Consider the following 243,793-nt stretch of genomic DNA (forward strand, 5'->3'; position numbering starts at 1 on the left):
AAAGGAAGGGGATGATTTTGGAATATAGGCATCAAAATATTATTTTATTTTATTTTACTTATTATTTTTTTTATTTACCTTGGAGACAGAGAGAGAGTGTGAGTGGGGGAGGGGCAAAGAGAGAGGGAGACCCAGAATCCAAAGCAGCCTCAGGCTCCGAGCTGTCAGCACAGAGCCCGACGCGGGGCTTGAACTCATGGGCCGTGAGATCATGACCTGAGCTGAAGTCGGTCGCTCAACCGACTGAGCCACTCAGGTGCCCCTTTATTTTTTTAATGTTTATTTTAGACAGAGAAAGGGAGAGAGAGAGAGAGAGAGAGAGCAAGCGCGTGAGCGGGGGGAGGGGCAGAGAGAGAGGGAGACAGAGAGGATCCAAAGCGCGCTCTGCATTGTCAACACAGACCCCCGTGTGGGTCTCAGACTCACAGATCTCCGAGACCGTGACCTGAGCTGAGTTCAGATGCTCAACTGACAGCCGCCCAGGCGCCCCTCTGGGAGTCGTTTAAATGCCCTTCCGAGAGTGACTCCAGAGAAATGCATTCGGCTCTCAGCCCTTTGGAATTAACTGCCATTTATGGGATTTAATGGCCGTGATAGCAGGTGTGGAGTTAGGGGCGCTCGCAGGCTGCTGAGCACTTTGCACATCTTAGGCTCCCAGAGCCGTCACCCCGGTGCCCTGAGGAAGCCATGTAGTTATCTCTCGTGCCCGGGTGAGGAAACCGGGGCCCGGGGAGGTGGGACACGTGCCCAAGGTCACCCTGCCGGCAAGCGCCCAGGTCTGTCTGATGCCCGAGCCCTCGTACCTGGTGAGCGACAGACACCGCCTCCCTCCTGACCTGACTTTGTTTCGAAGCTGTCTCTCGGCCAGTCCCGGGCCGGGCTTGGGGAGGGGATGTTCGGGGTCCGGCCCAGAGGCCCCTCTCCTAAGAGGCTGGTCGTCCCTCCACCTTTAGCTGTCTGTCTTTCTCTCTCTGCTTGCAGAACGCCGACGGGAAGCTGACCCTACAGGAGTTCCAAGAGGGATCCAAGGCAGACCCCTCCATTGTGCAGGCGCTGTCCCTCTATGACGGGCTGGTATAGTCCACGGCCCAGAGCCGGGGTGAGTGGAGGGGCACCTGGGGCCTGGGGTGGGGGGTGGGGCAGGACACCTCCGTTCTGGAAGAGAACTGTCTCCCTTTTTCTTCCTCATTCTCTCCTTCCTCTTCTCTCTGCCTCTCCTCTGTTATGCGTCGTAGAGAGAATCCCAGGCAGGCTCCATGCTGAGTGCAGAGCCCGACGCGGGGCTCGATCCCATGACCTGAGCCAAAATCAAGAGTCAAACGCTCAACCGACTGAGCCACCCAGGCGCCCTGAAATTCACAGGGGTTTTGTAGATTAACCATATATCTATGATCCTGCTAACGTCATTTATCAAATCTAAGAGTCTGCCTTTGATTCTTTGGGATTTTTCTATGCTTTCTTTCTTTCCCTGCTTTCTTTCCGTCATCTGTTTCTTTGCCCTGCTTCCTTGCACTGGCTGGGCCTGCAGCACAGTGCCCCCTAGGAGTAGACAAGATGAGCATTCCTGTCTCACTCTTGGTCTTGGGGGAAAAGTTTCAAGAATTGACTATTAGATTAGTTGATTTAGAATTAATCCGGTAATTATTATTAGGATGTCTGGTATAGGTCTTCTGCTGGAAGTTTTTATCAGATTTAGAAAGTTTCCCTTTCTAGGGGCGCCTGGGTGGCGCAGTCGGTTAAGCGTCCGACTTCAGCCAGGTCGCGATCTCGCGGTCCGTGAGTTCGAGCCCCGCGTCGGGCTCTGGGCTGATGGCTCAGAGCCTGGAGCCTGCTTCTGATTCTGTGTCTCCCTCTCTCTCTGACCCTCCCCCGTTCATGCTCTGTCTCTCTCTGTCCCAAAAATAAATAAAAAACGTTGAAAAAAAAAAAAAAATTTAAAAAAAAAAAAAAAAAAGAAAGTTTCCCTTTCTAGCTCGCCAGGAGTTATTTTTTATTTTATTTTATTATTTTTTACTTTTTTTTTAAACGTTTATTCATTTCTAAGAGACAGAGAGAACAGAGCGTGAGCAGGGGAGGGGTCCATGAGACAGAATCCAAAGCAGGCTCCGGGCTCTGTCTGAGCGGTCAGCACAGAGCCCGACGCGGGGCTCGAACTCACGGACCTCGAGACCATGACCTGAGCCGAAGTCGGCCGCTCAACCGACTGAGCCACCCAGGCGCCCCGTGGTTTTTGAATGCTAGGTCACCCTTGCATTCTCAGAATAAAACTCCACTTCCGGAGGTGTGCTAATCCTTTTGATGTATCGTCAGATTTGGTTTGCTGATACTTTCTTCCGGAGGCTTGTGCCGTTCCGAAGCTTTTCTGATGATGAGGGTGGTGACCGTTTTACACAAGAAATCCTTTTCCACTGAAGAGACGTCACAGAACAGGTTGAGGGGCTCCTGGCTGGCTCAGTCCGGTGGAACACGTGACTCTTGATCTCAGGGTCGTGAGTCTGAGCCTCGCGCTGGGTATACCTAAAAATAAGATCTTAAAAAAAAAAAAAAAAAATGTTGAAGAAGAACGCCTGCCTACAAAAAGTTTATTTTTACAAGCCTTCATGTATTCCCCAGATAGAACCGCTGGGCGCGTTTTTGTGTCCGGGGCGATTCAAAAAGAATTGAACGCTCACAAAAACTGAATCCTCGGTAACTGGGTCAGCATGGGGATAGGTAATCAAACCGGTTTCGAAAGGGATCATCACAGTCCCTTCTCTAATCTCAGAAGAGCCCAGTGTGTGTCTCTGGATCCCACGGTGCGTATGATCCTCTGTCACATCTCCCAGAGGCTCCTTTTTTTTTCTTTTTTAAATTTTTTTTAACGTTTATTTATTTTTGAGACAGGGAGAGACAACGTGAACGGGGGAGGGTCAGAGAGAGAGGGAGACACAGAATTCAAAGCAGGCTCCGGGCTCTGAGCCATCAGCACAGAGCCCGACGCGGGGCTCGAACTCACGGACCGCGAGATCGTGACCTGAGCCGAAGTCGGCCGCTTAACCGACTGAGCCACCCAGGTGCCCCTCCCAGAGGCTCCTTTTGTGTGGTATCTGTCACCAGTGGCCTCCGTGGCAGCTGTCACGTGACAGTGTTGCTTGGTCTCCTGCAGGCCGTGGAAGAAGCAGTATGCACAGAGGTTCTTGATGTTTCTGTCCCCCAGAAAAAGTCACATGGCGTCATTAGTCTCTTTACAGCAGGTGATTATTTTGGAATCACCCTAATTGTTTCCGTCTCACGGTTTTCTGTGAACACATATGGGTCTGTATTTCCCCAGCAGCAATGAGCTCGTAACCATATGTTGGCGGTTGGTTTTTTTGTTTTTTGTTTTTAATGAACAACTTATAGGGAATGTTTTTGTTTTCTTTTGGCAACTTAACAGTAGGAAAAGAGATTTTCTTAATAGTTTTTTTTTATGTTTATTTTTGAGAGAGAGAGAGAGAGAGAGCGAGAGAGCAAGGGAGGGGCAGAGAGACAGGGAGAGGGGACCTGAAGTGGGTTCTGTGCTAACAGCAGAGAGCCCGACACGGGATGCGAACTCATGAGATCACGACCTGAGCCTGAAGTCAGACGCTTAACCGACTGAGCCACCCAGGTGCCCCAAGAAAAGAAATTAAAAAAAGAATTTTTTTTAATGTTTATTTATTCTTGAGAGTCGGAGAGAGAGAGAGAGAGAAACAGAGCATGACTAGGGGAGGGGCAGAGAGAGAGGGAGAGAGGGAGACCCAGAATATGAAGCAGGCTCCAGGCTCTGAGCGGTCAGCACAGAGCCCGACGCGAGGCTTGAAGTCATGAACCGTAAGATCATGACCTGAGCCAAAGTCAGACGCTCAGCCGACTGAGCCACCCAGGCGCCCCCAAAGAAAAGAGATTTTTAACATATTTTACCCAACTTGGCACAAAGTCCACTTCGTGCTGTGTCTACACTGGCTTTCCTTCACACCATTTATGGAGACACCCATCTTACCCTCACCGGCAACATGGCGGCCGAAAACATGCTCCTTTATTTTCATGACAGACTTTTCACACAACCTTCCTATAAGCTCGCCCTGAAAATTGCCTTCCTCCTTTTCTTAGGCTTGTCCCCAAACCTACTGGATGGTAATTATATCCAACTTGTGTTCCATCATTTCATATTTATTCACAGATTCCTGATGTATCATAATTGTTAGATAAGCTCCTGTTATATAATTCACTGAACCACTGAGGAACTGAGATCCTGTATATTTCCTGCATCGGTAAAAATGTTCGAGGCCATCATTTCTAATAGCTGCGTAGTATTCTGTTGTGTGGCTGGGCCATACTTGACCTAGGCCTGTGCTTGGGACACGTAGGTTGTTGGAAATCTCAAGGTGGATTTTGTTGTTGTTGTTGTTTATTTATTTATTTTGAGAGAGAGAGAGCGTGCGCGCTTGTGAGCAGGGGAGGGGCGGAGAGAGAGAATCCCAAGCAGGCTCCACGTTGTCAGCACAGATCCCAATGCGGGACTCGAACCCGTGAATCTATGAGATCATGAGTAGAGCTGAAATCAAGAGTCAGACACTTAACTGACTGAGCCACCCAGGTGCCCCATGAGGTGGATTTTTTAAAAACTTCTGTTGTTGTTTTTTTTTATTTATGAGAGTGAGAGAGACAGAGTGCAAGCAGGGAAGGGACAGAGAGAGAGGGAGACACAGAATCCAAAGCAGGCTCCAGGCTCCGAGACATCAGCACAGAGCCCGACGCGGGGCTCGAACCCACGAACCGCGAGATCATGACCTGAGCCGAAGCCGGATGCTCAACCGACTGAGCCCCCCAGGCGCCCCAAGATAACATTTCTTTATAGAGAGTCCATAATAGCGAAAAAAAAAACCCAGTACTAATTCCCTGATACCCCCCAGTCTGCAGCTAAGCTAGTCTTCCCATTTCCTGTGGCCTCGCAATGTTTTGTTTCTTGGAAACAGAATCAGAATGAATTCCACCTATTGTAATTGGCTGATAGGTCTCTCACGTTCATTTTAATGTCTCCCCCTCCCCTTTCTTTTGCTTTGCTATTTGTCGAGAAATATGAGAAATACGTTCCGTGGAGTCTCCTACCTCGCGGTTTGCTGATTGTGCCCCCGGGGGTGGTTTTAACACGTTCTTCAGTTGCCTGTTCTTCCTGGAAATGGGCACTTAGATGGGCAGGCTTGCCCGGCACTCACTTTGACCCACTTTTGACGAGAGCACCTCCCGAGGGGGGCTTTGTGTGTCCGCCAGGCATCACGTGAGGTCTGGTGACGTCAGCAGCCACTGGTGACGAGCCCTTCATTCGTTCGTTCATTCACGCATGCATGCATTCATTCATTCATTCAGTAGGTGGTGTCCCAGAGCTGTCCGTCCTTCTTTGTGGTTAGTTCGGTTGTTTACTCTACTGGGAAACTTCCCCCTCATCGACCGTGTGGTTACTGCAGCCTCATTTCTAAAGGAAAGGCCGGATAGAGACTCGATTCTTCCTGGCTTCCAGCTTTTCAAAAAGAGGTGGGTTTCCAACATTGTTCAGAGGGGACCAATCACGGATTTACGGATTTAAACGCATTTGATGGGTTCCATCGTGTTTGCGGTTTGAAGCAGCAGGTCCAGTGCTGGGGATCACAGGGGGTCACAGATTTGCCACAGAAGGCAGGGCACGGGATTGGAAACTCAGCCAAGCGCCCCGGGGTCGGCACAGGGAGGACCCTTCCCTTCACCTGCACCCCGGCGGCCACCCCAACTCTGCTCCCGTGGGGCCTGCCTGCTCCTTCGGGTCACCACCGCGTAGCTGACTAGCCCAGCCCAGCCGATGCTTTCTGGTCATGTCACACAGATCTGGGAAATGACCCCTTTTGGATCAGACGCCTACCCCATGCGTTCGGGGCAGCAGGGACTTGGGATTTAAGTGGAGCAGGGTTATGGGAAGGATCTGTGGATCGTGCAGACGGTAGCAGACAGCCCGGTCCTCCGTGCTGCTTTTTTCAAAAACATACTGAGGCGCACGTCGCATGACATAAGATTAACCATTGCATTAAAAAAATGTTTTTTAAGATTTTTTTTTTTTTTTTTTTAAGTAACCTGGGGCTTGAACTTACAACCCTGAGATCAGGAGTCACACGTTCTACTGACTGAGCCAGCCAGGCACCCCCAAATTAACCATTTGATTTTATTTATTTAAAGGAGGCTCCATACCCTCGCGGGGCTTCAGACTTGACCCTGAGATCAAGACCTGAGCTGAGATCGAGAGTCAGACGCTGGGCGCGCCTGGGCGGCTCAGTCAGTTAAGGCATCTGACTTCGGCTTGGGTCGTGATCTCACAGTCCGCGAGTTCGAGCCCCGCGTCGGGCTCTGTGCTGACAGTGTGGAGCCTGCTTGGGATCCTCTTTTTCTCCCTCTCTCTGTTCCATCCCCGCTTGTGTGCTCTCTCTCTCTCTCTTTCTCAAAAGAAAGAAAGGAAGCAAAAACCCACCTTCATATCCATTAAGCACTTTCGCCCCATCCCGCCTCCAACCCAGCCCCCGGCAGGCAGCCTCAGCCTGCCTTCTGTCTCTATGGATTTGCCTACTTGGGACGTGTCATCGGAACGCAGTCTGTCACATAAAAGCAATACGCGGCTTTTGGCGTGCGGTACCCTTCACTTAGCGTAACGTCTTCGAGGCTCCTTGTCGGAGCGGGTATTAGGACCTCGTTCCTTTTTTACCTGGGAGTGAAATTGCTGGGTCCCACGGTAACTGTGTGGAGCCTTTTGGGTGACATCTTTTGCACTGCCACCAGCAAGGGTGAGGGTCCTAACTTCTCCACGCCCTGGCCAACACTTGGGACTTCCCCGCGTGTTGAGGATAGCCATCCCGGCGGGTGTGGGGTGGTGTCTCACCGTGGGGTGTATTTGTGTGTCCCCGGTGACGAAGCCTGTTGGACATCTTCTGTGCCTGTCGGCCACGCCGCGCCTCGGCCTTCGTGGCTGCAAATTATCTGATCCTAGGGCTGCGCCCTCATTTATCCGACCGGCTCCCTAGCTCGCTCCCTCCCTTTGTATGTCGCTGTCGTAGATGATACTGTGGGAAACGCCTCCTTTGCCTCTTAAGGAGACATACGAAGCGCCAAACAGGTGGATCCGAGGGTGCGCACGCTGAATTTTAGGACTTCTGACGGAATGCCCCCCGGCCCTCCAGTTGCTTCCCCTGCCGGCTCCGTGGGCGTGGGTCCCTGGCAGCCAGCCAGCTCCGCACCTGTCTCACCTCCTTGTGTCTTCCAGATGCCTGGGAACCACTCACCTCCTCCCGTGCCATGAGGCCACCTCCGCCCCCGACGCCACCCTCCTGTGTTCCCCCAGCCTCTCTCCGCATCTACACCCAGCCGGGCGGCCCCGGAGCCGCGGGGCCCGGTCTCCTCCCCCCTGCCCTGCACCCACCGCCGCCTGAAGCCACTGGCTCCAATCGCCAACAACCTCTGCTTGTCCAGAAACCGACACGAAACGGAAAAGGCTACAGCCCCCTGCAAAACCAAGGCCTCGGCTGCTTCGCGGGCAGCCTCTGGATCCTTCCTGCTCTCCTGTGCGTGTGCTTTTTTTTTTTTTTTTTTTTTAATTTCAAACAGACATTGACAAAGGGGAAAAAAAAAAGAAAAAAACAACCACCTTCTGTCCTAGAAGATACAGACTGACAGATGGGGAGAAGGCTGCCGTGGACCTCAGAGAAGACTGCCTCCCACCTCGGCTGTCCTTCGGCAGCCGGAGAGGCCACGGGGAGTCACGGCCTCGGCCACGGTGTGCTCGGGGGCATTGGGGGAGGCCTGCCCGATTCGTGTTATTTGTCGTCCCATCCTCGAGCAGCCAGACCACCTGCGTGGCAAGGATGATGAATTATGATGATGATGATTTTTTTTTTTTTTTTGTGATAACAGTATTGTGCTTTTTGTGGGGAAAGTGAGGTTTTTTTTTTTTTATACATATATAATTGATACCTTTTATTTATTGGTTGTTAACTGTTGCTGCTGCCTCGTGTGTCCAAAGTTCCCAGGGATGCGGGGCCTACCGTTTATATGCGCACGCCCCCGCCCACCTGCGCTGGAGAGAATGGTGGCCTGAAGCGGCCAAGAAGCCAAAAACCTTTTTTTTCTTTTTCTCTTCTTCTTCTTCTTTTTTTTTTTTTTCAGATACTGTGCTTGATGTTTGGAGAGGGGAAGGGTGGGTTTCTTAAATGGCTAACGCACTGTTCCCCCAGCCCGAATGCCTCCTTCTTGAACCCCTTTTCTCCGCTTCCTGCCCATACTCCCCCTTCTGTTCCTCTTCTGGGTCCAGAGCATCTTTTCTGAGGACAAACAGGGGACGTCTTTTGGCTTCTCCACTCTTGCTTGGCGCTTGCAGCAGCCTGGGGACTGGGGGAGCCCGGAAGGTGGGATGGGGTGCGTAAGGAAAGGCGGCGGGGGAGGACGCTCTTGGCAAGCCGGTGAGCAGAGGAAAGTTTCCTTCTCCCTCCTTGGTGGGTTTTGAAGAGAGTCCTTCGGTTCTCTCCCACTTGGCTTTTCTGCCTGCCCGCCTGCCTTGTCCCATAGATCACGTGGCCTCCCCCTTCCCTTTCCTCTCTCAGCTTAAACGCTGGGAGGGAGGGGAGGAGGGAAGGGCCGCAGACGGTCCAGTCCGATAGTGGCTGTCCCTTGGGGCTGCAGCCCATATGTGCTCATGGGAAGCTTGGAACGCTGCCTGCCACTGAGCCCGGGTGGCCCCGGAACCGCCACCAGGGAAGTCAGAGGCCAGGGAGCCTCTCCGGGAACCTGCGGCTGGCCCTTGCTCTGCGATCGCAGGCAGCCCCCTGCCCTCCCTGGGCCCCAGCTACCCCAGCGGCAGAACCAGGAGGCTTGGGCTGGTCGATCTGGAAGTTTCCTGTACCCACACCGACGCCGTGTCATTGTGAGCCTGGGTTTCTTGCATTTATGATTCTGCGGTCTTCGGCTGTTTGCCACGCCCCAGCAGGCACGGGCACGGTGTGCGGCCCTCTCCTGTCTCTTGGCACAAGTCTTCAGGGACATGGAAGCCACTGGTGGTTGTGTTCCGGGATCAGATGACCTACCTTGTTCTCTCTTCAGCTCTTCCTGGTCCCTCCTGGACTCTCGGGCTGTCTTTTTTTTTTTTGGCCCAGAACTAGTCCTCTTCCAGGGAAGGCTCCCGGACTGAGAAGCAGCCTCCCAGACTATTTAGGGCCAGGCCTGAGTCTCGAATTCCTGCTTCTTGGCGAACTCAGCAGCCTGTCCTCTTCCTTGCTTGCCCCTTACCCGGGAGAGAAAAAGCTGGCCCTCGGTTCTCACTTTGAATTGTCCTTGGTTCTCACTTTGCACTTTCCCGGGAGGCCAGAGCGTCTGCCAATTAACCCTCAGCCGACAGACCGTCCGCCAGAGAGCGGCGCTGCTGGGGCGGGCCTTGCGTGTCCCTTCCCGCTGGCCGGACCGCTCAGCTCGTCCCAGACTCCTTTCTTGCTCAGCAGGGCCTCGGGCTGTGCTCTGCATCCACTGTAAGCCCCCAGATCACGCAGGCACGGGGAGCGCTTCTCACAGGCGACTTTGCAGGTTGGGATGAACTTGGTGGCTTGGGGTTGCGTGGGGGGGTGGTTCCCCGCGTGGCATTCCTCCCCTGCCTTCTGCCTGAGCCTCGATGTGCATCTCTGGCCCAGTGGGAAGGAGCAGTCGCACAGCCCAGTGCTAGAGGCACCATCTCGGTGAGGGACTCGTAGCCCAGGACCACCCAGGGTCAGGAGTGACGGATCCCGCCAGCTCCGGCATGGGCATCGATTCCCGGGTGTCTGTGGAGCAGGTGTCTGCGAGGCCTTCCTTCTCCCTTCTTGCCCTTCGGCCGTTTAGTTTGGAGCCACAGGTGGGGCTTTTGGCCTTAGCAGGCGGGACCGTGGACCTGTGGCTCAGGCGCACCTCGGGTCCGTGTCCCGGGGACGGCCCAGAGCTGCAGGGAAGGGCCGCCCTTCTTGTCGGGCAAGGCGCTGGATACTGGCCATTTGTGCCCGAGGTGGCCGGGCAGGGACAGTTGTGTCCCCTCCTCTCACCAGGCCTCCAGATATGGAACCTGAGCAGCTGTGGGCCTCTGTCCCCGGCACCGATTCACCCCTCTCCCCCCCGCAGGCCCAGGTGGGTCACATGCTGCTCTCTGGGGATTCCAGACCCACCGAAGGCCAGGCTCTCAGTCCCTCCGCCGGCCCTCGCTCCTCGCTCCTCGCTCCCTGGCCCAGGAGCAGCGGCCCTGGCCTCTCCCCCACAGTGTCCGCTCCCCACTCTGTTGATGGCATTGACCGGAAGGACAGACTTCCTGATATTTAACCAGGCAACGTTCAATGTCAAGGCAAACGCGTGTGTCCTCCTTTCCCCGAGATGCTTTTCACTTTGACAGCCAACTTCCCAGACGACACCTGGGCTTTCGGGAAAGCGTCTCTTCTCTGAGGGGAGGAAAGTGGGGGGGGGGGGGGGTGTGCCCTAGATCTCCCCCGGGAGAGACACCCTCTCCCTGGAGAGAGGCCCTCTGCGGACCCAGCGAAAAGCCACCCGGTTCCCCGCGGCGCCTCCGGGGTCCGAGGGAACGCGGGCGCGCCCCCTGGTGGCCGGGAGCTGCAAAGGCATGTGGGGACCCCGTTAGGCCCAACCGGAGCTTGGAGGGGGGACAGCGGGAGGTGCCCTGGGCCCCAGCCTCCCGTGGCTGGCAGTGTGTGTCCGAGGTGCCCCTCTTCTAGGTCTCCCCCAGGGCTAGCAAGTTAATGAGCATAAGGGCGCCGTGATGGGAAGCCTTGCCCTCCCCCCTTTTTTTAATATCTGCGGAATAAACCCAATGGTTGATTTTTGAATGAATAAAAGGCTTTTGTTGAATAAACAGCTGGTCCCATCTTCTGTCTTGGCCTCTAGGCTCAGGCTCCTGTCTACTGCCCAGGCCTGGGACAAACGCAGCATCCGCCTCGCCTCGCCCCACAGCCTGTGCCGTTCTGTTTTTCCGCATCTTGACGGTGGCCCCGGCCCATGGCTCCGGGGACAGCCACCTGCTCCCAATTGGACTCAGTGACCAGCTTTCTCTGAGGCTCGGGGCAAGTGGCTCCCGCTCAGTTCCTCTGTCCCTCAGATGGAAGCAAGTGTCTGTCCCTCACAGGGCGAAGGGGGAAGTGGGGAGTGGGCGTGGGCGTCACGGTCGCCTTGCAGAGGTCGAAGGCCAGTGGGGCAGGGCAGTCTGAGTGGTCACGTTCCCCGGCCCCCCCCACCCCCCCCCCCCCGACCCCCGACCCGGAGCCTGCAACTTTGTAAAGGAATTTGGACAACTCTTACCAAAAAACAAAACAAAACAAAAGCAACGTTTCCTGGCTATGGTTGTGTTCTTTCTGTTTGCCTCTTTGCCTTTCCAACCCCCTCGGGGCCTCTCTTGGGGGCCGCTGTCCTGTCTGAATCCGCTGGTGTCTGTCTCTGGGGACGAAGCAGGCCCTTGTCCTGGAGGTGCCGGTGGGGGCGGGGCGAGGCCCCCCGGGCGGACAGGGGCCCCGCAGTGTGCCCAGGCCTCCTCTCGTGCTCCTGATGTATGTCTTCTGTGCCATGCCAATTAAACACGCTTCCTGACTTGTCCTTGCCGCCCTTGTGTGGACCTGTTGCTTTGTCTGTTTCTGTTCTTTTTTTTTTCGTTTCGTCGCAGGCTTCTTCCTCCCCCCCACCCCGTGACCCCCTTTCTCTCGCTTCGGGGGTTGTCTGCCCAGGTTCCCCAAGACAAAGACTGTGCCAAGTGAGAGGCGTGGGCGTAACGGTTAAACCAGCGCATCGCAAGGAGTGTCGTGGGAAGCCCAGGCGTCCCCAGGGCGGGCCCCGACCCCACGTCTCACCCCCCCCCCCCCCCGCCAGCCATTCCTGCCTGTGTCCTCTCCTGGGGGTCCCTAAAGCGTTTCTCTAAAGATTGTTAAAGGTTTGAAAACAAAGGCTAGGGCCTTCGCTAGGCCCTCCTGCGACCTGGGATCTTGGAGGGGCCCCCTCTTGCCCTCAGGCGAGGAACCAGCCCTTTCTCAATACAAGGGGGGGGGGGCCTTCCCACATGCTGGGTGATTGGGGGAGAGGAGGAATTAGAGGAAGCGATGGCCCCTTCCAGAACTTGCCGCGAAAGCATTAGTTTGCAGAACAATAGAAGGTGATGTCCCTACAGGGATGTCCCTGTTGGTTGAAAATCCATTATTGCTCTGGGCCAAAGGCTCTTGGGAAAAACGCGTACATTGATGAGATCCAACGGCCAACATGAGAACGAGCCCCCTCCCCCGCCGCCCTGCGGAAACGGGTTATGTTTCAGAGTTGGTTTTGTGAAAGGAATCATCCCACCGTCGCCACCGCCAGACGCAGCCCGAGAGCCCCACGTCGTTTCCGCTTGGGGGCTACAGCGGCCACTGAGAGGGGGCACCCAAAGATGGCACCCTTTGTGGCCACTTTGGGCACCCAGCATAGTGCCTCAGCCTGGCAGGGTCTAGAGTAAAGGCTAGAACTCTAGACACGTGGGAGCGAGTCGAAGGCAATGTGGGAGGGCAGTGTGGGTTGGTGGTTAGGGGCGCCGGTGCCAGGATCAGACCTAGATCCCAGCCAGCCTCCACCACTTGCCATTGGGCATGTATTCTAACTGGCCGGGTTTTCTGGTACAAATGTGGACCCCTAGTTAGAGGCACGTGATGGCTTCCTAGACCCGCCACCCCAACAGCCTTGCCACCAGATGGAATGCTATAACAAAAGCAGGTCTTAACTCCGCCAAATGTCCCAATATTTACTAGCAAACAAATACAAGGGAAGCCAGACCCCCGTGCCTGGCTGTCCAAGGAGCGAGGGGACCAAGATCCCAGGGTCTTGCCCCAGAGCACCCCCGGGGAGGTGCCAGGCTGCCGAGCTCACTGCCGGGAACCTTTTAGACAGTCCGCTTCTCTGACCACCTCACGCTTCTCCTAAGAATAAAGTCATTTCTAACAGTTCTTTGCTAAGGAATAAACTGTGGTATCGATTTTTTTTAACTTTATTCATTTATTTTGAAGGAGAGAGAGAGAGAGAGAGAGCAGAAGAGGGGCAGAGAGAGAGAATCCCCAGCAGGCTCCACACCGTCCGCACAGAGCCCGGCGTGGGGCTCGAACCCACGAACTGTGAGATCACGACCCAAGCGTTGGTCGGATGCGTAGCCGACTGAGCCACCCAGCAGCAAAGGCTGCTTCAGATCCTCTGTCCACCCCCCTCTCTGCCCCTCCCCTGCTCGCATTCTCGTTCTCTCTCCCCACCCCCCTCCCTCTCTCTCTCAAAAATAAATAAACATTTTTTTAAACGCCTATGTGATACCTTCTGGAGAGCAGATTCCTAACTAGGGTATTTCAGATGCTAAGGGACTGTCTGTGAGGCGGAAACTGGAGGTAATCACGCACACCCTTCAGTTCCACCTAAGCGTTCAAAGTAAGTGAGTGCATGGGGGCACCTCTCTCTGGAAAGACCAGGATCTGTCGAGGGGCTGGAGTGAGGGTAGCCGGGGCCCAGCCGTGTCTCCAGCAGGCGGTGAACTACAAGTAGGTCACCGGAGTCGACTCCCGTGTTTTCCAGGCAGCCTGGGGAGGCATCTGCGGGGACAAGGTTCAGAGTTCCTGCTGCACGGGCTGTGGGCAAGTCATGGGTCAGAGTCCCTCGCTCGGGATCAAGCTGAGGTCTGCACTGACCTGCCCCTGTGGGTTGAGGCTCCATGGAGGCAGACGCCTGGCCTCTTCTTCCCCGTCTGGGCCACCTGCTTTTCCAGGATGTCTCTAACTGGCTGCCATCTGGGTGTGACAGCATGGATGAACCCCCCGCCCCCCACCCCAGGATGGCCCCACTTCTCCCCACCCTATCCCTTTAGCCTGCCAACCCCCAAACTCACGTCTGCATGTTAGAAAGTATCTCCCTGACTCTTTTTCCCCAGAGCCCAATTCAGAGCATCACCGGGCATAGAGAGGAGAAGGAAAAGAGGAGGGTGGGCAGCGGGGACAGGGGGGTGGGGAATGAGATGTGCGGACGCCTTCTCTGCTCTGGCCGACCTCCTTCCCGCCATCTTTTGGGGGCGGGCCCAGACCAGGTTCCATTGGATCACATTTGGGGACAGAAACTTTATACCCTCCAGGTTCCCTGGTCTGGAGGAGCTGGGCAGGGCGGTGGGCGTGGAGAGGGGCTTTAAGGCCACCTGAGTGCAGGAAAAGTGAGCTCACATAGTTATGGTGGAGGCTTCTATGCTCATATCTCTTGACCCCTCTTAGCTGCACTTAGGGCTGCATGCAATAAAGGACTACATTTCCCAGCCTCCCTTGTCACTGAATATGGCCACATGACTCAGTTTTGACCAATGGGAGGAGAAGGATGCTCACAAATCGTCTTCCAGGGTCCCTTTCCCTCTGGCTGGACTGAGGACTCGGAAACAAGCCTTCCTAGAACCTGGGTCCCTGACCCCACGGAGTCAACGTGGGGCTTGAACTCACAACCCTGAGATCTAGGGTCGCATGCTCTACCGACAGAACCAGCCCCTGGGTCGTTTTATTTTTATTTATTAAAAAAATTTTTTTTTAAATGTTTACTTATTTTTGAAGGAGAGAGAGACAGAGCGTGAGCAGGGGAGGGGCGGAGAGAGAGGGAGATACTGAATTGGAAGCAGGCTCCAGGCTCCGAGCTGTCAGCACAGAGCCCGACGCGGGACTCGAACTCACAAGCCGTGAGACCATGACCTGAGCTGAAGTCGGGCACTTAACCGACGGAGCCACCCAGGCGCCCCGCTCCTGGGTCATTTCAAACGATCAGATGCCACCGACAAATGTCTGCATCTAAACTCTCAACTTACGCTAAAGTGATTTAACAAAACCGCACAGGGCAGTGTGTCCCCCACATCGTCTCTCCTTGCCTGTAGCTTCCTTTTTCCTCTTCCTGTCTCACTGTGCCCTCCTCCACAGGCTTAGGGACCGAGGGTGCCACTGGGGAGGGCTCCGGGGCGGAGGGCTTTCACTGAAGGACTAGGGATGGGAGACAGAGGCCGGGGTGGGGGTGGCCCTGGGAGGTCCCGCACGACTAGTCTCGTTGGGTCTTTGCTGGGAAACCACAGTGAGGGCACTGGGCGGGCTGGCCTCGTGTTAGGGGGCCCGGGGAGGCGAGGCTGGCAGGCCCAGAGCTCCTCGCAATCTCTTCCGACTCCCATCTCAGAGCCTGTGCCCGTTCCCCAGAGACCCGAAATAAAGGCATTGCATAAGCAGATCTTAGAATTAACAAATGTGATGAAACATAAACCAGCGTTGTTCAGAGACGGGGAGGAATCATCATCCGGCTGAGGGTGGGTTCTATTTTAGTCACGGGTCTGCTGGTGTGTTCTCTGTATTTAAGAGTCTCTTATGTCGTATCCCCTTCCCTGGTTTTTTTGTTTTGTTTTGTTTTGTTTTTGCTTCCCGAAGGATCTATTTGTATAAGGTCAGAGGCCAGAACTGGGACCTTGGGGTGAAGGTGCCACGGGCCAGCCTGGGAGGAGAGGGAAGGGAAGATCCCCGTCACTGGAAGGGAATCATCATCATCATCAGGGAAAGTCTCCAGCCCCCTCTGAAGTTCAGAGTCATGCATCAAATCAACTAGCCCAATGCTGGGTTTTCTAGGCAGTTTCGAGGCGACAGCTTAAAACGAGCTGGAGTCCTTAACTAGCTTCTGCAGGGACGAACGGGTCTGGTACGTGAACTGTTGGGGAGGAAAAAATTCCCCTCCTACTCGTCCAGGTTCTGTGGCTGGTCCAAGAATTCAATTGCCATAAGACAGACCAACAGGAAAAAGCAGATGTAGTCGTATACGTACACATGAGAGTCACGAAAAGCTATCACTCCAAAAGTGGCCAGATGATTTACTCATGTGCCATCCTGAGCTCGGGAAAGGGATAGGGGTTTGGGGCTTCTAGGTGGGGAGGAAGCAGTTCACGGGAAGATGAGAGGAAGAAATGCATACGACAAATGTTACCTTGCTTTGCGGGGAAGTCTCTCGGACGAAAATAAAGTTATCTCTGGTAGCAGCTCCCTTCCAGGGACTGGTACCTTTTCTAATGGAAATTTCCTTTAGAAATACAGATTTCCCTTCTACTCTGTTTCTAGAGCGTCTCCTGCTGCTTCTCAGAAATAATCAGCTCAAAATAATCCTTAGGCCAAAGGGGCAGATGGGGTGGCATACTCTGCTCCCCTTTAGCGTGCTGGGTGGTCACAATGTTGGGCTTTGGCCACAGCCTTTGATAAACGTGCTGGTTAGTTCAAGAAGGAGGGCACGCCCATAGACGGTCAGGAACACCAGCCATGAATGGGCAAGGCCGACCAAGTGACTCAATGGGGGCCCACCTGCAGTCACCAGGCGTCCTCCCGAATGAAGAGGGGCTTGGGGTGGCCTTGAAGAATGGCAAGATCCAAATGAATGAGGAGGAGGAAAGGGCATCCCAGGCAGGGAACAGCAGGTGCAAAGGTGCAGAGAGAGGATTATAGGACATAGACAAACCAGGGGAGAGGGGAAGGCAGACGGAGCCAACGGCAGCTGCCTATATGCCAGTGAAACATCAGATTTTTCTAGGATATGATCCACACAGAAGGACAAGATACAGGTCACCTTCAGGGAGTTGGCACCCACACAAGCCGGGGGTGTCTGAGCTTATCACCCCGTGGCCCTCTTTCTGTGCTTTTGGGAACCCAGGTGGAAAGCCCCTTCTCTGTAACCCACCCATTTTAACTGTTAGCAAAGTGATCATGACAATATTGAGCTTGAGCAAAATAGTTGTGTGCTAGGTTCGCATGCATTAGCTCATTGACGCTTTCTGGCAGCGCCCCCTTGAGGCCAGTCTCAGTATTACCACCCCACATTTCACAGACAAGGGTGCCGAGGCCCAGAGGGGAGGTACTTGTCCAAGTCTCACAGTCTGTAAGGGACTTACCGGCTCCTATCAAACTGCGTTCGGTCGGAGGAAGGGGGCTGGGGGGAGGTAGCTTCTGTTCAGTCCAGATCTGGGCAGTGGCTGTTCACCACTGTTCTTGCCAGGTGCTTAGTGTTGAGGGAGGTAAGGTCGACGGGGCCTGCCCAACTGGGTCCATCAGTGGGAGAAGCAGCTCCGAGCAGGGTGGGGGAGGCAAGGGGACAGGGGTAGGGGCAGAGGCAGGGCCCATCGAAGAGGGCCCTGCTCACAACCTACTTGGAGCTGGGGGCCCCGGGACCCTGAGGGTACCCAAGCCCTAGAGCCCCATCCACACCTCGGTAGCCAATGAAGTGTGGGAGGTGGGGGTGGGGGTGGGGGTTCTCCAGGGCATAGGCATGAAGCCGAAAGTCTAGAAAGGGTCCCAGGGCCCCTCCTGGGCAGGATTGGAGCTGTAAAATGGGGTTGATCATGGGATTCACCTTGCAGAGCGTTGTCATAAACATCACCTGGCTGGGAACAGAGCGTGCTGATTGGTGCTGGGCTCTCCACGAACGCCCACGTACAGTTGTCGCGGTTGCAACGATGGCTTTGCTCGTGCTGGCTCCCAGCCCCTCCTCGCCCCTGTCTCTGCCAACCACCGCACCTGTGCGCTGTCCCCTCCCATCCAGTGAGGTAGCTGCTGTCCTTAGCTCCCTTTTCAGATGATGAAATCTAGTCTCAGAGCCACTAGATGGGAGAAGAGGGATTTGAGGCCAGAAATACTGGACCCAAAGCCGTAACTACCACTATGACCCATCACCTTTGGCCTCGTGTTCACTCTCTCTCTCTCTGACTCCACCTAGAGACAAGGTGGCACTTCCCAGGGTCTGGAATTTTCCACCAGGGCCACAGGGCTAAATCCTCATGTGAGGCAATGTCGTTTTCTTGATGCGAAGACGAGTCAGACCCTCGGCTCCCTTAAAGGGCTGACCCTAGTTGGGTGTCCTTGGCTGGCTTCTGGCCTCTGTCTGCCCTGGACGCTCCGGGAAGCCAAGGAGACAAGGAGCCGGCCACTCCCCTGACCCACCCACCCTTACCCTCCTGACCACTCTGTGGACAAGGCAGGACAAGAGGGTTTCTTTCACAAAAAGGGATCTGATTGACCTCCCGGTGGCCTGGGGAGGCCTGGGATTCCCGGGGCGGGGTGGGGCCTGGGGAAAGACAGCTCTCATTGGCCTTGTGGGCTGGGGTCAAAACATCTCCAAGCCACCCCACTTGCTGCATCATCTGGCTGTAAATTAAATGCTGCGGGGGTTAGGAAGAGGGCCCCCCTCTTCCCCCAAAGTTTCTTGCCTCACCAACACAACATAATTATGTCCTTTCCCTGGGTTCCCATCGTGGCACCTCTGCCCGCTGAGGGATCTGGGGTAATACTGAATATGAACCCCTCTTTTTAAAAAAATTTTTTCTGGGGCGCCTGGGTGGCTTGGTCGGTTAAGCGTCCGACTTCGGCTCAGGTCATGATCTCACGGTCCGTGAGTTCGAGCCCCGCGTCGGGCTCTGTGCTGACGGCTCAGAGCCTGGAGCCTGTTTCAGATTCTGTGTCTCCCTCTCTCTCTGCTCCTCACCTGTTCATGCTCTGTCTCTCTCTGTCTCAAAAATAAATAAACGTTAAAAAAAAATTAAAAAAAATTTTTTTCTTTTTAACATTTATTTCTTATTGAGAGACAGAGCATGAGCAGGGGAGGGGCCGAGAGATGGGGAGGCACGGAATCCGAAGCAGCCTCCGGGCTCCGAGCTGCCAGCACAGAGCCCGACGCGGGGCTCGAACTCACGAACCTGAGCCGAAGTCGGACGCTCAACCGACTGAGCCTCCCAGGCGCCCCTGCATATGAACCCTTCTTAGCCTCAGTTTCCTCATACGTAAAGTGGGGACGGTAGAAGCACGTTTTTTTTTCCATTGAGAATCAATGAATGCGACACGTCTGAAGGCCTTTCGCAAAGGGAAGGCGGTATGACTATTGCTAACATCCACTGGCCCCCATCCCAACGTTGCTGCCCCTTTCATTTGGTCCAATTCTGGCCCAGCAGCATGGCCCCCAGCTTCTGTCTGTCACCATTTCTGCCACTGGTTAGACCGCACTCAATATCCCAATCTGAGTCCCAGATCCTAGAGGGAAAGACCCAAGTCAGGAGCCCAGGCAAAACCATTCAGTGGCCCAGGGAGGCTCCCTCCCTGCTCACAGATCTTCTGCCCTCCCTGCGCCTGCCCCCGTTGCTGTCTCTGGAGCACCCCAAGCCCCTAAAACCCTCCAAGTGCATGAAGGATGCTGTGCCAAGAGCAGGGAGAAAGCCCCTGCCTTTTGCTCATCCGGGGAGGGGTTTAGACTTAACCGTGACCTTGCTGCCGCCTTTCCCGTGCCCTCCTTTTCTGGAGCCGTGAGGTCTGAAAGAATCAGGGAAGTCGGCAGCAAAGGCAGCTCTTTGTCGGCAGTCTCCGCGACTAGCATCGGTAACTCGGAAATTCCCCAGATCGATACCCAGCGTAAAACGGGCTGAGCTCTGCTCCGGGCCACAAGAAAACGGGAGAGCTTACAAAGACACAGGGGACGGAGAGGGACGCGATGTGGTTTTTCCCATAAAGTGAAATGAAATGATTTGTAATGCGTCCCTAGCTCCTCACGAGCAGAAGCAGCTTGCCCAGGGAGGGGACACGCAGCCACTTCCGGAGTCCCCGTCCCTGCCGGCCATCGCGGGGAGCGCTTCACCGTCACCTCGGGTCAACCAGACCGTGTTCAGATCCACCGGAAGTAGCCGCTGAACACCCTGAGCGGCTACTGTCCCCCAACGTGTGTGTGTGTGTGTGTGTGTGTGTGTGTGTGTGCGTTTGCAATCGAAAAGAGTAATGTATTTAACGCTTTCGTGCCATAAGCGTTCCACAAAAATGAAAGGCGAAGTTGAATTATATCAACGGAACGGACTTCAAATATGTCACCGATCAGGCCGAGAACACAGAAGAGAAGGATCATTTTATTCCCACAGGTTGAAGGTTACTTTCTGGGACTACATGTTACCGCTGCGATCCAGCCAGCAGTCACAAGCGGAGAGGGCAAACGCTGATGAATTAGGCCTTAGTCAACACGATTGTGCCTCTCAGGATTCATGTTTCTTTTAATGCTTATTGTTTATTTATTTATTTTTGAGAGAGAGAGAGAGACAGAGAGACAGAGCACGAGCAGGGAAGGAGCAGAGAGAGAGAGGGAGACCCAGAATCCGAAGCGGGCTCCAGGCTCCGAGCTGTCAGCACAGAGCCCGACGCGGGGCTCGAACCCAGGAACCGCGAGATCGTGACCCGAGCCGAAGTCCGACGCTCGGCGACTGTACCACCCAGGCGCCCGGAGATTCATTTTTTTTTTTTGTTCATTGACCTAAAATTCCTGTAACACAAAGTTGGCCATCAGCCGTTTCGATGTGTTCAATTCAGGGGCATTTAGCACATCCACAGTGCTGTGCAACCAGCCCCTCTGTCTAGTTCCAAGACATCTCCATCGCCCTAGAAAGAAGCCCTGTTCCCAACGAAGCAGCCACTCCATTTCTCCCCCTGTCCTCGGCCCCGGGGAACCCCTCGTCGGCTTTCTGTCTCCGCGGATTTGCCTGTTCTGGATATTTCCTAAAAATGGAGTCATGCAACGTTTGTCCCTTCGTGTCTGGCTTCTTCCACGTAGCGTGATGGTTTCGAGGCTCGTCCCTGTTGCAGCATGTGTCACACGTCAGGACTTCTTTCCTTCTGTGTGCTCTCTAGTCTTTAAGTTGGGGTGACCGAGCCCATGTGGATCTGCGGAAGGGAAGGGAGTCCCTGCCCGCCCCCCAGACTCTCCAGGTGGCTCCAGGAGGGTGTAGGTGACATCGCGCCACTGTCACACGCACAATCCTCGCATCAGCGGGGACAGTACACTCTCTCTCTCCTCTTCTGCCAAGTGGGGATCCCAGGAGGGTCCGCCTCCCAGCCCAGTGTGAGACTCACACTATACGTAGAAAACACTCGACAGGGGGGCGCCTGGGGGGCTCAGTCGGTGAAGCGTCAGACTTCGGCTCAGGTCGTGATCTCCGCGGTTCGTGAGTTCGAGCCCCGCGTCGAGCTCTGTGCTGCCAGCTCGGAGCCCGGAGCCCGTTTCGGATTCTGTGTCTCCCTCTCTCTCTCTGCCCCCCCCCCACTCGTGCTCTGTCTCTCTTTGTCTCTTTTTCGCTCAAAAATAAATGCACATGAAAAAAAATTAAAAAAGGAAACACTCAACAAACGATCCTGTGATCCTCCTGGGCTCCTCCCCCAGGCAGGCCTCGGCAGGAAGCCCCCTGTTCTTCGAAGGGCCCTTGATGTGATGAGCTCTAAGGGCGGAGGCCCGAGCCCCATCCTACCAATGGAGTTGTCTGCTGGCCTGGGGGCTCTCCAGATCTCAAGGCTGAAGTATTCTCTCTCTGGACTCTGCTGGGTGCTCACTGCTCACGCGTGCTTCGGTTCCCGTCGTACTTCCAGGCTCCCCAGAAAAGGTCCTGCACGAAGGCTTCAAGGACCAGGATTTATTTAAGCGGTGATCCCAGGGAACCATTGCAACAATCCAGGAGGTGGGTACCGTTCCCCCCATTTTACAGATGAGAAAACGGAGGCTCAGAGAAGGTGAACACATGGATATTAACATTACGCTTGGACTCCTGTTAGATTTTGCAAAAGATGTTATTTTTAAGCAATCTCTATACCGTGGGGCTTGAGCTCACAACCCCAAGGTTAAGAGTTGCACGCTCCACCAAGCCAGCCAGGCGCCCCTCCTGATAGATGTTTAAATCGTATTTTCTTGAAAATCCTCCTTTTGTAGACAGGTATCATATGATTTCACTCATATGTGGAATTTGAGAGACTTCACGATGAACCCATAGGTGAAGGGAAGGAAAAATAAGCTAAAAACAGAGAGGGAGGCAAGACTCTTAAATACAGAGAATAAATTGAGGGTGGATGGGGGCTGGGAGGTGGGGGAGTGGGTTAAATGGGTGATGGGCATTGAGGAGGGCACTTGTTGGGGTGAGCGCTGGGTGTTGTATGTGAGTGATGAACCATGGGAATCTACCCCCAAAACCAAGAGCACACTTTACACACTGTATGTTAGCCACTGTGACAATTTGACAAAAAATTCTATTTAAAAACAATAAATTATATTTATTGACAATAAATGATATTTATTGACAATATCATATTTGACAATAAATTATATTTATTGACAATATTATATTTGACAATAAACTATATTTAAAAAAAGGGGGGGGCACGTGGGTGGCTCAGTCCGCTGAGCGTCCGACTTGGGCTCAGGTCGCGATCTCACGGCTCGTGAGTTCGAGCCCCGCGTCGGGCTCTGTGCGGACAGCTCGGAGCCTGGAGCCTGTTTCGGATTCTGTGACTCCCTCTCTCTCTCTCTCTCTCCGCCTCTCCCCCCCTCTCAAAAATCAATACAAACATTAAAGAAAATTTCTTTAAAAAAAAAACCCTCACACCCCTCGGAATGTCTACCGTCAAACAAAACAAAACACCCAGAAAATAACAAGTGTTGACACACGTATGGAGCGATTGGAAGTCGTGTGCACCGTCGTGAGTGTAAAATGGTGTAGCCATCGTGGAAGGAACTCCTATCGCAGCCCCTCAAAAACTTAGACTTACCATGAGATCCAGCAACCCCATTTCTAGATACACACGCGCGAGAATTGAAAGCCTGGCCTCGAAGACCCGTTACGCGTTCACGTTGAAGCCGCGTTACTCGCGGTGGCCAGAAGTGCAGCCCGGGTGTCCCGTGACGGATGAATGATGGGCAAAATGTGGCAGGTCCGTGCCACAAACACACTACTGAGGCATAAAAGGAAGGAAATGATACAAAGCCGAGTGCCTGGAACCAGCACGCCATGGATGAACCTCGAGGACATTCTGTGAAGTGAAATGACACAGAAGGACACGGAAGGACAGGTACCGTGGAATCCCACTTAGATGAGGTGCCTAGAGGAGTCGAATGCGGAGACCAAGTCAACAGCGGTTGCCAAGCGCTCGAGAGAGAGAAGAATGGGGAGTTGGCGTTGAAGGGGGACGGAGTGTCCGTTCTGCGAGATGAAGTGTTTTATGGATAGGTGGTGTGACGGTCGCCCGACAGTGTGAATGTACCTGATGCCCCTGGTCTGTACACTTAAAAATGGCTCAGATGGTTTATTTAAACAAAACAAAACAACTGTTTGCAGAAGAACACAAATAAGAGAAAGGAGGGCACTTTTCCGGAGAAGCACTGGGTATCGCGTAAGAGGTGAATCGCTGGGTTCTACGCCTGAAGCCAAAATTACGCTGTATGTTGGCCAACTTGAGAATGCTACTAATAATAATCAAATCCTACTTTCGTGACTTCCGAGGGTGTTTAACACGTTCAACTTCATTAGTAAACCAAGAAATACATGTAAAAACAAGTATAACGTATTTCCATCTACCGTATTGATACAGACTTTTTTTTCCTTTATTTTTCAAACATTTTAAGTCATCTATACACTTGACATGGGGCTCGAACTCAAGACCCCGAGATCAAGAGTCCCGTGCTCCACCGACCGAGCCAGCCAGGTGCCCTTAAAACAACTTTCCACATCGGAAAGGGTGTGGGAGAATGAAGAACATCACTTACTGCAAACGGAAGGATATATTGGTACAGATTTTTTGAGGGCAATCTACAATTTCTATCACAAATATGTATTTGGGGGGCACCTGGGTGGCTCAATCAGCGAAGCGCCTGACTCTTGGGTTGGGCTTGGGTCATAATCTCACGGTTTGTGGGTTCGAGCGCCGCGTCAGGCTCTGTGCTGGCGGTGAGGAGCCTGCTTGGGATTTCTTTCTCTCTCTCTCTCTCTCTCTCTCTCTCTCTGCCCCTCCCATGTCTCTCTTTCTCTCTCTCTCTCAAAATAAATAATAAACTAAAAAAAAATCATTTAAAAATATTTTTTCAATTCTTCAATTCCGAATTCTGCTTCCAGAAAACGTTCCATCCCAAATAAGTATGAATAGGGACACCCGGGTGGCTCAGTCAGTTGCGAGTCCGACTTTGGCTCGGGTCACGATCTCGCGGTTCATGGGTTCAAGCCCCGCGTCGGGCTCTGTGCTGACAGCTTAGCGCCTGGAGCCTGCTTCAGATTCTGTGTCTCCCTGTCTCTCTCTGCTCTTTCCTTGCTTGCTCTTTGAGGCTAATTTGTAGGCAATTTGTAAAGTGCAAAGACCCCCTCTTTCTGTCCCTTCCCCACTCGCACTCTGTCACCCTCTCTCTCAAAAACAAACATTAAAAAAAGGGTTGTTTTTTTTTTTAATTAAAAAAGCCGGGTTGCAGAAGACTCTTTAATGGCATATTGTAAGTAACACAGCAGATTCCAAAGTATAGGCACAGGATGATGTCATTCTTGCCGAAAACAAAGTCAGATGGACCGAATGTTTGTGTCTCCCGCCCCGCCCCCACTGCAAATTCACGTCTTGAAATCCTAACCTCCAAGGTGCTGGTGTTGGAGGGGATTGGGGAGGTGATTAGGCTATGAGGGTGGAGACTTGTCAATGGGTTTGTGTGTAGAGATGACTTAAATAAAAAAAAAAACTCTTTAATTAATTAATTAATTTATTTATTAATGTTTATTTTTGAGAGAGACAGAGTATGAGTGGGGCAGGGGCAGAGAGAAAGGGAGACACAGAATGGGAAGCAGGCTCCAGGCTCCGAGCTGTCAACACAGAGCCCGACGCAGGGCTCGAACCCACACACTGTGAGATCATCACCTGAGCTGAAGTCAGACGCTCAACCAACGGGGCCACCCAGACCCTCCCCCCCCCCAAAAAAAAACTTTTTAAAAAAGTCTCAGGTATATTAGTTTCAAAACTATAGATTGATAGCTCTTTCTATTCTAATCTTTTTGGGCTTCTCTATTTTTTAAGGTTTTGAATTAAAATCCAGTACAACTTACTTACTTTTCTTTTTTCTTTTTATGCTTATTTATTTATTTTGAGAGAGAGAGGACCCCCAAGCAGGGATCTTATGAACCAGGAAGCAAATCTTTTCCAGACACTGAACCTGTGGGCGGCATGACCTCGGACTTCCAAGCCCCATTGCGGGGCTCGATCCCCCAAACCCTGAGATCGTGACCTGAGCCGGAATCAAGAGTTGGACGCGTCACCGACTGAGCCACCCAGGCGCCCCTGGTATAAAGTTCTGTGAGTGTTAGCACATGTTTAAATCTGGGTCAACGCCACCCCCTTCAGCATCCAGAACACTTCTGTTGAGAACACTCAAAAAAAATGCCTTTAGGCTGTCTCTTGCAGTCACGGGCCCCCCTCACTCCTAACCTACAGCAACCACTGACTGGGTCTTGTCTAGACCACTAGAGTTTTTGTCTTCTTGAGGACGTCCTGTAAATGAACACATGCACTGTTGGGGTTGGTCATCGAGAGGACAAGACTGCCTGCTGACCCTCGAGCCGAAGCAGAACAATGGGAGGCTCCTCACCCTCTCCCCTGTCCCCGGAATGTACGTCCCGCCCCCTGTCCCCACAGAGGGAGCCGCTCTTCAGGGACACCGCTTTGAGAGAGTGAGGGGTCTTGGAGGTGTCTGGACGGTGTATGCGATGGGCCCCAGAAAACCTCTTTAGAAACTTTTAGCATTCTGCTGGCGGCTGGGGAGATCTACTGGTCTTGCTGTCCCTAAGACAAACCTCCTAAGTTCCCTTGCTTCGTAAGCCTGCCAGATGCCCATCAGGAGCGCCCTGACTCCGTCTTTGGCCTCTCCCTGCCTTCTGAGTACAGGGGGCCGGTTTCAGATTTCACCCCAAACTCCCAAGGGCGAACTAACCTGCAGCCTATAACCTTTTTAGGCTGGCTTCTTCCTCTCTGCCTATGCGGGTCGTTGCCTGCCTCAGTAATCATTCCCGAGTTGCAGGGTTACAGGGAGGGATCCACTCACCTGCCGAGGGACATCGGAGTCATCTCTACACCCGACGTGGGGCTCGAACTCACAACCCCGAGATCAAGAGTTCCGTGCTCCATGGACTGAGACAGCCAGGCGCCCCTACCCGTTGGTTTTGTATAAACCAGGTCAGGGTTCTTTTTTTTTTTTTTTCTTTTTCTTTTTTTTATCATTGTTAGTGTTGGCATATGGATGTCTAGTTGCCCCCCAAGACCACCCTTTGAAGAGTTTATCCTTTCTCCGTGAAATCGCTTTCACACCTTTGTCAGAATCAACTGGCCGTGATTATGAGCGTCTGTTTCTGGACTGTCTCCTCTGTTCCATTGATCTCTGTCGCTCCTCCCTCACCGAGTCCTGCCCTGGCTTGATTAATAACCGTCGCTGTAGAGTAAGGCTGAACACCGAGGCGTGTGATTCCTCCCAATTTCTTCTTTTTTTCAAAATTGTCTTGCGTGTTCTAGGCTCTTTGCCTTTCAGTAGAAGTTTTAGAACCGGTTTGTTTAGATCTCGAAGGCTGCTGAGATCTGTATTGAAACTGCATTAACTCTACAGACCAATTTGGGGAGAACTGACATCTCTCCTATGTTGAGTCTTCAAGTCCGTAAACACAATATGTTCTTCCATTTCTTCAGATTTTCTTTCCTTCCACTCATTAGCACCTTGTCATTTTGGGCACATGGGTCCCGTAGAGGTTTTGTTAGATTTATAGCTACGTGTCTCGTTTGGGGGACCTGATGTGAGATGGTGTCTTTAAAATTTTAATTTCCAATTGTTCATTCGTAGTTTATAGAAATACGATGGGTTTTTGTGTGTTGACCTTGATTCTGCTTCTATGGTAAACTTACAAACTAGTTTGTGAGCTTTTTGGAAGTAAATTTATTGGACTTTTCTATTCTGACAATCATGTCATGTGAAAAAAGAGAGTTTTACTCCTTTTCTTTTAATGTTTCTTTATTTTTGAGAGAGAGCATGAGCAGGGAAGGGGCAGAGAGAGAGAGGGAGACACAGAATCGGAAGCAGGCTCCAGGCTCCGAGCTGTCAGCACAGAGCCCGACGCGGGGCTTGAACTCACGAACTGTGAGATCATGACCTGAGCCGAAGTCGGACACTCAACCGACTGAGCCACCCAGGCGCGGCTTGGTGTGTTTCTTAAAATATGAATTTCTGAATTTGGTGCTAATATTTTGTTGCATATTTTTGCATCTTTGTTCTGAGAAATGTTTGTCTGTAGTTTTCTTTCTTTGCATATCTTTATCTGGTTTTGGGCTCAGGGTAATCCTGGTCTCATAAATTGAGTGACAAAGTGTTCCCTTCTCTTTCATCGGGAAGAATTCCCACCCCCCCCCCCCCTTAAATATTTGGTACAATTATCCACTAATTATCTGGACAAGGAGTCTTCCTTTCTGGATGGTTCTCAAGCTACAAATTTCGTTTTCTTTATCCGTTATGGGATGAATCGGATTATCTGTTTCACCTTGGTCGAGTTTTGATACTTTGCAGTTTTTGAGGGATTTGTTCATGTCAATATAATTATTGGGATTATGTGTACAGAGTTTTTTGTTTTTTTTTTTTTTAATTTTTTTTTCAACATTTATTTATTTTTGGGACAGAGAGAGACAGAGCATGAACGGGGAAGGGGCAGAGAGAGAGGGAGACACAGAATCGGAAGCAGGCTCCAGGCTCTGAGCCATCAGCCCAGAGCCTGACGCGGGGCTCGAACTCACGGACTGCGAGATCGTGACCTGGCTGAAGTCGGACGCCCAACCGACTGCGCCACCCAGGCGCCCCTACAGAGTTGTTTTGACTATTTCCTTATTATCCCTTTAATGTCTGTGATGGTGATATCTCTCCTTTCGTTCCTGATATTGGTAATTTTTTTTTCCCTCTTTTGCCTTTGTCAGTTGGCTGGAAGTTTATTAACCGTATTGATCTTTTCAGAGAACCAGCTTGTGGTTTCGCTGATTCTTTTTCTCCCCCTAATTTTTCTGATAGCAGAGTCATTGATTTCCGCTGTAATCTCCATTTCCTTCCTTATGCTTTGGATTTATGTTGAATTTCTTCTAGTGTCTCAAAGTGGAAACCCGGATTATTGATTTGAGACCCTGCTTCTCTTCTAACATGAGCCTTTAATGCTATACACGTTCCCCTGCTTTACCTGCATCCTGAGTATTTTGATACGTTGTAATTTCATTTTCCTTCTTGATTTCTACTTTAGTGCCATGACGATCGGAGGACATACTTTGCGTACTTAAATTCTTTGAAACTTGTTAAGGTTTGTTATGATCCAGAATACGGCACATCTTGGCCATTGTCCCTGCTGCTATCGAAAAGAACGTATATTCTGATACTGTTGGGTGGAATGTTCTATACACGTTCGATACAGGGGGTTGACGGTGGTGTCCAGTTGGATATCCTTGCGGATTTTCTATTTACTAGCTCAATCAGTTGAGAGAAGCTGTCCTCGCCTGTAGGGGTTTGTCACAGAGGGGACAAAATGCCATTTGTGAAGAACAAGATAGCTCGGTCTCCAACAGGCTGAGTCCTCACGGGGGCACGGGCGTCATTCAGTGCATCATCCTGGGAGGCAGACACGCCATGAGTGTGACCCTCGTCAGTCCCCCTCGCCCCTAACGGGGAGTTCATGGTTCGTGGTTGAGTTTCAGACATGACCTATGTACATCCAAACGCGTGTATGCCTAGAACCCACTTGTCCTCATGTTCTCGTTAGGACATTTTTGAGGAGGGAAGGTTGACGGAGTCTGGGCGTTCACTGCCTTTCCCCATCCTTGACTTCCTAATGAACATTTTGGTGTTTTCTGTGGGCTCGTTGAGGGGTAATGGGTGAAGGTGGGACAAGTCTAAAGGGGGCTTGGTTGGTTAAGTGTCTGACTTCTGCTCAGGTCATGATCTCGCGGTTCGTGAGTTCGAGCCCCACATTGGGCTCCCTGCTGACAGTGGAGAGCCTGCTTGGGATTCTCTCTCTCCCTCTCTCTGCCCCTCCCCCCCTCAAAAAATACATAAATAAACTTTAAAAAAAAAAAGGGCTCCTCTTGGGATCTCTGGGTGGCTTTGTCGGTTAAGCATCTGACTTCGGCTTGGTCCTGATCCTGTGGTTTATGAGTTCGAGCCCCGCATCGGGCTCTGTGCTGACAGCTCAGAGCCTGGAGCCTGCTTCAGATTCTGTGTCTCTCTCTCTCTCTGCCCCCACCCCGCTTGTACTCTGTCTCTCTCTCTCTCAAAAATAAATAAACATTAAAAAAGGGGGGGCTCCTTTCTTGATCTTGGGGTCATGAGTTCGAGTCCCACTTGGGGCGTAGAGATTACTTTGCATAAATTACTTTAAAAAATAATAAATAACAAATAAATACATAATAAAACGCTTTCATTGCTATCGGAAGGAGGAAATAATCGGAAGGGAGAGGGGAGCTGGAGTGAGGGAAAGGAGGAGAAACATTTGGGGGTGCAGCTATGGGAAGGGGACATCTTTGGGGAGACATGGGGAGAGGGGAGAGCCGGTATCGTGAAGCATGATGGCCCCTTTGCCAACACCTAAAAGTCTTCCGTAAAGATCGACCTGACTGATGTCGCACTTGTGTTTCTTCCGGCTGTGACGTCTTGCCGAGCGGGTCGTGAAGGCCAGACAGCGGCCAAGCTGTCCCGTTCGATGCACTCACATGGGAGGCAACGTACAGGAGCTGGTGGCAGTGGGTTTTCCCTCGTGGCACTCCCAGAAGGCACAGACCTGTGCGCCCTGTGCCCACAGGGGAGACTTGGCAACAGCGTGTTGCAAGCTGGGAGTTCAGGAAGTCCTTAATCGTGGAAGTGCTGTGTTCCAAGCGGAGGGCTTCCTCCAAGGGCAGCTCATCGACTCCCTTAGTGAACACCGTTTCCTGGTCACATCAAAAAAAAAAAATGTTGATTTTTCCCTTTCTCAAGCTCGCAGAGTTGTGGGAGGACCCACTCGGGGCGGGGTCGTAACTGGAGAGGTTTGGAGGAAAAGGGGAAGCAACCCACGCCAGACCCAATCCCCTTAGCAGCCTGCGAGTGGCACCACCCCAGATACAAGAGTCCTCCCTGGGAGAAACATCTCAGGGAAGGATGCTGATTGGCTGTGCTGGGGTCACATGTCCATCTCTAGACCAATCACTGGAGCTGGAGGGCTGGGACCAGACGATTAGTTCAGCCTGGGTCGTGTGATCATCTTGTGGTTGGGGGGAGTCTGGGGGCGCGGTTATCGGAAGGAACGGATCAGTGTTCTTTATTATTTATTTATTTTTTGTAAGAAGACCTCACACCCAGCGGGGAGCCCCCTGCAGCGCTTGAACTCACGACCCTGAGAGCAAGACCTGAGCTGAGATCGAGAGGCGGGCACTCAACCGACTGAGCCTCCCAAGTGCCCCTAGATCAGTGTTCTTCACTGAAGACAGCAAGAGCTAACTTTTGCTCATTTAAGCAGTGCTTTTGGGTGCTCACAACGAGCTAGAGAGCCACACTTGGCGTTAACGAGGCGCGAACAAGCCTGATGATGAGGGGCTGGAGCTCACACCCTGCCCCGCCAGCCCTTTTTCCGGCCATGTGGTCCTGTTTCTACTAAATGTCACATGGGAAGTATCACACCTCCTTTTGCAAGGAGTCCACCCCATAAATCTTGCCACTTGGCAAGCCGCCCCTCTCCAGGCTGAGAAGGTCGCAGCTTGATGTCTGGGCTGGCGAGCATCATTTCTCTCCTTCAGATTTCCCAGTTGGGGCTTCGGGGGAAGCAGCTCCAGGCACCATTAGTTTAAACACCTTTCATCTGATTCTTTTTGCGGTTCTCTGCTTTCATCAAAGGTCAGCTGTCAAGGCTCAGTTGTCCTAATTGATCTGTTTCTTTGATTGCCACCATCTCCATGACACTATGGATCCTTCAGTGCAGACTTCCCGAGGGGAAATTGAATGGGCAAGAAGTTAAAGGAAGCTGGGGGGCGGGGCCCCAGGGTGGTGGGAGAATCCATCGTCCGCCCCCGCCCCCCCCATAGGGGCTGGGCTCAGCCTTCCCAGAGCTACCCTCCCCAGATCCCCGGGGGCCTTCCAGAAGCCTTACTTTGGTTTTCCACCCATCTTCCCCAGGCATCCATGCCTTGCCTGTGTGTGTGTGTGTGTGTGTGTGTGTGTGTGTGTGTGTGGTGAAATACACATATCATAAAATTCAGCATGTCAATCATTTTATTTTTTTAAGTTTATTTATATATTTTAGAGAGAGGGAATGAGAGAGAGAGAGAGAGAGAGCAAGTGGGGAAGGGGCAGAGAGAGAGGGGGAGACACAGAATCCGAAGCAGGCTCCAGGCTCCGAGCTGTCAGCACAGAGCCCGATGCGGGGCTTGAACCCACGAACCGTGAGATCACGACCTGAGCCGAAATCGGATGCTCAACCGACGGAGCCACCCAGGCGCCCCCATTTCGATGATTTTCAAGTGTACAATTCAGTGACATTTAGGACACTCACAATGTTATGTATGCAATCATCAATTCCATTTAGTTCCAGGATATTTTCATCACCCCGAAGGAAACCCCATACCTGTGGGACACTCGCTCCTCACCCACTCCTACCCCCAGCCCCCACTCATCTGCTTTATGTCTCTAAAGATTTGCCTATTTCATATTGTGGGTATTTCCAGATTCTACTTAGGTGATTCCATATGAATGGAAACATACAACCCGTGGCCTTTCGTGTCCAACTTCTTTTACTTAGCATAATGTTTTTACGGTTCATCCGTGCTCTGGCAAACATGGGTAATTTCTTCTTATTGCTGGATAACATTCTGTTGTTTGGCTAGCCCAAACTCTGTGGATCTGTTCATCTCTGATGGACGTTTGGATTGTGTCCACCTGTCGGCTGTTGTGAGTAATGCTGTTATGAACATGGGTGGACAACCTCGTGTTTGTGCACCTGTTTTCAATTCTTTGGGGTCTCTGCCTAGGAGTGGAATTTCTGGACCACAGTGCAATTCCATGTTTAATCTTTTGAGGAAATGCCAAGCTTCCACAGCGGCTGCCCCACCTTACACCCTTACGCCCTGCTTTTCCTGACCCGGCGTCTTTAAATGTTTTGCCGTGATTTTTCGTGGCTGTCATGCTTCCCTTCCATTACCTGGGGGGCAGGCTCTCAGAATCTCCTGGTCGACAAGAGCCGGTCTGCTGAACAATCCAAGCTAATAAACCGACGAGAAAGGGCGAGGGTCATCTTATCTGAGCCAAGCGCTGTATCTCAGGGGCCTTCTGGAGCAAATTCCTTCACCTTTGCCACATAACACGGAAGTGGTGCTAATGGTGAGCCCTTCGATGACAGGAGGAGAGCCACAGCTGTGGCAGGAAGGGTCCTGATTTGGGGGCATCGCTCTTTAATGACCCTGTCCCCACCAGAAGCCTGTCCAATTCTGATCACATTCTTCAAACATCTGGGGGGAATTGTTCCAGTAATGGGAGAGTGTAAATTAGGGAGAATTGGTTAAGGAACAAGGATACGGTTTATGGAATTTAATTGTCCCGATAAAGCTTGTGGGTTTATAACACAGCATGGGAAAGGGCTTGGACTTTTGTCGTTCATCCGTCCATCCATCCGCACAACATTTATTGAGCTCCGCTAGGTGCTGTATAGGGCTTGGGGCTCTGAATGAAACAGAGTCGCATGTGGTCTCTGTGCTTTGGGGACATGTTCTTGTGGGTCGCTTTTCTGCAGCTCTTTCCTCAGGGTAAGTTAGCACCTGCCCCAAGGGTTGGAGGCCAAAGGCAATGCATGAGAAGAAACGTAGATATAGAAAAATTGTTTGTTATTCCCTTAAACTAGTCATGACGATCAGTGTTCTTAGTTTGTTTGCCGCCTGAGTAGAAACAGTTGTATCAAGTTGTATACCATATGAAGGAAAATCAAGAGGACGGGCATGTCTCCGTGAGGATGCTTTTGGCTACAAGTAACAGAGAATGCAAGGCAAGTGCCTTAACCAAGAAGGCAGTGCATTATCGCGCATGATGATAAAGCCACACACGGGCAGCTCCCAAGCTCTCTTCTCGTCAGGCTGGCTTCCTCGTGGTGTCAGGCTGCAAAGTTCCAGGAGTCCTAGACAGACACGATATCAAGTGGAAGAAGAAGGGCTCTTTCTTCCTTGTGGTTCTTTTTCCAGGAGACTTATAGTTTAGCTTTTACACTTCGGCCTAGGAATCATTTCAAATTAGCTTTTGCGTATGGTGTGAGGTAGGGATCCAGGTTCATTGTAATTCCAGGCAGCTATCCAGTTGTCGTCCTAAGACCATTAGCTGAAAAAGACTTTCCTGTCTCCGAGGGCACCTCTGTCAAACATCAATTGCCCATATATGTGTGGATCTATTTCTAGGCTCTCTTTTTCCATCCTCTTGGCCTTGTCCCCTTTCTTTTTGCCTCTATTACAGCGTTTTCATCACTGTTGTTTTAGAATAAGACTGCAAGTCAGGTGTGTAAGTCCTCTGACTCTGGGGAGACCCCAGCACATGTTCCTTTAAGTCTCATTGGCCAGAACTGCATCAAATATCCCTCCCCAGAGTGAGACCGCAGGAGTGACCTATCCCATCAGGTTTCCCCTGGAGGGAGGAAAGGGTCACTTTTCCACAAGTCACATGGAGGAAGGGTAGAAACGTGAATCAGAAAGCTGATGGGCTCTGTGTGTGTGTGTGTGTGTGTGTGTGTGTGTGTGTGTGTGTGTGTAAAGCCAGGCTTTCCAGGAAGAAGGAGGGAAAGACTTTAGGGTAAGAAGTCAACAGTGTGTGTCACAATGTATGAAACAGTTCAATGGAATTTTAAATTATGAGGTAGATAGATAGATAGACGATAGATAGGGATGGAGAGAGGGGACACAAAAATAAAAGGGATGGACAAGAAACCTCAACTCATTCTGGACATTCTTGCCAGCCACTGATGACAATGACAAAGGTGACAACATGGCCTTAAATGACAACACAGCTTAGCGTCCAGCACAGTGAGCTGCCAATGAGGCAGGCTCTTTCTGCCCTGATGACAGCATCTGGGGCTCGGTGGCACATGAGCTCCGTCCAGGGGTCTGGGTGGCTGGGAGCAAGTCTTAGAGCTCTTGGCTCTGGTTTAGCTCATCTAATTATTTGTTCTTGAAAACATGGGGATGGGCAAGGGTTCCTGTGTCTCTTGAGCTGCTCAAGTATTTCTTGGGACAGTCTCAAACCATTCTTTACGGTACATGTGACTTGGAGGCCGGTTCCCTAGAAGGACCGGATTCGGCAGTAAATCACTCAAGTGATTGGAGCCCTTGGCAGTCATGCAGATTCTAACTTCCTGCCTCCTCCTTCTCTTCAGTAGCTCGGACTCCCTGCTAGCCTTGTCCTCCAGGGCCCTCCCTTCATTCTTTAATTCCTCCCCAGAAGAGAGAAAACAAGGCTTTGAGACTGTTTCCACTTCTCAGGCCCTGGGCGTGTGTCCACAGAGCGATGGCCAACCGCACCTGTTTACCTACATGGTGGTTTTCTCTCGAATCTCATTTTGCCCAGGCAGTTTGGCTAATTATGGATGGGTAGGCTAGTATTCTTCAGCATTACACAGGCGCTAAGTGTCTGAAACCTGAGGCCAAGTCCAGCCCGAGGAACCGTGCTCCAGACTCCACGTTAGTTCTAGAAGTTTTGCTTGCTGGGAGCCCTGTACGAGGCACCCCCACGTTTCAGAGGCAGCGTGCAGGGGTGGGGCGGATCACAGGCTCTGGAGGAAGGCAGCTGTGATGCAAAATCCAGCCCGGATGCAGGACTTCACCTCTCCGAGCCTCAGTTACCTCATCGGTCACGGGAAGAGTAAATATTGACCTTAGCCGTTGTTAGAGGGGATCTAATGAGGAGGTGATCTCCGCAGAGTGCCTGGCACTCAGTAAGGGTTGGCCAAATGCCCTCCACCCGAGGGACGGGGCAGAGTCCCTCAGGAAGAGGGCTGGGTGGGACGAGGCGAGAGGTGCTTGTGAAAATCAGAGAATCTAATGGGGTCATACTACGGTACATTTAGGGCATGGGACATAAGGAAGGCCCACTGGTAGGGAGGGGCCGCTTTTCTTTGGCCAAGTGTCCAGAGCCCTGGGTTCTGATCCAGCCACCCATCTGGTCTTGGTTCCCCAGTGTAGACACAGTGGACGGGACTGGATTTCCAAGCCAAGGCTGAGGGCGGTGGGGTGAACAATAACAGTGCATGTTTCCTGGATGGGCCAGGCCCACGGTGTTCTCCACAGCAAACATGTGGTATGTTAGGAAACAAAGAACTCCTCCGGGACCGCTCCTTCTGGAAATAGGGGAAAAATGCGGATTATCGCCAGTTCAAAAATGTGGGCTCCCAGGTGGCCTGGAAGGTCGGGATGGAAATTGATTGATAAGGCTGGGTTGTTTTCTCTGGGCCTTCTGCTCTCTTGCTCGGTCCTGGGGCCTTGCCCCCTTGGGGGACCACAGTTACAATCTTGGTCAGCACTGAGCATCTGGAGAGGCCCATGCTTGGGGCAGCATACCTGGACGGAGCGACGGGCACCTGCCCAAGGCTCTCTTCCGTGGCAAGTGGGGAGACTTTGTCTCCAGGAGCGGAGACGGTCTTTCGAACGTCTTTCGAATCCTTCCTGTGCCTCCTAGGGGCTCCTGGAGGCGGTTCTAGAATGAATGGAGAGGATGCAAGAAACAGAGGGGGTCCTCCCGTTAGCCCCCCTCTCCCTCAACTAATTCTACAGATGGGGAAACCAAGGGCCAGAGAGGGGGAGGGCCGTGGTCAAGTTCACAAAGCCATTTCAGGACTCAAATCCATGATCCCACAAGCCTTTGGGATCCGCCCAAGGCGACGCATCTTGTTTTCTCTGGGGTCAGCTCTGCTCTTACGTCCTTGGGGAGTAGGTTTATGGCTTCTTGGTGCCTGCAAGTTCGACCCTCTGAACTTCTGCCCGCTGTGACCTTTCTGAAATGCAAATTGGATTCGGTTGCTTCCCTCCCTGACACTCTTCAGTGGCTCCCCTGTGTGCCTTCGGAGGAATCCCACACTCTTCACAAACCGATTAAGGTCCTTCAGGATCTGGCCTTCGCCCGCTCCTCTGCCGTCACCTTTCGGTCACACTGGGCTAGCCGTGGGTGACTCGCGACTCCCTGTCTTTGCACATGCTGTTCCTTCTCCTCCAATGCCCTTCCCCTCTTGTTCTGAAAGGCTTCTCAGGCTCACTCTGCGGCCTCCTGTGACCCCTTAGGCTCAGCCACTCCTTCCTCTGAGCTCCCAGAGCTCTTGGTAATTCCTTTATTAGCACTTATGTCATTGACTTAGAATTATTTGTTTACTTGTCTCTTCTCCCCAGGGTAGGAAGCGTGTCTTCTGCATCTGTGTGCCCCCCCCTCCCCCACCAGTGCCTAGCAGAGTGCCTGACGCCCGGCTCAGGCTCAGCCAATGTCTATGGAGTCAATGACTCGAGGAGCTGTTTGTCCCCAAACGTTCCCTGCACTGTGCCTGAGATGTCACCGTCCGTGAGCCCTGCCTGATCCTGGCTCCTGTTTGCCTTTGGGGCCTCTCTTCTCTCTCCAACAGCTGGGGCCTCTCTTCTCTCTCCAACAGCTGGCCCAGCCCTGCCCAGGCTCTGGGGCCAATCACGGAGATTTAAAGAGCCCGCGTTCGGAAGTGCAGGTGACACAACCTTCCGTGAGAGCAGCAGGGAGTTACTCTCACGGGGCACTTGGCTCCCACCAAGGCCCTGGTCTAGAAGTGAGTCCCCGAGGACACCCAGGGACGCCTCCCCTCTGCTGCCCACCGTTACCAATGCCCAGCTACCAGGCCTCTCTGATCCCCACTGACCCATTCATGGGGCAGACCTTCCTTGGGCACCTGTCGCGTGCCAGGCACTGGATCTCTGCTGCCACAGAGCTCACAGCCAGTGGGGGGGAAGGGACAGATCTACGGACATGGCCCTGGTGATAGTGTGGGCTGTGCTAGGACGAGGGGGGCAGACTGTGGGGTCACAGAGCAAGGGCACTGAGGCAGCCTCAGAGGTGGGCTATGAGCTGAGATTGAAGGGGACTTTCTCCTGGTTGAGGCTCTGAAGGGGCAGGGGCTGGAGAATGCCCCCCTCCCCCCATCCCAACAACCAATCACAGACCCAGAGCCCTTAGCTCTGTCTAGGTGGCTGCCTGTCCCTGCAAGTTCTCTCGGAGGAGGGACCGGGTGGGGACGAGCTGCTCTCTCTCACATGGCTCTCAAAACCAGGCAGAGGCTCACTGTCTCTCCCTTATCTATTCGGGCAGCATGTGGTGAGTCCCACCCTGTGCCAGAGACTGGGCTGGGAACTGGGGGCTCACTGGGGGAACCAGACACAACCCTGCTCTCAAGGTGCTCAGAGCCAGTGGGGAGAGAGGTGTAGAAACAGGCCAGGAGATCACAGAGGGGCGACCCTCTTCCTCTGGAGGAAGTCTTACAACACTTAGGGGAGGCAGCAGAGCCCAGGGGCTCTGGAATCTTTCCAGATACGGCTTCTATCCCTGTCTTCGGTATCTGAGAGCTGACTGACTTCGGCAGATCTGACTTCGCCTGTTTGCAGCGGACCGCGAACCTCAGTTTGCTCATCTGTAAAATGGGGTTGTGTTCGTGGTTTCCCTCCAGGGTTGTAGCGAGCGCTGGAGGGAGTAATAACTATGTAAAAACGCTTAGCACACAGTAGGGGCTCAACTCAGGGGGCTTGACGGTAACGGTAATAATTGCAACAGTTGGGAAGCGAGGACCTCTGCGGAAAGAAAAGGCCTTGCAGTGTCGGCGTGTGTTGGGGAAGGGGGGGTGGTTTAGGGGGATGGGTGGGGACAGCAACAAAGCCAAGGCCCCCTGTGGCCAAGCCTCTGGGCCGGCGGTCGCGTCGCCCCTCCCTCTTCCACCCCCACAGCGGGGCGCGCCTTCGGCGGGAAGCGCAGGTGTCCGCGGCTTCCCCGCGCGTCCCCATCCCTCGTCGCCTTGGCGGCGGCCCCAGCTCCCTTCTGCCGTCCGCCCCGCGTCCTCCGCTAACCTCGGGTCTGGACTGGTGAACGGCGGGGCCGGGAAAATTTGAGTCACGGTGAGGGGGGGGGGGGGGAGCGGAGGAGGCGGGCCGTGACCCTGAACGGGGTGGGCTCTAGGACCCGCCTCGGGCTCCCAGCAGGGGGACCCGGCGTGAGCCCGCGTGCCGCACGCACCGGCCCCGACGGAGGGAGACGCCGCGCCGCAGCCTCAGCCGCGCGCCGCGGCCGCTGGGTGCCCCCGGGACGGTCGCGCTCGCCCAGCGACACTCGCGCCTCCACCGCCGCGGCCGCCGGCCGCCCCGGCCCCGCACGCGATGCCCCGGGCGCCGCTCCTGCGGCGGCTGCTGCTGCTGCTGCTGGCGGTCTCCGCGGTGGCGGCGGTGGCCGGCGAGCCCGGGCCGGCGCTGCCCCTCCCCACGGGGGACGCCACCCTGGCCGTCGTCTTCGATGTCACCGGCTCCATGTGGGACGACCTGATGCAGGTGCTCGACGGCGCCTCACGCATCCTGGAGAGCAGCCTGAGCCACCGCAGCCAGGCCATCGCCAACTACGCGCTGGTGCCCTTCCACGACCCAGGTAGCGCCCCCGCGGACCCCCTTCGCGCCGCGGGCGCCCGGTCGTGGGCGCTCACCCATCCCCCGCCCCCCGCCGGCCTTCGCGCCCCGGGCGCACCCGGAGGGCCGTACGCTGCTCCGCGACCGGGCGGGGGCGCCCTCTCCGCACATGCGCGCTGGCGGACCCCCGCACCTGGGGCGGCCTCCCCTTGCCTGCCCCGGGGAACCTGCTGGCTCCCTGCCCCGAGCCTCCCGGGTTGCGGGGTTGCGGACCCAGGCCTAGTGACCGAGAGCCAGCCTCTTGGCTGTGGGTCTGAAGCAGGTGACCTCACCTTCCTGAGCCTCGCTTGCCTTAGCAGCGAAACGGGGTGGGAACTGTCCCCAACCCTTGCTGAGCCGTGGATCACGACGCAATCGTGCCCGGGGCCCGGCACGCGACGAGCCTTTGCGCGGTTTGCGTTTTGACTTCCTTGTTCCTTTCTTAGACTTTGCTCCCAGCAAGGGCTTCGGAGGCCAAAAGAGCCCCCAGAGGCAGGCAAACACACCCACCCCTGCCTCGGTTTGGCCCTCGGTTTTCCCTAGGAAAACGGCGGCTCCTCCGGGTGGCCTCCACCTGCCCGATTCTCACGCCCCCCCCCCCCCCCCCCCTGCGCGCCGCACCTTGTCCCCTGCAGCCACCTAACTTTCAGCTCAGCGTGAGGGGCACGGCCTTGAAAAGGGTCCCTGGGAGACCCCACGGTGGGGAGGTCGGGGAAACCGCTGCGGTGTCTGTGCAGAGCTCTAACTTTCTGAGCAGCGGGACCGCTTTTTCGCCAACATTTTTTTGATGAGAAATTTCAGATTTACATCAGAATGGGGAGGGGGGAGGGCGGAGGGCATCGAACACCTATCTGCACCCCCCCCCCATGATCCTATGATTATTGTTTTATAGTTTATCAGGTCTCTCCATCGAGCCACCTTTCCATCCAGAACGATAGCTTTATAAAGCCAAAAAACAATAAAAATGGCAGATTCCTTGCAAAATTGGACTGCAAAGTGCCTTGGGCTGAGAAAATACGCAATGACCCATGGCTATATGAGATAGGAAGCCTTTTGTTGTTGTTGTTGAAGGATTTGCTTTTATTAATTACCACAGCGTCACAGATTTGCAAAATGGGCAACAGTGGGTGTGATATAATCCCCACGCAGCCCCCCAGGCTCTGCTTCCATGAGTTCTGGGTTCTGCGGAGCTCTGCTGCTCAAAACCCAGAGGCCAGGGGGTCTAGAAAAATATTTCTGGGAGCATTACAAGGATAGCTCCCACCTCCGGGTGGCGGGCAGTTGTGAAGCCATGGGGTATGGGGTGTCCTGGGGTTTCAGCTCAGACCCAAGTCACCCTCTATCCAACCCCCCCCCCTTTCTGGGTCATTCTCGGGCTTCCAGAAGCCATCGCCTGGAAAGAGCTGAGAGATCATCCAATCTACCCCTTTTTCTTAAAAGTGAGAATCTGAGTCTCAGGACACGGATGGGGCTTCCCCAAAACCACCTGCTAGGATGATGTAATTTCGGATTCATGACCCACATTTGTCTCTAAAATGCTTGGTCACATCGCAGGGCAGGATAGGAGCCTGCTGGAGCCAGACATAGCGTCCCGGGGTCCAGGCTGGGGCTCCTGAGGGCTGTTCTCCCTGCCCCGCCCCTGTAGCTGCAGGCTTCTGGAAGCTGCCAAGTGATTACCACCCCCCAGCCTTTCCTCCCTTCCCTGGAAGCTGAGCAGTTGTGCGTGCGACTCTCTGACCTTCACTGAGTCCTCTATGAAACAAAAGCCCCAATACCCCGCCCCGTTCCCCCAAACCACCCTCCCTACAGACACCCCCAGGTCTGGGCACCCCAGCGTTTACTGAGCCCCTTCTGTGTGCACAGCCTTTGTGAGGCCCCCAGCGTGAAGGGGGCAGGCATCCTGCTGGGGACAGGCCAGGTGGAGAGTGGAAAGTATCACCTGGCTCCCGTACCAGCTCCCGACGATGGGTCGGTCAGCAAGGAAGGGCCCCGACCAAAGGCTCTCTGCGGAAGCAGCGTTGGAGCAGGGCTTGGACACGCATGAGCGTTTATCTGCTTTTGACCACGTGCCTGGCCCTTGCTGGGTGCTGGCCATGCAGCGGGGGTGGCGGTCTCCCTGAGTACGTGGAGGGGGGCTGCGTGGTGGCTGACATGTCCGGGCAGGTGTGTGTGGCAGCTGGGAGCGTAGGAGTGAAATGGGAAGGTGGGAAAGGCAAGACTGGTCCCGGCTCTGACTTGAGCACTGGGGGGTTTGGAGCACTTAGATTTCCTTGTATGGGCTGCGAGTGGCCACCGAGGGTTTCTGAGCAGGGATTAGATGGTGGTTTACGTTCAGCTGTCTTTTGAATCGGCCAGTGGAATTCTCTCTGGTGGAAGAGAAGCTTCAGAAGCAGGGCTTTTAGCTGACTGTTCGGGCCCCCAAGGCCCCCATACATAGAGGGTCTTCTTAAAGGAGACCCCCCCCCCCATCCTAAACCCAGAGGGCCAGTCTTTGTAGGGTGAATATCAGTGGTTCTGGACTACAAGTGTTTGGAGAGAAACCAGGACCTGTGCTTTGGAAATATTCTTAAAGTTTTTTCTTTTTTTAAGTTTATTTATTTATTTTGAGAGAGTGGGGGGAGGAGCAGAGAGAGAGAGAGAGAGAGAGAGAGAGAGAATCCCAAGCAGGCTCCACACCACCAGCGCTGAGCCCGAATCAGGGCTCGAACCCACGAACCACAAGATCAGGACCTGAGCAGAAGTCAGACGCTTAACCGACAGAGCCACCCAGGCGCCCCCTTCTTAAAAAGTTTTTAAATGAAAGAAAGTGCTGTGTTCCCATCCTAGAAACTTAGCGTTTTGGTAACGGTTTCATCTTGGCTGAAAATTCAGCTCGTTTTCAGGTTTTCGTTATGAACGTGTTGCCAAAAACACCCCCGTGTGCAAATAAGTCTGTCTGTCTCTGATCGGCTTTTTTTTTGCAGGATTCGGTTTCTGGAAGCGGAATTCCTAGGCCGTTTTTAACACACCGAATGGGTGGGCAGCTCTTCAGATTGTTTTCCAAAATGTGTCAGGAGTTGAAACTTGCACCAGGAGGCTTTGAGGGGCCAGTTTCAGAGCAACTACCCCCCAACGCTGGGAATTCAGATTAAACCGTTTTTTTTTTCCTAATTCAAAAGATGGAAAATATCTCCTTATTTTAATTTCTAGTGAACTTCACTACATTTTCAAGGGCTCACGAGATTTTGGTTTCCTTATCAGTCACTGTGAGGACTTTATATTGATAATATTAACTGTTTTTTTGTTAAGCGGTTAGTATATTTCCTGATTGTTTGCCTTTTAATATTTGTGATTCCTGGTGTTCTGAGTTTTAAACACGTATGTCGCAAAATCGATTGACTTTTGCTCTTTGTAGTTTCTTTACCTACGTGCTTAGAAAAAAATTTTCTTTTCTGTCACAAAGTCAGTTAGGGACATGTTCTTTTTTTTTTAAATTTTTTTTTTTTTAAGTTTATTTATTTTTGAGACAGAGAGAGACAGAGCATGAACGGGGGAGGGGCAGAGAGAGAGGGAGACACAGAATCAGAAGCAGGCTCCAGGCTCTGAGCCATCAGCCCAGAGCCCGACGCGGGGCTGGAACTCACAGACCGCGAGATCGTGACCTGAGCCGAAGTCGGACGCTTAACCGACTGAGCCACCCAGGCGCCCCTCTACTCTCTGTTGCGGAGTTTGGCTTTTTCAGATCCCACATGTCAGGGAGATCATACAGCATTTATCTTTCCTGGTCTGACTTAGTTCAGTTAGCATAATGCCCTCAAGGCCCATCCGTGCAATGGCAAATGGCAGAATTTCCTTTCTCATGGCCGGATAATATTCCATGATGTATAATCGTCTTTATCCATTCATCCGTTGATGGTTAAAAGAAATTTCAGGGGCACCTGGCTGGGCTCAGTCCATGGAGCATGTGATTCTTGATCTTGGGGTTGAGAGTTTGAGCCCTACGGTGGGTGTAGAGATAATTTAAAAAAGTAAAAAAAAAATCTTAATTTTTTAAATTAAACTTAATTTTAATATAGTTTTGTTTTATTTTATTATTTTTAGCACAGTTTTATTTCAGATTTACAGAATTCTTACGAAGATAGTACAGAAGTTCCCGTATGCCCAACTCCTTGTTCCTCCTATTATAATATCTTACGTTACTGCGGTACATTTATCACAATCGACCAACCAAGATTGATGTATTATTATTTTAATTTTTTAAAAAATATTTATTTTTGAGAGAGAGAGAGAGACAGAGCATGATTGGGGGAGGGGCAGAGAGAGAGGGGGAGACACAGAATCCGAAACAGGCTCCAGGCTCTGAGCTGTCAGCACAGAGCCCGACACGGGGCTCGAACTCACGAACTGAGCCACCCAGGCGCCCCGACTGATGTGTTGTTATTAACCAAAGTGCATTCTTTATTCACATTTCCTCAGTTTTCCCTTCATGTCCTTTTTCTGAATCCCATCCAGGATCCCACGTTATATATTCAGTTGCCATGTCCCCTTAGGCTCCTTTGGCTGTGAGAGTCTCCCAGGCTTTGTTTTTGATGACCTTGACGGTTTTGATGAGGATCACTCGGACGTTTTGTCCCTCAGTCACGATTTGTTTGGTGTTTTTCTCCGGTTAGAGCGGGTGGTGGGAGGGAGAGCACACGTGCAATGCCATTCTGGTCGCGTCCGGCCACGGGTGCACGCTGTCGATACGACGTATCACTGTCGATGTTGACCTCGGTCACACGGCTGAGGCGTCCGTTGTCTCTGCTGCGAAGTGACTCTTTTCTTTCTCCCTTTCCGTACCGTCCTCTTTGGAAGACAAGTCCCTAGGTGCGACCCCCACTGAAGAAATGGGACGTTGTGCGCCACCTTATTAGGGCTGGAGAAGCTGCATAAATTATTTGGAATTCTTCTGGATCAGAACCTTGTCCCTTCTTCCCCATTTATTCACTCATCCAGTCCTTTACATAGCTCACATGTATCATGTAGTTATTTCGGACACCGGGTTCTAATCCAGTGCTGCTTTATTTTTGTAGCTCTGTTTTTCCAGCTTTGGTCATTGGAAGCTCTTCTGTTGGCTCTTGGGTGTGTGTGCAAGTGTGTGTGTGTGTGTGTGTGTGTGTGTGTGTATAAGCACTATTCTTACTTTCTGGCACTACAGACGTTCAAGACCCGTCTTCTGTATTTCCTGCCCCCATCCTGGATGTAACAATGCATCCAAGAGTCCCTGGCTCCTTTTATTGAAAAATGGTGTCAGAAAATAGGATCTGGGTGCTAGGGGTGCTGGGGTGTCACTGTTTCTAGATCATTAGCTGACAGAGCAAAGAAATAGGCGCTGTATAGTAACCTGCGTGTATACCTATAGCTGTGAGTGTTTACCTGTGTCTACACAGAGCCGTGCGTGACTTCATACCGATGCCTCCAACTCTGATTTTGTTACCACGTGGATCATTCCAGCCTTCTCCCCTTGCTGATCTATGAGCCCTGACCCCCACAGGGACAAACCTGGCCCCCCCCCCCCCTGCAGCCACCTTGCGTTTATTTAACTGTTGTGGAACTAGTTATGGAACTGTTCAGTTCCACTGTACGTAGAAGTGGTGGGAGCGTTGTTACTTTGCACCCCATGGGAGACAACCCTGTTAACCAGAGGACAGTTCTTTGGCCTTTGGTCTTACAGACTTATTTCCAGAGCGACTTAGGTCAGTCCCTGATCTGTAATCTTTTTATTCATCTGCTTCCTTTTCCTTGAACATTTATTCCGTTACATTTTTTTTTTAGTGTTGATTTATTTTTGAGAGAGAGAGAGAGAGAGAGAGAGAGAGACAGAGCATGAACAGGGGAGGGGCCGAGAGACAGGGAGACACAGAATCCGAAGCAGGCTCCAGGCTCCGAGCTGTCAGCACAGAGCCTGACGTGCGGCTCGAACTCAGGAACCGTGAGATCATGATCTAGGCTGAAGTCGGTCGCGTAACCAACTGAGCCACCCGGGTGCCCCGAACATTTATTCTTTCAGATGGCAAAACAGAAGAACTGAGTCCACTTCCAAAAAAAAAAAAAAATTCCTGTTGTGATTTTCTTTGGAATTGTGTGAAATCTTGATTTGGGGAAAATTGTCATTAAATTAAAATCGTCATTAAAAAGTTCGGTTGTTTCCATCTAGGATGCGTGCCTCTTTGTTCACATATTTATTTCCTTTCGTAAGGAGTTATAGTTTTTTTTTCTCCCTTATACGTTCCACCCATTTCTTTTAAAGATCATTTCTAAGTATTTTGTTTTTTGTTACTATTTTGACTAGGAATTTTTTTTCCATTACATTTTTTGCAAATGAGTATTGCTGGTATGTTGGAAAGCAATTCATTTTCATATATTTATTCTGTTTCCAACGTTCTTGCTGAAGTTGTTCTATTATTTTTTTTAACTAGTTCTAACTTTTTGGGTAATGGCTCAAGTTTCAATTGCCTATCGAAATTATAATATTGTCTTGCTTTTCCAATCAAGTATTTCACTGATTTGAAATGCCTTTTGTTCTTTCTCAGCCAGAACTTTCAAAAAAATTTTTATGTTTATTTTTGAGAGAGAGAGAGAGAGAGAGAGAGAGAAACAGAGTACGAGCAGGGGAGGGGCAAAGAGAGGGGCAGAGAGAGGGGAAGACACAGAATCTGAAGCAGGCTCCAGGCTCGGAGCTGTCAGCACAGAGCCTGATACAGGGCTCGAACCCACGAACCGTGAGATCATGACCTGGGCCGAAGTCGGACGCTTAACGAACTGAGCCACCCAGGCGCCCCCAGAACTTTCAGAACAATGCTAAATACACAAACAACGGCCGTGATCATTCTCGCCTTGCCTCTGATTGTGCACTGCTATGTGACGTTGGCTCTCGGTTTGAGGTTTTCCTCATCAGGTGAACGAAGACGATGCTTTCATTCCTAATTTACTAACGGTAAAAAACAAAACAAAAAAACCCACCCCAAAACACAAAACCCCGAACAGGGATGGGCGCTGAATTTTAGCCAGTGACTTTCTGGCTGTTTGAGGTATTCGTAAGCTCTTTTTCCTGTTGACCTATTGATATGATTCCTTCGTCTCTAACTACTTCCACGTTCCTTCCAGAAGCCCTGCTCAGTTGTGGGTTATTCTTTCGTATACAGCTGGATTCCATTTGCCAGTGTCTCATTGGGGAGTTTTGCATTCTGTTTCAGCTCAGATCAGTAAGTGACATTCTTTCTTTGTGCCCTCTGTCAAGTGTTGGCATTAGGGCTTAGCTCTTTTGTTTATTTAAAAGCAACTTTAATGTTTATTTTTGAGAGAGAGAGACAGAGACAGAGCGTGAGCAGGGGAGGGGCAGAGAGAGAGGGAGACACAGACTCCGAAGCAGGCTCCAGGCTCCGAGCTGTCCGCACAGAGCCCGAGGCGGGGCTCGAACTCATGAACCGCGAGATCACGACCCGAGCTGAAGTCGAACTCTTAACCGAGTGAGCCACCTGGGTGCCCCTTGTCTTTTTTTTTTTTTTAAAGTAAGCTCTACACATGGCCCAGGGCTCAAACTCACAACCCCAAGTTCAAGAGTTGCATACCCCATGGACTGAACCACCCAGGTGCCTCTATTTATTTATTTATTTATTTATTTATTTATTTATTGTAAAAATTTTTTAAAAATGTTTTTATTTATTTTTGAGACAGAGAGAGAGCATGAGCAGGGGAGGGGGCAGAGTGAGAGGGAGACACAGAATCTGAAGCAGGCTCCAGGCTCCGAGCCGTCAGCACAGAGCCCGATGCGGGGCTCGAACTCATGGACTGTGAGATCATGACCTGAGCTGATTAACCGATTAACGGACTGAGCCACCCAGGCGCCCCAGGGCTTAGCTCTTTTAGTTAATAACTATAATTATTAAGTTTTCTCCCCAAATTGCAAATTAAAAACAAAATCATTCATTTATTTTTTGTGGCCACCTCTACATCCAACGGGGGACTTGAACTTAACAACCCCGAGATCCAGAGTCACATGCTCTGCTAACTGAGCCCGACAGGCCCCAAATTGTAAAATTAATACACGCTTGTGAAATATTCTAATAATACTGCTCTCAGGGGATACAAATACTTTGAATAATTTTGCATCCCTCCAGACCACGTGTGCGTGTAATTCACTCCTACACATAGATGCACTTGATTTTTTTATGACACGAAAAATGGGATCATACGATGCATAGTGTTCTGCACGTTGCTTTTCTCCCCCGTGCAACACCCCAGCGATCTCTTTCCACGTCAGGAAATATAAATCCACCTCACTGTTTTTAACGACTCCAGAAGATGCGACAGAAGGGATCTTCGTTTATCTGGGTCCTATCTTGATTTATCCAGCCGCGCCCATATTGTGGGAAATAGATGGCTTTCAGCTCCTTTCCCGCAAACACTCACGCGTTTGCAAACATATCCGAATGATAGATCCCAGGCACGCCGTTGCTCTGTGAAGGCACGTGAGCGTTTTCAGTTTTGGTAACGAGATTGTCCTCCAGAAATGCTGTACTGCCCCGCCCTCCTGGCACAGTATGAGACTGGGTTTTTCCCACACACCTTGCCGGCATCGGGGGACATCATTCTTCCCTGGTTTGCTAATTTGCCGGGTGCGAAATGGTGTCCTGTCTTAACTTGCATATGTTGGATCGTTGGTGGGTTCCAGCATCTTCTCTGGGTCACCAGGCGCACCGTCAGCTTTCCTCAGGGAGGAGGGGTGTCAGCCTCCTGTCACAGTGACAGGAGTGACATTGCTGTTAACCAGCCTCTCATGAAATAGATCTGATTGGTTCTAGCTCTGAGGGGACGGTCCACCACCCCTGGCCGCCCTCCCCCCGCCCCTCCGTGCGTGCTTCTCACCTTGGAGGCTGGGGGCTCTGAGCTGCCTGCGAGCCGTGAGCTGGGTTAGGCACGTCCCCGAGGAGAAGTGGCAAGATAAGGACGAGGTGGGTCTGAGGGCAGGAGGCTGCCTGAAGGGGCTGGGCTGATGCGTTAGGCTGGTCCCCAGGGATCCCTGACAGACCCACCTTTCACTCGCTCAATAGGCAATTCTCGAAGGATGACCACGGGCCAGGCGGGGCTCCAGCTTGCCGTGGCACCTTTAGTCCAGCCGGGCCCACAGCAAAGGGCCAAGTTCGTTAACCACAGTGTGGTCCCTGATACAGAGAGGCCTTAGCTGCTCTGAGAGGTGGGGATACAGGGATGATGTTTGAGCCGAGATAGAGAGGTGCTGGGTGGGTCGGGCAGAGCCCGTCCGGGCGGGGGAGGAGCACTGCAGGCTGAGGGGACAGCGGATATGATGGCTCTGAGGCTGCCAGGAATGTGGATGTGAACGTCTCCTTAAAGACGGCAGGGATTGGCTGATGCGGACAGTCGGGGCAGAGCCCGACTCCATTGGGTGTTGGGGGCGAGGGCCCCTCCGTGCGGATCTGGACTCCTGGACACCAAGGAGGAGGTGGAGGAAGGTTCTGGGGCCATATTGGCTCTTTGGACAGCGTCACTTGTCCAGCTGTTTCCTGCCCCCACCATGTCTGTCCTTTGCGGGCGTTTTCAAGGGAGTCACGTTCACCCAGCCCTGGGCTCAGGGATGGTGGGGAGCCTAGCAGGCTAGACTTCACTTTCCCCAGCCCCTGCCTGGTAGAAATGGGAAGACGGTGTCCCCGAGAGGGGATGAAATTGTGCCCGCGATGGTGGCAGACTGTGGGACCCTACCCCGGGGTCACTGCAGCTGGAGGAGGGGGTGGGCGTGAATCCAGACTTGGCCCCAGGACTCCCGCCCTGCTTTTAAGGGGGAGGGGGGAGGGGCAGGCCCCAGGAAGAGTCCTTGACATGAGGTCGTTCGGAGGCCGGACCGGCAGTGCCTGGCTGGAGCCCTGACCGACGTCACTGGGGCACAGGATTCTGGGTAACGGGCTGGAGCATCACCTGGGTGTGATCCTCCCGTGTCCCAGGGCCTCCACACCCTCCCCTGGTCAGGGTGGAAAAAAATCCGCCTGAGGAGAGATGGTTCCAGGCCAGGCTTCTGGGGCTCAGATGCTCAAGGGCGGCACGAGAGGAGCCAAGGTCACGGGTTTAATGATTTTTGCAGCCGGGCGGTCGTTGAGACCTTGAATGTGGGGCTGGATGGACCCACTTTGAATCCCACCTCTACTGCTTGGGTGGTGGGGGGGGTCACCTCACCTCCCCGGGCCCCAAATTCTCATCTGTGAAATGGGGATAATAAACAGTTGACTTCTCAGGGCAGAGAACGGCACCTGGTGCTTCGTACATACTAAAAGGGTGGTAACTGTCCCCATCATCATGGTCACCCTTGTTTTCGGAGGCAGCCCAGCTGGTGGCAGAGGGGGCGTTGGGGGCGAACAGGTGGGTCTGGACGTTGTGCCCTCCCCCAAATTCATGTCCTTCCTAGAACCTCAGGATGCGACCTTATTTGGACAGAGGATCATTGCAGGTGCGATGAGTCAGGATGGGGTCATACTGAGGTAGAGTGGGCCCTTATCCAACACGATCGATGCCCTCATAAGAAGGAGAGACGCAGGGACAGCACAGGGAGAAAGCCCTGTGACAACGGGGGGAAGGCCCGAGCGCTTTACCAGCCAAGGAACGCCGAGGGTTGCTGGTGTTGCCTTCAGAGAGAGCACGGCCCTGCCGACACCCGGATTGTGGACCGCTGGCCTCAAGAATTGCAAGAAGGGAAATAGTTCTGTTGTTAAAAGCTACTGAGTCTGTGGTGTTCTCTTACGGTGGCCCCAGGACACTAGCACAGACGTTAACTATCGCTTACCAGCTGTTTGACCTTCACTGAGGGCGTTGTCTCCTCTCTAAGTCTTGGTATCCTCCGTGGTTACAGGGAGATATTTATTACGAGAACTGAGCTCAAATTATCAATATCATGCTAGCCAGGCCGGCATGCTAAGAGGTGGGGTGATGAGAGCTTTTTGTCCAGAGCCAGCCCTGCCTGGACAGGGTGAAGGAAGGAGATGGGGAGGCTCGCGAGACCCCTTTCAGTGGGTAAACTCATATGGGGACGTGTCAGGTGGCTTGCCCTCTCCTGCCCTGTCCTGGCACCTCAGTCTGTCCCACTGGAAGATGGGTCTTGAAATGGTCATCCTGCTGAGAGCACCCGGTCCTGGTGGGGTTTCAGGATGGATGAGGTGCAGCCGGGCCCAGGAATGACAGATGAAAGCTAGAGGCCAGCGTGAATTAACGACAAGAAGGCCTCTCTCTTTCTGCCTGCCGCTGCGGAAGGGAGGGTGGCGGGGAGACCAGGTGGCAAGGAGACCTCCAGCCCCCCAGCCCCTTCTTGGCATCTGGGAAGCCAGCGCTGCCGTAGGTGTTGGGACCTTCAGTGGCACCCTGTGCCCGGAGCCGGTTTGGAGATTATCTCTTCAGTAAAAGGAAGAAATCCCAGATTTTGCGTGCGTGTGTGTGTGTGTGTGTGTGTGTGTGTGCTCTCCTGAGAGCGTTCTTGATTCAGATGTTGAGACAGGCATTTAAAAAACTCTTGCCTTCTGGGGCGCCTGGGTGGCTCCCTTGGTTAAGCGTCCGACTTCGGCTCAGGTCATGATCTCACAGTCTGTGGGTTCGAGCCCCGCATGGGGCTCTGTGCTGACAGCTCAGAGCCTGGAGCCTGCTTTGGATTCTGTGTCTCCCTCTCTCTCTGCTCCTCCCCTGCTCATACTCTGTCTCTCTTTCTCTCAAAAACACATATGGAAAATAAAACAAAACCTTTTGCCTTCCATCTCAGCCAGGGTCGTGCCCTCTGTCTTGAGAGCAATCACGGACACTTTTGTCCGTCTGGCCAACCCTGTCTCAGTATGGCCAACTCCTCTGCGTGCCCCAAATAACCACATTCGTTCCCTGCTTCATTTTGTATTTGTTTCCCTGGGAGACGGGCAGCCAGCGTGTTGTAGGGGGAGGGTCTGGGATTCAGCACATGTTGGCTGTGTGTTGATCGTATGCCTGGCCTTGTTCTGGGACACGGGTTACAAAGGTGAGTGAAACTTTGTTCCGACCTGGGGCTGCTCAAGCAATTTGGAATTCACTGATGTGTTTATTCGGTTACTTATTTGAACCGGGTTTGTTGAGCGCTTACCGCGGGCCAGGCACTGAGCTCGGCTCGAGGCCTGCAGTGGAGAACGGAAGAAGGGGTCACCGTCTGTGGGGAATATCCCATCATTCTTGCACCAGATCTTCCCAGCTGACCTTGAAGGACTCCCGTCTCCTCTCTGGACTTCAGTTTCTCCGTCTTTAAGAAGATGGGAGTTTTGGATCTCTTTATCTTCAACCTTGTTAGGTTTGGCACATAGGTTTGTGGTCAAATTGGTTTTATTTATTTTTTTTATTAAAAATTTTTAAAATGTTTATTTATTTTTGAGAGAGAGAGAGGGTCAGAGCGTGAGTGGGGGAAGGACAGAGAGAGAGGGAGACCCGGAATCGGAAGCGGGCTCCAGGCTCTGAGCCGTCAGCCCAGAGCCCGACGCGGGGCTCGAACTCACGGGCCGCGAGATCGTGACCTGAGCTGAAGTCAGACGCTTAACCGACCGAGCCACCCAGGCACCCCCGGTCAAATTGTTTGTTCCCAAGTCTGTTCTTGCTGGAGACGGGATGATGGAGGCTGTGGGAGGCAGGATAGATGGTTATTTCTGTAACCCACAGAACCTGTACATCAATTATTTGACACAAGCAAAGGGGCCTCGCACATGTAGTTAAGGTAGGAATCTTGACATGGAGAGATTATTCCAGATTATCTAGGTGGCCTCATTGTAGTCACAAGCCTCCTTGTAAGAGGGAGGCAGGAGATCAGGGTCACAGAAGGAGATGCCGCAGAGAAGCAGACGGGAGAGAGAGGGGCTTTGAAGATGTAGGAGGGGCCGCAGTCCCGGGAACGCAGGCGGCCTCTAAACGCTGGAAAAATCAAGGAAGCAAATTTTCCTTTAGAGCCTCCAGAAGGGACGCGGCCCTGCTGATACCTTAACTTTAGCACTTCTGACCTCCAGAAATGATGTGTGTTGTTTTAAGACACTAAGTTTGTAGTGATTTATTAAAGCAGTAGTAGGAAACTGACACAGAGGCCAACCTGAAAATCCTTTCCAGGGCTTTCCAGTGAACTCAGAGAAGCCTCCCTGGCTCCTGAAATTTTCCAAGTCTGTGTTAGCCACACGGTCCCTGGCACTCCTCATGTGCTGGCCCAGTGCTTGGGATGTAAGGAGAGGATGTCACTGAGCATTGCTGAGGGGTGTGGGGGAATCAGGACGAATCTTCCAGAAGAATCTTCCTCTCTCCCAGAGCGCAGACTCTCCTAGAACAGCCTTGGTCGTGGAAGGCTAGACCTTAGATGGTAGGTCTGGCGTCCTCCCCCCCTCCACCGTAGGGTCCCCCCGACTTTGGGTTTCTCAATCCGGTAAAATTGTAAAAAAAAAAAACAAAAAAAAACACAAAATAAAATAAAATAAAAATAAAACTAAACTAAAATAAAATAAAAATAAAATAAAATAAAATAATAAAATAAAATAAAATAAAATAAAAATAAAATAAAAAAATAAAATAAAATAAAAAAATAAAATAAAATAAAATAAAGTAAAATAAAATAAAAATAAAATAAAATAAAATAAAATAAAATAAAATTAAATTAAATTAAAAAAATAAAATAAAATAAATAAAATAAAATAAAATAAAATAATAAAATAAAATGAAATAAAATAAAAAAATAAAATAAAATAAAAATAAAATAAAAATAAAATAAAAAATAAAATAAAGTAAAATAAAATAAAAATTAAATTAAATTAAATTAAATTAAAAAAATAAAATAAAATAAAATAAATAAAATAAAATAAAAAAATAAAATGAAATAAAATAAATAAAATAAAATAAAATAAAATAAAATAAAGTAAAATAAAATAAAAATAAAATAAAATATAAAAATATAAAAATAAAAAAGCTAAAAGGAAAGAAAAGCCGAAGGAGTCGACATGGGTGACCAACTTTTGATCTTGCCAAGTAGAACCGTGAACAGAATCAACTCCCTGAACAATCATTGTCCCTCGATGAGAGAGGGTGATCCTCAACCCCCCTCCCACCCCCCAGGGAGGAGGTGCATAGACGTTACAATAACGGGGAAGCCCTCCCAACTGCTGTTTCATTTACGATAACTCACGTTGCCAACTTGATTCTTATGTTGCCGCAAATGGAAGAGAAGGTGGTCAGCCTAGCGCGGGCCCAACGCTGGGGCTGTCGGGGCAGCTGCCGTCCCTAGACCACCGTGGGGGTGGGCGGGGCCAGCCAGAGTCAGCCCTGGGCTCCCAGGGGCAGTGAGCCATCAGTGTGGATTCTTGAGCAGGGGCGGTGTGAGCCAAACTGGGCGCAGGCCGGCCTCTCTGGCGTTGGCAGGTGGACGGATGAGCGGCTGGCACGTCTGGAGCTGGGGAGGACGGTTACGAGCTTCCTGAATTTGCTTCCAAAGTCTTTACAAACGGCCTTGCCTTTGACCCAGCAATTCCGCTTAGGGGAGTGAATGCCACGGGGACGGCCGAGCTGGTGCTTAAATGCCACGGATCCGGAGGTGTTCCTGGTCGCGCTACTCTTTTTAAACGTCGGAAACAAAGCCATGTGAGATTGGGCAAGTCCGCTCACGGTCATTTATGCAAAGGCAATACCTCAGAGTCATTCAAAAATGATTCTGGACTGAGCATTTGGCCTTCTGGAAGGTTGCTCAAAATACGTTGTTCAGTGAAAAGAATCAGGTTAAAAATAGTATGTTATTTATACTTTAGTAGAAATTCTGCCTGAAAGAGTAGGCATGCATTGTGAGATGTATATTTACAGATCTGCATGGAAGTTTTGAAGGTTATGTATGAAAATCAAAATGACTGTCTCTGGTTGGTAGAATTCCTTTCTCTTTCTTTCTGTTTTTAAGTTTATTTATTTACTTAGAGAGAGAGAGAGCACGCCCATAAGTGGAGGAGGGGCAGAGAGAGAGCGAGAGAGAGAGAGAGAGAGAGAAGATCCCAAGGAGGCTCCGGGCACTCAGCACAGAGCCCGATGTGGAGCTTGAACTCATGAACCATGAAATCGCGACCTGAGCCGAAATCAAGAATCGGACGCTTGACCTGCTGAGCCACCCAGGCACCCCAGAATTCCCTTCTCTTTCCATGCATCAGGACAGTTCACAGGGAGCAGTGCTCAACAGCTCAGTGTCTGGAGTTGTACAGACCTAGGCTCATCCGTGCCACTTACTGGCTGTGTGTCTTTGGGCAAATTACTTAACCTCTCTGGGCTTCCATTTTCTCCTCTATAAAATGTGGGTAAGACTGAGACCTACCAGGTGCCAGGGAGGACTCAGTGAGCTAACGCTCTGGAAACATCTCGGCACGTGGACTGGTCCTTAGTCAGTGCTTAGTAAATTAGTGTCATTTTTTTAAACATCGAACGTGTATTATTATGTAATAAAGAAATAACCAACATTGAGTCAAATCAATTTTTTCCGTCAGACTAGAGTTTGAGGCCCTCGTGTTGGAGCAAGACTGTCTTGCCCTGTGCCTTTTGTGAGACCTCACGCTGGAGCATAGGCAGTCGTGTGGCCGTGGGGGCTGGGCTGGCTCCCGTTCGCCAAGCCTTTGCTGGGTACCAGAATCCATGGCAGGGAGGGGAGGGGGTGTCCCTCCCTGGCCCCACCAGTTCTTACAATCATGGCTCTCAGCTAGGATAGATGGTGTTGTTATATGCCTCATTTTACAGATGGGGAAACTGAGGCTGGACACAGTGAGGTCAGGTCTGGGGGACCCCACGGCTGAAGGATGGAGCCAGCATCGCAGCCAGCTCTGTCTGGGGGCAAAGCCTGAGGGTTTGGTCGAATGAGTTACCGCAGAGTTCAGAAAGCAGGGGTGCGGAGGGGGGAGGCTTGGTAAAGGCTGGAACAGCTGAGGGAGGGGTGCTGGACATGACGAATACATTCAGAACACAGAGGCAGGGGCCCTCAGGGGACGAGGGGTTCTTAAAGTGCCCGGCAGAAGGGCTGCTGTCCGCACTCTCCCTTGAGAATTGTGGATGAATGCCGGATGATTCCACAGGCTTCCTTCCCTAAGAAGGACCAAGGTCTGCTGACTGGTTGATGAGTGTGGGAATTTTTGGGGGGTGCCTAGAATTTAGAATTCTTCAACTAAAAACGGTCCATTATTAGAGTTCACCGAGGACTCAGAGGAAATACTTCCCTAAGAAACTTGACATCCACGAACCTTGTAAAAACCCCCATTGTGCATACGTCCATAGGGTGAGTCGGAATTCCGGGTCTACGTGGCGAGTTGGAATTCTAGCCCCGTTTTCAGTGCACTGGTAGCCTTGTCTTAGGTTAGCTGTGACTTTCAAGTATGGCTGTTAAACCTTTTTATTGGGGGAACATTCCGAATATACACAAAGGAAGCAGAGCAGAGTAATGAATCGGCATATACCCACCACCAAGTATCCAAACCGCTCTCATTCATCTATACCTCTTCCCACCCTCCACCCCAACTCAGTGATGATTGCTGTCTTTAGCTCTGGTTTTAGGAGGTAAAATTTACCTACGCTGAAATGCACAAATCTTTGCTTTGCACTTTGGAGAGACCATATACCCACGGAGCCCCCATTCCTGCTACCATATAGAACATTTCTGCCGTCCCAGACAGTCCTTTTGCCTCTCCCCAGTCCCCAGACAACCCCCGTTCTGATTTTTTTCCACCTTGGAATAATTCTGCCTGTTCTAGAACTTCTATAAATGGAACCATCAAACACGCACTCTTTTGTGTCTGGCTTCTTTCGTGCGGTGTTACGTCTGTGAGATTCATCACGCGGTTGCTTGTATTGGTAGCTTGTTCTGTTTTCTTGCTGAGCAGTATTTGATTATACGAAGAGACCACAGTTTGTTTACTGTTTCTTTGGTTGATGGACGTTGGACTGGTTTCCAGTTCTGGGCTATGATGAGTACAACCGCGCTGAACGTTTGAGTACAAGTCTTGGTGTAGACATATGTTTTCATTTCTCGGGAGCGAAATGGCTGGATCGAATGGTGTGTGCATGCTTGATGTTTTTAGAAAGTTCTCTTGGCCTTCCAAAGTGGTTGGACCCTTTTGCATTCGCACCGGCGGTGGACGGAACTTTCAGTTGCCCTGTGTCCTCGCCTACATTTGGTGCAGTCAGCCTTTGTAATTGAATTCTGTTCTTTTTAAATGAGCTACCAGGGGCGCCTGGGTGGCTCAGTCGGCCAAGCATCCGACTTCGGCTCAGGTCACCATCTGGCGGTCCGTGGGTTCGAGCCCCACGTCGGGCTCCGTGCTGACAGCTCCGAGCGTGGAGCCTGCTTTCGATTCTGTGTCTCCCTCTCTCTCTGTTCCTCCCCTGCTCGTTCTCTGTCTCTGTTTCTCAAAAATAAATAAACGTTAAAAAAAAATTTAAATGAGCTAATAAATGGATGGAGTTTCTGGAAGATTTCATTCTTGTTCATCAGCCTGGCGTTGGACAGCTCTCTGTTCCTTCGTCTTTCCAGAATTCCTTTCCCACTGATGGTGAATAGAGACGGCCGTGTTCAGAAAAGATTAGGGACCGTGGTTTTGAGGTTGAGCAGGGCGGGGGTTGCCCTCCGTCTCGCCTCTGTGCTCCCCTGGAGTTCTGGTCTGGTTTGGAGCAGGGCAGGGGGCTGAGTAGCCTGACCTCCCTTCCAGGTCAGATCCTGGCAGGCCTGGAAGCCTCTCTCCCTTTGGTGGGGGGGGGGGGTGTCTCTGGGGCCCAGGCTTCACCCCCTTTCCCCCTGGTGACACGTCTTGTAACTGCTGCCCCACCCCACGGAGGCGCTGCGTCTGGGAATCCAAGCCCACCTGGGCCTCTCTCTCTTTTCCCTGCAGATATTGGCCCGGTGACCCTCACAGCAGACCCGGCGGTGTTTCAGAGAGAGCTGAGAGAACTCTATGTGCAGGTGGGCCGCCCTGCCCCTGGCTGCCGCCCATCCCCCGCCTCCTGCCGTCCTTCCCAGTCCATGCAGAGGCCAAGGTCTTTACCCTACCCGGTGGCCAAGATGGCGGCTCCCTGAACCGCCATCACCTGCCTCCCAACACTGCCGGGGGCCTGCACCCCAGCTGGGGGGTCCCGGAGAATCTGTACTTCTCGGGGTTCCTTCCTTTATTCGGTGAACCAAGTACCGACAGGAGTCCCTGTGCCTGGCACGTAGTAGGTGCTTATTATTCAGTGAACGGACGAAGCGGTAGCTGAAGGAGGATGCGAGGGGTCTCCTCACATCCTCTGAGCACCTTGGTAAAGCATCTGTCCTTCCCCGCTTCCTGCCGCTGAGGACGGCAGCTTCCTGAAGGCAGGGCCCCCACATATCTGGCTCACCGCCGGGTCCCCCAGGACTCAGAACGGGGCCCAGCGCCTGGAGGGGACAGGAAGCGCTTGTGGGCCGGACGAACGGGCCCGGGAGAGATGCGTTACTGAAAAGCGACCCCGTTGCTGTGTGTGCAAAGCTGTCGAGGCAGGACATGCTCCCTTCTCGCGGAGCTCCCGTCCGTGGGCCGGGAGGGCGGGAGCGGGTGTTGGTTGGTTTGGGACTGATTCCGGGGCAGAGGGGATTCGGGGGGAGGGCTGGCTGAGAATGGCGTCCTCTGCCCAACGCCCACCTCTCTCTCTCCCGGCCGCCCCCTGTACCCTCCGTCGTCCAAGCCTTGGCCAACACGTGGCTTCTTTGGGGCATCTGTTAGACGTCCCGGGGCTCCCCTCCCTCCTCTCCATCCTGCATCACTCACCGCAGTGGTAATTAAAGAATCATGTCGTGCTTGTTAGCGCTTAGAGCAGGCCCCCACGGGAGGGACCCCACTCTTGCGTGGGTGAGCGAGCGAGCAGATGGCGCCACTCGTCTAAAGCAGGTTGGATGTGACCTTGTCTCAGGGAAGGCGTGCCGTGGCCCGGCCTCACCCATAGCTGGGCGGGGACAGAGGCCGGACAGAGGGGATTGGCCCCTTCCGGCCCCCCCCCCCCCCCCCCCCCCCCCCGTCGGTGTCAGAGGTCTACCTGGGTGGGCCCCACCTGGAGGAGGTGGGCGGCGGCCCCTGACACACCCCTGCCCCGCAGGGAGGCGGTGACTGCCCAGAGATGAGCGTGGGAGCCATCAAGGCTGCCGTGGAGGTGGCCAACCCCGGCTCCTTTATCTACGTCTTCACGGACGCCCGCGCCAAGGACTACCACAAGAAGGAGGATGCCCTGCGGCTTCTGCAGCTGAAACAGTCACAGGTGAGTGGACCGGCCCGGGGAGCTCGAGCGTGGGGGCCCCAGGGGGGTCCTGAGGAAGCTGGGGTCCCCAGCGCAGGCAGCCCGGGCCCCCACCTGCCGAGCGGAGGGCGGGAGCTTCTCTTCCAGGGTCTCCGCCAGCCCTGGAGGCCGAGCCGGTCTGGTGAAGTCCAAGTGTGTTCTCATGCTCTGGGGCCCCCCCGCCCGCCGGGGCTCCCGCCGCCTGGCGAGGCTCATTCTTGATAAAGACCACGCCACCCCCGGCTCCCCTCGCGCCCTGTCAGAGTCTGTGCGATCCGTCTTCCTCCTGGCGTCGCCTCTGCTCCCGTCTCCGCAGAGCGAGGCGCCCTCTTCCCAGTGCCTCAAGGTCTGGACTCTCTGCTGGGGTTTTTGCTTCTTGTGTTCGCAGCCAGGGCTGGGGGAGGGTGTGCACGGGACGGGAGAAGGGCCGTCTGACTGTGTGACCTCCTCGGGTGAAGCTCTCGAGAGCTGGGACAGCTTCTCTGGTCTCCCGTCTAGAACAAACGCCATTCTCCAAGGTTCTTCTTCTTCTTTTTTTTTTCTTTAAAATTTTTTTAATGTTTATGTATTTTTGAGAGAGAGAGAGAGAGAGAGAGAGAGAGAGAGAGCGCGTAAGCAGGGGAGGGGCAGAGAGAGAGGGAGACACAGAATCCGAAGCAGGCTCCGGGCTCTGAGCTGTCAGCACAGAGCCCGACGCGGGGCTCGAACCCACGAACCGTGAGATCGTGACCTGAGCCGAAGTCAAACACTCAACCTTAGAACACACGGTTTTTCTAAGTGTGTGGCCTCCAGGGGCTACTGCTCGGGGCCAGCCGATTTCCATCCCCTTCCTCGTTGTAGAGTTAATAATGGCTCCCAGTGGCTCAGTCGGGTAAGCATCTGACTTCGGCTCAGGTCACGATCTCACGGTTCGTGGGTTCGAGCCCCGCGTCGGGCTCTGTGCTGACAGCTCGGAGCCCGGAGCCTGCGTCGGATTCTGTGTCTCCCTCTCCCTCTTGCTCACACACTCCCTCTCTCTCTTTCTCTCTCTCAAAAAATAAACATTAAAAAAATAATGGCTCCCATGTATTGAGGCACCTAGTATGCCTGGCCCTGTACCACACCCTTGACCTGTGTCGGTCCCGATCCCCTGGGGCGGGCGCTCTCATCATTCCCATTCTACAGTCGCATCCGCTGAGCCCGGAGGGGAAGGGGCTTGGCCCAGGTCCCTCCTCCCTGGTTCTGGCCCTGCCACTCCAGTCACACCTGAAGAAGGTGGCCAGGGAAGCCACCTGTGTGTCCCTCTTCCAGGTGGTCTTTGTGCTGACGGGGGACTGTGGTGACCGCACTCACCCCGGCTACCTGGCTTACGAGGACATTGCCGCCACCAGCTCCGGGCAGGTGTTCCACCTGGACAAGCAGCAGGTGACCGAGGTGAGCCTTCCCTGACCGTCCTCGCCCCTGGGCGGCTGGGCTTAGTGGTCAGGTAGCTGTGCCACCCGTGAGCAGTGCTCCCCCTGTGGCCAGCACAGTGAGTGCTGTGCTCCGGGCTGTATGAGGTCCTCTCGCCAGCCCCCCACCCTCTACCCGCCGCCCCACCCCCGCCCCCACCCCAAAGGCAGGTGCCGCAGACTTCCCGATTTCGCAGGTAAAGAGGCTGGAGCTCGAAGAAGCACCCTGGGTCCCACAGGTGGTCCGGGCTGGCAAGATGGACCTAGCAAAATTTGCCAACAGTTGGGGGGCGGGGGTACGGGGTGAGCTTCTCCGCAGAGTCGGGGAACCCAGGGGCGGATAGAGGAGTGGGTGGGGGGCAGGGGGCGTCCGATTCAGGCTGTGTTGCTGGGGCAGAGAGTCCTGCCGGGGAACGAGCAGGCAGGCGCTTGCTTGGTCCTGTGTCCTGAGATGCAGGGTTGTCAGTGACCTGGCATCTGTACCCTCGCCGTGTTCTTGAACTGGGTGCCTGCCCTTCCTCTCCTCCAGGCCCCATTGGCCGCTCAGAACATGCCCTTCTTTCCCTCCCCCTGCGCATCTGCCTGCTCCCTTTCAGGAGCCAGAGGGATCCTTCCAGTGACATGCTCATAAATGTTCACAACTGCGTCCCTGGAAAGAATAAGAATGTCCGTTTCCATCTCCCTCATCTGACCAATGAGCCTCTCCTGTTTGCCCCCTGGAGAAGGTCGGGGCCCTTATCCAACCCCGTGGCCCGTGTTCTCCCCTTTTGCTCACTGCTGCCACCCCACTGGCCTCTGCTGTTTCTTCAGTGCCCCGCGTCTTTCTACCCCAGGGCCTTTGCTCATGCGGCTCGTTTTTCCCACGTCTCCTCCCCTGGCTCCTCATTTTCCCGGTCTTAGCTGACATGCTGTCCCCTTGGGAGACCTCCCTTGATTTCCCTTCTTGTTACTTAATGAACACCACTAGGCTGTGAGCTCCCTGACAGCCCGGCCCTTACGGGTCCTGTATCCTGGGTCCCGTCTGCTGCCGTATCCCCAGCACCTTATGCAGCCCCCAGCGTGGAGCAGGTGCTCAGTAAATAGCCGGTGGGTGGACACATGCGGGGTCCCTTGCGCCCGAGGCCCTGGGAGGAGGAAGGCAAGAGAGATTGTGTGTGTGAGGCAGGCCCTGGCCCCAGCCAGCCCTGCTGTAGCCTCCAGGAGAGGGTTTTTTTTTTGTGTTCTGTATTTATGCTCTCCGGGGCCGTGTTTAGATTAGCGTGCCTTAACTCCCTGTTGACAGATGGCGTTTATGGCTCTCCGCGACACATTGGACTTTATTCCTTGGCATGTGCACCTCCTCTGGCGCTGAGCCGCCCAAGTGAGGGTTGGGAGGCATTGAAGAGTGGAGGGATGGCTGGGTCCTTGTCTGGGGGGAGACCTATTTGGGCGGGAGCTGGGTGCTTGTCAGCGGCTAATCAGGCAGTGCGGTGCCGGGCAGGGTGGCGGAGGACGGCCCTGCCCGGGTGTGTGGGGCCGGGCTCTCCTGTGCTCTCTCTCGAGGCGGGGAAGTTGGGGCGACTCCGCTGGCTCCTGGCCATAGTACCCCACCTTCTGTTGTGGGAGCCTGACTCGGCGGTAGGTGTCTCACTTGGTGGGACCTCCGGTGGCCCAGCATTGGCTGCCTCTGGGTAGCGGCCTGGAAAGCGGCCGGGGCACCCGGGAGAGGGAACGGTGTCTTTGCCCAAGCCAGCGGGGAGCTCCAGCTGAGAGAATGACTCCTCAGAAGTTGCGGGAGTCCCTAAATTATTGCCTGTGTCGTTAGCCCCTTCACCTTCCCAAGGTACGTCCCATGTGGCAGGAGCGACACGTTCTGTAATCTCTCTTCCCTTCGCTGACCGTGCACCTGCTACGCGCACCGCGCACAGCTTCAGGTGCCGGGCGCAGAGACAGAATCCGTCCAGGTCCGGTCTCGGTGCTTCTGAGCCTTTACTTTCTTCCGGTTGTGGGGTTGGCCCTATGGGATTCCAGGGTAGTTAAAGCAAGGGGAGGATCCTCTCCCCCTGGCGGGGTCAGTTCGGAGCTTTTGCCAGCCTTCAGTGGACGGGGGAGGCGGGCATCATGGCCCCTTGGGGGTGTGCATTTCTGGTCTCGGCCGGGCTAGGTCCAAGGCCCCCCTCGCCCTGGCACAGAGCCCCCCACCCCCGCCCAGTTCGGTGTACGGTCACCAGCCCTGGCAGAGTGGGCCGGAATTGCTGGGCAAAGCCCCTCATTCTGAAGCTTTCTCTGGTCCTGGGAAGTCCATTCTGGGGGCCCAGACCCTGCCCCTGTTAGCACCGGCCCAGCCCGCACAAACGTGACAGATCGCCCAGATTCTGCACATTTCTCAGCTAGGAGAAAGGCGAGCCACCTTCTAAGGCAGTAAGTGTGGGGTGCAGGGGAGAAGGGGAGCTCTGACCAGGTGGTTCCAGTTAACAGATCAGGAGGCACCGGCCCCAGAGATGACTTCATCCCGGACTCTTCCCAGAGAGGGCAGCCCGGTGGAGGTTTAGGGCCGCGTGCCGGCTTCGGACCCCAGCCCTGCCACCTGCCTGCCGTGTGACCCGAACTCAGTCCTTAACCTCTCTGGGCCTCCGTTTCCCCCTGTGCACGGCTGGGTTTTTGAGAGCCCCTGCCCGGTGAGACGGGGGCGCTGTCCCGACAGGCACCCAGAAGCCCTTGGTGAGAGTTCGTGACGGCTGAGGCTCCAGCCCCCTGCTTTGGGGTGGAGCCCAGAACCCATGCCAGGCTCCGGCATACCCCCCTGGAGAGTAAGGGCTCTCTCGGAAAAGGTTCTCAGGACCCGAGCGCCCAGCGGTGGCGCCCAGCTGGCAGGGGCTGGTGCCCTCTCTCCATCACTGCCTGGCGGGCTTCCTGACCCAGGCTCCACGGTCCGGTCCCAGCTCTCTGCTCTGCGGCTCTCGGGCCCTGTAGGCCCCCTGGCCTCCCCGCTCGGCCTCCTTGGCCGGCCTGGCTGTCAGGCGTCTGGGGGAGGGACCCCAGGGGATGATTTATCTGCCGTGAAAGGCCCAGCGGCAGCCATCTGGCCAGGGTAGCAGCTCCAGATTCTTTCCTTCCTTCCCCATCGGTGACAGAGAGATGAGCCCCATTGCAGCACAGGCTCGCGGGCCCCCGGTCCCGCTAACATCTGGAAGCCATTGTCTTCGCCAGATAAACATTGAGCTGGCTTGATGAAGGCACTCTGCTCCGAGGGCTCCCCAGATTCCTCTTGGAGCCCTGGGGGGATTGTAGGGTCCAGGAAGCCTGTCCACAGGCCTGGACGCACAGGGGATCCGGGCTGGCTGAGGGCAGCGCCCTGGTGGTGACGGGCTTAGGGCAGACCCTGTGGGCACGCCGCCGCCTGGTGGGGTCCCTGGCACTGAGCTCAGTCTGAGCCTTCTCTGCCGGTCGGTAGCCTGAACTCCTGGGCACCGTCCCTCCGTCATCCTAGAACAAGCTCGTAGTGACAGTTGCAACGCAACAGTGCGTGTGATTTCTCTGGGTCATTGTCAGCTGGTGCAGCCACCGCCTCCAGGCAGCTTTGCTCGGTTGTGATTTCCTCCCGACCCCTGACAAGGCCCGGGCCCGGGGGAAGACGACAGTGGTCCCGGAGCTGTGGCAGCAGCTGCCTCACCTCGCTGGCTTCTGTCCGCCTCTCCAGATGGGAGCCTCGACTGCCGCTTCCTCCCGCCAGCCCCTGTGTGCGCGCAGAACCTTTTCAAGGGAAACATTACTTAGAAAGCTAGACGAGCGGGGGCCTGAGTGGCTCAGTCGGTTAAGCATCCGCATTTCGGCTCAGGTCGTGATCTCACGTTTTCGTGGGTTCAACCCCTGCCTCAGGCTCTGAGCACTGACTGTGTGGAGCCTGCTTGGGATTCTCTCTCTCTCTCTCTCTCTCTCTCTCTCTCTCTCTCTTTCTCTCTCTGCCCCTCCCCTGCTCAAGCTCTCTCTGTCTCTCTCAAAATAAATCAAATTGAAGAAAAAAAGAAAGAAAGCTGGGCGAAACAGAAGAAAGAGGGACCTCCAAGTATACAGAGAAGTGAGTTTTCGGGACCTGGGATTCGTATCCTGTAGTAACTGAAATCCAGCTGCAACGTGTAGATGTCCCAGCTCAGTCTGGACAAAATGTATTCACTTTTTGAATCTCGGGCACTTTCTTCCAATTCCCTTCTTTCCCTTTTCTCTCTCGCCGGCGATCGCACAGTAGGACTCTGATGCGGAGCAACGTTGGCCAACATGTAGCACACGAGACCCGCTTTCGGACCCCGTATCCCAGCAGACATGACTCATCAATCACAGAACATCTTCTCACTGAAGCCGAATGCGGTTTCGACTTTTGTCGCACAGTATCCCAGGAAGCTACTTCCAGATTAGATTTGATTGGCGATTGATCAGGTTTGATTAGATTGATCGGAATTGGCGAGCGCCAGGGTACCCCTGTGGTTGCCTAGGGGTATAGATTCAAGTCATGGCGTACTTGTTCTTTTTCAAGGACTTTTTCTTAAAAAAAAATATCATGAAAGATGTTAAAGATAAAGAAAAGTCAGAAGACGATAGAAGGAAGAAAAAGAGGGAGGGAGGCAAACCAGAAGACAGACTCTTAACTGCGGAGAACAAACTGAGGGTTGGTGGAGGGAGGCGGGTGGGGGTGGGGGAGGGGCTAAATGGGGGATGGGGACTGGGGAGGACACTTGTGGCGAGGAGCACTGGGTGTTGTACGTGAGTGATGAATCACTAAATTCTGTTCCTGAAACCAGTGTTGCACGATGTGTTAACGAACCAGAATTTATTTTATTTATTAATTTTTTAATTTTTTTTTTTTAATGTTTATTTATTTTTGAGACAGAGAGAGACAGAGCATGAACGGGGGAGGGTCAGAGAGAGAGGGAGACACAGAATCTGAAACAGGCTCCAGGCTCTGAGCCGTCAGCACAGAGCCCGACGCGGGGCTCGAACTCAACGGACCGTGAGATCATGACCTGAGCCGAATTCGGACGCTTAACCGACTGAGCCACCCAGGCGCCCCACGAACCAGAATTTAAACCAAAACTTGAAACAAACAAAAAAGAACCTATGTCCCAACTAGATTCAGCACCTAACATGTTTGCCCCGCCTGCTCTATCTGTCTCTTTCTATGCCTTTTGTTGAACCGTGACACCTTATCCGCAAATAGTCATGGGTGGGTTTTTAAAAAATATATATATATATGACCTTGGACACAGCCCACGATACCCTCTAATAAAATGAATAGTATTCTGCTGGTATCGTCCGATGCCAAGTTCATATTCAGTTTCCCTAATTGTCCTCAAAATGTCTTCGGTAACACGTTTTGTCAAATCAGGATTTAATCAGGGGCTGTGCATTTCATTCACTTGTTGTGTTTGTTACGTCCGCTTCCATCTGGAACAGTCTACCCTTTTTTAATGCCACTAACTTGCTGGAGAGGCATCGGCTGTACAGTATCCCGTGTTACGGATTCATCTGATTGTTTCCTTATGGTGTCATTAATTTGTTCCCTCACCCCCCCGTATTTCCCCTAACCTGCCAGTTAGCTCTCAGTGGCTGATTAATGGAAGCCAGCATTTCTGGCAGGAATATTTCATGGTTGGTGCTGTGTGTATTTTCTGTTGCATTGCCCCGGGAGGTAAATAACGTCTGATTGTCCCGCTCTTCCTGATGATAGTTTGATTCCTGGTGAAGGTGGTGACAGCCAGCTCTCGGTGCATCGTAGGGCCGCATTTTTCCCCTTATGACTCAAGTGGTCTGTGGGGTAAATGCTGGGGCTCCACATGGACGTCCCGTTCCCCACCCGCCTTCCGTCTGATGGTTGTGGCGTCCGTGGAGGATGCTTGCCTGAAACAATGATTTCATTAGGGGTTGCAAAATGATGATTTCCTCATTGCATCATCTCGTTCACATTTATTAGTGGGCGTTCTTCCCTGAAAAAAGAGCTTTGGCTTCTCCAAAGGGATGGCTTGGTTTTTTGAGGCACAGTGCCTATGGAAAAGGCAGGGATCGCACTTAGTTCTTCGTCTTTAATTAGCAGGTTGCTTTCATTGGTGGCAAATGAGGTTTTATTGTTTTGAATTTCGCTTTTCTTTGGGTATTATGGGCACACAGATTCTTTAAAATTTATTTATTTATTTTGAGAGAGAGAGAGAGAGCGCGAGCGAGCGTGCACAAGTTGGGGAGAGGCGGAGAGAGAGGAAGAGAGAGCGAATCCCAAGCCGACTCCACGATGTCCGTGCAGAGCCCAACGCAGGGCTCGATCTCATGAACTGTGAGATCATGAACTGAGCCGAAAATCAAGAGGCAGACGCTGAACCGAATGAGCCACCCGGGCGCCCCGGGGCACACAGATTCTATAGTTCAGTGTGTTTCACTTGATTAAAGTCATTATTCTTTTAGGGGTTCAGGTTGCCCCAGATTTAGCCAATGGGAGCTCTTTTCTCTCTGCGCCTATGGTGCTAATTTGTTGGACAGTGAGGTTCCTGTTTCATTTTGTTTAGTTCAAGAAGCATCCCGTGAAAACCTTAAAGTCACTTGGCCCGGGGCCGGCGGGGGGACGGGGGAGGCCCCCTCCGAGTCCTCTTGCCTGGTTTTCTTACTGGAAACTGTGGGATGTGGCTGCTACAAAGGCAGGGACCGGGATAGAGCTGAGTCAGGTGACTGCCAGGTGAATCTGGTGGCCCTGGTCGGGAGGTGCGTGCCCCGTCGGACCACACACAGTGAGCACATGCTTCCTGAGTACCCTGTCTGTGCCAGACGTTGAGCTCGGGGCGCGGCGGAGGGTCTCTGCCCTCCTGGGGCTCCCAGGCCAAGAGGGGAGACGGGCATGAATGTAGCCAGGAGTGGGTTGATAAAGAAGGGGCAGGTCATCTCTGTCAGAGAACAGCGTGTGTGGGGGGAGCTGCCTAGGGAGGCCCGGGGGTTCAACCCTATAAGCGTGGGGAGAGTCAGGGGCACGCTGACCTTGAGTCGGGTTGGACAGCTGCCTAAATCCTAGGACAGGACGCGGGGTCTCGAAGATCGTGGTCAGGATTTGGAGAAACTCAACAATTTTGTGCTCTGTGAGATAACTTAGACTGGATCCGGGGTTGCTGACATGGGGTCTGTGCATGCATGGGGGGGGGGGGGTCTTTGAGAACCCCCCCGCCCACCAAAATCATACTTTAAATGTGTACCTGGGTGAGGGAGTCCTCGCCTGTTGCCTGCTTTTCAATGGGACCTGTCCAAAAACACTTAAGATTTTAGAATGAATAAGCACTTCTAGAAACCAGGGACTTAGGATTTCTCAACATTGTGAAATGAATCAGGAGGAGACTCCAACTTTGCAGCAGACCCTCTCTGTCCTGCTTAGAGAGTGTGCTACCCTGGCAGGAATGTGGCCTGAGGCCCTTTGGGGGGGTGACAGTGAATTACATTGCTCTGCGGGAGAGTCCGGATCTCCAGCATTCATCTGTGGGTAGGAGGCATCAGGAAGGCTTCCTGGAGGAAGTGGTGGGTGCCATAGAAATTGGCCATTCCCTCTGAGCTGCCTCGGTTCAGGCGTTACATCTCCCAGCCGACGGGCCAGGAGGGTAATGATGTGTGAACTGGCCCTCTTGTAGAGCGGTGGGAGTGTGGGGGGACTGGGTGACCTGGAAAGCCCATACGCTGCCTGAAACCCAGGGTGGGGGACTGGATTCTGCTGGCGACCTGTTAGAGACCTGCCTCCAGTGGGTCAGACACAGGCGGGACCACAGGCACCTCTGCTGGCATCAGCTTCTCATAACCTGCCTCCCAGGTGCTGAAGTGGGTAGAGTCAGCGATCCAGGCCTCCAAGGTGCACCTGCTGTCCACGGACCACAAGGAGGAGGGCGAGCACACGTGGAGGATTCCCTTTGACCCCAGCCTGAAGGAGGTCACCATCTCCCTGAGCGGTCCGGGTCCCAAGATCGAAGTCCGCGACCCGCTGGGTATGCGCACCCTAGGACTGGCCGGCCTCTGCTTTGGCCCCAGGACTGAGCTGGGAGTCCGGGGGGGGGGGACAAAGAGAGAGACCCGGGGTGGCAATGGGTTTGGACACAAGGCTCTGGGAATAAGGAGGGTGGGGGGGTGCCAAGTGGAGGGCAGAGGGGGTGCCCATGGTGAGCGAGGAAGCAGGGAGGCTGTTAGCAGCCAAGGGAGGGGAATTAAAACAACGACAGTCCTGGGGGCGCCTGGGTGGCTCAGTCCCTTAAGCATCTGACTCTGGATTTCACTCAGGTCACCATCTCACGGCTGTGAGATCGAGCCCCACGTGGGGCTCCGCATTCAGCTTCACATTCTCTCTGTCTCTCCATCTGCCCCTCTCCTGAGTGCGCCCTCTCTCACGTGCTTGGGCTCTCTTTCTCTCAGTCTCTCTCTCTCTCCAAGAGTAATGACGGTCCCTGGGATGCAAGGTTCACGCGGAGTCTTACCCGTATTCTCTCAGTGGGTCCCTACGGTGGGCTAGCAGACCAGTCGGGGCAAGAATTGGTGGCATGTCACCGAGATGGGAAGCTGGGGCTCTGGGAGGTGGAGTGATTTGTCCAGGTCACCCAGGGTCGGTGTGATTTGGACCCAGCCACCTGGCCTCATGGAGCTCCGAGGATGTCCTGGGTCCCCAGGTCTGGAGGCGAGGTGTATGGCCCACACCCGGGGGTGGATGAGGCTGGAGTGTAGAATGAGGCAAAGGCCCGAGCACCGCCTAAGGCCTTTGTCACTTTCTCTGGGAAGGCTGAGGCTGGTGGTTGGAAAGACCATGGGTTCCTGGCAGAACGGGGCCTCTGTCACAGTCAGGAAAGATGTGGGGACAGAAACCCTTGGGCGTTCCACAGGGAGGATCCTGCAGAAGGACGAGGGCCTCAACGTGCTCCTCAGCATCCCTGACTCTGCCAAGGTCGTGGCGTTTAAGCCTGAGCATCCTGGGCTGTGGTCCATCAAGGTACGGGGCCCTGGTGCCCAGGGAGGGGACCAGTTTCACCGAGCGGAGACACTGTCTCCCTCCTGCCTGTCCCGAGAGCCTTGGGGCCCTGGGAGGCTGAGGGCTGGAACATGGGTGGCGAGGTGGGCGTATCAGTAGAAGCAAAGGGTCCAGAACAGAGGAGGAGTATTCTGCTTTGCACCAGTGAGAGGAAGTAGAGCGGTTTGGGGTTAGTTAGGGAACTTTTAAGAAAGTTGGAGAAGTGATTTGAGGGTCCAGAGGTGGGTGACTGAGCCGGCTTGAGGTTCAGAAACCTATCCTGTGAAGAATGAACGAAAGAAGCAAGGGTGACCTTGGGGGGAAGGATGGCTCAGAGGGACAAGGGCTGGCAGGGGGAGCAGGGCCCACTCTAATCCGCAAGGTGCTGGAGGCCAGGGACTTGGGGTAGGCTGGGCCCCCGGCAGAGTGTCCTGGGATGGGGGAGGCTGCTGCCTTGGAGGGATGTGAGCTCCTGCTGATTGGACAAACGTTTGTGAAGCACCTGCTAGGCTCCAGGCCCTGGGCTGGGCGTGGGTGCTGCAGGGGAGGGGGCAGCATTGACTCCTGCCCTTCAAACTCTGAGTGGCTTTGAGCCAAGAGCTCTAATGCCAGTGTGGAAGGCAAGGCAGGGCTTAGACCTGTAGGGGGACAGACGGAGCTGCAGATGTTGGGTGGGGGGGAGGCCAGAAGGGCAGAACAGCCTCAGGGGTCCCACTCAGGACACTACCGTAGCTGAGGCTTCTTCTGTTTCATTTGGGGAGCGTCGTGCTGGGCCCCCAGGGAGTAGGTAAGTTGCCCACGTGTCTGTCCCGGTGCTGGGGCACCGGAGGCGGATGCCCTGGTGACGTGGGCCGGGGCCTGTGCTAGGTCTATAGCAGCGGTCGCCATTCGGTGAGGATCACAGGCGTCAGCAACATCGACTTCCGAGCCGGCTTCTCCACCCAGCCCTCTCTGGACCTCAACCACACCATTGAGTGGCCCCTACAAGGTATGGTGCTCCGGACCCTGGGGACGATGCAGATCTGCCTTCTGAAGAGGCGGGGCTTGCCTTGGGGCATCGGGAAGCCTTGGGGGGCAGGCTATGAGTGTGTGACTGCAGTGTACCCGGAAGAGGCTGGCTTGAGCCATTCTCTCAGACCACAGTGAACCGAGCCCAGGGCCAGCACCCTCTCCACTGGTCCCCGCCCAGGTGACGCCATGACCATTTACCTTTAGGACGCACTCCCTGCCCCCAAAGGCCCCCAGGACCTTTGGCTGTCCCCCTTACTAGTCAGTCCACACTTTCTCCTTTTTCTTTGTCCAGACTTGTCCGTCTAGAGCTTCTTCGGTTTTCCACGGAACAGCAGGCTAGTCCAAGAAACTAACCGGTGCTAGTCAGTTGTTAGCTTACTTGAAAAGGAGAACAGTATCTTACTCCAGAGGAATGAATGTCCTGGTGGACGTTCCGATGTTCCGGAGGCTGATGGAGGTTGAGAGCCCAGGGGGATGTTGGAGTTGGAGGCACAGGGTCGGTTTTCTGATGGGAAGCCACCCCCTGGGATCTGGGGTTGCCTGTGTGTCCCATCGTGGTTCCATCTGGAGGAGGAGGGCTCCAGAGCAGGCAGGGGCTCTTGGCTCGGGTTGTCAGAGCTCCATGCCAGAAAGTACCATCTGGTGGCCAGATCAGGGGTCCCAGTGTATAGTTTGGGAAGTATGGTCCCTCACCGTGGGGCCATCAGAGGACTTTGCTGGGACCAGCTCAGAAGAGAGAAGGGGAGGGATCTAGACCAGGTCTGGTCAACTCGGACCACTGACTAATGACCAACACGGTGCATACAAGATCCTTAGAGCTTTTGAGCGTGTGTTTGCTCTAACTTCTGTCATCGTTGTCAGCCCTTATTGGTTCTGTGCGAGGACCATCTCCAAAGCGAAAGGGGGCTGCTTGCTCATTTCACATTTGTTTTTCCCAGCATCAGGAAGGGGGGAGGCAGGGAAGCTTGGTTCCCGTTCTAGAGCCAGGAGAGAAAAGAACTCCTAAATGCAGCGTGCGAGTGGGCATTGAAAACTGAAGGGTCGCCAGGACCAGTCCCCAGTGGAAGAGAGTGAAGGGGACCTTCTTGGGACCTTTTTGGGACCTTCTTGGGTTTCTGCTTTTGATAAAGATGTGGTTTCCAAGAAAGTTTAAAACAAAAAGGGAGAGAGAAACAGCAGGGCAATTGCAAATGAGAAGTGATTGGCACTTGGCTTCAGTGCTGGGGCATCCGGGAGTCTGGAGGCCATGGCTATAGATGCACAGCAACTGCCCAAATACAGAGGACAGCAGCTACCTGCCGTTGGCTGATTGTTGCCACATGTGAATGGAGCCCAGTGCCGACACACGTTATTTTTCCAAGGAATCCGGACTTCCAGATTTTGATGTGCCCTTTCCAGATTGTTCTCCACGCTTCTTCAAAAGTGTTAAGGCGTTCAGATTTTTATCCAACCACACCCTCTGTTCCCTGGTTTGTGACCTCTGAGAAAAAACACAGTAATCGCTGCCTGAAAAGGGAAAGACCCGAGCGAAGTTCCCAAATCAACTAAGGGAATTCAGAAACCCAGCTCCAGCTCTGTGTTTTCTGGAACAGGGTGAAAAGCCCGTGGCTAATAAGACAGAAAAGAAAATCAAAGGAAAGTGGACCGCGGGGAGACAGAGGATAGGCAGGAGTCAGCGTTCCCAAACTAGCGCGTGTCTCACCTCGGCTGGTCCCAGAGCCTGCCCGATGACAGCCCACGCCAGAGTTAACGGGGGGAGGGTGGTGGTGGAGAGAAACGCCCCCTCCCAGTTCTACTCCATGGGAGCCCGAGTCTGCAGAGTGGAAGGTGATGCAGCCGTGGGAAGCTGTGGTGTGGGTGGACAGTGGCGTTTCAGGACCACGGACAGTAGCAGGCCCCCTCTGCTTATCCACCCCCCAGCATTAGTTGGCACAGCAAAGAGGTGAGGGGGCCGCGAGGAGGGCCAAGCAAGCTGGGTCCCTGACTGTGGTCTGAGGGCCCCTGCTTGGGGAGGATCATGGAGCCGGCGTCTTCTTCCTCACCCTTCCCTCTGCAGGGGTGCCCATCTCCCTGGTCATCAACTCCACGGGCCTGCAGGCACCTGGCCACCTGGACTCCGTGGAGCTCTCACGCAGCTCGGGGCAGCCCCTCCTGACTTTGCCCATGCAGCCCCTCTCCAATGGCTCCGCCCATCAGCTCTGGGGCGGACCGCCCTTCCACGCCCCCCAGGAGCGCTTCTACCTCAAGGTGAAGGGCAAAGACCACGAGGGGAATCCCCTTCTCCGTGTCTCTGGAGTTTCCTACAGTGGGGTGGTCCCAGGTGAGTGAGTAGCGCTCGTCACCCCCAGCGCCCCGGCTCACTTGGAGACTCACTTCTTCCTGGAAGCCTTCCCTGATTGCGTGATATTAGAAAATTAAACTTCTACGAGCAGGAAACTCTGCAATGCGTTATGCTAAATACTGGGATGGTTCAGATGTAGCAATCGGTTGGGGATTTGGTACAAAGCCATCCGTCTGCCCATCTACCCATGCATCCACTCACGCATTCGTCTCTCCACCCACCCTTCATTGACCCAAACATCCATCCATTCCTCTGCCTATCCATCCATCCACCCACTCATCCATGCATCCATCCATCCAAATATCCATCCACCCATCCACTCATGCATGCGTGCCTCCATCCAAATGTCCATCCAACATGCATTCTGTGTCAGTCGTGGTGCTAGGCGTTGTAGACACAGCAGCGGGCAGGGCAGCGAGTATGGGTCTGCTCTTCCATAATCCTAATCATGGGAATACTAAGCTAGTCACCATTTTGAGCACTTCTCATGAGATAATCCTGAACCAAGCACCTGCCATACATTAGCTCATTGAGTGCTTCTGAGATGTGTCCCCATCTTATAGATGGAGAAGCTGAGGCTACCCATCTCACAGGGTTGCCCTGAGGGTTCCATAAGCTAATACACATCACGAGACAGCTCTTGGGTGCTCTGAGGCTGTGCCCACGATGTGGGCATTGTGGACTTGGGCCCTCCAGAGTGGCAGCTGCTGTTAGTGTTATGTCTTTGTAGGCACGGGTCATTTTGTGGTCCTATCTTTGGTCGTGTTGTGTTGGTTCCTACATGTATGTCTTTTTGCTTGTTTCCTTGTGTCCCTGAGGTCTCACATGCGGCTCAGAAGCTCCCAGAGGGCAGGGCTGAGTCTTTGGCTTTCTAGCTCTGCCTCTGGTCCTAGCATGGGGTATCTGAGTTCACTGGTCATCAGCTTCCTTCCTGGGCTTTGTTCCCTCCTCCTGCCCACTCCCCCCTTTCCCGTGGCCGTGGCCTGGGCGGGGAGCTCACAGAGGTGGATGCCACTGATATCCAACATCTTCTTTGCTGGGGATCTCTTAACAAGGGACAGACTCCTCTGTCTACTCCAAATAGGGATGCAGAGAGGGCACTAGGGTGAGGTGGGGGACTTTGAGGGCAGGGTAGGGAGGTTGGGGACCCCGTCTCTCAGCCTCCTGACCTCCACTCCCCTGCTGTGGTCCCTGGGCCCCTCCTCCCTTGGCTTCTATAACTCCAAGGAGGAATTTTCAGGAGGGAGTTTCAGCAGGGGCAATAATAGCCTGTTTCTCTCTGTCCTGTTCTTGCAGATGAGTCGAAGAGTTTGGATTTCTCTCTGGATTTTGGTCTTCATCTCAGGACTAGATTAGAGAGAGAGAGAGAGAGAGAGAGAGAGAGTATGTGTGTGTTGGCAGGGCAGGGAGAAGGGAGGTGGTTTGGTGTTTTGCTTCCTTCCCCACTTGATGGGTCGGGAGGCTGGGAGTTGGGATTAGAGCAGGAGGCTCTGGGTTTGGAGCAGGTAGTGAGGACTGGGCCATGGTCCCTGGGCCCATTCAGCTCATGGAAGACAGAGCCTGGGCTGGCCTTGCCGAGGATTCCAGTGTGTGTGGGTGAGCGGTGGCTGCTTTGCACACAGCTGAGGACGTGGCTAGATGGTCTGACATCCCTCTCCCCTGGGATGTGGCAGGGAGCCTGTAGCATGATGTCACCTGCTGCCCTCCCACCCCCAGCTCTGGGCTCGGAGGACGTCTGGTGCATTGTCTCACCCAAGGAGCATCTCTGGTGGGGATGCGGGGGAGGGCAGGACAAGAGTTGAGCACACGCCCGCGATCACCCAGTGAGGCACTGACAGCTGTGACTGACCCCGCGGGGGGGCGTTCTCAGACTTTCCCACTGGAGTGATTCTAATGGCCAAGGAAAGAGAATGTGTCATCCCAGGACCAGGGTCAGGCGGTGGGGGCGGTGAGGGGGGGGGGAGTGTCTCTCAGGGGCCCCACGGGGCTCATCACAAACTGTGGGATTTCATTGAAGTCTCTTATCTCAAAAATGCGTGTGAACTTTGCATTCACAGCCATGCTTCAGCTTCACTTATTTTTAAATAAAAAAGGCTTTCTTCCAACATTCTCGGGTAAAACCGACCCTCCAGGCGGATGAGAGGTTTGGAAGCTTGGAGAGCCCGGTCCGGGGAGCATTTTATCAGGTTTCTCAGGGCTGGTGCAACATCTACGTCCAGGACAGTGGAGGAGGTGGTTGCACAGACCCATCTGTCTTGGCTGGTCTTCTTAGAAACCGTAGAAACAATGCCGGCTCGTCCTGAGGGGGCCTGCCGTGCCTTGTGGACATGCCAAGTGCTTTCCATGCACCGCCTCTCACCAGCTCCCCAGAGAGCGTGGTGACATCGGTGTCAAGATTAAGCCCATTTTACAGAGGTGGGAACTGAGCTTACGGGGGGTAAGGTGACCCCGCTCTTGGTGACCCCCAAATGGTGGGGCTGTGGGTTGAATCCTGGCCTCCTGGCTCATCCCTGTGGTCTCTGCGTTGGCAGGCTGTGGCGGGGCGGGTGGGGAGGAATCCTGAGTGCCGGACCTTGCCTGCAGGTGCCCCCCTGGTCAGCATGCCCCCTAGGATCCATGGTTACCTGGACCAGCCCCTGCTGGTCTCCTGCTCTGTACACAGCACCCTCCCCTTCAGACTACAGCTGCGGCGGAACGGAGCCAGGCTGGGCGAGGAGAGGCACTTTCAGTGAGTGGGTGCTGTCTGCTCTGTGTCCCCAGCCCCAGGGGTCCGAGGGATGTGGGTGGCAGGAGAAGGACCTTGATCTCGGTCATAGTGTCCTGGGCATCTCCCAGCACAGCCAGGGATGGGGGGGAGGGTGGTCCCCAGATCTCCCACCACCGCTGGATCGTCACCCTGCGGAGGAGCTGTGGGCTTGCTGAGCTTCCGGAACATTCCCGTGCAGGGCCCGGGCCCGTGGGGTCAGGGTGGGAAGGACCCTCCGAGACCCTCCCCGTCGTGGATGAAAGCCCAGAGCTCAGAGAGGGAAAGGGACTCGCTCAGAGTCACCCAGCATGTTGTAGAGTTGGCACGTCCTCGGCTGCCTTGCCCCTCCTTACCAAGCCTCCAAGAGGATTTGTCCCCTCTGGGCAGGGTTCCGGGGCAGGACAAGGCTGGGGGGCCCTGGCGGGGGTCAGTGTTATTGTGTGTCTCCAGCTGCTCTGTGTTCACAGGGTGTCGGGAAACAGCAGCTGGGAGATCCCACGGGCTTCTAAGACCGAGGAAGGGACGTATGAGTGCACGGCGGTCAGCCGGGCTGGGACTGGACGAGCAAAGGCCCAGATTCTTGTCACAGGTCTGTCCTTTCCGGCCCATCCCCGTCTCCCCTCCCCACCCCCTCCGGATTTTTCCCTCTAGGGTTTCTCCCCAGGGTGTCTCCATCTGTGGGGGAGCGTGCCAGCCAGCTGCCGTCACCCAGGCCCTGCTGCCCACACTGCCACCTGGCACCCCATTTGGGCGGTCACCCAGGAACAGCCTGTGGATCTTAGACGGGAAGGAGGCTGAGAAACGCAGCCAGGGTCATGCCCTCCTCCCCCAGGCCCTTTCGGGGGCCACTGCCCATCTGGAAGTCCCCCTCCCTTAATGCCTCCAGGTCCCTGCCAGGATGGCCCCAACCGGCTCAGGAAGGTTGCTGATGACACAGACCATCTTAAAATGACATTGGCTTTGTGTTTTTAAATCAGGAATCTAAACTGCCTTAAAAGCCCAAGGAACATGGAAAGATTAGCCAGTCTGCAGCCTCTAATCCCACAGACTTGCTATGCTTCGATCTGGATAACCTGCAGTCTCATTCTAGAGACGACCTCCGTAACATTTTGATTTACTCCCTCTTAGACCTTTATCTGTGTGTGCATTTTAAGAAAACTGGGATAGTATTATATATATTATACGGACGTATGCATGTGACAACCTGGTTTTTTATCATCTAACAATATAACGTGTCTGCAAACATACTTCTATGGCATGAATTAGTGGTTTTACTTTTTATAAACGATGAGGACAGGAAAAGGGAAAGAGTATAAGGAAACTTGCACACCCATTCCTTAGACTTAATAATTGCTCAAATTTGGCCATATTTGCTTTCTTGCTCTTTGGCTGAACTCTTTTTTTTAATGTGTATTTATTTTGAGAGAGAGAGAGAGAGTGTGAGTGGGGGAGGGTGGAGGCAGAGAGAGAGAGAGAGAGAGACAGAGAGAGAGAGAGAGACACTCTTAAGCAGGCTGCACGCTCAGCACGGAACCTGACGCGTGAACCATGAGATCATGACCCGAGCCAAAATCAAGAGTCGGATGCTTAGCCGACAGAGCCACCCAGACGCCCCTTGGCTAAACCATTTTAAACTAAATTGTAGGCATGCTGACATTTCAGTATTTATCTCTCTCTTTTTTTTTAAAGTAGATTTTCCCATATAATAAAGATTCTACGATCACACCTAATAAAATGAACAGTAATACCTTAATGGTGTTTAATTTGGCCATAGTCGGATTTTCTCATTGGCCCCCAGGTATTTTTTCTGGCTGGTTTCTACAATATCATTTTTCAGGACTGTGGCGTTCACAGGCTCTTTGTGACATCAGGTCACTGGCACGTGTAGCTTGTGTGGACCCGGCTTTTTTCCTGCAGGTTCTTGGGCCCACATCCCCGGTTAGACAAGTCTCTGATCTTGTCACTTCTCCCCTTTTCCTATCAAGAGAGTGGTTCTCTTAGCTCTTCCCTCCTCTTGGGCACTGGCCTCGGTTGTATATTTTGGCTGTTACGATGCCCCTGCTATTTGTACAGAGAATAGCTCTGTACTCATCACTCTTTCCCTCTTGAGAGTTATTTCCAAGGCTCTGTTCCCCAGGGTGGGATTACTGGCTCACAGGGTGTAGAGCTTGTTACATGTTGCACTTGGCCGTCGTGTGGAAGGCACGCACGCCCCACGCAGCCCTCGCCGGGTGTGTGATGCTGGGGGGGGGGGGGGAAGCGGGGGGCGGGCCGGGCCCTCCCTGGGGTGGTGCCGTCCCCAGGGATGGCGAGCATGTGATACTTGGCTCCTCTGCTGGCCCACGCGTCCTGAAGGATACGGTGCCGGGCTCTGGAGTCAGGGCACCCCCGGGGGCCGGCAGGATGGTCCTTTCTCTGCGTCAGCCTCTCAGAGTCTCCTCTGTTTTTATCCATTCAGACCCCCCACCGCAGCTGGTTCCTGCCCCCAACGTGACCGTGTCCCCGGGGGAGACAGCCATCCTGTCCTGCCAGGTCCTGAGTGAGGTCCCCTACAACCTGACGTGGATCCGGGACTGGCGGGTCCTGTCGGCCTCGACGGGCAGAGTCGCCCAGCTGGCCGACCTGTCCCTGGAGGTCAGCGGCATCATCCCCAGCGACGGCGGACGGTACCAGTGCATGGCCAGCAACGCCAACGGGGTCACAAGGGCGTCCGTGTGGCTCCTGGTGCGAGGTGAGGCTCTTCCTGCCTCTGCGATGTGTCCTCCTGATTCCGCACCCTACCTGGTGCTTTTTAACAAACGATTTAAAACAAAGTTTTTATTTATTTTTGAGAGAGAGGGCGCGAGCGGGGTGGGGCAGAGGCGGGGAGGGGGACAGAGGTTCCGAAGCAGGCTCTGGGCTGACAGCACAGAGCCCAGTGTGGGGCTTGAACCCACGAACGGTGAGATCATGACCTGAGACGGAGTCGGACGCTCAACCGACTGAGCCCCCCGGGCGCCCCTCACTACCTCGTGCTTATCCCCAGAGCCCGTCGATCCACGCCTCTGCCCAGACACCACCCCCAGCAGGCAGCGCCAGCCCCGTTAGGGTCTTCTGGGTTTTCAGAGAAAAAAGATTGTGTAGCCTCCTAGCCTATGTATAGCAGTTCTCGCCGTGGAAAGTTCATCCTGGTAGCTAACCTCAATCTCTACTGCTGTAGACCAAGCCAGTTTCGTCGTGTCCTGTTTACCTCCTGTGCCGTGGGTCAGCTCCATTGCCATATGTGGGGGAGGAGTGGGCTACGGGAAACTTCTGGAAGTCCAGAGATCAGAAGCGCGTGGTGGGGGCTGGGTGGCCCTGGCCAGATGGGGCGGGGGGGGGGGGGGTGGGCAGCGGAAAGAGCACCCGTCCTGGAGTTTTAGGACCCGGATGTAGCCTCGGGTCCACCCAGGGTTTAGCCAGATCCTTCTCTCTGGGATGCTGTTTGCCTAAGTGTAAAAGTGAGCGTGTTGGAAAAACTGCCCTCTCTTGTCCCAGCCACTCCTGACTGGAGTGTGTTGAGACTGCCACTGGCATGGGAGGGGCCTGCTTGCCTATTCCGGATGAGTTGGCCTGGTGAGGTCTGTTCGAGTCTGACAAGCCTGTTGTACCGTGAACAGAACCTAAGTCTGGGGCCAGTACTTGGGCAGGCTTTGGCGTCCCCTCAAGGTCACTGGAGATGGGCATTGCCCCCAGCCCTGGCATCTGCCTATCACCCTAAACCTCTCCAGGATGCTCAGCCCAGACCAGAACCCCAGGGAGAGCTTTGGAAAATCCTCCCCGTGTGGCCTGGGCGGCTATCTGGTCAACCCCAGCTCCCAGGAAAGCCACTCCCTGGGATTCGGGCCCTTGGGGGGCCTTTGCTTCCTACGTCTGGCCCATCTGTGACTTCGGGGATGGAGTGGAGGCACCTGGGACAGCACGGCTGCCCAGACAGACTCTTGACCACCTGTCCACTCTTTGAACTGCAGAGGCTCCCCAGGTCAGCATCCACACCCGGTCCCAGCACTTCTCCCAGGGTGTGGAGGTGAGAATTCGCTGCTCAGCTTCGGGGTACCCCACACCCCACATCTCCTGGAGCCGTGAGGGTCATGCTCTGCAAGAGGACAGCAGGTAAGGGCCCCAGGACGAGGGACTCTGGGACTAGAGGTCCCAGGGGACCTCTCTGGGCCCCCATCTTCTTCCCTCTAAGTGGGGTTGGGAAGAGAGGGTAGCATTCGCCCTGCCTTCTTCCTGGGATCACTTGAGACTCGGCAGCGAGATCGCTTTGAAAACATAGCGATGCCTCAGCATGAGCCCGGGGGGGTCAAGAGCCGTAGTTCCAGAATCCACCAGACCTGTGCTCGAATCCTCCCTCTGCCCTTCAGGCTGTGTGACCTCGGGCGAGTCGCTTTACCTCTCTGAGCCTCACGAATGAAAAAGGACAATCTATGTAAAGTGCTGGGCGCACCGCCAGCCACAGAGCAAGCAGTCAGTAGGAAATGGCGGTCGCTAGTGATGGGATTAATTCGTTTGTTATTGAGGGTGACTTTGTGTCATCCCCACCTAATCTTTGTGTGACCCCACCTAATCAGCCCCCTCCCGTTGAGCATGTTATTTTATGGCGTGACTCCAGAATCCGTGTGGATGCCCAGGGAACCCTGATCATTCAGGGAGTGGCCCCAGAGGATGCTGGGAATTACAGCTGCCGGGCCGCTAATGAGGTTGGCACAGACGAGGAGACGGTCACCCTCTATTATACAGGTACCTGGGCCTCTCCCCCTCCCTCCCTCCCTCCTTCCCGTCCATAGATACTCACTGAGCTGGGGATACAGCACTGAACGCACGCTCCCTGCCCAGGTGGAACTTATATTCTGGTGGGCAGGCACAAAAGAAGCATGCGGGCAGCTAACGGTACTCGAGGGGGATCACAGCACAGGGTGATAGGCAGGTGGGGCGAGGGGGAAATGGCTGTTACACACGGGACCGGCCAAGGCCTCGGTGAGGAGGTGATGCTTACCAGAGAAGGGAATAGGAGCAGTGTTCCCAGCCCGGGGACCCGGTGAGGCAAAGGCCCTGAGGTCGGCAGGAGTCTGGGGTGCTCAAGGGGCCGCGAGAAGGCTGGTGTGGAGTGAATTGAGGGGGACTTCAGGGAGGGCTGGGCAGCCCACCTAGGGCATTTCAGGACCTTGTAGGGTTTCCACTTTGATGGCAAGTTCAATAAGAAACGATGTGTGTTGAGGGGTGGGGTGGCTCCAGGCGGGACTGGCTTTGATTTGAGATCCTGGGTCAGAAACCTTTCTGGGGTGACGGATGGTGGGGGATGGGGAGGAGGCAGGGAGGCCAGGTCCTTCTCTCTCCTCGCTGCACCGCCCCCCCAAACTGTGAAAAGCCGCCCTGTCGCCCTAGGGGGTCTGTGGGTTGCTCCCAAGTTCCCCATCTGTTCCCACACAGATCCGCCGTCGGTCTCTGCCGTAAATGCCGTGGTGCTGGCTGCTGTCGGGGAGGAGGCCGTGCTGGTGTGTGAGGTGTCTGGGGTGCCCCCACCCCGGGTCGTCTGGTACCGAGGTACGAGAGGGGTCTGTGGAACTGTCCCGCGGGGGCCCTGGAGGATCAGCTTTCCAGAACAGTCGGGGGGCGCCCCCTCCCCCCACCCAGCCCAGCATTCGCACGGCTCAGTGGCCAGCAACAGGATTTAGAGTAGATTCATTGGGGCACCCGGGTGGCTCAGTCGATTCAGCGTCCTGCTTCGGCTCAGGTCATGATCTCGCGGTTCATGGGTTCGAGCCCCGCGTCGGGCTCTGTGCTGACAGCTTGCAGCCCGGAGCCTGCTTCGGATTCTGGGTCTCCCTCTCTCTCTCTTTCTCTCTGTCCCTCCCCCGGCTTGCTCTCTCTCTGTCTCTCAAAAATAAATACAACATAAAAAAAAGAAACAAAACGAGAGTGGACTCAGGTTTGAATTCTGGCTCCCTGGGTGAAAAAGGGACAGGTGACTTGGCATCTCCGAGCCTGCTTCCTTATCTGGAAAATGGGGGGAGATCAGACAGGTTGGTTGTGCAAGGATTCAGTGTATAGTGTTTAGGACCAGCCTGGCACCCGGGCTGGCCTCGGTGTCCTTAGATGGTGACAGTGATGCAGTTACCCGAGAAATGGGGAGCCGTAGGACCAGGGTTGTCTGAGGCTCTTTTGAGTTAATGGGCACGGAGGGTCTTCCTGGTGCCAGACGCTGGGCTAGAGTTTGGCCAACGGGGGTGTTCTCGAGCCTTCAGCAGGGGCCGCCGGCCTGGGGCTGCTGCCTCAGTCTTGCCAGGAGCAGAACACTAGCTCCTTCTCAAGGGTCAGCCTCTCAGTCATATTGCCCTCTTCCACCTGGACGCACCTGAGGTATTAGCTCAGAGTCCTGGCAGGCAGAAGTAGCTTCGAACTTGAACTTGTCCAAGGCCACCCCTGGTGGGTGCCAGGGGTGTCGGGACTCCTCATTCAGTGCTCGCGTCTCATGTTCTGGCCGAGAGCCCGGCCAGCCCTTTTTAGAAGGGTATCTCTTGATGGAATATTATTCAGCCTTAAGGAGAAGTGGAATTCCAGTTGTACGACAATGTAAATATAGTTAACACTGTAGAACTGTGCTCTTGGAAATGGTAAAGGTGGTAAATTTTGTTGTTCCTTAAAAAACGTTATTAAGTTTATTGTTAAGAAAGAGAGAGCAAGAGCGTGGGGGAGGGGCAGAGAGAGAAGGAGAGAGAGAGCATCCCAAGCAGGGTCTGCACTGTCAGCACAGAGCCCGACGCGGGGCCCGAACTCATGAACCGTGAGATCATGACCTGAGCCGAAATCGAAAGTCGGACGCTTAACTGACTGAGCCACCCAGGCGCCCCCAATTTTGTTGTGGTTTTTTTTTTTGCCACAAGTAAAAGTCTTTTTCATTTGAAGAAATGAAAAATGGGGTGGGGGGATGGGGAGTCACTGTTTACTGAGGGCGGAGTTTCGGTTTGGGACGACGAGAAAGTTCGAGAAAGTTCTGGAGACAGATACACAATAATGTGAACGTACTTAACGCCACTGAATCGGATACTCTGAACGCTGGAGATGGTGCAGTTGTTTGTTTTATGTGCATTTTACCGCAGTAAAAATAAAAAATGAAAATAGAATTTAGAACGTAGGGCAGAATCAGGGGAGCCGTCAGGAGCCTGGGTGCAGACAACAGTCAGGAGAAACGAGGGAGGCCTCGGGGTGGGTTTCAGGAGGCCTGCCCGGGATGAGGCCTCAGAGAGGCAGCCGTGGGTGGGGTGTGGTCATCCCAGGGCGACCCTGGGCGCCCCCAGAGCTGATCCAGACCTCAGTCGCTCTAGACCTGGGGTGGAGGATGGGGACCCAGCGGGGAGACCCAGGCGAGGAGTTTGTTGGTGCTCAGCCCATTGAATGCAGGGGGACAGGCTGGGCCTCTACAGAGGTCAACGGAGGAGCTCAGGGAAGCCCCCCCGCAGGGCTGGAGGCTTTTTTCAACTTAAAAAATTTGCCTTTAATGGTTGTAACGTACAAATAACGAACTTGACATCTTAACCCTTGCTGGGGGTGCGGTTCGGTAGTTGTAATTATACGCGTGTCGTTGTATGCCCGTCACCAACATCCACTCCCAGAACTCTGTTCGTCTTAGAAAACTGAGACTCTGTCCCCATTAGATATGCTCTCCCTTCTTTGGTCCAGGCGGTCTTGAAATGATTCTGGGCCCCGAGGGCCCCAGCTCTGGGACGCTGCGGATCCCGGCAACTCGGGAGAGGGATGCTGGCGTCTACACCTGCCGAGCTGTCAACGAGATGGGCGATGCCTCTGCAGAAATCCGGCTGGAGGTTGGATGTGAGTATTGCAGCTGGCCCCCACCTGCCCCTCCCCCTTTGCCGCGCCTCTGAGCGGGGAGGAGGGAACTCTACCGTGTAGAACGCCAGTGTGGAATTAGGATCACATGGATCCAGAGCATATGGGACCGAGGACACAGTGCCTCTCATTGTGTAACAAATTGCCCCCAAACTTCATGGCTTAAACAGTAAGCATTTATTATCTTGCCGTTCTGGAGGGGCAGGATTTGGGAGTGGCTTGGCTGGTGGCCGTGGCTCAGGGTCTCTTGTGGGCTTGCCGTTAATGCTTCAGCTGGGGCTGCTTCATCTGAAGGCTTGACCGGGGCGGGAGAACCCAGTCTGAATTCACTCATGCGGCTGTTGGCAGGAGGCCTCAGTTCGTTCTCCATGTGGGCTTGTCTAGAAGGCTTCTCCTGACATGGATTCTCATGAGTGAGGTAGCTGAGGGAGGGGGAGAGAGAGAGAGAGAAAGAGAGAGAGGGAGAGAGAGAGAAAGGGAGGGAGGGAATCCAACCAGGAAGCTGCAGTCTTTAAAAAAATTTTTTTAAGTGTTTTATTTATTATAATTATTTTTGAGTGTATTTATTTTGAAAGAACTTGCAAGCAGGGGAGGGGCAAAGAGAGAGGGAGAGAGAGAGAGAATCCTAAGCAGGCCCCGCACTGTCGGTGCAGAGCCCGATGTGGAGCTCAGACTCATGAAACTGTGAGATCGTGACCTGAGCCAAAGTCAAGAGTCGGACGCTTAACCGGCTGAGTCGCCCAGGCGCCCTGAAGTCTTTATAACCAGCCAACAGTCATGGAAGTGACATAGAGTCCCTTCTACTGTATTCTGTTGGTCACACCAACCAACCCTTGTGCGCGGTGGGTGGGAGGGGCTGCTCAAGTGTGCAGATACCGGGAGGCAGGGGTCACTGGGACCGTCTTGGAGGCTGCCTGCCACAGAGACAGTTTGGGTCAAGTTCGGGTGTTGTCATTCCTGAGACCTGAAGTCCCGTCTCGTCTCCATCACGTCTTGCCACCTATGTGCTTTGGTCGAGTCACTGACCCTCAGTTTCCCCCTCTGTAAAACGGGGCTGACCATGCCATGAGGGTTGCTGTGAGCGTCCAAGTGAAATCAGGCATATAAAGCTTAGCACAGAATCTGGCCCATCTTGAGTGCTTGATAAACAGATGGCTGATTATTGCCTTTTTACAGATGGGGAGTCTGTATTCTCCTGTGGCTGGTGCATGGCCTTGGCTGTGACTGCCGTGATGTCTCAGTTCCAGGCCCAGACCCTGAGTCCTGGGGATTGCTTGAAGTTGTGGGCACTGCTCCTTGGCATGCTGAGCCGGGATGGACTGGGCTTTGAGGGGTTCACTGTGGCCACAGTGGGAAAGCCAGGTGCTAGGAATTCTGGGGAAGCACAGAGAATCGGGGATGTGCTTGTCTAGGCTGGGTGGGACGCCCAAGGGGCTCTCCAAGGACGGTGGGGGGCTCTGGGGGGGAGAGTAAGCCCTGTGAGTAGGAGGTTCTGGCCCTGAGGAGGACAGTCTCATCCCAGGGTTGGATCCTCCCAGGCTCAGGGCACTCTTGGCCTTCATTTGTTTGTTCCATCATTCATTCCTGTAGCACATGGTCACCAGGTGGCCGGGCCCTGTGCTGGGGACACAATGGCAGGCGAGACTCGGGCTCTTGGTGTCAAGGTCCCAGATGTCAGACAGACAATACACCGAACTTTTGCAGGTGGTATCCACGGGGAGCTGTTGGTGCCCAGAGAAGGGGTCCAACGGACGGTGGGGGCTGGGAAGGCTTCTTGGAGGAGGTGGTGCTTGAGTTGAACCCAGAAGCAATCAGTCAGGTGGTGAGCTGGGGAACAGTGTCCCAGGTAAAGGGAACAGCATGTGCAGATCTCCCCACGGCAAGAGAAGCGAGCCAGGGAGTGAGACAGAGCAGGGGGTGAGGGGTGCTCGGGAATCTGCTACCTGCTGTGGGGTCACCGCCAGCCCCAGGCTCCGGGATGCTTTACGAGTGAGAGATACGAAAGGCCTGGGGGCTGGTGGGTTCTGATCAATGCCACTGTCATTGTTAACAGTCAGTAGGTTCCGGGGGAGCAGAGAGGGCGCTCCAGGCAAGGCTGCCCTTGGCATTGTTTCCAAGAGTCATCCTTTGTTTCCTGTCTGATTTCTTTGTAGCACTGCCTTATTTCCTTGGTCCGCTTCCTCTACCTGTCAGACACAGGCCTTAGGGCCATGTCAAGGAGGAGATGGGTGGCATCCCAGAGGCAGGCTTCTCGGCCACTGGGCCACTGGTGGCCTTCGGCCTTTAGGTCAGGGAAGGGGTGGACGGTGACCCAGCGCCTGTGTGTCTGGGGAGAGCTGGCCTAGCAGCAGCGGGGGGAAATCGAATTTCCTGCCCATCTGGATGGCAGCTGCGGTCCAGCCTTCCTAGCCAGGCCGGCAGAGCCTTCCAGGGCCAGGAACGGCTGGGCACAGTGCCCACCTGCTGCTGTTGAGCTGGGAACTCTCTTCCTGGGGGCGTTTGGGAAGGAGGGAGGCGAGTGCCAATGTCAGTGGACCCGCCTGCAAGGCACCTGTGCGTCACCTCTGGACGCGGAAGACTGGAGTCCGAGGTCCGTGTGCAGGCTCCCGTTTGGTCAAGTTATTGACCTCCCTGCGCCCTTCTTTCCCCATCTGTGAAAAGGAGATGATAATCACAGAGCCTTGCCCGTAGAGTCCTTGGGAGATTTGATGAGACAGTGTGCTACGCTCCGGGCTTGAATGGAATAAATACTCAACACGCTTGCCCACGGGGGCCCGGTGAGGCGGCGTGGTTCGTCACACGGCTGGTGAGCGGGGCCCCGCAGCAGGCCATGCCCGCCCCAAGTTCACTGCCCTTTCTGCTCCCTGAGAACAGCCGCTCTGAGCCGTCACGTGCGCCTGCTGGATTCTCATTCAGGATGAGAGGACCCTCCTTCCTCTCTCTGTTCCCGGCCCATGGTCGCCAGGCAGATGAGCACTGGGGGGAGAGCAGGTACTTTTGGGGGGTGCAGAGGGCCCGTGGCCAGCCCGGGAGAGCAGGAGAGAAGCGGCGCTGGGATCCGGGGCAGGAGTGGCCAGGGTTCCGGGCGGCTGTCCCGTTGGGCACGGCGGGCACGGACCCGGGGTCTGCGATGCCTCCGGCGACCCAGGATAAGGCTCTGATTTTCATTTCTTTTAAAATGAGAGGGAAGCAAATGGGTACCAACAAAGAGATAAGAAGGAATCCAGGCTGGATAGCGTGTGCCTTTATGTCAATGTGGTCATAAAATATAACTGTTGATATTTTTCCACGAGAGGAAGAGGCCCGTGAGAGTCCTCCTGCGGCCCTGGCTGGTGGGGCTGCGGCTCCGGGCCCAGTTGCAGGACCCTGCCCGGGAGGGGGCTGTGGAGCCCATCCCCCCCAGCCACAGACACCCCGGCATTCCCTCTGAACGCAGGGCAGGGCCCGAGGCCGGCCTCTCCTGTTGCCCACCTTGCCCTGCTGTGTAGCCATTGGACCTAAGACCCTCTGCCTACTCGTGGCCAAAGTCAAGACAGACTGGAGCTCTCCTTCCTGAGCTGGCTCATCCTCACCAGCCCTGCTGCAGGGCTCTGAGCCACGGAAACTAGGGCAGGGGGATGGCACAGGGGACGGGGGTGGGGGGAACGCTGGGTCTGCGCACAATGATAAAGAACCGTGGAACTTTAAGGTATTGGAGCCAGAATAAAAATAGTTACCTCCTTCTGCATGGGGAAACTGAGGCCCCAAGTGCTGAAGGGGTTCATCCACGATGCCCACTGGGGCAGAGGCAGTGCAAGGGCCCAGCACAGGCTTTGGGCCTTTAGGCCGGTGCCCCCTGCCCTGGTGGCCGAGTAGGAGGAAGGGAAGTCATCACCTCTGCCGTGGTCACTTTGCCGTTAGAATCCATGGGGACCTTTCCCCCCGAAAACCTCCTGGAGGTGGGGAGTGGCCCTGCCGGGCCAAGTTAACCAAACCCCTCAGCCCTTCTGCAGAGGAGGGGAAGCAGGGAGAAGGGGGAGGTGGCCCTCAGGGTGGCTAGACCCTCCTGTCCTTTCCCCCCAACCCAGGCTGCTGGCTGGCATCCTTCAGTGGGGCTGTCCTCTCTTCCTGGGTATTCTAGGTTCCCCACCCGGCACCGCGCCCCCACAGACACACGCTGCGTCTCCAGGGAGCCTGGTGGGGCTGCAGTGCCTAATGGTCTCTGGGCATTTGCAGCTCCTGCCCCAAAGCCCGCCTGAGGCCAAGGCAGAAGGGGCCATCCCTCTGGCAGTCGGGGGAGCCAGTTTACGGTCCCTCCCTGGGTTACCGCAGGGGTCACCTGGGAGTCTGTGGGGAGGGGGCCTGGAAGCAGAGGTGGCTGAGCCTCTGATGAGGCCCTGGGAAGAGCACTGGGTTGGGAGCCCAGCCCCCACCGACATGCTGCAGGACTCAGGGCCGGCCCTGCCCCTGCTCCGGGCCTCAGTTTCCCATGTGCAGAGGAGGTGACCAAAGGACCTCCAGCCCGGGCGTACGAGGATTCTGGGGTCCTGCCTTATTTGGGGGCTCCAGTGAGGAACGGGGTGAGGGGGGTGTGGCTGTGCCCGAGGCTGAGTCAGAGTTTTTCCGGGCAGGATCTGAGTCGGGATTTGGCTGCTTTGGGATTCACCCCAAAGAAAGGACAGAAGAGACGGGTGCGGCTCTGGCCGGAGCAAGCGGCCAAGTTGCTCCCGAGGACCCAGGGGGACGCAGGGGTGCGGTGGGTGAGAGCCTGGGCCTCAGCCGCAGCCAGACCTAAGCTCCGATCCCGCCTCTTCCATCGGCTTGGACCTGTGCCCTTTGCCAGTTTCCTTCATCTCCCTGACCCTCAGCGTCCTCATCTGTAAAGTAGGGTTGTGATGGCATCCACTCCAGGAGCTTGTTAGGGCCGTTGATGAAACTGGTGTTTCTAAAAGCACCGTCACCGTGCCTGTCGCTTCATAGGTGCTCCAGATGCTATGCTCTGTGCATATCATTTGCTGACGATCGTAAGTCGGTTGTCCCTTTCCAGGGGGAAGTTCAGGTCTGGGAGGAGAATGGGGACGAGAGTGTGTTTTGTAATGTCCCAGAGTCGGGAGACCAAGCTGGGCTGTTTGGGGACTAAGGAGGGAGGGGTCAAGAAGCAGGTGCGGCTGGGCAGGGCCGGCGAAGGCAGGTTCTGGGAGTGCCTGTCCCGGAGCTGAGGCTCACCTCTGCCCAGGGGCCAGGGCTCTGCTGGACCAGTGACCCTGTCTGAGGCAAGCCCGGAGCAGAGGCTTTCTGGGATTCTGGCCAGGGCCCAACAAGAAAGAGAGGCGTGCGGCTGGCGTCTGAGGTTGGGTCCAAGACCGTTGGGTCCTCCTTGCAGTAATTTTCCAACTTGTGTTTATATCTCCTTGGAACTTCCCTAATCCCTGGGCCAGGAGGGAAATTTGATGTCATGATTTGGATGGAAATGGGGGTGATTTCTGGAGGGAGGCGGACAGAACAAAGAGGTGGAGGGGTTTCCATGGTGCTGGATGCTACAGGCTAAAAAAAGAAAAGAAAAAAAGGGAAAAAAAAAAAAAGGCTTCCTGGTCATGGGTCTGGGGACGGGGACCGGAGGACAGTGCCCGTTAGCTGCGGGGCACGGGGCCTGGACCCATCTGGAGTTGGACTCACTCCTGGCCTACGGAAGGGCAGAAAGGATCACGAGTTTCTGTTTGGGGAAATCACTTAATTTTCTCCTGATGATAAACGTCAGACAACGCTTAGAAAAAAGTTTAGCAGAAACGCTACGAGCTATTAACAGTGGTGGCCCTGGGGAAGGGCATGAGCTTGGGGGCGTGGGGAGCAAAAGATTGGGGGGGGGAAGTAGATTCTTGCGTATTGTTGGAGTTGTTTGACCCAGGTGAGTCCTCGTCGAGGACTGTTGCCCTGGGGTCATGATTAATGTTGAAGTATAAAGTCACCTGATTAATAATAAGCATGTTTTCATTTTGTGGTGGCGTTTCATATACTCATTGCAAAAATTTTGGCAAACAGAGATGTGGAGAAGAGAGTCAAGGTGGCCCGTAATCTCCCCACAGAGTGGGCTCTTTGGGGGTCGGGAAATGGTTGCCCAAGTTCAGGTGCAAGAGGTCCAGGAGGAGGGCGAGGGAGGGGAGGGTCTCCAAGGCGCGGGGCTCCTGTGGCTGGAACTTGATTTGCAGCCCCTCAGAGGTGGGCTTCCCAGGAGGTGTCGCCTCAGGAGCAGGCCAGTTGCCCCCGCCCCCCTGCACGGCCAGGCACAGCGGGGCTCCCGTGACCCCGTGCAGGGGCGTGAGGCGCGGCGGTAGCTTCCTCCTGCCAAAGGCTGCTCCCTCTGCCTCATCCCTAACCCCTCTTCAGGGCCGGATCCTTCCAAGCTCAGGTTGGCCCTAGAGCCCTGGAGATGAGTCAGCCCCAGGTTCACGAGGGCGAGGCCGGGAGAAAGGGAACCTCCCAGCCAGGGGAGGGGGGCAGGCGGCGGGATCAGTCCTCTGGAGGGGCACGTGGGGTTCAGCCACCGGGCATGGCTGACCGGTCACCTCCCTGCAGATGCGCCCCAGCTGATGGAGCTGCCCCGGGATGTCACTGTGGAGCTGGGGAGGAGTGCCCTCCTGGCGTGCCGGGCCATGGGCCGCCCGCCCCCGCTCGTCACCTGGCGCCGTGGAGATGGCCAGCCGCTGGGGCCCAGGCGGGGTGGCAGGACGGGGCAGCCTGATTCGGGAGTGCTGTTCTTTGAAAGTAAGAGACAGGGGCCGGGGGGAGGATGGGCGGGGGAGACAGGATGGCTTCTGACACGCCGAGTGCCTCCCCAGGCCGGGTGGCTCGGAGCAGAACGTTGATGCCTGGCATTGGCCACGGGTGAGGCCGACGCGGGCTCGTGTCCTGGCTGGCTGCCTCTGACCAAGTCGCCCTGCTGCTCTGAGCCCCCCACAGCCATGACAACGACAAAACCTACCGCCTGGGTTTAATAACGGGCCGGCCTGAGGGCTTGTCGCGCGGGTCGGATCCCGGGCACTGGGTTGACCACGAATGCCCTCCCAAGGCCTGGCTGCCTCCCCCCAGCCCTCCTCCCTCACCCCTGCAGGGCCGGGCTGTGCCGTGGGCTGCCTGCACCTGGGGGGCCGGAGCGGTGGCGGGTCCCGGCAGTCAGGCCGGCCTCTTTCCGTCCCTCAGGTGTGGCCCCCGAAGACCAGGCCCTGTATCTCTGTGAAGCTCAAAATGTGTTTGGGAAGGTCCGGGCAGAGGCCCGGCTCGTCGTGACCGGACACGGTTCGCTGGTGGATCTGGGGGCGGGGGGGAGGGTTTGGTGGGGAGGCCGGGCACCCCCAGGGAGGCCCCCTCACTATGGCGGCCCATCTTTTGGGACGGGTGTGGCCGTGCCAGGCTCTCCAAGAGCAGATCTGGATCCCTGCTTCCTGGGTAACGTGCCCCGGGAAGTGTGCCCTTTGACCCTCGAGGATCCCCTATCCACTGGTTCCCTGGGGAGGAGCGGGGGGCAGTGGGGTCTCTGTCCCCGCGACGGCCACCCGCGGGAATCTAATGTGACCCATACCGTCTCCCCTCCCCACAGCCCCACCACAGATCGCAAGCAGCGCCTCCACTGTCCGGGTGCTGGAGAGGCAGCCGGTGTCCCTGCCCTGCATCATCCTGGCGGGGAGGCCCCTCCCGGAGCGACGCTGGCTCAAGGCCGGGCTGCCGGTGAGCGAGCTCTCTGGGTGCAGGCACCCGCAGTGGTGCCTGGGGGCGGAGGGGACTGTCACATTCCTCCCTCTGCCTCCACTTTGCTACTTGCTTGATTTGGAACGTGCTCTTCCTTGCTCCCTCTCTTGCCTGCCTCTTTCCAGAAACTTCTCTGGTAAATGTGCTGATAGCATCCGTCACCCTCCCAAGTCCTGCCAAGGTTTCTGTGGCTGCTGGTCCCCACCCCCCGAGAGCCGCAGGAGAATCTTACGCTCCATTAGTGCTGAGGCTGGGGGGCAGGAATTTAGGGGGCACAGAGACAGTGCTTTCTGCCTCCCATTCTGACCGGATGTGCAGTTCAACATCCGCCCTGACTACGTAGCTGGGTACGTGATAGCTGCTTTATCCACTCATATGGATTCGGTTTTCTTTATTTTATTTTTTCTATTTCTCCTCTCGTGGCCACTCCTTTTCTTTTTAACAGTTTTTAAAAAAATTTTTTTTACATGTTTATTTATTTTTGAGAGAGAGAGAGAGAGAGAGAGAGAGAGCAAGCAGAGGAGGAACGGAGAGGGAGACACAGAATCCGAAGCAGCTCCAGGCTCTGAGCTGTCAGCACAGAGCCCGACGCGGGGCTCGAACTCAGGAACAGCGAGATCATGACCTGAGCTGAAGTCAGATGCTTAGCCCACTGAGCCACCCAGGCGCCCCTGGCCACTCCTTCTTTACCCCTCCCCTTTCCTCAATTCCCGGGCCCTGTCCTCAGACATATTGGGGACCTTGTGCCCTTGAGGGAGGCTTCCTGAGTAGAATCTGATGCTCGGGTTGCAGAAAGAGGGCCCTGGGCCTTGTCGATGCCAGGCCAGCGAGCGGCTGGAGATGTGGGGTCTGTTTCAGCTCCGTGGCCACACAGGAAGGGCGCGTGCCCGGAGGGCTGCCCAGTGCCACAAGCAGAAACCCCCTCAAGCTTGCTCGGCCCAAGGGGGCCTGGTACCAAGAGGGCACAGGGGCAGCTCCTAGAGCCGAGTCCCATGTGTGCAGCCAGGCTCACGGGACAGGGACAAGGATGCCGAAAGTGGGCTGAGTGAGGCCTGGTGGTGGAAAGGTTTTAAAAGGACCCCTCACCAAAGAAAGACTGGTTAGACATCTTTATGAAGGTCGCCCCGGGCGCCCTTCTGGAGCAGCTCTCCCTGGTCCCCATGGGGACAGATCTGGGCAGCCACCAGGAGCCACTGTCTCTGCTTCTTTCCCTGGGACCACGTCTGATGTGGCCACACCTCTGTTCTGCTCCTGTGGCTCTGTTCTCTCCCTGCAGGAATTTGTCCCTACTCTCTGTCCCTACCTTGGAGCCCCAGCCCCTACTCAGTAAAGGCTCTGGCCCCAGCCCTGTACTCTTGGGAGAGGCTCCCCCCGGCCCACTGGTCCGGCTGGTCATGGGAGAGTGGGGTCCGAGGTGTGCCCGGGGTCAAGGTCACCTAGCCCCGAGGGTCTGCGGGGGTGGAGGAATCTCAGGGAAGGGGAGAGAGTTCTCCAAACCCCCGACCCCTCGGTCCGGCTTGCTCCCCACTGGCCTGGTGGGCAGTGTGGTTTCCAGAGCGTTCTCTCTCTCAGCGGGCGCCGCGTGGGGCTGCGGTTCAAGCTGGGGCTTCCTCACCCTCCCCAGCTCCCACCTGGCAGCCGGCATTCGGTCCGAGCAGATGGCAGCCTCCACCTGGACCGGGCGCTGCAGGAGGACGCGGGGAGGTACAGCTGTGTGCTCACCAACACGGCTGGCTCTCAGCACAGGGATGTGGAGTTGGTTGTCCAGGGTGAGTCCTGGGGTGCAGGGTAGGGGTGAGGGATGTGACGGGGTGGGGAGGACGCATGAGGAGAACTTGATCTGCAACACCTGTGTTTAAAAAATCGGGGCGCCTGGGTGGCTCAGTCGGTTGAGTGTCTGACTTTGGCCCACGATCTCACGGTTTGTGGGTTCGGGTCCCGCATCGGGCTCGGTGCTGACCGCTCGGAGCCTGGAGCCCGCTTCGGATTCTGTGTCTCCCTCTCGCTCTCTGCCCCTCCCCCACTCCGTCTCTCCATCTCCCCAGAATAAACAAACATCAAAAAAAGTTATTTTAAAAAAATGCACAAATAGGGGCGCCCGGGTGGCTTGGTTGAGCGTCTGACTCTCGATTTTGGCTCGTGATCTCGCAGTCTGTGGGACTGAGCCCCGCGTCGGGCTCCGTGGTGATGGCCAGACCCTGCTTGGGATTCTCTCCCCCTCTCGGTCTGCCCCTCCCCGACATGTGAGCTTACACACTGTATATGTCATGAGTTACATGTGACATAAATTGTATATAGCTTTGTGTACATTGTATGTAAGTAACTTGTACGTTATATATAAATTCTTTATAGGTCTATATTTGTATCCATCTATCTATGGATTCTTTATATACACATACACAGAAATGTTTAAAAATGAGACCGGGACCACAGCGTATTAGTGTCTTGCAACCTGGGTGTTTGTTTTGACGATAGATTATGATCTTATGATCGTATCCTGCGAATAAATAGAGGGCTCAGTTGAAGACGATGTGTCCTCTGTTTGGATGAGCCGTGAGCAGCTCACCTGCCCCCTCACGTCCGCCTTCTCACCAGCCCGAACACCCTGGGGGGGGACGGTTTGCGCTCTACCTTTGCCCACACGCCCCATCCCTTCCTTAGGATAAACCCATTAATGTAGAATTGAGTTTTGACTGACAGAGACTGCCCATTTTTAGGGCTTTTAGTGTATTTTACCCAATTAACGCTGCCACGCACAGTGCTGGAGAGTCCCTGTTCCCTTTACCCACCCATCCAGGTGCCACCGTTCCTTTTTTTTTTTTAATGTTTGCTTATTTTTGAGAGAGAGAGAGAGAGAGAGAGCGTGCTCGAGAGAGAGTGGGGGAGGGGTAGAGAGAGATGGGGAGACAGAGGATCCGAGCCGGTGCTGACAGCAGATGTGGGGCCCCCGAACTTATGAACCGTGAGATCATGACCCGAGCCCAAGTCAGACGCTCAACCGACTGAGCCCCCCCCCAGGCGCCCCACGACCCTTCCTTGGAACCTAAGACGAGAGGCTTAAACTAAGTTTGGCTACATTTTGTCATTTACCAAGTATGTTAATAATAATCCTCCTTTTTTTTTTTTTCCTCCCATTTGTTTTATAAAACCCCCCAAGAGTGAGCGGGAAGAACACACTGTTCCCATTTTCTAGAGGAAAACCAAAGTTCAGAAGGAGGCAGGGTCTAGAGCGCTGTCTTGCCTCCACGTCACCCCAACGAGTAGTAGTGATCAAAGCCTGGGCGTGTGCCCCGGGCCACACCTCTGCCAGGTTCTGTGTGGGTTCCGCTGAATTTTCATAACTACCCGAGACGTGGGGTTTAAAAGACTCCCCGTTCTGACGTTACGCCGAGGCCCGGAGAGGCGAGTAACTCCGCAGGATCTCAGGCGCCTCGTCCGTCCGTGGGGCTGGTGCTGGACGCGACCAAGCTCGTCCTCTTGGCTCCCTTCATTTCCAATTCAACAGTAGTAATCGCCTGGCGGGCTTGGGCCACCTGGGAGGATCTAGAAGGGCATTTTCCTCCCTAACGGGTGGGTCTCAGTGTTACTGGCAGAGCCCTTGGCTTCTGGCTTCCCCTCCCAGGCTTGTCCAAGCCCGGTCTCTCCCCACCCCTGCACATCTGGACGGCGCCCAGAATGGATTTGGCACTTGTTTCCAGTTCACTGTGTTCTGTGAATACTATTTTCTGCCATTTCTCATCTGTCCATCCCTGGAGAGTGGGCAGGCAGGGAATTGGGGTTAATGAGCTGTTTTGCTGATGAAGGAATCTGGGTACCAAAAGATTAAGTGGTTTACCCAAAGTCCCCGAGCAAAGAAAGGGCACAGCTGGCCCCGGGCACAGGCGGCCCTCTGTCCGGGGCGTGAATTCATAAAGGTGGTGGCCGTCGCACCATGCCCCTTGTGTCCTTTTGTGGAAATAGTTTTTTTGTTCGTTTCTTAAATTCTGATAAAATATACATAAAACTTACCATTTTAACCATGTCAAAGCCTCCAGTTTAAGCATGTTCGTAGGGCGGCCATCACTACTGTCTGTCCCCAGAATTTTTTCATCATCTCAACGTGAAGCCCTCTGCCCCACTGAACACCAGCTCCCCATTTCCCTCTTGCCCAGCCCCTGGCAACCACCATTCTGCCCTGTGGCTCAGAAATCGCCTGTTCTAGAGACGTCGTGTAAGTGGAATCACACAGCATTTGTTCTTCTGTGTCTGGTTAATTGCATTTCGCGTAATGTTTTCAGGGTCCATCCGTGTTATAGTATGTATCACACTCTGACTCCTTTTTATTTATTTATTTTTAATTTTTTATGTTGTTTGTTTTTTATTTCGGAGCGAGGGAGCGGGGGCAGAGGGTGGGAGAGAAAATCCCAAGCAGGCTCCACACTCAGCCTGGAGCCCGATGTGGGGCTCGATCCCATGATCCTGGGATCATGACCTGAGCCAAAATCGAGAGTCAGACGCTCAACCAACTGAGCCACCCAGGAGTCCCAGACTTTTACTCCTTTTTAAAGATTTTTTTTTTTAATGTTTATTTTTGAGAGACAGAGCACGCAAGTGAGGGAGGGGCAGAGAGAGAGAGAGAGAGAGAATCCAAAGCAGGCTCTGGGCTGCCAGCGCCAAGCCCAATGTGGTGCTCAAACCCACCAACTGTGAGATCATGACCTGAACTGAAGTCGGATGTCCAACCAGCTGAGCCACCCAGGCGCCCCTACTGATGAATAATATTTTCTACGTACACCCCACATTTTGTTTTTCTGTCCTCCAGTTGATAGATATTTGGATTGTTTTCAATTTAAAAAATTGGTTTGTTTTGGAAAGTGCCCCCTAGAATCCAGCCCGTGGCCACCCACCATGTCACCAATGAAGGGGTTCCAGCCTCCCTCCCCTGCATGGCCTCGGGGGTCCCCACCCCTGCCATCACCTGGACCAAGGTAGGAGGAGCCTCTTATGGTAAGGGTACCCAGAGGGGTGGGCCCAGTGCATCATGGGGTGGGGGGATTATGCAAATCGCCATGCGGTGTGGGCTTTGCTGACGTCACCCCCAACTCTCCTGCAGGAAACCAATGCCCTGGCCTCCACGGGTCCCCACTACAACGTGAGCAAGGATGGCACCCTGGTCATCGCCCGGCCATCTGCCCGGGATGCAGGAGCCTATGTCTGCACGGCCACCAACGCTGTGGGCTTCTCCAGCCAGGAGATGCGGCTTTCTGTCAACAGTGAGTGGTGGCCACCCCCTGTCCTGGGAGAGGGGCTTGGCAGGCATGGAGGTAGGGGCATGGACGAGCTGACCTTACCTGGACCTTCCTTGTCCCCTGCCTCGAAATTCTTCCCATCTGAAGGGCACATGGACCAAAGCTGCCCTCCTCCAGCTCACTGTCCTCAGCAGTGTGCACATGCTCTAAGAGTGGGTCCAGTTCAGCCCTCTGTGAGCGGAGGGTGGGAAGCCATCACGTTAACAAGCCTCGGAAAAACACAGGCCCTACACTGGACCCCTGCCACCTGGGCAGCCCCCTTGCCCGCCACTGTCCCTGAGTCTGTGCCCCAGACCCTCTGGCCTCCATTCAGTTTCTTAAATGGGCCTTCCTGCCTCAGGACCTTTGAACGAACAGTTCCTTCTTTGGATTCCCCTTCCCCCTCCTGGGCCAGCTGACTTCTCCCATTGGTCAGGTATCTGCTCTCTGACTCCTCAGACTGAGTCAAGTCGCTTTGCTGTAGACTCTCTGGAATGTCCCCTTTGTAACTATGATTAGATAGTTAATTGTGTGTTGAGTTGTTCGGTAGCAGTGTTCCCTGTGGCCCCTAATGCCGGGAGGACGGGGGCAGGCTCTGTCTCCTTTGCTGCTCCTTCCCCAAATCCACACAGAGCTGGGCACTCAGGAACCACCTGGAATGAAGGACCAAATGCACAGCCAAGTTTTTCTAGACATACTCTTACAACCAGTATTTTTATACCACAAAAAAAAAATTTTTTTTAGGGGGAGATTTTCTCTCTAAATGAATGTATAAGGGAATGCGTGAGGTCTTATGTGAGACAGAGAGAGACAGATCATGAGCAGGGGAGGGGCAGAGAGAGAGGGAGACACAGAATCTGAAACAGGCTCCAGGCTCCGAGCCGTCAGCACAGAGCCCGACGCGGGGCTTGAACTCACAAACCGTGAGATGGTGACCCGAACCACAGTCAGACGCTTAACAGACTGAGCCACCCGGGCGCCCCATCTAGCTTAATTATTATTGCTGAGACATGTCCTGGTATATCAGTGTATGAGCAGCTGGCTAGAAATGTAGGGGGGCATAAGGGAGGAGGGGGACGGGGTAAGCTCTGTCATTAGGAGCCTTGAACTTGATACGAGAAAGAGGTGATGTGCACGGATTGGTATAAACCCCCGATCGGAGTTTGAGAAGGCCAGAGGGACGTTGTGCATCATCCGGTGGTTGATATCCTGAGAATGACCGGGGTGACCCCTGGGGGAGAAGGGGGGACAGAGAAGACGAGGACAGAACCTGCCGGAATGTCCCCGGGGAAGGGACAGCCGGGGGAGGAGAAGCTAGCTAGAGGGGAGTAGACATTGGGGCAGGAGTGAGCATGTCAGGGTCATCAAAGCAAGCCGAGCTTCCAGAGGGAGGGTGCTGGTGGAGAGGTGGAGGCCGGGACTGGGGGGGCCATGGGGTCTGGGGCCTCCCCCACACCCCCACTCTCTCCTTAGGGCCGAGCCCACCCACTTTCTGCACCCCTGTCCGTCTCACAGTCCCCGTGTGCTTCCGCCCACAGCTAAGCCCAGGATCCGTGGGAATGGGTCACGTGATGCAGATGAGCCTCTGAGAGTCACGGCCAAGGCTGGAGATGAGGTGACCCTGGACTGCGAGGCCCAGGGCTCCCCACCCCCACTCGTCACCTGGACCAAGGACCTCCACCCTGTGCCCTCCGTCACCGACAGGTAACCCGATCCGATGCCCTTGGTCCTGGAGATGGGCGGAGCTTGGGGTTTGAGGAAACTGGCCTCGAGGTGGCCAGCGGCCCGGCCAGTGTCTGGGACCCTGTGGACTCTCCCAGGGTCGGGCGCGGATTCGACTTCACACGTAGCACTTTTGTCCACGGGCCCCCTGAAGCCTGTCAGGGGACCCCTGAGAGAGAGAGCACAGGTGGCCAGGGTGAGACCCTTCGGAAGTTCACGTGCCCGGAGCCTCGTGCACCGGCCGCTGGGTGCTACGTGCGGAATCTCCTTTCAAATCTGTGCGGCAGCCCTTGTTGTCCGAGCTGACTGAGGCTCAGCGAGGGGGGGGTGGGGGTGGACTGCTTGTGGTCACCCAGCTAGGAAAGAGCCACCCCCCAGTTGGACGGCGCCCCAACGTTGTCACGTGCAACGTCCCCGTCTGCTCCTCAGACCAGATGTCTGGTGGCCGGGCTCTCTGACTCAGCTTCTCTCCCACCATCAGGGATGCCGGGATTGGGCACAGAGGGAGGCTGTACCCCCCCCCCCCCCCACCCCAGGCAGGGCTGTGGGAGACGGTGGTTCCAGACAAGAAGGGTCTCGAGACTCCCGGGGCTCTTGACTTTTGAGCCCAGGGCGGGGGAGGCTCCGGCCAGTGACATCAGTCCTGGCAAGGTCTTTGAGAAGTTCCAGACCCAGAAGGTCTCACCGCAACCCCCCCCCCCACCCCCCTAACACCCACACGTGTGTCTGTGCATCTCAGAACATCTGTTGGGTGAGCCCTTCCAAACCGTGGAGCCCGCACCCCTGAAGGCGGCCGGGGTCCCGGGCCTGGGCAGGGTCTGCAGTGCCCCCACCCCCACGCCCTGTCGGTGTCCCCGCAGCTGCATGTGTCCTGGGAACCGGGGGTGGGAGGCCGGGGGAGCCTACCGCTCTCCCCACAAAGCCTGGTGTTAACTCCTGTGCGGAGGCGACGGCCGGCCGGGTGCTTGTTTCTTTATGGCTCGTTACGGAGACGAGGAAACACACAGCACTCACTTGTTCGCCCTTCCTTGTCGTGATGTGTTAATAGATCAACCGGGAGCCGTAAATTGTGGGAGCTGCTTGTGGAATCCGGAGTCCTGTTCTGTTCCCCTCCGCTTCTTGCTGGCGTTCTCCAGAGATTTACGAGATTCTGGGAGTTTATCTCAGTTAGGAGTTTATCTAAGGTGGGGGGGGGCGGGGCCGGGCGAGGAGCTTAGACCCCGGAGTTCGTCCCACCTGGCGGGGATCATCCCACCCGGCTGGGGGTCCCAGCTGCTGTCGTGTGGCCTCAGGTGGCTGCCGGCTCCCCCCGGCCTGTTTTTCACCTGCACGGCGGATGTTGGTTAAATAGTGCTCACTACTTCGTGCGATGCAGCGAGGGATGCGCAGTGTTTAGCAGATGCACGGGCAGGGGAGGGGAAGAGAGAAAGAAAGGGTGAAGCCCCAGCAGGCCCCACGCGCAGCGAGGAGCCGGACGCGGGGCTTGATCCCGCGAACGGGGAGATCATGACCTGAGCCAAAATCGCGATGCAGATGCTTAACCGGCTGAGCCCCCCGGGCGCCCCGCATTCTCACCTACTGTTTAAAATATATAAGCTTTATCGAGATACGATTCACACGCAGGACAGTTCGGGTTTGGGGATATTCGGGAGGGTGCGGCCATACCACAGCCACGTTTAGGACAATGCCATCACCCCGCCCCTAAACCCCACACTCGTTGGCAGCTGCCTCCATTCCTGCCCCTTCCCCCCTCCGGCCCATGTCAACCCCTCATCTGCTTTCTGTTTTGGGACTTAACCTATTCTGGACGTTTCGTAGAAGTGGGATCGTGTGATATGTGGCTTTGGGGGTCTGGTTCCTTGCACTCGACACGTTTTTGAGGCCCATCCATGTTGCAGCACGGAGCAGGGCTTCGTTCTCTTTTGTGGCTGAATGATGCTCCTTTGTGTGGAAAGACCGCCTTCTGTCTGTCCATCCGCCTGTTGATGGACGTTTCTGTTGTTGCCCTTGCCGGCCAGGGGGAGTGACCTCGGCAAGTTCGATTGCATTGCAGCTTCGTCCGCAGGCTCTCTGGGTCCCCCTGGCTCTTTGGGCCTCCCTGCGGCTCCCACAACCTCCCCCCCGCAGAACTGAGCTTTGCTCGCAGACGCACAGCTGCCCTTAGTCATACGACCATCCTCCGGCCAGAAAATGGAGATTTAAAAACCCCCTGGAAACAGGCACCGAGCGAGCCGAGCGTGGCAGTGCTGGGCGGGGAGGGAGCTGCTGTCTGTCCGCTCCTTCTCCCTCCTCCCCTCCCCTCTTCCTTCTGTCCTCAAGGATGAAAGCCAGCATTTGCTCTGTGGTTGCCCTGGGCCCGTCTTTCCTGACCCTGGGTGACGCGGGCCAGGGGCTCTCGGCCTTGGCTGTGGTTAGGGTCGCCAGCAGAGCTCCAATGCTGGTGTTTCCTCAAAGTTTCCTGGTAGCTCCGTGGGGGGGGGGGGGTCCTCACGATGTGGGTGAGTCTCAGAGGCCCCCTCCATTTCTCTGTGGTCAGGGTGGCCCCCCTGGAGGTGGCTGCATGGAGCGTCACCATACCCAGTGCACTGAGGAGGAGACACAGAACATGAGGTGTGGAAAACTGGGATCCTGACCTTCTGAGTCCCAGGGCTGGGTCCTGACACACACACACACACATAGGGACACACACACACATAGGGACACACACACAGACAAGTCTACAAACGTAGACGCATTTACATCAGGCTTCTGGGCCAACGTTAGGCAGGCCGCTGCTCTCTCTGCGGGGTCTAGAGAATATTCCGGGCTCCTCTGTGCTCTGAGTCAGTACGTCCTAACAGAAAGAAAACGGTACGAGCTCGAATGGCACTGAACTCTAAATCACTCACCTGTGTCCACAACCCTGTCCAAGTTGTTCATGTAGGTGCTTTTCTAGAATTAAACTTAGTGCACCTTCTGTTATGCCTTTATCATTGACATTCCCCCCCCCCGCCCCCATTTACCCATTTTCTTGATTCATCCTGGCCCTTATCACTTGCTTTTCGTTTAAAGGGCAAAAGAACATTCCAGGGCGCTCAGCTCTCATGGTTGCTAAGCTGTTCCTCTGTTTGGGGCCATAGGCTCCATTGCCAGCTTTCAGCGGTAATAAATGGGCTGTTGGGACATCATCCCACAAACGCTTCTCTTTATCTTCTGGGTCATTTCCTTGGGGTATAGTCCCCAAAGCAAACAACCGAGTCCTGGGGTGGGAATGGTCATCGGGTGCTTCTTACCCTGTGAGGCCTGCTGTTTGTGAAAAGACCATCCGGCTCGTGATTCAGAACTGCAGTCGGCAGGATTCGCGAGCCATCTCGCGTGCCCAGCCCCGCGCCGCAGCGGCGGCAGAGAGAAAAGGCTCTCGGAGAGAGACGGGGCTCTGGCTGTGCGTGACATCACGTGGCAAGAGACCTGGGATCCCATCCCAGCCTTGTCCCCACCTCGTTGAGTGAACGTGAGCGAGACCCTTCCCCGCTCTGGGCCTCAGTCTTCCCGTCTGAGAAATGAAAGGGCCGGGCGGAGAGCTCACGGCAGACGATGGTGGCCAGACGGCTCCTAGTGGCTCTGGTCCCATGATTCAGCCCCAGGATGCTGGGGCGAGGCCGTGTTGCGAGGCAACAGTGTTTGTTTGTGGTTCTGATGTGTAGCTGGGACAGCTGTGAGTGCTCTTGGCTCGGGCTCCAGCTTTCCAGCTCCGGGGGCAGCGGGCCAGGGTCCCCCACCGGGCCGATCCAGACGCATCTGGGGGAGGAGGGGGGCAAGCCGGCGGGGAGGGGACAGTGAGTGGATGGAGCATCCCCGGGATGCTGCGGGACGGTTGGCGCGCCCACCCGCCTCTCTGGGCCCACTTGGCCCCGAGTGGAGAAGCGGGCTGCCAGCGGGGTTCTGGTGCTCCTGGAGAAAAGCTGCCTCCTCACTGGGAGCCGGTGGCGTGGTGGCGACGCCCCGGTGCCCTCCTGTGGGGTCTTTACCTTGGTGGATCGTCACCGTTTGTGCCGCTCCCTGGCCTGGCAAGGGGTCTTATTAGCTTATGGCCAGCAGCTCTCATTCTGGAGAACAGTGAGGGGAAGTAAGTTTCAGAACCGAACATTCTAGAGCACCGTGGCGGCTGGCAGCACGGGCGCAGCGTCCAAAGTCAAGTCCGCGTTCCGCCCGAAACGGGGGCAGCAGGATGGGCACCACGGGACCCGGCCAGAGGGGCTGAGTGTAGACAAGCCACCCAGACTCTGAGCAGCCTGGAGATGAGAGTATTTTCTCTGCCCCTGCGGCAGCCGGCGCACCCGGAACCCCGCGGCTCTTTGTCGAATGAATGAATGAATGAATGAATGAGCGAGCAGCTGGCTGAGCTGGGCTCCATGCAACTCAGAGCAGAGCAAGAGTCAGGGAGGGCTTCCTGGAGGGGCTGGAGCATGTGCTGCCTTGAAGGGGGTCTGGAGGGCAGGAGGGTGTGCCCTTGAGACCATGGGGGGACACAGTGTGAGCAGAGGTGGGAAAGGGTGTGCACGCGCGTGTGTGTGTATATGTGTGTGTGTGTGTGTGTGTGTGTGTGTACATCTGAGATTTGCCATCACATTTTTATCGAGCACCTACTGTGGGCCAGGGGCTGTGTTAAGGGCTGGGGACAGGGCAGGAACCCGGCCCCTCCCCTTCTAGAAGCGTCAACCTTGACAGGTGATCACAGGTGTGATGGCTGCCGTAATGGCTCCAGGGTCGGGTCACCGGAGGCAGGGCATCTCCCGGGGCAGGAGGGGCGGCTTCCCTGAACCATGTGTGAACCTCGCAGCTGCAGCCATCTGTGAAGGCTCGAGCCCGATGCGTGTCATAAACAGGAAATTCCCGGGGCGCCTGGGTGGCTCAGTCGGTTGAGCGGCCGACTTCGGCTCAGGTCATGATCTCGCGGTCCGTGAGTTCGAGCCCCGCGTCGGGCTCTGTGCTGACAGCTCAGAGCCTGGAGCCTGTTTCGGATTCTGTGTCTCCCTCTCTCTCTGACCCTCTCCTGCTCGTGCTCTGTCTCTCAGAAATAAATGTTAAAAAAAAAAAAATTAAAAAAACAAAACAGGAAATTCCCTGGTTCTCATCTCAGTGCCTCGGGCAGCCGTCTGGCTGTTCCGGCCACGGCCACGCCGGAGGGGCCCCCACTGATCACACCACATGCACGCAGCGGCAGTGTTCGCCCCGCCTCCTCCCACCTCTCCCCGGCCCCCACCCCCAGGCGGCAGCCCCCAGACCTGCAGAGCGCCTGAGGAAGGGGAGGGAGAGCTGGGTCCCAAGCCAGTGTGGTGGAGAGGGCTGCGACAGGGAGGGGAAAGGACAGGCAGCCGTGGGAGTTCACGGGCTGCACCTACCAGACTTGGGGCATCGAGGCAGGAGGCCTTCCTGGAGGAGGTGATGTCTAAGTACTGAAGGTCGAGCAGGTATAACCTGGGTGAACAGGAGGTGGAGGGGTGCCCCAGGTAGGAAGAGCGGCACGGGCAAAGGGATGAGAGTGAGACGAAGCCGGTCCTTCGAGGAGGAACGGTGGTCCGTCAGAGGTTGGGGCGGGGGTGTGGTCCGTGTAAGGTCCACACAGGCCAGGAGGCTATGCTTGGATTTTGCGGGGCAACCGCAGAGGGCTTGAGGGAAAGCAGTGATATGGCCATTCTGTCAGTGACAGCAGACACAGGCTCCACGGGGCAGGTAATGGGGTCCTTTGGCCTCTGCTAGGCCTCAGCTTGTCCATCTGTAAAATGGATTCTCCCTTCATTCCGTTTTTCCTTTGTGGTAAACTAACAGCGTTCCCTTTCTGAGAAATGACCTGGGGCTGGTCATAGGAAAGAGAAGATGCCTGCTTTCATCGGGGGGAATTTTCCCCTTCTGGAAATTTCTTTCATTATTATGATTACTAATTATTTGAAGCTTATTCATTTTGAGACAGAGAATGGGTCACGCAAGTGGGGGAGGAGCAGAGAGAGAGAAAGAGAGAGCATCCCAAGCAGGCTCCACGCTGTCAGCGCAGAGCCCGACGCGGGGCTCGAACTCACGAACCCCGAGATCGTGCCCTGAGCCGAAATCGAGAGTCGGACGCTTCATTGACTGAGCCACCCAGGCGGCCCTGATTATTTTTCTCCCAGAAGCTCCCAGTTCCTATCCTTTAAAGGTCTTGCTGAGGGAGAGAGAGCGAGCGAGGGGTTCTATGGTCTCTGAAGTTTTCAAAACTAGAAGGCAGCTTCTGAATAAAAGAATCCGCAGCTGCCTCTTCAAATGGGAAGCAATTGGGGTTCAGAGACATTGACTGCCTGCCTCAGGTTGCACAGCACGTCTGTAGCAGAAGCAAATGTCGGATCCCGAGCTCCGGTTCCCAGCCCACACCTCTTGCCGCTGACCCACGCCGTCCCCATGTTCTCCGCTGAGGTTTGCAGTGAGGTCCTGGGAGGGAGGGAACCGTGTAGACGGAGTGTATATATATGTTCCAGCCTCAAACTGGACCTGGCCCTTGGTTGGTGGATGTCAATATCATTTAATTAAAAAGTATATAAAAACCTGTGGATGCGAAAAGTCAGGGAAGCGATGCCACACGGGGGAGACGTGTACCCGTCGCTGGGACGAATCAGGATCTGCGCGGTGTTTTTCCTCCTCTTTGAGAGATCAAGTGACCAGCTCAGGGCAGCCCCGCTGATCGGAGGAGAGTCGCAAGGAGACCCCAGACACTAGCGGGTCGTGCTAACAACAGGGCTATTTACTGAGCACTTACTACGTCCCAGGCACGTGAGCTTGGCGTGCGCCGTGTCACTTCATGCTTGCCACCTCCTGTGACTCCAGATGAGGACCCCGAGTCCCCTGGAGGTGGAGTCCTTGGCCCACGGTGGCAGACGGTGGTTCACGCGGGCTCACTCAAAGCCCTGCTCCCGTCTGCTCTTTCGTGATGCTTCTCAGGGTGGGGACACTTCCTCGTGTCCCTGGACAGTGTGCCCAAGGGCTGGTCCCCTGACCTATGTCAGAGCCACCTAGGACCTTGGTGAAACCCCAGTTCCTGCCCCTCACCATCAGAGCCCCAGGTGGGGCTGGGAATCTGCGTGTTTCACACGAAGCCTGGAGATTCTGATGAGAAGCCCTGCCCTGCAAGGTGTGAGTGAGGCGTCTGTGCCCATGATGGCTGATGGTGTGTGAGCCCTGGCCCAGGACTCCTGGTCCTGTTCAGGCAGGACCCATAGAGCAGTGTGCAGAAAGGTCTGGTGGTGGAAGGAAAGAAGGAAGGGAGGAAGGAGGGAGGGAAGAAGGGAGGGAGGAAGGAAGGAAGGAAAGAAAGGGAGGGAGGGAGGAGAGGAGAGAAGAGGGGAGAGGAGAGGAGAGGAGAGGAGAGGAGAGGAGAGGAGAGGAGAGGAGAGGAGAGAAAAAGAAAGAATATCTAAATATTTAAATGTCCTCCGCAGGGGAACAGATTCATGAATTGTGGTACCATCACGCGAGGGACTACTATGCAGTGGTGAAAAATGAACGAATTAGATCTACGCACATACACGTGAAGCCATTCATATGAATGTTTTTATTTTATTTATTTTATTTTACTTTTTAAAAGTGTATTTTTTTTTGAGAGAGAAACAGAACGAGGTGGGGAGGGGCTGAGAGAAAGGGAGAGAGAGACTCCCGAGCAGGCTCTGCCCTGTCAGCACGGAGCCCGGAGCCCGATGTGGGGCTCAAAGTCAGGAACTGTGAGATCATGACCGGAGCCGAGACCGAGAGTCGGACACTAGCTGACTGAGCCCCCCAGGCGCCCCCGTATGATATTGTCTCCAGTTTCCAGAACGAGACAAGTGAGGCACAGAGAGGTTAAATGACCAGGCCAACCTCACACAGCAAGCATGTGGCCCAACAGGGTTGGATCCCAGTGGTCCAGCCCGGTGCTGGGGCTCTGAGGCCATCACCCGGTGTCACTAACTGTCCTCAGAGAGCTTGGCACCAAGTGCCTGCTGGATGCTTCGGAGGAGGGGGTACTGGGCAGGGGGATTATTACCCCATCTTACAGATGGGAAGACAGAGGCCCAGCAGGGCAAAACTAGTAGCCCGAGGTCGCACAGGCAGCCCACTGCCAGCAATGAGGACCCGTCTGAGAAGCACATGCCCAGCACTTTGCTTGCAGCTGCCTGGGAGATGGGGATCATTGTCACCTCCATTTTGCAGAGGAGGAAACCGACACTCAGCAGAAAGGGGAGTGGGGACCCCAGCACTGTTGGACTCTAGAGCCCAGCTGTTATACTAGGAGCACAGGCTGGCGGCTGGCCTTTGGGGTCCCCCAACCCCGTGCTGGCCGCTTGCAGTTGGGGCCAGCTGGGGCCAGTGGCCGCAGCTGCCCTCCCCGATTTATGGGGACAGGGGCTTCACGGAGCCAGCACATATGGGCCGGTGACATCATGTCTGCTGGGGCCCCTTGGGGTCCAGCCCAGCTGCAGGAGCCTGGCTGGGGGTCCCAGATCCCTCTGGGAGTGGGGCCAGGTGGCTTTAGCAAGGTGGGCCAGATTGGGGACGGCAATGACGACGGGCCTGCACAGCTTCCTCCCGAGGGCCCGGCACAGGGCTGGACGACAGAATTACCAAAATGCACTGGATTCAGAGTCTGGCTGGCCCTGGCACTTAGCCTCAGAGGGCCTCTGGGCTGGCAGCTTCTCCTCAGAAGCCGTGGGGAGGGTGTATGACCGGCCTCGTCCCCCGCCTCAGGGCAGGGCATGCAGAAGAGACAGAGTTAATTGGTGACCATGTGCCTGGCCCCGGGCTGAGCCCACACGGAATCTGGCCATCTGCTGGGGGAGGCGGGTGCTCAAGTGGAGTCTTGAGGTCTTTCCGGCGGGGCTGGGATTGGTTGGGGTCTCACCAATGCCCCTCACTCCTGCAGGCATCGCCTCCTGCCGTCAGGCTCCCTGCGTGTGGCCCAGGCCCAGGTCGGTGACAGTGGCCTCTACAGATGCACAGCCAGCAACCCTGCTGGGTCCGCTTCTCAGCACTACATGCTCCGGGTGCAAGGTAGGGCCCGGGCTGGTGGCCGGGGTCTCGCCCACGGCCCCTCCCTTCCGTCCATCTTTCTTAGGCCTTCTCAGTGTCCTTCCCTGTTTGCAGACCAGGCCCTGTCGCCTCTTCGTGGGGCCCTCCAGTGCTTCCTCCCCTCCCCTCTGGGTCCTCCAGCCCTGTATCTCCTCAGTCCCTATCTCCCTTCCCCTGTACCCTCGGATGGGGCTCCCTGAGAACAGAGGGCAGGGCCCAGGGTGGGCCTAGGGTGGTAAGGGTCAGAGGGGAACCCATGAAGGGGTTCTGGTTCCCAACTTGGCTGGGGCCCCAGGGGTGGACATTCCCCTGGATGTCTCGGTCCCGTCCACAGAGGCCAGCCATGCTGTCGTTTCCCCAGAGAGGCAGGGAGCTTATTAGCTTCAAAAGCCCCAGGGGATTACCAACGCTAGGGGCCAACCGACTGTGGCCCGCGGGCCATGTCTGACCCATTTCCTGTTTTCACATGGCCCACCGGTGAAAAACGGTATCCGCTTTTTTAAACGATTGGGAAAAAAACCCAAACAACATTTTTTGTGATGCGTGAAAATTACAGGAGATTCCGATTTCAGTGTCCGCAAAACCAGCGTTCTTAGAACCTGAGACTCGTGTCCGTGTGGTCTCTGGCTTCTCTCAAGCCACAGGGGCGAGTTGAGTAGTTGAGAGAGAGGCCATCTGGCCCGCAAAGGCTGAAATATTTACTCTCTTGCCCTTTATGGAAAAAGAGACCCCGATCTAAGCTAGCACCCCATCTTACAGGTGGATAAGCTGAGGCTCAGAGAGGGAAGGGGTGAAAGGTTTGCTGTTGGCTTGCGTGAGCGTATGAGAGATAGGGCAGTGGCAGGGGGCGGGGGGGAGGGAGGGGGCTGGGTGGTGAGCAAGGCCCCAGAGTTAGGAGGACCGGATGTGAGTCCTGACTCTGTTACCACTGACGGGCTGTGTGACCTTGGCCAGCCGCTTGGCCTCTCTGAGCCTTGGTTTCCTCCTCCGTAAACCAGGGAACAAAGTCACGCCCATCCCATAGCTGTCAGAAGGGGAAGCGTCACAGTGGAACCTGCTGTTGTTTTCAGCAGGTGTGAGGGGCGGGCAAGGCACGGGCACCCTCGTGCTCCTGGACACCGAGGTCCTGGGGTGGCCCAGGGAAGCGGCCTGGATTCCTGCTCAGACAGACTCAGGGCTGGGGCTGGCTCCGGTTCCTCTCAGCTGAGGGATTGGGTGACTCTGGTCAATCACCTGACCCTTCTGAGCCTCAGCTTCTTCATCTGCGAAATGGGCTTGGTATCACCAGCCCGGAGGAAGGACCGGAGTGGGACAGAGGAGATGTAAACGTGGAAGGAATGATGGCCCCCATCTCCCCCCAGCCCAGGAAAGGGAGGGAGCAGGAGTAGGGGGATGGCGGGGAGAGTGGGTGAGGAGAAAGAAGCTGGGAGAAAGGAGGAGGAGAAAGAAGCGATTTGCGATGAGAGCACGTGCATTCAGGCGAAAGGCGGATTCGATTCACTTTGGGCGAATCACCTGGGGCGTCCTGCTGCCCTTTCCTGACAAAAGGAGGAATGGTCAGCCTTAGGCTGCGCCCTACAGTGATCCCTGCTGCTTGGCGATCCCCGGAAGTAAGGGCAGGTGGGTCTGGGCTCTGCGCCCCCCCACCTGGGGCCCCAGTGACTGGATCCCCCTCCCCGGGGCTCTTCAGTGCCCCCTCAGGTGCAGCCGGGCCCGCGGGTCCTGAAGGTGCTGGCAGGAGAGATTCTGGACCTGAACTGCGTGGCCGAGGGCAGCCCGGAGCCCCGGCTGAACTGGTCCAAGGACGGGGTGGCCCTGCGGGGCGGGAGCCCCGAGGGTTCCGTCCACTTCTCGGCCATCCAGGCCTCTGACGCGGGGCTGTACCGCTGCGAGGCCTCCAACAGCGCCGGCGTGGATGCCTGGGAGCTGGAGCTCAGGGTGCTGGGTGAGTCTCCCCTGAACCCCCCCAACTCACCGCTCCACATCCCCCCCACCCACAACAGTAGCCTGGGCTTCTGAGAGTCTTTTTTATTTTTAATGTTTATTTATTTTTAAAGAGAGAGAGAGAGAGACAGAGGATGAGCAGGGGAGGGGCAGAGAGAGAGGGAGACACAGAATCTGAAGCAGGTTCTGGGCTCCGAGCTGGCAGTGCAGAGCCCGATGCGGGACTCGAACTCACGGATGGACTGGGACTCGAACTCACGGATGGAGCTTCACTGACTGAGCCACCCAGGCGCCCCTGGGCCTCTGAGATTCTTAACCCCTTCCTTCCTCCCGGCCGCTAGCCCCTGAGGTGGTGGGAGCGTCCAGTGTGAGGGAGCCTTAGGTCAGCCTCGTGGGCACCCTCTCTGCTCCGGGGTGGCCAGAAGGTGCCACGGAGTCATGATCAAAGAGCAGGTGCCTGGGCCGAGACTCAGCTCCTTCCGCTTTCTGGCTGGACGACTGTAGGCCATTTACACTCTCTGACCCTCAGTTTTGTCCCTTGTAAAATGGGTCCGATAATAGCAAGGAGTCCGAGAGAATGTGTGAGAAGCATCCTGGTGCACGGGGAGGTCTGGTCTGGATCAGTGGTGCCGCATTTTTCACTATTACGAGCGTAAGACAAACCCGGAAAGCCGCTGCTGGAGGGGAGTGCGGGGCAGGACCCTGCCAAGCTTCGCCTCCCAAGCCCGTGGGGTCGCTCGTGGCCCTGGCGACCTCTCTGCGGGCCAGCCAGTGGGAGGTGGGGCTCGTGCCTGGCCGGGTTCTGGATGGGACGCCCTCTCCACCGGCCTGGGTGTAAGTGCGGCCACACTGCCTCTCCCCAGAGCCGCCGCACTGGGAGGCCGATGAGACCGGCGGCCTGCTGGAGAGAGTGGCAGGAGAGAATGCCAGCCTGCCGTGCCCTGCCAGAGGTGAGGCCGGGCCCCGGGGTGGGTTGGACTGGGAAACACTGTGGGCAATGCCCATGGGTTAGGGAGCGTTAGGGGGGTTCCTCACTCCCAGCCAGGCCACGCCAGACATGTTATCCTGCCGACGACCCTGTAGGATGGGTGTTAGCGTTAGCTCTCTTCTGTTAGGGGCAGTCTAGGCCCAGAGGGACTAAGCAACTTGTTAGGGGTCGCGCAGCCGGGAGGTGACCCACAAAGCGTGGTGTGGGCTGACCCCAGCCCCCTCTGCCTGGGAAATGCGGCAGCTGGGCTGAGGACGGCCCGAGGGTCCAAGGATTGGGGCTCAGTGCCCCGCCCCCACTCTTCAAGCCCGCCCCAGACTTTCTACCAGAGATGGACTCACGTGGCCCTAGGCAGACCACCCCTTGGGGTCAGCAGCATCCCGCAGGGCCAAGGTAGATCCCTCTGTGGTCAATTGCCCCGCGCTGACCCCTGCTTTGGCCCTTCCAGGCCAGGTACCTTCTTGGGGCAGTTTATACCTTCTTTCTGAGCCTCTGTTTCCTCGTCTGTACAGTGGGGTCATTCCAGGCCCTCCACGCGGGGCTGCTGTGAGGGCTCCGGGGGACAGCAGGAGTGTTAGGTCCCAGCACCGTGCCCGGCACATACAGGGGCTCAGGGCGATGTGTCGAACGAAGAGCCTCCCTTTCTGTCGGACCCGGTGGACCTCACTGCCTGCCCCAGCTGCCGCTTTTGGCTTCGGGCTCTTCTGTGGCGAGAGGGCCTGCCGTGTCCCCTGTGCGCGGGCGCTCTCCAGAAGGGTGGGTGTCTGGGTCTCAGGAGCAGGTGGCAGCTTACAGAAAGCCTGGCAGGAGACTGGAACCAGGGAGTTTGCTGGAACAGGCCTGACGGAGGGCCAGGTAGGAGGCAGGTGCTGGGTGGGAGCTCTGGGCACCTCAGGGGCTCCTTTCTGAGAACTGCCCCTCTGGAGGGGCCGACGCGCCGCCCTCAGCCAGAGCGCCACCTTGTGCCTGTCGCTGGTAACAGCAAGCAGCCGTCTGGCGGTCTGGGAGCGGGGAGGGGGATCCCTGGCCAGTCAGGGGCTTGTCCTCTGCACCAGGCTTCAGCGGAATCAGCATAACCCAAGCCCCCGCTGATAACCATGCCTGGCCTGCACCTGCCCGCAGGCTGCCCTTGGCCTTCTCCCTTTCAAGCAGGTGTTTGCTGCTGGGCAGTGCTGGGCACTGGCATTCACCAGCCACGTGGCCTTGGGGTCGGAGGGCTAAAGGAGAAAGTGCCCAGCCCGGCGCCTGGAATGTGGGAGCCCTGGTGCCTGCGGAGGGTGGCCCCGGCCTGACCGCCTCCTTGTGGGTGGGACAGAAAGGCCAGGAGCCTGGCCACTGACTCGCTCTCTTGGCCCCCGTGAAGTAGGAGTGGGGAGGGGAGGGGAGTGGTTTTCAGCAATGGCCCCGAGTCCCCTGGAATCTTCCGGGGCTGAGCTACAGGGCAGTTCTGTGGCTAGAGCTCATCCAGGGGAGAGACGTTTTGCCTGAAGAAAAAAAAAGATCCAGGGTTCAAGCCTCAGGCACAGAGGACGCGACGTGACGCAGGAGCACAGAGCAGGGTGGCAGGCAGAGGCCCAGCACGTGGGGCAGAGGGGCCAGCGCAGGCAGAGCGGGCCCGGGTCCCCCACCTGGGATGCCCTGAGTGTGCCACGTCCTGACTGCCACCCACGTGTCCACCCAAATGGGGTGCCCCCCCCCCCATGGCTGTGGGTAAAGGAGTGGGTGAGACGGGAGAGTTCACGTCCACCCGGGGCCCCACGCTGCCCGGGAGGTGTCAGAGAGCGCGTGGGGTGTTGCGTTTGCCCACGCGTGTTAGCCCACGTTACGGTCCCGATGGCTGACGTTGGCAGAGCGCGATGGGGGAGACAGAGGTGCCAGGTGCCGTCCTGTGAGTTTGGGGAGTGCCCCCCCCAGGGAGGCCCCCCATCTGCATGTGGCTGGAGAAGGACGGAAGGTGGCCGAGGCCCCAGGGGACAGAGGGCTGCTCTTGTCCCAAGGTTGTAGAGCAGGTCAGCAGGGGTGGGGGACGGGTGACCCCATGACCACTGGGTGCCGCCGTCTCACTGGCCTGAGTGGTGCTCAGAAGCCCGGGTCAGTCCCACAACGCCCATCTGAGGACCTCCGTATGGCCAGTGGCCCCAGATGGGTGCCGAGCACAGCAGGCGCGGTCGTTCACTTAGCGCCTCCTATGGGCCGGCAGTGGGCTTGCAGCTGGGGGCACAGCGGGGAGTTAAAGCAAAGACCTTGGCCCCAAGGTAGACAAAAGAAACCTGAGTGAGTGCATCCTGTGCACGTTAGGAAGTTGGGGGTGACAGGCAAAGAGGAACGCGGGGCGGGTAACGGGGGCAGGAGTGCCATCCCACACAAGGCGGCCCTTCTTTGAGGAGGGAACCAGAAAGAGGGTTTTGGCCCCTCTCCTGTGGCCTTCAGGGCACTGGGAGACCAGCGGACCCCCAGCACGGGTGGGAGGCAGCGGGTGTGTGGGCCCCGAGGGAGCTGCTCCCGCCAGCCTAGGGGGCGAGGAGCTGCCCGGAGCCCCCCACGGGAGGGCCAGTGACATTTGCCCAAGGGGGGGCAGCGTGGGTGCCCCAAGGGGGGGGCAGATTTCAGAGCGTTCATGCTGATGACTCCGTGCGCCCCGCCAGGGGTGCCCAAGCCGCAGGTCACGTGGCGGAAGGGCCCAACCTTGGAGCCCCTGCGTGGCCGGCCGGGCCTGGAGGTGCTGGATGAAGGCTCCCTGTTTCTGGCCTCAGTCTCGCCCACCGACAGCGGAGACTACGAGTGCCAGGCCACCAATGAGGCAGGCTCCACGTCCAGGAGAGCCAAGCTGGTGGTCTATGGTAAGCAGGGCCCCCAGAGTGGGGGCTGGCTTGGCACCCCTTCCCCAGAGAGACCGCCATGGGGACAGTGTAAGGGGAAGGACCTAGAACTCCCTAAAAGGCTTTTAAGGTGGTCTCGTAGGTGAATTCATTTTATGTTTATTTTTGAGAGATAGAGTGAGACAAAGTGAGAGTGGGGGAGAGGCAGAGAGAGGGGAGACACAGGATTGGAAGCAGGCTCCAGGCTCCGAGCCGTCAGCACAGAGCCCGACGCGGGGCTCGAACCCACGGACCGTGAGATCATGACCTGAGCCGAAGTCGGACGCTCAACCGATTGACCCACCCAGGCGCCCCGGTGAATTCATTTTATAACAAGCACCAGTGGCAGGGGAGAGAGTCCCAGAGCAGGGAGAGCCTCCTATTCCGCCTGACCCTTTCCATGGTCTTGTGGGCAGAGGGAGGGGGCCCTTCCTCTTAACAGGAGTAGGGAAAGTTTTAACTGCTCCTGATGGGCCACCTCCCCCCTCCCCGTGACCAGCCATCCTGGCTCCCCGTATAACATCTTGCCTGGGAAATTTGTTATGAAGATACACCCAAGCCCCGTCTTCAGAGGTTATGACTTGGGTCCCTCCCAGGTGACCGTGACAAACAGGTTATAAGTAGAGCCGGGTGGATCCGGGGGCTCCAGCATCTTGCAGAGCTGAATGTCAGAGAGGGTGGCATGGTGCCCGGGCACAGCTGGGGCGTGCAGGTCCCCGGGAAGGCTGCTCTGGCATTCCCAGGTCCACACGGCTCCCGGTGGCCAGATCGGGGACAGGCCCGGGCCTCCTGGGACCTCAGGATCTGGGGAAGGGCAGGAGTTGGGACTGCCTGTCCAGGCCAGGAAGAGTGGCCCACGTGGGGTCTGGGTAGCGGTGGCTGTCCGGAGAGGGGATGGATGGTTTCTCCGCTTCTCTTTGCTCCCAAGTGCCCCCTAGCATCCGGGAGGACGGGCACAGGACCAATGTGTCAGGCATGGCCGGGCAGTCCCTGACTTTGGAGTGTGACGCGAATGGCTTTCCAGCCCCTGAGATCGTGTGGCTCAAGGACGGGCAGCCGGTGGGTGTCCTCTGGGGTGGCTGGGCTGTGGGTGGGATTTGGATAAGGACCTTCTGGATGGGTTCCCGCACGGGCCGGGTGTGGCGGGGAGATGTGACAGGTGTTTGGGGGACTGCGGTGGGCAGTGGAGGAAGCCTAGGGGGCTGCATGGTGGAGAGGGCATGGCACTCTTTTGGGAGTAAGAAGCCCCAGGTTCCGGACCCCTGTCATCAGCTCCCTCTGGCCTCTTCCACCCAGATTCCTGAGGCGGGTGGTCACCGCCTCCTGGACAAGCCGCGGGCCCTCCACTTTCCCAGGATCCAGGAGGGCGATGCTGGCCTCTACTCCTGCCGGGCAGAGAACCAGGCCGGGACTGCCCAGAGGGACTTCGACCTCCTCGTGCTCAGTGAGTGAGGCCCGAGCCCCTGCCCTTTGGCGCCGGCTGGGGAAGAGGAGATTTCGCCTGCTGAGAGCCGGGGGCCCATGACAGACTCTATCCCTGTCCTCGCAGAGCCATCGGGGCAGACGTTAGATAGTCACATGATCAACCACGTAATTAGCGTTGTGTTACGTGCTACAGAACGGTAGCGTAAGCTGCGGAGGACGCACCAAGCAGGGTCCTGATCAGCCAGGGAGCTTCGAGTCATGGACCGGAGGGGAGGGAAGGGCGCACCTGGGGACCCGCACAGACAAAGGCCCGCCCCAGGGCCTTTGCCTGTGCAGGGTTTGAGGACTTTCTGCCCCCTGCCCCCTAGTCCCTCCTTCCGTGACGGGAGCCGGGGCTGCCCAGGAGGAGGTGCTGGGCCTGGCCGGTGCAGGGGTGGAGCTGGAGTGCCGGACCTCGGGGGTCCCCACGCCCCAGGTGGAATGGACCAAGGACGGGCAGTGAGTGGTCTTCCTGGCAGGTGGGGGGTGGTTCCTCTGCCAGAGCCGGGCGCACGGGGGCAAGGAGCTTGGTGAGCACTGCAGGTGCCTCCCTCCAGGGCCCAGGCGGGGGTCAGCATGGGACACCTCCCACCCCAGCCTGGAATTCCCCAGGGGGCCCTCCTCTCTCCCCCCAGCAGCATTTTTTCATGACTCAGCCAGTCTTGCTTTTTGCTTTAAACTTCTTTTTTTTTTTTTAGGTAAAATTCACAAAACATCAAATCAGTCTTTCTGAAGTGCATGCTTCTAGGGGCATTTAGTACACGCACCGTGATGTGCACCGCCACCTCTGTCTAGTTCCGGAACATTCCATCGCCCCAAAAGGAGACCCCCATACTCCCCAGCCCCTGGCGACCACTCATCTGCTTGCTGTCTCTGTAGATTTACCTAGATTTCATGGAAATCCCATGCAGTCGTACGGCGGGGGGCCTTTTGTGTCTGACGTGTCTGAGCGCTCAGTTCACAGGGTCCACCTGGGCCACAGCAGGTGTCAGTACAGGCACACGTCCGGGCTGTCGCGGGTCTGGTTCCGGAACACCGCAGTGAAGCAAATATCGCGATAAAGCAAATCAGACGACTTGCTTGGTTTCCCAAGAACAGTTAGGTTTACACTCTAGTCTGTTGAGCGTGCAAAATACTTACACAGCATACGTACTTTAATTAAAAGGTAGTTTAAAAACATAGCTCATCGCAGGGCGCCTGGGTGGCTCGGTGGGTTGAGCGTCCCACTGAGGCTCAGGTCATGATCTCACGGTTCGTGAGTTCGAGCCCCGCGTTGGGCTCTCTGCTGTCAGTGCGGAGCCCGCTTCGGATCCTCTGTCCCCCTCTCCCGACCTCTCCCCAGCTCGCGCGCTCTCTCAAAAATAAATAAACCTTAAAAAAAAAAAAAAGCGTATTGCTGAGAAAATGCTAACCATCATCTGGGCTCTCAGCGAGTTGTAACCCTGTGCAACAAACGTACGTTGTACATCACGGCGTATCAAATATAACGAAAAATTTGAAATATTGTGAGAATGGCCACGATCGTGACGCGGAGACACGAAGTGACCAGACGCCATTGGAAAAATGGCACCGACTGGCCTGCTTGAGGCACGGTCGCCACAGACCTTCAGTTTGTCAGAAATGCAGTATCCACCTATGCGTGACTGCTTTCAAGGGCTGAATAACAGTCCGTGGTAGGGATCGGCCACTGTTTGTACCCACCCACCTTACGGCGACCGTGAACCTTCCAGATTTGCTTTTCACAAGTGGCAAGCCCGCCTCTCTGCGGCCGGGCCCTGCTTACTGGCGGCGTTTTTCTCGACCCAGGCCCATCCCTCCGGGAGACCCTTATGTCCAGCTGCAGGAGGACGGCCAGGTTCTCAGGATCCCCAGCAGTCACCTGGGGGATGAGGGGCGGTACCAGTGTGTGGCCTTCAGCCCCGCCGGCCAGCAGGCCAAGGACTTCCGCCTCAGGATGCACGGTGAGCCCGGCCCCCACCACGGGCTGCCCACTTCCCAGAGGGAGGTCCTAGGGGAGCAGCCCCGGTCCAGTAAAATCTGGGGCGAGGGCCCAGGAATCTGGCCCGGCGCTCCCAAATCCCATCGTCTCCATCCCCAGCTTTGCGAGCTTTGCTATTCCTAATCCTGCTTGGGGGTGATCATTTCTGCCCCTGTTTCTTTAAATTGACTCCATTTACTTTATACGGAAAGACACTCATTTAAAAGGATATTTACTGTCTCGAGCGTAGGTGGGAAGTCAGGGCCACTTGGCCTTCGGGGAGGAAGCCGTGAGAACAGATACAGCAGAAGAGCACTGATACAGGGAGTGCTAGAAGGGTTAAGTGCACAGTCTATCCAACCGCGCCTTGCCGTCTGTTGTAATCAGCATGGAAGGGGTTTGGGAAGGGCGGAGCCGTCCGTTCTCAGGTGCTATTTGGTGCTGTGCCCACGTGCTCCCAGGATCGCCGTGGGTGTCACTAGCAGTGAACCCCCGATTTAGGCCCGACCCTCATTTTACAGACAGGGAGACCGAGTCCCAGAGAGGGGAGTGACCTGTGCCGGGTCACGCAGTGAGTTAGAGGCAGCGTGCGTCCAAAGCCCGGATCTGTGGCCCCCGCCGCCAGCATGTCCCAAGAGGCCTCTCCCGTCTGTCCCCAGATGCCCACTCTCCCTGCCCCCCCCATACTCCACACCCCGCAGGAGCCAGTGACATGGGGTGGGGGGGACGCCAGCCGCCTTGAGGAGGCTCCCTGTGACCAGCATTTCCTATTGTCCTCAGCCCCTCCTACCATCTGGGGCTCCAACGAGACGAGCCAGGTGGCTGTCATGGAGGGCCACCCGGTGCGGTTCCTGTGCGAGGCCCGAGGAGTGCCCACTCCCAACATCACCTGGTTCAAGGACGGGGCCCCTCTCCCGCTCAGCGCTGAGGCCGTCTACACCAGGGGCGGCCGGCAGCTGCAGCTGGAGAGGGCCCGGGGCTTGGATGCTGGCACTTACACCTGCAAGGCCAGCAACCCTGTGGGGGTCGCGGAGAAGACCACCAGGCTGGAGGTTTATGGTGAGCGGTGGGCAGCTGGGGTGGGCAGTGGGGGAGGGGGTGGTCTGAGCCATGGCGGTCCGGTCTTCAAAAGTCGCCGAGGGAAGTGGCCAGAGGTACAGGGCGATGAGACCGAGGCCAGGGAGAAGGGCCATCTCAGCTTGAACAACTTCCCTCTCTTGGACAGGCGAGGATGCTGAGGCCAGGGGCGGAAGGGCCTGTCTGGGGGCCCAGGCAGAGCCCAGGGGAGAATCTAGGTGTCCCTCAGGGGGAAGCGCTTTTCCGTGCCCTTCAGTGAATAATTAACTGCTCTGCGAAAATCACTCACTGTGAGCCGGGGCTCCTGGGGCTTTTCATAGCATCGGCTCATTTAATCAGGGTTCAGGGGCCTGGGCCCTTGTCGCCCTGGGTCCCACTCAGGTGTTCTCTGGGGATGAGAGACTGGCCGAGGGTCACTTGCTAGGACGTGATGGGACCCTGTTCATGGTGAGGGGAGCGGGGGTGGGGGGGGGTGGTTCTGACCGTAAATCTTGTGCTGTTTACTCGGGTGTAGACCCAACGTGAGGGGCTGGGCTCTTAGGATGCATGGAGAAGGGAGGAAAATCCAAGTGTAGGTGGGCAGGGATAGAGTCTGAGCAGGTGAGGTTTGAGACCCAGAATGCAGGCCGGTGGCGTCATCCTGGCCCCTCGAGAGGATTCCACTCCGGAGTTCCGGCCCCCAAAGATGAGGGGGGCCTGGGTGCTGGGCTGTGTGGGGTCCACGGGCATTCTCTGCGTCCCCGGCTGCCAGCTCCAGGACTCTCCTTTGGGGATCGGGGGACCTCCTGGGAATTGAATGGAAAACGTGTGCTTAAAATTTTCAAAGGGGCTTGTGACCCAAACAAGGTTGAGAAGCTCGTCCCAGGCAGTTGTCCCCCACGTCCCCTGGTGAGGACTCCGTGGTCTCAGCAACTTGGGGGCCCTCCTCAGGGGGAAGAGAGAAGTCCCCCTCTGGCTACCCCCTTGGCCATCCAGGGCTGAGCCCCCACAGACCAGGCCCTCTGGGCTCGGCTCGCCCCAGGCATCCGCTTCCTCAGACCAGGGAAGGGACTTGAAGGGGCAGTCGTTCTGGTTTTGGGCCCTGGGGAGCCCGTCACTTAGAATTCAGCAGATACAGAGCCCTACTGTGTGCAGATATGCAGACACACACCGACAAGCTATTTATTCCGCTCTTGGTGAGCCCGCAGGGGTGGTGGGAATCGAGGGAAGATACAAGCAGCGGTGAGCCGTCGGGGGCCGGGGGGGAGTGGGGTGCGGGGAGGAGATGCGGCCAAGGGGCAGAGGAGGGAGAGAAGGCTTCCAGCCAGGGTCTGGGGAGGCTTCCTGAAGGAAGTGACATCTGAACAGGGGGTTTCGGCTAGCGGAGGCGAGGGAGGAGGCTGTTCCCATGGGGTGGGGTCGGCGAGGGGCTTGAGCTGGCCCGCCGGGCGGGGAGGAGACTGGTGTCCCCCTCTGGTCCCTGAGCGGCCCTGTGCGTCTCCCCTAGTCCCGCCCACCATCGAGGGCACTGGAGGAGGACCTCGTGTGGTGAAGGCTGTGGCTGGGAGGCCCTTGGCGCTGGAGTGTGTGGCCAGGGGCCACCCGCCCCCCGCCCTCTCCTGGCACCACGAGGGGCTGCCTGTGGCCGAGAGCAACGAGACGTGGCTGGAGGCGGGAGGCCGTGTGCTGAGCCTGGAGAGCCTGGGGGAGGCGTCCGGAGGCCTGTACAGTTGTGTGGCCACCAGCCCCGCCGGGGAGGCTGTTCTGCAGCACTCCGTGGAAGTGCAGGGTGAGCCTCGGTCTGTCCCCCGCCTCGGGCCACCTGGGCTGCGGACCCCTCCTCCTACACCCACTGTGCGTGGGTCCCCGCGGGCCGCCCGGAGGGTTGCGAGGTGGTGAAGTGCCCGGGAGGCGGAGGCCTGCGCCCATCTGGGCTGGAGGTCCTGCAGGGCCACAAGGGGGCGGGCTCGAGCTCGGAATCGTGGTTCCTGTTCCCGCTGGGGACCTCGAGCCGGTGACTTGGGACGGGACCCCACTCTGCCTTCCGGGTGCTCCCGGTCAACGGGACGGACGTCGATCAAGGACTCCCTGAGGCCCAAAGCTGGGCTGTGGGCTTGGTTCCAGGGTCGGCTGGGGTGGGGTGGGGCCTTTTCGCCTGCTCTCTTGCCTCCGAAGGACACTTCTCAGGCATCATCTCTGGGCTGGGCGTGGTGCCAGGGATGAAGCAGGGATCAAGACAGACGACACTCCTGAGCTGTCCGTCTGGTGGGGAGACAGGCCAAGCCTGTGGGGAGGCCGGGGGGACCACTCACTCACTCTGTCTTGGGTGGTCCTGGAAGGCCTCCTGGAGGAGGAACCATTTCTGGGGGACCTGAAGGGTGAGGTGAGGTCTGGGTCTTGCTGTCGGGGTGCTGGGGACTTGGGTTCGCTCAGCTCCAAACACCCAATGGTGGGTCCTGTCCACAGTGCCCCCGCAGCTCCTGGTGGCCGAAGGCTTGGGCCAGGTGACCGCCCTCTTGGGACAGCCCCTGGAACTTCCCTGCCAGGCCTCGGGCTCCCCAGCGCCCACTCTCCAGTGCGTATGGGGCGGCGGAGGCCAGCGCCGGGGGGGGGGGGGGGGGCAGGCAGAGTGCATGCTGGGGGGTCGGTGGGGATGGGAGACCCTTCCCCTTCCCCGGAGTACGAAGCAGGCCGCCGAGCCAGGGAGGTCCCGGCCAGCCTGACTTGCCTGGCCTCAGGCTGACCTGTCCCCACCCTCCTTAGGTGGCTGCAGAACGGCCGCCCGGCCGAGGAGCTGGCTGGGGTGCAGGTGGCCTCAGGGGGGGCCACGCTGCACATCGACCATGTGGAGCTGGGCCACGCGGGCCTCTTTGCCTGCCAGGCCACCAACGAGGCGGGCACTGCCGGGGCTGAGGTGGAGTTGTCCGTGCACGGTGAGGGGGCGTGGGCAGCCTGAGACACTGGGCTAGGGGGGTGGGGGTGGGGGTGGGGGAGGGGGAGCAGGGGGGCCACGGCCATCCGTGCCCTCGTAGGCCTGCCGGATGAGGGAAGGGCACAGGGCTGGTCTTTTCCTAGACGGCGTTTCTGGACTGGGCTTTCCCGCTCCCCAAAGAGACACAGTTGTGAGAGGCTGGCCTCGGCTGCTTCCACGCTTGTCACATGTCCAGTCCACAGGCCCCCGCTCGCCCCCTCCCAGCCCCGCCCTCTCTGCTCTCCCTCTCTCCACGCCGACCGCGCTGGGCTTCATTCCGTTCTTTAAATACATCCGCTTTCTCACCTCCACGCCTGCCCATTCGGTTTCCCCTGCCTGGAATATTCTCCCTCTTCCTCTTCGCCTGCCCAGCTGCTCCCTATCTCTCAGGCCCGTCCTAAAGCACCCCTTCCTCCAGGAAGCCCTCCTTGATTCCGCCGTGGTTCTAATCTGCACTGCCTAGCCCGTCGTGGCCATAGCCTACCACCCACTATCTTAAAATGGCTTGTTTGGCTGTCGAGCTCCACGGCCCAGCTCTGGGAGCTCTGGCAGGGCAGCGCAGTTAGCCGCTGTTCTCTGCTATACCCCCGGGCCTTGTACCGAATAGATGCTCAACGCACGTACGGATGGGTGGATGAAGGGTGGATGCATAGATGGGAGAATTCTAAAGGGAAAGACCTGCTTTACTGGCTCCTGGTCTGGTGCTCTCCCCCTAAGCCAAGCATCCCTCGGGTTGAGCGGGTGGAGGCCGGAGGCCAGCCCCGTAAGGACACTCCCTATTCTCCAGGCATTGAGGGGGTGGCTGGATACTCACTGCGCCCCTCCTCACCCTGACCGGGACCCTCCCTGCCTCTCCCCCTGCCCAGAGCTCCCACTGGTGGCCATCGTCGGGGGCGACAATATCACAGCCCCTTTCCTGCAGCCTGTGACCCTCCAGTGTGTGGGGACTGGGGTGCCCACCCCAAGTCTCCGCTGGTGGAAGGATGGGGTGGCCCTGGCAGCCTTGGGGGGGAAGCTGCAGGTACGTTTAGGGGCCCCAGGGCTGGTGGGGCAGCTGGGCGCGGGTGGAGGGGCCACTTTTTAGGGATCCTGGTGACCCTGTACGGGCCCCTGGCAGCCTGGGAACAGGATGAGCACTGGGTGGTGGGCCTGAAGAGGGGAGGGAAGTCGGAGGGGCATAGTCGGGGCAAGGGGAGCATCCCGGGAATCTGAATGCATAGCTTAGGACTCCACCCCCGGAGCCAAACCGTCCCCTGGACTCCCTTCTCCTGCCCCTGGGGTCTGCAGCGACCCACTGCTCACTGTGTCCCAGCATCCCTCTGACCACCCTAATAGGGCCCCGTGTTCCCCATGGCAACACACGCGGCCGTCCCTCCTCCCCCTGCAGATCGAGAAGGTGGACCTGAGGGATGAAGGCGTCTACACTTGTGCCGCCACTAACCTGGCTGGGGAGAGCAAAAAGGACGTGGTTCTCAAGGTTTTGGGTGAGGACGGGGGGCGCCGGACGGTGGGGACGCGAGGGCCCTCGGGGCCGCCCTGGGCGGGCAGGGAGCAGGGGATTTTAAAAACATAGCACGTCCTCATCTGCACGCCTATTTACTTTTGCTTCCTCCGTTCATCCTCGGGTTCGTTTACGTCCTCGCGTGCGTGCGCAAATCCCAGCTCTTGTCACTTTTCCCGGCTGCCTAACTTTCCATGTCTCTACTGTGCCGGCTCGCGGCTGTTCCCACAGAGCTGGGCGCTGGGGTCTTTCCGGTTGCGGAAAGGTGGCAGCCTGGTGCCTTTGTCCTCGTGCCGGTTCAGGAGTGGGGTTCCTCGGGCAGAGGACGGGAGCCGTTGGGGGCTTTTATGGCCCAGGACCCTTCGGGGAGGCTGGGGAGGGCTATCGGGCATGACCGAGAGGAGATGCGCCGAGAGGAGCCCAGAGCCCACATCCACCAAGACGGGGCTCTGCTCGTCTCCCCTAGTGCCCCCCAACATCGAGCCCGGCCCGCTGAACAAGGCAGTGCTGGAAAATGCCTCGGTAACCTTGGAGTGCCTGGCTTCGGGTGTGCCCCCTCCTGGTAAGACCCCTCCCCTTGGCCGAAAGCCATCCCAGCCAGGCCCCAACTCCCCATCTAATGAGGCCGGCCAGCGCCCCAGGCACCGCCTGGGCTGTGGACAAAACAGGGAGGGATCCGTAGGACCTTCCCCTATTTCTCGAATGTTCCTCTCTTCTCAATGTGTCGGTCACTGCCGGGGCCCAGGGCCTTTGCACTGGTGTCTGAAGCAAGCGGGGCTTCTGTTCAGAACTCGCGATTTCACAGGGCCGCCCTGGGGCCGGGGGCAAGGACCGGGACCTCAGAGTCGCCGTCTGTCTGGGGCTCTTGTCTAGAGCTTGGGGCTACGGGGCGTGAGTGTTCGGCGGACGGGATGAGCTCTGGCAGGATGTAAGGAGGCCAAGGCTACAATTGGTCCATGCTTGTGGGGCTGAGGACTCAGAGCGTGCCATGATTCCCTCTGCCTCGTGAGTGGTCTCCTGGCAGGGAGAGGAGTTGAGGGCGGCTGGGCTGGCTTTGACTCTCCTTGCTCCTGGCAGCCCCAGCCTCCATCCCATGGAACTTCCCCTCTGCCTTCTGCCCTGTCTCAGACAACCCTGCCCTGTTCCAGCCCCAGCCTTCTTCCTGGAAAACTCTGGCTTTCTCCAGTGCCTGACATAAAGGCACACCATGTGGCCACCCTGGCTGCCTTTGATGGGTGCTCACGACACAGGCACAGCCTGAAGGGCGGGCAGGACTCCTTGCATCTCTCTTCTCTCCCCCAGATATCTCCTGGTTCAAGGGCCGCCAGCCTGTCTCAGCCCGGAAGGGAGTGACAGTGTCAGCTGACAGGAGAGTTCTCCACATTGAGCGGGCACGATTTTCTGATGCTGGGAGCTACCGTTGTGTGGCATCCAATGTGGCAGGCAGCACGGAGCTGCAGTATGGGCTACGGGTCAATGGTGAGCTGCCCTGGGACTAAAGGGGTCCTTGTCCCAAAAGTAATCCCTGCATTTATGTGTCTGTCAGTCTGTCCGTCCGTCCATCCTTCCACCCATCCATCCATCCATTACCCGTGCATCCATCCATCCATCATCAATCCATCTACCCATTATCTATCATCCGTCCATCCATCGTCCATCCATCCATCATCCATCCATCTACCCATCCATCATCTATCCTTCCATCCATCACCCATCTATCCATCCATCCATCCATCCATCATCAATCCATCTGCCCATTATCTATCATCTATCCATCCATCCATCATCCATCCATCTACCCATCCATCATCTATCCTTCCATCCATCCATCCATCCATCATCAATCTACCCATTATCTATCATCCATCCATCCATCCATCATCCATCCACCTACCCATCCATCATCTATCCTTCCATACATCCATTACCCATCTATCCATCCATCCATCATCCATCCATCTACCCATCCATCGTCTATCCTTCCATCCATCACCCATCTATCCATCCATCAATCATCAATCCATCTACCCATTATCTATCATCCATCCATCCATCCATCCATCCATCCATCATCCATCCATCTACCCATCCATCATCTATCCTTCCATCCATCCATTACCCATCTATCCATCATCCGTCCATCTATCCATTATCTAGCCATCCATCCATCATTCATCCGTTATTCATCCTTTTATGTAACCATCCATTCAATCCTTTGCCCATCCACCCATCTAACTATCTATCTGTCCATCTACTTACCCATCCATCCGTTCCTCCATTTATCTGTCTTCTGTCCAACCACTTTTATTGAGTACATCCTCTGGGGCGGACCTTGGGGCTGTAGCCCCAAGGAAACAGACCCAGGGGCCTTCTGTCTAGTGGAGAATACAGTAGTTACACAGTCACCCAGTATCCTATCTTCTGACGATTGTGATAAGAGTTAGTAAAGAGGAGGTATGACCCAGTGCCTGGAACTGGGACACTGACCTGGCCTGGGGAGTCCCAGAGGTGTCTTTGACAGTTGGATGCCTAAATGGAGACCACCTGCCAAGGGCTGACGCTGCAGAGATGTGGGGAATTATGGGAGCTGGAAGGAGGCTGGGGGCCAGGAGCTTACCGGACAATGGGAGGAGGGGACGGGGTGGTGCAGGTGGCCAGATGGAGGCTGGGGAGGCAGAGCCTTTATGCTAGGAGCAGTAGGTGGCTGGGTAGGAGGCTGGGACCCTGGGCATCGTGACCGTGACCGTATCTCCCAGATACCGTTGAGTCTTCTGACCATTTTCCGCCCTCGAGGGGCTGCCTGCCAGATAGCTTTTCATCTGATACCTCGGCATTGGGAAACAAAACTTCACAGAGGTCGCCCCCTGCCGTCCGCATCCTAAGGACCTCATGCTCACCGGAAGACCCAAGTTCAAGTGCTATTTGTCACTTTCTAACTGGTCAGCCTTGGCCATGACTTACCCTCTCTGAGCCCCCAGTTCCCGTCGGTGGGAACCCCCTCATGGTGGGGTCAGGATGCGAGGAGCACCCGTGCTGGGAGTGGCGTCCCTGTGCTTTTGTTTGTGGCCGTGTGCCCTGTGGGGTGGCCCGGCCAGGGGCCCTGCTGGCTTCGCCCCCAGTGGGGCTCACCCTGGGCCCTGCGTTGTCCCCCGCCCTGCAGTGCCTCCACACATCACACAGCCACCCAGCCTGCCAGGCCCCGTGCTGCTCGGCGCCCCGGTCCGGCTGACCTGTAACGCCACTGGAGTCCCCAGCCCCACGCTGCTGTGGCTGAAGGATGGAAACCCCGTGTCCACCGCAGGGGCCTCTGGCCTCCAGGTCAGGCTGGGCAGCCCTGGGTCACCTCTCCGGTGCCTCAGGAGGTGCTGGGAGCAGAGGTCGGGCCCTGGGAGCTCCGAGGCGAGGGACGAGCCGCGGCCGCCGAGGATGGTCGGCTGGCAGGAGGAAGGAGAGTCTAGAGCCCCGTGGATTCCAGAAACACGATACGTGCCACCAGTGTGAGCCGTATATGTAGTTTTGGGCTTTCTGGTGACTACGTTCAAACGAGTAACGAGAAATGCACGAAAGCAGTTTCAGTAAAACATTTTAGTTAAGCTAATCTAGCCAAAAAATCCATGATCAGTATGGAAATTATTAAGGCATTTCCCAGGGTTTCTTTTTGTTCCAACTCTTTGCAGTCCGTTGTGTCTTGTCCCCTTGGGGTTCAGCCCCATTTCAAGGGCTCCGTAGCCACAGCCCGGCTCTAGAGGGAGCACCGATGTAACTCGTCCACCAGCCGGCGGAGGTCCCGAGGCCTGGGGACAGCTCACGGCTCCCCCGCATTGTGGGGGGGCTCTGGGGTCTGGGGCAGGCTGCCCAGGGGTGCCCAGCAGCAGGGCCAGCATGGGAACGTGTGGGTGCTGCCGTGCGTAGCTTGACGTGGGCTTCCTTCTGGGGACACAGGTCTTCCCTGGGGGCCGGGTCCTCACCCTGGCCAGCGCCCGGGCCTCCGACTCTGGCAGCTACTCGTGCGTGGCCGTGAGTGCAGTGGGAGAGGACCGTCGGGACGTCGTCCTGTACGTCCACAGTGAGTCTCAGGCTCGGGATGCTGCCTGGGCTCGGCCGGGGGCTCAAGAAGGTGGGGCTGGGGGCGTCCCTCCCCAAACCACGTCCAAAGTGGGGTGGCGGAGGGGGCGCGCCGGCCTGAGACCGTGGCTGCCTTCGTGGGGGCGTCAGTTGGAGGTGAGCTGCTCCCCCGTCGCAGACAGGGAGGCAGGTGAGTGGCCCGCACAGCCAGGAGCTCATGTTCAGGGAACAGGTGGAAGGAACACGACGTGGCAGGGGGAACCCCGGGCCGAGTCAGGAATCGGATGTTCTCACGGTCCTCGATCAAAGGGGTAACTGCTTTCGGGGAACATTTAAAAATTTTAAAAACTTTTAAAAAAGGTTTTATTTTGGTTTTTTTTACATTTTTTAAGTTTAGTTTGGAGAGAGAGACAGCATGAGCAGGGGAGGGGTGGCGGGGGGGGGAGGAGAGAGAGAATCCCAAGCAGGCTCGCACCTAGAGCCCCACGTGGGGCTGGAATCCACAAAACCGTGAGATCGTGTCCCGAGCCGAAACCAAGAGTCAGACCCTTAACCAATCGAGCCACCCCGGGGGCCCCAAGACACTGTGTTTCTAAAAGAATTTGAGATCATCGTAAATTCACATGCACTTGTAAGGATTAGTACAGAGAGATCCTGGGTCCCCTCTGCCCAGTGTCCCTCGACAGAATCCTCCTGTAAAGCACACAGCCACACGTGGGGGTATCGACGTGGCTATGCGTCACCATCCTGCTCAGATTTGGGGGCCTCCTCTTGGAGCAGGACTGGGAAGGTCCTTGCGGGGAGGATGAGAGGCCACAGCTCGGGCCGGAGGCCCCCTCCCAGCGCTGACACCCCACCCCCATGCCCTGCTGTTTGCTCCTGGCTGCCAGAAGTGGCCGGGCCTGACCCCGGGCCTGGCGTCCTGCTGGCCCCACCCACGTGCCTGAGACCCCTCTCCTGCCCCCTCCCGCAGTGCCCCCAAGCATCCTCAGGGAAGAGGTGAACGTGTCCGTCGTGGCCAACGAATCCGTGGCCCTGGAGTGCCGAAGCCAAGCCGTGCCCCCTCCCGTGCTGACCTGGAAGAAAGACGGCCGCCCCCTGGAGCCGCGGCCCGGCGTCCACCTCTCCACAGACAAGGCCTTGCTGGAGGTGTGCAGGGCAGGGCCTGGGGGGGCCCCTACGAGATCAGTTCAGCTCAGCGTGACCCAGCTCCCGGGGCACATCCTCCTGACCTGGTCAGAAGCTGCTGCAGGGGCCTCGCTCGGTCCCCACAAAGCCGAGCCTCTCACTTTTCACCTGTTTTTTACTCCTTCTTCCAAAGCCTCCTGGCCTTTGGGGATGGGAGCCTTTCGTCGGGCCTCTGGCCCAACAAGGGAAGGGTCGATGAGGGCCGGGGACTGTGGGGACCGCAGCCTGGATTTAAATCTCAGTTCCACCTCCTCCTGGCTGGGCCGCCTCAGGCAGTGTCTCGACCACACCGGCCTCCGGTCTGTCACCTGTAAGCACATCGGTGCTGCTCTTCTGGGGTGGCTGGAGTTCAAAGCCAGCCCCTCGAATGCCTCATCCATGTCCGCTAGGGGAGGGGAGGTACTTCTCCAGCTGTTGGGGAGAAACTTCCACTCCAGCCTCTTCCTCCTGCTCCCACCCCTCTACACCTTGTGATGTGATCATTCCCAACTCTGAACACCTCATTTTGGTTTCCTGTACCCACAACTTAGCTTCGTCACCTCCTCCGTCAGGATCTGACCTCCGAGGACGGGACCGACCCCCACCCCCCACCCCCTGCCACCCAATCCTTCTTCATTTTCTACCTTCCCTTCTGGTCTGCTCTGTTGGACTTTCCAAAGAGGCCGGGAGCAGATTACAGGCGGGAGAGGGGCTGACCCAGCCACACGCAAACCATCCTTAACGGGGCTGGGGTGTAGATGTGAAGTGGGGTGAGGCGGGCAGGGCCGCCATCTGGGGAGCCCAGTCCCCGTGCCGGCCCACGTCAGGCCACCACAAGCTGTGGCTTCTGGAAACGTCACGGTGCACCAGGTAGGGGAGGTGCTATCATTGCCCCCAGGTTCCAGGTGGGGAGGCTGGGGTGCAGTGAGGTCAGATGACCTGCCCAAGGTCACACAGTCTGTTCAGGGGTGACCCCATCCCGGTGCTGCCCCTGCTGATGGCTCATTCTTGCTTTCGGCCAGGTGAGCAGAGCAGAGGTGGGGGACGCAGGCCGCTATACCTGCGAGGCATTGAACCAGGCGGGCCGCTCGGAGAAGCACTACAACCTGAATGTCTGGGGTGAGGGTCTCGGGGGCTGGGCTGGGGTCCCTCCCCTGTCCCTGCCGTGGCTGGCTCTCATGCCCCCAGAGGAGTGCTGCCTCCATGGTCCCGGGATCCAGGCTTTTTCTGTTCCCCGCCCCTGTCCCTTCCCGGCCCAGCACCTACCTCATACGCCTCTCTGTTCTCCCCCAGTGCCTCCTGTGTTCCCCTCGAGGGAACCCCGCATCCTGACCGTGACCGAAGGGCACCCCGCCAGGCTGTCCTGTGAATGTCGGGGCGTCCCCTTCCCTAAGATCTCCTGGAGGAAGGACGGTATGATTGCCTCCCTCGCCCAGCCCCGCCCTGGGTGCCCCCCACAGTGGAGGGCTGCTCCTTGGCCTCGCTGGGTGCCCCCCCCCCCCAGAGCCTAGCTGAAACAGAGACGGGTGGGCTTCTGACACTGGGGGTAAGGGTGCTGTTTACAGAAGTGACAGTGCCCTCAGCCCCTCTCTGCTCGGTCCCTGAGTCTGCCAGTGAGTGCTGGGTTGGGCCGTGGCCTCCTCTTCCAGAAAGCCCTCCCTGACCCCCACCCTAGGCTGGGGCAGGGCCTCCTTGACATAACCCCTGAGAGTTTACCTGTCGTGTAACCACCCTAGTTCTTCAATGTCTGCTTCTCCATGAGTCTGTGAGCCCCGTGAGGTGTCATCTTGGCCCCCCTGAATTCCAAAATTGGTATAAAACGGGTGCTCAATAAATACTTGTCATTCATTCATTCACTGAACCAATAGTTGCTGAGGGCCTCTCCGTGCCAGGCCCCGTTCTGGGTGTTGGAAATATGGCAGCGGATTGGGGGTAGTCAGGTAACAGGGAGTTAGTGAATAACTTAGATGGTAAGTACTACCTATGGAGGAAAATAAAGCCAGGAGACGGAGGAGGTGTTTGCAGTTTCAGGCTGGGTGGCCACGAACGTTTGGCCGAGCAGAATTTAAGAAGGGGAGGGAGGGGTGAACATGAGAATATGGTAGGGAAAAACATTTCAGGCAGCGGTCTTAGCAGGTGCAAAGGCCCTGGGGCCGGGCGGGGATTCAGGCGGGACCGGATCTGCAGGCAGACCCGTGATGCGGAGAAGCCCAGGGATTGTGGGAGCTCAGGGATGGGATTTGGCACTCGGGGAAAGCTTCCTGATATATGTGCCGTGTAAGTGAACGCCTTCAAGGGTGAGCAGAAGCCAGCCAGGACGGGTGGGAGGACACACGTGCCAGGCGGAAGGACCGGGGACCAGGGGCTTCTTTCTTGCTGCCTCCAGGTCAGCCCTTGCCAGGGGAGGGGAACAGCCTCGAGCAGGTGTCAGCGGTGGGGCGGCTGCTGTACCTGGGACAGGCCCAGCCAGCCCAGGAGGGAACGTACACCTGTGAGTGCAGCAATGTGGCGGGCAATCGCAGCCAGGACCAGCTGCTGGAGGTGCATGGTGAGCCGGGCTGGGACGACCTGAACCCGGTGGAAAGGGCCAGAAGGGCGGGCCACCAGGCACCCCGGTAGGGCAGACCCCACCCTCCAGAATCCGAGCAAAGACAGAAACAGTGACGAGAACAATTTCCCGTCCCCCCTTGACCACTGGGGTTTTACGAGCTGCCCCCCTGCTCAATCAGCCTCTTCCAGCTCGTGACCTATGCGCGTGCGCACGAGAGGCGTGCCATGATCCCCAGTAGCCCCCCCACCGTGGGCCCAGAGAAACAAAGTTTATCTGGACAAACCTTTGTGAGGTTCCTGCACATAACGGGAGCCTGTTTCCAGAGACTTGTCCTGCAGCGATGCAATTAAATACCGCAGCCTTGTAGACATCTAGAAAATTCTAGGAAAAAAAACCAAGAAAAGCACCATTCAGCATCCCACCTATGGAATGATGCCCTGCCCCAAACAGTCCCAGTGTCCCATTTAGGCCCCAGGAAGCCCCTCGTTTCTAAGGAAGGAGACCCCTCACAGATCTTCAGGGCTGTGCTGTGATTTTATTCTCCAAACAGAGGGCCTGCCCCTGATTTCCAGGGTGCGGGAGAGGGGCCGAGAGGTACTGGTGCGGCCCCCGTTATAGAGATGGAAAATGGAGGCCCAGAGAGGTGAGGTCACCCGGCAAGGTCACACAGCCAGGGAGTGGCCGGGGGAGCACAGGCGGAGTGGGGGCCGGCCCGGCTCGCGGCAGATGCTTGGTGCCCCGGTGGCCACAGCAGCCCTCCCTGACGCGCTTTCCCCTCCTCCCCAGTGCCGCCTCAGATCGCTGGCCCCCGGGAGCCCCACACGCAGGTCTCTGTGGTCCAGGACGGGGAGGCCACTCTGTGGTGCCACGTCACAGGGAAGCCCCCGCCCAGGGTGACGTGGGAGTGGGGCGGCCAGCCGGTGAGGGCCGAGGCCGGCCTGCTGCTGCGGAACCAAGGCCAGAGTCTGCACGTGGGGCGGGCGCAGGCTGCCCACAGCGGACGCTACACCTGCGTGGCCGAGAACGTGGCCGGAAGGGCCGAGAGGAGGTTTGCGCTGTCCGTGCTGGGTGAGGACCCGCAGCGTGTTGCAGGAGGGCGGGATGCGGGGCCCGCTGGGGAACACACGCTACAGAGGCCTGGACAGGTGACACAGCACTTTCAGGGTGACTGCCGCCCCATCCTCGTGATTCCAGTCTTTTATTGAGCGCCTACTGTATGCCTCAGGGTGGGGGCAGGAAGTGGTAGGAGATAAGGTAAGCAGGGATGGGTTTAGCGAGGCCTCTCTCACCATGGCCCCCACCCCTGCCACTGCCTCAGGATCCCTGGAGCGTGACCTCCTTCTGAGTGGGTCCTTTAGAAAGCACAGAGGTGCTTGGCGTGTGGGTTTAGGGGGCACATCTGTGTCCACCCCGGCCCTAATTCCGGTCTCGTTGCTGAGTTCTTACTGAATCCTCCTGGCATCCTTCTGAGGGAGCGGGGAAACTGAGGCCCAAGGTTTGGCTGCTGCCAAAGCCCAGCCTGTGGGCACCCGTCACTCCCTCCAGCGGGAGCCACTCTGATCTTGTCACTTCTGTTCCTCAGACTCTCCCGACCGGGGGTGGGTCTCCTTGCGGGGCACGACTGTTGGGGGACAGGGAAGGAGCATACAGCCCCCATATGCAACCTGAGTGTGGTTTCTCCTCTGTGTCTAGTGCCCCCAGAGCTCACCGGAGACTTGGACCCAGTGACCAACGTCTCTGCTGCCCTGCACAGCCCCTTGACGCTGTTCTGCGAAGCCACAGGCGTCCCACCCCCACGGGTCCGCTGGTTCCGAGGGGAGGAGCCCATCAGCCCCGGGGAGGACACCTACCTCCTGGCAGGTAAGGTGCCAGCCAGGGGAGAGTCTGGTTGTCAGGTCTGGACCTGTCCCTCCGCCTCTGTTTATCACTTGCCCCTGCCCACTGACCCTTCGCTGCCAGGCCTGGTTGGGAAAACCATTTAGCCATCGGTCCCCCAAGAATGCAGCCGAAAACACTGGCTAGGTGAGGTAAACGACTGGCTTTAAGCGTGGAAAAGACTTCCTGCTCGGTTTCCCTCCTGAAGACGGACAGCGACTATGTGCACAGTTAAGGCTCTGATAAGTCTTGCAGCAAAAATTCTCATGGCATGTCCATAACATCCCCCAGAACAGTGACACACTTTCAAAATGCTGAGCCAAGCACCTTCTCCTCTGAACATTCATCCTCCCCACAGAGCTGGTTTGTGATAGTTCTTACTGGGGAACTATGAAAGGGGAAACTGGGGCCCAAGAGGCAGTGTGCCATCCACGCTTTCCAAGAACCTCAAGACCCCCCTGAAGTTCGGCCTCGGTGACCCAACAGTTGTTCCACGTAGCCAAAGCTGGGATGACAAATTAGGTTCCCCTGTGCACCACTTCTGAGCACTTGGTGGGGGTTGCCAGATGCCTTGCGATAGGAATTCAGAGACTGCATCTGGGCGGAGGAGAGCATGGTGATCCATTAGTGATGTCTGCCCCCCGGGTGATCCATTGGTGATGTCTGCCCCCCGATGATCCATTAGCGATGTCTGCCCCCGGATGATCCATTAGCGATGTCTGCCCTGGGTGCAGGAATAGCAGTATTGGTCTATCCGGTGTATCTGCCTTCCCTGGGCAGGTCTTAGATGATCCTTGGGTTTTCCTGGGAGGGACTGGCTCACCTCTGAGAGGTCCTTGGGAGAAGGTGGCTTTTTTCCAGAGCCACCAGAATCCCATGGCGGGGGTGGGGGTGGGGGGTCCGGAGTCTGACCTAGACCAGGACTACAGAGCCCATTTTTAGCCATAGTCAATTTCTAGAACCAAGGGTAGCCAGCTTACAGATCCTTCTTATTAGAACAGGGCCCTCAAGTTTACCCATGCACTAATGTCCGGGGCTCTCTCTACCTGTTTATCCTCCTGGGCCTTAGTTTTCCCATCTGAGGAATGGAACGCTGGGGGAGGTAGACACACACACAGCGAATTGCCACACCTGACACACTCCTCTTCTGGTGGGCAGCCTGGGCTCAGCTTGGGACAGAGGCTGTTCAGAGCCGTGCCTGGAGTCCACTCCCCTCCCTCCCCAGGTGGCTGGATGCTGAAGATGCCCCGGGCACAGGAGCGAGACAGAGGTTTCTACTCATGCCTGGCAAGCAACGAAGCTGGGGAGGTTCGGAGGAACTTCAGTGTGGAGGTCCTGGGTATGCCCCAGCCCGTTCCTATGAGCACCCCACGAATCCCTCCTCTCTTGTCTTGGAGCTTCTGGGGGCTATCCCCAGGACTAAGGGCTCATGCTGTAGGGGGCACTCAACACAGGAAGGGGGGAGAGACCAAGCCTTGTTTTCTTTGCCTCATCAGCGGCCTCTGCTCTGAAGTTGCCATGGAACTTTCCGGAAACAGCAGGGACTAACCCCAAGTGACAGGGGGCACATATTCTCAACACCACCCAACCGTCTTCCTCTGATCAGGGCCTTCCCGCAGAGGCACTGGGACTTCCCTCAGCCAGCAGCAAATGTTTATGGAACTCACTGCCCGTGGGAGCAGGCCTAAGGGGATGGGAAACTGAGACACAGGAAACTGAAAGCGGTTGCCTTGGGCACTTGGTTCTGGGCTCTTGGCTTCCTGCTTCATGGTTGTTCAGCCAACCCTGGTCAGTAACCGTCCGTCTCCCTGCTTCTTCCCAGTTCCTCCCAGGATTGAGAACGAGGACCTGGAGGAGGCAGTCAAGGTCCCCGAGGGGCAGACAGCCCACCTGACGTGCAACGCCACAGGTGAGGGCCCCTCCGGTGGGTTGGGACAAGCATGAGAAGTCAGCTTCAGAGAGGAGGGGGTGCCCGGGGGTTCTGGCCTGCCCCCAGCCCCAGTGCTCCCTGGTCTCTGTACATCTTGAACTTGGCACCACATCCCTGCTCATCTTCGCACTGGCTCTGCCTCTGCCCCAAACACTCCTCCCCACTCCTCACCTGGCTAGAGACCTCAACTTCCAGGACTTTCCACAACGCGTCCTTGGCTGACCCCTTGGGCCCGTGGGCTGCCTCCACTGGGGTCCCACAGGCCCCAGGGCTTTCTTGTCCCAGCCCCAAGCACCTTCGACCATAGTAACCTTGACATCTGTATACCCCAGCTGGGATCTGAGGTCCATGAGGACCCAAGGACTGCCTTGTCACCGTGGTTCTCCCAGTGCCTACCAGAGGAGGCTCCCATTAATGCTTGTGGACTGGGGGGGATGGATGGGTGAATGGATGAAAGGGATAACTTGCCTTTCTGTCTTGCCTGTCTACACCAAGCGATCTCTGCCCCGTCCTCCCTAAAGAAAAGGCAGTCAGCCACATAGGAAAGGTCCCGGGCCAGGCTTGGAGGCTGCTCCTATGTCGTGCCCTGCTGCAGGGGCCTCTGGCCTGAGAATGGAAAATCTATGTCCCCTGCCCTACCCCGGAGCCACCTCTGACCTCTTGGCCAACCCAGTCAGAACCTTCCGAATGGTCTCCTCTGCCTGTCCCCCTCCTTACAGGCCACCCACAGCCCAAGGTCACGTGGTTCAAAGATGGCCGGCCCCTGGCTGGTGGAGACGCCTACCGCATTTCTCCAGACGGAGCTCTCCTGCAGATCGTCCGGGCCGACCTGTCTAGTTCTGGCCACTACTCCTGCATTGCAGCCAGTGCCGTAGGGGAGAAGACCAAACACTTCCAACTTAGTGTCCTGGGTAAGTGCTGGGCATCTCCGGGCCTCCCTGGGCGCCGAAAGGAGGGGGAGCCAAGGTGGCCAGCTGCGAATAGACAGCTTCCCGCAAAGCACTCTGCTATTTTTTTCTTTCCCATTTCTTCAGGTTCAACAACAACAAAAATAGTCATAGCTGTATCGGCTGAACGTTTGTCACGGGCTGGGCGTTTGCGCAGGCCTGATTGGTTGGACAAGCCTAGGGGGTGGGAGATGTGCTCGTCCCTCTGTGTCACCAACGAAGCGCTGAGGCTTGGGGAGGTGACGGGGCCCCCAGGTGTCCGTCCGTCTCCCGAGGGTGGTCGCACGGACTGTCTTGGCAGGAGAAACGGGGATCTAGAAAATGAGAGGACTTAATAAATAAAATCTGCTTGTACAAATGGTGGTAGAAGGGACGGTCCCCTGCAGGACCTGAAAGAGGAAATCTTAGGACCAACGAGAGCAGAGGGAGAGGGGGACGGATTGGAACACAAGCCGAATTGACAAGGCTCTGGTACATTAGTAGATGGGCTGGCTGTTAAGAGCCGTCTGGGGAAACTGAGGCGGGAATCGTCCTAAACTTCCCCTGGGGCACTGCTTAGCGGTGGAAAGCGTAGGCTCAGAAGCGAAGCACCAGGGGCTGAGATCTTTCTGGATCCTCGGGCCCAGGATTAGGGATCTCTGTTAAGGATCGTGGCACCCCCCACCCCCGCCTCCCAACAGTGGTTCCCACCATCCTGGGAGTGACCGAGGACAGCGCGGATGAGGAGGTGACAGTGACCATCAACAACCCCATTTCTCTGATCTGTGAGACACTGGCCTTCCCCTCCCCCACCATAACCTGGATGAAGGACGGCGCCCCGTTTGAGGCCTCGAACAACATCCAGATGCTCCCAGGTGATGCCCTCTGTCGGTTGGAGGAAGGGACTGGTGAGCCTGAGTTCATGTGACCTTGGGGGTGACCCTGCCCCCTGCCCCCACAAGCAGGCACCCACGGGCTGCAGATCCTGAATGCCCAGAAGGAAGATGCGGGACAGTACACCTGCGTGGTCACCAATGAACTTGGGGAGGCCATGAAGAACTACCACGTGGAGGTGCTCAGTGAGTCGGGGACCCTCCCGGGCACCGGCAGGGCGGGCAGGAGGCTGCTTGGGAGCCCTGGGGCCCCGGCACCTGGACCACACGGATGCCCTAGGTATCTTCATGTGGCTTACCTCCTCTGACGGTCCCCAGGCAGCCAGGGCTGACTCAGTCATTGTAGGACCAAGGGCACCAGGAGATGGAAACAAGTGACTTAGGACTTGGGCCACATGGACGCAGATTCCCACCAGTCCCGGTTTCCTTCTGTCACCCGCGCCGCGGTGCGGCCAGAGGCCCTACACCTTGAGACCTGGCACCCCCAGAATGGCCCCCAGAGGTCACCCCAGGAAGTCCCTTGCCTCAGACCTGCCCTGTCCCGTAAATCGCTCTCAACCAACACTCTCTCCCCTAAATGAACAGTGACAGGAGCGGGTCGGGCTCCAGGGTCCCTGTGGCTCTGCTCTTGGGAACCAGCCGCCCATTTCTGGGACCGCCCTGGGGCCACAGTGGGCACTGGGTCTCAGCAGCCCTTTCCTAAGCCTGCTCCTCGGACCCCCTTGTGGCTTTCAGTCCCTCCTTCCATCTCCAAAGACGACCCCTCGGGGGAGGCCGGCGTGAAGGAAGTGAAGACCAAGGTCAACAGTACTTTGACCCTGGAGTGTGAGTCCCGGGCCGTGCCCCCGCCCACCATCAGCTGGTACAAGGACGGACGGGTAAGCTTGGGGCCCCGGGGTCCCCCTGCTTCTGCTTGGAACCTTCCGGAGAAGGCAGTCAGAGCACCTGGCCCCCGAGCTGGCCTGGGCCCTGCCCCACTTTATATTTTAATAAGAAATCCAGCTCTTTGTAGGGAACAGGTGTCATCAACATTAAACTCCACATTCACCTGTCTAACTCGCCAGGGTTTTCGGCTACACGGGTTCAGGGTTCAAAACTGTCAGAGCACTACCCTCATTTTTAAAATCTTATTAAACTCTTAAGTACTCTCATCTAGGTCTTTTCTGCCCCTTCTTTCTTTCTTTTTTTTTTTTTTTAATGTTTGTTTATTTTTGAGAGAGAGAGAGAAAGACAGTGAGAGGGGGAGGGCCAGAGAGAGAGGGAGACAGAATCGAAAGCAGGCTCCAGGCTCGGAGCCGTCAGCACAGAGCCCCATGCGGGGCTCGAACCCACGAACCGCGAGATCGTGACCTGAGCTGAAGTTGGATGCTTAACCGACTGAGCCACCCAGGCGCCCCTGCTCCTCATTTCCGATCGCCCCCCCCTCCACTCTTCCCACCCCCAGCCCGTGACCCCCAGCCAGCGGCTGCGCATCCTGGGCGAAGGCCGGCTCCTCCAAATCCAGCCCACGCGGGTCTCAGATTCAGGGCGATACCTGTGCGTGGCCACCAACGTGGCTGGCGAGGATGACCAGGACTTCAATGTGCTCATCCAGGGTGGGTGGGGGCCGGTGGGGCGGGGGCGGCACAGGTGGGGTGGGGAGTGTCCCTGCTTCTGGAATGGTCTAGCAGGAGGACTCTGTCCCAGGCGGCTGGCTCTTCTTCTCATTGCTGGCCGCCATGTCTCACCCCCAGACCCCTGGCCCAGGCCTCTTCCCTTAACTGGCGGTGACCTGGGGACATCACTGCCCTTCCCCCGCCTCCCGGCCTTGGTTTGACCTTTGTAAGATGTGGGTCATCCAATCAGGTGGCCTCGGGGGCCCCCTCCACTTCTGAAAGCCAGTGGTTTTGTGCCTCTGTGCTCCGCTCAGCAAACCCTAGTTACGACTTCGTGTCTGCTTCCTCCCCTGAGAGGTGTCACCATGCCACACAGTCTCTTGAGTCCACTGGACGTGAGCTGCAGAGGGCAGAACTCTATCCCAGTGCCTAGCGTAGTAGCTGCTCAATAAACGCTGTCTGAAAGAATGAGTGTCTTCGAAAGCTGCCTCGACCCTAGGGATCTCCTCTAACAATGGACTTCTCCAGCCCTGAGAGAGGCTGGCACGGGAGTCTTTTGGAACAGAAGCGCACCCCCGTCCCTCAGCTGTGCATCCTAATGGCTTTGTCCCCCACCCCAGTGCCCCCCATGTTCCAGAAGCTGGGCGATGCCGGTGTGGACTTCGAGATCCCGTCCAGGGAAGAAGAGGTCCGCGGTGGGGTGACGGAGTACCGGGAGATTGTGGAGAACAACCCTGCCTACCTGTACTGCGATACCAATGCCATCCCTCCCCCGGAGCTCAGCTGGTACAGGGAGGGCCAGCCCCTCTCGGCCGCAGACGGGGTGTCTGTTCTGCAAGGTAGTTTAGGGTGTCAGGGCGTCTGCCAGGGAGGTCGGGGCGTCTGCAGGCAGGGATCGGGGGCACACTCACCTCGGACTGCCCTTACGTGTCCTGGGAACTCTCCTGGGTGCTGCCTGCTCTGTGACCGCGGGCAGGCCGCACAACCACCCTGGACCTTAGCTGCCTTTTGTAAACTCGGGCTAGACGCTCTTTGCTTATTTGAAGGCAGGAGCAGGATCCCCCTTTGCCTCTGGTTTCTAGAACGAGCCCACCTCTGGGCTTCAAGGTCTGTAAGGTCCTGGGATAATTGGCCAAAGCTGGTGTCTTTCTCTGCAGGGGGAGGCGGTTCCTTTATTGTGATCTCATGAGGACCACACTGGGGCGGGGGGTGGGGGTCCAGGCACAGAGCCCTGTATCGTCTCATCAGGGGGGAGATCATGTGACCTTTCAACGTAGGATTTGGCCTGTGTCCTGCCAGGCCGGGGGCGATGGTGGGGCTGGCTGGGGGAGCCCAGGCCTCTAGACGAACAGGGCCATTCCAAGGGTCGTACTTTGGTGCTTGCAAAAGAAGACAGCCTCTTGGAGACGGACGAGAGGCGATGCTTACTGAAGCTGCTTATTGCTGTCAGAAACCCCCGGACTGACCCCTCAGCCAGGCTACTGCCCTTGGACTTGGACACTGATCCAGATCCTGGGTACACAGTGAGCTCAGTCACATGCTGATGCCTACCTCAGGGCCCGACCAGAGGTTAATCCCAGCCATCAGCTGATCCCCTGGTCCTAGCCATTAACCTCCAACCCTACCACTGCCCTCTGACCCTGGCCACCGACCCCTAGGCATGGGCACATGGTGGTGGTGGCCACAGGTGGACCTTAATTCTGAACCTGACCATAGATCAACTTTACGTATCAAGTGACCCCCCCCCCGCACCCCCCCCCCCCCGCCACGCCAAAACGCAGCCACTGTTTCTCCAGTCCTGGCTACTGTCCCCCGGCTCTGTAGGTAACGAGCCCCTGCTTCTGACCCTGGCCACAAGCACACCACAGCCTGGGCCAGCGATCCCCCAACCCAGACTCCTGAACTCATAGTGACCCCAACCCGGCTCCGCGGGAGACCATCGCTAGCCCCCTCCATAGATGCCAGGATCTGGCGCTGGCTGTCTCTTGATCACAGAGTCCCAGGTGACACCCCCAGCCCCCCGCTTCCCCCTCCCCCGCAATCACCACAGCCCAAGAGCTGCCTCCTCGCCTCCGAAAAGCCAATGCCTGGACCTTTGCCCAGCTCTCTGCCCCCTCCCTCTGCCTTCATCACGGAGCTGGGCTCAGCGCCGCCGGGCACTCTTGGGAAGCCTCAGTCCTTCCATCTGTGAGACGGGAGTGGTCCTAGCACACAGAGTCAGAGGCCGGGAAAATGCTCAGCCCAGGGCCAGGCACCCCGCAGGCGGGGCAGGCTGATTCTCCTCCATTTATCTCCGAGGAGGTGGGCCAGGGACGTCTCCCAGGTCCCCTCCAGGGGAAAGAGCGGGCCTCCTTGCCCTCGTTCAGGTCTCGGTCCTGTATCCCCGCAGGAGGTCGGGTCCTGCAGATTCCCCTGGTGCGTGCAGAGGATGCCGGGAAATACTCATGCAAGGCCTCCAACGAGGTGGGCGAGGACTGGTTGCACTACCAGCTGCTTGTGCTGAGTGAGTGGCCGGCCTGGGGCCCGGGGGGTCTGGGTCTGCAGGGCCCATGGCAGGGGGTGGGGAGGGGCTCCTTGCCGTAGGGGCTAGTGCATAGCCAGTCCTGCTGTACCGAGAGGTTGATAACATAAGGCACACGACCTTGGACTAGGGGCAGATTCCAAGTGGCTCTGTCGCCTTGGGCAAATCACGGGCGTCCGTCCCTGTGCCCCAGGGTCCCTAGCTGTGGCGCCGAGGGGGGCTTGGCCGGTAGGGCACAGGGAGCCCCAGCCGGAGCCTGGCGCCACGGGCTGCTCTCACCTCCACACCCGCCCCCCTACCCCAGCGACCTTTCCCAGGCAGGCTGCCCACTCCTCAATCTGCTCTCTCTGACCCCCAGCCCCACCTGTGATCCTGGGTGACACAGAGGAGCTGGTGGAGGAGGTGACGGTCAACGCCAGCAGCACCGTCAGCCTCCAGTGCCCGGCCCTGGGCAACCCCGTGCCCACCATCTCATGGCTCCAGAACGGGCTGCCTTTCTCCCCGAGCCCACGGCTGCAGGTCCTGGAGGACGGGCGTGTCTTGCAGGTGAGGACGTCCCCCGTGACTCAGTCCTGCTGGTCCGGGGACCAAGGAGCTGACGTTATCTGTGCCAGACGAGGCTCTTTGCCCGAGAGCGTGTCGGAGCCCCTGGGATTAAGTTCTGCCCACCAAATAATCCTACGTGAGGAGCTCGCTGGCAGCCCAGGGCCACACGGAGTACCCGCAGAGGACACATACGTGTGCCACATCTAGAGCCCGGCGCGGCAGGAAAGCCGCGCGACCCTCACAGAGCTGGGCCCGGCACCCTCGGTCACCCGGATCCAGGCACAGCTGTACGGGTGCCCAGCACAGCACGGAGCGGCCCTGCTCGGGGTTGGGGGGGGGGATGGTTGTCACCATCTAGTTTGCTCTAGGGGATCACCTAGCACCAAGCTCACGCTGTGCCCCGAATGTCCCAAAGAGCCCTTGACGGACGTGGGTGGGGGGTGCCCCTCGAGCACTGCTCCGTGCAGACAAAGGCGGCGGGCAGACAAAGGAGCCCTCATGGTCCTTCCTGGGGGAGCCCAGAGCCCACAGGCCCGTGGCGTCTCCCAGGCACCTTGTCCCTGCGCCCGCAGGTCTCCACGGCCGAGGTGGCTGATGCCGCCAGCTACATGTGTGTGGCGGAGAACCCGGCGGGCTCCTCGGAGAAGCTCTTCACCCTCAGGGTACAAGGTGAGCCGGGCTGAGCAGCGGCCCCTGGGGGGGCTCCCAGCTCGGGAGGGCCGCTGCTCCCTCTCTGATCTCTGAGCCTTGTGTCGTCATCCGTGGGGTAGTCGTGACAAATAGTCGTGACTGCACAGCCGTGCTTAAAAGATGCTCCAAGGCAAGGCGCCAGGAGCTCCGAAGGGCCGTGTTCCACTCTGTGGCTCCCTGCCCCCCCCCACCCGAACACGCTCTCATGGGTCTTTCTTTCTCCCGGTGGCTGCGGGGACAGCCCCACCACGAATCACAGGCCCAAGCTTGGAGCAGGTCACTGCCACGGTCAACAGCAGCATCTCCCTGTCCTGTGACGTCCATGCTCACCCGAGCCCTGAGGTCACGTGGTACCGGGACGGCCAGGCCGTCTCCCTGGGAAAAGAGATCTTCCTCCGGCCTGGTGGGTAAACTGAGGCTTGGAGCCCAGCCTGAGGCTGTGTGGGGAGTCAGAGTTGCTTCCCCAAACCTGGGAACCACACCGGGAGTCCGGGAGGACTTGGGGACTGTGGGCCGGGGCCCCGGGGCCTATTTGCTGGTGCGAGGGGCCGGCTCCCCCCCCCACAGGCACCCACACGCTGCAGCTGGCCAGGACGCAGCCATCAGACTCCGGGATGTACCTGTGTGAGGCCCTCAACGCCGCCGGCCGAGACCAGAAGCTGGTGCAGCTTAGCGTGCTGGGTACGTCCTGCCTGTCCCCCACTCCTTCAGTGAGCCCTCGGCCCCACACGCTGAGGGAGCACAGCCAGGAAAGGGGGCAGCCGGCCCCGGGGGGAGCCTGGGATGCCCTGCACCGTCTCTGGGCAGCAGGGTGGGTAACATCCTGGCCTGCAGAGTTGGACACGTTGCGTTTGAGACCCACCTGTGCGCTTCGTTGCTCTGTGATCTGGGGCAAGTCGCGTTCCCTCTCTGAGCCTCAGGCCTCCCGTCTGTAAGGTGACGGTTGGCACAAGGATGGCTTGTGAGTGCTTACCCGGCACGCCGTGAGCCCCGAGGTCGAGGAGGGGACAGCAGGACAGCCGCGGGGGGGCTGGCCCAGGAGGGGCCCTTCCCAAGCCTGATTGATCCGAGGTTCTCAGCATGCGGCCTTTGTCGGGGCCTCTGGTCTTCAGACTCCTCTTGGGGAGAAGCTGGCCCAAGTTGTCATGACCCAGAGCTCACTGGAGGTTTCCATCTAGCCCCGGGGCCGGTTGATTTATTAGCACGGTGTTCACCTACTGTGTGTGCCCTGTGGCAGGTCCCGTGGGCTCACGGCCGGGGGTGGGGGCTTCCGTGCTGGTTTGCTGGAGGGACGTGGGCTGTGGGGGACCCCCATGGGGGCTCTGACCCAGCCAGGGCCTGCCCCGTGCAGGAAAGAGCCCAGGAAGGCCATGGGAGGATCTCCCCATCTAAGAAACTGAGGCCCAGAGAGGGCAGGAGGCTTTTCCCAGGACCTGGACTCTCGTCCCCCCGCTCCCTGGGGCCGGCTCCACTGCGTGACCCCTGTGGGCCTCTGTCAGCTGTCTCCCCTGGCTGGAACCAGGGAGGACACCGGGAAGGCTGCTGTGCCTCAGTCCGCTCACCTGTTTTCCCAGTGCCCCCCACCTTCAGGCAGGCTCCCGGCGGCCCCCAGGATGCGATCCTGGTCCGGGCTGGGGACAGAGCAGTCCTGAGCTGTGAGACCGACTCACTCCCTGAGCCGACCGTGACCTGGCTTAAAGACGGGCAGCCCCTGGTCCCGACGCAGCGCACCCGGGCTCTGCTGGGTGGGCAGAGGCTGGAGGTCCAGGACACCCAGGTGAGCGGCCCCGAGGCGTGGGCAGCAGTGGGTGGTCGTGGGGCCCGGGCCTGGTGAGCCCAGGAGGCAGGCAGGGTCAGGCAGCTGCGTGGCAGGGTGTAGGGACGGTCACCTCCTTAGTCTACAGGGCCTCGCACCAAGTTGCTTAGCAGCCTGCAGGGCAGGTGACGTGAGAAGAGCACGGGGCACCAGAGCTGGCTCTGAACTGACCTTGAGCCGTCCGTGCCCCGGCACCTGCCTCCATTTCCCTGGGATCTAGAAGCCTTCTCCAGGCCCCCCTGGCTGCGACCCTCTGGGAGCCTGCTCTGCCCACCCTCCCTGGTGTGGATTAGACGCTCACAAGTGTTTGTTGGATGGATATTTGCTGCTCCTTTGGGAAACCTTGCTGGGCTCCCGTCTCCTGGCCCAGCTCCGTCCCCCCGCAGCGAGGGGCTTTTTCCTCCAGGCTTGGCTGATGTGCAGGCCCAGGGGCGGGTGGGGGTCCGGAACCTATGCACTCACCCTCCAACAACCCTCCTGCTTCTTGAGGTTCTTGGGAAAAGCCAGCGGGTCCTGTCTCCTCTTTGGCTTCCCAGGCGGGACCAGCATATTTGGGGAGTCCCTTCTCCAGAAGGTTCTGAGGCCTGGGTGTTTTGGGGGGGCCCTAGGTATCCCCCTCCCGGCCCCGTGCACACCATCACCGCGTGTTCTCTTTGTCCCAGGTGTCGGATAAAGGTTTATACAGCTGTAAAGTCAGCAATACCGCGGGGGAAGCCATGCGGACGTTTGTCCTCACTGTCCAGGGTAAGCTGGGGACCAGCCTGAGAGCATTGCCGTGGGACCCCCCTAGCAGCACACAGGGCCGCCAAGGATGGGAGGGGCAGTAGCTAGAAAGAGTCAGTGGCCCTGCGTACTTAGGGCACAGGATACGGCACTGAAAAGACCAGGACTGTTGTTGACTTGCTCTCTGGGGCTCAGCAGGGCGCCTTGGTTCCTCTGAGCCTTGGGTTTATCTTCCGGTGAAGGGAGGAAAAGTGGTACCTGCCTACTCGGCAGACAGGGAGCGTTCAATTGACGGGCTGCCGTGAGTGTATCTATAAAGTGCCCAGCACGGCCTTGAGAGAGTCAGGCAGTGGGAGCCCTGTGGCCATGTCGCCACTATTTTGAGCCCTGGGGGGCCTGCTCCCTCAGCCCAAGGACCGAACACAGATGGCATTTGACTGGATGTGGCTCAAGCTGGGGGAAAAGGGGGAGCTCGCTTTAGGGAACTAAAGGATGAAGGCTCAGCCAGACTTTCTTGGCATCAGGTATCGTATCAGTTAGAATATAAGCTCAGCTGTGTAACAAAGAGACCCCAAACCCCAGTGGATTAAACGAGAGAGAACTTTACCTTTCTCGTGCAAAAGCCCAGAGGTGAGTGTCTAGTCTGGGGGTCGGTGGGGGGGGGGGGAGCTCGGGGCCTTCCAAGTGGTAGGTAAATTACTGAGTGGTAATTTGGGGCCCCGGATCTTTCCGTCCTGTCGGCCACCCACCCCTTAGGGCACTGCCCCTGTCCACATGCATCCCGTCCCAGTTCACAGGAAGCAGAAAGGAGCAGGAGCAGAGGGCAAGCATTTTTGTTCTGAGCGAGTGATGCGGGTCTGCCCCCTTGCCTGGATCCCGTCAGTGGGAACATAGGCCGCTGGCCCCAGCAGGCTGCAAGGGAGACTGGGAAATGTAGTTCTACCTGAGCGAGCCTGTACTCTGCTAAACTGCTGGGCGAGATGGGAAGGACAGGTGCGTGTTGGGGGGTAAGGGGGTGGGGGGGGGGCGGACATCAGCTGTCCGCCCCAGAAGGCAAAGCCAGGAGCCTGCCCACCAGGCAAGTAGCAGGTGGAGCCAACCGTGAGCCATATTGAATACGGCTGTTGAAACTTATCGACAGCAGGTTTGCTGCTTCAAGCCTTCTCCCGTTGGCTGCTTTGACGAGTGGTGAGAAGCGGGGGGGAACGTCTGGTCCCTGAGGACAAAGACGTTTCATCCTGAGCGCAGCCATTTTTGTTCCACTGGTAGCGGTTGCCTGGGACGCGTGACGCCATCCTGGCTGAGCAGGAGAGAGTGTTGGGATCGATTAGTGATGTCTGCCCTGTTCACAGCCAGGCACACACCATCCTTGGGCTGAGTGGACCCCTCTGGGCTCTGCTCTGCAGGCAGTTGTTGGTTCTGTTTACATCTGTGAGTGAGGCAACCTTTATTGCTACCGATGGCAAAGCATAACATGTCAACTGCTAACCAGAAGGAAGAGCCCGTTGAGTGTCCCTAATCCGCCCGGGCAGAAGGAAGGGGGCCGCGGAATCTTAGGATCCTGGCAATCTGGCTTCTCTCCTGCAGTGCCCCCAACATTTGAGAACCCCAGGACAGAGAGAGTGAGCCAGGTGGCCGGGAGCCCCCTGGTGCTGAGCTGTGATGTGACCGGGGTCCCTGCACCTACTGTCACCTGGCTGAAGGACAGAATGCCTGTTGGTGAGTGCATCCTGCCCTCTCAGCGATGACACAACAATGGCAGCGACCTTGGTGAAATCAAAGGCCGGCGGGGTCCTGTCATCCCACCCCCTGTTTGTCTTTCGACCCGATCGGCCCTTGAAATCCCAGTGTGGAAAACCATTCACGTGGGGGCTCAAAGGCTCCCTGCGTTTGTGTCCCCAATCAGCTCCCACAAGTTGGGTGCAGGGTGGGTGCTGAGGGCCCGGGCGGTCTGCCCCTGGGCTTGGCGTCGGCCCCCAAAGCTGCTGCTTCCCCCAGCAACTCAGCTCCGTCTGGCCCGGCTGCCGGTCACCCCCCGTCCAGGCCTGCGTCCCTCTCCCCTCACCCACCCGTAGGTCTGTCGGCAGAGCCCTCCCTTCGTCAGCTGCTAGACGCCTCTGGTGCCAGCCAGCTCTCTGCTGCCCGTAGCCTTTCCCTTTCCGGCCACCACGGTCCCCCTGCCCCGGGAGGGCAGCAGCCCCCACACGGGTCCTTGGTCCAGTCCCCGTCTCTAGTGCCGTCTCCAGGCGGGGAGGAAGGGATCTCAAAGTGCAGCTCTGAGGAGGTCCCTTGTCTTTCTCTGTTTCTCGGTCTCTCTGTCTCCCCCACCCAACCCTCCCTCAAATACAGCTTTATCCACATTCACATACTGTGCAATTTATCCGTTTAAAGCTTACGATTCCATTCTTTTTAGTATATTCACCGACCATCCCCACGATCAATCTTAGGACATTTTTATCACCCAAAGGGAAACCCCATTTCCCCCCCAGACCTGCCCCCAACCCCAGCCCTAGGCAGCCACTGGCCTGTTTTGTGTCTCTGTAGGTTTGCTTGTTGTGGACACTGCACACAAGTGGAATCATGCACTATGTGACCTTTTGCGACTGACTTTTCTGCTTAGCTTCCTGTTTCTAGGGTCCATCCATGTAGTAGCGGGTGTTAGTTCTTCATTCTTTCTTTCTTTTAAGTTTATTCATTTGTTTCGAGAGGGGGAGAGAGAGAGAGAGAGAGAGAGGCGAGAAGAGGCAGAGAGAGAGCAAATCCCGAGCAGGCTCCATGCTGTCAGCACAGAGCCTGATGCAGGGCTCGAACTCACGAACAGTGCGATCATGACCTGAAACCAAGAGTCGGACGCTTCACCAACTGAGCCACCCGGGCGGCCCCGTTCTTTCTTTTAAGTTCAAGTTTTTCTCTCTTTTTTATGGCTGACTATTCACTGTGGGGCTATATCATATTTGCTCTATCCTTTTCATCAGCCGGTGGACGTCCGGGTTGAATCCCCCTTGGGGCTCTCATGAATGATGTGCTGTGAAGTGTTTAAGGACGAGTGTCCGTGTGGCTCATGCTCTCCTGTCCCTTTGGGCTACACCTGGTTGTGGAACCTCTCTGGGCCCCGTTCTCCACCTCCTCTCGTGGCACATGCTGTTTCCTCGCGGAAATACCCACCCCGGGCCCCCCCCCCCACCCCGCCCAGTGCCTCTACTGGCTGGTTCTTACCCGCTTGGTTCAGCTGAGACCCACCCCCTCCCAAGACCTGCCTGACCCGTCTTGGCTCCCTCGGGGGCTTCACAGGGCTGGTCGTGCAGGATCCCGCGGGTCTCACTGTCTCCGATGCACTTTGAGCCCCTAGAGGCCACGGGCCGTGTCTCACTCGGCTTTGATCCCCAGGCGGACAGCCGGACGTGCAGTCGTTGGTTTAGTACGTTTCGTGTCCAGAGACTGGCCGCACAGTTGAGAACCCGGGTGAGGGTGGCCCGGCCTAGGCTGGGCAGCCAGGGGAGGCTTCAGGCCGAGGTGCGGCTGGACAGACGGGGGCCATTCCAGGCTGGAGTGGGGGGACAGGTGCGTGCAGCCTGAGCAGAGGCCCTGGGGAGCCCCTCGCGAGACTTGCATCGGGGCCCGGAAGTGGTCAGTGAGTGGCTGATTTACCCTGATTGGAAGCCCTGGTGGGTGACAGCGGGCAGGGTAGAGATGGGCGGGAGGGGAGGGGGGCCCTGGGGGCCCACAGGAAGAGGGCCAGGCCTCGGACACTAAAGGAAATGGGGCACCTTGGCGAGAAATGCCAGTAGGGACAGCTGTGGGTGGGGCACGGGGCCCTTAGAGACCCAGCTGAGGAAGGTTGTGATGTAGGCAGCAAAAGACCCTGCCCCTGTCTGGGCCTCGGTTTCCCTGTGAGCCCCAGAAGCGGGTGGGCGATGCCAGGGTTCCTGGGGTCCCGCGAGTGTGGGGGATGGGCGCCTTCTCCAGGAGTCACGTGACTTGCGTGGGGGGGGCCCCGTAGGTGGCGCCCGGGGCGGTGCGGCCGTGCGGGTGAGGGCCTGGCACGTCCCTCCGTCCCACAGAGAGCAGCGTGGCGCATGGCGTGGTCTCCCGGGGGGGCCGCCTCCAGCTGAGTCGCCTGCAGCCCGCCCAGGCTGGCACCTACACGTGCGTGGCGGAGAACAGCCAGGCCGAGGCCCGCAAGGACTTCGTGGTGGCCGTGCTGGGTACGTCCGCGCCCTGTGCCCCCCACCCCCGTGTCCCTCCCCCTTCGTCAGCCCCCGCGCGGGCCCCCGCCTCACCACAGCCCCCGCCGCAGCGGCCCCCCGGATCCGGAGCTCGGGTGCCACGCAGGAGCACCGTGTCCTGGAGGGGCAGGAGGTGCGGCTGGACTGTGAGGCGGACGGGCAGCCCCCGCCCGACGTGGCCTGGCTGAAGGACGGTGGCCCGCTGGGCCAAGGCGTGGGCCCCCACCTCCGGTAAGGCCCGCCCCGTGTCCTCCCGGGTCCCCCCGCCCCCACCGCGAGCAGCAGCCACAGCCCCTTACGTGCCGGCTCTCGGCTCTCCGGCCCCGAGCAGGTTCTACGCGGACGGCGGTGCCCTGGTGCTGAAGGGCCTGAGGGCCGAGGACTCGGGCGCCTACACCTGCGTGGCCCACAACGCGGCCGGGGAGGACGCCAGGCTGCACACAGTGAGCGTGCTGGGTGAGCAGCGGAGGGGCGAGGCGGGGGGCGGCTCTGCCCTCCCGGGGCTGCCGCGGCCCGGCCACTGTGGGGCCTCCACCGGGGGCATCTGGAGGGGGGATGCCGGGGCCGGGATGCCGGAGACCTGGTTCCAGCGCCAGCCATGTCCACACTGTGAGCCAGGCCACCATACGGCCTCTCTGGGCCTCTGCATCCTTTCTGAGACTAAAGGAACAGGCGCTCCCCGCCCAGGGGCACGGCGGGAGAGTTGGGGAGTAGGGGGGGCGGGTGAGAAGAGAGCCATGGGGTGAGCCCGTGCCCCCCTGTGCTGGGTTTCTTCCTCTCCTGGCACCGATGTGTGGCTCTAAGAACCCCATACGAGATGGTTGCTGCTTTCTGGAATTTGCCCGAGAGCATCCCATCTCCCCCACCCAGACCCTCTTCCTCAACGCCCTCACCGCCCCCCTTTTCCTCTCTGCCCGCCCCCAGTTCCTCCCACCATCGAGCAGTGGGCAGAGGGCTCGGGGACCCTGGTGAGCAGGCCTGGGGAGCTGGTGACCATGGCGTGCCCCGTCCGGGGCTCCGCGCCCATCCGCATGAGCTGGCTCAAGGACGGGCTGCCCCTGCCGCTGTCCCAACGCACTCGCCTCCACAGCTCGGGCCGCACCCTCAGGTAGGGGGGAGGCCCCCCGGCCCCTGGGCCAGCTGGTCCCAGACACCGTCTCCAGGCAGCTTGGGTTTCGGAGCACATCTGGACGGTTTTCAAATAAAAATAATACATATAAGCACGCAGAGGTCTGTGATGGGGACCCACCCCCAAATGGAACTCCAGTGACAAAAGAGGACTCTGCCCTCAGGTTCTCCCCGCCGAGGGAGGGAGGCAGAGAGCCAGGTGATGACATCTGGTGGTTTCCAGTTCAGCCTGCCTTGGGGTGGAGGAAAAATCAGGGAAGGCTTCCTGGAAGAAGGCTTCTGAGCCTTCTTCAACACTTAGTTCCGGGCACTGGGAACTGGGCAGTGAGCAAAATAAAACCTCTGCCCCTGCAGCTGCTTTATCAGGGGAGGAGAGCGGACACTGGGTAGAATGTCACAAGGGATACACACGCTGCAGAATAAAGTAGGGGAAAGAAAAAATGAGAGGTAGCAGCGGAGGCTGGTATTTTAGGGTGGTCAGTGATAGGCACTCAGATAAGGCGACCTTTGAGCAGAGGTGGGCGGAGTTAAGAGAGCGAGCTGAGCGGATTCTGTAGGGAGGAGCTTCCCTAACCGGAAGAGGGTTAGAGCAGCAAGTTCAAAGGCCCTGAGGTGGGCATGTGCCCGTGAATTCAAGGAATGGGGGGAGGCTTGTGGGGGGTGGGGGGGGGGGACCAGCAGGCAGGTGTCTCCTTGGGTGAGACAGCGCAGCCGGTGGGAGTGGAAAAGCAGGAGATCTGGCCTCGGGGTGAAGTGAGTCAGAGAAGGCAGCAGGGGCCAGGGAGTCTGGGGCTTTATTCTGGGGGCACCCGGGAACCGGGGAAGGGGTTTGGGGCCGACGCTGGGCCCGTTCAGGTGAGTTTCAGAGCTGCCTCTCTGGCAGGCAGGCCACTGGGAGACAGGAAAAGACAAGGACTGTTTTCATGAGCCACCTCCCCTCCCTCTTTCCCCCGTCACCCCTCTCGAGGGGTTCAGGATTTCCCAGGTGCAGTTGGCAGATGCTGGTGTCTTTACCTGTGTGGCTGCAAGCCCAGCTGGTGTGACCGACAGGAATTTCACCTTGCAGGTGCACGGTACGGACCGGGGGCGGGGGTGGGGGGTGGAATAAATGTGTCCCTTGGCCTTGGGCCTGAGAATCAGGCCCAGTGGGCAAACACAGAGACTCAGTCTTTGATTTGCTCGGTTGCTCATTCATTCACGCCACAAGCAGCCGTTAGACCCTGCGGTGTGCCAGGGCCTTGCTGGGCACCGGGGTGCGACAGTGAGCAGCAGAGGCCCCTGCCACCGGGGGGGGGTCAGTGCAGGAAACAGCTCTGTAAAGAGGCAGTCGGAATTCCAGGCAACTAGTGACAGCAGGGGAAGGAGAGGAAGCTACCGGAGCCCAGAAGCGGCCTCCTCGACTGGCCTGGGGAGTTCAGGGAAGGCTTCCCGGAGGAGGCGAGGTCTACACTGAGGACTGGAGATGAGAGGGAATAGTCCAGGAGAAGGGCATTCTGACTGATACAAGAACAGCCTGTGCAAAGGTCCAGGGGCGAGGGCCATGCGAGGACTCGTGCCCGCTCTTGCCCTCCACAGTGCCCCCTGTCTTGGAGCCGGTAGAGTTCCAGAATGACGTGGCGGTCGTCCGTGGCTCCTCAGTGGTCCTCCCCTGTGAAGCCCGGGGAAGCCCTCTGCCCCTAGTGTCGTGGATGAAGGATGGGGAGCCCTTGTTGCCCCAGAGCCTTGAACAGGGGCCCAGCCTGCAGCTGGAGACAGCGGGAGCTGGAGACTCGGGCACCTACTCCTGTGTGGCCGTGAGCGAGGCGGGGGAAGCCAGGAGGCATTTCCAGCTGACAGTGATGGGTGGGTCATCTGTCCCCCCCACCCCCCGCCCCGTGCCAGCGTCTCTGGGCCCGGGGGCGTCGGAGAAGGTGGCGAGGGAGGTGACGTCCCCTGGTGCATCTCCCCAGGGGCGGCCGCCTGGGTGCAGGGTTTGGGGGGAAGGGCGGGCTCATACCCGATGCCTCGCTGGCCTTGACGCGGGGGTTGGATGGCCTCGTTCTCCTGGGGCTCTGCTCCTCAGCTCTGTCCCCCAATCTTGTAGAGCGGAGACAAAGGGCCTGCCGTGTGCTTGCTGGCTTTAAAGCACAAATAATTGTCCCAGGCAAATGGGCCCGTGGTTTCTGGTGTTCTCAGGATCCTCTGGCACAGCGCCCCGCCCCTCCGCCTTTGGTGGCCCCTTCTGCGGTCAGCGTCCGGATGGTGGGGGCTTGGAGATGCACCCCAGCTCCCAGCGCTGAGTGCAGCCGCCATGCTGACCCCGGGTGGGGTGTTTTGCAGACCCCCCCCACATAGAGGACTCGGGCCAGCCCGCAGAGCTGCTGCTGACTCCCGGCACCCCCTTGGAGCTCCGCTGCGATGCCCAGGGCACCCCGCCGCCCAACATCACCTGGCATAAGGACGGGCAGGCCCTGAGCGGGCCTGCAGACAGCAGTAGGGTGCTCCGGGTAGAGGACGTACAGGTGCAGCTTCCCCACTGCTGTGGGCTGGGGCTGGCGGAGGGGAGGGGAGGGGAGGGGAGGGCAGGGGACGAGAGGAGGAGGGAAGGACCCCACAGCACTTGGCAGTTAGGCTGAGCTCTTCCTTTGTGTGGGGGTCACCCACCAGGGCCAATGCCCTCGAGAGCTCCCAGCCAGGTCAGGGCCAAGGCTGATGCAGAAACCGGGTCACTCCCCAGCCCGGCCAGAGGAGGGCTGGTGCAGTCAAGGGGCACTTCCTGGAGGAGGCAGGCTTTACCCTGGCCACAAAGCAAGGGTGAGCTGGAGATGGAGAAGGAACGTCCCAGGGAGGGGGCTGGTGGGAAAGGGGGCGTGGCAGACTCAGCCGGCCTGAGTCTGAATCGTGGGGCCCGAGTTGTGTAGGAAGGAGACCAGATCAGGAGGTGGGCAGGCTGGGGCCAGAGGCAGCTGCTAACCCTGGTCCATCCATAGGTGGGCGATGCTGGGCTGTACACGTGCCTGGCCCAGAGCCCCGCCGGCCAAGCGGAGAAGAGCTTCCGGGTCAGGGTTCAAGGTAGGGCGTGCCAGGGTGGCGGCCGGAGAGGCAGGCGGGATGGGACCCGCAGGGGCGAGTCCGTCTCTCATGCCCTCTCTGCTGCCCACCCAGGCCCCCCGCACGTTATAGGGCCCCGAGGCCCCCGCTCTGTGGTCGGCCTGGCTCCCGGGCAGCTGGTTCTGGAGTGCTCGGTGGAGGCGGAGCCAGCACCCGAGATTGAATGGCACCGAGATGGCATCCTGCTGCAGGTGGGTGCCAGGCAGGGGCCACCACCTTCTGTGGCCCTCCGGCCCCGGCCCCTGACCAGGCCGGGTGACCCGGGGCTAGTTACTGAGGTTCTCTGTGCTCTCCCCTGAAATGGGAACCGAAGCTTGCAAGTCTTCTGCGAGCATGAGTCCCTTCTGCGACATCCCCAGTAGGCAGAGCCCGAGGGCAGGAGGCTCATTCCCTACCTGCCCCCTCCCCCCCCCCCCCCCACGCCACCCCCGCCCTCACGAACCTGTTTCCTCCCTGCCTGGTGCCTGGCCCAGCCTGGCCCGGTGCTAAGGAGGGTCTCTCCACCCTGGGGACCCTATAGGCGGACGCCCACACCCAGTTCCCAGAACAGGGAAGGTTCCTCCAGCTGCGGGCCCTGAGCACGGCCGACGGGGGCAACTACAGCTGCACGGCCCGCAACGCCGCGGGCAGCACCAGCGTGGCCTTCCGCGTGGAGATCCACAGTGAGTGGGCCTCACCCCGCCGCGCGCTGACCCTCCCGAGGGCCGCAGGCTCCCAGCACCCACTCGCTCTGTGCCCCGCCCCCCCCCCCCAGTGGTGCCCACCATCCAGCCAGGACCGCCCGCAGTGAACGCCTCCGTGAACCAGACGGCCGTGCTGCCCTGCCGGGTGGACGGCGCTCCCCCACCCTTCGTGAGCTGGCGGAAGGACGGGGCCCCCTTGGATCCTGAGAGCCCCAGGTGGGAACTGGGAGGGGAGGGTCTCGGGGGGGAGGGGGGGGGTGTTTATAAACAGCAACCGCCTGGGCACTTGGAGCAGAAAGGTGGCTGTATTGCCAGCGCACGGGTCTCCTCCGAAGCCAAGGGGACAGGCATGTCCAGGGCATCGAGGGTGTCAAAAATCCCAGGTGGCTGGCTGGCTGCCTGTCTGTCTGGTTTCGACTCTTGGTTGCTAATGTCTGTTTCTGTGTGTGTTGCATGCCCCCCCCCCCCCGCCCCCGCCCCCGCCCATCCCCGTCTCTCTCTCAGACCAATTTTCTACACCTTCTTTCTCTGTGAACATGGCAGAGACAGCCCCCAACCCCTCCCCGGGCTCCCCCTGCCGCCGAGTTAGAGTTTCTCAGTTCATGCAACCTGCAGAGCCTGGAAAACTACCCGAGGACCCCCATTTCCAGGGCAGAGCATTCCATTGGTCCAGCCTGAATGACGTGTCTATCCCTTGTCCAACTGACTGTGGCTGGGGGCGGGGCTATCCAGTGCAGACAGGGCCTGGGGGCGGGGCTACCCATTACAGACAAGGCCTGGGGGCGGGGCTACCCAGTCCAGACAAGGCCTGGGGGGCGGGGCTACCTAGTACAGACAAGGCCTGGGGGCGGGGCAGTTCTCAGATCCGGGGGACAGGCGCGGAAAGGGTGTTTTCTGGATGCTGCTGACTCCCAGAGAGGAGCTAGGCCCAGGTGCGAGCATAGGAGCCCCCCCTACCCCCTGCCCGCCCCGATGCTGGGTTGGGATGTGGGGAGCTGCCCATGGCTGTGACCTCCTCTGACCTTGGCCTCATGGATGCAGGACTCCAGAGTTAGCACCTTCTTACTGGGAAAGCCAGGAGCAGAGGGAAGGGTCTTGCTGGAGACACTCCCGGGGTCCAACCCCTCAAAGGGCCTCCCTAGTCTGCTGGTCTCCATGGCAACCCCCTTCCTCCACTCCAGGTTGCAGCTTCTTCCTGAAGGTTCCCTGAGGATCCAGCCAGTCCTTGCCCAGGACGCTGGCCACTACCTCTGCTTTGCATCCAACTCTGCAGGCTCAGATCGGCAAGGCCGTGACCTCCAGGTCTTTGGTAGGTGGACGAGGGGAGGAATGTTCCTGGCCTTCATCCTGCACCCCCAGTCTGGGCCGGGTCCTGCTTAGTTTTTGGGTTTATCCTTGCTGTCAGGAGCCAAGAGCAATGAGCTCTACATGTTTTTGACCATGAAGCCTACTGGCAAAACTTTTGAACATGCACGCGCCAAAGATGCGTATTGATTTCATCAATATCGTACGGATATTTGCTCCCATACCATTGTATCAAGCAAGTGATGAAACATGCACAGATAAAAGACATTTGAAAGGATAAGATTCAGAGTCACCGCACCAGACGCGCTAATCTGCTTTTCCCGCTCCAATGGATCACCTTGGTGGCGGCCGCTCTTCTGGGCGCTGGCCTCCGGCAGGGCTGAGTAGAACCCCGAAATCTGCATTCAGGGAGAGGTGGCTAGGGAGCCGCCAGCCTTGGAGAGCAAAGGTTCCATCACCCCAGATTTGGGGTGCCTGTTGGAAGATTCCTGCGGAGTGTCTCCTGCCTCTCCCCTGCCCGCATCCTAGACCCTTGTCTCCTGATGACTACTCTCTCCCCAGAGCCTCCTGCCATCGCCCCCAGCCCCTCCAACCTGACCTTGATTGCCCACACCCCTGCCTCACTGCCCTGTGAGGCCAGCGGCTCCCCCAAGCCCCGGGTGGTCTGGTGGAAGGACGGACAGAAGCTGGATTTCCACCTGCAGCAGGGAACCTACCGGTACTGAGCGGGGCCTCTGGGTAGCCTCACGAGGTGCTCCGGGTGGGGGGACAGTGTGCCCATCCCACGGTGGGGAGCAGGGTCAGACACGAGGCAGGGGTGGGGTGGCTTATTCAGTTAAGCCTCCAACTTCAGCTCAGGTTGTGATCTCACAGTCTGTGAGTTCAAGCCCCGCGTCGGGCTCTGTGCTGGCAGCTCCGAGCCTGGAGCCTGCTTCCGATTCTCTGTCTCCCTTTCTCTCTGCCCATGTCTGACTCATACTCTGTCTCTCTCTCTCTCAAAATAAGTAAACATTAAGAAAAGAAAGAGAGAGAGGAAGGAAGGAAGGAAGGAAGGAAAGAAAGAAAAAAAGAAAGAAAGAAACAAAGAAAGAAAGAAACAAAGAAAGAAAGAAACAAAGAAAGAAAGAAACAAAGAAAGAAAGAAAGAAAGGAAGAAAGAAAGAAAAGGGAAGAAAAGAAAGGAAAGAAAGAAATGAGACAGGGATGTGTTCAGGGTCTCAACAAAGCCAGCACCAGGATCTATATCCTGACCTCAGGGGTCTAGGAGCGTCTTTATACTGAGATGCCTGATAGGGGGTAGGGGCATTTGGGACATAGAGCCAAACAGAAAGGAATGGCTCTGAAAACCATCCCAGCCACTGTGGTCTAACAACGATCGATATCCATACGTGGAGGCCTGAGTTTGGCTGAGCCTGGATCCTCGTCTCCCAGTTTCTTATGTGCAGCTGACCATGGAATGATCCCTGGGCACGTTAAAGGAGTCAGTTCACTAATTCGCCAAATATTTCTTGTGTCGGGTGCCAGGCCGACACGGAGCTTCTGTCTAAAGCAGGGGCGCCTGGGTGGCTCAGTCAGTGAAGTGGCCAACTTCAGCTCAGGTCGTGATGTCACGGTTTGTGGGTTCAAGCCCCACGTCGGGCTCTGTGCTGACAGTTCAGAGCCTGGAGCCTACTTCGGATTCTGGGTCTCCCTCTCTCTCTCTCTCCCCATCCCCGGCTTGTACTCTGTCTCTGGCTCTCTCAAAAATAACTAAACGTTTAAAAAGAAAAATTTAAAGCACGTGCTCAACAGACCCGAGCTGTTCCAATCAAGGACTTGGGTACCGTCGCTATTATGGAAGGTGTCCGATCTGGTGATTACAGAAAGCGTGCAGGGACATAGAGAACCACGGGGGTAACAATTAAACTTGCCCACGAGCTCAACTGCCAGACCTGTAAGCGTAGAAACTTCTAGAAGAAACTTCTACATTCGGGGCTGGGGACCAGACACCAGAGGGGAAATTAGTCAGGAGACCCCCCCCCCCCGCCGCCACCCCAGTCCCCTGCATCCAGATTGCTGCACAGGCTGAGCTCGGGTCAGCCAGGCCGGCTGGTTAGCGGTCATCTGTCTGTCTGTCCGTCCCAGGCTCCTGCCCTCCAACGCCCTGCTCCTGGCAGCTCCCAGCCCCCAGGACTCAGCCCAGTTTGAGTGCGTGGTGAGCAATGAGGTGGGCGAGGCCCGCAGGCATTACCAGGTGACCGTTCATGGTGAGTTGGAGCAGAGGGAGGAGGAAGAAAACAGGACAGGCACAGCGTGCACGTCTCCTGATCCCACGTACCCACGCTGACGCAACCCTGGCCCCAGCACTGTTCGTGGCACTTAGGAGCTCTCGGGAGAGGCCTCTCCCCAATCCAGAATGTTCTGAACCCAGATCTGACCTTGCCATCGCCCTGGTTAAAATTCCTCTCTCCACGGCTGCCCACGGCTCTCAGGATAGAATGCAGGGTGTCACCTGGGCCCACAGTGTCCCGTGCATGCTGGCCCAGCCACCTGAAGTTCAGCTCACCCAGTGCCTGCCTCGCTCTGGGATCCAGTCATGCTGCTTAGCTTTTGGTTCCTCACCTCAGGGCCTTTGTATATGCTGTTCCCTCTGCCCTTCACCCAGCCAATCCTGCTCTTCCTTCGGGTCTCAGGTTAAATGCCACTTCCCCTGGAGGCCTCATGTGGTGTCCCCAACTCTGAGCTCCCACGAAGCTCCCTTCTCTTGTAAAACCCTCCGGAGATGCCTAGCCGGCACCCCTACAGAAAGCAGTTCGTAACTGTCCCCCAAAGCCCAGCAAAAAAAATACCTCCCAAGCGGGTGAATGTGACCTCTCTCTGTGGCCCCCCCCCCCCCCCGGCCCTTTATCACTGATGTCACCTGTGTCTTAGTCTCTGTTGATAGTTGTCATTCACCTGGCCCCATGACTACGTGTTCCCCCAGTGGACCTCAGCGGGGCCTCAAGCCTTGTCTTACATCGTAGTGCCCCCTACCATTGCTGACGACCAGACAGACTTCACCGTGACCAAGATGGCACCCGTGGTCCTCACGTGCCACAGCACGGGCGTCCCGGCCCCGGTCGTGTCCTGGAGCAAGGCAGGCGCCCAGCTGGGGATGCGGGGGAGTGGCTATCGTGTCACATCTTCCGGTAAGTAGGGGTGAGCCGTGAGGGTGGAGACGGGGCGTCAGGCCGAGGGTGTGAAAGCAGTGGAGAGACCCGGTCTGATTCTGCCACTCCCTGCTGTGTGACCTCGGGGAACCCCTCACCCTCTCTGGGCCTTAGTATCCCCACTCAACGCACTAGCGCGTTGATATTTGTCAGTGGTTCTCTGATGATAGTTGACAGATCAGTGCCGCTCCGTGGCAAAGTGAGGAAAATAATAGCTACGTGAGAGTTTCCGTAAAGCGGGTTTGAGCTCATTGGAAGGATTTTCCTTTATTCTGAAATTACGCTTTTCGGGGCGCCTGGGTGGCTCAGTCGGTTAAGCATCCGACTTCGGCCCAGGTCACGATCTCACAGCAGGTGGGTTCGAGCTCCACATCGGGCTCTGTGCTGACAGCTCGGAGCCCGGAGCCTGCTTCGGATTCTGTGTCTCCCTCTGTCTCTGCCCCTCCCCTGCTCATGCTGTGTCTCTCTCTGTCTCTCAAAAATAAATAAAAATGTTTAAAATTTTTTTAATCATGCTTTTCTTTTTTAAATTTTTTTTAATATTTATTTTTGAGAGAGAGAGCATGAGTGGGGGAGGGGCAGAGACAGAGGGAGACCCAGAATCCGAAGCGGGCTCCGGGCTCCGAGCTGTCAGCACAGAGCCCGACGCGGGGCTCGATCCCATGAACCTTGAGATCACCACCTGAGCTGAAATCAGGTGTCAGGCGCTCAACCAACCGAGCCACCCAGGCTCCCTGCAATTATGCTTTTCCTGCTATTTTAGTGTTGGAAGTTCCTTTCTTCTATGAGATCAAGGTGATAGTAGATGGGTGATTTGGAAACGTCTTTGCTCGTCAAAGTTAAAAGTTGGCAACTTTATGGGGGTTCTCCAAATGGCATTTATTTGTTAGTTGGTTAGCTGGTGAACTCGTGAACTCTGAGCACCGCTGGCCAGATCTACGGTTTTCAAACTCTTCTGAAGAAGTAGAACCCTTTCTTCTGACCAGCAGTTACGGGGAAGCCCGTCATGTACAAGAAGCTGAGCTTCTGGTTCTATCTGGGGCTGGGGTGGTCCAGGAAGGTTCAGACGGTGCTCATTGAGCAGCCAAGACTAAGAAAGAAAAGGTAAAGAGAGGACGGATAAAGCAGTCATCTGGGGAGGCTGCCCGGAGGAGGCAAGTTTTTGAGCAGAACACGGCACGGGTAGCAGGGTGAGGGTCTAAGGAACTACTGGTGGGCCAGGGACTCTAGGCAGGGCAGCAGCAGGTCCTGGAACATCATAGCCTGCAGCTTCGAGAGACCATCCTGTCTGATTCCTCACTGTGCACGTGGGGAAACTGAGGCCCCTAGAGCGGAAGGGACTTGCCCACCGCTATGCTCCAGACAGGGAGCGTAGGCAGGCCCGGAACCCGGGTTTTCCGGTGCTGCTTACAAACGGGCAGGGAGGCAGGTCGATTGGCCAGCAATAGAGAGACACCCGGGTGGGAGGGATGTAAGAGCCCTGCCAGCCGTCGCTAGGGACGTCCGTCCTGAGTCCCCTCGCCCCTCTCCACGGGCCCCGTTGCCACCCACAGGTGCCCTGGAGATCGGGCAGGCCCTCCCCGTCCACGCTGGCCGCTACACCTGCACGGCCCGCAACTCTGCGGGCGTGGCCCACAAGCACGTGGTCCTCGCTGTGCAAGGTAAGGGCCCCCCAGCAGGTGGAGAGCTAGAGGCAGGCGGGCGGGGGTGCGGGGGGCCCGGGTTCCAGGCGCCCCGACCTGCCTCTCTGCTCTGCCTCCCTGATGGGATTCTGTGGGAGAAAAACCTCAGCCCGCCTCTGTCCTCCAGTGCCAAGACTTCGGGAATCCCCTGGTCCTTTTAGAGGCTTCTCTCTCTGAAGGCATCCCCAGGGACCTCTGTGGCCCCCGTTCCCTTGCAGCCTCCCCCGTGGTGAAGCCTCTGCCCAGCGTGGTCCGGGCACTGGTGGCCGAGGAGGTACTGCTTTCCTGTGTGGCTTCGGGCATCCCCCAGCCGAGCATCACCTGGCAGAAGGAGGGGCTCAGCATTCCCGCAGGTGAGTCTCCCCAGCACCGGGAAGGGAAGAATCATCCGGGCCCGGGATCCTCCCGCCTGCTCCCAGAAAGCCCTGGCCCGCCTTTCCCTCCTGCCAGCTTGTGTCTGCTCACCAGCCAGAGCTTGAGACTCTGCTGGAGCACTCGGTGGCTGACTTGGGAGGCTGGGGAGCGGGGCAAGCCGGCTGGACTCCGGGTCTCTGTCCGCCCCCATCACCCTGTGACCACAACGAGTCACTTGCTACCCGCTCAAACAGAACAGTCCACACGGCCCTCCTGCTCTCCTCGGTGGTCCTGCTGGCTCAGCCACCAACCCCCGATTCCCCCCCCCCCCCCCCCACAAATCCAGGAGCGAGTACGCAGGTCCTACCCGGTGGACAGCTTCGGATTATCCACGCCAGCCCGGAGGATTCCGGGAACTATTTTTGCATTGCCCAGAACAGCGCAGGCAGTGCTATCGGGAAAACACGGCTGGTGGTGCAAGGTGGGCCCAGGGAAGGGGGCTGAGGTGGACCCCGGCGAGCTAGGGGCTTTGGCGTCCCGGGCAGGACAGGTCCCTGCATCCTCCCCCGTGCCAACCTGGCTTGTGCTCGAGAAGGAAGTGAGGGGAAAAAAACGCCTTCTCCCGTTTTGTGCCCAAGGTCTGCCTTTAGACAGTGCCTCGGGTCCCTCTGCCTCCTCTGACCTTTGCTGAGCCAGTGGTCTGGGCCTCCCTCACTCGTTTCGGCGCTCCGGCAACCATAGCCATTTCTGTCCCTTTAGTCATTGTGTGTGCGTGCGTGCGTGCGTGTGTGTGTGTGTGTGTGTGCGCGCGCTGGGATCACCCCGTCACAGCTTCACCAAACTCAGCAGTCCCCAAATGGTCCAGACCATGGGCCGTGGCCTGTGACAGGGTCGGTGGAGGAAGGGGCGAGGGGCACGCCAACTGCCCAGGGCGCTGGAGCGGGGGCAGCCCGCCCTCACCCCCAAGCGGACCTCTCTCTCCCCCCACAGTCCCGCCCGTGATCAAGACTGGCCTCCCTGACCTGTCCACCACCGAAGGCTCCCACGTCCTCTTGCCCTGCCGGGCCAGCGGCAGTCCTGAGCCTACCTTCACCTGGGAAAAAGACGGCCAGCCTGTGTCCGGGGCCGAGGGGAAGTTCACCATCCAGCCTTCTGGGGAGCTGCTGGTGAAGAACTTGGAGGTGTGGCTCCCTCCCTGTGTAGCACCGAGGGGTCTAATGGTAACGGCAGGAGCGGAAAACGCCGGCCGTGCACCCCGTTTGTCATGCCCCGTGCTGAGCGCTATGCAGCTTCTAATCCCAGCAATCTGGGGAAATAGGTATCATAATCCCCAAGTGCAGATGAAGAAACTGAGGCTCAGAGCGTATCCAGTTTTTCCGAGGCACGCCGTTGCCGAGAGGCAGAACCAAGATTCGAACCTGGACCTCAGTGGCTAATGCCTGAGGGAGAGAAGGAGCCCTGGATGGGGGGGGGGGGGGGGGGGGGGCGGGACACAGAGCTGACTTTGTGTCCCCAGACTGGTTGTCCTCAACCACGCGTTGTTGTTGACCTGAGCCAGGGGCGTGGGTGGGAGCCCCGACCACCTTCTCAGACAGCACTCGGGTTCCACAGTTACAAATGGGCGCCTCTCCAGCCGGGGTGGGGGGGGGGGGGTGGTTGCTCAGGGCACACACCTGCTGCAGGGCAGGGTCACAAGGTCCTCGGACAGTGGTGAGTGAGCTAGCTGTGCCGGAGAGCACCGTGGAACTTCTCAGAGCTTGGCTGAGCCCTCTGTACAAAGGGCAGCAAACACAGGACCTCAGGGATGATGGGAGCACGGATGAGCGGGTGCGGGTGACCTTCGCGGAGTCTCATGAAGGCTGTAAGGGGGGCCATGGGGCGGTGGTGAAAGGGAGCCGTTTACTGCAGCTGTGTGACCTTGAGCAAAGCACTTCACCTCTCTGGGCTGCACGCTCCGAGGGGACCTCGGGGAGAATGGGTCCCTAGGAGCTGGGGGTGGGGGCAGTTCTCAGGCCGACCCCTCCTCTGCCCGCAGGGCCAGGATGCTGGAACCTACACGTGTGTGGCCGAGAACACGGCGGGCCGCGCCCGCCACCGTGTTCATCTCACCATCCTGGCACTGCCCGTCTTCACCATCCTGCCCGGGGACCGCAGCCTGCGCGTCGGGGACAGGCTGTGGCTTCGCTGTGCGGCCCGGGGCAGCCCGACCCCCCGCATCGGCTGGACCGTCAACGACCGACCTGTCACGGGTCTGGGCCTATTGGGAGCGGGTGGTGGGGGTCTCCTGGGAGGAGGGCCGACAGGTGGGGAGACCCCGCTTAGTAGAGAGGAAGAGGGTGTCCGTCAGCCTGGTGGGTGCTGGGTCTCCAGACTTGGCCCTCTGCGGGGGGGCACCGAGCAAACACAGGTGTGGCCATATGTGACCAGTCACATGTCAGACCTGACAAGAAGCCACCTGCAGAAAAGACTCAGCCCCAGAGACCTCAGGGCCCGGGAGGGAGCACGTGTCACACCCCAGCACTGCTGGGCCCCTCGGCAGACCCCTTTCCTGGTCCCCAGGTGATGTTGAGGGAGGCACGGGGCCCGCACAGGGCACAGGGTCTGGAGTGGGTGTTCGATGAACGTCTGCCGAACTGGCGAATGGCTGAGTCCCCTCCACCGCAAAATGATATTTTCAGGGGCGCCTGGCTGGCTCAGTCGGAGGAGCGTGTGACTCTTGATCTCAGGGATGTGAGTTCAAGCCCCTGGTTGGGCGTGGAGCCTACTTTTAAAAAATAAAATACAAAACTTTTTAAGATGGTGTTTTCAGGCGCTCCTAAACCGGAAGCCGGGCGCGGAAGCTTGCCTCCGTGCACCTGTAAAGAAGGCGTCGCCCTGACCCCACCAGCTCCTGGGGTGGGCGTTTGGGGGAGTGATTCAGCCTCTCTGAGCCCAGCTGCCTCGTCTCAAAATGGAGATAAGAGGGGTGCTGAGGGCCAACTGGTTTAATGCAGGAAGTGCAGATTAATAGGCCCCCAAAGACCTACCCTCAGCCCCGCAGCAAGCTCGCGGTGTGGACCTGAAAGTTGCGGAAGGCTGGTCCTTCAACCGCATCCTCTAACATGGCCTGGGCCTGCCGTGAAGGGCCTGACGTGGTCAGCCTTCCACCCTCGGGAAGAGACACCTGTTTTCTGTGTCTTTGTCAAACACCTGCTGGGTGCCCGGCCCGGGTTAAGTATTTGGGGCAGGAGGTCCCTGGAACCCTGGGCTCAGAACCCTCTGGGGCATCTCTTTTTCCACCAGAGGGGGTGTCCGAACAGGACGGGGGCAGCACGCTGCAGCGGGTGGCAGTCACCAGAGAGGACAGCGGGACCTACGTCTGCTGGGCCGAGAACAGAGTGGGCCGCGTGCAGGCCGTCAGCTTCGTCCACGTGAAGGGTAGGGAGTGAGCCGTGTGGATTTCTTGAGACCTCCACTAGACCCAATCTGTTAGTTTTTCTAAGAAATCAATCTCCTGGCCTCTGAACTAGTAACCCTCCGCCCTGACGGTGGCTTGGGGTGCCCTGGGGGACTTTGTAAAATGCTGAGAGGCCCAGGTGCCAGCCCTGACTCTCAAAACCAGCCTCCCTGGGGTGAGGCCCCAGCATCAGTATTTTTCTCGGCTCCCCAGATGACTTGGCCGCGGGTAGAATGAGATCTGACCCGCTGGCCTACACTGCCATCAGCTGCACGGTGCCAGTGTAGAAGGAGGGCACGGGGACCAAGGTGTCCTGGCAGAAAAACGCCTGAAACTGGCCAGCCTACCAGTTGTCCCCCAGGGCCCTGCTTGGTCAAGAGCAGCATGCTGACCCTCCGAGATGCCATGACCTAGTTTGCTTGATTTCAGGATGGGAGGGCTTGATGGAAGGGAACGAGCCACCCAAGGCACAGGGACACGGCCGCGGCCGGTTTCGATCTCAGGAAACCAGCAAGCATGGAAAACTGACACGGGGCATCCGAGAGTGGTTTAGGATTCGCTTGCACGAAGTGAGGATCAGGGGCGTCTTAGTGTTGCTGTGTCCAACCGAGGTGTCCCAGTGGCTAGGTAGTCCTTGTTTTCCAAAGTCCCCGGCAGGTACCCTGCAGCTGGGATAATCCATCCAGGCGGGCAAGCATATGACACTCCTCGCACTGCCTGCCATTCCTGGGCCCGTCTCAGGCATCACCAATCGATCACGGCACTGTTCCCACTCGGTTTCAAATCGGCGTTCCCGGCAGTCTGTTTCGTTTGACCCGTGCCACGGAAGTTGTCTTATGGGAGGCTGAGCCTTGAGGGAACCTTTCTGACCCCTTGTCTGATGTCACCTCGAGCAGAAGCTCCTGTCCTGCAAGGGGAGGCCTTCTCCTACCTGGTGGAGCCCGTGGGGAGCAGCGTCCAGCTGGACTGCATGGTCCGTGGAGCCCCTGCGCCCGACATCCGCTGGATCAAAGACGGCCTTCCGCTCCGGGGCAGCCGTCTCCGGCACCGGCTGCAGAACGGCTCGCTGACCATCCACAGGACAGAGGCAAGGAAGGACCTGGTGCCTCGGGGCGGGGCCACCCAGGACAACTGCAGCCTTTTGTGATGGCTTGGGAGGGTTCTTAGTGTTGGCCACCGTCCTCTACAGTCTGCAAAGCACTGTCCTGCCCACCTCCCAGATTCTCCACCCCAACAAACTAGAGTGCCCTCCAGCCAGTGACTTTTCTCTGTGCCTCAGTCACCCCAGCCATTCAGCGGGGCTACCGGTTGTTTCTAGCTTATAGGTTTGCAGTAAGAAATCAGCGAGATGACCCACACCGGTATTCAAGAGTGACTGGCCCCCGGGTCATGCCAATAAATATTATTAACCACCTCATGGGGCAGAAGAGACCAGTAAGAGTGCCCCATTTTACAGATAAAGACACTGAGGCTCAGAGAGGCCCACAACAGTTAAGTTCCCAAGGCAGGACCCCATCCCAGCTCTCCTGACCCCTGCTCCGTGCTGTTTACAAAGCCTTGGGTCTCAGGCCAGACCCGTTCACCTCCCCTCCTGTGTCCCGGGTCCCGGTGATCATGCAGAATCCACAATCCCGTCCTGTCAGGCTCTTCTTAGGGGCCCTCGATCTTGCCCGCTAAGGTGACCCGAGAGTCTACCACAGGCCAGGCACTGGCAGGTACTTTGGCTTCGACGAGCATGATTTCCTGTAATGCTTCCGCCGCTCTCAGCGGTTACAATCCGCATTTGGCGACGGGGAGATGATTCGCTCCAAAGACACGGCGTACTGGTCACGAGTCGGGTGTGGTCAGCAGCGGAGCCAGGGTTCGGCCCCATCCCGATCTGACCCCCAAATCTCCACTCTTACCTGCATGCTGGGCTGTCCCGGCAGTCTCCTTGGGTGCAGCATCCAGGCCATCACCTCCCGGGTGTAGACGGCGGCCTTAGCCCGTCCCCCAGCTGCCATTCAGAGGTGAAGCCGAGCCTTGTTCTTCCTGAGTTTCCCCAGTGGCCAGGGTGGTGCGTGCCCCATGGGAAAAGCTTCCCTCTCACTAAGCCGGGGAAACACTGCAAACCATCTCCCTTCTGGAAGGCTCGCTGCACTCCAGCACCATAAGAGCCCCGAGGAATCCTGCGGCCAGAAGCGGGGTGTCGTCTCGACTCCGTGTTTCCCAGACTTGCTTCACCACAGACCCCTGGTTTTCAGTAACATGCCACGGAGTGATGATCCTTCACTGTGCACGGTCCCCTTCCTCCTGCTCCCCTGAACACCTGCTCTCCCCCCACCCCACCTGCAGATGGACGACGCGGGTCGGTACCAGTGCCTGGCGGAGAATGAGATGGGCGCAGTGGAGAAAGTGGTGACCCTCGTGCTGCAGAGTGAGTCTCGGCCTCCCCCTCCCCCTCCCCTGGGCCCCGGCGGGGGGGGACAGTGCAGAGTGGGCGCCTGGCGCGTGTCCCCGGCTGTCTGACAAGAACGGAGGGCAGAGGGGCACCTGGCCGGCTCAGTCAGTTAAGCGTCCGGCTCTATAGATTTTAGCTCAGGTCATGATCTCACCGTTTGTGGGCTCGAGCCCCGCGGCTGTCTCTGTGCTGGTAGCACAGAGCCTGCTTGGGATTCTCTCTCTCTCTGTCTCTCTCAGCCTCTCCCCTGCTCGCACAGCTCTTTCAAAATGAATAAACAAACTTAAAAAAGGCAGGGCCAGGGACTTGGAACTCTCTTACAAGTATTTACTCAGAAAACACAATTGAAGTCCTATGAAATGGCTCCCCAGTTGGGGAATGGGGAGCGGGGTGAGGGCTAATGAATATCCAGGGACCCGACAGCCAGGCCCCGGGGGGGACCCATTTATTCAAACTCACAACCATCAACAAGATCGCAGGGACAGCTCTTGCATTTGCCAAGTAGCTTGCAGATTACAAAGCACTGTCTGAGCCTCGAAGTAATGCTGTGAAACCGCCTAGAGGTGTTTAATAAAACTTTTTCCTGAAGATTAACATACATAGGGACAATACATGTTAGAAGTGAACAGTTCAATGAATGTTTATCATGTGAACCTACCGAGGTGACCCAGAGCAAAAATAGAAAAACAGACTACTGCCAGCTTCCAGACACTTCTATCTGTATCCCCTTTCCAGTCAATGCCCTGCCCCCGGTAACTTACCCTGTCCAGAGTTTTGCTCTTTTTTTGAGAGAGGGGGAGGAAGAACGCCTGTGCGAGAGCGGGGGAGGGATGGGGGGAGGGAGAGGGAACCGTAAGCAGGCTCCGTACTGTCAGCACAGAGCCCGACACAGGGCTCCATCCCACAAACCGTGAGATCATGACCTGAGCCGAAATCAAGAGTCAGGTGCTTCACTGACTGAGCCACCCAGGCACCCCCAGGGTTTTGCCTTTAAAAGAAATAACAGCTTGGGCTGCCTGGCTGGCTCAGTCAACAGAGCCTGCGACGCTTGACCTTGGGGCCGTGAGTTCGAGCCCCATGTTGGGCATAGAGATCGCTTTAAAACAAAAACAAAAAACAGCTCTGTCAATATATACACTGCAAAATTCACCCATTCGTACCCTGGAATGTTACTCACCCTTTAAAAAAAAGGAAATTCTGACACCTGGTGCATGAACGAAACTTGAGGTTGTCAGGGGAAGGAGGGCGGTCACAAAAAGACAAACGCTGTGTGATTCCAGTTCTGTGAGGTGACCAGAGTTGTCAAATGCGTAGAAACGAAAAGCAGAATGGCGGCGGCCGGCGGGGCGGGGGTCGGTGGCAATGGGGAGACGTGGTTGAATGGATCTAGAGTTTCAATTTTCCAAGACGAAAGGGTCCTGGAAATGGACGGCGGTGATGTGAACGTGCTCCACGCTACTGAACTGTACAACTTAAAAAATGGTTAAATGGGGGCGCCTGGGTGGCTCAGTCCGTGAAGCGTCTGACTCTTGATTTCCGCTCAGGTCACGATCACGGTTTGGGAGTTCGAGCCGCACGTCGGGCTCTGCACGGACCGTGCAGAACCTGCTTGGGATTCTGTCTCTCTCTCTCTCTCTCTCTTCCCCTCCCCTGCGCGTGTTCTCTCTCTCTCTCTCTCTCTCTCTCGAAATAAATAAATACACATTTTTTAAAAATCTTAAGAAATAGTAGCTATGAAGAAGAAACGAAGGGAAGTCTTAGGACCCAACTTCCATAAAATGAAAACCTCAGTGGATGGGTGTGAACAGGTATGCAGAGGACAGAAGGAAGAATTAGCGACTTGTAGGCGTAACAATAGAATTCGCCTAGTCGGAACCACAAAGAACGGACTCGAGCAGGACAACCAGAAGAGCCTCAGAGCCAGTGTGGGACGAAGCCAAGACCTGACATCGTGGCATTAGGGTCCCGGAAGGAAAGGAGAAAGGGGTGAGAAAATACCCAGAGACGCCAGAGCCGAAAAGTTGTCACAAAAGACGTAAGGCTACAAAATTCGAGCAAGACGCAAACAGGATAAACCCGGAGAAGTTCTGCCCCAAGACGTACCCCGGTCAAACTTGCTAACGGTTAAAGGGCCAAGAAACTAAGGCCTCGCCCCCCCCCCCACCCCCCATCCAAGCATCTGGGTGAGTCAGAGTTGGGGCAGGTGTTGAGGGGACCTCGGCCTTGACTCCTCCTGGCCCACCCCCGCCCAGATCCCCGCACAGGTGCACACCGTCCACAGCAGCCAGGGATGTGTAGAGACCCCATCTGGCCTTTCCAGGGCTCCCTCGTTTCCAGGCTCTTCTCGTTAAGCTTCCGGCGGGTCCCCTGGTCTCCGCAGGCCAGCAGAGGCGTCAGTTCCCTGCTTGCTTCCTGTCACTTCTGCCCCTCCCCCCACAAAACCCCCCGCATCGTCTCCTCCCGCAAATCGGATCGGCCCCTTGTGATAGCAAAAGCTGGGGTCTCACGGCCAGCCCCGCCCCCAGCTCAAGAGTAGGGGTGGCGGATGGGAGCAGGCCCAGGCCACACGCCTCCACTGTTCTCGCCCAAAGTTCTGGAAGCTTTTCGCGGGTCAGTGATTCTCCATTTGTGGCTTGCCTTCCGTTGACTTCTAGAGCCCTGAAGTAGTTGGTTTGGATAATTCTGTCAAGTTGTGCATTTGCTGACCTCTTCACGCGGCCACGGCCAGCGTCTTGCTCTTGCTTATTTTTTGACCGTCGTCGCAACGAAACCCCATCGCGTGCGCTCTCGTGTCCGGCTTCTTGTGCACAGCGCCGCGTGAGCTCGCACGCGGAAGTGGCTCACCCGTCGTCCCCGTTGCGGTCTGGCTCGCCGCTGTGCGGACACGTCACGGTTTGTATGGTCCCCTCCACGTGGGGGCAGTTACGGGCCGCGCTGCTTCGGCAGGGGACGCGTGCCTTTGGCGGTCACGCATGCACCTTTCCGTTCGGGTGTCCGTCCGAGAGTGGCCGGGCCACACAATAGGCATGTGTTCAGCGTTAGGAGACATTGGCCGTGGTAGGCTGACAAGTGGCCCCCCCGACATTTGAGCTACCGTGTCCTCGTCTCCCAGGCGAGAACGTGGTCTTATTTGGAGAAGGGATCTTTGCAGACATGATTACGTTCGGGGGTTTAAGACGGAAAGGGATTTCTTGGATCAGAATGCTATGGTTTGGGACGCGTGGAGAAGCCAAAATGCTATCACGAGTGTCTTCTTTCCAGCCGTTTCGGAGGGTCTGAGGTAGCAGGCGGACAGGGATTGCCGTCCCTCAGACGAGAAAACGGAGGGCCAGGGAGAGACTTGGTGAGACTCACCCACGGTCGGTGACGGGGCCCCCGTCTCCCATCTGGCATCGTTAGAAACATCCCCGTGAGGGACCCAAACGAAGGGAGGCACTGAAAACGAGTATCTCATGGCACGGAAAGGTAGTTAGGATTTATTGTGGGGTGAAAAAGGAAGGAAGGAAGCAGCTATGAGCCATGCAGTCATGTTCTACGGAAACGGTGTCTAGAAGGGCGTACTCAGAACGGTGATGGGATGTGATGCTCACTCATGATTCTGTTTTCTCCTTTCTACCTCTGCATTTTCTAAGCCGTCTGAATGAACGAGCAGCAGCTGAACATACGAAAATAACCAAACGTTCCTAACAGCTGCCCTGGGCTTCCCACAGGCGCCCCGGTGTTCCGGGTGGAGCCCCGGGACGTGACGGCGAGATCTGGGGACGACGTGGCCCTACAGTGTCAGGCCTCGGGAGAGCCGGTGCCCACCGTGGAGTGGCTGCGTGCGGGCCAGCCCGTGCGGGCCGGCCGGCGGCTCCAGACCCTGCCCGACGGGGGCCTGTGGCTGCAGCGAGTGGAGGCCCAGGACGCGGGCATCTACGAGTGCGTCGCTCACAACCTTCTGGGCTCTGCCACGGCCCGAGCGGTCCTGGCCGTGAGAGGTACGGGGTGTCCCCGCTCAGACCTTTGTGGACAGAGGCGGGCGGGATCTCCTGCTTCGTCGGGGGGACGTGGCCCCCTGTCCTGCCAGCACCACCATCCCCCCCCCGACTCTTCCCTTCGCTTAGAATCACAGACTTAGGAGGAAAAAGGCCTTTTGGGTCACCTTACCCACCCTGCCCTTTACAGCTGGGGAAACTGAGGCTCCGAGATGCTAAGTGTTTGCCGCTCGTATCGGCACAGACAGTGTCCTCTCTCTGGATATTCCACAGCGCTGTGAAGTGGGCAGAATAAAACCAGGTGCCCTGGTGCCCACTTTGGGGGTTGCTGGGAAAAGTCTGTGACTTAGGCCATGATGGGTGGACAGTGACGGATGCTGCTTTCTCGCATTACAACACCTGCCACCCCCCCCACCCAACCTCCGGGCCTCACCGTTCAGCTCCCTCCTGCCTGGGGCCAAACTTCAAAACAGAGAAAAGGACTATCTTGAACCACCGTGAAACGACTCCGACCGCACCGCGGATAGTCACTGAGTCTCATTTCTGAAAGTTAATAGTGTCTCTGTAGCAAATACGCCGTATTTGTGGCTTTGGATTGCTGTCCCTGGCCGTGACAGCCATCACTGATCTACCACCGCCCCCAAGGCCAGATTACTTCCTCGCTGCTCCAGAGGGCACCTTTCCAGCCCCGGAGCGGGGTCTCGACACTTTGCCGCTTGCAAACCCACTTGAACCCCACCGCCAGCCAACTCTGGGACCCTCTGTGGCCCCTGGTCGCCTCATCTCCTGCGGACAGGGACAGAAGACCAACGCACACGGCTCCAGAAATTCAGCGGTTCTCTGACGCCCGGCCACACGCCCTGCCTCGGGTCTGAGCGGTTCCTCCCTTTAGTTCAGAGCTGGGTCCCGTCCTTACCCTCTCCTGTTGGAAAGCTCACGCCCCAAACCACAGCGCTCTGCACATGGCTTCTGGATGAGTATCTCAGGGCCGCCAGAGCAAAGTGCTATGCTATGAGCCATCAGCACAGAGCCCGATGCGGGGCTTGAACCCACGAACCGTGAGATCCTGAGCTCAGCTGAAGTTCGACTCCCAGCCAACTGAGCCACCCAGGTGCCCCGCAAATGGCTTTGTTAAATAAGCAACGGGCTTGGGTTTTGTTTTTATTTTTTCCCAGTCCCCCCACCCTCCTCCCTGAAAACTACCCTGTGGTGTGCACCTGTCCGCTGGCCTGAATATTTCTACGGGCTGAGTTCTTCCAACAGGGCATTGCTAGGTAAAAGGCATTCAGAGGTTTCGAAGGCTCCCTCACTCTGAGCGCTGTCTTCTCTTCCTCGTTTCCCATCAGCCTGGGTGGTGCCCAGCCTGGCCTCGTGGGAGGCAAGAGGCCTGCTGAGTCATCCCATGTCCCATCCCATCCCAAAGTTGACAGTGGCTTGTCATTCCCGGCCTCCAATTTCTTGTCCCCCTCAAAAGCTGCTTATCTGCACCCCAGCTTCTTCCTCCTCCCCTTGTTGAGAAGCCAGGGGGTAGGTTCATGGCCGGTTCCTGTCCCCCCATAAGCCCCAGAGCCACAGATATTGATGAGAGACATCCCAGATGGGCATCAGATCTCATCAAGCCCCAGCTCTGGACTGGGTAAATGGCACTGCTTCCCGGAATCCAAAATTAACCAGCCCCCTGATTTGCCCATTAAGGACCCTGGCCGTTGAGTGTTTTATGTTATTTTTTCGACAGATCATGGGCAATTGGTTGTTAATTTCCCCAGAGAGCTGGTGGGGGGAAGAGGCAGGCCAGCTTCTGTCTCTCAGCCCCCAGGATGCCATCTGTGCAGACAAGACAGCTGGCCCATTAGCCAGAGGAAGCACCCTCTGTGCCCCCACCATCCGTCTGATTAGTCCTGAAAAGCGTGGGTGCTTGCAGACCCGCCTGGCTGCTGTGAGAGATCCGGCCCACCCCGGCCAAACCAGCCGCAGGGCGGAGGGCGCCAGGGCCACCGACGGAATGGGGGACGTTCAGGTGGCGGCATGCCGTCCCTGGCCTGGTGCCCTGGCTCCCCCAGCATGCCGGCCCCGCCATCATGAGCAGCTGGCATTTTAGAACCCAACAGGTCTCTGGCACATCTGTGGTCCCACCTCCTCGCTCAAGTGCGTCTCGGGGGCCCGACTTGCCCAGATTTCCAGGGAGGTGACAGCAGAGCCACTGTTCGAAGCTAGCCCCGTGCCAGTGCAGGTCTCCTCAGAGCCAGGACCCCCCGGGCATCGAGTCCGTCACCCGCGAGCTGTGTGGCCTTGGGCGAGCCACCTGAGCTCTCTGAGCCTCCGTTCCTGTTCCATGAAGTGGGTGACAGTACCCGCTCATGCTGAGGGCTTGGAGGTGGATAAAGCCGCTGCCGTCCCCTTCCCTCCTCACAGGGGAGCCCCGTGGGAGCCGGGGCGGCGTATCCGGGGTGATCAACGGCCAGGAATTTGGCATGGCCACCCTCAACACCAGCGTGCGCCAGGAGGCACGTTCTGGGGTCACCACCATCTGGAGCGGCATCAGCCACATCCCTGCGAGCGTGGGTAAGCGGGGGCCAGAGCCTCTTCCTGCACCGGGGCCCCTCCGACTCCAGGCGGAAGCCAAGCGTGTGTTCTGAGGCTTGCCCAGGGCCCGACTGCCGGAGGAAAACTCTGACCGCCCCTAAGACCCGAGTCGAGGCCAAAGTGGATTGAGGTGCAGGCCACTTCCTCCCCACCCCCGCTACCTCCCAACAAAACGAAATAAAAATCAGACCCAGAGAGCGTGAAATAATCGGGATATACGAATGCCGTCAGATAACGATTCCATCCCTGACCTCCACCATCCCTGACGCCCCCCCAAGCGAGTGGGGTTTCCCCCTTCCCCGGACTGAGGCACCCCTTGCCCCATCGCGGAGGGCTGGGCAGCACGCGCAAGTCTGAGAATCCACATCCAGAGCCAATTTGGGGCCCTTTGTTCAGAACTCAGTGACCCTCCTCTTCCGGGAGGCATCTGCGAGTGAGGAGACCTGGTTGACTTTCAACCTGGTTCAGCACATACGTCCCAGGCTCGGGGGTGACCAGTCACCCTCAGGATTCGTGGAACTGAATGGACTATCAGCAAGTCACGTGCCCTTCTTCGTTTGGCTTGTTTTTTGGTTTTTTTTCTTTAAATGCTTATGTATCTGTTTTGAGGGGGGTGGGGGAGGAGCAGAGAGAGAGGAAGAGAGAGAGAATCCCAGGCAGGCTCCGCACCGTCAGCACAGAGCCCGACACGGGGCTCGAACCCACGAACCGTGAGATCATGACCTGAGCTGAAATCAAGAGTTAGAAACTTACCTGACTGAGCCCCCCCGGGCGCCCAACCCCCATGCCCTTCTTTGTATTTTGTTAGTTTTCAAACACCGCTCCACAAACTAGATGTTTGCTTTTACCCTTTCCCAGGTTCTGATCCAATAACTGACCCGGGTGGTCACGGGGCTGGTCCTGGGCAGGGAGGGAAGGGGGCCCGAGCCCTCCCGGGGCAATAGGGAGCTGCAGAGGGACCTCGAGCGGGGGAGCGGCGGCCCTCAGGATCGGTCCCTCACTCGGCCTCCGTGCGCACCCCGTCCAGGGCCTCTGATGCGCGTGCTCTTGGTCACCGTCGCCCCCGTCTACTGGGCCCTGGCTGGAGAGACCGGAGACGCCCTGAACGGCCACTCTCTGACGGGCGGCAGCTTCCTGCAGAAGTCGCACGTGGAGTTCGCCACGGGTGAGCAGGGGTCTCCTCCCGGGGGGCCGGGGCGGCTGAGGCCCGAGCCCAGGGCCTCTCCCCCGTGGTGACTCCAGGCCGGGTGGGGGGTGATTACAGGCGAGCTGCTCACGATGACCCAGGAGGCCCGGGGCCTGGATCCCGACGGCCTCCTGCTCCTTGACGTGGTGGTCAGTGGCGTCGTCCCTGGGAGCCTGGCTGACGCAGATCTTGAAGCGCAGGTGGGGACGCACCCCGAGGCGTGCAGGTGGGGGTGGGGGGCGAATGGGATGTGTTGCCCCAAGCGTCCCCTCCTGACACCCCAAGCGGGGCCTGGGGCGTGGCCTGGCCCGGACTTAGCCCAGTGGGAGGGTGCCCTGGGTCCAGCCTCTCGGGGACAGGTGTCCTCCCCATTTCATAAACCAAAGGGAAGCCACCTGCGCAAGGGTCCCCAACCGGCTAGAGGAAGAGGTGACAGGCCTACCAGGCTTCCACCTCCAGCAACCCGGGGCCCCTTGAACGAGGGGCTAAGGCTCCTACCCCTTGGAAGTTGAAATCTCAGACATTCTCGGTCTCGTTGGTCCTCCCTCTCCCCCTGCTCCCCTCCCCCTTCTTCCCCTTCCTCCTCCTGCCCCCTCTTGTTCTCCATTCTGCTTCCCCTCCTTCCCTTCCACCCCTTCTCTCCCCTCCTCCCCTCTTCCCCCTCCTCTTCTCCCTTCCCCTCCCCCTCCTTCCCCTCCTCTGCCTCCTCCCCCCTTCCCCCCTTCTCCCTTCACCTCCTCCCCCTCTACCTCCTCCCCTACCTCTTCCTCCCCTTCCTCCTCCTCCCCCCTCTTCTCCCTTCTGCTTCCCTCCTTCCCTTCTACCCCTCTCCCCTCCTCCCCCCTTCCTCCTCTTCCCTCCTCCTCTTCTCCCTTCCCCTCCTCCCCCTCCACCTCCTCTCCTACCTCTTCCCCCCCTTCCCCCCTCCTCCCCCTCCTCTGCCTCCTCCCCCCTCTTCCCCCACCCTTCCCCCTACCTCTTCCCCTCCACCCCTTCTCCCCCCTCCTCCCCCCTTCCCCCTCTTCCCTCCTCCCCCCTTCCCCCTCTTCCCTCCTCCTCTTCTCCCTTCCCCTCCCCCTCCTTCCCCTCCTCTGCCTCCTCCCCCTTCCCCCCTTCTCCCTTCCCCTCCTCCCCCTCTACCTCCTCCCCTACCTCTTCCTCCCCTTCCTCCTCCTCCCCCTCTTCTCCCTTCTGCTTCCCTCCTTCCCTTCTACCCCTCTCCCCTCCTCCCCCCTTCCTCCTCTTCCCTCCTCTTCTCCCTTCCCCTCCCCCCTCCACCTCCTCTCCTACCTCTTCCTCCCCCCTTCCCCCCTCCTCCCCCTCCTCTGCCTCCTTCCCCCTCTTCCCCCACCCTTCCCCCTACCTCTTCCCCTCCACCCCTTCTCCCCCCTCCTTCCCCCTCCTCCCCCCTTCCCCCTCTTCCCTCCTCCTCTTCTCCCTTCCCCTCCCCCTCCTCCCCCTCCTCTGCCTCCTCCCCCCTCTTCCCCCACCCTCCTCCCTACCCCTTCCCCTCCTTCCCCTCCACCCCTCCTCCCCCCTCCTCCAGGACTTCGAGGAGCAGTATGTGCAGGTGGGGCCCGGCCGTCTCTTCGTGGGCTCCACGCAGCACTTCCTGCAGGACGGCCTCCCCACGTTCCTGCGCTGTAACCACAGCATCCAGTACAGCGCGGCCCGGGGCCTCCAGCCCCAGCCGGTGCAGCGCTTGCGGGCCTCGGCTATCAGCTCGGCCTTCGACCCCAAGGCCGAGGCCCTGCAATTCCAGCTGACCGCAGCCCTGCAGGCTGGTGAGGCCCCCGTCCTTTGTCTCCACTCCCCAGACACCCACCGGGGGCCCCCGATGCACCTGGCCGAGAGCCAAGGCGACACCCCACCTCCTGCACCCTCTCACCACGGACCGGAAACTGGGGACGGGGACAGCTCACCCCCTGGTCCGCTCATCTCCAGCCTGTCCCTGGTCCTGTCTGACCGTCCACACCCCCAGCGGGGACACAGCTCTTCCGGCCGCTCCTGTTCAAACCCCCCCAGAGCCTTTTCCCAGGCCCCATGGGGAAGGTCCAGGTCCACCCCCCAAGCTGACGTCCAAGACTCCAGCCATATGCCCCCCGTTCTCAAGGGTGCCTGCACCAGAGCTCCCCCCGCCCCGGGCAGCCGGGAGCCCCTGTTGGAACGCCTGGAGGCCCCCATGAACATGCCATATAATCTCAACCGATGGATGGTAAAGATCTGTTACCATTATTTGAGGTCCCCGCTTGTTTTTAACATTGAACGTGGGACAGCGGTAAGAGCGTAGCTTTGGGGTCAGTGAGGCCCTCATTCAAACCCAGCCACACCATCTCCCAGCTGTGGGACCTTGGGGGCGATGCCCTGGCCCTCTCTGAGCCTCAGTGTTCCCACCTGTAAAGTGGGCACAACATCACCTGCCTCGCAGGGTATCAGGAATAGCGGTGTTTTCTCTAGAACCCTCGCCGAGCACCCGGGGATCGATTGCTCTGTCCAGCATGCTGTCCTTACACTGATTTTGGTAGTTGGTCTTTTTGTCTCCAGACCGCAGCCTGCCGCCACCCCTCGGTGTGCTCGCTGCCCCCATCAGATGCTGTCATTTGCCCATTCTGCACACCCCCCACCCTGGGCACAGCCGGGGGCCACGCCCACTCCTCTGGATTCTCAGAGTGCACTTTTGCACGCATGGGCATCCGGTGGGCATCCTTCATGATTTCCCCTGCGTCTGTCAGCTTACACTCCAGCCAGCTCGTGTGGCACGAGCCACAGCCAGCGCCTCCACCAGGCCTGAGCTGGGAACAGGCTCGCTGACTGGCTGGGCACGGGCCTGGCTCAGGGCCTAGGGGACATCGGCCTGGCCAGGCTGGCAGGAGGGAGGCGCATTCGGCCGGGGCTGCTGTCTGTCCCGGGGCACCTTGGGTACGGTGCCCTTGTGTGCTTAGGACCTACCCCCTTCGCCTTGCAGAAGAGAATGAAGTCGGCTGCCCAGAGGGCTTCGAGCTGGACGCCCAGGGAGAGTTTTGTGTGGGTGAGTGCCCTCCCCTCCCCTGGCATGGCCGAGGGAGGCCTCTCAGCCGGGGTTGGATGATGTGTCCCGCCCGGCTGGCAGGAGGGCCTGTGGGTGCAGACCACCAGATCCCGCCCACCCCCCTCTTCCCAGACAGGGACGAGTGTTCGGCCGGCCCCAGCCCCTGTTCTCACTCCTGCCACAACGCACCCGGCCGCTTCTCCTGCTCCTGCCCAGCCGGCTTTGCCCTGGCCAGGGATGACAGGAACTGCAGAGGTGAGTGGGCCCGGGTGCAGAGGCTCTCCTGGGAGGTGGCCTGGGTGTGTGTGGGGCGCTGCAGAGCCGGGACCCTGGCCAGGGGCACCCGCCTCAGGACCTGGCTCGTTCCCGATGGCACGGATGCCAGCCTGGGGGTGGCGATGCCCCGTTTCCCCTGGGAACTTCCTGCTAGGAGGGCTGCAGATCAGAGAGGCTCAAGTCCTGGGGGTGCTGGGGAGCCCCAAAGACATACACGTGCCCACTGCGTGCTCGTGCATACGTGCCCGCCGAGCCCGGACACGGCCTCAGGCGCTTTCCTAACATGGCAGTCGTTTCCAGCCAGCTGGGGTTGGAACGCAGTGGACACCCATCTGTCCCCTTAACACAGCTTCTGGACAACAAATCTGACCGTAGGGTGCTGTCCAGATGCTGACCCTCCCCTCTGCACCCGTCTGCTTCCACCAGGGAGGCCTGGCATGGCCAAGTCCCCACTGGGCTTTGAGCTGGGTGCCCGAGGGACACTGTCCTCAACCTCCTATCAGGTGCCCCAGGCCAAGGCCTATGGCAACATGCTGGAAAGAGCTAACAGGAGAAGTGGGGACCTTCTTGCCAGGGGCTCCTGGGCCGGGGGATGAAGCCTGTGCAGTTAGGTTGGCCAGGGTCAGGGTGGCGAGGAGGGCCCGGGGGACACGCGTTCACGCAGCCCCCTGCCCCCGTTCGCCCCGCCAGATGTGGATGAGTGCGCGTGGGATGCCGACCTTTGCCAGCAGGGACAGCGCTGCGTGAACCTCTTCGGGTCCTACCACTGCCTCCCCGACTGCAGGCCTGGCTTCCGGGTGGCCGCTCACGGGGCCGGCTGTGAAGGTGACAGGGGCGTGACGTGGGTGGGGCTGTCCGTGCTCCGGTGGTTGCCTGGGTTCAGCGGAGGAGGTGCTGTGTGCCACGGGGACTCTAGGCCTTCGGAGGAAGCAGAAGGAGCAGAGAGGCTGGGGAGAAAGCTTGAGCTGGACTCAAGAGGTCTGAGGCCTGGCCTGGCCTAGCCTGGCCCGGCCGCTGGCAATTTGAGGACCCTGGGACAAGTGTCTGTTCCCGTCCAGACCTTAGGTTTCTCATCTCATGAAGGGGGACCAGGTCAGGGATGGCAAACACATGCTGCGTCTGCTGTCGCTTCCCCGATTTCCCCTTGTGGATCGTGGCCCGGCCCAGACACAGCCTCCGGCTCCTTCTCGACACAGCTTCTCCAGCAGCCGCTATGAATCGGCTGCAGTGAGCCTTTGAGAGAAGCTCAGTGCCTCAGTGCCACCCCTGGAAGGGTGACCCCGCCCCCGGGGCTCTTCCGGCTCCAGCCTCCCATAGCCTCCCCATCACGATCACGATCACAGCTCCTCGGACAGGCTCCTCCTCTGAGTGGTAGGACCACCTAGTGAAGGGGCAAAGTCTGGTGGAACCGGAACTCAGAAGAGGAGGTCACCCCATGTCCGTGGCCTCAGGGAGCGCCCTGTCCACCTAGACGGCTCCTCTGCCCTCACCGCCTCCTCTCTTACCAGTTCTTGGCGCTCTTTCCCCCCATCAGGCTCCTACCCCCTTCACGCACGCAATCCAGTTTTCTCCCCATGGCCCCGTGAAGAGGTCCCATCCTGACCCCTCTGCACAGATGAGGAAACTGAGGCCAGGACAGGGAGAATTCCTTGCTCAGGGACTAAGGGATATGACAGAGCTCAGCCCAAACCCGGGACTCTGCCTCCAAAGCCCCTCCTTTCTTTTGGATCCGGAACCTTCTCACCCTCCAAAGTGGGTGTGATGAGGAGAGGTGGTTGCAGGCAGGGGCCTTCTACCTGGTGGCACTCAGGTTGGAGAAGGGGACAGGGATGAGGCCCAGATGTGCAGAGGCATGCTGTGTCTGTTGGGGGCAGGGGGAGGGGCTCGGCCCCACCTCTGTCCGCACCCCTGCCTCCCCAGATGTGGACGAATGTCTGGAGCGGTCTGACGAATGTCACTACAACCAGATCTGTGAGAACACCCCAGGCGGGCACCGCTGTAGCTGCCCCAGAGGGTACCGGCTCCAGGGCCCCGGCCTGCCCTGCCTAGGTATGGGGCCACTCACCCCCTGGTTGCAGCCCTGGTCAGCACCCCCTGGCTGACCCCGCAAGCAGCGGGTGTTTATGACAAGGGTGTCGTTGAGTTTTGCGAGTAACCCAAACAGCAGCTAACACTGCCCGTGCGCCCAGCGCGTGCGCGGGTCGGGGCTCTGCCGCTGTCTGGCACCGAACCTTCCCGGGGAGCCCGGGAGGAGGAGGTGGAGGAGGAGGGTGGGGAGGAGTGGGGTGGGTCTCAGAGAGGCTTAGCGGGGAGAATGGGCCTCACCGGGATGCTGCGGCACAGGGGGGAGTCTGGGATGAGGCTCAGAGCTGGGGGAGGCTGGGGCCTCTTTGCGCAGCAGAGGCAGGAGGCGGTCCGGGAGAGGCAAGGCTTGCGGGCAGGCCTGGAGGCGGTGGGGGAGGCAGCTGGATTCTGGGGAAGGCGGGAGACCTGGAGGGATGAGGCGGGGGGAGCTGTGGCGAGCCCTGAGCCGCCCTTGGCTCCCTGCCTGGCCTTGTCCCTTTCCAGATATCAATGAGTGCCTGCAGCTGCCCGGGACCTGTGCCTACCAGTGCCAAAACCTCCAGGGTGGCTACCGCTGCCTGTGCCCGCCGGGCCAGACCCTCCTCCGTGACGGCAAGACCTGCACCCCCCTAGAGCAGAGTGAACAAAATGTGACCACTGTCGGCCACCGGGGCCCCTTAGTGCCCTGGCTGCGGCCCCGTACCCCTAACCCCAGGGGCTCTTACCAGGCCTGGGTCTCCCTCCGGCCAGGCCCCGGAGCCCTGAGCAATAAGGGCCGGGCCTGGTGCCCCACTGGCTTCATCCGGCAGAACGGCGTCTGCACAGGTAAGGCCAAGCCCCAGCCATCCCACTGGGGACACGCCCCGCTCCAGTGTGTCGTGCGCCCCGGCCGGGCGCGTGGGCACCACACCCCATGTTCAGAAACCCGGGGCTCACGGCAAGCAGGGTGGGAGGTGCCGACAGTCACTTTCGTGGCTACGTGCCATCGGGAGGCCCTGGCTGTACTAATGGGCAAGGGGCTTCCAAGAGGGGGGAGGGGCTCTTGGCCCAGAGAGAGGGTCTGTCCCCCGGGGCAGATGTTCCCGGGGAAGCCACTTTGGAGAAACACTGCTTTCGGGGCAGATGTTCCCGGGGAAGCCACTTTGGAGAAACACTGCTTTCGGTGCGTAGAGGTGAAGCAGTCAGGGAGGGAGATTTGCAGGAGCGTTCCAAGTTGATCTGAGACCCTGAACAGAGACTGGTGGGTAGGGGGTTGGGGTGGGGGGAGGCTAGGGACAGCCCCCCCCAAACCCCCCCCCGCGGAGGCTGGCGCTGGGCTGCAGAGGCAAAGGGGAGACAGTGTCGAGGGCAGACGTGCTTCAGCATTCCTGCCTGGGCAGAGGGGTCTGGGCAGCGTCTCCCCACCAGGCCCTGTGAACGTGGGGTGGGCAGGGCGGAGAGAAGGCGTGGGCCGCCTCAGCCAGAGACATCCCCTTAGCCTGGCGCCCTGGGCATCTGTGACTCAGTGCGTGTCTCTGGCCCCATCCCCCCCCACCTCTGCGCCTGGGCCAGACCTGGACGAGTGCCGGGTGAGGAACCTTTGCCAGCACGCCTGCCGAAACACCGAGGGCAGCTACCGGTGCCTCTGCCCCAAGGGTTACCGCCTCCTCCCCAGCGGGAAAAACTGCCAGGGTGAGCCGTGGCCCTCCCCCCCTCCCAGTGCGGGAGGGACCAGGACAGGGCTTCTCACGGGTGGGGCAGGGAGCCGAGCTCAGAGCACCCCAGGGGCCCACAGCCAGGCAAGCCGGAACGAAGAGATGGGGGGGGCGTGGGCAGGCTGAGAGCAGCCCTGGGGGGCGTCCATCGCAGCCCCGCTGTGTGTCCCTGGACAACTCACTTCCCCTCTCTGAGCCTCAGCCTCCTGGTGAAATGGGGCTGACGCGCTCCCTTAAATGGCCGGATGAGACACGTGGAGGGCGGGCCCAGAGCCAGCTGCTGGTGGGAGCAGCGGAGCACTCCCCTTGATGTGCTCCAGGGGGCTAGTGCCCCGCTCCTCCTCCCCACCCCTGTAGAGTGCGAGGCCTCCACTAGGAGGGCGGGGCTTCCACTAGGGCAGACAGGGGTCACGGGCAGTCTTCACTCGGGGTCCAAGGGCAGCCGTCATCTCTCCCAGGCTGTGCAACCCAGCTCTGGGCTCAGGAGGTCCCCAGGGTGCCCCCCTAGGGAGATGGGGAGGTGCTCGGGACCTGCCGCTTGGGCTATCATAGGTCAAGGTGGCTGGGTTCAAGGGGAGAGGGGCTGCCTACCTCCCTGGTCCCCCAAAGGCATTTTTCTCTTTAGCACCTCCCTTCCCCCCGCCCCCACTCCCATGCCGTCTCTGGCTCCTGCCCTGGTCCCTTCCACTTTACTCCACTGTTTCACTCCCCATTTCTGTGCCAACCTCCCCCACCCAGACATCAATGAGTGCGAGGAGAACGACGTCGAGTGTGGACCCAGCCAGATGTGCTTTAACACCCGCGGCAGCTACCAGTGCGTGGACACGCCATGTCCGGCCACCTACCGGCAGGGCTCCAGCCCAGGGTAAGGGCTGAGGCGGCTGGGGGTGAACTGGGGCACACTGCCAGGAGCTGGGGGCTTACGTTCTGGCTCCTGGGCGGCCGGAGCCTGCCCCCAGAAAGGCCATGTCTCAGGCAGGGGCCAGTGGGGTCACCCCTGCCAGGACTCCCGAGTGAGGCGACTATGCCCACAGGGCAGCGTACCTCCCCGCAGCCACACGGGTGGCAAGCTGACCCGAACGCTGGCATTTACCGCGGTGGCAATGCGGCCGGAGCAGAATCCTGGGGGGCGGGGATAGGCCAGAGGCCACACAGAATTGGAGATGAACACGTGAGATGTAGGGGAACACATGACTGTGTACATAAAACCCTAGACATGGACACACACACACACACGCACACACACATAAATGCCACCCAGAAACCCCCCCAAAACCCCAGGACTCAGACACACACTGGCGCACGAACACGAAACACATCTCCTTCACCCCACTCCCACCGGCCACAGATGCTTGGAAAGATGCGCGGACTTGGGGATCTTGGCAGACACAAGCTGTAGCCGCAGCAGTCAGGGAAGGTGACTTTGCCCCAGCGACTCTACCCCTCGGGAAGACCAGGCTGGGGGTGGGGACACCGATGCCCTTGGCAAGGCTAAGCAAGCATCTTTGAGCCCCACCACCCCTGCCCCCTTGCAAATCCAGAGCAGATGACTCGGTTCCGGGGCTGCAGACAGGCCTGGAGGGCCCCAAACTGTATTGCCGCCCTGCGCCCACCGGCGAGCCCTGGAGCGTGGGTCTGGAAAGTTCTGTGGGGTTATGGGACCCGCTCCGATGGGAAGGCTTCTTTGGGCCTCAGTTTGCGGATCTCTAAAGTGGGCTAATGGTGCCTGTAGAGAAGCCACTGGGGGGCAAGGGGCCGGGCGGCGCACGGGAGAACCGCGGGGCCTGGGGCCGAGGTCCGGTTTGCAGACCACGCTGTGACAGCACCCCGAGTCGATCCGTCTGTCCCGCCCGCAGGACGTGTTTCCGACGCTGCTCGCAGGACTGCAGCGCGGGCGGCCCCTCCACGCTGCAGTACAAGCTGCTGCCGCTGCCCCTGGGCGTGCGCGCCCACCACGACGTGGCCCGCCTCGCCGCCTTCTCCGAGGCCGGCGTCCCCGCCAACCGCACGGAGCTCAGCGTGCTCGAGCCCGACCCGCGCAGCCCCTTCGCGCTGCGCCCGCTGCGCACCGGCCACGGCGCCGTCTACACCCGCCGCGCGCTCACCCGCGCCGGCCTCTACCGGCTCACCGTGCGCGCCGCCGCGCCGCGCCACCAGAGCGTCTTCGTCCTGCTCATCGCCGTGTCCCCCTATCCCTACTGAGGGGCGTGGTCGCTGGCCGCCGCTTTGGGGGCCAGTGACCTCCAGGGATGGGGAGGGGGGCCAGGGAGGAGCCGGAGCGGTCCCCACCGCCCGCCCGCCCGCCCAGGTGGCTCTTGCCCTCACCACCTGCTGTGGCAAGAAGCGTCACCCCCCCCACACCTTGTGCGTCATTGAGCCCTTCAGCAAACACGACCCTGTGCAACCTTGACCCCAGGACGTCAAGGACCCGATCTCCCCCCACCCCCCGCGGAGGTGGAGCTGGGCACTCAAGAGTCTAAGGCCGTCCTTGGGTGGTGAAGCCTGCTTGTCTGACGGGGGCGCCTCCAGGCTTGCCCCAAACTCCAGGGAGACCTGGGCTGGGACACAGCACACCAGGAGGCCCCAGGGGAGGGACAGACCCCTAGAGGGTGACAGCAGCTATCCTCTGCCCACAGAACGGTGTCCTCCTGAGCCCCGTGTGTGTGTACGTATAACATAAAAACGTTTCTTTTTAACCAACTTCATCTCTTCGTCCAGTTATTTTGCTCTGGTCAGGAGGGGCTTTGGCTGGACCACCCTTCTGGTCCAGCAGCCCTGGGCCTCGGGCAGGAAGGTGCTCCCTGGTGGAGGTCCCGGGAGAAGGTGGGGGAGGCTGGAGTCTCCGCGGGTTGGGGGGAGGAAGAGGGAGATGCTACCTGAAAGGTAAGCATGTTGGGCCAGAACCCTGGGGCCTCTAGGCCATCGCAGGGACTTTGGCTTTGACGGAATGAGCTGGGAAGGGACAGGATCAGAACATCTATGTACGTAAGGGCACGTCTCCAGGGTGCTGGGGAGGGTCTGAGTCACCAGGGACTCTGCAGAAGCGCAGGGAGCTGCTTCTCCGCCCACACCCCCGACCCTGCCTCAGCCACCACCCTGTGGCCGCCGCCCTTGGCCACAGCCTCTGGCAGAAAGAGGCTCAATCGCACGTGGTTTTGAAGAGGAGAGACCCTTCCTCCCCGTTGCCCTTGCTCAGTGTGACACCGTCACCTCCCCCTTTGCGTCCTCATTCTCTCAGCCGGGCAGGGAGGGAAAAAGCTGTCTTGAGTTATTTCTCACTAACGGGTGAATGACAACCAGACTCTGTAAGCAGAGACTTCCAGCAGTGCTGCATGAAATGGGGAAACGGCTGTGTCCATTTTACAGATGGAGAAAAGGAGGCTCCGAGAGGGGGCGTGACGCAGCCACTAGCCGGATAGGCGACCGGTTCATGGTTCGACCGGCCCTCCGGATTTCCACTGGACGGCCCCACCTGAACCTCCCCGGGGCATTTCCTCCTCAAAGCTATTTTGTTGTCCTTGAAGCCAGGGGTCTGCGAACTTTTGCCGTGAAGGGCCAGATAAAGGAAAGCTCTGGGCTTGGCGAACCTCCGCTCTGTTGAAATCACTCCCCTCCCCGCGGCAGCGCTCGAGGAGCCACACAGCACACGAATGAATGAGCGTGGCTGTGTCCCAATGAACTATGACTGGACACTGACGTTGGACGTTCATACAGTTTTCACATGTCACGAAATACTCTTTTGATTTTTTTTTCCCAACCATTTACAAGTGCAAAATCCATCCTGAGCTTGCAGGCTTCACAAAAACTGGCGGGGTGCTGTAGTCCGCCACTCCGGATTTAAGCCACGGAAGTCACTAACGATGGAGGAGAAACTCGAGGGGGCGGGGTCCGGCAAGCCCCCCCCCCCCACACCCATTTGTCCGGCGCCCACCTGTGAGGACCTCCCTTGGGAGAAACGCCCCTCTTTGTGCAACCCTAGGGGCCAGAGGTCACAACCTGCGCCCTGCCGTTTGCTGGGCTGTTAATTTTTTATGGAGCCCGTGAAAAGGTCAGCCCCAGGGTGAGGCACTGCAGAGGTGAGACCTGCGGAGGGGAGGTGCGGCCTCCTCTTTCACCCCTGCTGCCTCCTGTCTGCTGCTTCCCAGTCTCCCCCTGGCCCTTCATGTTTGCAAACCATCTGTTGGCATGCCCAGTGCCTTATGGGCCCGAGTTTTCCTTCTCCCAGGAGACCCAGAGGCAAGAAAGAGTATGCCCATTTGAAAGATGAAGGAATGGGGGCTCAGAGAAGGCAAGCCGCTAGCCCAAGCTCACACAGCCTGCAGGGAAGAGCTCAACTCAGGCTCTCTGACTCCAGAGCCCGGGGGGTGTTAGCCTGCAGGCCCCCTGTCTCCACTCCCCAAGAAAGGAGGATGGGAGGTGAAGGAGGGCCAAGAACAGGATGAAGAGGAGGGACCGCGACAATTCAAGACAGTTCAAGACCTGAGGAGCCACGAGGGGAGTGTCCATTCAGTCCTGCCTCCCCCACCTTCCAAATGGCCATCTGAGCTGGTGGAAAGGGCTGATTGCTCAAAGTCTGGCAGTGAGCCAGTAGCAGACCTGGCCTGGAATCCGGGCCGTGAACTCTCAGGCTTGTGCTCCCCTGCCCCACCCACCCCTGCCCAGATCCACAGGGAGCAGATCCAGGAGCAGAGGAGGAGCCAGCCCCAAGGGAGCCTTTTCCACTTCTGCTTTTCTAGCTGCCGACCAGCTCCCGTCATTGGCCAGGGCCCCATCCAGCCACCCCAGCCCCCAGCACCACCTGACCTCCGGGCGGAGGCTGTCCCGATCCATCAATGGTGATAAACAGCCCTGTAGGTCACTCATTAAACTCCCTGATGCCGGTTTTTCCAAGAACCCAACAAACAAATGGACTCTGTGTTCCCTCTGGGCAGGGACTGGCAACCTGGGGGTCTGGCCTAGAGGACACTCTTGTTCCTGGAGCCGGTGCCCAGGCCTGGGCAGCAGCAGAATGGTATCCAGTGCCAAGCATGGGATGGTTGTGCGGTGAAGTGTCTGCGGTCTCCACATTCCCAGGCCCCTGTGTGACTCACAGGCGCGAGCCCTTGCGTGGCAGGGGAGACACGGAGGACAAGAGGGGTCTGCTCCTTGGTTAGATGCACAGGCTGCATCTACGTTCAGACAAGTGGTGGCAATAGAGCCGACCCTTAGAAAAGCCACCCCGGGGGCGCCTGGGTGGCTCGGTCGGTTAAGCGTCCGACTTCGGCTCAGGTCATGATCTCACGGTTCGTGGGTTCGAGCCCCGTGTTGGGCTCTGTGCTGACAGCTTAGAACCTGGAGCCTGCTTCGGATTCTGTGTCTCCCTCTCTCTCTGCCTCTCCCCCACTCATGCTCTGTCTCTCTGTCTCTCTCTCTCTCAAAAATTGAAAAAAAAATTTAAAAATTCTTTTAAAAACGCTTATCTACAATATCATCACATCAAATTAAAAATTCAACAATCCTGTCAGTGTTCATTCACGTTTCCAAGTGGTCACAAAAAGGGTGTTTCTTTTATGCTTTTTTTTTTAATGTTTAGGCTTAAAAAAGTCAGGATCCAAAGGAGGTCTACATATTGTGATTAAGTACATCCTTTATGTCTCTTTGAACCCTAAGCCCCCCATCTCCTTTTTTCCCCCGTAAAAAGTTAAAAATCAACTTTACTGAGATATGATCATTCCAGGAATGCAAGAGTTGGTTCCAGGCTTGAAAATCAATCAATGTAACTTACCACGTTCATAGAATAAAGAGAAAATCATATGATCATCTCAATAAATGCAGAAAAAGCACGTTATAAAATTCAGCCCATACTCATTATAAAAACTCTCAACAAACTAAGAGTAAAAGTGACCTTCTTCACCTGATGAAAAGTGACTATGGAAAATCTACAGTTTGGGGCACCTGGGTGGCTTGGTTGGTTAACTGGCCCCACATGGCGGGGTAGGGGGTGGGGGAGGGAGGATTCTCTGCTCAGGATTCTCTCTCTCTCTCTCTCTCTCTCTCTCTCTCTCTGCCCCTCACCGACTCATGCCCTGTCTCTCAAAATAAATAAATAAATAAACTTAAAAAAGAAACCCTACACTAACATCATAGTGGAAGACCGAATGAATGCCTTCCCCAAGAATAAGAACAACACAAGGATATCGACCTTCACCATTTTTATTCAATCTTATACTGGGGGTCCTCACCATTGCAATAAGGCAAGAAGAAAAAGCACAGAGATAATACAGGGAAAAGCAAGATTGTCTCCATTCACAGTGGACATTATTGTCTACATAGAAAATCCTAAGGTATTTACAAATATCTACTAGGATTGGGGTGCCCGGGTGGCTCAGTCGGTTGAGTGTCCGACTTCGACTCAGGTCGTGATCTTGCGGTCTATGGGTTCGAGCCCCGCATCGGGCTCTGTGCTGACAGCTCAGAGCCTGGAGCCTGCTTCGGATTCTGTCTCCCTCTCTCTCTGCCCCTCCCCCACTCACACTCTGTCTCTCTCTCTCTCAAAAATAAATAACATTAAAATAAAAGTCAGGGATGCATGAGTGGCTCAGTCAGTTAAGCGTCTGACTTCGGCTCAGGTCATGATCTGGTGGGTTCACGAGTTGGAGCCCCACATCGGGCTCTGTGCTGACAGCTCAGAGCCTGGAACCTGCTTCGGATTCTGTGTCTCCCCCTCTCTCTCTGCCCCTCCCCTGCTCATGCTCTGTCTCTCTCTCTCTGTCAAAAATAAACATTAAAAAATTTTTTAAGAAAAAAACCCCAAATATCTACTAGGATTAGTCAGTGACGTCAGCAAGGTGGCTGAATATAAGGCAAATATACAAAAACCAGCCGTATTTCTATATACTAGCAACAAACAACCAGAAAATGAAATTTAAATCATGTACAATAGTATCCAAAAATTTAAAATACTTAAAATAGGAGGAAGTTTAATGAAAGATAAGCAAGAACTGTACATTAAAACCTACAAAACATTGCTCAGACATCTGAACCAAGATGGATCCTTTGACACTCCTGTTGAAACTGAGGACTTTTGGGGCGCCTGGGTGGCGCAGTCGGTTAAGCGTCCGACTTCAGCCAGGTCACGATCTCGCGGTCTGTGAGTTCAAGCCCCGCGTCAGGCTCTGGGCTGATGGCTCGGAGCCTGTTTCTGATTCTGTGTCTCCCTCTCTTTCTGCCCCTCCCCCGTTCATGCTCTGTCTCTCTCTATCCCAAAAATAAATAAAAAGCGTTGAAAAAAAAAATAAAAAAAAAAAAAAAAAAGAAAAAGAAACTGAGGACTTTTATACCACCCATCAAGGACACACCAACCGGCCGGGTTTTCCTCTTCTCTGAGCAGAATAAGGCCCAAGAATAAGCCTCCAGCTGGCAAGTCATATAACCTGTCTGGTAAAATATCCATCCCAAGGCTGGGCTCTGAGGCTGGTTTAAAGCAAAAATTGAATCCATCACAAATGAAGATCATCTCAAGATGTAACCTCCTACGGATTGGCCTGACCTCCCTTCTCATTGCTCATGTAAATAGCAACTAATACTTCTCTTCTTTTTTTTTTTAAGGTTAATTTATTTCTGAGAGAGAGAGAGAGAGAGACAGAGTGCGAGCAGGGGGAGGGGCAGAGAGAGAGGGAAACACAGAATGTGAAGCAGGCTCCAGGCTCTGAGCTGTCAGCACAGAGCCCGACGCAGGGCTCGAACTCAAAAACTGTGAGATCGTGACCTGAGCCGAAGTTGGAGGCTTAACTGACTGAGCCACCCAGTTGCCCCCAACTAATACTTTTCAGTAAACAGCCTGAAGTCTTTTTAAATGCTGGAAAATGTAAGAAGATATAAATAACTGGAGAGGTATACCATGATCATGGATTGAAGAATTCAATATTGTTAAGATATCCATTCCCCCCCACCCCAAGATGCTATATAGATTTGTTGGAATTCGCAATCAAAATTCCGGCAGGCTTTTTATGGAAACTGGCAATCTGTTTCTACTATTTATATGGAAATGCAAATGAGCTGAAATAGCCACAATAATTTTGAAACGGGACAAAATTGGAAGATACAGCCTATCGGACTTCCAGGCTTACTATAAAGCTGTAGTAAATCAAGACGGTGTAGTATTGGCATAAGAACGAATAGATCAGTGGAACAGAAGAGGGAGTCCAGAGACATAGTCACACTTGCATGGTCGGTTAATTTGCAACAAATGCGCCAATGTAATTCAATGGAGAAAGGAAAGTCCTCAACTAATGTGACTAGACCAACTAGGAACTAATATGGGGGAAATGAACCACCAAAGGGTTGAAGAAGGGTGTGACTTATTCTGCATTTTTAAGAACTCTCTGCTCTTGTGCAGAGAAAGGATTTGTGGGCGGGGAGCAGGAGACTGGAAGAGAGAAGCAGGGAGATGATCAAGGAGGCTATAGCAATGGTCTGAGTAAGAGAAGACAGGCCAGTGGGGAGGAGGTGGAGACCGGAAGGAAAGGGCAGGCTCTGGATACACGCAGAAGATTCGAACTTCTCAGTGTCTCCGCTCGGTCAGGTGTACGTGCCGCTGTCCTTTTAGAGGCACCACCCAAGGGCACTTACCTAGGAGGTTTGGAGGGTCCTTCAGGAGCCCTGACCTGGGTGTGGGTGAAAGGTAAAGGCCAAAGTGGCTCAGCCCCAGGTAGGGGAGCCCCTCTGGCCATGCCCCGGCCGTGGACCCACGACCTGTTCTGCAAGGTGAGGGCCAGGGCAGGGTGTGGATGTCCACCTGGCAGATGGAGGGGTGCATGATGAAAGTGGCTCATCCAGAAGCCGGCCAGTCCATCCTGGCCTTGATCTCTGCCTCTCAATCACCCTGGTGCCCAGTGGGCGGGACCCCTGCTAGCAGTTGGGCCCATTTTCCTCTTAGGAGAGCTGTGTCACCAGCTCCTGTGCGTCAGAAAGGGACAGCCCCCTGGACTGGAGCCATTTCTGCAGCAGAGCGTAAAGGTCCCTGCAGCCTGGGACCCTGGGACAGAGACCCTGGTGCCTCTATCAATTCAACCCAAGCCCGAGCTCGAGCAGAGGGTTTGGCCGGAGCCTCAGACCCTGGGGTCTAGTCCTGCTCTGCCACTAACATGCTGTGTGGTCTTGGGAAAGATATACCCTCTCTGTGCTGCAGGTTCCTAACCGCAAAATGGGGATAACGGTCATAGTGGCCTCATATAGGGGGATCGTGAAGAGCAAATAAAGCTAAGGAGAATAAAACCGTGCTTCGTGATACCCACAAGGGTGTGATTGAGCCCCAGATCTACCCAGATGAACTCACTTCCTCCTCCATCCCGCTGCCCCTCCCCCATCTGTCCTAGACTGACAGGGGCTTATCCCTCACCCCACCCTCTTCCTAAGGTTTGGGTAATGGGGCTTCTCTCTGGAGCCACCACTGGCTCTGGAGAGCTTGGGGGAACATCAGGCCTCCCTGCCTCAGTTTCCCCCCCCCCACTTGCTCTGCAGTAACTCCCAGGAGGTGGTCCCTATTCACCCACACCCTCCCCAACTTTCTCAACCAGCAGTGACATCTTAAAGGAAGAAACAAAGACTCAGCACAAAGTCACAGGACGGTCCTTCCCCACTCCTGCTGGGGAAGGAAGCCGCCCCAGGCTGCACGCCCCAGGCTGCAGGCATGTTGTGTCGGCTGTTCCTCACTTGCTTCCTGCTAGTGTGGAAGGCCAGGGGCTCTGCGAGGCCCAGAGGTGGCTGAGTGAGTGGGTTCCGGGGCCAGCCGCCATCTCGCCTGCTGGCAGGAAGGTGCCTGAAGTCACCCAGCCCCACACAGCTCTTGGGGCGCTTCCTTGCCATCACGGCCACTCCTGGGGTTTGGGTGTCTGAGGCTGGGGCGTTCACAGGGACCAAAAGCCGTGGTTCTGCTTATCAGTTGCTTTAATGCCTTTTGCCTCCTGATGGGCTCACAGCCACTAACCTGGCAGACGTGCTTGGTGGCCAGGCAGGGATGCCCGGGGCTGGGATGGGCCGGGGCGGGGGCGCTGACTGGGAGGACTAAGTGACTAAGCCAGCGGCCTTCACTCCTCTCTGCCAAGGGTCCCCTTCTCTGTCTGCTTCTTGGTTGCAGGAAGGGGACAAGGCTGCCTCCTCGACACCACCTATCCCCCACCTTCGCCCCCACTTTTACAAGATGGCTGAATGGCAAACCAGCAGTATGGTCTGGGGCTCCCACCTCCCGGGGGGGGGGGGGGGGTCAGGGCCCAGAGGACTTGGGAGTCAGTCCTAACCATGGCGTTGCCTTGGACGGGTGGGCACCTGCCATTTCACTCAGCTGTAGAGGCAGGGATTGGTGCTTTGGGGCCTCTAAACCAGGCTGGGGAACTTCTGACACACAGAACCTTCTGCAGGCCAGACCGGGGTGGCAAGTCCCCGTTTCTTTTTTGCAAGCAAGAAGCCTCGCCTCTGTGAACCTCAGCTGTGAACCCCAGCTGCCCGCCGGCTTAGCAGTTGGCCAGTCTTCTCTTCAGTATTTATGGGGTGCCCTGGAGGGGGGTGGCCCGGTGCCAGGCTCTGGGGAGACAGCCAAGAACCAGCCCTGGACGGAGGGCTGAAACCGCGGCCTTCTGGGGCCACCTTCACCTGGGCTCCGGTTCCCGGGGGCCACTGTGGGGGAAGGGAGGTCTGCAGAGAGGCCACCGCGGGATAAAAGCGGGCACGAGATGCACCGCGCCTAAGGGACTTCTGTTCCCACTCCCACCCCCGGGCGGTGGCAAGCCTCTGGCAGGACCGCCTGCCGTGGTCACCCTGCCAGTTGCCCGCGTTCCAGCCACTGCCGCGCCCCGAGGGGCCGCCTGCCCGAGGGTCAGGGCGAGAGGACCCTGGGCGCGTGCGCCCTCGGGAGGACGTGCGCCCCGGGGGGCGGGGCGAGGGCGGACAAGGAAGGAGGGAGGGAGGGACCGGGCCCCGCCCACCTGCAGGTGGCCGCGGCCGCCGAGCGGCTCCGCGTGGGGGCCGGGCCCGGGGGCGGGGCCTGTCGCGCGCGTTCCCCCCCCCCCCCCCCACGTGTCCCTGGTCCCGGGCCCTGCCCCCGGGCCGGGTGTTTATAACCCGGGATGCGCCACGCAGCCGGCCCTGCTCCGCCGCCTGCCACCGCCGCCCGGGCCACGGTAAGGAGCCCCCGGCCCGAGACTCCGCTCCCACCCCCTGGCCTAGGACACCCTGCCCCCGGGTCCCGCCGACAGCGAGCCGAAGAGGCCGAGGGGACCGCGCTCCGGTCGCCTGTGCAGGCGGGAGCAGAAGTCGGCCCCGAGTGGCCAAGCGCCCCGCGCTCGCACTTGGACGGGAGGGCAGGAGAGCGACGCCGGGGCTTCAGTCCTTCGAGGGTGGGGCCGGGGCGCGAGTCTCGGACAATGCGGGGGTGGGGGGGGGGTGGCAGGTCAGGTTATGCGTCCCCTTTGCGGGCCGAGGTCTTTTCTAGATTCCCCGTGTCTAGCCCAGCTTCCTCTATGCCGGACCCCCCCAGATGGAGACCTTGGGAGTCCGGAGGATGGGGTGGGGTCCGGATTCTCTCACCCCTTCTCTGACCTCCCCCTCCTGCCCCGGTCTCTGTCTCCGCCTCCCTTTCTCTGCGTGAAACCTGAGTTCCCGCCCGACCTCTGCCCCTCTCCCCGGGCCTTGGGCGCATGGGCCCCTCCCACAGCCCCGAGCCTCAGTTTACCGCGGGCAGATGGGCAGCGGGACGCGGAGTCTTGGTTGTGACTGCGCTCCTTCCCCCGCAGGGGGCGTCAGTCTCTGCCTCCTGAAACCTATTAGCCTTCTCCGCCCGAGGGTTGGGGGCGGTGGCCGCGCCGGGTCACGGTGCCCGGTTTGTGGCTGGCACTGGACTCCGGGGCTGTGGGAGGGGCCGCTCTGCAGGAAATGTCCGCCGTCCGGGTTGCTGTTGCCTTTGGCCCCTTGGGCGGCTGCGCCCTCCGGAGAGGGAGGGTCATTGTGAAATGGAGGAAACTCCTCTCCCATCCCGCCAGGGCTCTTCCTGAGGAGGTCCCGTGACCCGCCACCTCAGTGTTCCTTTCTGCGCAGTGGGGGCGTCTCCTCCGGGGCATCGCGGCTCGGAGCTTGCACAGAGTCAGGCAGGAACAAACCTGTTCTTTCCCCAGGGTCGGATCAAATAGGCCCTGGGCTTTGATCTTTCCTTCCCAGCCCACGGCTGGTAACAGGGCAGATTCTGGAGCCAGCAGACCCAAGCCCGGAAGGCAGGCACGACCGGGTGAGACCTTGGGCCAGCTGCCAGCTTCCCAAGCCTCAGTTTCTCTGTCTGTCAGAGCTGGCACAGGCTCGGCGCTCAGGGAGCTCAGGAAGCAGTAAGACGGTGGGGCAATCTCTGTAGACTGTTGAGAACTGTGGCTGGGTCCATTCACTCAGTAACTGTCTGGGACATGCCTCACCACGTGCCATACAGGGGACATGAGACCGGAGACCAGATCTCTACCCTCCTACGGAAGCTTCTAGTGAGGAGACCGTAGACAGAGCCACAAGAGGAATGGGTGGGTAGGGCGGGAGGAATCTTCATCCTACAAACCCTTCCCTCCTTCCATCCCCCCTCTCGGAGCCCAAGCAGGGGAGCCAGGGGGCGGGGTGGGGACCTGTCCCAGTTGGAGCCATCTGTGCCCTGTGCTGAGAAGCGCTTCTCGTTCCGCTCAGTACAAGCTGAGTGATGCAGGCTGCCCACTGAGCACCTAGACCCTGGCGCAGGCACCGGGTGGGGCAGAGCAGGGAGGCCCCCACTCTGTATAGTCCAAGTTCCCCCGAGGACTCACATGGGCCGCATCAACTGGCTGCCTGCTCTGGGCTTTGTGGTCGCTTGGCTGTGATGGTAGCCATTTCCCCTGGCCTGGGGCCCCAGGAGTCTGACTCACGGAGGGGAGCCAGGCCCAGACTTACCTGCTGTGCAAGCACTTTCCCAGGTCCCATTTCTTCTTAGCCTCATGGGTCCTGGGAGGCGAGCCAGGACAGCCAGATGCCTTTATTGGAGCACAGAGCCCCTGAAGAGAGTGCCTTGCCTGTGGGCGCCCATGTGGAAAGAAACCCATTGGAATTCAGGGTCTAAGCCTCTGAGCTCTGCTGTAACACTTTGGGAAGGGTTGATCTTCCAGGCCCTGGTGCGTTCCACCCCCCGCCCCCCGCCCAGACTTGGGGAGGCGCCCTCCCCAGACTTGGGGGTAGGCCATGTACCCAACAGGCTTTGCAATATTATTGGTAGGATCAACGAATGAATGAATGCACTCTCTGCCGTGTGCTCCAAATGCTCTTAGAAGTTTGCCTGTCTTTTACCAGAGTCTGGTGAGATCTGCTTAGTCTCCCTACCACCTGTCTCAGGGGCTTTTCACCAGAAGTAGAGACTCAACCTTCCCAGCCACGGCAGACTCCCCAGTGACCCCTAACCCTGGGTGGAAGATGTTTGCTGGAGTGCCACTGTCCCCGAGAAAGCCAGTGTTCCCGATTTGATTCTCAGGCCCCAGGAATCCCGCTGCTGAGAGCCAGCTCATTGTCTAGCCTAGGACAAGCCCCTTGACCTCAGCTTCCCCCTCTGTCAATTGGGAAGAAAATCACTCACTGTCTTACCAAGGATGTGCAGACAGAGGAGCTGAGCCCATCAAGTGGATGGTGGGGCTGAAACCCGACAGCAGCACCTCCTGGTCAAAGTGTGGAATTGCAGCCTAGCTCTGTCAGACACAAAAGAGGGCCCCGAAGTGATAGGACCTCCAAACCCAAGAATGAGGAAACCCCAAAGTCAGAGAGAATTCTTCCGGCTTAGGCGGAGCTAGGGTTTTAAAAAAAAAAAAAACAAACTCTAACGAACCCAGATCAGCAGAGTTAGAATGTGAGGGAGGGGTTCCAGAAGAACATTCGCCAAGCTGTATCCCTGACTCGCGGAGAAATATACTACTGGTTGGTGATGATTCATTGGGGGTTTTGGTTTCTGGAAGACAAAAGTGAGGGGGAGGCGATCTGTGGTCTGCATTCAGCCTAGGCTTCAGTCCCAGTTCTGGCATCTGGCAACCTGAGACCCGGGCAAGTAGTTGACCTTTTCTGAGCCCCACGTGGTAGTGATAGCTGGTATAATTAATTTTTAGGAATAGTCTCCACCTTGAAATGGCACCTGTGTGGCACCGCACAGACTATCTGCTCTTGTCATCGTTCCAGCTTTGACGTTTAGGAGCCCACGGGTTTCATTAGAATTGAGGAAGTATCCAAGGCTGGCCTAGCAGGTGCATGGGAAGCTGGTGGGGTGGCCCGGGCTGGGGCCACGGAGAATGCCACCTGCCTGGGCAACTCAGACCAGGCTGGTAGGCATCTCGGCATGAGGCCACCTTCTTCCCTCCTCCCAAGGTGTCCGTCTTCCGGGGAAGGGTGTCAGGTCTGGCGTGGGAGTGGGGAAACACGGATCTTCTTGGCAATGGGCACGTGCCTGGGAGCTGGGGAGGGGGGCAGGAGACTGCCCTGGGCCCTTCATGGAGGATGGGGTGGGGACGAGGGTTTGCTAGACAACCCCCCCAGGCAGGCATCCCAGGGTCCTGGGGTGTCAGAACCAGAACGGCTTCCAGGTAGTGCCGATGGCTAGACTGAGCCCTGGAGAGTGAGGGACTGGCCTGAGGTTAGCCGTGGCCGTGGTAAGGGGAGTCTAGCTTGGTGCCCAACTCTGGCTCCTCCCCACCAACCCCCCCGCCCCCCCGCCCCAGCATCTCACTGAATCCTCACTGTCGCCCTGTGGACTGGTGGGCTCTTCTCACCCCCATTTAGCAGACGAGCAGCTGAAGCAGCCTGAGCCCAGGTCTGGAGGACCCAGCCCCTGTGCTTTACCCATAGTGGGTACTCACTGGACTGTACCCCCCCTTCCTGCTCCTCGGCCCATCTCCCGCCCCCAACTCGAGGCCTCAGCTCTTGTCAGTTTCCACTCGCGGAGACAGACATCAGTGTCATCACACAGCCCAGGGACCGGGCTGGCTGGGGGAGGAGAAGCTTCACCGGTCCGAGGATGGGGGGTGGGGGCGCTGGGAAGACGCCAGTGTCAGATTGCGACATTTCCCAGCCCACCCGCCCCGCTAATCTCTGCACACACAGGCCCAAACATCCCCCACGCGCGCGGGCGTGCACACACGCGTTCATGCTCCTGGGCACACAGTCCTAGATACGTGCATTCTTTCACACAGCTCAGACCTCGGGGCCAAGGTCCTCGGTGGGCATGCAGGCACACAGCCTGGCAGGCAGGAGGGGCGCGCCAGTTTCTGGATGAGCGCGTGCATAGAATTCTAGGCTTTGGGGGGACGTAACCCTCCTCTTACGGGCAAGGAACTGGCCTCTGGACAGTAGAACAGAAGCGTCGTTCTGAGTGCCTGCCAGGTGCCAGGCACCGTCCGTGAGATGGTCCCTGTCCTCGCGGAGCTCACACTTATGGGAGTGGGGGTACAATTAGAATGCAGCGTGCCTGTGCCGAGATGGGACCACGGGGCAGAGGGGGGCGGGCACAGTCTGTCTGTCTCCGTGGGGCTCCCTCTCCCTTACTCCGGCGCCCACCGTCTTGGCCTTGCATCACCTGTCCCTGTCTCGAGCCCACCCCAGCCGCGCCAGGGTGTCTGAGCCGCCTGTGGCTTCCCAGACCACACCTGGCCCCAGCGGTTCCCTTCCCTGGGCCTTGTGCCTTCCAGCAGGGGGCTTCTGGGGCCCAGCTGCTCTGGGGTTGAGTCCCGGCTCTGCCACTTAACCAGCCAAGCAAGGCCTTGAGCAAGCTCCTTAACCTGAGCCTCAGTTTCCCCGTCTCGGAAATGGAGACGACACAAAGGGAAGGGCTCCGCACGTGACGGGCATGTTCATTTATGTGGATTGTGGGGACCAGCCGGAGAGGCCAGGTTCAGGGTCTCTGGCTTCACCTGGACTGCCGTTCCAGACGGCTGAAATAGCTTTGGCTTTTGCAGAGTGGTTCGCCGAGCCGTGAAGTCGGGTTCCAGAAGCCGGGAAGCCGCACGTCCCATCCAAGGTACCTTCTGAGTCCTTCCTGCCTCTTTCCCTCCATTAAAAAAGAAATATTTTTTTTTCATGTTTATTTTTTGAGAGAGACAGAGCGCGAGCGGGGGAGGGGCAGAGAGAGAGAGGGAGACCCTGAATCCGAAGCGGGCTCCGGGCTCCGAGCCGGCAGCACAGAGCCCGACGCGGGGCTCGAACCCACGAACCGCAGGATCATGACCTGAGCCGAAGTCAGACGCTCAACCGACTGAGCCACCCAGGTGCCCCTCCTTCCCTCCAGTTTTGATGGTCTGCTCTTGCCATGAGCACCGTCCCTGGGCCCCAGGGTCAGGGTCTGCTGAGTCACCAGCAAGCCGGGCTGGGGACAGGGCCTGGCAGGCGGTCGAATGCCCAGTGGAGGCAGAAGTCGTCTGCATCCGTCAGAAACCCCCCCAACCGCACTTCTCCATGAGGTGTTCTCCCTTCCGCGTGCCAAGGGCCGCAGGGCGTGCGAGCCCTGGGGCTGGCCAGGGGTCTGCACACAGGATGCGTGTTCTAGTGTCGCAGTCGGGCCCTGTCCAGGCTCTGCTGTGCAGGGCTGAGTGACTGGGCCAGCACATCTCCTCCCTGGACTTCCAGGCCCAGGCACAGGGGAAGTTTTCAGTACACGGGAGCCTGTATCTTTGCGGTCGTGATGATGGGGTGCCCCTTGTGGGCTCCCTCCTGCGGAGGGGCGTCCACGGCTTTTCCCAACGGTGCCTAATAAAGGCCCTGACCTTGGTCAGACTCCAGTGGGAGCGCCTCTCACCAGACACAAGAATCCCCCCTACCAATGCAGGATGCTGGGGCCACGTCCAGGGAGGCTGGGACCAGATGGTTTGGGTCCAAATCTGGGCCTGCTGCCTGCTGACCGTATGACCTCCAGCAAATGACCCCACCTCCGCGACCCTCAGCTTCCTCATTAGCAAAGCGGGCACGATAACAGCACCTACTCTCGGGACCTCGTGGAGAGTGCCGGGGGACTCAGGGCAGGTCCTAACGGCCCAAAGGCTGAGGGAGAGCCTCCCGGACGGAAGAAACAGTGGCTGCAAAGACAAGGACACAGGGGTCTCTGGTGCCTCAGTGTAGCTGAGGAGACAGATAAGGCGGGACGCATCTGTCCCTGCTGCAGGGGGACGGATCATCTTCATCTCCAGGAAGGAACTCCCTCTGCCTGTCCCCTTCCTTCTCTGGACCTCAGTGTCTCCGTCTGTATCCTGGAGCAGCGTTTGAAAAGAGTCTAAACTCCCAATGTGCGAGGGCTGGCTGGGGCACCAGGTGGCGGGGGGGGGGGGGGGGTACGTGGAGGCAGGGACTCTGCACCCTAGCATCCTGTTCTGCTGGGAGGCAGCATTGGATGCTGGGACGAGCTCTGTGACCTTGAGCCAGCTGCTCACCTGTCTGAGCCCCAGGGTCTGCCGCCCCAGCGGACACAACAGCGGGTCACGGTAGGGGCGGGGGGTGAGCCACGTGAGGCCCCCCAGGGCCACGCCTGGCAATCTCTGAGCTGCCCAAGGCTTGGGGCCAAAGCCCCGCCCAAGTCTCCAGAGCATCCTGGCCCTGTCCCAACAGCTCAGCCTCAGGCACCTTGTCTACCTGGCGAGGGATGCTTCCTTCCTCCCCCAAACCCCTGTCACCCCCAAGCTGCTATCAGTCTTCCCAGGGCCTCCCCTGCGTGGATGTAGGTGTGTGCGTGCAGTGTGTGGGGTCAGGTCCCCGGGGGTAGGGGTGGGGGAAGGGATGAGGCCGCAGGAAGGAACAGCTTCTCAGCTGGCCTTGAGAACAGGTGAACGCCTTGTTCCCAACCCTCTCCTCCCCCCGCGGCAGCTCCTCCGAGGGCTGAGGCTGCCCAAGGCCAAAGTGGGGGCTGCTGGCCGGTTGGGATGGGCTGGCTCTGAGTCACTCTCCTTCCTCCACGACAACCTCCCCCTCCCCCAGACGAGATGTCCAGCAAAGGCTCCGTGGTTCTGGCCTACAGTGGCGGCCTGGACACCTCCTGCATTCTCGTGTGGCTGAAGGAACAAGGCTATGACGTCATCGCCTACCTGGTAAGGAGGCTCGCAGTGTGTCCGTCTTTCTACCCGTTTGTCCTGCTGTCCGTGAGCTCGCTCTCCCTGCCCCCGAGCCCAGCTTCCCCTCCCTAAGCCCGTCAACTGTAGGCAAATACTTCTTTCTTCCCCGGTAGAATGAACATCCGTGGTGTCCCCAGGTCTGGGGTGCCCCACAGGGCACCGAGGAGGCCAGCCGTATGCGGGCGACCGGAGCGGGGGACGCCAGCAATGAGCTTGGCGGTGTGACCCGGCCAGTCTGCCTGCAAGGGGCCGTGGGCTCTGGCCTGCAGCGGGGACCATGGAAGGCACACCGTCTTCCTGTTTCCGGAAGCAGGGGACGTGATTTGCTCCCCTCCATTCCTATGGAAAGAGGCCCCCCAAGAGAAGTTTCTGGTCCCAGAGGAAGCGAGGACAGTGCTCCACATAGACAAAAGTCGAGCCGTTGCCAGGAGTGATTGGTTTGCAGTTGAAGTCAAGACACCTAAGAGCGCCCCGTCCCCTTGTCATTCAGGTGGGGGAGGGTGAGGCCCAGGGAGAGAAGCGTCTCGCTCACGGTCACCTGGTAAGTGAGAGCCACCTCCATTTGAGGGGTGTTGTAGACAGCTTTGGCAGGGGGAGAAGGGGCTGAAATTCTTGTCCAGCTCTCCTTCGTGCCCCCGGGCTGATTAGGCCTCTCTGCTGCTGTTTCTCAGGCCAACATCGGCCAGAAGGAAGACTTTGAAGAAGCCAGGAAGAAGGCGCTGAAGCTCGGGGCCAAAAAGGTACCAAGTGGCGGCAGGATTTGGGGTTGGAAGTGGGGTTTTGACCTGGTGGAGGCAGCAGTGGGCATGGCTGCCTCAGGGTTCCTTGTCTCCTGCATCCTTTTCAGCTGGGTCCTCTTGCTTCCAAGAGTATGGGCTCGATTCCTTCTGTTTTCAGGTGTGTGGATGCCATCATCTCCCTGCCTTCCCTACCCACTTTCCCACCACGTCCTCATCCCCCCCCCCCCCGCCCTTCTGTCTTCCTCTTATCCATCCGTCGGTCTGCCTGCCCATCCCTCCTTTATGCCTCTGTCCCTCCACCCATGATTCACTCATCTATCCATCCATCCAACAATCATCCATCCAGCCAACCATCATCCAGCCATCCAGCCATCCATTCACTCATGTATCCCCCCATCCAGCCAACCTTCTTCCATCCATCCATTCGTCCATCCCCCCATCAACTATCCATCCATTCATCTGTCCATCTATCTACCCATTCTTTCATCCATCCTTCATCCATCTACCTGTCCATTCCTCTTCTATCTCTGTCCATCATTCCATCCATTCAACAGAATCAGAAAATTCCAGTTGAGTCCGGTGCCCTGATTGAGCATCTAATCACGTGGCAGGCAGGCCCTCTGTTGGGTGTGGAGCCCATGTAGTAAACAGGGCCAACATGGTCCCTGCTCACATAGGCTCACAGCGTAAAGTCTGAGCTGCTCCCCGGGGCCGTCCCTGGTACCCTCACCCCTTCACTTGGGCAAGTGGACAGGGGACACAGCAGGGATGGTGTGAAAAGCCATCAGTTCACCTGCTTGGTCAGAACTGGTCCCCTCTGCAGGGCACTTCCTTGGGGTTCTCAGAACCTAAAAAGGAGCCTGGCACATAGAAAGAGCTCAATTGGCACATTAAAATAATGCATGAGTCCCATATCCCATCACTGGCCGCAGGCCTAAAACTGGATCTCCCTCATGTCTCAGAGAGGAGAGGGGTTGTCTGAGCAGGAACCCAGAAGGTGGGATAAGAACACTTGAGTGTTGAAGATGAGCTGGGCCTTCACATGAGTTGGGCTTTTGTGTAAAGATCTGTCCTTAATTCATTACTCTAGAGCATTCTTAACCTTGTGCTCTGAGGATCCCAACTACTTTTATGTACTTGGAATTGGAGTGGGAATTTCTTGCCCATACCATCAGGGTATAGTCTCATTGCTTTTCTTTTAATTTTCATTTTCTTTCATTCTTTGAGTCATTTAAAAAAAATAGTTTCTTTTTTTTTTTAATTATTTTTTGATGCTTATTTATTTTTGAGAGAGAGACAGAGCACGAGCAGGGGAGGGGCAGAGAGAGAGGGAGACACAGACTCAGAAGCAGGCTCCAGGCTCTGAGCTGTCAGCACAGGGCCCGACGCGGGGCTCAAACTCACGAATTGTGAGATCATGACCTGAGCCAAAGTCGGGTGCTTAACTGACTGAGCCACCCAGGTGCTTCCCCCCACAAAATGGCTTCATTTTAAGCTAACTATTGGCTCACAGGAAGTTGCAAATATAATATAAAGAACCCCATGACCATTTTCCACTCTTGAAAATACTTGAGTGCCCCATAGTTTTGTGGATTACATCTACTGATACGACGTTATAAATAAAAGCTGAAGTTAAACACAGTAACCCACTTTAACGTTTTTTTTTATTTTATTTTTTTTAATTTATTTTTGGGACAGAGAGAGACAGAGCATGAACGGGGGAGGGGGGCAGAGAGAGAGGGAGACACAGAATCGGAAACAGGCTCCAGGCTCCGAGCCATCAGCCCAGAGCCCGACGCGGGGCTCGAACTCACGGACCGCGAGATCGTGACCTGAGCTGAAGTCGGACGCTCAACCGACTGCGCCACCCAGGCGCCCCAGTAACCCACTTTAAAAGACCAATATTAAACACATCCTATGTTAACATCAGTGACGTTTTTACCTCAGAAAAATAACTATTTCCAAAACAAAAATGTTTGGTAAAAGCAGCATTGTGTATGTTGCATTTTTATAAATCTCTTTCATGTCTGGTTTAGCAGAAGACAGGTGGATTCTTGAAGCTGTGTCTCCATTCATCTTGCGATGTGTTGTTTTGGTTGACACTGTGAAGAAAATACGGCCTCAGGAATGTAGCCCTGGAAGAGAGAGGAATATTTTATTTTATTTTATTTTTTATTTTTTAAAATGTACGTCCAAATTAGTTAGCATATAGTGCAACAATGATTTCAGGAGTAGATTCCTTAGTGCCCTTGACCCATTTAGCCCATCCCCCCTCCCACACCCCCTTCCAGTCACCCTCAGTTTGTTCTCCATATTTAGGAGTCTCTTCTGTTTTGTTCCCCTCCCTGTTTTTATATTATTTTTGCTTCCCTTCCCTTATGTTCAACTGTTTTGTCTCTTAAAGGCCTCATATGAGTGAAGTCATATGACATTTGTCTTTTGCTGGCTAATTTCACTTAGCATAATACGCTCCAGTTCCATCCACGTAGTTGTAAATGGCAAGACTTCATTCTTTTTGATTGCCGCGTAGTACTCCATTGTCTATATAGACCACATCTTCTTTATCCATTCATCCACGGATGGACATTTGAGCTCTTTCCGTACTTTGGCTATTGTCGATAGTGCTGCTATAAACATGGGGGTGCACGCGTCCCTTCGAAACAGCACACCTGTATCCCCATGGAGAAACGCCTAGTAGTGCCATTGCTGGGTCGTAGGGCAGTTCTCTTTTTAGTTTTTTGAGCAACCTCCATACTGTTTTCCAGAGTGGCTGCCCCAGCTTGCATTGCCACCAACAATGCGAAAGAGACCCTCTTTCTCCGCATCCTCGCCAACATCTGTTGTTGCCTGAGTTATTCATGTTGGCCATTCTGACCGGTGTGAGGGGGTATCTCAGTGTGGTTTTGATTTGTATTTCCCTGAGGATGAGTGATGTTGAGTATTTTTTCATGTGTCGGTCGGCCACCTGGATGTCTTCTTTGGAGAAGTGTCTGTTCATGTCTTTTGCCCATTTCTTCACTGGATTATTTGTGTTTTGGGTGTTGGAGAGAGGAATATTTTAATAGCCTTTTCAGAGAGTTGGGGATATTTTCTGATACTGCACCTAAACCCAGCAAGGGGTGGTTTCTTAAAGATTAGTGTGATGGGGAACTTGACCCTGTAGCAATGAGTCTTTCATGCATCAGAATCCATTGGTGCAGGAGTGCCTTGGTGGTCCAGTCAGTTGAGCATCTGATCCCAGCGTCATGGGATCGAGCCCCGCATGGGTCTTCTCACTGTGCATGGAGTCTGCTTAAGATTCTCTCTCTTCTTCTCCCTCTGCCCCTCACTCTGGCTTGCGTGCTCTCTCGCTCGCTCTCTCCCTCCCTCTCAAATAAATAAATAAAATACAAATACATTTTTAAAAACCCTGTCCATCTTGCACTTTCGATGGATTTTTTTGTCTGTGCAAGATTGTGTCACATCATGCGTCCACTGATCATGTGAAAGCCATTATTTCATTGAGTTATGCAGATCTTCCAAATGTTGGTACATTTCATCATAAGATATCAAAACATCGCATTTGTCAATCTCACCACTACCCACGGAAATATTAGGAAGCTGTCAGATGGACGTTGTCCATAATTCTAACTTTTACTGGAAAACCTGAGTTTTCTCATTAGTAACAAATACTCAAGTGTTCCCTGAAGTGACAACAAGGTCACTTTATTTTTGTGAAAATGTCAAACACTCCAGTCTGAAAGACCATGTTTTGTCTGTCATGCTTTCAAGTAAAAGCGATGTTTCATGAAAAAAAAAATGGCTACTTCAGCTTGTAACTCGCTTTGGAAGGCACCAGAAGGACTTCATGTGCATTTCACCTTTTGTGCTTGAGATTCAACGGAAGTAATCATTGCTGCAGCTTTGAGACCGTTCTTAAGTGAAATCATCGCGGTGGAAACAAGACGTTAGGAACACAGTGGTGGTGTCTCTGCCTTGATTTGTGCTGAGGTGCCAGGGTGAACGTCAACCCTAGTGAAAAAGGCAAATGACAGCTTAGCATCATCATAAAAAATCTTTCCAGGGCGCTGGGTGGCTCAGTCAGTTGAACGTCTAACTCTTGATTTCAGCTCCGGTCATGATCCAGGGCCATGGGATCAAGCCCCAAGTTGGGAGAACACCTGTTTAGGATTCTCTCTCTCTCCTTCTGCCCCCTCACCCCAACTCATGCATGCTCTCTCTCTCTCTCTCTCTCTCTCTCTCAAATTAAAAAAAAAATCTTTTCACTCACTCAGTCTCCTTGAAAGGGTCCTGAGGGTGTCCAGAGGTCTATGCTCTGAGAACCGTTCCTTTAGATCGGGGCCTCTCAACCTTGGCACTCTTGGGACGGAGCTGGCTGCCCTGAGGTTTCTGGGATGTCTACCAGCATCCCTGGCCTTTGCCCATGAGATATCAGAAACCCTCTCCCCCAACCCACTGGTGTGAAAACCAAAAATATCTCCAGCTATTGTCACTGCTCCTGGCGGGCAAAATCATCCCTAGTTGAGAGCATCTGTGGATTACTATCTCCTATCTACTGCTTTAGATCTTAGGTGACAACAAGTTTCATCTCAGGCCCAGAAGGTTGGGCTGGGAGGGACTTAAAGTCCGCATACGGTTTCAGCTAGATGGCCTATCAGGATTGATTAGCAATGTCTGCCATGAGTGCAGGAAGGGAGTAAGAGTACTGTGTGCTAGGGTTGATTAATGATGTCTGCTACAGATCCTGCATCTGGCCAGGATCCATTAGTAGAGTCTGCCGTAGACACAGGGCTCTGTCGTCTGGCTGGGCCCTCTCCTTGCCGAGCCTCACTCCATGGGCTCCTCTCCCTGTAGGTGTTCATCGAGGACGTCAGCAAGGAGTTTGTGGAGGAGTTCATCTGGCCGGCCATCCAGTCGAGCGCGCTGTACGAGGACCGCTACCTCCTGGGCACCTCCCTCGCCAGGCCCTGCATTGCCCGGAAACAAGTGGAGATCGCCCAGCGGGAGGGAGCCAAGTATGTGTCTCACGGCGCCACAGGAAAGGTGAGCCAATGGCTGGACGGTGCTGGGGAGGGCTGGGCAGAGGCGGGGGAACCTGCAAAGGGGACTCGGGAAACCAGGGTGGTTGCAGGCTTCGCCCCCAGGAGAGGCAGGCGAGCAGCGGACACGCTCACTGTCCACACTGCCTGTCCAGTCTGAGCAGGACGAATGGTATTCGCAGGAGCGGGTACCAGGGCGTAGGCAGCTGGGTGCCGCGGGTCCGTGTGTGTCTTCTGTCTACGGGGGGAGCAGTTTGGCGGACTTGACCCTGCGGCTCAGGGCAATCACCCCTGGCCCGGGTCACAGAGCACAGGTCACCATGCAGTGCAGTGGAAAGGGCTGGAAACCCCGCATTAGCAAAGCGGGGTGGATCCCACCTGGGTGGCCCCTGTGGGTCTTCGTTGGCCAGGACCGCCGCCCCACAGTGCCACAGGCCTGGTGGCTCCAGCCATAGAAGTGTGTCGTATCACGATTCCAGGGCCGAGGTGCGGGCAGGGCCGGGCTCCCCCGGTGGGGGCGTGGCGAGGAAGGCGTCCATCCAGGCCTCTCCAGGTTTCTATGGGGCCCTCATCTGCCTTCGGGCATGGCTCGCTCTGTGTCCAAATTCCTCCCTTTTATACCACACCAGTCCTATCAGATTAGGGCCCACCCTTCTGATCCCATCCTAACCCCATCACTTCTACAAAGACCTGTTTCCGAATAAGGTCACGTTCTCGGGTACTGAGAGCTGGGGCTTCAACCTGGCTCTTGTGGGGGACACCAGTCAACCCGTGACACAACCCCGCCTTCCGGCCCCTGCGTGGCCAGTGTAGACTGAGGGAGGGGGCCCGGTGGGGGACAAGGCAGGAGAGCCCTCTGCACGCTGTCCCACAGGTGGCCGTGCTCAAGACACAAGATTGCAAGGCAGACAAGTCTTGGGCGATGGTGTCAGCAAGGCTGTGTGGTCACGGGCTCTCAACGTCACTGGACGCCAAGCCAGTAGCCCCCCCCGGTACAGGGCTTGGCTCCCTGACAACCCCACAGTCAGCAGACCCTGCCCCTCCCCGCGACAGGGAGCTCACTACCTTTCCCGCGCTCATGCTAACCTGACCCAGGCCCCGCCCCTGCCCAGGCTGGTCGGGGCAGTGGGAGGGGAAGCAGACTCTGGCTCGCTGTGACACAGGGACACTTGTAGCCTAGATTATGACAGAGCAGACATGACTTGAGGGTGGCCTTGCAAGCCAGAGTGGCCCTGGTTCCGGTCTTCGAGAGCTGATGCGTTCGTTCAGGCGCTTGGGCACGAGGTCAGCAAGCTTATACGGGGGCCTGTGGAAAGGGTTGGACACAAGCCGGGTCTGGCAACAGTATTGAACTTCTGGGGCTCCTCCCGCCCTCAGGGAGCCTGTGTGTCCTAGCAAGGGAGAGGAGAGTGGACAGACAGACAGACAGACACGATAAGGTGGCTGTAGGGGTGGGGCCTCTCGGCCGTGGGGGCAACAGGCAAGGGAGGGAGGCTGATCTCCAGAGCATGGCCCTGCAGGAGGAGTGTGGGTGAGTAAGTAATGGGGTACGGGAAGAGTGTGCCCGGCAGAGGGATCCGCCTGTGCCAAGGCTTGGGGGCACGGAGCCCCGAACAACAGCCCGTCTGGGGGCATCTAGCCAGAACTGTCGCTGTGGGAGGCAGCAGGCTCGGGGCCGGGCCGCGGCCATGCTGAGGGGTTGACTTCTGAGAGCACTACACCAGGAGTCACGGGAGGGCTCCAGGCTGGGTGGGGGGTGGCCAGCGAGTCCCCCACTGGTGTGTTGGGGATGGTTCTGGACTGAAATGGTGGGAGTTCCTTCTACGGAGGAAGGGGACTAGGGTCTCTCGCGCAGACCTGTGACCCTAGAGCCTAGTCGTGAGCACACGGTGAGCAGGGTGACAGAGCTGGGCTGTTTGCACGGGGATGTGCGCGTCCCCTCCCGCCTTGAGGGCGGTAGGACAGAGTGCACGAGAACCCGGAGGTTCGGGTCGTGCGGCTCTCAGAGCTGTACTGGGGGCTCCTACAGGTAGAGGAAGGTCAGTGAGAACACATGTCCATGCGGAATAAAGAAGTTTTGGAGCCGTGTCATCCGCCCCGGATGAGCTGAGCTGAGCAGTGAGCTCCCCGTTCTACGAGGCATTTAAGCTGAGACCAGATCAGGATTCTGGAAGGGCTCCTGCCTGGAGAAGATCCCCCCAGGACTGAGGATGGGTGGCGTTCAGGGCTGGCGGAGTGAATGGTGGGTCTGGCCCTGGTGTGGGAGACTCGAGGGTCCAGGGAGAGACCCTCCCTGACACCCCCCCCCCCTCCCGGGGCAACTAACCCCACAAGGCGGCGAGCAGCCACCTGCAGCCGTGCGCACCCCTCCGTTTGGCCACAAGAGGACACCAGAGGCTTGGATTTGAGGCCTTCGGGTGAGAAGGTGTGTGCCGTGCTACCCCGGGTCTGCTGTCCCTTCTGGGGGTTGATGGGCGAGGCATACTCCTGTGCCTTAGTTTCCCCTTATCTGCAGAACCTGAGGAAGCCCCCAAAGTCTCTGAAGACAATTTCCTAGCCCCGAGAGGTGTGAGTAGAGAGAGCCAGGAAGGCTTGGGGCCGCGTCCAGAGAAATGCCAAGTTTTTGAGGCAGGAAGGAGCGGGGACAGGGGCCGGCGGCCTGCAGTGGGCACCAGCGATCAGGAGGTGGGCTCTGCGGGCAAGCGAGGGAGGCTTGTGGCCCCAGATGGAGGCACCTGGGCCCCGTGGGGTGTGGCCGGCCACCCCAAAGAGAGGTGCCAGAAGGGCGCTCGGCGGAGTTTTCTGCAGGGGTTCACGGTGAAGAGAGAGCTGGGGTATAAGCAGACTGCGGCCCCACCCCCCGCCCCCCTGCAGATGTGGGGGAGATCCCAGCGTGGCCAGTCCTGAGGCTGTGGCCATTTGGAACACCCAGCCGCTGGCCTCTCCCAGCTGTTGGCTCCTGAGTCACGGATGGAGGAAACTCGTTCCAGCCTCCCGGATAGATGTCACCTTCCCGCGTGTGTCCATTCACTCCCCGAATACTGATCCAGCACGGGCCCTCCTCCACGCACGGGGACGCTGGTACAGGAGGCGCTCGGGACTTAGGAGCCCTAACCCAGCAGGGGCTGGAACAGGGCGGGAGCAAGAGTTAGCCAGGGATGCCGCGGGGAAGGGCATCCCAGGCCGGAACAGCCCTTGCGAAGGCCTGGAGGCGGGAGGGAGGCAGCCAGGTGGCACCTGGTACTGAGCTGGAGCTGGGGGTCCCCCCTCCACGCCCTGCCCTGATCCCTCGCTAGGAGAGAGCTGCACAGAAGCTGGGGTGGCCCTTCCGGCACCCCCCTCACCCCCCCAGTTTTGGAAGAAGGGCCTGGAAATATGAGCCAGACCCAGGCAGGGGTACGGGGAGCAGGTCTGTAAATGGCGCCATCTGTATGGTTAGCCGAGGAACAGATGGGCGGGCCCCCCTCCCCCAGCCCCTCCGGGCCCCGTGGGCGCTGCACCCACACTTACGCACACCTGCACGTGTATCAGCGCGTGGACACACACGGCTACACCCCCCCCCTCCCGCCCTCGGGGCCGCCCTGGTGCCGAGGGTCCTGGGGTTCCAGGGGGAGGAAGGACTTAGACCAACTGGAGTCTTAACCTGGGACAGAGTTTGAAGCAAGGGGGCCCGTCTGGCTTCTGCGAGGGTCTCCGACTGTGGAACAGATGGGTGTCCCCATGTGGGTCTGGACAGGCAGACACCAGCCCGGGTGTGCCTGTCCGAGGAGGCACAAGTGGCCATTGTACTGGGGAAACGTGAAGCCACGGTGGGGGGTGGGGGGTGGGAATCACCAGGAGACGCAATACCGTGGGCTTCGTGGGCTTCGCAGATCTGAACCGAGCCTGCTTCTTCATCGCCTGCCTTTGCCCCGGGAGCTGTGCCCGCCACGGGTCCTTGGGCAGGCGTGCCACCTGTGCCTCGGTTTCCCCATCTGTCAGGCAGGGGCGATACCGGAACCTATCTCGGCTGTAAGGATTCAACGGGTTTAAGTCCGGAGCTCGGACCCGTCGCTGGCCTGTGAGCTGTTGGGACAGAAACGTTGTCTGTCGGCTGCACGGCCCTGGGCAAGTGGCATCACTTCTCTGAGCCTTGTCAGCAAAGCTGGGTTAACTATCCCCCTGGCCCCAGGCGGCTTTCCCCTGTGGCCGCGAGCACATAGTAGGTGCTCACTACGGGGCTTGGCTGGCGGGCGGGGAGCCGGATGGGCCTGGGAGGCATCAGAGAGGGACGGCCTCGGCCCCTCGGCTCCTGGCTCCGCAGAGAGGGGCTGCAGCCTGTATTTCCACGCTGCCTGACAACATTCTGGAAAATAACATGTTATTCCCGCCGCTGCCTGGCTGGGCCCGTGCAGTTTTCACAGTAGGCGAAAGGCCCCTCTGTTATTTCCACAGCTTAAGTTCCCCTCTGGGCGCCGAGCTGACGGGAAGCAGGCAGGACGCTGGCAACCATTGTGTCTGCGGCCTTCTCTTCCTCCTCCCCGTCGTCAGCGCCCTGGGGTGTCAGATGAGTCTTTATTTTACGCAGGCGCGGAGAGGCAGGGCAACCCTCCCAGGGAGGTGGGCTCAGTGCCCTTGAACTAGTTCCTTCTCTTTGGACCTCAGTTCCCTGTCCGTTCAGAGAGGAACCGAGGAGCAAAGAGCCCTCAGGGGTCACCTGGTTGCACCCATTCCCTGCCCCCCCCCCCCCGGCAATTTATAGATGGGGAAACTGAGGCTCAGAGAGGAGACACGATTCCCAACTGGATGGATATGAGTCGTCAAAGGACCACGGAGCCCCAGCCCTGGGCTGGATCTCTGGGTGGGGGTTAGATGGGGCCAGGTGGGGGGAAGAAGGCTGAGGTGTGGACAGCTGGGGGCTCCCTAGAGGAGGACGGGGATCTCGGCGGGGCTAGACCCCCTGCCTCACACATGTGTGCGCCCCCTGAAGTGTGCTCGCCCTACCGTGTTCCCAGACAGGTGTACCCCCGTCGGGCCACACGCCCCACACCCACACCGCTCGGCTGTGTACTCAGAGTCCTGGATTCTAATCTTGACTCCACCTAAAGGGCAGGGGCCGGGGCTTCCTCTCCAGGAAGGAGGCTCATAACAGTCCCCACCTCAGAAGATCTCGGGGTTGGAGGTGGGCCTGCCCTGAGCAGCCCTCAGGCAGGTTGTCGGCCGTCACACGGTGCCGTCCCTGCCCCCAGCCCCTGTCCTGTGGCTCCCGGTGATCCCCCCCGTTCCGTGTTTCAGGGAAATGACCAGGTCCGGTTTGAGCTCACCTGCTATTCACTGGCCCCTCAGATTAAGGTAAGATGTTGTTCCTCCCCCGAAGGTGGGTGCTGGGGGCTAATGTCACCGGCGGGGGAGGGCAGGGTGTGGAGTTCTGGGAGGTCCCACGGACAGGGACAGAGTGCCCCTGAGTCTCCAGGTGGGTGGTTCCCTTCTTGCTCGGGAGAGACGCTGTGCTCACGCCAGCTGAGAGGCCACGGCACCCTCTCTGACCATTAGTCCTCCTGGAAGGCGCTGCCCAGGGGCCTGGGTAGGTCAGAGCACTGGACAGAAAGACATAGCCGCCCTTTGGCCAGTGTCCTTGGTGCTCCCGGGTCCGGCTTCTCGGTTCCAGGCTGGAATGGTTCTGGGACAATGTTGGCCTGTTTCTAGGAGCTCATAGCACACCCAAGGTCGGGGCCACCCAGCTAAGGCCCTGGCTCTGCTCCGGCTGCCTGAGCCCTGACCCCCTGCATCCTGGATCCTTTCCTGGGTGGAAATCACCAGGATCTGGGAAATCAACCGCCCCTGCCCGTGGCCTGTCGCCCAGGCATGAGAGCACACATCAGGACTGAGTGTCGGCCACCGCTGCCTCTGTCCCCCCACCAGCCTGGCCTGGGGCCTGGGCCTGTGTCCATCTATCTTATCTGTTCCCTTCCTCCCTCCCTCTCTCCCTTCCTTCCTTCCTTCTTCCCTTCATTCCTTCCTTTCTTCCTCCTTCCCTTCCTTCCTTCCTCCCTCCCTCCCTTTCTCCCTTCCTTCCCTGCCTCCCTCTCCTTCCTTCCTTCCTTCCTTCCTTCTTTCCTCCTTCTCTTCCTTCCTTCTTTCCTCCTTCCCTTCCTTCCTTCCTTCCTTCCTTCCTTCCTTCCTTCCTCCCTTCCTTCCCTCTCTCTCTCCCACCTGCCTTCCTTCCTTCCTTCCTTCCTTCCTTCCTTCCTTCCTTCCCCCCTTCCTTCTCTCTCTCCCGTCTGCCTTCCTTCCTTCCTCCCTTCCTTCCTTCCTTTCTTCCTTTCTCCCTTCCCTCCCTCTCTCTCCTTCCTTCCTTCCTTCCTTCCTCCTTTCCTCCTTCCCTTCCTTCCATCCTCCTTTCCTCCTTCCCTTCCTTCCTTCCTTCCTTCCTTCCTTCCTTCCTTCTTTCCTCCTTCTCTTCCTTCCTTCTTTCCTCCTTCCCTTCCTTCCTTCCTTCCTTCCCTCTCTCTCTCCCGCCTTCTTTCCTTCCTTCCTTCCTTCCTTCCTTCCTTCCTTCCTTCCTTCTCTCTCTCCTTCCTTCCTTCCTTCCTTCCTTCCTTCCTTCCTTCCTTTCTCCCTTCCCTCCCTCTCTCTCCTTCCTTCCTTCCTTCCTTCCTTCCTTCCTTCCTTCCTTCCCTCCCTCCCTCCCTCTCTCTCTCCCTCCTTCCTTCCTCCCTCCCTCCCTCCCTCCCTTCCCTCCCTCCCTCTCCTTCCTTCCTTCCTTCCTTCCTTCCTTCCTTCCTTCCTTCCTTCTGTATTTACTCAGATCAGACCCTGGGCCAGGCTCCAGGCATACAATGAGTAGACAAGGCTGGGCCACAGAGCTGTAATGTGCCATCAATGGGAGCCCTATGGGTAATTTACGTTTTTCTAGCAGCCGCATCAAAACAAACCGATAAAAAAACACAAAATAAAAAGCGACGGGTGGCCTCATTGTAATAATATGTACTGCATGTATGTCCTGAACCCTGTGTACCCCAGTGGTGTCATTTAACCTGCCATCGATGTGAACACATTACTCATGAGAGTTCTGAGTCTTCAAGCTCCTTGTGCTTTGCGGTGGCAGCACATCCCAGTTGGGACCGGCCACATTTCGGGTCTCGGTGGCCACACGTGGCTCCTGGCTGCCGGACTGGACAGGACAGGCCTAGGTCTGAGCTCCTTCGAGGTCCCTTCAGGCTAAAGCTGCAGAAGACGTGTCTCCTCCTGAGCACTGAAGGAGCCCTAAGAGGTTTCCTTATTTGTTTATTTAAAAAAAAATTTTTTTTAATGTTTACTTTTGATAGAGAGAACGTGAGTGGGGGAGGGGCAGAGAGACACACACACACAGAATCCAAAGCAGGCTCCAGGCTCCGAGCTGCCAGCACGGAACCTGACGTGAGGCTCGAACTCACGAGTCGCAAGATCATGACCTGAGGCGAAGTCGGACACGTAACCGGCTGAGCCACCCAGGTGTCCCTTTTGTAAAGTAGAACATCTTTCTCTGTCCCTTTAACCAGCCAGCAGCTGCTTGCTGGGTGGGAGTGACCTGGAGGGAAGCTCTAATGGTCCCCAAACACTGGGCAGCTAAGAAGCCCTCAGCAGTGGCTGCTTGCTAGCTTGTCGCAGGCCGGTGGCCATGGGGGCTTTCTCTTGACCCCTCCTCCCTGGGTTACCACAGCAGCTTGGGGGAGGAGGGCAAGGTGTCTGGTTTCTGGATCTCTGTCTGCAGAGGCCGAGCCGAGGGGCTGGGATGGGGCTGAGGGCAGGGGCCAAAGCTGAGATGAGATGAGACCAGAGGGTGCCCCCCATGGCTGAGCCTGTGCCAGGGGCAGCTTGCCATCAGAGGCAGGGGCCTGGCTGGCTCCAGGGCTGGGTGGGGGCTCTTCTTGAGGACCTGACCCTTACACCCCCAGGCTGATGGGGCCCCCCGTGAAATGAGCTCAGTCCCCTCCGTCAGGCTGTGACTCCTCTCCCTTCCCCACCCAGCGCAACTCCGGCATGCAGAAGGCAGGAGAACAAGAGAAATGGGTTGAGAGCACCATGCGTTGTCTCTGAGCCCTGCAGGGCTTCTGCAGTGGTGTGGACCGCCCCCCACCCCCACCCCGGGCAGGGGTCGGGGGTTGCTAGCCCTCTGACCGGGGGTCCTCGTAGGAAACCTGAGGCCTGTCTGGTTCAAACCCTCAAGTCTCAGAGAGACGGATGCCTGGAAAGCCAGAGAACCCTTCTGGGGGCCACAGGGCCATCCTGCCGTGGAGCTTGGGCCTCTACAAAGCACGCCCCCCCCCTCCAGTGTAGCAGGTCCTGTCCATCCCGTGCCTAATGGGGTACCACTGGCCACCCCACACGGACTGTATTCTCTCCGGGGGGGATGCAGTGGGGGACTCCCCACCCAGGTGACCGTTGGAGTCTTGGGCCCCTTAACAGAGAGGCCAGCTCTGTGGCCCCAGGGCCAGAAGAAGCCAGCATCTGGGCTCTCCCACATCTGACTCCTTGTCCCCATGCCCAGGTCATCGCTCCCTGGCGGATGCCTGAGTTCTACAACCGGTTCCAGGGCCGCAATGACTTGATGGAGTATGCGAAGGTATGGCTGAGTCCCCCCCGCCCCATCACCCCCAGCCCTGGCCCTCCGGGCATATCCCTTCCAAGGGGCTGGACCAGCAATACAAGGCTAAGGCTGATCCTTATCCTGGGGGGGGGGGGGGGGGGGTACCGAATCTCTGTCCCAGCTGCCTCCCCCCCCCGTGGCACCTGTCCCCTGGGCCAGCCCCACGGCGGGCGCTGTGGTCACTACCTGGGCTGGGCATCTCCACGGAGAGTCTCCAGTCCGCCAGGTCAGAGGGTGACAGGCACCCCGTGCCTCCCCCTCCATGGGAGGTGTGAGTGAGGTGTTCTTTGGCCCTCCGTTACCTGGCTGCTAATGGTCCCCGGCGCTTTGCAGGGAACAGGTAGGCACGCTGAGGGGCAGTGGCAGACAAAGGCTGGTGTCGAGCCAGCCCTTTTGAAGTACAAGTTGCAATAAAACATATTAGAAGTTTTGCATCAAGATCCTTAGCCGCTCCCCAGGGCACCTTTCTTTTTAGCGACTCAATGGCAGCTCTTGACAAACAGCCTCAATCAATCAGACGGGGGGGAAAAGCGACTCGTTGCACACGCCAGCAAATTGCTCAGGTTTTAAATAGCAGTCACCAGGGCTGGCTGTGAGCCCTCACCGCAGCCAAGGTGCCGCGTGGTAGGGGACCCGGCGGGGACGCGGCCCTGCCCCTGCCGCCAGCATCCCATTAAGACCTGGAGGGCTTGGAGGAAAGATCTCCTGTACCATCTGTTGTTTCATTATTAAGAGGGGAGTTTACAAGAGGAAGCCCATATGTTGCCAAACAAATTGTCAAATAGCAGAGCTATTAAGAGAACCCGGTTGACAGGGCCTCCCCCGCCGCCCCCCCCCAAGCCCTTCGTCTCCTTGATCCTGAATATGGAACACGTTTCATCTTTAAGAATAATGAATTGGAACCCCCACCCCGAACTACATTCTCACGACTGCCGTCCTGGTTCAAGAGAGGGCCAGGGCGACCCCACGTGTGGCCCTTCGTTTCCGTTAAGCCCCACACAAAAGCGGCTCCTGGTTTTCCCAGCAAAGATGAATTTCCTTCCCAGATTTTGGGGGAGAAGTCACTTCACTGAGCTTCTGTCCCCAATAACCTTAGGACAGGAGAGCATGGCGGGGAGGGGGGTGAGGAACAGGCGAGTCTGGGGCCCCAGGCCTTGGGTTCTCCTCCCCCCGCCCCTCGACGACGGGCGGGCAGTATCTGCATTGAGCTCCAGGGAGTCTGAGCACATTCTGGGAGGGAGGCCGTGTTTCTGCACCCAGGAAATGACCAGAATCACTGAACAGCAACCAGGCTTTGTCCAAAATTCAGAGCCAGGCAGCTGATTCAGCTGAGACGAAAAATCAATGGGGCTTTGAAAACCCCTGCTTTCAAGACCCGTAAGTTACCAAGGCCAAAAGGTGGGGTCGGAGACCCGCAAACATGTGTTGCCTGCATTTTCCATCCAGCCCCCCCAAGCCATCGTCCAAGGGGGAAAACACTCAGAATCACCCGTCCTCAGCATTGTCACCCTAATTAGTTTCTTTTAAAAAGCCAGCGGACAAGCCAGGGGGGGCTACAAAGCAGGGCGGTTGCTGCATACATGTTGACGAGGGTTTTTTTTGTCTCAGTTGCAGTGAGAATTTCTTTGCCGGCGGGGTTGGGGGGGGGAGCCTCAGGACAGAGAGGGGAGGGGAGACAAAAATCTCTTTGGAGGGGCTGCCCATCCTGCCTTCCCTCTCTCGTCTCCTTGCTCCGACCACGACCAAGGAGCCCCAGTGGGAAAGAAGGCAAAAGTGTTTGCAAACCATCCCCCCAAACGGGCTGCAGGGAACCCATCTGCTGGCTTTCTCCGCCCCCAGCCCGGGACGCCAGCGCCTGCACAGGGTCCCGGTCCCCACAGCTGGCCCACTCTACCTGGAGGGAGCCTAAGGCCAGCACGTGCATTTGACTCTTGGCAACCTGGCGGGGAGACAGGCGGCCCCCCAACGCTGAGCAGCCCTCTAAATGGGGTGTTCTGTTTGCCCACAAATTCTCGAGTAGATACGGACTTACAGAAACGTTCCCCTGGTAAAGCTTGAGAAAAACGGCTTAGAGGGCTTTTAGCTTCATTTACCTTGAAATTTTAAGGTGGGGCTGAAGGAAACCCAGGGGCTCCCTGGAGGAGGCTGGAATCTTACAGTCGTGGGAATAAGTGTGGCTCAGGGTGGCCCGACCAGGAGAGGCAGAGTGGTGCTGGTGGGGGCTACGGGGCTGAGGCTGGCTAGGTCTAGGACCACAGAGGGCACGGTGCCGAAAGGGGGCTTGGAGGCAAAGCGTCAGGTGTCACTGCCTTAAAGGGGCCTGGCTGGGCCCCTCAGCTGCCTCTGCCCAGTAAGCGTGTGTGCGTTAGATTCCGGCCGAGTATCCACCCAGGGCAGCGTGGGGTAGCTAAGGGGGTCAGCCTCCTCCTTATTCGGAAAGGGCCTTCACAGTGAGATCGCCAACAGCCTTTCAGACCCAGGGTCTCGGGTGGGATGAGTTTTCTCCTTGCACGACGGATGGAACCATTTGGGAAGCAAAACACGATTGGAACCAAGAGAGGAGGATGGAGAGGGTGCGGATCGGCCCAGGCTGTTCTTTGCAGGGTTGCAGAGTGATGGGTGTGGCCGTTGCGCCAGGCAGGGGGAGAGGGGTGCCTCCCAGAAAGTGCCAGGCCCGTATCGTAAACAAGTGTCGTGGGCTAGAAGCCCTTTGCTTGGGGCACAGATGGCTTCCGCGGTGGAAGTTTGGACCCTTCCAGCCCCCCCCCCCCCCGCTCAGAGGGTCGGGGACCCATTCTAATGCTCAGAATCTTCTGGAAGGAACCTCCAAGGTCAGTCTCCACTCCACGACGTCGCAGACACCATCCTGCGGTTTCTGCACGTGCGGGTCCAGCCACAGGGCCCTCACTCTCCGTGCAGCCTGGAGGAGGGGAGGAACACTAGAGCGGGGCCCTGGCCTTGACTGCGTGGTGACCAGTGTGTCTGCAGCCTGGAAAGAAAACCAAGGCAGCCGGGCCTGCCCCTCAGGCCTCCTTCACGCTGCCTCACTCCCACCCCCCGTGTCACTTCTTACCTGCAGCAACACGGAATCCCCATCCCGGTCACCCCCAAGAACCCGTGGAGCATGGACGAGAACCTTATGCACATCAGGTAAGGAAGACGTCCCCCGCCTGTCCACTGCCCCGCCCCGTGTCAGGGAGCACCTGCCTGCTCAGGGCAGATGTCACGGTGACCGCATGCGTGGACCGACCCACTTGTAGCTCATTGCACGGCCCTCTGGGGGGTAGATAGATGATAGGCACCTGGCCTCCGCTGGGGTATCCGGAAGGCTTCTCGGAGGAAGTGACATTTGACATTCAAACTTCAAGGATGAGAACGGACTGGACCGGCCGAGGTGCACGCAGTGTTTCAAGCAGAGAGAACAGCATGTGTGAAGCGCCCCCCCCCCCGAAGATGGGAAGCCCTGGGGCCGTGCCCCCCCCCAGAAGATTGAGGGAAATGTCCCAGGGTCTTTCCTACAACCTGCAGTTCCCACAGCCAACTATGGTGGGCTCAGAATGTTCCAGGCGGGGCTGGCAGCGGTTGCTTTGGCAGAGAAAGAAAGGCAGGGCAGACTTGTGTCGGGCATGGTGGGGGTGGGGGGCGTCTCCCTGCCCCTCCCCAGCTGATCCCCTGTCTTCCCTCTCCCCCTGCAGCTACGAGGCTGGAATCCTGGAGAACCCCAAGGTAATCCCCCCCACCCCGTTTCCTGTGAACGGGCTGCCTGCTCCGGGCCCGATGCTGTCTGATGTGATTGTAGCCTAATTTGAAATTTCACGGGGGCCGGGTGTGGGCCTGGGGCCGAGCCCTGCCTGCGTCCAGATCCTCCCCACCACCCCCCACCTCCCCTCGCCGCCTCCCCACTCCATGCTGCTGCGTTTTGAGACACCCCCCCCCCCCCCACTCCCTGGCTCTCTTTTTCTAATTGCCGCCCGAGATGAATAGGGGAAGGAAATATTTCAGGACAGCATGGAGAGAGTGTGTGATTGTAAGACAATAAAGAAGCAATTAGGCAGATGAGACACTTGTAGGAGGGCCCAGGCTGTGCCCACCAGCTCTCAGGCCGCTAGTGCTGCAGTGGGGTGGGGGGTGGTACAGATTAGAGCCTCAGGACCCATTTGTCTGCGTTTTCTGCTTCCACGGCAGCCCGAGGCAGGCCGCCCTGATCCCGGGTCCCCAGCCTCCCAGGCTGGCCAGGCTGGGCCTCAGCCCTGTTTGAAGTTTAGGATTTCTCTCCCTGGGGGGTTTCCCTTTGTATCTCCCCCTGCCACCGTGGGAGATGGGGGCTGGGGCGGGGGGGGGGGTTGGTGAGGGGCGGGGGGGGGACCCGGACGAAATCTATCCTGGGAAAAGAGAAAAATCTCTTTGTCCCTGAGGGAATGTGTCTCCATTCCCTGGCCCAGCCCCACACCAGGGCGGCTGGTTTGGGGGTGGGGTGAGCTGCTGGGTGGCTGACGTTAGGGAAGAAGTGTGCTGTGTGGGGTGGGGGTGCTTGGGCAGCGGGGTCTGGGGGATCCAAGAAGGCCAGCTGGGGAGGGGGGTGCCCTGGTGGTGCCGGTGAGGGTCGGAGAGCTGGAGCCCCTGCCGGGAGTCCTGGGGGGGCCCCCCCGGAGGGACCAGGCCTCTCCGGCAATGTGGGTGATATTGTAACAGCCTCCCAGTGACCATTTCGGGGGCCAGGCCCGGGTTTAGCTTCTTCTTGGGTTCCTTTCCTTGGCTCCTAGCCATAAGCCAGTCCTCATCTTACGGGAGAGGAAAGGGAGAAACCAAGGCCCAAAGTTAAGTGGCTCCCCCCACCCCACCGCCTTCCTAGGGCACCCCATCTCAGGAGCTGGCCCTCCTGCCTCCGTGGTTCCCCCAATGCCCGCCCCCACCCACACTCGGCTCTGCCCAATGTGTCACTCAAGAGAGCCTGCACCCTTGCCCCCTGGGGGCTGATGGCCCCACGGGGCTGCTGCCTGCTGGCCACAGGTTTTTCCAGTTCATGCTCTGCTGACCCCATGACACTCAGGCCAGCCACCCCTAATTAGCCAGTCAGTCAGCGCCAAGGGGGGCGGGGGAGGCTGAGCCTGGCAGAGGCAGAGCTGCGCAGAGGCAGGCTGTGACCCCGACCCCTTTCCAAACATCCTGTGGCACTCTCACCCACCAAGGGGCGGCTGGGGGGGCGCGGGGAGCAGAGCCAAGGCCAGAGGGGAAAGTGCCCCTTGGGCAGTGCTGGGGGTGCAGATGGCTGTGTGACCCTGGGCAGACCCTCCCCCTCAGGCCTCCTGTCTAACGAGGGCGGTGGATGGATGCGTAAGGGCCAAAGAGTGTCTTTGTAGGAATTCTGCCACCCGCTCAAGTTGGGAAGGCTGGGGCCTCAGGCCCGGAGCTAAGAAACCGGGCTCTGAATCCTGGCTCTGCCCCTTGGTGCTGTGCCGCCTCGGGCAAGTGACCCAACCTCTCTGAGCCTTTGATTCCTCACGCACACAGTGGGAAGCCCCAGCCAGCCCTTCCCTTCTGCGGCTCTTGGCCTGTCCCTAGCGCAGGGCGACGACACCTCGATCTTAGCGCCGGGCTCCCCGCCCCCCCCCCCCCCCGCCCTCCTTACACAAAGATTCTTTGGGGGATAAAGGGGCCAAGATCCTCGCGGGACCCCTCTCATCGGGCAGGGAAGGCTGGGCTGGGTATGAGTGAGAGGAAACATCGTTCCCGCTGGGCAGTGTGGGGTAAGGCTGAGGACCCCACGGTCCGGCTCTCCGGGGCCTGCCCAGCTTGGTGGCAGGGGTGGGGGGGCTCCCCCAGCCTAAACCCCAGGACCCCCCCCGCTTGCATCTCTAGATGCCCTGTGCATGGTGCCAGCCTCCACCAGCACCCCCCCCCCCCCCCGCCTCACCGGCAGCCCTGGCCCCCTTGGGAGGAGATGGGGAGACAGCTTAAGGGAACGGGGGCCCCCTCCCCCTCTCCAAAAAAAGCCCCAAGACCTGCCGAAGGGAGGGTCTGAAGGCAGATGGCGGAGCCATTTTCTGCCTCCGTGAGGGCTGATTGAAGGGCAATGAGGCAGCTAATGCGAAGAAAGATAGAAATTTACTTGCTTTAACTTCATACGGCACACAGTGAAAGAGTTCATTCAGTCGCCGGCCCGCCATATCTGATGGATGAATAAACCATTTTCAGCATCGACCATGCCTCTACATCATGGTTTAGTTCATGGGCCATTTGCTTCCAATTTCTCCTTCTCGGCCCTGTTTCATGCTTTCTTTCGGCCTCTCCCCCCACCCCACCCCCCACTCTCTCTCTTTTTTTTTCTTCACTCTCTTCCCTCCCCCCCCCCCCGCACCCCCCCCCCAGATGACATTGGAAGTGAGCCCTCCCGCTGGGAGGGATAAATAGATGGTATTGATACTCGGCAACAAACTATTTGTCATTCGAACTGGGCTTTTAGGAGGGAGAGTAAAAAAGAAGGCAGGCGCCCGGCCACCTCGGAATGCAAAGCAAATGTCACTTGATTTCTATTCAGTTATTTTATTTAATCGGTGCTGTCAGGGTGTCGGAAACCGGCAGGACAGCTGCATCCGACGTCCACGGCAGAGTGTGGGTCGCTGGCCGTGCGGCTCTGCCCGCCTCCTCTGTCCTCCCAAGTACAGGCCATCTCGTCCTCCGTTCCCAGCTTCGCAGAGAAGCGCGGCTGGAGGTCAGGCAGCGCTGGGGGGGGGGGGGGGGGGTGCGGGAGGAAGGAGCCGTGGGTGCGGGACCGGGGACCCTCAGCGCTGGCACCCCGCTTGGAGTTCATCCTGGGCTGTGGGGAAAGGGGCTGCGGAGTCAGGGGGGACACGCAGAGGTCCAAGCCCTGCTCTCCACTTTGCCTTTTGGCCAAGGACGGTTTGTCATCGGGCCTGCCTGTATCCAAGGAATGCGGTGGTCGGCAGGACCCAGCGGTGCCTGGGGACCCAGCGGTGCCTGGGGAGCTGGGCATTTCTCTGAAACCACGCGAAGCCTGTCCCCACCGTGCACGATGGTGGCTGTCTCGGGCCCAATCCCTCCCGCTGTTTCTCAGCCCTTTGGTTTCGAAACCAGCTGGGGAACAGCAGGGGGTGATGGGAAGAGCACTGAACAGGGAGTCTAGAGTCTACACTGGGGGAGGGGGGCGGGACAGGCAATATGATTGGGTCAAGCCACTTCTTTGGCCTTGGTTTTCCATCTCTGCCATGGAGGCATCAGGTCCTGAAGGACCCTCTTCTGCCCTGAGTCTGTCTTTGAGGTCAGCTCTGGAGGCTTATTCCCACCCTACAGATGGAAACGGATGAAAGGATACAGCGGGGCCCAGGTCGTGCAGCAATCTGGAGGTGAGGGGTCCACCGCAGACCCCTGAGTGAGCTCAGAGGTGGAGATAGAAGCCCAAGCATCCCCCTTGCCCAGGACTGAGGGGTGCCTAGGCGGGCAGGAGCCAGGATGGCTGGTCACTCGGGCATACAGCCAAGAAGCAAAGTGACCACAGGCGAGGGGGCCCAAGGCACCTCTGCCGGCCCACCTCTCCTGGACAGGCTCTTCCTGGAGGCAGACGCCACCGGGGGCCTGTTCCAGCTGCCATACCCCACCCCTGCAGGGCAGGTCACAATTTGCACCCAACCTCCCTGCCATTTTCTTGGGTGATGTGCACGCCCAGTAAAAATTACAAAAACCATCCTGTGTGCTTATGGTGGAAGATGGTCAAGGGCAGGGATCGTTTCCCCATTTTGCAGGTGAGGGAAACAGGCCCTCCCCCTCCCACGGCCCCAGGCCGGAGATCCTGACCCCTGGCTGAGGGTATTTCCCACCAGTCTAAAACCCAGCTCGTATCTGTGGCCAGTCTCGGGGTTCCCTGTCCCGGGCAGGGTTCAGGCTTGCACAGAACCTAGTTGCAGCCATGGTCCGCCCCCCGCCCCCCCCCCCAGCCTCTATTTCTTCATCTATAGATAGGATGATAGCACTTGACCTTACCAAAGGGGGCCGCTGGGAACCTGAAAGAAACTGCAGGTGGAAAGAGACCCGTGAATGTCTACAGGGTTCTGAAAGCAAAGATTTAAGGAACTATGTGTCCCAGGGTGTCCCAGGTGGAAACTGCTAGGTCCGGGGTGCCCACAGGAGAGACTAGAGCAGTCAAGCTGAGAGGCAGGCCCCCCTCCCCTCAGTGGCAAGGATCCTGGGCCGGCGGAGAGTCTGTGGGGGGGGGGGGGGGGCGGGTAGCCAGGGCCTCGGGAGCCCCAGGCAGTCAACGGTCCCTCTGCCGCTGGATCAAGACGAGAGGCCCATTTTCCAACACGCCCAAGGAAAAATATACATAAAGGTTGATGTGCTTTCAAATGGGTTTTTGCTTTACTCTTCTCTTTTCTCCCTGTGAGTATTAACCTCGGGGACCCCGGGGACGGCTCGGCCTGCTGGAGCACCTGCTGGGGTCACGCGTAGTCATTAGCTTTGCGGTCAGTGCAGAATAAACCCCAATTCCCGGCGCCTGCGAGAGCAAGCGCCCGCTCCCGGGAAGCCCGCTGCCACCCGCCCGCCCGCCTCGCTCCTCCAAAGTCACACTTTTCTTGCCTGACTTGTTCCTCTGCTGCTATTCTTTTCTATTCTACCTCCAGCTGTGGGGGCGTCGAAGAAAAAGATGAGATCAAGTTGAGGGGAAAAATTGTCATTTCTTGAGCCCTTTGTTTCCCAGGCCCCTGGCAAGTGGGGGGGTGCAGGGGGGAGGCCAGCTCCAGGCTGGGGGGCTGGGAGGACCATGGGTCCGTGCCAGGCGGTGGCAAGGGCCGTAGCCCCCCAGTTCCGGAGAAGGGGTGCAGATGTCTGCGGGAGGTGGGGTGCAGGGACTGGCAGGGCACAGCTTGGCTCTGGGCACCCCGGCCTCCAACCTCTTTCTGTCTTTTATCAGAACCAAGCGCCTCCAGGCCTCTACACAAAGACCCAGGACCCCGCCAAAGCCCCCAACAGCCCTGACATCCTTGAGATCGAGTTCAAGAAAGGTAGGTGCCCGCCTGTTGGGACGTGAGGAGGTGGGCTCTTGGGGCCCTGGGGTCCTGGCTCCTTTCCCCTGTGCCCAGGCCTGGGCACGAGCCATCTCCATCCCTCCTGTGTTCCCGGAAGCCAGAATTCAGGTTTCCCAACCCCCGCTTCCCCAGATGGCATGGTCCACGGAAGCCCCCCAGGCTTAAGAGAAAAGCACCCTCAGTGGCCCATCACATGGGCTCACGGGCACCAGCTCTGACGTGACAGCATTCCAGTCCCCAGGCAGTCATTTGCCAGCTGCTTTGGGACTTGGGACAGTCATTCAGCTATCCTGGGCCTCAGTGTCCCCTTCTGTAAACTGGTGATAAAAGCATCTGCCGCCTGGCATTTTCATGGCATGGAATGAGGTCTGAAAGGGACGTGTCTGCTACCGGGTTCCGGCACCAAGGAGGTGCTCAGTAAATGGCGGGTCTTAGAGAGCCAGCCTCGGGGGGCCCCTCTGACCCCACAGCTAAAGCCTCAGCTAGTCCTAGGCTCGACGCTGTCCACACCCCCTACCCCAGACTCAAAGCTGCCACCACTCTTGTTCGCTTTGGCCGTGGGTGGGTGTCCTGATCTCCCTAACTTCACTGCTAGCAGCAAGACATGTTTGCTGGCCCGGCCTGAGTGCCCAGTCTCGAGCCTGGCACCAGGCATACCTCTTGCCGCAGAGGACAGATGGGAAGGCAAGGTGAGCCTGGTAATGAGAAGGGTGGGACCAGGCTCAGAGTGAGGGCTCAGGGCACCCAAGGAGAGGACCTGCCCAAGCAGCTGTAGAAATCGGGGAGGCTTCCTGGAGGTGGTGCTAGGCAGGAGCTAGAGCATCCAGCAAGGTGGGGGGGGGGGGCATCCTGAGTCTGGACAAGGAGGCTGGACAGTCCATCCACAAGGCCACTCCCTGGGCTAGAACAGAGCAGAGGGAGAGGGACATGGTCCCTCCCAGGGCACCTCAGAGACCTAGGATGGGGAAGGGGAGGTGGGGGTTCAGATCTGTGCCTCACTCGTGCTGGTGTGACCTTGACAGCCAACTTCACCCCTCTGGGCCTCGGGCTCACTTTCCTATAAAACAGGCCATGGAAATGATGTTCGTAGGTGCTGAGTATGATGTGTGGAGCGAGACGGTGGGAAATAGAGGCTGTTAGTACGCGGATCATCCGCCTCTCCTGGCCTTTCCCAGGAACCTGGCCAAGCCAGCGGGCGTCTTCATTGCCCCCCCCCCCCGCATCCATTCAAACGCTTGAATTTCATGCCACTTGGGAACCAAAGGGCCCGTGGTCTGATGCCCCCGCAGGTAGCTGAAGCCCTAAGTGCCCATTCTGTCTGACCCAGGTCTGGTCCGCAGGCATGGGGCATCTCCGGGCACCATCTTGAAGAAGGTGGCAGGAGGGGACCCAGGCAACACCTCCGGCAGGTTCCGCCAGGGAGCCTGGGAGAGGGTGGGAGGCGGGCGGGCAGGCGGCAGCGGGGTCCCGGACACAAGGCTCTGGCAGCCTTTCTTCCAGAAATAGGGCAGCCCCAAGGGCTGAGCTGGAGAAGAAACGTGATCCATTTTAATGATTTGGGGAACCGTCTGGAAAAAAAAAACAACAAAAAAACAGACGGGAGGAGCCGTCCCCGACTACTCCCATTCACTCTCTAGTTAATTTATTTGAAGTTTTAATCTAATTATTAACTATTTTAAAGGCTAAGAGGCTTTCTCCGGCAGCAGCATCGACAATGTTAGCTCCTCTCTGGGGCAGGCCCCCATCCAAGGCCCCTGCGAAGGCCATAATAGGACCGGGAGGGAGAGAAAGGGAGAGGGGAGAGGCGGGCAGTGGCGAGAGGGGCTTAAGGTTCATTATTGGGCAGACTTACATTTAATAGCAATTTACAACCAAGTTATAAAACCCCTGGAAATGGGGGTGAAGAATGGCGAGGTGACAGCGCCTTGAGGGAAGCCCCTCCAAGCGGCGCCCGGCTAATAAAGACTGGAAAGCCGCTATAGAGGCTGATTGGCCCCCGGTCGCTGGCTACATGGTAATGAGCTGGGCAGATGGGTGGGGGATTATCCGCCAACTTTGAACAGCTTTTCTTTGTCACTGTTACAGCTCTCTTGTTAGCCCCCTGATACATTCATTGCTCATTTCACACCGCTCCAGAAAAGTGCCCCCTTGCTATTCAAAGTCAACCCTGAACCCACCCACTGCCCCCCTTGACTCGGCCCTGCCCTCCCCTCCCCGAGCAGCGGCCACCTCCCTCCTGCCCTCCTGCCACCCCAGCCCCGACTTCTCAGAATTCACGGACACCTCCCGACACCTCGCCTGCTGGAGCGGGCACCCCTTTACCCCGGCAATTGGATGGCTGTGGCTCTGGAGGTCTGGGGTGCGGGGTCCGGGGGGTCCACCTGACGGACGTGGCAGGGGGCTGTGAGTGTGTGTGTGTGTGTGTGTGTGTGTGCGCGCATGTGCATACACGAGCCCGAGCCCCTCCGCATCTCGGCCAGGCGGCCTGGGTAGCTGGTGGGACAGAAGGTGCCCGGGCGTAAGACAATGGTGGAGCGTGAAATTCAATTAGTTCAGGGCTGGTTCCAATTTCACAGCCCCTAAATGCAAAAGGGACAGAGAGAATGGGAAGGGTGGGGGGCGCGTTTTTATTGCATTTTCCCTTTCATTCTGGGGGGCGTTCTCGCCCCTTCTCTCCCTCCAGCAGGCCCCAACCTGCACAGGGCTTTTCAAGGAGTCATTTGGAGTCCATATCTGTCACATCCATTTAAGGCGTTGCGGGTGGAGGGAGAGGGCGGGGTGCCAGGCACAGGCTCCTCCGAGCTCCGGGCCCGCAGGCCCACCGCCCTCTCCTCCTGCCCTAGGGGTCCCCGTGAAGGTGACCAACGTCAAAGACGGCACCACCCACCGCACGTCCCTGGAGCTCTTCATGTACCTGAATGAAGTCGCGTGAGTGCCCGCAGCCTTTCCCGGCCTCCTGGGAGACCACCATCTCGGGCAAGCCCTGGCACAGGCCATTGTGGCTGATGGTCACGGCCTGGGGCTTCGGGGCCAAGGGGGATGCGCCTGGGTCCTGCCGGTGGCCTTTGGCACGGCCCGTAGGCAGGGGGTCTCCTGGTTTGAGCTTCTGAGCCCTCCGTCCGACCCGAGACCGGGACAGAAGGAAAGATGAGCAGGGGGTAGGGCTGGTGCCATGCAAGGCCTCAGGACAGAGGTAACAAGTGGCAAACTCAACTGCGTGACCCAGGCGATCCTTTCCACCCTCGGGGTCTCAGTTTTCCCACCTGTGCAATGGGCGGTTGAAGCAGGTGACTTGGCTCAGATGTCCTTTGAGTCTTGGATCCTGTGATGGTGCCGGGCACCCCCCCATGTGACTCTGTGGCTCTGGCGCCCCACAGCTGAGAGCCCAGCCAAGAGGGCGGCCTCCGACTCGCATCCTCGCGGCGGGGCGGCATCTGGTTTTCAAGAACCCGCTCTCCCCACAGGGGCAAGCACGGCGTGGGCCGCATCGACATCGTGGAGAACCGCTTCATCGGGATGAAGTCCCGAGGTGAGTCTGCTCTCCGCCCTCGGGGGCACGTCTCAGCTCCCAGAGACTCCAGAAGCCCCCCAGATCGCCATCCCATCGGGACGTCGGGGCAGGTTCCTTCCCCCCACCAGACCGTTTCTCCCCTGTGAAGCGGGGATAGCGGGCCGTGTGTCCCTGACTCCCAAGGGCATCATGAGAGGCACTGTCCCAAGAGTGAGGAGGAAGCTGGGGGTCCAGGAGGGGCTCAGAGGCGAGGGAAGGCCAGGGACGGGCCTGGAAGCCGGGCTCCCCTGTGCCCTGGGTGGGTCGGCCAGGTCTGGAGGCAGACCATGCAGGCCGATTTCACAGTCATTAAGGCTTCTTTGAGGAGGCCGCCAGCCCAGCAGGGCAGGAATCCTGCCAGGGGTGGGCGCTATGGGCTGCGCTGGTCACGCGAGGGGGGCCTGCGCCTGGGTTTGGGGCAGCTGACTCGGCTAGGCAGCCCGTAGCTGCTTTTGGCTGGCCCAGGAGTGGAGAGAGGTTGGTCCCAACCAAGCAGGTGCCTGTCTCTTCTCTTTAGTAAGCAGAGCCCTGTGATTTTCCGGCCATCGCTCACAGGGGCATCAGACCGATCAGTCCCCAGGCCACACCCTCCCCTCCGGGACTCAGTTTCCCCATGCAAGGGGATCTCAAATCCCCGCAGGAACTGGGTCTGTCAGCATGATATAAAGCAATGCTGCCTCCTTAGGGAACTTTAAGAGGGAGAGGGAAATCTTGCAGCAGTGAGAGCCCCCAAATCGAGCCCCTGATTTTTTAAATACTGGTGGTGAGCTTGTGGGGGGGGGGCCTGTTTTGACAGACGTTCAGCTTGCTTTGCTTAGGTTCGATTTATTTTATGTTATTTTTTATTAAAAACAATTTTTTTTTAATCTTTATTTTTGAGAGACAGAGTGTGAGCAGGGGAGGGGCAGCGAGAGAGGGGGACACAGAATATGAAGCTGGCTCCAGGCTCCGAGCTGTCAGCACAGAGCCGGACGCGGGGCTCGAACTCACAAACTGTGAGATCATGACCTGAGCCGAAGTCGGACGCTCAACCGACTGAGCCACGCAGGCGCCCCGTATTTTATGTTATTTTTAAAAGTTCATTTACTTATTTGGAGAGAGGGAGCACGAGCAAGAACACGTGTGCGAGATGGGAGGGGCAGACAGAGGGGGAGAGAGAGAAAATCCCAAGCAGGCCCCACACTGCTATCGCAGGGGGGGACGTGGGGCCCGAACCCACAAACCATGAGATCATGTATGCCCTGAGCAGAAACCAAGAGTCAGATGCTTAACCGACAGAGTCACCCAGGCGCCCCTTCTTCGGGCCAATTTAAAAAGATAACACAAGCCAAAGGCAGCCAGGCCAAGGGATAGTCACGGCGCTTTGTCCTTTAGGACATTTTTACTAAGATTCTCAGATGCAGAGAGCTGATGGCCAGATTTCAGCTGTCAGAACAGCGCGCTGGGCCGGGAGGCAGGGTGTGGGAGCTGTCACTCAGGCTCGCCCAGGCTTGCCCGGTGACCTCTGACTTGTCAGCTCGGGGCCCCGGTTGGCCCACGTGTGACGTGGTAGGCACGGGGGTGGAGGTCGGATCTTTTTGCCTATGACCTGTTTGGATGTGTCTCCAAAGGTGTGGGGAGGAGGGAGGCAAAGTGACTCCTTAGCCTCTTTCCCATGATTTTTTTTTTTTTTTTTTTCCCTCCTGGACTCAGCTACTATCTTCCAGAAGCAACCTAATTGAAACTCTCAGGGAAGGCCTTGTCAGAACAATATTACTAATTAGCTGCTACCTTTTACCCTCACTTACCTTTGTCTCTTACCTGTATTAACGTCTAATTAAATGTCCCTTTGTCTCCGTCTGCCCTTGGGAGACAGCACAATGTAAAATCGTGCGAGGCAGATCTAGGCGGACCTTGGGGAGCCACAGATCCGCAACCTTCATTTGACAGAAGGGGAAACCAAGGCCAGGACTGATGCCCAGACCCAGAGAGGCGTGGGGCTGAGGCCAAGAGCTGAAACTCGGGGGTGGGGCACACCCAGGTTCCGGCCGTGTTGCATAGTGGGATCAGGTGCCCCACAAATGACAGCAGCCACAGAGGCATGCTGGAAGGTCAAAGGCGGCCTGTGCCCTCGGGGAGCTCAGTGTGGCTCAGAGGCATCCTCTATGGCACCTGCCGTCATGACCTTCCCGAGCCATCATTCGTGGATTGTGGACGTGTCTCGGTGCTTTGGAGAGTGATGCCAACCGACCGGGACAGGCACTTGTGGTGAAAACGAATCACCTTCCGGGTAGGGACTGGCCTGAGGTCACTCTGTGAAATGGCATCCCGCAAAGTAGGGACAGTCAAGTAAACTTGAAGGGGGTAGTCATGAAGGCCTGGACGGGACTATGCTGAAATGACACCCTGGAGACGGTGGCAGGAGAATGGGCTTCAGCGGGTAGATGTGGAAGAGAGAGGGTGGAGTGGAACATTCTGGGGGGATTAGTGAAGAAGTTAGGGGGCACCCCAGGTGGCCTGTTAGGTCTGAGGGGGAGCTGAGCCCCTGGAACCTGACGGAGGCACATTGGAGGGCTGGGCTTTGATAGAAGACGTGAGTCCCTGTCTCAGCTCCATCACCACTGGGAAAGCAACTTAGCCTCTCCGGGTACTCTGCGTGTACCCGTGGGGAGCCGTCCCTAAAGGCACAGAATTGAGCCCGAGAGCTGTAGAGCCTTTGGAGCAGACAGTCGACATTCCGGCTCCCAAGAACTTGCTGTGTGACCTCAGCAAGTGGCTTTCCCTCTCTGTGGCCCCAGCTGTCGAAGGTGGGGCCGGCCTGGGTGATCTTACCCCTTGGAAGTTGTAATTTGCCTGTTTTCTTACTTGGATCAGAGGGGGTGAGAGAAGACAGCTGCTTTGCGATTTCTCGGGCGGTGTCCTGTTTCTACGAGTAATTCGTTGGGAGGATGAACGAGCGGGGGGGGGGGGGGTGTAAATGAGGGTGCTGGGGATGTCCACACGACAAGGTCTTTATGAAGTCCACAGTAATGGGAGAAGCTGTTAATTGTCAACGATATTGAGGGCAGAACAGGAAGACGCTGTTGTCCGTCGCTCCGTGTACAAGGGGAAAATGTCGTTTGTATTGATTTTACAAAGCTCATAATTGAAATTCGTTAAAGGGCTTGGTTTCTTTTTTTTGGGGGGGGGGGGTGGGAGTTGGGTAGGGAGCTGGGCAGTGCCACTGCCCTGAGCCTGGGGTGGTCATGGGGTCAGAGGGGCAGGGGACTGGGGAGGCTGCAGACGGAAGTCCTTTTGCTGTATTGTGGCTGTTCACGTTGTCATTATCACATTATCTTTTTAACTCTGGAGGGGGGCTAATTAAGTGAAGTAAATGAAATCAGTGGGGAGGAGAAGGGGGGCAGGGCAGGCAGGAGGGGAGCGGGGAAGGCGCCAGCTCCTGTCCTTCCGCTCACCTTCTCCTTCTCCAGCCACCTCGGCTCCCTTCTTCGCTCCCAGCCCTGTCCCTCCCCGGCTCACTTCTGCCTGCTGCTGCCTCTCCCCCCTGCGGACTCCCTGCCTCTCCTCCTCATTGCCTGCTTCTCCTCTTCCCTCTCCTGTCCCTCTCTCCTCCACCCTTTCCATCTCTCTCCCACTCTCCCCTCCTGTCTCACTTCCTCCCGATTCCTCCACTTTCTGGCTAAGAAAAACCAAGGGCTGCCCGCCCACTTACCCACCTGCCTGCCCACCTGTCCAGGCCTCCCAGAGGCTCCGCTCAGATGGAATGTTCCAGATGGAGAGGAGAGAGAGAGAGAGAGAGAGAGAGAGAGAGAGAGAGAGAGAGTTATGCAACAAAGATGTCTGTACCCTCAGAGGCCCACACTGCTCACCAGGCTGGGGTTCGCAGGGCACCAGGAGCACAGAGGACGGCTGGAGACCCACCATGATTTGCCTCCCCGTTACCATGGCAACCGCCTCCATCCTTGGCCCTGGTACCTAAGAGGGGAGCCCTTGGGCTCCAGCCAGCCTCCCTTCCCCGGGTCTTTGCAAATCTCTCCCTCTGGATCCTGCTTTCCCAAAGCAGACCACCTCTGGTCCAGGCGCCCTCACCCCTATCCCCACCCGCTGCCCCGGACCCCAGCTCACTGGTGGATCTCCCTCAGTTCTGCCAGGCCGTGCGGGTCCGGTTAACCTGGCAGCCTCGGGAGCAGAGAAACAGCAGCAGAAGTGTTTTGGTCCCCACCACTTCCTCCTCGGTCCACTCTCGCTCCCACCCCCACCCCCCCCCCCGCCAACCTCCCCTAGATCCCTGCCCTTTTCCCCATTCCCCCCCACCCCCGCCCCAGCAGTAATTACGGTGTGATTGAGGCTGCTCTGCAGAGAGCCAATGACACCTCTGTCTTTTTCCTGTAAACACGGGGAGATGAAAATAGACAGTTGGAGCCGCTGTGCATGTCACTGCGAAGATGTCTGTTGTCTCTTCCACCGCGACAGCGACTCACCTGTCATTTCCTCCTTCTTTTTGCGCAGTGGTTTGTATGCCGACTGTCAAAAGCCCCAAATCCATAGTCTTTTAGCATCAGGTTTCTGTCACTGTTTTTTTTTTTTTTTTGAAGTCATTTTTTTTTTTCCAGAAGGAATACACAGAAATCATCTGTACCCCCTACCCCTGTGGAGAGGAGAGGGGAGATCTTTCAAACGCTCTCTCTCTCCCTATCACACACTGTACACACACACACACACACACACACACACACACACACACAACAGCAGCGACCTGAAAACAGCTTTTTGATCAGTCACGATTGACTTTAACACCTAAGAAAGGGAGCAGGAATATTAATTGTGCTGCTGTGTGTCAGGGGCTATGGCTTTTCTTCTTGCCCGGATGCTTCCCGCAGCCGTCGGGCACGTTCTCTGCTCCTTTCCTGGGAAACGGCTATCCTGGGCCAGCAGCAGGTGGCCCTGGGGCAGGTCACAGGTCTTCCTGGCTGGACCATCTAGGTGTCCTCGTAGCATCGCACGTGACTGCTGTTCAGGTGATACTGTGGGGTCAGCCCCCGTGTTCTAGAGACAAAGCCAGCAGGGTGCGCACCTGTGATGTGGGTGTGCCTGGGCACTCGCCTTCCAGGCAGGCCTCCCGTGAAAGTTGGAAGGAGGAGCAGTTTGCTTGGGGCTCAGAGAGGCAACTGACGTGGGCCAAGGTCACACGGCAAAGCTGAGCTGGGAACTCTGCGAAGATATCCTGTCCGTGGGACTTCTGGTCCCCAGCCTCAGCCCTTTGCAAATACGGCTTGGACTGCGCCCCATGCCTGGCCCAGCCAGACAGAAAAGCAAGGAGGAGTCAGGCTCCCCGGGAGCCGGAAAGGAAGAGGGCTCCAGGGCTCTAGCTATTGGCCCGCCCCGGCTGGCACTATGGAGACCGACCGTGCCAATATACGGATAGGCTTTGAAAGTATCTGGGTTTTTCCAAGACGTGACAAAACTAATCATTAGAAGGCCTGTTTGCAATTCAATAAGTACCGAGTTCTTAGCTTGTGCCTAAGATGGACGAAAGGCCAGTAAAAGCCTCTGTCGGTATCTTGCTTTAGGTGGCTCTTGGAAAATTACTATGTTCCCGACCATAAAGTTTCTAGGATAGTTGAAAACCTGCCCCTTTAATATTGTGCTCATCTCTGCCATTCCGGAGGCCGACTTTGTTGATGTGGTTGTTGATTTATTTATTTTGAGAGTGGGGAGGGGCAGAGAGAGAGTCCCAAGCAGGCTCCACGCTCATCGAGGAGCCCGATGTGGGATGGGACTTGATTCCATGACCATGAGATCACGACCTGAGCCGAAATTAAGAGCTGGGACCCTTAGCCGACCCAGCCACACGGGTGCCCCTGGAGGCAGGCATTTCTCCGTGTTCCCAACATGTCTGTCTTTGTAAACAGATGGCTGAACCTGTCCGGTCTTTCTCCGTGGCCCCGGGGGCCACTGGGAGCCACGCGTGTGTGGTACCTTACCGCCCCAACTTCTGTGCTAAGCTCTCGTAGGTTTTCTGTGGCTCCCTGTTCTCATGCTCTTGGCTTTTCTCAGCCATCCATCCGCCACCAGCCTTTCTGCCCTTTCTGGCTTGTGGCTGGGGGCCGCCCCGAGCCCATTTGAACCTTGTTTGCCAAAAGCTGAGTGAGGGTCTGAACAACTCCCCAGGACTCCAGGGCTTGGGGCCGGTGCGTGAACTTGGGATGGTGGGGTCTTCCTGCTGGGGAGGCCATTTCCCCTGCCCCCCTGAAAGGTCACGGTTGGAGCAGGACAGTAGACCTTGCCCTGAGGGCCACACAAGTGGAATGGGACAGGCTCCTTTGTGGCACACTGTGATCGTATCAGCACCTGGCCTCTAGGTGGGGCTTTGACATGGATGTGCCCACCCCCCAAGACCAGGATATCAGAGGTTTGCAGATAAGAGACTCACCACCCGCCCCCCACACACCCCAGAGAGGCTCTTTTCTTCTACTTGGGAACACCTCGGAGCCAGGGTGAGAGCCCAGGCTTTTCCTCCTAAGCCACTCCTCAGATTTGTTCCCTTTCACGCCCTGGTAAGCACGGGATTGCTTTGCCAGAGGCCCTGAGAAGCAGCCTGGGGCAGAGAAGGGAGGCCCAGTGCCGGTCCCACTCGCCTTGGGCAGGTCCCCTCCCTCCCCGGCTTCAGCCTGCCCCTCTGTGAAAGCGGTGTTGGACCCGGTTGGCATTTAAAGGACTTCTTGGTGGAGACCAGCGTTTTCGGAGGGGCCTCCGCTCCCCGCAGCGGGGCCTGGGCTGCGTGTTCTAAAGGCCGGGCTTCTGCCAAAGCCTATCTGAATAACAGGTTTGCAGCTCAAAGTTAGGACAACAGGGCACCGGCGATCCGAAAGGGCCTGTCCTTGCCCCAGCATTTCTGCGACTCCCAGACGGAAAGATCCAAGGCGGGCAGGTTCTCGGAGGAGGGCGTTTCTGGCCAGGGACAGCGCACTCAGCCGTGTCCTCGGCCCCTTGGGTTCCAGGGTTGAAAACAACCTCCTTTCTGATTTGGGCTCAGGGCAGGGGAGGCTTTTTGAAACCTTTTTGTGGAAACCGTGGTACAATACACCTAACAGGTGTATTTGAACCATTTTCGAGCCTACGGTCCAGTCCAAATACATTCACACTGCTGTGCAGCCGGCCCACCGGCTACCTCTAGCCTCGTTTTTGCCTTCCCGAACCGGAGAGTCCTCACCCTGTAAACCAGCCCCCCCCGCCAGCCCCTCCTCCTTCCCAGCCCCTGGCGCCCGCCCTTCTGCGTTCTGTGCCTATGAACCTGACGACTCTGGGAGGCCTCACGTAAAGTGGAACCGTGCAGGATCTGTCTTCCCGCGACCGGCTGGCGCTCCTTGTGCCCTGTTCTCCGGGCGCATCCCCGCCGGATCCCGCGTCAGAACCCCCTCCCTCTTTCAGGCCAGATAATAATTCTGTTGAGTGTGTTTGCCACATTTTGTTGAGCCGTTCGGCCGTCGGTGGGCATTCGCGCTGCTTCCGCCTTCTGGCCGTGGTGAACACGGCCGTGCAGGTCCTTTCTGGTTTTAGAGCAGCCAGGGTGGCGAGACCGCGGTACGTTTTCAGGATCACCAAAACATTCCGTTAATACCGGAACGTTATGCGGTGGGAGGAGGGGAACCTTTTGGAGGGGCATCTGCGGAAGGGGGACGGTTACGGCCCCGCCATCGGGACAGCAGACTCTGTGGTCAGCTCAAGGTGCTGCCCTGAACTTCACCGGAGAGGCCGTACTGCTCGCCGCAAGAGGGGGTCTGACCGTGCGCGCGCGCGGGCGGTCCTGCCTCTGGGCACCGTGGTGTCCTCCCCTCTAGGGAGGAATCTGGGAATCACACCTTCCTCCCGGGACCGCGCTCAGCTCGGGGCCAGGCGCCTCAGTGTCACTTCGGAGACCGTCTGGTCCAAGCAGGCTGTTTAGGAAACGGAGGGGCTGGGCCTGACGTAATAGGGACGGAGGGGGCGCCGTGAGCAAGACCAGCCTCCCCACGACCTTCTGGGTTTGGGCCCCCACCGCCAGCTGAGCCACAGGGCAGCCGACAGCACTGGTCAGGGACGTGGCCCCACGTTGGGCACGTCCTTTCTCCTCCCAGGCTCAGTTTCCCCATCTGTGCATGGGGCCAGCACAGGATACCGCCGAGCCCTCCGCGGCTACCCCAGAGGTGAGGGCTCCTCTGCAGAGACGTGACTTATAAGGGAGCCTCTGGCTGAAGGTGGCATGTGTGTGCACAGCTGTCCCCTCCCCTGGCTCCCCCAGTGGAAGGGAGGAAGGGATATTTGGGGCCCTGGGCTCCACCGTGGTTGGTTTAATTATAGGTTTTCAGCCGCGGGCCGGTGGGCACGCGTTGGGAGGGAGGGGGGAACAGCTCCGAAACCCTGTCATTTTCCAACGTCTGAGGGCCTCTTCAAAGGGGGGATCCAGACATTTTCTCCACAAGCCGCAGAGTGGACTGTCGTGGCCCCAGCATGAGCATAATGACAGGAGCGTTTTGCGGCAAGCTGGGAGTGAATGGGTCCGACCGGCTTGTCTCCTGTCAGACGAGTCATTATTTTTTTTTTCCATTTTTTTTGTCATTTGCTGACAGTTTGGGTTTCATGCGTTTCTCTCTTTTTTTCCTCCTTTTCCCCCTGCCTGGAAAAATGGCTAGGTATCTACGAGACCCCAGCAGGGACGATCCTGTACCATGCTCATTTAGACATCGAGGCCTTCACCATGGATCGGGAAGTGCGCAAAATCAAACAGGGCCTGGGCTTGAAATTCGCCGAGCTGGTGTATACGGGTGCGTAGACCCCGCTGCCCTCCCCTCCCTAAGCAAACAGCACCCTCCTCCGGTCCCGCTCCACCCACCGCCATCCTCGCGAGAGAGCCCGAAGGATGCAGGCTGAAGGGGGTCAGGCGAGGGCGGGGGACAAGGAGCGAGGGGGGCGGGGGCGCCAGAACCTGCCTTCCTCGCCGGGTGTTGAGGGGAATGTGTCAGTCCCCCCAGGATGTCCAGCCGCTCTGCCACCTGCGATTCGCGTGACGTCAGGGGGGCCAGGGAAGCGTCACACATCATCCCTGGGGTGGCCGACTTTGACGCGGCACGCGTGCCAGGCACTGTGTGGGGACACCAGCCATCCCAGGGAGTCCCTCCCAACGTTCCCAGGAGAGCTCCGGCCAGCTCTTGTTACAGACGAGGAAACTGAGGCTCAGAGGAAAAGGACCTTGTACAAAATGACACAACCGGAGGTGGCCTAGTTGGGTCTGGCCCCAGGTCAGGCTGTCTCCAGGCGGAACCTGGAACCACCTCAAGCGAGGGAAAGGCTGCCTGGACCAAGAACTCGGCCCCAGGTCCGGGCATCGCACGAGCCAGATGTCACTAACCCACGCTCGGAATGACATTAGCACGCAGTATGGGTGGGCCCCCGATTTACAGTTGAGACTCGGGTTTCCGTGCCTTACCTGTCGTCCCAGAGTTGGAATCCACATTGTAAAACACTGGTCCCCAGGTCCGGCCCATCTTCCATACCTGTTCAGCCCCTGAGGGGAACCCAGTTTTTGTTGTTTTTTTTTTTAATACTTCTTAAATAGTTGGGGGAAAAGTTAATGACACTCTTTCACGTCACAGGAAAATGACAGGTAATTCGGATTTCAGTGTCCATAAAGAGTTTTGGGGGCACGGCCGCGCTCATTGGCTCCCATGTTGTCTCTGGCCGCCTCCGAGAGATAATGGCAGCGCTGAGTAGTTGTGAGAGAGGCCGCACGGCCCGTAGAGCCTGGAATAGTTACTGTCTTCAGGGCCCTTTCCGGAAGATGTTTGCCGACCCCGCTCTGTGGCATTCACCGGCTCCTTAACGTGAGAAACCACATCACAGCAAACAGCCCCTCTGAGCTGTGGCCGGGGACCGGCTGCTGACACCTATGGGGTCCTGGACGTCAGGGGGACCCTGGAGAGTGAACATTAATAATCCCTACCTGGGATAAGACTCCGCGGCTCCTACTCACCCCCTCCTCCTCCACCCGGAGCTTTTATTTCCTTTGAAAGCTCCTAACCACTGTAACTCATCTTGGGGCTTCAAGGGGACTCGGTGGTTATTGGCTGGGTGATCTCTCCCTCCCATTGTATCCGGCAGCTTTGAAGCCGGGTCCCCCTCCTTCCCAGGTAGAGACAGGTGTTTAAATACCATTGTCTCCTGCGGGCTCTCTTGCTCAGCAGGGCTTCAGCTGGAAGGTGGATTCTGGTTACAAAGGAGGAGAGTCGTGAAGCCTGGCAGGCCAGTGGGGGAGAGCACCTGGCCTGGGCGGCGGGCTGCTAGCTCCGAGGCCCCGGCTGCTGCTGCGGGGAGGCCGAGCGGGGGCAAGCCACCAGTCGCCAGCCACCTCCCTTCTCATCACAGAAGGGCTGCTACCTCTTGCCGAGGGGCCCCGAGCTGGGCCCTCACGGGTATCACCTCATCTTGGCTGCACAGAGGTGAAGACACTTGAACGGTTTCACGGCTGACGAGTGGTGGCTTTGAGCCCGGGACAGGCCAGCTTCGGAGGGCAAGTGCTCAACCGCTCCAGTCGATCCCAGGAGGCAGGAGGGGCGTGGGGGCAGGGAAAGTGGGCTGGGGCCCTTAGGAAAGGGAGATCAAGGGTGGGGTGGACAGAGCATGCAGGGGGCGGGGGGGGAGGGTTGCTACTGCAAAGTGTATTGAAAACTACAAATGCCTGGCATGTTTCCCAGGATAGAGGCAGGGACCAGGGCCATGCCTCTGGCTGGTTTGATGACCTTGAGTAGGTCTGTCTACCCCAAGCCTCAGTTTCCCCTCCTGTGAAACACAGGGCACCAGGCCGGGACTCTTCACGGTTCCTGATTCTAACAGCTCAGTCATACAGCCACTCCGCTGTGACACTCGGCTTCCCCGGAGCACAGACAGGGAGACTGAGGCACGAGGGAGCCCTTCTGCCTCAGCCGCACTCCTAGATGCCCTGGTGACTGACCCCTGTTCATTTCCGTCTCCTCACCCCATCCCCACATCTCCCTATGGGCTTGTACAGATCCCCTCCCTCCAGGCGCAGACCCTGATCCCAACCCACAGGGTCACCCTGGCAGGATCCCGGCTTCAGGACCCATCTTCTTTAGGGCACATAAGCTCACCTCCTTTCCCCTCGCCTCAGTTACTTCAGCAGAAAAATGGGTATAATGCACCCCTCCAACAGAGGGCTGTTATCCCCATTGGCACAGTGCCTGGCCCAGCCCAGAGCTGAGATGCCCATGCAACGCACCAAGTTCACTGCCCCTCTCCCCAGGCTGGGTCCGCTGGGAAAAGAGATCTGAGTGCAAGACCTCCACGTAGTAGAGGTGGGGAGGTCCCGAGATAAAGCCCAGGCCGGGTCTTCCCGCGTGGGTTTCAGCCCCCTATCTCTGGCTCTGTCTTCCAGCCTGAGAGCTTAAAGGTCTAATCATCCTGACTTAGAAAGATGGCCAAGCCACCGGGGCATGGCAGGGAAGGGGCGCGGGGGGCATCAGTGTCCCCTCCCACGGGGGTCTGGGCCAGAGTCGGGAGCACTCTTCGGGATCTGACTGTGGCTTGCGACAGCCTCTTCCTCTCTGGGTTTCTGTCTCCCTGTATGCAGTGAGGGCTGGCGGAGGCTGAGTTCAAATCTGGGATTTAAAATGCTTAGTGTTCGGCCCACATCCTGTTCACTGAAACCACACAACTCCCCCCGAGAATGGTTAGTACTCTCTCACCGTACAAACGAGGAAACCGAGGGACAGAGAAGTTGCATCGCTTGTCAGCGTGGAGCGGGAGGTGAACCCAAGTGACAGGTGGCTGGAGAGCGAGGACCCAGTCTCTTCTCTCCCTGCCTGGCCCCTCCCCCACTTCTGCAAGCCACCGGACCCCATCCCGGAGAAGGCCTGCTCCGCTTTCCCACGGAGAGCCTCAGCAGGTGCCCCCCCCCCCCCCCCCCCCCCGCCAGCCCCAGAGGCCTGGCCTCCAACAATAGCTGCAGACCTGGGGCTGACCTGGCCCTTTATCAGGGCAGGAGATCGCGCACCATCTGGCCCCACAGCTGCCCAGGTGGGGTCACCTTCCCGGCTCCGTTTCAAAGAAACCCTACCGCCTGAGCTGTCCCTCCCCCAATCCTGCCCGCGCGGCCACCCGCCCTCCACAGGGACCAGAGAGGAGATAGCTGTCTGCAGGTCTGAGCCTGTTGGGGCTGAGATACAGGCCCTGGGGCAGCCTGGGGACTGAGCACATGGCCTTCGCTGGCCTTAGGGCTCCGGGGGTCAGAGCTTGGGGGCGGGGGAGGCGGCACATTTCTCAGGCACCTTGTGCGCTGATGGATGTTCCATCCCGGGACAGGAAAATTCCAAGATTATCATGAACTTGGGAACTAAGGGCAGACCCAGGCCCCTCAGGGTCTGCTTGGGTGTGACCTTGGAGAAACCTCGGCTTCCCCGAGCCTTACTTGCTCACCCAGAGAAGAGAGAGGCTAAGAGAGTTTTTCTCATAGGGCTGTTTATGCCCATTCGAAGAGCCAGTCCAGGATACCTGTGCTTCATTCATAAAAATATTTGCATATGCAAATATTAGCAGTATGTTGACAGGTTACTGACATCCAGGGAGTAGCGGGGGGCGGGGGATGCGTACTGGCTCTTGGCCAGGACGCCAGTGTGTGGATGCCCAGGACTTCCACGCCCAAGAAGCCCACTAGTCCTGGGAGGGTGATTTTGTGTCACCCCAACTCCAGACATGGGGAAACAGAGGCAGAGAGGTGAAGGCCACGCACATGTGGCCTTTCTGCACCCGAGCCACCATCCAGCTGCCCGTGCTGGGGGCTTCCATTGCTCAGGCTGGGGTCACACACACGCCTGAGTCTCAGGAGGCCTCCTGCCCCACCGCTGTCCACTGTCCTCATGAGACTGAGCTCCCAGCGGGCAAGCGTCCCTTCACTGCCGTGTCCCCAGTGCCTGGCCCGTTGTGCTCCCTGAATGTCTGGCATGAGGCAGAGGGTAATAGCTCCCCTCCTGATCGTGGCAAGGGTACCTCCTTACCCACAAGAGACCTGCAGGGCCACAGGCCAGGCCTACGGGCTTATGCCACAAGTGCGCGTCATGCCTAGACTCGGCAGTGAACAGGGCCGACCCACCCTCGAGGTCCACCATGATGGGCTGAGGCGTGCGGTACCCCAGCGCCGTGGGCCACCCTAGCACCCTCACTTTGTCCCCGCTGCAGGTTTCTGGCACAGCCCTGAGTGTGAATTCGTCCGCCACTGCATCGCCAAGTCCCAGGAGCGCGTGGAAGGGAGAGTGCAGGTGTCTGTCTTCAAGGGCCAAGTGTACATCCTCAGCCGGGAGTCCCCACTGTCCCTCTACAACGAGGAGCTGGTGAGGTAGGTGCCCTACAATTGCCCCAGCTGGGGAACAGACCCCCACAGCCAGTGTCTCTTCTGACGGGCTTTCTCAACAAAGATGAGCACGAGCAGGGCACGGAGGAGACGGTCACGAAGAGAACAGACATGCTGCCTCTGCTCTCGGGGCCCTTACAGGCTAGATGGGGAGAAAGGCACCAATCCAATGATCGACTGAATGAGGAAAGGGGGTGTTAGGCTGGGGCGAGGTGCTGGGTACTCTGGGTAGAGTGTGGAGAAGCTTCCCTGAGGAAGTCACCTTTGAGCTGGCCTCCAAAAGACAGGAGCTAACCAGGTGGAGAGGCAGCAGGCAAGTTTCCAGGGAGGTTCTGGGCCTGGGAAGAGCCTAGAACATTCCAGGCACTACCAGAACCATGGGAGGGACCAGAGCATGGGGGCCAGGGACCAGAGCATGGGGTTCCTGGAGCCAGATCTTAAAGGGAAGGACCCATCAGATCTTTTGTTTCCCAAGGGTCCTTTCTGGCTGCCCTGGAGAATGGATTCGGGCGGGGAGGGAATGAGCAAGGGTAGAGCCCATAAAGCACCCCATGGGACATGCCGGTGGCTGGGACCCGGCTGATGGTCCTGGAGACCGAGAGAAGCAGAAGGATGTGACAAATGGTTCAGAGGGAGAATCGAGGGACACCTGGGTGGCTCAGCCGGTTGAGCATCCGACTCTTGATTTCAGCTCAGGTTATGATCTCCAGGTTCATGAGATCGAGACCCCCGTGTCAGGCTCTGTGTTGATGGTGCAGAGCCTGCTTGGGATTCTATCTCTCTCTCTCTCTCTCTGTCTGTTTCTGCCCCTCCCGTACACACTCTTCATCTCTCAGAATAAATAAATAAACCTTAAAAAATTCAAATAAGAGAGGTAGAATCGAAAGGGCTTGGACGTGGAAGAAGATGAGGAGGAGGTATGAATCACCCAGCACGAGCTGGGCGCGCTTCGGTGGCAAGTCCTGGGTGGAGGGAATTCTTGAGGAAAGAGCGTGCATTTGGATTCAGACACCCTGAGGGTGAGTCATCTTTGAGACTGACCAGGAGAGTGCCTGGTCAACCCTTGGACACACGGGTCTAGAGGGGAGGAGAAATTGGGTTGAAGACAGTGGAGAGTGGTGGACAGCCGGATGTTTTCCGAAGCCAGGAGGAAACTGGCTGGGGGCTAGGATCAGACTGAGAGGGCAAGGGAGCCAAGGAGGGATCTTGAGGCCAAGCCGAGGGTGCTGACGAGGCCCCGGGGGGACAGGCTGCGGAGCCCAGGTGGGCCGGGTCAAAGGCAGCCTTTGCCTTTGAGCTGCACCTGCACTCGTGTAGGAGAGCATGGCCTTCGCCGATGATCAAGGCATCCCTTTTGGAGGTCATCTGGCCAAACCAGAGGTGGGGACAGACAGCCCCCCCACTCCCCCGACTCAAGTCCCAGGCCTAGGTCAGCCCCGGAGGGGACGCCCGTTGGGAATTAGTGTGTGAGTTTTGTTTGGCAGCCAATATTATTTTTCTCTTTCCCTTCTCCTAGCCGTGTTGAGCGTCTCCCCCCTTCCATCTTTCTAAACACTCTATAAGCCATAAATATAGCCGAATCAGTTTAGATCAGTCGGGGTAAATGTCAAATTATCTTCTCTCTTTCTCTCTCTGGCTCTTTCTTCCCTCCCCCTCCGAATCAACAGCCTCTAATAATCTGCCCAACCCTTCATTAAGCCTTACAGCCTCACTCAGGGAGATTAAATGAAGAAAGTAAAAAGGGGAAGGGAAAAAAAGAGAGAAAAGCAGGCGCATTTATTCTCACTGTGTCTCCGACCATTTCCCCTTTCTTTTTGATTTCTACATCGCTGACTTGAAAGCCCTTGAATGACAGCGTCACAGGGACCAGCGAGGAAGCCGTGAGAGGTAGCAGGGCTGGAAATGCCGAGGCACAGTAGGTAGAAAGTAACGTAATTATAGAGCAGGTCAGAGCCACTCGAATGAACAAAAATAAAAGCACAGAGGTTTTCTGTAGACCGTCAGGGGAGGTAAAAAAAAAAAAAAAATCATTGTAAACTCTTTTTCCACCACCCCCCCCCCCACCCACCCCAAACCACGATTTTAAAAAGAGGTTTTTCAGCTCCTGAGAAACACCTCTCGGAAACTCTTCGGCAGCCTTGCGGGACAAGTTGGTCCCTGGACGTGGGCCTCCCTTTGCAGGGGCTGCTGGGGCCGGTGGACACGGGGCGACAGGGAGAGGGGAGTGGGAAAGTTTGTTTTGACACGTGCGACGAGATGGTGTCGCAAAGGCAGGTGTGCATGGAGGGGAGCTGGAAGCTCGGAGCCCTGGCTTCTCCTTGGGCCGAGCACAGGGGTCCTTCTGAAGGGGATCGGTGGCAATGTGTTCCACAATTTGTGGGGGGAGGGTGGGGGGAGGGGTAAGCTTCATTTATCATCCAGGGCAAAGTCCGTAAAAGGGATCCGTGGAGGCTGATGCTTTAGTTTGGTCCGGCTTTTTCTCCTCCCAGTCAGGGGCGGGGGGCAAGAGGCAGCGCCCCCCCCCCCCCCCCGAAGTCTGTCATCTTCCCCCTTACAGGGGAACTTGCTGGTCGGCTCCTGGTGGCTTCAGCCACCTGAGACCTGGAAGGGCCAGCGGAGGTGAGGAGGAAGGGAGGGGTGGGAGTTCGTGGGCAGCTTCACAGCCCCACGAAGGTCAGGGCAAGGGCATGGTGTGGGTCGGGCAACAGAGCCCACGTCCTGAACAAGTTTCAGGACAGCGGAGCCCAGAGACCCCATTGGTCCTTGGAAAAAGCCCACATCCACAAAGAGCCAGCCAGAGGCACAGCCTTAGGGCGAAAACACCCGCAGATTCTCCTCTGCCCTCCTCCTCCCCGATCTCACCCCTGGGGAGAAGGGCTCCTGAGGGGACAGGCCGCCCCCCCTTGTCATTGAGAACCTTGAGACTGCTTTGTCCCGAGGCTGGAGTTCTGGAGACGTGAAGACAAGGGGCTGATTCAGAGCAGGATGCGTGAGAAACAGAGGAGGGTCCTCTGCCCACGGGGGGGCCTTGGAGGGTGGCCGTGTGGAGACAGATCTGAGACCGCAGCGCCCCTGAACTTGTCCTCAAAGAGCTTATCACAGTCACAGTTAAGGAAGGCAGGTGGGTGCTTGAGTGCTCCCGTCTCTGCGCCACCCACACCCCGCGGGCCCTGTTCTCGTCTCCCTCTCGGTTTCCTCGGCACCTGCGGGTCCTGGGTGCCTAAAAGATCCCCAAATAAATGAATGAGTGAATGAATGATACAAGGTAATGACATTGAGAGCCCCCGTTTGGCAAGTAAAAGCCTGAAGTTCAAAGAACAGGAATATTTGCCCTAAGCTCCCTGGCGGGGGGGGGGGGGGGGGGGGGGGGGGGAAGGGGCGGCAGAGCTGAGAGACAGGCCCCTCCCCACCCCACCCCCACCCCGCCCTGAAGGACTGTGGTTGGGAGGGGCTTTGGAAGCTAGGGAAGTGAAAACAGCCCCAGAGAGGTAGAATCTGGAAGAGGAAGGTTGTAGATGGGGCGGGGGGCGGGGGGAGACACTGGTAACAGCAGTGGTTGACCAGGCGCTTCTGGTGGCCAGCTGGCGTGGGGCGGGCACCAGGTTCGTGGATGCGTTAGGCAGGGTCTGGCCGGGACCCTACCTGCCCCGTCGTGTTAGCAGGGATGAGGCTCCCCGCTCTCCAGCCCCGGACACGGTGCCTGGCCCGTAGTAGGGCTCCTGAATTGGGACAGAAATGCAACGAGAAGCCAAAGTTTGGGCCAGCAGGGCAGAAATACCCCGGGTACCTGGGAGCCTGAGCGGTGCCCAGCCCCAGAGATCCTCTGACATCGCAAAGCAAGGCCTGGGGGCTGTGCTGACAGGCTTCTACTGTCTCCTTGCAGCATGAACGTGCAGGGCGATTATGAGCCCATCGATGCCACTGGCTTCATCAATATCAACTCCCTCAGGTGAGCGGCTCTGGGCCCTGATGGGTCCTCAACACCCCCCTCCCCCAGGTGTGGGCAGCAGGCAGTGATAGGACCTCAGCTGCCCTTTCCTAGACAAGCCCCACCTTTCTGTCCCCCTGCCCATGGCACCTGCAGTGCCTGCTTTGGACCCAGCCTGTTCCTATTCTCAAGGAGGCAGGAGGCACAGCCAAGAGCCACAGAGGGTCCTGAATACTTAGGTTCCATGTTCCCGGGTCCTGCCCTTTGCCTCTGACACTTACTCCCACCCTCTCCAGCTGGAAGAAGGACTCCGCTAGGAGCCCCTTGCCTGGGTGGGTTAGAAAGGGAAATGGCCAAGAGGTAGAAAGGCGCCTCAGAGAGTCACCGGGCCAGAAGGCACCCGTCGCCACACCCGAGCTGCGGGTCTAACTGGAAACCACCCTAGCCACGTGGACCCCCATGGCCTAGCGGGGTAGCGAGTACCATCTGAAGCCGCTCAGACCTGGGTTCAAAGCCGAGCTCTGCAGTACGGTCTCAGAGCAAGGGCAAACAGGGTCATTTATTCCCAACAGTCACCATACACTAAGCCACTCCCAAGGCACTCTCCTAACTTGTCTCCTTTAATTCATACACAAAGCTGCGACTCCAGAAACAGGCCCAGAGCGGTTAAGTAACCTGCCCACAGTCACACAGCTAGGAAGCCATATTGCTGAGTCCAGAAGGTGTGTCTGTCCAGCTCTGGGTGCTTAGCCACCAACTTCCTTCTCTCGGGACTTGGCGTTGGGTAGAAGGCACGAGTCTCTCTTGTCTCCCTGACACATGCACTGGGCACAGAGCCACCGTTTTCCCCCGAAGCCAGGCTCTTGTCCCTGGTGCCGAGACCGAGGGAGACGCTGAATCCAGCCTGACCTTCCCGGGCGCTCTCCGCTCCGACAATCACCTCCGCCAACCCGCCTCCTTCGCCCTCTGTATTTTATGACTATAAACCCTTTTTCAATGGCTCCAAACACATCGGGTTTTCATAATGGCCTCTTCATCTCTCCCATTGCCAGTTAAATGCTTTGTCTTCAACAATGCCAAGCAATGTTTTCCCCCAAAGATAAATTAATTACATTATCCTGATTGGAGGGCAGGAGGGGCCGGGGGCAGGAGTGGGAACAGAGGGGGGGAAAAAAAGACAACTTCACACACACGCACATCTTAACAAGCAGCTGCCCCCCGCCACCCGGGTTGGGCCCGAATTAATTGAACCGAGTGCATGTTGTTATTGTTAATTTACATTTTTCTTTGTTTTGAATCTGGTTTACAGGCTGAAGGAATATCATCGCCTCCAGAGCAAGGTCACTGCCAAATAGACCGGTTGACAATGAGGAGCTGGGCCGCCTCCTTTGCCCATCTCCCAAGTACAGGCGCTAATTGTTGTGATAATTTGTAATTGTGACTTGTTCTCCCGGGCTGGCAGCCTGGTGGGGGTGCCAGCCCCCAGCTTTGTTCCCCGCTCCCCTGCAGCCTGCACAAGTGGGCACGGAAGGGAAGGGGGGGGGGGTGGCTGCAGTGCGGAGATGTAAAATGACAATTAAAAAGAGATACATTAGTCTTTTGTTTCTTTATTTCTGCAGAGAGAGGGTGTGTGTGAGACTGTGTAGTCAGCGGTGCCCTTCTTAGCCCAACCTTTGTGATTTAAGCGCTACCAAAGCCACCTTTTGCCGGGGACCCTGTTTATCTGGGAGGATCGGACCGACTCTCCTCCCGCAAAAACCCCCCAGCGAATCCAGATTTGGCCCCCTGGGTCAGCCTGGCATTTTGTCACCGACTGTGGCCCCGTGCCATGTCACAGGGAACCAAGGAGAGTTTGGGTGACCTCCTGGGGAGCTGTCCCGCCCGCTGCCCACAGAGAACAGCCGGGAATGGCGGCCATGACTGCCCACAGGAGGCTCCCCGCCACAGCACGGTGGCCTTATGTGGCCCAAATTATGGAGGAGGAGGAACCCTGAGTTAAGAAGAAAAGCCTGAACAGAGAACAGAAAAGGACAGCCACAGAATTTAGGGTCAACCCTTGGGGGGAGGCCACCTGGCCTACAAGTTTCCCCCCATCACTCCAACACAAAACAAGGCCCAAGGCGGCCATGTCTGTGCAGTGACTCCGCCCCCTCAGCCATATCTCATTGGGCCGGGCCTGGACACCTGACCCAAGCCGGGCCAATCAGAATCTTGCTCCCAGGGACCCAGCAGGCACAAATAGGCAGAAGCGAGACCAGGTGCCCTTGGACTGGTTGGGATGCCTCGTTCCGGAAAAGCGCGGAGGGAGAAGAAAGCAGGAGGCAGGGGGATGGGAGGAGTGGGCTTCAGGGTTCGAATCCCAGTTCCCATCCCGGTGCGCACCGTGGTGGTGGTGGCGTTTCTTCATCCGGATTCTCTAAGACAGCCTGGGGTTCTCATAACCCAGTATCGTGTGGGGCCTAAGCTTGAGGAGGGAGTGCCTGGTACTTGCAACCAAAAGCCGCTTTACTGGGAAGACTGGAGTGCAGATTACTCTGGACCCTGCCCTGGTTCTGATCTCCCGTCTCCTGCCTTGGCCAACGAGGGTTTCTTTCAAAACGAGTTTTGTCTTTGAAACTTCTTTTTCTCTGCTTATCGGAGTTATCGGTGAATTCCTCAAAACCACCGTTGCCAAACACTTCGCTATACGCTTTATTCACATGGTCTCCCCGGACCTTCAAAACACCGTGTGGTAGACACTGTCCCCTCCATTTTACAGAGGAGGCAACAGAGGCAGAGAAATTGATTTGCCAAAGGTCCCTCAGCCTCAAGCGAGAGCCAAGGACCAAACGCTGGCCTGGCTGCCCCGCAAACGCTCCCGTGTTATGTCGTGATAGGCTGCGTCTTACTAAAATTAATTGAAATTTTATAGAAAGAATGAACATTCATCGGCTTGCCACCCAGTTACAAACACTGCTTATACCTAGTTTATTTCCTTACAGTTGTGTTTTTCTATGCTTATAAATATTTTTGCAGAGTCCTTTAAGCTAAAATATTTCAAA

At 57.5% G+C, this 243,793-nt stretch overlaps 3 protein-coding genes and 1 long non-coding RNA gene across 7 annotated transcripts in view; 3 read left to right on the forward strand and 1 right to left on the reverse strand.

The window, feature by feature from the left end:
* The window catches only part of NCS1 (neuronal calcium sensor 1), a 59,873-nt gene extending 48,985 nt beyond the window's left edge, over positions 1 to 10,888 (forward strand). Inside the window, exons 7-8 of the mRNA XM_078436361.2 lie at positions 982 to 1,099; positions 7,280 to 10,888. Coding sequence (XP_078292487.1) covers positions 982 to 1,080 — 99 coding nt within the window. The 3' untranslated portion in view covers positions 1,081 to 1,099; positions 7,280 to 10,888. The remainder of the gene's footprint in view (positions 1 to 981; positions 1,100 to 7,279) is intronic.
* A 27,148-nt stretch (positions 10,889 to 38,036) lies between these two features.
* HMCN2 (hemicentin 2) lies at positions 38,037 to 181,067 on the forward strand. 2 transcript variants are annotated; one of them, XM_078436359.2, is made up of 98 exons: positions 38,037 to 38,517; positions 56,435 to 56,505; positions 57,654 to 57,812; positions 59,121 to 59,243; positions 67,065 to 67,236; positions 68,119 to 68,225; positions 69,111 to 69,231; positions 71,311 to 71,574; positions 74,179 to 74,323; positions 74,809 to 74,930; positions 76,800 to 77,072; positions 78,331 to 78,472; positions 78,975 to 79,102; positions 79,793 to 79,906; positions 82,043 to 82,192; positions 88,763 to 88,951; positions 89,387 to 89,482; positions 89,784 to 89,911; positions 91,557 to 91,701; positions 94,787 to 94,899; positions 95,025 to 95,184; positions 96,738 to 96,903; positions 105,824 to 105,951; positions 107,660 to 107,914; positions 108,777 to 108,863; positions 111,547 to 111,741; positions 112,688 to 112,818; positions 113,056 to 113,203; positions 113,553 to 113,682; positions 115,030 to 115,184; positions 115,982 to 116,260; positions 117,765 to 118,046; positions 118,724 to 118,832; positions 119,021 to 119,190; positions 120,095 to 120,249; positions 120,616 to 120,712; positions 121,196 to 121,291; positions 122,032 to 122,208; positions 123,890 to 124,047; positions 124,672 to 124,795; positions 125,768 to 125,943; positions 126,984 to 127,080; positions 127,255 to 127,374; positions 128,348 to 128,509; positions 129,299 to 129,580; positions 130,205 to 130,372; positions 131,613 to 131,726; positions 132,210 to 132,296; positions 133,037 to 133,228; positions 133,945 to 134,118; positions 134,206 to 134,322; positions 134,872 to 135,014; positions 135,581 to 135,731; positions 136,352 to 136,570; positions 138,121 to 138,234; positions 138,611 to 138,798; positions 139,371 to 139,467; positions 139,730 to 139,891; positions 140,056 to 140,169; positions 141,063 to 141,265; positions 141,967 to 142,048; positions 143,615 to 143,746; positions 146,089 to 146,232; positions 146,325 to 146,484; positions 146,585 to 146,709; positions 147,178 to 147,361; positions 148,357 to 148,454; positions 148,957 to 149,223; positions 149,701 to 149,882; positions 150,351 to 150,432; positions 150,526 to 150,662; positions 150,992 to 151,133; positions 151,226 to 151,370; positions 152,336 to 152,463; positions 153,021 to 153,177; positions 154,584 to 154,705; positions 155,462 to 155,626; positions 157,201 to 157,308; positions 157,548 to 157,682; positions 158,030 to 158,164; positions 158,674 to 158,864; positions 159,719 to 159,932; positions 160,966 to 161,100; positions 162,016 to 162,206; positions 163,454 to 163,535; positions 167,270 to 167,539; positions 169,949 to 170,098; positions 171,147 to 171,284; positions 171,384 to 171,505; positions 172,852 to 173,089; positions 174,271 to 174,333; positions 174,466 to 174,588; positions 175,300 to 175,434; positions 176,530 to 176,658; positions 177,178 to 177,498; positions 178,225 to 178,344; positions 179,106 to 179,232; positions 180,224 to 181,067. In XM_078436359.2, exons 1-98 carry the CDS (start codon positions 38,256 to 38,258, stop codon positions 180,567 to 180,569), a joined length of 15,231 nt encoding a protein of 5,076 aa, XP_078292485.2. In that variant the 5' UTR covers positions 38,037 to 38,255; the 3' UTR covers positions 180,570 to 181,067. The 2 variants fall into 2 exon arrangements, with proteins under 2 accessions (XP_078292485.2, XP_078292486.2); XM_078436360.2 differs by having other exon boundaries at positions 134,209 to 134,322.
* Positions 126,180 to 137,082, reverse strand: LOC144614112 (uncharacterized). 2 transcript variants are annotated; one of them, XR_013551643.2, is made up of 6 exons: positions 136,643 to 137,082; positions 133,102 to 133,578; positions 128,796 to 128,893; positions 127,678 to 127,757; positions 127,228 to 127,324; positions 126,180 to 126,290 (listed from the first exon to the last, which is right to left on the reverse strand). It is a non-coding gene; the product is annotated as an uncharacterized LOC144614112 (long non-coding RNA). The 2 variants fall into 2 exon arrangements; XR_013551642.2 differs by having other exon boundaries at positions 127,228 to 127,360.
* Positions 181,068 to 189,451: 8,384 nt separating the features above from the next.
* ASS1 (argininosuccinate synthase 1) lies at positions 189,452 to 242,346 on the forward strand. 2 transcript variants are annotated; one of them, XM_078436358.2, is made up of 16 exons: positions 189,452 to 189,523; positions 194,330 to 194,391; positions 196,335 to 196,444; positions 197,140 to 197,208; positions 202,063 to 202,251; positions 207,522 to 207,578; positions 210,757 to 210,831; positions 213,935 to 214,005; positions 214,551 to 214,581; positions 219,782 to 219,872; positions 222,740 to 222,824; positions 223,361 to 223,425; positions 232,098 to 232,229; positions 236,653 to 236,809; positions 240,708 to 240,773; positions 242,062 to 242,346. In XM_078436358.2, the coding sequence occupies exons 3-16, from the start codon at positions 196,340 to 196,342 to the stop codon at positions 242,105 to 242,107; spliced, it is 1,239 nt and encodes a 412-aa protein (XP_078292484.1). In that variant the 5' UTR covers positions 189,452 to 189,523; positions 194,330 to 194,391; positions 196,335 to 196,339; the 3' UTR covers positions 242,108 to 242,346. The 2 variants fall into 2 exon arrangements, with proteins under 2 accessions (XP_078292484.1, XP_081647087.1); XM_081790961.1 differs by having other exon boundaries at positions 241,390 to 242,150.
* The last annotated feature ends 1,447 nt before the right edge of the window (positions 242,347 to 243,793 follow it).

The sequence above is a fragment of the Panthera onca genome, chromosome D4 (assembly GCF_046562875.1).
Source record: "Panthera onca isolate mPanOnc1 chromosome D4, mPanOnc1 haplotype 2, whole genome shotgun sequence".
NCBI lineage: Eukaryota > Metazoa > Chordata > Mammalia > Carnivora > Felidae > Panthera > Panthera onca.

Bases quoted from the DNA above. Each gene is read 5' to 3' on its own strand.
- HMCN2 (XM_078436359.2), top strand. From the start codon at position 38,256: ATGCCCCGGGCGCCGCTCCTGCGGCGGCTGCTGCTGCTGCTGCTGGCG. The intron at 94,900-95,024 runs GTAGGAGGAGCC...ACTCTCCTGCAG, and splicing joins CTGCCATCACCTGGACCAAG to GAAACCAATGCCCTGGCCTC. The intron at 170,099-171,146 runs GTAAGCGGGGGC...CACCCCGTCCAG, and splicing joins CCACATCCCTGCGAGCGTGG to GGCCTCTGATGCGCGTGCTC.
- ASS1 (XM_078436358.2), top strand. From the start codon at position 196,340: ATGTCCAGCAAAGGCTCCGTGGTTCTGGCCTACAGTGGCGGCCTGGAC. The intron at 219,873-222,739 runs GTAGGTGCCCGC...CTCCTGCCCTAG, and splicing joins TGAGATCGAGTTCAAGAAAG to GGGTCCCCGTGAAGGTGACC. The intron at 240,774-242,061 runs GTGAGCGGCTCT...TCTGGTTTACAG, and splicing joins ATCAATATCAACTCCCTCAG to GCTGAAGGAATATCATCGCC.